The 288,358-nt window shown below is 41.8% G+C and overlaps 2 protein-coding genes and 1 long non-coding RNA gene across 10 annotated transcripts; 2 read left to right on the top strand and 1 right to left on the bottom strand.

The window, feature by feature from the left end:
• Positions 1-17,151: 17,151 nt before the first annotated feature.
• LOC148039803 (uncharacterized) lies at positions 17,152-20,557 on the top strand. Its single transcript, XR_015688400.1, has 3 exons — positions 17,152-17,233; positions 17,346-17,444; positions 20,469-20,557. It is a non-coding gene; the product is annotated as an uncharacterized LOC148039803 (long non-coding RNA).
• Positions 20,558-22,560: 2,003 nt separating this feature from the next.
• LOC148039804 (UDP-glycosyltransferase 84A1-like) lies at positions 22,561-24,699 on the top strand. Its single transcript, XM_087694093.1, has 2 exons — positions 22,561-23,177; positions 23,735-24,699. The coding sequence occupies exons 1-2, from the start codon at positions 22,649-22,651 to the stop codon at positions 24,598-24,600; spliced, it is 1,395 nt and encodes a 464-aa protein (XP_087550219.1). The 5' UTR covers positions 22,561-22,648; the 3' UTR covers positions 24,601-24,699.
• A 64,949-nt stretch (positions 24,700-89,648) lies between these two features.
• On the bottom strand, positions 89,649-239,192 carry LOC148039805 (transcription factor-like protein). Of its 8 annotated transcripts, XM_087694113.1 has the most exons (17): positions 238,924-239,192; positions 228,227-228,322; positions 206,403-206,564; positions 206,146-206,214; positions 205,910-206,042; positions 205,608-205,711; positions 205,450-205,495; positions 202,618-202,677; positions 202,470-202,538; positions 187,531-187,614; positions 187,344-187,433; positions 187,150-187,235; positions 186,964-187,054; positions 145,613-145,693; positions 133,317-133,391; positions 130,471-130,544; positions 89,649-90,326 (listed from the first exon to the last, which is right to left on the bottom strand). In XM_087694113.1, the coding sequence occupies exons 1-17, from the start codon at positions 239,034-239,036 to the stop codon at positions 90,248-90,250; spliced, it is 1,512 nt and encodes a 503-aa protein (XP_087550239.1). In that variant the 5' UTR covers positions 239,037-239,192; the 3' UTR covers positions 89,649-90,247. The 8 variants fall into 8 exon arrangements, with proteins under 8 accessions (XP_087550239.1, XP_087550230.1, XP_087550248.1 ...); XM_087694104.1 differs by lacking the exon at positions 130,471-130,544 and having other exon boundaries at positions 89,667-90,326; XM_087694122.1 differs by lacking the exon at positions 130,471-130,544 and having other exon boundaries at positions 89,673-90,326; positions 205,910-206,003.
• Positions 239,193-288,358: the final 49,166 nt, after the last annotated feature.

The following is a 288,358-nucleotide window of genomic DNA, read 5'->3' on the forward strand; positions in this document are numbered from 1 at the left end:
AGAGTTAGGTATCCTGTGGATAGGCTGAAATATGATGGATTTACAGCCATTCACTATGCATATATGGTCAAAGTGATACAGGAACCAGAACCCACTTCTTTTGAGCAAGCCATGGGAAAAGAAAAATGGGAGAAAGCCATGGATGAAGAAATGGATGCCTTGGAAGCAAATGCTACATGGGAGTTAGTACCTTTGCCTAAAGGTAAGAATGCAATTGGCTGTAAGTGGGTTTATAAGGTGAAGCACAATGTAGATGGTTCTGTGAACAGATACAAGGCAAGATTAGTAGTCAAGGGATATGCACAAACATATGGCATTGATTATGAAGAAACATTCAATCCGGTTGCAAGGATGGCAACCGTAAGAGCAGTCATTGCTATGGCTGCATCAAAGGGATGGTCTTTACATCAGATGGATGTAAAGAATGCCTTCTTGCATGGTGATTTGCAAGAAGAGGTCTATATGGAGCAGCCACCAGGTTATGTGCATGCTGTTCATCCTGAGTTTGTTTGCAGGTTGAAGAAAGCCTTGTATGGCTTGAAGCAAGCACCTAGAGTATGGTCTGACAAGATAGGACAGTATCTTGTCACTATTGGCTTTCAGATTTCCAAGGCAGATTTCTCACTTTATGTAAGAAAAACAGAGAAAGGTATTATGCTGCTTGTCATTTATGTTGATGATTTGATTATCATAGGTGACAGTGATGAAGATATCCTTCATGTGAAAATGCTATTGAAGCAGAAGTTCGAGATGGAGGATTTGGGAGAGGTGCGTTATTTCTTGGGCATTGAGGTGGTTAGATCACCAAGTGGGATACAGCTCTTGCAGAGGCAGTATGGATTGGACATGCTGTCCAAATATGGGATGACAGGCTGTAAGCCTATTTCAGTTCCTTTGGAGCAGAATGTGAAGCTGAGCGCAGATGCAGGTGAGCTTCTGGAAGACCCTACTATGTACAGATGCATAGTAGGAAGCTTGATTTATATGACTATTACCAGGCCAGATTTGAGCTATGCTGTTGGATTGGTATGTCAGTTTATGCAGGCTCCAAGGAAACCGCATATGGATGCGGCTAGACACATACTCAGGTATGTGAAGTCCACATTGCAGTATGGACTATTTTATGAGACTGGGGTTCAGATACAGTTGCATGGATACACTGATGCTGATTGGGTTGGTAGCATCTCTGATAGATGATCTACCAGTGGATATGTGTTCTCTTTTGGGAGTGCTGTAGTCACTTGGAGCAATAAGAAACAACCTACAGTTGCCTTGTCGAGCACAGAGGCTGAGTACAGGGATGCAGCAATGGCTGCATGTGAGGTAGCTTGGGTTGCATAAGCTACTTTATGATATGCATCAGCCTACAGATGGGCCAGTTGTCATTTATTGTGACAACATGAGTAGTATACACTTGGCAAATAACCCAGTCTATCATGCTAGAACAAAGCACATTGAGGTGCATTATCACTATATGCGAGAGAGGGTTTTACTAGGTCTTATTGATCTAGTTTATGTCAGCACAGAGGATCAGGTAGCTGACATATTTACGAAGGCATTGGGCGCAGAGAAGCTGCGCAAGTTCAGAGACCTGCTTGGTGTGCAGGAATTGGGATTGAGCTCGAGGGGGAGTGTTGAGATATTGAGCTCCACTTGTGATATGCCAGGGTGACCGTTGTGCATTTATGTCACCGACTTGTCAGTTGCAGATGCGGTTGGTACACCGCCCATGAATAATAACTAGATGACAGCTATCCTTATCTACTCTAGTTCGTGGCTCAATTAGTATGCCACCTTAGTTAGTTGTCTTTGGTTTGAGACCCATATATAGGGTTCTTCTATTTCTTTGTATGTGAGTTCTTTTGGCTTACACAACTAAGAAGAGGAAAACTATTTTCAGCCTCCACCCTTGTGTGTATTCTCCCATTGTGCAAGCAAGAAAGCTACAAGTGAGACTCCTTCCTTCTCTCCCACAATCTTGACACTTCATAGATGACAAAGATACACTCTATGTATGCACAGTGTTGGCTCTTGGACTCAGGTGTATCCTTTGATGTGACACCTTATCGAGAGTGGTTTCATTCATATCGTACTGTTTGGGGTTCTGTGCGCTTGGGTGATGACAGCTCTCTTGATATTGTGGGCATTGGTGATGTTAGGTTGCAGTTTTCTTCTGGCACGTGTTTTGTTATGCAGGATGTACGTCATGTACCTGCTTTGACACGTAGTCTCCTGTCAGTTGGACAGCTTGATAGCGCAGGTTATCATGTATCTTTTGGAGACTCTGCATGGAAGATCACTCGTGGCAGACTTGTGATTGCGAGAGGTACCAAGAGTGGCAACCTCTATCCCTTGATTGTATCTGCATCTTTCCTTGATCATGTTTTGTTTGTGGATTCTATCCCACATGTATCTCTTTGGCATGCCTGTTTGGGCTATATGTCTTTGAAAGGAATGAAAATGCTTTCTGGTTTGCAGTACTTATCACCCCTTGATTATGCATGTTTTGATTCATATGAGCATTGTCTTTATGGCAGGCAGACTAGGTCTATGCATAAGAAGTTCAGTAGGCCACGCATGAGTGAGCCCTTGGCATTGGTACATTTGGATGTCTATGGGCCCATGCCTTATCAGTCTATGGGTGGTGCCAAGTATTTTGTTACTTTTATAGATGATTTTTCATGAAAAGTTTGGGCTTATCCCATTAAGCTTAAATCCGATATCTTAGCTGTGAATCATGCTTTTGAGCAGTTATGTGATGAGAGGGGTATTAAGCATCAGTTGACCGCCCCCTACACCCCTCCCAGAATGGTTTGGCTAAGTGGATGAATAGAACCATCCAGGAGCGTGTACGCAGTATGCTTAGCCATGTAGGCCTACCACAGAGCTTTTGGACTGAGGCAGTTAGTATAGCTATACATGTCATAAACAGATCACCTTCTAGTGGTTTGGATTTCCAAGTTGCATGGGAGGAATGGACTGGAAACCTCCCTCTTATGCGCATCTCCGTGTCTTTGGATGTGAGGCATTTTGCCATGTGCCCATGGACAAGAGAAGTAAGTTGGATCCTAAGAGTGTCAAATGCATTTTCCTTGGTTACGGGGGTGTAGGTGAGATGCGTTACCATCTCTAGAATCCGCAAGCGCGGAAAATCATCCGCAGTCATGATGTAGTCTTCCATGAAGACAAGATGCATAGGCAGCCTAAGAGAGTTGTTGAGATCCGCATGGTCATATTTCAGGAGGAGCCGAGAGCTCCTGCACAGCCAGTTGGACAGCCTATAGCTGCAGCAGATGCTCATGGTTAGGGTGTTAGACAGGTAGCTAGGCAGGCAGAAATAGAGCCTTCCGTGCGACGGTCTACCAGAGACAGACGTCCACCTGATAGATTTCTGCCCTCGATGCATTATGTCTTGGTTATAGATATAGGAGAGCCTTTCACTTATAATGAGGCTATGCGCAGGGGTGACAGTTACTCCTGGGAGAGGGCTATGCAGTCTGAGATAGACTCCTTGCATAAGAATGACACTTGGGATTTGATTTCCTTGCCTATGGGCAAGAAGGCTTTGCCATGAAAGTGGGTGTACAAGCTGAAAAGTACCTTCTCCTGTGGTTAAGATGACCACCCTGTGCTTAGTCTTGGCTTTGGTTGCTCAGCTTGACTTTGGATTTATGCCAGATGGATGTCAAGACGGCTTTCTTACATAGGGACTTGCATGATGAGATTTATACGGAGCAGCCTAAGGGCTTTGCAAAACCTGGCAGGGAGCACCTAGTGTGCAAATTAAAGAAAAGTATTTATGGCTTAAAGCAGGCACCTAGGGAGTGGTATCATAGTTTGATGCATTTATGCAGTCACAGGGCTACAACAAGAGTGCTATGGATCCATGTCTTTACACGAAGAAAGCCCGTGATGCTTCTTTATTGATTTTAGTACTCTATGTGGATGATATGCTGATATCAAGGAAAGCTCATGATGAGCTAGATGCTCTTAAGGCTCAACTCAAGAAGAGCTTTGAGATTAAAGATATAGGATAGGCCGCTCACATACTTGGTATGCGCAATAGACGCGACAGGCATCAGGGACTCCTCTACTTGTCACAGAGGGAGTATATTCATAAAGTCCTTGAGAGCTTCCACATGCAGGACGTAAAGCCTATTGGTTTTCCATTGCCTTCTTATGTGAAGGTATCATAGGCTGATTGTCCGCAGGCAGATGAGCAGAGGGCCAAGATGGCCAAGATTCCCTATGCATCCACAGTGGACAGTCTTATGTATGCCATGATAGCCACTCATCCAGATATTTCCTTTGCAGTTGGTGTTGTGGCACGCTATATGGCTACACTTGGTAAGAAGCATTGGGATGTCGTAAAGGGTATCATGAGGTACTTGAAGGGCACTGCAAATATGTGCATATGCTATGGCAGTCAAGATACAGGAGTTGTGGGGTACACTGACTCTAATTATGAAGGACATACAGATAGTAGGAAGTCCACTTCCGACTATGTATTCACCTATGCTGGAGGTCTTGTTTCTTGGATGTCCACGGTGCAAAAATGCACGGCCGTTCCTATTACACATAGGCCGAGTATGTTGCAGCCACTGAGGCTTGCAAGGAGGCCATTTGGTTGGGTCATTTGGTTGCTAACCTTAGTATTAATGATATCCCTACACTACATTTGGATTCTATGAGTACTATTCAGTTAGCCAAGAATCCAATCTTCCATGCGCGGGTGCCCGTCACCGTCACTTTATTCTTTATTCTTTTAGTGACAGTTTGAATCAGGGCCCGGTCACACATTGTGACTGTTGGAGTTCCCATTTCTTGTCTCTCTCTTTCTTGCTCTTGCTCTCCCACCATAGCTCTTGAGTGCAAGCTTCGATCCTTCTCACCTTTCATCTTGTATCTTACATGTGGGTGTTTCATCCCAATCTAGCCAAAGGGAACCTTCTAGTGCAAGCCGAAAGAATATGGCAACTCAATAGCAATGGATTCTATATTTTACATGTGCATCATCGAGATGGATTTGACCAAAGCAGGCCAACACTCTACTTTTCATCAACAAGTGAGCACCATCAAGTCTGACCTAGCCAAGTAGGGCTATTCCCTTCTCCATACCTCCTCTATGTGGAGTGGTGAAAAACGTAGAAGGGTAACACATGTGGGGACAATGGACCTTGCAAGGAACTTCAAAAGGAGTCGGTGCATTCCCCAAAGGTGCTTTCCCGAAGATCCATGCCATAAAGGGCACTTTTAGAAGAAGAAAAAGGCACAAGGACGGCACGACAAAATGGGATCATACTTTTTGCGCCACTCGACATACAACCTTCATGAGTAGATGGTCTACTGCAGGAGTTGAAAAGTCCAACCCCCCAATTCAAGAAGATCTGGGCATTCTAAAACTGAGCAAGGCACAATGTGGGAGACTCCTTGACACATGCACCATGGATAGGGCAAGACAAGCAAGACGATATGTGGCCATTCAACGCGTGGCTACATAGCTTCTTTCAAGAGTACTTCAAAGGATGCTCCACCCATGCAGGGCTAATTAGGTGAAGTTGATCGTGACACTGATGCCACACTTTAGCATCGGAGCATCTAAATTGGTGGTAGCATCACAGCGCGGCTTGTACATACACTTGGGTGCATAACTAAGTAGGGATGTCCATATAGTTACCTTCACTTTTTTGAATCTAGGTACGAGTATTGGGCTTATCCTTCTATTTAAGAAACTCTTAGTAGTGCAACAACTCAAAGTGGGCTCTAAGTTTTTTTTAGGGGATGGATATAGTGGAGGTACCTTTCCCTTGAGGCCTAGCTCTCTAGGGCGCATCGCAGCATGGGGCCGTAGCGTGTGTCACTTGGACATGGTTAGGTGACTCCGAGCTTCCACCTGGATTAGGTAAGTGGGGATGGTGAGTACATACACTGAAAGTGAGGGGATACGTAGACTTTTTGTGGGGTGAGAGGTGAGTGGGGTGCTGTGCTACTGTGAAGGGTTTGAGGGGTGTGTCCTTGTGTGAGCACCAAGAAAATACAAGTTCTATGGTGAATTCCCTTCCCTTGGCGGAACATATTATGGTGGATTGCTCAGACGCTATCATGATGTTATGAGGACACTGTGTGAAAAACTATGGAATGCATCATCATCTGACTTCTCTTTTGATCTAGAGAGTCAATGCAATCTGAGCCATTAGTACTAGTGTGAGTTGCATGGATTATCCGAAAATACTAGATTTTTGGATAATTTTAGTCTATTTTTAATATTATTTATTGTAAAAATCCAAAAAAGTTAGAAAAATCTTCTAGATTAGGATGGCATGCAAAAAGCTAGTTGCTTTTTTTAGCCAATTAGGAGATTTTTCATAAAAAAGACAGATGGACAAAATCGTGCATATCGCGATCGTTGTAAACAGGCTGAAAACTGCAAATTGAACTGAAAGAAGAAGAAGGAGTGATCTGGGAGATCCGTGACTAGGTGTCCTAGCAGGTGTCCTGCGGTTTTACCCCCCTTTCGAAGCCAACGGAGACATCAGATTTGGGTTCCGGACAAGAGAGAAAAAGCTGATTTCTCTGGTCCACGTTTTTTGTCTACGAAGGAGCCCTAGGAGAACTAATGCCTGGAGATTGCTTCTTAGTAGTGCAAAGATTCTAGGTTCTTTCAATACATATTGATTCAATTCATTGTGATTTGTTTTTTTCGTGTTTACCACTTGGGTATTCTCTATCTTTTCTTCCATCTCCTATCTCTACTTTCTTCTGCTTTTGAACCCCTGTGGACTCAACCTTTCGACAAAAACCCCTCCAACATTGGTAAACCCGACATGAAAGGTCATCACAGAAGAAGGAAAGATAATATAGGAGAACCTTCGAATATAATCTCCAGTGATGTTTTGCAACAGTTGGTGCAAAATATGAATATGCTTATGTAGGTACAACAACAACAACAGGTGATGCAAGCTTCAGCTCAAACAGAAAGTATTGTGATGAATGCTTTGCAAGCAATTGAGCGTGAGATGAAGTCATTCAATGGCAGGAATGTATCTGCATATGTACATACCTATGCTCAGAAGATGGAATTATTTGGAGTGGCTCAATTTACATGGAGCCGGTATTTTGTACATGTTACTATTCATGAACTAAAAGCACGGATTACTGAATTATACTTGCAAGATGCAGACTAGGTAGCCTTCAAGAAGACACTTAGGGAAGAATTTTACATTGAGGACACCAGTTTGATTACGCGCAAGACTTTTCAGGAGTGGGTTATACAACCCAATAAGGGTCTTGTGGCTATAGAATTGTTAAGTGAATTTAAAAGTAGACTTGAGCTGTTAGATCTTGCAGAACAACAAGCTCTTGCAAGTCAGAAAATTGAATTGTTTCTACAGGCAGTTGATCTTGGGCTTCAAGAGAAGCTTGATGATTTGTTGGAGGATCAAACTACAGAGACATGTTTGAAAATAGAGTGGAGACATGTCAAGGAGGATATGCTACAAAGTCACATATCACACATGAGTAGACCTATGCTCAATAGTTTATACAATTCATACAATTTTAAAATATTAACTTAGTATGCATCATGTAATGTCTGATAGAGCTTTTGCCCCATGCTTCCACCATGTTTTCGTAGAAGTTATGCACAGTGTTGATAAATTTTTGCTTATCTTCATTGTTAAACACCATCTTGCGAAGTAAGGGAGCCAATTTATTAAGACTTATCCAAACCTTAGCTTTGGCCAATCTTGTTTTTCCTCCATTACTTCGATGAAGAACTGCAAAATGTAACTTTTTCCACCCATCGTAGTCTTGCGGCCTACGAACCATGACATTCCATTCCTCATTGATGGGTGTTGAGAGAAACTTCCTAGCCTTTGCTCCTCCAAAACAAGGCTTTTTTGGCAAGTTACCAGATTTTCTCGATCTCTTCTCATATTTTTCAATCGTCACTTGATGCTTGTGTAGCCCAATTTCTGATAGCACTCGCTCCACATTCCTACACGTTGCAATGGCTTCTTTTTCTGGTTGCATCCTATAAGCAAAGAAAATGTATTCATATACAAGTTTCTCCATGATTCTGACAAAATCATGCAATGAACAAATGTGAATATGATCTAATGGAATGTTGAATTTGGGCTTCCAAGTGGAATCTTCTCTATTGCGCGTTAGTGCAGCACTTGTCTGATGCCAGGAGGCATATTTCACGGTGGATTCCGTGCCACGGTGGATTCCGTGAGGTTTTACGGTGGATTCCGTCATCCTGCAAAACTCAAAAGACCTCTCACTCTCAAAATCAAGTTAGCGAGATGAGCGTAGCTCAAGTTCGGGAATACAAGGCTTATATGTTTTTGGGTGTGGCTTTCACAATCTTTGAAAAATCTGCGCTTTATCCTTCTTCATATGCTGAAAATGCTTCAGCAAACCTGCGTATGGGTAGAGTACCTTCCAATGAACAACTTTGTAGTTCGGAGTTTCTGCGCAGGAAACAGCCCTTGTATGAGTTTTGAACAGAAGTCAATTTTGACTTCAGGTGACTTGTCTGACTTGCAGAGTTGCAGACTTATGTGACTTGCATAGTTTGTAGACTTGCAGAACTTCGACTTAGAATACTTGCGAAACTTGGACTTTGCTGACTTGCTGAGTTGAGAAGCTTAAGTGACTTGAAACTTAAGTGATTAAGCTTGGTAGTGTAGCTTAGTAAGGGCAGCAAGTCGTCGATTTGAGGGGGGGCGTTTTTATTCATGCGGCGCAAATTTCAGAGGTATTCTGACAGCTCGCGATGAATTTGAGAAGCTTAAAGCTTCTTTAAGCTTTAGCTAAGCTTCTTAAGCTTTTAAACTTATGATTAGAAGACTTATCTCTCTGGTTTTTGACAACTTGATGAAGAAGAGATAGAAGTGGTCCTCCGCCTCTGCAGGGCAGTCCTTCGCGATCCGATGATGGAAACAGAGGTTCTTGATCGCCAAGAATCTGCCTGTATCGACCGTTCGCGACAAGATTGACCGTAGAGGTCGATCGTTCTAGGAGCTCCGCCTTCGCTCAAGATGGGTAGCAATTGGAAGCTCTTGATCTCAGCTTCGCTCTAATACCACTGGTGCGTAGATCGGATGTTGTAGCTCGCGTAGTGAATGCTGGAAGATCCCCAAGAACAATAGAACTCTACTTTTTGCACAAAATTCAATGTAAAAAGCATGAACGACATGAACAAGAGACCAATTGGGTGCAATCTCCCCCCATGCTTTGTGTGAGCGCTCCACAAAGCATGTATTTTATGTATTAATCATCTTCAAGCTCAAATAATAGCCCAAATTACAAAATAGCAAGCTTTTAGCTTTTGAGTTTGCTTTAGCACAAAATAGGAATAAAGCTAATGGACAGTGCCCAAAGAGTCTAGCATGCCCAATACAATATCCAAGTAGAAATAACATAATCGTGCGCCCATGCGCATACAAAATAATAATAAATATCCAACGCCTCTATAAATAGGCGTGACAAAATATAGGCGCCATGCCTAAGGTATGCGCCCATCAAAATATAAATGATAAATCGAATACTCGCTATCCTCCAATGCTTTCCTCCACCACTGCTGCTATCTCTACACATCAACTGAAGCATTCACAATCGTTAGTAAAATAATACAATTAAACCGACAAAAGTGAATTCCTAGCAGTCTTCAGCTACATAAATAAATCAACTGGTTAGAAATCAATCCTAACCTTAATTTATTACGAGTGTGCACTCAAAACTCATAAACGTTTATTAATTTAATATGCATTTTGCGGAATCACGCACTATGGAATCACCCATGTACACACTAAATTAATGATACGCCCGAAAAGGACAGGCGTCCCCATCAACTTCTCGCACAAAGAATCCACTTTGTGTATGAGCCCCGGTCATCAAAGTTTACGGAATCCACCGTAAAACCTCACGGAATCTACCGTGGCACGGAATCCACCGTAAAACCTCACGGAATCCACCGTGAAATATGCCTCCTGGCATCATTGTTACCCTTTGCCAATTCTTCTTTCCGTCCTTTCCTTCCACCCTCGCTGTCAAGAAATATAGACATGGATTCTTTATATTTGCACCATTCGAGATTCCACACATACATTTTAAAGTTTTCAGGTATCCTGCAAGAGGCTATTCAACCAAGTATTGACCATACCCTTCAACCGAGAGTATCTCACCATGTTCTTGATGATCCATGATACTTGGAATGCTTGTGTGCATAAAGAAGAGCTACAACATCTCAAATGTTTTCTTAGGAACTTCAAATGCAGTGAGCCACCACACATGGCACTCAGATTGAACACTAAAGTTCCATGGGTTGTTCTTGTCGAATTGTAAAGCTCTATTCATCAAAGTTACACTAACTCTTTCAAGCTTTACTCCTTTGGCGACCTCACTTTCATCTAATTTTATAACAAACTACAATTTACCATTACATTCCTCAACAAACATATTGTAGTACATTACCATTGCCGACTGCACCTTGTATAAATCTAAATAGTAATTATTGAGCTCGGTAAACTTCACCTCATATGCATTTTTTGTCCCAATCTTTAGTGTTTCCATGCATTGAACATGCATGGGATCTCCTATCAGCTCCAAGACCTTTGTATTAAGTTGTCGTTGAGCCTCTATTAACTTTGAAGGTTGAGGAAGAGGCCCGATTCTATTTCTCTTCAGCACACGACCAAATCTAGCCTTCACACCTTTGAATATCTTTGAGTAAGTCGTTGTGCTAATATCGGCCCTGTCACAAATAGATTGTGCATCCACAGTTGAGAACTCATTTGACACATCTTTTAATGTGCACTCAATCACCTTTTCTTTCATAGCCTTAAACTTAGGATTGCTCAAAACGTTTTCCAATTCACTTGCCTTCAACAATCTACTAATACACAATCCAACCTCACCCTTATCTAGGTTCTCTTTTTGAGCTACCTTACATGCTTTGATATGTCGCTTCCACGGGCCGCTATTCATAATTAACTCATTGATTGGCTTCTTCTTTCATTTGCACTCCTGTGTTAGCTTGCTGTTGATCTTTCTCAAGTTGTCCAATTTTGTCTTTGCATCCTCATATGAGATACTAATGTCATGGATAGTGTCTTGCATTGAAATAATTTGATTGTTTTGTTGAATTATAGTGTCATTCAGTTGTACCACTTGTCCTATGAGCTATTTTATATGAAGTTGATGTGCAACAATCACATCATGGCAATTTTTTATGGTTGCTTGGCAAGTTGTAAAATTTCAAATGCCTGATCATGAGCTGCCTAGTATTGTTTAAGGGGTGAATTGGGTAGATTCCCCCATCAACTCACAAATTCACATGTTTCAATCCCATTTGCCTGTAATTTTGCAAAACTTGAGGGTTGACACTGGTACGCTGGGTTCTTTTGAATAATGGGGCATATTCAATCTCTACCTCAATATGTAGCTCCTTCTTTCATGTATTCATTTTACTATTAATAGAAACGAGGAGCCTACTTGGTTGTCACAAGAGGTAGAGTGGAGATGCACAGAGAGGCACACAAAGGTGCCAAGGGAAAGAAGGGTGTAAGTAATTCACTCTATTAATGAAGGTTGCATAAACATAGAGAAGAGGTCACAATAAAGCCATGAGAGAGTATAGATATGGGAGAAAATAGCTCAGATGGTAGGGATGTCCAAGACTTTTCGTATTTTAGATATTTCTATTTTACCTCCAAAAACATCTCCAAAAAACATGAAATTTGACCAGTTGGTTTGTTTTTTGACCAAAAGCTAGAATATAAAAAATCCCCAAAATATCTTAAAAGGAACTTCCAAAAGTTTATTTTTCTTGTTCTCGATTAAAAAATCAATTACCTCGTATCTACTAATCATTTTGCATTGAAAACGAAGCACCACGCTCCTGTAACTAACTCCTTTTTTAATATAAAATTTGGTTGAAAAAGACTTCTTGAATGAGGAGAGAGAATGAATCTGAGTATATCTTTGTAGATAATATAAAAAATGAAAAACGAGATTGCAAAAGTGGAGAGAGGGGGGGACTAAAAGGCCCATTTGTGAGTTCATTTTTTTCCTAATGCCCCTTGTCTTTGCACCTTTCATTGTGCAATTCATGACATTGTGGCCTTTCTTCCCACAATGATGACGAGTCAAATTTGCATTTCTTCCATGAGACTTACTGTGCAACTTGCCACGTGACTTTGATTGAGATTTCTAGGAATCCTGTCCATGGCCATTACCGTGGTCATTCTTTGCATTTCCATCATGTCGGTCTCTAACTGTCAAAGCATGAGACACATGAGAGGCATTCAAATTCTTACGGTTTATCTCTTCCTACAGAAGAGAGCTCTCAACATCAAATAGCTTCAGAGTAGTTGCAAAAGCACGTAAGGCAATGCAAAATATATCACAAGACTCATTAAGAGTTCCAAGCAAGAACAATGGAGTGACATCCTCCTTGAAATCAACGCCCTGTGAAACCAAGTTCTTAAGAATAGCATGAAACTGGCTCAGATGAGCTGACATGGTCACATTCTCTTTCATGTGTAGATCCATAAGTTATTTTAGCCAATACATTTCACTTGCAGGACTTTGCTTGTCATAGAGGTTCTTGATCTTATCCCAAAGCTACCAAGCAATCTTTGCTTCCTCAACCACATTGTAATGCACCTGTTCAGTGAGAGATAAGATGAGGGTGGACTTGCATAACTCATCAAGCTCCATTCATTCGTCATTAGTCATAGTTTTAGGCTACTCTCTACTCAATCTTAATGGCTTTATTTGTGATCTCTACACTTATACCTGCCAAACTTGGCTCTTCCAATAGGTATAATTCATACCATCAAGCTTAGTGATATTGAAGATAGCACTGTCAGTAGAAGAAGATGCCATATTGCAAGTTGAAATAGTACAGACTATTCAAAATTGTTTGCTGTAAATTGTACAAAGTTGACCAAAAAACCACGAAAACCAAGGCAAAATGGTGAGAAATGAGTATTTAATGATCCTACCCACCAAGTACAATCAAAACTACATCAAACCAGGATGATTCTGCATGAAAAATACATGAAAATATTTTGGAGATATATGCTTGTTGTAATTTATGATACTAGTGTACAATGAGAGCTGATAGTAAGCAAAACCCAATATTCAAAGTCAATCACTGATTGTCAATGCAAAACCAGCATCAAGTGGGCATAAACAAGCATGCAACAGTTAAACTGGCATGAGCCAATACCCAAGCATGTCTGACAAATTCCGTCAGTAAAGTTGGTACACCCCCCAATCAACAGGGAAAAATATACATACCACTTCCAACACTTGACACAAGTTGATTTTTGCTTAGTGAATATAAAGCCGAATCAGCCCAAGTACATCTACATGGACCAAGGTATATCAACCATACATCATCCATGAGGAGATCTTGGTCTTAGCGATCCAAAAGCTCAATATGCATAACTCGCACTACTTAATGTCTAATAAGCGTACAAAGACACTTCCATTGGCACAAAAGCCGTAAGTGTCAAGCCAAATAAGCTCAAACAAAGCATGCAAGAGTACTAGTGACAGAGTATCCAAAGCATATGAGCATTCAAGTATCCAATGATAGCATCTAATGTCATGAAGACAATCCCAATCAATCTTTGATGAGCCAAAGCAAGACAAAATAAGCTCCAGGATATCCAAAGTCAAGCCCAAACGAAGCTCTAGTAGCATTCAAGCCTAAACAATGTAACTAGCATGTATAAGTAACATAAGCATCAAGCATGTACCAACGGGTCATACATAGACCATAGGTATAACCTCTATCACAAAGCATGCCAATGTAGACCAATGTCAAGTAAATGCTAACCAATAAGGAGCTCAAACAAGGCTCAAAATACATTTCGGAACCATCCAAAGCATTTTCCAACCTTCATTTGCATCCCAATAGTCATATAAAACACCGATGAAGCACCCGTGAGACCAATATGCAAAGAATAAAGTGACTAAATAAGCTTCAGCCCTGGAGGGTACAATAGTGATTTACTGTGTAAAACTGAGTATTTCAGATCATTAAATCAACTCCAAATGATGATCGATCAATAGGCATGCACTCCCCTAGCATTCAGGGACCAACCGGCATCAAATGTCAATGCCAACCAAGATGTAGCATCAAATGTTAGTGTAACACTATTTATAACAGCGTATGGACTATTATGATAGTCCCAAAATAGTGCAAAATCAGATCCAAATCAATACCAATGCTCAATGCTTCAATGTCAAGCTCCAAGCATGCTTCTAGGAATCAAATGAGACCTATCTGAGTGCCTAATGGCTAGACTAGCTGGAGAAGATCAATGTCAAGCTAAGGAAGATAATCTTGCAGGTCACATGATAGTGTAAACTAATCTAGGGCCTGTGGAAGGACTGGCCAAGGTAACGTTGGGGGGTAGTCAAGGATCCCCAGGAGCTCCCTCTTCAAGGGAAAGGTAGAGTGTAGGCGTCACAAGAAGCAAGAGGACATGGTTGCCCTACTTCACAAAACTTGTGGACTAAAGTGAAATAACAAAAGAGAGCTCCAATATCTCTGAAGGAATGCCTTGAGGATGCCCAAATGGGTTGGTAGGTGCTTGGGAAGTCGGGGAGTGATCGGAGCTCGAAGGAATCGGATATGGTTGCCAAGAGTGAGAACCAATGGTGTAGGGATTCAAATGAATGTTGAAGGAGTCACGGACCAAGCTAGAATGCTCAAGCAACCAAGCTTTGATACCAATTGAAAGGTGAGAAGGATCAAAGCTTGCATAGGAGAGCTTTGGTGAGAGAGCAAGAGTAAGAGACAGATAGACTCACAATGTGGGAACTCCAACAGTCACAATGTGTGACCAGCCTTCCCTTTATTCATCTGTCACTAAAATAATAAAGAATAAAGTGATGGTGACGGGCGCTCGCTGCTTGTAGTGTGCAAGCATGGGTACTGTCAGTGTAGTAATACATAGGCGGCTAGACAAAGGCTCCTTTACCCCCAACACAAAATATACCATAAATCCAATCCTCATTTCCTCTATAACATAGATAAATCACGTTACAATATCAATCCCCATTAAAACTCCTCTCCATAGTTCGCTATAATTGGCCCACGCACAACATTACCAACCAAACTATGGATTGCCATCGGACTAGCACTCATCAAGGAATGGGGTAATATTTTGTTGTCTTGTATGTCATTCTTAAACTTGAAAGTGGAAAAAAATGAGAAATTTGAAGGAAAAAAAGGTATGATCTACTTCAAGTGCGACAATGGCATTATTAATCATATTAAAAATTTCAAAATCCTTCTAATTTTTGAGAATTTATTTAAATATAAGTATAAGAGCTAATCGTAAAAATTATAAAAATATACAAATAGTCAAACAATTTGTGGCAAAGCTTATCCATTCACCATAAGACAGGTCGGTCCACTTAATTTAGGCTATGTGCATGAAAGCAAAAAGATTGGACTTGGATAAGGTGCCATTGTGCCACAAGTGGAGTTTTATAGCAATGTCCTACCTAGAGTTTTGACTAGACTTTTAGAGTAGAGGTAACTATATTTTTAGCAAGCAAGGAGGTAAAAGAACATGCCACACACCATTTATTACTTGTAAGATACTTATAAAGTCTAGTTTGAGTGAGGCATGACATGATGAGGGAACATTAGCCTAGGAGTTGGAGTTGTTCTCATGAGGGGGTTTTTTTTTTGGGGGCAGGGACGAGAGGTTTTCAAAAGGTTTTCTCAATAAACCAAAAACTCCCCAAGGTCACGTGGGGGCGTTTCTAGTTTTCTAGAAAACACCCCTTTCCTATTGAGAACCCCCCCCACAAGGCTCCACGGGCCATGGCCCACCTCTACCATCCCAAATTTGGAGAAAAGTAGTATATTTTAATATTTTCTTTGGAGTGTGGGGTTTGCAAAAACTCCCTATATGTCCTCAATTTCCTTTTGGAAATGGGAAACCCTCTTGGGAACTGTTTCCCACATTGGAAACAATACGTAAACAACTCCTAGTTTAGCGTTTAATTGATAGTCAAAAGAAATGTAGAATGGAGTGCCATGCCCTCTTTTTCATAAACTGTGTTAAATGAGTTAATCGTAGACTAAGGTTAGACTTATTGTGTTAAAAGTCATACTTTGTATGCTTTTTTAAAAATACGTAACTTTCTCTTGGGAAAAAGAAAGAGGGAATGCATGCCTTTATGAGTGACAGGGGAAAAACGTGTGCTCCTTCAGCGCACAGCATGCCACAATCATTGCCCAATGCCAATCCCCACTGACCCAGAGGCGGCAGGCCGTGGGAACTTAGGACGGCGACTCGCAAGAACGGCACGTCCTTTCGGGCAGATCGAATGAGAACTGCACGTGTGACTTACCGACGAGAGAAGACACCGGGTGACGTGGCAGTGGGCTCCACATTTTGAGGAAGCGCCCAAGCAGTGACATGGCATATCAGCGTTGACAACTTGACATGAGTCGTGAGTCTCTGAGACTGAACATGCGGTACACTACCATTTCTAGAGTCTCTCTCTCTCTCTCTCTCTGTGTCTCATGAGTCGATTCTCATGATCCCGAGGCACAACTACTAGAGAGACAAAGGCCCGTTACACACCGGTCCGCGGCCGCCCATGAATACTAAATCCGGCCAATGAGAAGGCCAGATTTCTAAAAGAGGGTGCCCTCCTCTTACACACACATGGCGCCCGGCACGTCGTGTTCAATGCTCCCCCCCGCCCCCTTTCTGCGTTCCGCAGGGCGGGGGAGCTCCCCCGTCCTGTTCCGTCCTCGCCTTCTCTGGTCCATCGCGATTGGCCGGAGCTCCTCTGTTGGTCCCATGGTGGGCTCCAGGACAAAGTGGGCTCCAGGAACCATCCCTGTTGTGCTGTAGGAGCCCGTTCCTGTTGCAGGTTTCCGTTGCAGGTTTCCGTTGCAGCAGCCCGTTTCCGTTGCTGCCGCCATGCTCATCTGACAGAGAGCTCTCTGTTTTCTGCTGTGGGCATGGGCTCCAGGTAGGTGCACCCTGTGGCCATTGACACACAGGGAGCCGTTGATACACAGGAGCTTCCCTGTGTTGCCCGTTTCACCACATGCATAAATGTATACATCGTGAAGGTTCATCTCTTTGTATTTTTCTGGATTCATCATCCCTCTCTTCGCATGAAAATGTTCACATCGTGAAGGTGGGAAGGCATATTTCAATCTGATGCATCCAGCCAGGTCTCTCTCTCTTCCAGAAACCAGTTCAGGGTTTAATCATGGCCAGTTGCTTGCATGTAATTTAACCAGTTCAGGATTTGATCATGGCCAATTTCTTGCATGTAATTTGTAGGCTTCGCAGGTGATTCGCAAGCTTCAACCGAGGGTTTTCTCATATCTCTGGCTCGAAGGCAGAGGTCTTTATCAGATCGGTACTTCACAACATTCACAGGTATGCTCTCTCTCTCTCTCTCTTTGATTGCCCTGGTAATCATTAGTTATGATAAGAGCATTAGTTATAAGGAAGGTATGATATATAAAAAATAAGACAAGGCACAAGGAATCTGTAGATTGTGTAAGTCGGATGTTGAAAATGCCTTTGACATATCCATTTTGTCTATAAGATAGCACTTAGGGCTTTTAAGAAAATATGAACTACCTTGAAGGCTGAGGACATCTTTACACACATAATGTTTTGTAACACTCGAGAAGTAGAACTTAAGATTTGATGAATACATGCCTTCTCATTGGCCGGATTTAGTATTCGTGGGCGGCCGCGGACCGGTGTGTAACGGGCCTAAGATTTGATGAATACATACCTTCAGCACTCAACCCATACTCAAACCACTAGGCTATAACCCCATTGGCTCTCTTGTCCTTGAGAACCACTAGGTTACAACCCCATTTACAATCTTAAGTGTAAAAGGGTATGGGCTTGAATGGGGTACACACTAGTTATCCATATATAAAAGGGTATACTTTAAGTGCATGTGGCTCTCGGGTTAAGAGTATCTATATGAAGTCTCGAGTGATCGTCACTCGAGTCAAGAGCTATCCTAGTATTTTGGTGGACTTGAGTTGAGCACTTTAGAGATGTTCACTTGAGCACATGACTTGATTGTGTTGTGGCTCCTCTTATCTATGGTAGTACTCACACCCTACAAGAAAAATGTGCTCTCTTCTTGCCTTTTGCTTGATTGGTCTATGTGTGCGAAGAGGAAGAAACATTAATTTCTTTTGGATTCTATGCCATTGCACGTAATGGGTGTAATTAAACTTTAAGTTAAATTACTCGAGCAGCAAATCTGATGGTGATTGTGCAAAGGTTGTGGTTATACGGACAAGTAGTGGTTGTATGGCCTTAATTATTCTTTATTGGAAGTAGTGACTGTTATTGGGTTGAAACATGATTCACTAGGTACTTGGGCTAAATTACTTGGCCTTAATTACGTTGCGATGAATCCTTTCTTAGTTCCGCTATATATGTTTGGCATCTATTACAGGTTGACAATGGCTAAAACATCTTGTCTATTTGTACATCCCATCATTTTGTTTGAATCAACGTATATGTATAACATTTCCTTTTCTTTATTGTTCTTTAACCATATTGTTTGATATATGTTCATCGTTGCAACGAATCCTTTTTTAGTTCCGCTATATATGTTTGGCATCTATTACAGGTTAACAATGGCTAAAACATCTTGTCTATACATACATCCCATCATTTTGTTTGAATCAATGTATGTGTATAACATTTCCTTTTCTTTATTGTTCTTTAACCATATTGTTTGATATATGTTCATCATTGCAATAAATCCTTTCTTAGTTCCGCTATATATGTTTGGCATCTGTTACAGGTTGACAATGGCTAAAACTTCTTGTCTATACATACATCCCATCATTTTGTTTGAGTCAGTGTATATGTATAATATTTCATTTTCTTTATTGAAATCAATTATTGAAATGTAAATTTAAAAAAATGGAGTGCATTATGTGAAGAACAATAAACTTGTCTATACCTCACAATCAATTATTGAAATGTAAATTAAAAAAATGGAGTGCATTATATAAAGAACAATAAACTTGTTTGTCCATTCACATAGTGTAAATGATGAATCAATTTTCATGCGTAAGGTGGACGATTGGAATGGATTCTCAAGAGAGCACTCCCATGGAAGAGTATCACCAGTTCGTGTCTCAAATGAGCCAAGATGTAATATCCAATAATGACTTCATGTACTTTTCGAGCCAAAGTGTGGGTGTTCCAAACCACATGCAAAGCCACACCGCCATTGGCAATATCCCTGTAAATGTGTTTCCAAACCGCCCTCCTTTGATCAATCCTCGTCCTCCTCAATTCGTACCTTTCCAACGACCAAGACAATTAGGTATAGAGAGACCCACAACAGTACACAATAATGTATTTCTTCGTCCAGTTGCACATAGTCCTCAACATGGTCTCTCAGCACCACGACAACAAGAACCACAAGCAATAAGTTCTTGTGATGCCAACCAAGACTCATGTGAAGAGGTTGACTTGGTTCAGGCTCAAGAACCAATGGTTCCATCTTCCGAGAATGCCACCAAACAACGTCCACGACGAACATCATCGGAGTCTGATGCTCCTAAACCTCCTAAACCAAAGAGGGCGTGGAAAGGAAAGAATCAAAACGACGGTCTTGAGACACAAGATCATACAATAGCCACAAAAAAACCATTTGCGCAATGGAAGGATGCATGGACAGTACAACTCATTCACATCCGAGGATCCATGAGTGTGGAGTTCTCAAAGCCACCGAAGCAAGGAGTGGATATATGGTCCAAGGTTGCCACCCAGCTAGCATCGCTATTTCCAGAGTTTGACAAAGATGGTGAGGCATGCAGAAAACATTGGGGACGTGTTTATGAGTCATACAGAAAGGATAAAGTCCACAATGCCATATCAGGCAATGATCGTAGAATCATTTGTCAGTGGTATGATATTGTGGATGAATATATGTGGAATCGTGCCAATGTTGTTAGCGATGCACATGCCTCTTCTGTTGGTGGGTTGTCTTCGTCAGAAGACAACAATACATCAGTCTCCAATGATCAAGGTGACCACACCCAAGAAGACATTGGCTCCAATGAGCCTTCGAAGATCGTGCATGATCAAACAACCAACCAAGGAGCACGCAATAAAAAGGGTAGAAAGATAGAGGAGTCTCTCAGTGACATGGCTACCACCGCCCGATCAATGTTAGCCAACCAAAAATCAAACCTTGAGGAAAAAAAAACATTTGAAGAGCGCAAGCTCGTTATCATGGACACACTTGCCTCCTCAGTATCTGGTCTATTAAATGTAATCAAAAGTCTTAAAAGGGAATGATGAATTCAACTGTAGATGAATTTTGAACTTTTTAAAAAACAAGTTTTTTATTCTGCCTTCACATCTCTCTTCAAGTGTCTCATAAGGTTTCGTCTAATATTTTGACAGGTGAATGGACGACGAAAGTCTTTTGATAATGTGTGTCATCGGTGTTGTAGTCGCTGTCATAGCAATGTTTCAACTTTTGTTGAGTGATTTGGATGACGGGGATGATGATAGCATGCTATTGCATACTTTGATGGAGTGCATGGCTCGAGGTTACGTTGCACGTCGAGCCATGATAGGTCAGCGAAGGCACGATCGACGGTCATGTTGGGCTTATCAAAGACCACAAACTTTTATGGAGCAGGGGCTTATGGGGAGTTATACAAACCGAATGTTTAAAAGCAGGTTACGAGTTAGCAGGAGTACATTTGAATATCTCGTCGCGAAATTAGCACCACAAATGCGACGCAAGAATACGAACTATAGAAGGGCAGTACCTGTGGAGAAGCGGGTCTGTGTCGCTCTGCATCGCTTGGCAAGCGGCTCAAGTTTGGGACTAATAGCCGATTTATACGGAGTCTCAACTTCGTTTACACAACTGGCTGTTTTGGACTTTTGCGATGCACTGGGTGCTTCTGGGTTACATAGTATGTATGTAAAGTGGCCTTCCCCACAACAAATGCAAAAATATGCTGGTGCATTTCAAGCCCTTCGAGGCATACCATATGTTATTGGTGCAGTAGATGGTAGTCATATACCCATAATTGCCCCAAGGGAGAACCATGAAGATTATTTTAATAGGAAGGGCTTCCACTCTATTATTCTACAGATAAGCGTGGCTGCCAATTGTATTGTTTGGGACTATGACGTTGGCTGGGCAGGTTCTATGCACGATTGGAATGTTTTTCAACGTTCAGACCTAGGAAAACGATGCACAAACAAAGCTCTGGGACAATACTGTCTACTAGGCGATTGTGCTTATCTTGCACGCTTTTGGATGCTTCCTCCTTTCAAGGGTAGTAAGGATGGGCTATCTCTGGAACGTTATTATTGGAATTACATACAATTAAGTACTCGTATGCCAGTTGAAAGGGCATTTGACATCCTTAAAGCGCGATTTCGTATATTGTTAAAGAGATGTGACATGCTTTTACAAAATGTCCCAAAGATGGTGGCAGCATGCATTGTTCTACATAATATATGCATTGTGCATGGAGATGGTTTTGATGATGCATGGATACATGAAGCGACATCAGAACTTGATAGAGAAAGTAATGCGGCTCATCAAGACATGGACCAGCAAAATAGTTTGAGGAATGGATTAGCGGAGGTTGCTATGCTAACTAACACAGGTACCACACAAGCAATACAAAGAGCTCAAGCAGCAGAGCCAACACAAGAGGCAATCCATCTTGGGGGGGCATCTCGAAGAGATAACATTGCTCGAGCCATGTATCAAGAGAGGGAGAGCGCAAATGTGAGAACAATATTTGGTGATTCTGACTCTGCGGAGGAGATGGACGACGAAGACAATGGTGAGTAAACACAATCACATCCAAGTAAGTAATTTTCAGCCATCCTTGCATGTTTTTTTTAAGTTTTCTGTCATCCTTGCATCTGCAGCGCAGGTGGAAAGGTGGAAAGAGGGGTGGTGTGCTAAAAAAATTTCCCTCTTTCCACATTTCCGCAGAGAGCTCGGTAGAGCCATGCCTCAACAACATGGCGAAGGGGTTCAACTCCCCTGCTCTCTTGGAAGCGAGTGAGCTTCCAAAAATATGAATAGTAGTCACCATAGAAACAAATATATTGGCGCAGAAAGCAACGACGCAATAAGGTCATAATCTTGGAGTTCTTTGGTAGGAAAAACCTCAGATTCATGTTTTCAGTTTTTTTGGTGACTTTTTTTAAAGGTTTATTAGTCGATTTAAAGTGTTTAATCAAGCATTCTAAAAATAATTATTATGAGAATGATGATCAACATTCGTAGCGCCCCTTCATTCTCACATACAATTCAGGAAGTGTCCGCTGGTAGGTGGTGGCCGGTGTGTAAACTATTGTGGACGGAAGATGGACGGACACTTATTAATAACGAAAAGTGTCCACTGTCCAGTGTGTAAGCAGGTGGCGGACAGGTGACCGCCCAAGTCAAATTTTCCTGTGCCCACAAACTGGGCACAGATTGGGCGGGCAATGGCGGTGTGTAACCACCCAAAGACAGAGGCTCCTGGTAGAGAGAGACAGAGACGAGATTCGTGAGACGCACTAGTATACTAGACTGAGGCTCCAAGGATAGCTGTCCTGCCATGGGGCTGCACCAGAAGGATCCGCAGCAGCAGTATCGGGGGGGCTTCCATGCTGTGATCCTGTCCGCCCCTGAGCACGGCCACCTCAACCCCTTCGTGCAGCTCGCCCTCCACCTCTCCTCCCGTGGCGCCGCCATCACCGTCATCAGCACCGCAGACGCCCTCTCTGGCAAAGCCATCCGCCCCGCCGCGCGGCAGCACCCCCGCATCCGCTTCGTCCCTATCGCCCTAGATGAGGATCACTCCCCCCTGCCAGGATCCGGGCCTGATTCCCATGTCGACCGCGTCCTCGCCCTCTTCGGTGGCTTCGCAAGGCATGGCCCTGCGCAGCTCGAGCAGATCATCCATAGATTGAACAATAACCATGGTGGCAGTAGGCCGGTTTCTTGCCTCATCTCTGATTTCTTCTTCCCGTGGGCTGGAGAAGTCGCGCGCAAATGTGAGGTGATGTGGTGTATCTTTTGGCCGTCCAGCGCGTCGATGCTGTGCAACTGCATTTTGGAAGCAAACAAGCTGGAAGTGCAAGAAGGTAATGTAATAAACTGTCATATTTTACAACCGACCGTTGGATACACTTTTCATGTGCACTTTGTCCTGATGCCCTTACACAAGGCATGATGCCCTTACACAAGGTGCTGGTCAGGAATGCTGGGTGCGTATGCAATGATTGTTGAACTCCTCAAGAGTCAGACACCGGAACTGCAATATCCTGACTAGCTATGCATATATGTTAACTTTAGTGAAATGTAGTTACTGAACAACAGATAGATATGTATCTATTTTTACAAGTGCCCTAGGTATCAATGATACACATGTTTGGAAGCTTCATTTGTGAACCATCGGTTTTAAAATAGTTATGTTTTTGAGGTGAGACACTGCACGATATGATTTCATGAATAGAGTGTTAAAATGTTGCAATGATTAACAAAAGCAGAGGGGTTTCATCTTCTGAAGCATCAGCAGTTAACTTTGTGCCTTTTACGTCCATAATAAGACTGCAACCATGCAATGAATTAGGGGTCTGATGGTGAGTTAGCTCATACAATCTAACACCCTTATTAAACAATATGTGTTACTGAATTGCAGGTGAAGTATCCGAGGACTGTCCTGACACTTCTGTTTTGCCATTTCTCAAGGATCATGCAGGCGGTCTTGCCATTAACAAAAGGTTCTCCAGATACCTTATGCATCCTACAAAGGCCATGAGGAAGCTTGATTATGTGATTGCAAATACCCTTGATGACCTTGAAAAAGAAGCCCTCTCAGCAATACCATTGTCTGCACATGTTCTCACAGTCGGGCCGCTGTTTTATGGCTTGAACACAGAGAATGGGCATGGGAATTATTCAGAGAAAGAAGGTGCCGACTCGGTTATCTCTTGGCTAGACAAGCAGGAAAGGCATTCTGTTCTCTACATCTCGTTTGGTAGTTGGGTGCATTGTGAACAATTGGAACAGCTTGCTTTGGGGGTTGAAGCAAGTGGGAGTTCCTTCCTCTGGGTTGTCAAACGTAATGAGGTGCCTCAACCGCTAAAGGGGTTTATGGATGGTTTTGTGGAGAGGAACAAAGGGAAAGGGCTGATAGTAGAATGGGCTTCTCAAGAGAGGGTCTTGGAACACCAGGCAGTGGGGGTTTTTCTAACACACTGTGGATGGAATTCAGTCCTCGAGGCAGTAACAATGGGGGTGCCTATGCTTTGCTGCCCAATTCTTGGAGACCAGTTCCTGAATAGATCAGTCGTGGAGCAACAACTGAAAACAGGGAGGGGGGTTGATATGCAGAAACTTCAAGAAGCCAATGGGTTAGCATCTATAGTGAAAGATCTTATGGCTGATGAAGTTATGCGACACCAGGCTACCCTCTTGAGCTGTGCTGCCAGAAAGGCTGTGCAACCTGGGGGCCTGTCCTACCAAAATCTTGAGGAGTTCTTAAATTCTGTCACACTAGCATAGTGGTAATATTTGGCAGGGCTTCTACATTGCACAATTTATGACTTTCTATTGATTTATTGAGCATTTTATATGTTAGTTTAGCAAAACATTTATGTATTCCAGGTGGCTATATATGTGAGGTTAGCAAGCTTCTGTTGATATTTGATTGAATTACTTTGCACAGAATTTGTTTAGGCAAATTAGTAGCCACGTAATAATCACACCTTAGATGCTTTCTGTCACGCAAGAGAAAATAATGAATAGCTATGAAATGGCAGGGATTCTCTCTTGGTAGATATATGCTCGCTTGCTCTTGCTAGATATATGAGAGAGAGAGAGAGAGAGAGAGAGTATTGACGTCCGAGTGGACTTGATTTGAGCGTTTCATACTACGAAGAGGTGCATCTCAATCATTACAATACCGTGGAAGTAATCATTACAATAGCATATAGCATGCATGTCTTTACTTGCAGCGCAGCCCAGAGAAGATAGAGATATATACCTTTATATATTAGAAAGCAGACGATGATGTTTTTTTTTGGTAGAGAGAGAGAGAGAGAGAGAGAGCCTGTCCACCATGGAATCTATAATTGTAGTAGCAACTAATAAGTGTAATGGTAGCATGGAAACTCTTTGTATAAGATATGTAAGGAAAAGAGCAAAGATCACATGAAAACAATGCTCATATGGTGAAGGGCCAATAGAGTGGCATCTAACAGGTCCCCACTATAACCTTTTCTACTAAGTGAATTACATAAATGTTGTTTAATAGTCAAACTCTACGTATCATATGGAGCTTTAAAAAACTTTGGGGTGATTTGATACATTTATTATCAATTAGACTTAGTTATAAATGAAAGGTTCACAAAAGAGTGATAGTGAGGTACCATTAAAGTGACACTCGAGGATGCATTGCTTTAAGGTTCTATAGAATCTGAAATATAAAGTATTTTGCATGGCTCGATTGTTTAACTCACATTCAGTTCATATGAAAAAGTTCACATCATAAGGTAAAAGAAGTCACATCAATTTTGCAAAATTGTTGCTAAATTGGAGTGGGGTGCATTTTGCTTTTGGGAGGTATTATTTTATTGGGCCCTTTGTCCTATGATATTGATATAAAATGAATTGAAAATTGCCCATAAGAGGCTCTTAAGGTAATGGTTTGAAACATTTTGAGTTTTACAAAGTTTTTTGCTATAAAAAATGGCACATATGTAATTTGGTTCATATATCCTTGCAAATCATTAAGATGAAAGTTTTTGTACTTGTGCAAAAATGCTTTTCATGAATACCACTTGAGAAACCTCGTGTTAGGTTTACCTTGAAATTGTGTTGGATGGTGTGGGACTAACTTTCAAGCATCATCATCATGATGGCTATCATCATCATATGTGAGGCACATGATTATCTTTCTCCCTTGGAGGGAGAAATAGAGAGGCATCATTAACAACAATGTAAGCCCAACAATTGGGGGGGTTGTGATAGTAAGATGAGATCTTCCATGCTATAATCATATCAAAACTTTGAGCACGGCACATTACCTTGTATCTTGGTCATTCCCATATTTAGAATGTTCTTAGCAATGTCACATTCTTGCACAATGCCCTTTCCTAGGGCCATTATGATTGATGAGACACTTTAGCCTTGCAAACATTTGCCAAATGGGATCTAGAGACTAGATTATAAAATCTTGGTCTTGCTTTTCTAGCCAAGAAATAGCTACGTCAATAACTGAGAGGGCTTCTTTTATTCACCTTCATCGACAATATTTGTGACGACATAATCAAGCTCATTCATGGAATTGGTAAATGCACCATATCTCTAATGAGTATGGCAAGACCACCACATGAACCTTGATGAATGGCAAATGAAAGGCAATCCTTAGTTGCTTCAATTGCAACTCAGCAATAGACATTCTATATAATAGGTGTTAGATTGTATAAAGGAGTTCATTAGTCTCATATTCACACTTCATTCCTTGAATAAAGTACAATACTTATACTTTCCCTTTGTTTCTTAGGTGCAGTTTGGTGATATGTATGTGTGCAAACTAAAAACAAATGCTTCAGAAAATGACAACCTATGCACATATAACTTTCCATAGACTTACATAAATTCATATGATGTGCACTTTTGCATTAAGAAAGTAAAAAGATGAAATATGAGTGATGAGAATCATCTAAGATGTTTTAGGAAATGACAAGCAATACAATAGCAAGAAAGGATGTAAAGATTTGCTAGGATGAGAATCAACTAAGATGTTCTAGGAAATGACAAGCAATACACTAGCAAGAAAGGATGTAAAGATTTGCTAGGAAATTACAAGCAATACACTACTTAGAGATGATGCAAAGATGTGCTAGGAAATTACTAGCACTACACTACCAAGAGAAGAAATTACATCCAATACTCTCTCTCTTCTAGGTCTTGTGATAGCACTTAACCACCACTACAACAAAAAGGCCTCCTAGACGCACTTTTAGACGCGATTTTTGAATATAGAGAAAATCTTACGGGCGCGTCTATCCGCCCGTCTATTTGCGCGTCTACAGCCTCGCGTCTATTATTGCATGTATAAATGAATTTACATGCAAAAATAGACGCGCAACAGACGCATATATACACGCGTGAATACAAGCGCATTAAAAAACCAAATTTTTTATTTATTTAATTTATTCTGTGTGTCTACCAGCGCATCTATGTGGCAAATTGGACGGGCATATAGACACGCCCGTAGATGCGCCTTTATAAGCACTCATAGATGCTAAGGAAAAACAAAAAATCTAATTTTTAAAAAAAATATATTTACTTTTATTTTTAAATTTGAATTATCTAGCGCGTGTATGAGTGCGTGTACTTTGCATTTTAGACGCGCTTATAAACATGCATTTTCTGCAATTTAGACGCGCGGATAGACGCGCAAAACAGAACTGGAAAAAAAAACCAGAGAGCAACCACATGCTCTCTGGTTTTTTTTTTCACCCTCCCATACATCAGATTGTGCATTTGGAAAAAAGACAATAGATCTAAAAGCATGAGAATTGAAAATAAAAGTCCATGTATTCATTATAAATCAAAAGCATTTACATGGGGAGTTTAAGTGCTTGTGATCTAAAGCGTGGACGTAAGCAGTAGGCTCAAAGATGGATAATACATATACAAGAAAACAAGGCCATAGAGGAGGTATGGTGCTCCTCTACGAATCTGAAGAAGAAACATATTCGCTAGCACCACCATGGCTACTAGCGTCGCTATCCCCCTCCTCGCTATGCTCCACATCCGGGTTTGCCTACACACACAAAGAACAAGGTTGCTTACGTAAACATGGTGGAGAAAAAGTTATAATTAGCTATACTTTTAATAGGAAAGTAAGAAAAACATACCTCCTCTAGCTGTCGAATCCTCATAGCCCAGTTGTATTGGTCCTCAATGATGAGACCCTCCTCATAGAAGTGAAGCCATGTGGTTGTGCGGTTATGGCCTCGATGGTAACCTACCTCTCTAGGAGTAGGTATCCTACCAACGATAGTAGTCTGCAAAACAATCATGATATATGCAAACAATTATGAGACACAATGTATTAGAACAAATTATATAAAGAATTGAAAGAAATATAAATTAAAAAAACCTAGAAATCAAAATATACTTACAAACTCCGCGTCCCACGACTCTCTGCCGCCCGATCCGTAATGCGACGATCCTATGGTTTCCATTTGGATCCGTTGCACCTCTGCGTGCTGGCAACTCTTCACTTTCTCTGCTGCTTTCTTCTTGGCTTTCTTCCACTCTATGGGGTGGCACGTAGCTGGTTGGCTATAGGCTCCACGCCACTCCTCCTGCCTCCGCAGTGAGTCCCTGGCGCGTGTCATGAGGTGGGATCTTTTGTTGTGAAGCAAATCCCTCACTTTTTTGCATCCCCAATCATCCGAGAATCGCTGACCCTCAGGATTTGGGTACCTCCTATGGACTGCCCTCAACACCTCCTGCCACAAGCCGCTTTTCTGATTTTTGAAGTAGACGAAATAATCTTTATACGTCGCATGCACGACGCTCCTCATGTACGCCATTACATCCCTTCCTTCATCATCATGGAAGATGCCACCAGTATCTATAACTCTATAGTATTGGTGTACAGGCTCCTCTACATGATCTACTAGTGAGGGCGATCGCTCGCCACCTCCTAGGCAACCCCCACACAAGCCTCGTCCTCCCCCTCGACTCTCTCTCCTCCCTCTCTGTCGACTATCCTCTGCCTCGCTGGATGCACGTGCTTCTGCAGATGCACGTGCGTCGGCCGACGCTTGTGCTTCAGCCGATGCATTTACAGGTGCTGCACGTGGAGTACCTCCAATTGGAGTCTGGGAAGTAGTGCCAGGCAAAGACATCAGAGGCATTCCACACATGACGCTGAACACCTCATCTGCTGTGGGAGAGCGGCCAAGGTGTTTGGTCATCTCTCCCATGAAGTCTTCCCTACTAGGAAAACCTCCAAAAAATGCATTGACATCTGCAAAAAAAACACAGGAAAAAGACAAATTTGTTTACATACAAAAAATCATATATTACCTTCATCCACACCTAAACATTTTCAAAGGGCCATAATCCTTGATCCAATCCAACATTAATTATGAAAAATCATTCAGTGAGCTTAGAATCATTATGTAAGAGAAGGCTTTTGATGCTCACACATAGAAAAAATACATGGATTCTCATGACATTTGAAAGTGCTAATAATCTAGCTTTCTTTAGACATTGAATATAAAACTTAAGTGCTAATGCTTCTCATAAACAAGAAAACTGATAAACACAAACATGGGATTGGTCACATTTATCATTGCAAAAATATATTGTTTAGGCAATGAAAATCGTGTTTTATCAGAGCTGGAGCTGGCGCGTGTATCACCGCATCTAAATTTCAGGGTAGAGGCACTCTCAGACGCGTTCTTAAAGTCAACCTCTGTCCAGAGCGCGTCTATATCTGCATCTGAGATCCAGTATAGACGCGCTATCAGACGCGGTGTCTAGGTCAATGCTTCTATCATGCGCGTATATCATCACGTGTAGGCCGCGGAGTACACGCGCCTAGAGATGCGACCTCAGACGCAATGAGAGAAAACATTTCTGCGCGTCTATCCTTGCGTCTACATTGAAATGTAGATACGCTAGCAGACGCGCTCAGTTGGCTGATTTCAGTCCGACCGAACGCCACTCATGATTTACAAAATGCAATACTTAATGGAATCAGAAGTCCTAATACACAGACAAAGAGAGAGAGAGAGAGAGAGAGAGAGAGAGAGAGAGAAAGAGGACTCACCTTGGGTGTTTGGTGTGGCGGGTGGTGGCGCTTCTTCCTTCTCCTTCTTCCTCTCCTTGGTAAGTTACTCTCCGTTGATGCTTGCTTGCTTGCTTGCTGCTTCTTCTTCCTCTTGTTCTCCTCTCTCTTGTTCTCTCTTTCTTCCTCTCCTTGGCTTTCCTTTTTCCCTTCTTGTGTGTTTGAAATGAAAGAAGAGGTGAGTCATGAGGAGGTGAGGCATGAAGAGACTGCATGTCGGCTAAACTCGAGCTTCAGAACCGCAAAAAATGTAGGAAAGGACTGGCACAGTTTATAAAGAAATGATTTAAGTATATTTTGAATTTTGACGTGTGTGTCTATTTTAGCGTGTATATGCGCGTCTAAGTTTACGTAAACGCACTCATAGACACGAACGTAGACGCGCAAATAGACGCTGATTTATACACGTAAGTAAACGCAGATATAGACGTGTTGCCAAAGAGTTTACTGTTCATAATATAAATCATGGGATTCTTATGAACACAGAAAGAACTTCACTGGGAGTTATATGAGAAAATTGCATACAAAATTCAGACATTGTTATCCAATAACCAACTTAGTTACATAAGTTCTTTTGTATTTAGCATATAATTTTCAGTTATACCATGTATATTGATGAAAAATAAGTCTATATAAATTGGTCAACTGGAAGTAATTGACAGTCTGTAGGATAAATTACATTGATTCAGGTGTAAAAATATGGTCAGAACTCAAGAAAAATGCCAAAAGTTGCCAAAAGTCCACTAAGTTCACAGGGGACCTGAAGTAATACACTTAAGTGACCAGCAAGTGACCTGGGTAGGTCAAAAAGTGACCTGGGCCTGAGCAGGGAGTAGCCCGCATTTTTCGACCCAAAATGCGGGCTGCACAGTCTGAGTACAACTGGAGAAAGCTGAAGCTATGGTGCATGCTGTGGAGCATGCAAACTGAAGATTAACAAGCCCAGAAGCTGAAGATGTAAACACGGTGAAAGCTCCACTTCTCTGCCATTTGGTCTGACGAAAATGCATGTTGAAACAGTCTATAAAAGGGAGAAATCTGAGAGAAAAGTATTCAGCCTGCTCTGATGCACGACTTCTCTCATTTTGTCTACCTCATTCTTGGTCCAATGAAACCCGACTTGTACCCAAGTACTTGAGTGACTTTGGGGCAAGCAAAGGGTGAGGATTTTGAAGGTATATGGGCTATTATGGGCTGAAATAACCAGTCATAAATAGGGCAGCCCACTGTTATTGTCCATTTTTATGAGCATACAAGAGATTTATGTGGTTGTAATGGAAGGAAATGACCTCTTTTCATCAGGACTTTGTTCATTAATGATTAGAGGAGCTTCTTCATGAGTTTATGCACTCATTTTGAGCTTGATTATGGGCTGGAATTTTCTGTTTTAAAACAGGGCTGAAGCTAAAATTATGCTTCTTCAATTCATTTCATGTATCTTTAGCCCAAATCTTGAATGTATTTGAGTCTATCAACATAATACTTGTTCCAAAGGGTTGAAATCCATCTATGTACTTGAAATAAAAGCCATTAGAACTTGCATTTGATATTCATAATTGAATTGAGAATCTGAAAATATCCTTTATGATATGATGTATGTATCCAGAGGCATTTGATGTAATCAAGATAGAGTTATTTCTTCCGTTCATGTATGCTAAATACATAGAGAAAAAGCTTGAATTCTTCTTCCGTACCTAAATCATTTCTAAATCTCGGATCTTATTAAACCCCAATCTATTTCCCCTTCCTGAACTTTGAATCCTAAACTCCTCTTCTGCACTAAAGCCTCGGTGGTAGACCTTCAGCCCTTAACACGACGACAGTGGTGAACCCGACGTGAAGGTCCGCTGCGGAAGAAGAAGTCCAATGGGAGAATCATCAAGTTCGGGAGGAGATGCCTTGCAACAGTTGGTTCGTCTAATGCAAAAAAGCCAACAACAACAATTGCAATTTCAGCAGCAGTTGCAATTGCAACAACAACAGAGACAAGAAGAAGAGCGGATTGATGCTGCTGCCATTAAAGCCTTAGAAGCAGTTGTTGGAGTCCCTCAACATGCCTGGAGCCGTTATTTTGCCCGTCTGGCTGTGCATGGTCTCCAAGACCGAATTCATGGTCTTTTCCAAAAAGATGCGAGATGGACTGTGTTCAAGAAGGCTCTTCGAGAAGAATTTTTCCTTGAAGATTCTGGCCTTATGACAAAGAAAGTCTTCACCGAATGGGTTGAAAGGCCCAATAAGGGTCTAACCGCCACTGCTCTTCATCGAGAATTTGAAAGCAAATTTGCCCAACTAGATCCTGACGACCAACAAGGTATGGAAAGTCAAAAGATTGAATTATTTCTAAAGGCTGCAGATTCTTCTCTTCAAGAGAAATTAACTGATCGACTTGAAGACCCTGACTCCGAGACGGGATTGAAGACTGCTTGGAGTGATGTCACTGAAGCAGTTAATATGATTGCTCGAAGAGAGCGAATGCGCCTAAGATGGGGATCAACCCCTGCAACAATTGAATCTATGAAGGAGCCTGTTTCAGTTTCTCGATCTCCTATCTCTATGGCCGAGCAACCAAGAAATTCTGTTGTTCCATCTCCAAAGAAGGATGTCATGGACGAGCTAATTAAAAGCATGCGGGATCTCCATCTTAATCTAACGAAGATTAATTCTAAAGTGAAAAGGCTTGATGTAAAAGTAGAAGAAAGGGGTCGGTCAACTGCCCAAAGGCCTGTACGAGAAGGCTTCAAAAGACGTTGTATTTGGTGTGATAGCCTTCAGCATGACAAGAGGGAGTGCGGTGCATTCCGTGAAGCTGAAGCACAAAAATTAGTCTTTTGGAAGGATGGTAAAATTCATGCAACCGAAACTGGGCTTCCTCTCGAGCCAAACTTCGGCAACGGTGGCATGAAGAAAAGATTGGAGGATTTGGCAACAAGAACGGCCTATGCAGCTTTTGATGCAGCAACCTATGGGCTGCAAATTGAGCCAACTAATGAAATTGTTAAAGCATGTAAAACTAATGCAAAATCTAAAGTGTGGATGCAGGCCTTGGATCGTATGGAGCAAGGCAAGGTAACTAAAGATGATTTAACCACTGCCAGTCAATGTATTCAAGGAAGAACCGGTTGGACCGAACCAGTGGATTCATTTTCAGCTTTTTCCCGATTAGCTGAAATTAATAATCAAGAAGCCATGATAGAAGAAAAAAGAAGAAGAGAAGAAGATGTTGCCGGTCCTTCTTCTTCAGGACCGACTAAACGCATAACAAGAAGTAAACCAAACCAAGAGAAGGCTGTTGAAAATCCACCACTGCCAGAGTTTGACATGGGAGATGCCCCTCAAGCAAATAAGACAGAAGGAAAAATAAAAAGCAAACATCCCAGTTACAAGTTGCAGTCTGACATAGAGACCGCAACGGATCTTAAACGGATCCTAGAAGAAAGGATTCTTGGAAGTAGAATTGAATTTACATTAGGTAAAATTCTCGGTATTGCAAAACGAGGATTTCATGATGTAATAATTGATGTAACTAAACGAAAAAGACAATATGTTGGTGAGGAAAATGAAGAATCTGTACATGCTTTTTTGCAAGTACTTCATGTGTATTTGCAGGATGAAGAGAAGCTGAAAACTCAAGGGATTCGATTGGAGGCAATCAAAGAATTGATTGCAGCCATAGAAGCCAAAGATGAAGACATTGATGAAGTAGAAACTGAAGAAGCCATTATGGTGGGGACTTCTCAATCTAAAGTGCAGCCCATGCGGCATAAGAAAGAGACTCTTCTTCACAACATGCAAGAAGAAAGTGAAGCTCACTTTATTCCTAGTAGTCACTACTCCCATACCTATTGGGCAAGGGCGACTACTGAAACTGTTGTTAAAATCGGTGAAAAAGAAACTCCATGCATTGCCCTTATAGACCATGGTTTGGAAATTAATGTTATGTCAAGAAGTCTTTATGAGAATGGCGGATGGCCCATTGATGTGGACCCAGGATGGCGCATGAAGGCAGCCAATAACTCTTCTGGTGATCTTTATGCAGCATGTCCTTATGTACAAGTTACTATTGGTAATGTAAAAGATGAATTTCATTTCTTTGTTCAAGATTCCTGCAGCTATCCTATCATTCTTGGACAACCATTTATTTCTGAGTCTCGTTTAGAGACAAAGGCTCTTGATGATGGTTCATCATATGCTTAGATAAGAAGTAAGGATAATGACAAAGCTGTCCAATTCCTGACCGTCTGTGTTAATCACCATCAGAATAGGGATCGATTGAGAGATCAATCCTGTTCCTCCTAATACCCGAGAATTTAAGGGTTTTCAGGTAGCGTTGCTATAAGTGGAGGCTATGGTAGTGCATCATGCCACAAAGAATTACCTCCACATATAAAGGAGGCAAGGCCAAAAGCTGATTTGCAGGTTTTTACAGCCAATAGTGTGGGCTGTTATAAACAATTTTCAGCCATGAACAGGGCTGAAAGAAAGTATTTGTGTCATATGGAACAAGAGCTGAAGCAAATTGATGTTTTACCCAAAGATGAAGAAATTTTAGGACTATTTTATGGGCTGAATTATAATGATACAATGGCTGAAATTTATACAGCCATTCATGCAAAAAATCAGGCTGAAAATCAGTCCATACAGATATGTACATTGGATATGTATGACATAATTCAAGAATTTGCAGATTATGAAGCTTTTGGACAACCAAACAAGGATGAAGTAAGAGTAGAAACAAAGTATAAAACAATTGATAAAAAGGTCAAGCTAGTAGCTACTCCTCTACTGCCTAAAAGCGAAGGACTGGCAGAAAGGGTATCCAAACAGCCAAGCCTTTGTGATCCTAAAGAAATTGGCTACCAATTTACAGCAGAAAGTCTACAAAAGCTGAAAATTTGTGAAGACTCTTTCCTCTTGCCGGATGAAAAGCAAATCTTCATGCAAATGTTAAAGAATCATGGCAAAGCCTTTTCATTTCAGCCACATGAAATTGGCTGTGTGGATCCTAGCATTGTGGCACCAATGGTGATTTTTACGGTCCCACATGTTCCTTGGAATCTTAAACCAATTCTGGTTCCAAGGGCTCATTTGCCTAAGTTATTGGAACTTCTAAATGAAAAGATTAAAATGCGAATATTGGAGCCATCTTCAGCTCCATATTCCAACCGATGGTTTACCATACCTAAGAAGAATGGATCTTTGTGATTCATTCAAGATTTACAACCCATCAATAAAGTCACTATTAGAAATGTTGGATCAGGGCCAATTGTTGATGAGTTTGCCGAAGCTTTTGTAGGTAGGGCAATCTATTCCATGGGAGATTTATATTCAGGCTATGACCAATTTCAGCTTGCTTTGGAAAGCCGAGACATTACCACAATGAAGACGCCTCTTGGCCTAGTCCGCATGTGTACTCTACCTCAAGGGGCTACGAATTTAGTAGCTCACATGATGAATGCTATGCATAAAGTATTGAGAGATTATATTCCTTAATTAACTCTTTCTTTTCTTGATGATGTTCCAATCAAAGGATGTGAAGTTCATGAGAAAAATGAAGAACTCAATGAACTTGGATGTCGAAAGTTTGTTTCTGATCATATTAATGGTTGTGCTCAAATCTTGTCTAAATTAGAAGAAGTCCATCTTACTCTTTCAGGAGCTAAATCTGTTTTTGGAGTCGAAGAAGTCCTTGTGGTCGGACATATGTGTGGTCTATATGGCCGAAAGCCTTCTCCATCCAAAATAGATGCTATCAGCAAAATGCAGGAAGAATGTACAAATGTTTCAGAGGTGAGAAGATTTCTTGGTGCATGTGTCTTCTACCTTATTTGGATACCACATTTTGCTCATGTTGCTGAAAGTCTTTATCAGCTGCTAAGAAAGGGCCAAAGGTTTATATGGGGAAAAGAACATACTCAGACTATTCGAAAACTCAAGAAAATGCTGATTTCAGTCCCCACTTTAAAGAGGGCTAATTACTCTAATGGATAGCCCATTATACTCACAGTAGACACAAGTCCTATTGGAATAGGATGGGCAGTTGGTCAAGATGACCTTGAAGGCAATAGATATGTAATCCGCTTTGGAGCGAAGGTTCTTAATGAACGACAAAGAAGGTATGCTCAAATTAAAAGAGAACTTTAGGGAGTAGTAACTGCATTAAAATGTGACAGGGAGTACTTCATGGGCACACACATTATAGTTGAAACAGATTGCCTTCCACTCTTGGGCATGATCGCCAACTGTTCCACTCCCGACATAGCCATGCTAAGATGGATAGCCTATATTAAATCCTTAAATCCTGACTTGAAACATATTGCAAGTAGAGATAATCCAGTTGCTGACATGCTTTCACGTGCCAGATATAGGGATAAAGAAGAAATGATGGATGAAGAAGAATCAGAGTTTATAAATGATGATGTTAATGCAGGTACAACAAAGATTACAGCAAGTACAACAGGTTCAGCCGCTAAAACAAATTTTACATCAGCAAGGAAGGATGAAACAACCAAAGAAGGACAATGGACAGCTAGTAAATAGCATGTTCAATGTTTTGTTATAGTTTGTTCACACTTTAAAGAAGAATATTATGCAAATGATTGGCTAAAAATTGGCCAATTTTTGAGCACTATGACAAAGAAGGAAGATTGGACTAATGAAAAGTTCAAGAGAATTAAGAGAAAAGCGTATGGTTTTTTTCGTAAAGATGGTTATCTTTGGAGGCATGCGAAAAAGAAAGGAAGGGCGCCTGTTCGTGTCTTAGGTGACAAAAAGACTCAAAGACAAGTCATGCAAGAATTTCATGAAAGCCTCTTCGCTGGTCATAGAGGCATATGGGGCACTTTTGCCAAAATAAAAGAGAAATTTTGGTGGCAAAATATGTATAAAGACATTGAGCATTTTGTTGAGTCTTGTCATGTTTGTCAAATGTACTCTATGGTAAAGCATAGAGATGGGCTTCAGCCTACCTATCCTTTATCCATTCACTATAGATGGGTTATTGATTTTGTAACCATGCCTACAGGAATTTGGAACATGAGATATCTAGTACTTGCTAGAGAAGATCTCACAAATCAAGTGGAAGGAAAAGCCTTGACAACAAAGTCTACTCATGCTGTTTGTAGATTTTTACTTGAAGAAGTATTTTGCAGGTATGGATGTGTTGCTAAAGTAACTGCTGATAGAGGAGAATTGAATGCTGATGAGGCTCGCCATTTGTTTTCTCAATTGGGAATTAAGCTATCTCTTACTTCAGCCTACAACCCTGAAGGCAATGGTAAGAGTGAAAGAGGTCATCAACCAATTCTTAAAGCTTTAGCAAAATCATGTAAAGGAAAGATGAGGGAATGGCCTAAAATGCTACCATTCGCATTATGGGATGATAGAACTACCCATAGTGCAGTGACAGGATATATGCCGGCTGAACTTATATATGGACAGCCACATGTTATGCCTATTGAGGAATCCATTGTCACATGGAGTATCTTACCTTGGGATGAAGGCATGAATAGAGAAGAGTTTCTGTCTCTGCGCTTAAGGCAACTCGAAAGAAGGCCAGAAGATATCAAAACAGCCATTGAAAGGCTGAAAATGGCAAGATTAAAGAATAAAAAGAGGTTTGACAAGCATCATCGACTCCGTCCAAGAGCTATTCAAGAGAATGATTGGGTACTTGTCTATGATAGCAGCCTGGACAATCAATATAGTGCTCATAGAAAGTTAGCCAAGCGATGGTTTGGACCATATGTTGTAAAAGTAGTAGATAATAATGCTACTTACTCTTTGGCTGAAATGAATGGGACCATGATTAAGATACCAATAGCTGGGAAACGAATTAAACTCTTCAAATGAAGAGAATCTTCAACTTATGAACTTGATGACTTAGATATGAGCCCTCTACTTGAAGACATGCAGGAAGAAAAAGACTTAAAGAATGAAGATGAAGATATATCAGAAGAAGACCCTCCTTGACCTGTAATCTTATGAAATGGCACATGCCGGAGGATGTGTAGGTTAGGAGGGGGTGAATGTCAAAGAGTTTACTGTTCATAATATAAATCATGGGATTCTTATGAACACAGAAAGAACTTCATTGGGAGCTATATGAGGAATTTTCATACAAAATTTAGACATTGTTATCTAATAACCAACTTGGTTACATAAGTTCTTTTGTATTTAGCATATAATTTTCAGTTATACCATGTATATTGATGAAAAATAAGTCTATGGGAATCTACAACTTGGTCAACTGGAAGTAATTGACAGTCTGCAGGATAAATTACATTGATTCAGGTGCAAAAATATGGTCATAACTCAAGAAAAATGCCAAAAGTTGCCAAAAGTCCACTAAGTTCACAGGGGACCTGAAGTAATACACTTAAATGACCAGCAAGTGACCTGGGTAGGTCAAAAAGTGACCTGGGTCTGAGCAGGGAGCAGCCCGCATTTTTCGGCGCAAAATGCGGGCTACATAGTCTGAGCACAACTGGGGAAAGCTAAAGCTATGATGCATGCTGTGGAGCATGCAAACTGAAGATCAACAAGCCCAGAAGCTGAAGATGTAAACACGGTGAGAGCTTCACTTCTCTGCCATTTGGTCTGACGAAAATGCATGTTGAAACAGTATACAAAAGGGGAAAATCTGAGAGAAAAGTATTCAGCCTGCTCTTATGCACGACTTCTCTCATTTTGTCTACCTCATTCTTGGTCCAATGAAACCCGACTTGTACCCAAGTACTTGAGTGACTTTGGGGCAAGCAAAGGGTGAGGATTTTGAAGGTATATGGGCTGTTATGGACTGAAATAACTAGTCATAAATAGGGCAGCCCACTGTTATTGTCAATTTTTATGAGCATACAAGAGATTTATGTGGTTGTAATGGAAGGAAATGACCTCTTTTCATCAGGACTTTGTTCATTAATGATTAGAGGAGCTTCTTCATGAGTTTATGCACTCATTTTGAGCTTGATTATGGGCTGGAATTTTCTGTTTTAAAATAGGGCTGAAGCTAAAATTATGCTTCTTCAATTCATTTCATATATCTTTGGCCCAAATCTTGAATGTATTTGAGTCTATCAACATAATACTTATTCCAAAGGGTTGAAATCCATCTATGTACTTGAAATAAAAGCCATTAGAACTTGCATTTGATATTCATAATTGAATTGAGAATCTGAAAATATCCTTTATAATATGATGTATGTATCCAAAGGCATTTGACGTAATCAAGATAGAGTTATTTCTTCCGTTCATGTATGCTAAATATATAGAGAAAATGCTTGAATTCTTCTTCCGTACCTAAATCATTTCTAAATCTCGGATCTTATTAAACCCCAATCTATTTACCCTTCCTGAACTTTGAATCCTAAACTCCTCTTCTGCACTAAAGCCCCAGTGGTAGACCTTCAGCCCTTAACACGACGACAGCGTATTTAGATTTTATCATAATTTTTTGTTTTTAAAATAAGTTTTGATAGTGAATTCTTATCATAAGTTTTAATGTATTTATGATGAGTTTTGTGTATTTAAAATTGAGATCTTAGAATAATTAATACGTTAGCTTGAAGTTTTTGATGAATGATAAATATTTTGATATTGTCATGAATTAGGTTTAAGTCGTCGTCATCACCTAGTGCGGTGCATGCTGATGAGTCAATGAGCACATCCTCAAGTGAGGATGAAACATTACGTCTTCATAATCGAGATGCATGGCTACGACGAAAAATTAAATGCATGTGTGATCGTTGTCGAGGGTGTATTTTTCGAGTACGTCGAATTGCAATGTCACACCTCAACTTGTATGGAGAATGGGACCGAGAAAAATCACTGGTATTCATTGTTTTTTTTTAACACTAAGATTGCTAGTCTATGTTACTCAATATATATCAACATACATGAAACTCCCTTTTGTGGTTGAGCAGGATGCGGTGCCACATCCTCAGATGCTCCCTCCCGGGCGTCGAGAGGCTTCAAAACGTTGACACGAGGAGGCAGAGTCTTCAAGAAGAGTGGAGATTGACGACCATGATAGTAGCCCTCATGAAATGCCCCATCAAGTCGTAGAGGATGAGATTTTGGACAACATGGTACACCATCTATTTTCGCAACCAGTTAAGGGAGAAGGTCACTCTACGAAGCCAAATGATCCACTATACGTAGCGTCATCTACTCCGTTGTATGAAGGTTGTACGTACTCCGTTCTTCGTGCATCCCTCGAGATACTTAACTTGCAAACAATTTATGGATGGAGTAATGTCAGTTTGGATGCATTATTGAAGTAGGTATCAATTCAGTTTGGCTTATGAATCATAATATTAATTGTTCTATTTTGAAATCAGATAGAAATATATGTTGGTGGTTTTTTAACTCACTTTTAAAAATATATGTAGGTTATTATCACAAATGCTTCCAAAAGGAAACAAATTGCCAACTAAGAGAGAGCAAGCAAGACATTACTTGACATCTCTAGGAGGCCTCGATTATGTCAAGATCCATGCACGTGTCAATGATTGTGTCTTATTTCGTGGGATTCATGAGTTCACACGAGAGTGTCCTGTTTGTGGCAAATCAAGATACGAAGTGGAGATGAAGTCAATGGATGTGCCTCGTAAGGTTTTGCGACATTTTTTGATTGTTCCACATATAAAACTTATGTTCAAGTGTAAGTCTATTGGAAAGCTCCTGTCATGGCATGCTAGTCATCGTTCAAGTGATGGAAAATGGAGGATCCCTGCAGACACACCGGCATGGCAACATATAGATAATTTGTGGCCCGTTTTCAAAGAAGAGCCAAGAAATTTGAGATTTGGTTTAGGTATGGATGGAATCAATCCGTTTGGCATCAAAAGCATATCATACAGTGTATGGCCATTTGTATTGGTGAACTATAATATTCCTCCATCCATGGCAATTAAAAAGGGACATGTAATGTTGTCCCTTTTGATTCCTGGAAAGCACAAGGTAAAAAACATGGATATTTACTTAGAGCCTTTGATTGAAGAGTTAGAAATGTTATGGGAAGGTATTGAGGTGCAAGATACAAGCGCATCTGCATCCTCTAGAGATTTCACATTGAAGGCCATGTTGTTGTGGACCATGCATGACTTTTCAGGATACGGAGAGTGTTCAAGTACATGTATATAACTCTGTATTTGAAATTCAAGACTTGAATCAATTGCATTTTATTAATTCACTTGTTTGTTCAGGTTTAACCACATCAGGATATCATGCATGTCCTATTTGCGGTCCCTCTCTAGTTTCCTCTAGGCCCGCACGTTTAAAGAAGATTATCTACGACAATCATAATCGATTTCTTCCTATTGACCATCCCAAATATGTTCTCCCTACTAATGGAGTGACTCCACAATCTCTAACCATTCGAGATTGGAAGGAGAGATGGATTAATGCCAACAGCCACCCTCCACTCGGCATGAGTCGGTAAGAAGTGCATTTCTCTTGATTGACTTTAAAGTATTTAGCATGATGAATTGTTTACATAATATATTGTTTGCTTGTTAGGTTCTCTATATTTTTTCGTCTTCCGTACTGGACTGAACTCAAGATCAATCACTTGTTGGACCCCATGCACATATTCAAAAATGTTGTATCTACATTATGGGATCACTTGATAGGGGCTCGTGATTCAGTCAATGTAAGGGAGGATTTACGTAACATTGGTCGTATGAGACGAGCCTGGCCACGCATTGGACCCAGAGGAAAGATTGAGCTACCCCATGCACCTTGGATGTTGTCAAAGAATGAGGAAAAAATAGTGAAGGAACAAATATGTAGCTTTCGAACACCCACAAGATATATGAGATGTCTCAAGTGAGCCTTCATAAAGAAAAAGAAAAGAGGTGTGGAGCAACTATCTGGTTTGAAGTCCCACGATTGGCACAAAATGATTCAAGTAAGGATATCTCTAACCATGAATATAGTAATTAGTGGAGTAACTATGTGTAAACTTTGGGGTATGATGACTTTTTCCTTAACTAATAATTTGATCTATGAATATTGTTTACATTCAGTTCGTACTTCCTACTAGCATATCCCATTGTGTATCCAAAGATGTATATGATATCATTTACAAGATGGGAGAGCTTGTGAGGTGTGTATACATTGTATTTTTTCATTATATATCTTTGAATTTCTACACAAAAATAAACAATTCTCAAATACATCCTGACGGATACGTGAGCTCGAAGGAAATTGATCCAAACACATTACAATATGCTCGAGTATTATCTGTTGAGGTGGTTTGTTTGGTGGAGGAAATTTTTCCTCAATCCATTTTGACTACTCAATTACATTTACTCGTACATTTGATTGATAAGATCGTGCTTTGTGGGGCAGTTCATGCAAGGTGGATGTTTTTTCTTGAGCGCTTCATGAAAACCTTGAAAGATTTTGTGAGGCAAAAAGCACGGCCTGAGGAAAGCATGGCTGAGGGTTGATTAGTGCAATCATCCCTTGTTTATATCTCTGGATATCTTGCTGAAGTGGACCCCTCTCAACCACAACTATGGAAAGATGATGAAGACTTGAGGATGACCTCTATAATACCTTAAGGAAAAGGAATGAGTAAAATGCTAACAAAAGAAGAACTTTGTAAGTTAAATAGTTTTTGTGTGCTCAATACTGATGTAATGAGCAAATGGGTGACACTATATAATGAAGCAAGGGCAAAAAGAAAAATTGAAAGACAAGCATTTTGCACCAGATATGGACGTAATGTTTCATTTCCAGATCATCTAAATGCGCTCCCACATCATATTGATATAGATTGGTTATATGAGGAAATGGAGAGAATGGAAAAAGAGGAGGAAATTAATATATCTCAAGAAGAGTGGGAATACGCACGAGGTTGCTTATCAAAGGTGAGACATACTATCAATTAATTTGTTTCTATAAGCTATATTTTATATAAATAATTGACATGTTTGATTTTTTATCTTTTACTACTAGTGCACATTATTCAATGCTATTTGGTGTGAGGGTAAACATCTTCGAACTCAACGTATAGATGAAAAGAGAAATACCCAAGATTATGGTGTCCTTGCTCACTTCGAGGATGCCAATGGTACCATGGAAGGTTATTGTGGCTTGATCCAAGATATTCTGAAGCTTGACTTCAGACGATTCTTTATATATGTACTGGATGTGAAGTGGTTTAAAGAAGTGGTAACAAATGGTGAGCATTGCATAATCAGACATCATCCAAGTGGTTTTGTAATCATTGACTCTACACAATTTCACCAAAACAAGAATGACACATTAGTACTACCTCAACAATGCGAGCAGGTATATATGCAAAAGCTAGTTTTTTAATATGTATACATGTGATACATATACACAATATAATAAGTATTTAAGTTTCTTGCTTTTGTTTTTCAAATACAGGTTGTGTATCATCTAATGGTAAATAATAACCGATGGTGGTATGTCATCCCTATATCTAATCGTTCAAAACCAATATATGGTAATATTACCGACATGGAGATAGCAGATGACAATCCAACAATTAATGATGATGTACATGATGATACCATAATGGATGATATGCATGATGTAATACAAGATGAACCTCGCGAGGATGTTCAAGGAAACACAAAAGAAGACAATAATGTGATTGATGAAGTTATTGAGCAATATAGCAACACATCTGATAGTGGGATAGACTTATTTGTTTCGTTACCTCTTGGTAACATAGACCTTGAAGTAGATAGTTTAGCAAGGGCTGATCTCATTGAAGATGAGATGGATCATTCACTGTAACATACTTAATTTGCTTAATGATTCAATGCGTATTCTTAATTCTATGGTTTTTATCATGCGCACACGTGCATACTCAAGAATCAATAGTCAAGTTTAAAGCTAAATTGAATTTTCCATAATAAAAAGGAAGTATTTTGTATCATCTTCAAGTAGAGAAATTACGAGATATATATTGCAATGCTTGCTACTAATTGTATAATAAGGTTTCTGTCGCTTGCCGCTAATTACTTATATCAGGCTTGTCAACTGGAGGAACTGCCATTCATTAGAGAGCAATGCAAAAATAATTATTAACTCTGCTTTTTTTATTCAATGATTCAATGTGTATTCTTAATTCTATGGTTTTTATCATGCACACACGTGCATACTCAAGAATCAATTTCAGGTGGTTAGATAATTATTAACTCTGGCTTTTTTATTATATTAAGTCCAATTTCAGATGGTTAAATAATTGCACGTCTATATTGGCGTCTATTTACGCGGATATATAGACGCAAAATTCGCATCTATTTATATGCTCTTTTACACGCACATATAGACGCACTGATAGACGCGCCCGACTTTGTGCGTCTAACATGCGCATCTATGCCTCGTTTCTGTTGTAGTGCACAATTAGATTTGTCCTTAGAGTTAAATATACAATCCAATACTATATATATTGTTTTCCAAAAAAATCCTCAACTAAGCAATGTAAGCCAAGCTTTCAATCTAGTTAGTTTTTTGTGCAAATTCCATATAAAACATTAATTTTAGAATCAAATACATAAATGATTGAAAATTACATTGTTATTTTATACAAATGAAAAATTTTTAACCTTGGAGACCCCTCTCCCTCATTGAAAAGGGAAAGAAATGAAAAAAAAACTTGTGGATGATATGCAGCCAAACCTATTCATCCTCTTTACACACATTGAATTCATATTTGGAAGTGAACTTAACAAAATGAGGTAAATAGAAGAGGATCTCTACATAGTCTTTTTACTCAAACTCCATAGATTGGCTCATCCTCAAGACTATTTCACATAGGCATTTAAGAGAGGGGAATGTTAGGATCACTAGCTGACAATGAGACACTTTTTGGGTGAGCCATGATTGTTCATTGAAGCATCACATCACACTACAAGATATAGGCCTTATACCGACGTTAAAAGCAAAGAAAATGTAAATAAAAAAATTTATCCCCGTCGTCGCAAAAAGCGTCGTTATTGGTGACGCCATAGAACAGTCGGTATTAGTGTCGCTGTCAATGTCGGTATTGGCGTCGGTATCAGCGTCGCCAATACCGACGCTAATAGTGACGGTTTGCGGCGAAAATAACGACGCCAATAACGACGCGATCAGTAAATTTGCGACGCTAATAGCGACAATAATAGGGAAAAAAAATTTATATAGCACTGTGTACAATGCTTGTGCAAACAAAAACAAAGTATATTGAAATCATATAAATTTTTTTGCACTATGTACAATGCTTGTGCAAACAAAAACAAAGTATATTGAAATCATAACACTGATACATAAAATAAATACATGATCGCATAATAAGCGATTGGTACAATCATGACAAGATATCACTAATACATAGAAAATGTCTACACAGATCAGGTGACCAAAAAATAAAGGTGTGTGAGCTCCAGGGATCCAAGGGCGAGCTACATATCCTCGCCATCTGAAAGCTCGTCCCACTGCAAAGGAGCATCGAATGGACTCTGCAAAAAAAGAAACAACAACACATCAGTCCACCATACAATAATGTATTCTAATTAAACATGGTAACTACGAACAAGAAAGATGAGTGACTTAGAGAGTCACCGCGTCTATACAATCGGTCGATTAATAAAGTGAGACCGTACCTCTCTGCATATCGAGTCTCAAGGCCGGTCAGATTGCAATTTGTAATGGAGTGCTACAAAGAAAACAAAATGCTAACTGTTAGAAACATGATTGTCAGTACAAAGGATATTCCAAAAAAAATAAACAAGCAAAACAAAAGAAAAACTTACAAAGTCCTCCAAATATGTCCTGTGGCCGTCACTCCCAAGATGATGGACCACTCCGGCCTCGAGTTGTGCCCTCACCGCCTCGCGCTGCTGACTCCAACGTCCTGGAGAATTTGTAGCCTCCTCCCTCAGTCAGCGCCAGTCGTCCAGGTCTAACCACTCGGGCTTTGCAGCCCCACTCTTGATTGCCTTGAGTGCGTCGAATCATTTGTGTGACATATATGCACGCATGCAATCCATCATCTAGCCCGTAGAAAATCCATCTACTGAGGTTGGAACTGGAAACTCCTCATGTAAGGATGCTACTATGTAGTCCTTGCTCCCCTCCGGTATGTTCTCCAATGATCTAAGACATTGTGCCGAAAAACTTGTTGGCACAACTCTCTCATGCGAGCCATCACTCTTCTCCCCTCATCATTCATGATGATGGCTCCTGACCTATTATCGACTAGATATTTTTCCCCTAGAATATGCCTAAGATGGGTCCTCTCCTATCTACGTCCATGCTCCTGGGCATATCCACGAGATCCTTGTGCATCCGGTATACTGACCGAGGTAATATCTGTCGGAGTGGCACCCATAGGGGTGCCACCTGCAGACGGCTAAGCAAAAGCCAGAGTAACTGGAGTAGACGTCTCCACAGGTGTGATAAATCCTGGAGATGACACAACTCCAGCTGAATGATGAGATGGAGACACCGCGTCCGTGCCTCCACAGCATCCACCTGAGCCTGAGCCACGCTCCTTGAAACGGCCATGAGAGCGAGGAGTTACACCTGTATCCCATGTCGACCGCGGGCTCATTGCCTCTGTATCTCTACAGCATCCTCCTGACCCTGAAGCACTCTCTCCCTCTGGCCCAAATCTGGAGCATTGAGCTCGTCTGCTTGAAGCTGAAGCATCCGATCGCGTTGAAGTAGATCTAGCAGAGTGGCGTGACGAAGACTGAGACAGCTCCTGGTCTGCCATATCTCTGAATCTCATGATCTAGTCTGGAGACATGCGCGTGAAGATATCCTGTAACTCCTCATCGCTCATCCCTCGACTCATCCTGAAAATGTCACCTACACAGACAAAAAATGATGTTAGAATAATCAATTTAAATCATACAAAGCACAGTAATATAATTTTTTTTAAAAATATCTCACTTAAAATGCATATCTTATGTACCCTTATAAGTAATTGGTCAACGAATTGAGTAAGTAGATGCTCAAAGTATGAAGTATCCTATGGTCCCATGTCAATCTCATGACACAACTCCGTATACACTGGAAAGTCGATGGACATGTCACCACAAAAGGATGAGTCCACCTCGTTCTCAAAGAATTCTTGGACTCCTGTATTTTCATCATTGTTAGCCGATGTTGACTCCAAGCTTTCGATGGCCTCCACCCCTTGCAATATCGACCCCTCTATTTTCATATTGTCTTCATCTATGCTCGAAATATCGCTTTGATCATATACTCTCGCAGTTCGGGGAGTTGAAGGTATAACATACCACCATCGAGGTTGTTGGGGGTTTGGATAGAAGATTACCTGTTCAAAACATATACAAGAGAGTTTAAACTATTGTGACATGTACCATGTTGTAATACAATTAACAAACAAATGAGTCCATGCACTTGTTCACAATGGGCCAGCAACACAAAGGTATCACGCAAATCCATTCATTTTTTTTCGAAATCTATTTCAAGAAATCCAGATGGACCTCGTCAAACTGTTGCTCCAGCTCCTCCAAGTACCACTTTGAACCACTGCACATCGAATAGTATCATGGAGAAGCTACGGTAATCTATCGTAATAATACTTTGCAAGTTCCCAAAATACTCCATCTAATCTATAACCATGTTTGGATCCGTTGCTCGCCGCTAGCTCTCCTGCTCGAACCTTGCCATGATAGCACAGTCCATTGTGGAGCGCATTTTGTCAATACGCTCCACGCGAAAATGCCATATGTGTGACCACGTTGCACTATATATTTTGTATTGTACATTGAAACACTCAAATTAGATGTCGCATATAAAATATAGATACGACAAATACTAAACATCTCATCACCTTTGGACTACATCCCCTCGAGAATTCCCACTCCTTCATTGAGACCTCTGTCCCTTCGCGAGATGCTGCGGTCAAAGCTCCATGCAACCATCACATTGACATGAACCGTGGCATCTCCTCCATGCCCTCAGGATATCGAATCGGTCGATGATGCGTACTACGTCGGAATTCATATCGCGCTTTCTCTCAATCTTGCCTAGTGATATGGTACTTGGCGAGCCACGTCTCCATAGAGGCATAGTGCAACATAAAAAAGCAATTCACATTCTCCTCCATTGAGGCATCCATTCTTTTTTCTACCCCATTTCCAACCACCACATCTCCAGTCAGTCTATCATCATCCTTCAGCAACCATAGCATTTTGTTGTCTCGATCCACCATTGGTAGCCATTGTGAAATATGCACTAGCGCCTCAGACACCAACTAACCCTCAGCCATGCTACCTTCTGGTCGAGCTCGTTGTCGCACAAATCCTTTTAGGTTTTTCATGAAGCACTCCAAGAAGAACATCCATCGCATATGGACAGGTCCCAACAATCTCCACTTCATCTACAAGATGCACAAGAAGATGGATTTGTATCGTGAGTATGCTGGTGGGTAGGTATTTCTCAAAGAGACAGACCATCTCCATTGCTCCTTGCCTCGTGGATTCAATAGAGGATGTCTTAATCTCCTTTTGTGAGATCCATTGCACGAAAGTCAACAACCTGTAAATGGCCCCACGTATTTCTAGAGTAAGACATCCTACGATCACGATCGATAGTACAAATTGCCACAAATGAGAAAGCATTATGAATAATGGCTACACTCCAAAATGCACACGCCAATTACAATCCATTCGTAGTACAAACCTGACATATCTTATGCCAGTCATGAAATTTTAGCTCTGATAATTGGTCGTCTTTAGAAAATGCAGACCTGAGATAACGCATCATACCCGTCAGAGTGCGGATAGACTTGACTACTTGCTTCACAATGCGCTCTTCTTTAGTGGATAAAACCCAAGGAGTGTGAGGTAGCTGCACGCGACCATCAGTACTCGACTGCGGCCAAAGCGTCTCCATCTTACCTACCTCCTTCAAATCCATTCGTGCCCCTATAGTGTCTCTCTTTCCTATGATGTGGTCCCATAGCAAGCTACCCACATTCTTGAAAATATGCATGGGATCCAACAAGTGGTTGACCTGTAAGTGGGTCCAATATGGCAACTCGTAGAAAACTGAGAACTGCCACATTCCGTTTGGATGTGACTCCGCGTGGACCATTTTCGGCTCGTACTAGCTTGCGGCGTTCATATGTGTTGGAGGTCGTCCAAGAAAACCTTCCCTGAGTTCATGATCCTCTGGCAAGAAAGTGGCGTGTCCTTGATATACCATCTTCTTCATGGTTCGTGACCTTTGGGAGTCTAACTGTGGCCCGCACAATGGACATACATGATAACTTGAGGTAACCAGACCTGTTCCAACACCACGACCCAGTGAATACAAGCTCGAACGAGATAAAATATAGATATTACCAACAAGAACGGAGGCCTGTTCACCTGAGCACTCTCCGAATCCCGGAAAGTCATGCATCATCCACATGAGAATGGCTCGAATATTGGCAGACCACCGACCATCGCGCTTGCTCATATCTTGCACAGTGACCCCCTCCTCCCACAAAATCTTAAGCTCATCGACTAATGGACGAAAATACACATCCATATTTCTTACTTTGTAGCGATCGGGGACGAGTAAGCTAAGGATGAGATATCCTTTCTTCGTAGAAAGCCATGAAGGGATATTATAGTTGACAAGGACTATAGGCCATACACTGTAAGAAGTTGAGCGTAGACCGAATGGGTTCACGCCATCCATTGCAAGACCGAGCCGAAGATTCCTTGGCTCTCAGACAAAGCCTGGGAAGGTAGAGTCAATGTGGCTCCATGCGCGTAAATCCGCTGATATTCATTGAACTCCATCCGTGGACCTATTTTGCGCATGCCACGTTGCCAAGCTCGCCATGTCGGACGTAAAAACATGAGGTTTATGCGGGGGATAAGCAGAAAGTGTCTGAGAACTTTTTGAGGGATGGTTTATCCTTGCAAGTTCTGTCGATACCTGTGAGCACCACACTTTGGACATGTCTCCATAGTCTCGTATTCTCCTCAAAACAGTATGCAATCGTTGATGCATGCATGGATGTTGTTGTAGTCCATGCCAAGCTTTCATAAAACATGTCATGCATCATCACGAGACTCAAGCATAGTATTTTCAGGTGGTAATATATGATATCCTGAAAAAAATCATAAGCACCTTGAAAAAGCACAAATGTTTTTAATAATAGTGCCAAAAAAAATCAACAAAGTGTATGTACAAGGTACCTGAACAACTCGGTCACACTCACATTGCTCCACCCGTATTTTGCTTGCACACTTAAGAGTGCAAGCAGTGTCTTCAGGTGAGATACTCAGCACCCATCATATAATGGTATGGATGCTTCCTCTCTAAGTGGATCAAAAGTCTCGACATCCATGGGTATTAATGCATCGATCATTGCCTCCATCTCAGGATCCAAGATTGTAGGTAGGTCTGGAAGGTTGCTTGTCTCCTCTGGCATTGATGGTATAGATTGTCCTTGCAAGTGGTGGATTGGCTCATGCACTCCATCCATTGCACACCCACGAACTCTTCTAATTGACTGCAAAGGGTGCACTCCTCCTTGGGACGAGACATCACCTCCCTAGATAGAAAATTTTCCAGCCAGACCCAATCTTATTGTATATGGTATTCAATTAGCTTGTGAGTACAATGCATGATTGATATTAACTTTTCTTACCGTTTGCTGAAATTTTGCAATCACCTGATCAATAATCTCAGATTTAAACTCGCCAAATTGTCGTATGTGTTCTATAGACCATCGACGTTTTCCTCTAATTGCCAGCTTGCATTGAGAGCAAGGACATGGGACACGTTGATTAAGATACGCCTCATGATCTTGAACAACAGGAGCTTCATCATTTTCCATTTTTTCTACGTTAGAACAAACAATTTGTTTTTATTATCATTCTTTTTTTTTCTTAAATTGTTATCCTCTCCTTCCATCTCTCTCTTTTTTTTTCTTAAATTGTTATCCTCTCTTTCCATCTCTCTCTCTTTTTCTACGTTACAACTATGACCACGACCACGACTACGACTACAACTATGACCACGGCCACGACCATGACCATGACCACGTCCACCACCACCACCACCACCACCACCACCACCACCACCACGAAGAGTACAACAATGACCATGACTACGACTACGACTACGAATATGACCACGACCACGATGACTACGACCACGACCACGGCTACGACTATGACCACGACCACCACCACCACCACCACCACCACCACCACCACGATTACGACTATGACTACAACCACGACTACAACTACGACTACGACCATGGCCATGACCACGACCACAACCATGACTACGACTACGACCACGACCACGACCACGACACGACCACAACTACGACTACGATGACCACGACCACGACTACGACCACGACCACGACCACGACTACGACCATGACCATGACCATGGCCACGATCATGACCACGATGACCATGACTATGGGTAGGTTACACTCACTAAGAATAGGATTGGCGATTCACCTCATCTTCTCTCTATCATCAATAGAATTCTTCTTACCATTTACAACTCACCCATCTTCTCTCCACACTATTACACACTATAATCTCTATGAGGGCATGAGATTGGGATCTCCACAGATACCAAAGCATGATCTCTAGCTTGATAGTTGCATATATACTACTATTACTCATGGAATAAATCTTTAAATAGTTATTATGCTCAAATATATGCTTGTTAGAGCAGAAATTTATTCTTAAGACTATTCTAAGGAAGAAAGAGGGTTAATGATAAAAGAATGTCCTTCCTTGCAAGTGATTTTATATTATATTTATTAATTAAAATTGATGGTTGAAGATGAGTTTCCTAAGAGATCTTGTGGTGATGTTGTTTTAGTTTTGCAAAGCATATGAATGATGTTGTTTTAGTTTTCTGTATTTGTCTTTTTAAGAAGAGATTGATTTTTATGGAATATCCAAAGTTATTTCTGGGATTACATTATGAAAAATGAATGTTTTTCATACTGATAGGCTGATTGCCTTCGTTGTATATTTGCGTGGTAGAGGCTAGGACAAGCCCCATGTATGAGAGGTCTCTTTGCAAGAAGAACATTATGCTAGGAGGCACAAGTAAGCTAGGGCTCTCTAGCCACATATCCCTTTGGTTTGTTGAGGATCGGCCTAATCCCTATGAGCCTAGGATGAGCTTATTGTAAGGTCCTATTTGCTTTTCTCTCTTTCTCTCCCTCTCTCATTTCCTCTCCCTCCCTCACCCTGACCCTCTCTTTCTCTCTTTTCCTATTAGGTTTAATGATTTTTATTTCTTTTTTTGTCTCCTCTCCCTCTCTCATTTCTTTTTCTCTCTCCTCTCCCTCTCTCATTTTCCTTTCTCTCTTTCTCTCCCTCTCTCACCCTCACCCTCTCTTTCTCTCTTTCTCTATTAGGTTTAATTTTTTCCTCTTTTTCTCTCTCCTCTCCCTCTCTCATTTCCTTTTCTCTCTTTCTTTCCCTCTCTCATTTCCTCTCCCTCCCTCACCTTGACCCTCTCTTTCTCTCTTTCCCCATTAGGTTTAATGATTTTTCTCTCTTTTTCTCTCTCCTCTCTCTCTCTCATTTATTTTTCTCTCTCCTCTCCCTCTCTCATTTCCTCTCCCTCCCTCACCCTCACCCTCACCCACACCCTCTCTTTCTCTCTTTTCCTATTATGTTTAACATCTTCTCTCTTTTTCTCTCTCCTCGCATTCTCTCACTTTTTCTCTCTCCTCTCTCTCCCCCTCTCTCTCCCTCTCCCTCTCCCTCTCTTTCTCTCTCCCTCCCTCCCTCTCCCTCTCTCTCTCCTTCTCTCTCATTTCCTCTCCCTCTCTCAATATACACAAATTATACAAAAAAAAAGAGAGAGAATGCACTCTCCCTCCCTCTCGTTCTCTCATTTCATCCCCCTCTCTCTTCCATTTCCTCCCTCTCCCTCTCCCTCTCCCTTTATTTCTCTCTCTCTCCCTCCCTCTCTCTCCCTCCCTCTCCCTCTCTCATTTCCTCCCTCTCCCTCTCACTCTCTTTCTCTCTCTCTCCCTCTCCCTCCCTCTCCCATTTCCTCCCTCTCCCTCTCCCTCTCCCTCTCCCTCTCTTTCTCTCTCATTTCCTCTCCCTCTCTCAATATACACAAATTATATAAAAAAAGTAAAAGAGAGAGAGAATGCACTCTCCCTCCCTCTCCCTCTCTCATTTCCTCCCCCTCCCTCTCCATCTCTTTCTCTTTCTCTCCCTCCCTCTCCCTCTCCCTTTCCTCTCCCTCCCCCTGCCCCTCCCTCTCCCTCTCCCTCTCTCAATATACACAAATTAAACCCTCAACAAGTAAAAGAGAGAGAGAATGGACTCACCATAAAGATTTGTAGGAGGGTTTGGCAGCTCCCTTTCGCGAAACGGCTCTTCCTCTCCTTCGCGAACAACGGCGGTGGCGGCGGCGGTGACAAACCTTCTTCCTCTCCCTCTCTCATCCTCTATGCAAAACGGTCACTCTCTGTCTCTCGCTCTCCCTCTCCAAAACTTTCACGAATGTGCGAAATGAAACGCGCTCGGGTTTCGGCCCGCTTTTTTTTCTTTGTGGGGCGTCGCTATTAGCGTCGCACTTGCGATGCAAATAGCGACGTCGCTATTCTGCGTCACTAATGATCAGTGTCGCTATTGCTTTATTTCCTTGTAGTGTCACACAACTAAACTAGGTTACCTAAGTAAACTAGGACTAGTAGGAAAATGGGCATGATATTTATAAAAATGAGGCCATAAAAATTAGTTAGTTAAAATAACCTTCATAACAAACGTGTTAAAATCTAGACCCTAAAGTCGAGGCGATGGGCTCAAACCCCATCTAAGTTTTATTCTTAGAAATTTTTTGTTTCTCCCAAAAGTAATATTTTTAAAATAGATTTGGACTTTAACTTTTCAACACCTTAAGATGAGATTAAGAAAACCTATTTGGGTTGAGCCACATACATGTATATGAAAATGTTGCTTTTAGCACAACTTTTAATATTTGGTGAATAAGAAGGAAAAAGTAAAGTTTAAAAGGGGGGTTTTGAATTTGCAACCTCACATTATAGCCTAGAATTCATCATTAGGCCAAAATTATGGCAATTGCTATGGAAAGATACATTTAAATAATTTATTCTAAGATCTCCAATTTTTTGATACTCTATCTATTTTTCACTTGATCCTAGTTTGTGTACACATTCTAGTTTACCCATATGTCCTAGTTTACCTTGTGATGGGACATTAAGATGAATGAGCATGATTCATGCAAAGAGTGTGTCTCATTCTCAATTATCAATCCAAACACTTCACTCTCTTAAATGCCTATGTGTGATAATATTGAGGTTGACCCACAACATTTTATAGTATTTTTGCAGATTTTTGATCTCATGTCTATTTTTCACGTGATCCTAGTTTTTCTACACATTCTAGTTTATCCATATGTCCTAGTTTACCTTGTGATGGGACATTTCGACAAATGAGTATGAATCATACCAAGAGTGTGTCTCATTATCAACCATCGATCCCAGCCCTCCACTCTCTTAACACATAGTTGAAAGGTGGATCTTGAGTAGAAGCATGATCAACTGGAAGTAAGAGAGATGCAAGATATAGTAGATGGAGCAAGAGAGCAAGAGAGCAAGAGAGCAAGAGAGCAAGAGAGAGAGAGATAGAAGATGTGGGGTGGAAACTCCAACAATCATAATGTATAACCGACCCTCCCTTATCCAATAGTCACTAAAAGAATCAAGAATAAAGTGTTAGTGATAGGTGTATGCAAATAAGATGCAAATACAATGTATAGATGTATGGTCATGGTGTGTAGTAAATATAGGGGGGGTAGGCATAGACGGATTTACCCCCAACAACCTCTCACTTAATGGTGAATATGCCTCGAGTGAGGAGAGAACAATAAAAAAGTGATAAATATAAATGTACATAGAGGAGAATAGGATGAGGAATAGACATCATATCATTTTACACCCATCATCTTCCTAAGGAAAAACATTCCGTTGAGAGACTTTTAGTAAGTAGATCTACAATATTCTTGAACCCTGCTACATAGTCAAAGTCAATATAACCCACGATTGTAGTATCTTCACCACCATAGAAAATGCACTTATCTAGAATGCCTTTTAGGTACCTCATGATATCCTTCATGGCATCCCATTTTTTCCGGTTACATATAGCCATATAAAGTGCCACAATTCCCACTACAAATGTGATATTAGGACAAATCATGTTATATACCGAATTGCCCATTGTGGATGCATAAGGAATGTTGGCTATGTTGGTCTTCTACTCATCTAATCGGGGACAATAACTTTGATTGAACTTCACATGGAAAGGTAAAGGACATCCAATAGGCTTAATATCCTACATATGGAATCGCTCAAGCACCTTCTGTATGTATGCCTATTGTGATAGGTAAAGGAACCCTTGAGAGCGATCACATGCGATGCACATACCAATAATATGTGAGTCCTGCCCCCATGTACTTCATCTCAATGCTCTCCTTGAGTTGAGTCCTTAAAGCATCTAGCTCATCATGAGCTCTTCTAACAGTCAACATATCATCGATATAAAGCACTAAGAAAATAAGCCTACCATCACGGGCCTTCTTCGTGTATAAGCACGGATCCATATCACTATGAGTATATCCCTATGCATGCAAGTATCAAACTTATGGTACCATTCCCTAGGTGCTTTCTTAAGGCCATAAAGACTCTTTCTCAACTTGCACATTAGGTGTTCCTTGCCCTTTTTCATAAAGCCCACAAGCTACTACATATAGATATCCTCATGCAAGTTCTCATGTAGAAAAGTCATTTTCACATCCATATGATAAACATCCAATTTGATTATGCAACCAAGGCCAGAACCAAGTGCACGATAATCATCTTGACTACAAGAGAAAATATTTTATCAAAGTCAACAGTAATCTAGTCTTATGTGCTAGCTTGAGACGTCCAAGGATGCTCTTGAACTTGTATACCCACTTGTATGGTAATGCGTGTTTCCCACTTGGAAAAGGAACCAAATCCCATGTATAGTTTTTCTATAGTGAATCAAACTTAGACTACATGGCCCTCTTGCAAGAGTGACTATCATCTCTACACATGGCCTCCTCATAAGTAACATGCACACCAAAATTTTTCACCATATGATAGTCCATGGAGAGATCAAACCAATCAAGCTAACATCTATTCCTACTAGACCATAGGCTATAAGGCCATTCTATCCAACATCATAATCATGGGCTGCTAGAACATCAACTACAGACTATCTATTGGGCTGTATGGTAATAGGAGATTCCTCCTAAAAGATTAGTCTACATAGCTCAAGTACAAGTTGCTTATGCATCTTCTCCTCGTGGAAAAAAACATCATGGATGTGCCATCACCTTCTATTAATTGGCTTCAAACGTGAGAAAAAATGACCATGAAGTAGGAAAAAGTGAAAAAAAGAGAAGAGCAAGTAAAAGCTCTGAAAAAAGAGTTAAAGAGAGTACATGTAGTGAGAAAAGGATAAGGATCCTATGACACAAGATGTTCCAAAATTAAATGCCATGCCACCTATGGGCAAAAATTGAAAGATAATATACCTTGAGGCGTAGAGACTACCTCAATCCCAAGAAAATACTTTAGTTCACCACGGTCTTTGACTCTAAATTCAGCTTGTAAACATGATTTATTTTTAGCAATGCCCTCTTCATCATCTCCAGTGATGATAAGATCATCTACATAAACCACTAGAAACACATATCCATGATCTGTCTTCTTCGTGAACAGACTATGATGTGCATCATCGAATCTAAATCCATGTTGCTGTAAATAACTACTGATCCGAGCATTCCATGCTCTAGGTGCCTGTTTCAGTTCATATAAAGCATTTTTCAGCTTACATACATGTAGGAAAGTCCGGATGAACATAGCCTTTAGGCTGCTCCATATATACTTCCTCAACCAAATCACCATTCAAGAAAGCATTCTTGACATCCATTTGCCATAATTTCCAGCCTCTACATGCTGCCAAAGCAATGAAAGTTCTGACTGTTGCCATTTTAGCCATTAGACTGAAGGTCTCCTCATAGTCAAGGTCATATTGCTCTGCATACCCTTTTGCAATCAGCCTAACCTTATAGCGTTCTAACGAACCATCTGACTTGCACTTAACCTTGTACAGCCATTTGCAGCCAATGGGGACTTTTCCTTTAGGCAACTCAACCAATTCCCATGTCTCAATTTGAGCCAGGGCTACATACTCCTCATCCATGGTAGCACACCACTTATTATCTGTAACTGCATCATCAAACTTTGTAGGTTCTTTATAACTTGTCACACTAGCCATATACACATAATGGCGGGCTAAATAACCAGTGTATGTAAACCTGTCAAATGGTTTTCTGACTCTCTCATATCTCTGTAACTATGGCTCACTTTGAGCTTGCCTCTCATGAGGCGCTACATAATGACTCTGCCTTGCTCCAAGCGTCATAATAGACGAAATGCCCAACTCACTGTCCAAACTGTCGGTGTCAGATGACTCATAACCTACTGTAAGTCAATCTGACACATCCTCAAGTATCTTTTCTTTTCCCTTATCCAATCTCCCCCTCACTGACATATCCGTGTCAATGGGCATAGGAGTACGACTCCGCAAGCATCTTGACCAAGGACTTATTGTAGGTGACCCATCACTTGTAGGACCACTCATAGATGTACTCACTGTAGGTGTATTTTTAGCATTACTAGTGCTAGCTGATCCACAGTAGCCATTGCAATAGGATTACCATACCACAATGCCAGCTCATCAAAAACAACATCTCTGCTAATCAATGTCTCATGTGTAGACAGTACATAACACTTGTAAGATTTTTTATATTGTGCATAACCAAGGAACACACTCTTGACCGCTTTAGGATCCAATTTCTTTCTCTTACAGCACATAGGCATCAGTCACTACTGCTTTAGCCCACTAACCATTTGGCAAACTCTTCTCATTTAGCATAGCTCTTACTGATTCCATAAGTACCCTATTTTTCCTTTTTGCTACACCATTTTTCCATGGTGTATAGCTGCAAGTTAACTGTCTTCTGATCCCATGTTTAGCAAGGTACTTGTCAAAGTAATTAGAGACATATTCTCCACCTCCGTTTGATCTAAGACATGAAATTTTAAAGCTCAACTCATTTTCAGCATGCTTCTTGAAGTCCTTGAATGCATTAAACACATCATCCTTATGTTTCAATATATAAAGCCAAGTATATGTGCTGAAATCATCAATGAAGGATACATAGTAACGAGCACCACTAAAAGAAGCATTATGAGATGGACCCCATACATGTGAATGTACCAACTGCAAGGGTCGTGATCTATTCCGTACATGTATCATAAATGGAAATTGTGCTTGCTTTCCAAACTGACATGCATCACATACATGTCCAAAGTCATGATACTTGAACTTAGACAATCCAAGCACAATCTCTCCCTCTCCCTCACCCTCACCCTCTCTTTCTCTCTTTCGCTATTATGTTTAATGTTTTTTCTCTCTCCTCTCCCTCTCTCATTTCCTTTTCTCTTCCTCTCCCTCTCTCATTTCCTCTCCCTGCCTCACCCTCTCCCTCTCTTTCTCTCTTCCCCTATTAGGTTTAACGTTTTTTCTCTCTTTTTCTCTCTCCTCTCCCTCTCTCATTTTTTTCTCTCTCCTCCCCCTCTCTCATTTCCTCTCCCTCCAACACCCTCTCCCTCTCTTTCTCTCTTTCCCTATTAGGTTCAATGTTTTTTCTCTCTTTTTCTCTCTCCTCTCTCTCTCTCTCTGATTTTTTCTCTCTCCTCTCCCTCTCTCGTTTCCTCTCCCTCCCTCACCCTCTCCCTCTCTTTCTCTCTTTCCCTATCAAGTTTAATGCTTTTTCTCTTTTTCTCTCTCCTCTCCTTCTCTCATTTTTTTCTCTCTCTCCTCTTCCTCTCTCATTTCCTTTTCTCTCTTTCTCTCCCTCTCTCATTTCCTCTCCCTCCCTCACCCTCTCCCTCTCTTTCTCTCTTTTTCTATTATGTTTAATGTTTTTTCTCTCTCCTCTCCCTCTCTCATTTCCTTTTCTCTCTTCCTCTCCCTCTCTCATTTCCTCTCCCTCCCTCACCCTCACCCCTCTTTCTCTCTTTCCCTATTAGGTTTAATGTTTTTTCTGTCTTTTTCTCTCTCCTCTCCCTCTCTTTTCCTATTATGTTTAATGTTTTTTCTCTCTTTTTCTCTGTCCTCTCCTTCTCTCATTTTTTATCTCTCCTCTCCCTCTCTCATTTCCTTTTGCTCTCTTCCTCTCCCTCTTTCATTTCCTCTCCCTCCCTCACCCTCTCCCTCTCTTTCTCTCTTTCCCTATTATGTTTAATTTTTTTCTCTCTCCTCTCCCTCTCTCATTTCCTTTCTCTCTTCCTCTTCCTCTCTCATTTGCTCTCCCTCCCTCTCCCTCTCCGTCTCCCTCTCTTTCTCTCTTTCCCTAGTATGTTTAATGTTTTTTCCTTCCTCTCCCTCTCTCATTTCCTCTCCCTCCCTTTCTCTCTTTCCCTATTATGTTTAATGTTTTTTCTCTCTTCCTCTCCCTTTCTCTTTCCCTATTATGTTGAATTTTTCCTTCTCTTTCCTCTCCTTCCCTCTCCCTCTCTCATTTCCTCTCCCTCCCTCTCCCTCTCCCTCTCCCTCTCCCTCTCCCTCTCCCTCTCTTTCTCCCTTTCCCTATTATGTTTAATGTTTTTTCTCTCTTCCTCTCCCTCTTTGGGCTAAAGCACGGACGACCAAAAAGAATGACATGAGAAGATTTGCTAAGTTCCTTTGGGAGCAAATGATCCCAAGGTTCGGTTACCCCATTAAATTAGTCAGCAACTAGGACACACACTTTATTTAATGAACTAATCACCCATTTTTTGCAAACCTTCTTAGTGATCCATAAGAAATCGTTACCATATTATCCCCAAGCCAACGGTCACAAGAGCTGAAGCAACAAACAAAATCCTAGTAAACATGCCAACAAAAATAGCCTCTACTTCAAGAAGTGATTGGGACAACAAACTTATGGTAGCCTTGTGCACTTATCGAATTGTTTACAAAATGGCTATTTGCAAAACACCATTTAAGCTAACCTATGGAATAGAAGCAATCTTGCTAGTTGAGTTATCCATTCCAGAACTAAGGATACCAGTGCAAGAAAGATGTGAACGCAAGGAGGCATGGATTAACCACCTAGTAGAATTCGAGTGGCTCTCTGAGACACATTTTATTCTCACTCATGCAAGAGGAAAAGCTAGGTTTGACAAGCATGTCAATTAACATGATTTCAAAAAGGGTGATCTAGTGCTATATTTTGTCAAGGGCCATAAGCTAAAACTAAAGTTCTGAAGACTTTGATCCTTTTGAGTTGTGAGATCAGTAGAACCAACAATGTGGAGCTTGAAACCTTGGAAGGCTAGAGAATAGGCTTCTTCAGCGAGAGCCACATTAAGAAATACTACACGTGAGCACATCCCTTGTGTGAGCCTCCTATGCTATTGCTACTTATGAACATTCCGGCCATCTCCATCACCAAGATTGACCCTCAAGATGAGGAACTCGTAGCCCTAGTCTCTATAAGGCTAAGGATTAGCACTAAGAAAAGCCATGTTCTCAATGTACTAATCAATGAAGGGGATAACAACAATATACTCACTTATGAGAATTAGACCAAAGTGGGATAGCCCAATTGATATTGACCACTGCTAAAATCAATCCATACGGGAAAATCCTACTCACTGCTATGAAAGTGCAAATTTATGGTCTCCATTAAGATAGAAAGCCTCTCTATCATCTTCTATGTTCTATTGAACAATGAAGGAGTGGGCACAAAAAAACGCTATTGAGACGAGCCTTCAAAAAGTAGACTCAATGCAACGTTGACTATGTGACCCAATGCATTCACCTAGCCTTAGGAAATGTTAGGATCATTATGGCTTTTAACAAGGGCATTCAAGCTCCTACATTGCCTATAGAACCACCAATCTATGAATCTCATAGTATCTCTAGTGAGGGGGATTTAAAATTGCTTCATGACTTTAAAAAAACTCAAAGGAATCAAACTAAACTAGTGAGTAAACTAGCACATCTACGAATTCGAACAAATGGGTCCCCAAAACCAAATCTCACCCTAACAAAGTTTCATCCACAAAGACAATTAAACATCACACCACTTACCATAAGCCTATTCGAAAGAATTAGAGTTATGGCAAGAAAACACATATAAAACCATGATGGGCCCCTAAAGCCCTACTTGCAAGTATAAGGGTACTACATGGGAAACAATTGGATTTGGCTCCCCAAAACTCCTAAAACGCTCACTACTTAAATCATTCAACCACTCTTTCCATGAAAGACTAAAAGGCCATCCACCAAATCGATGGTAGTAGGTGAGAAAGTGAGCAGTGTATAAAAATTTCATGACCTTAATAAATAACTTTTTGTTAAATTAAAATATGTGCCTCTTTCTAATAATAACAACTAGTCAAGTGTTAAAGAAAAAGGATGGAAAAATACCCCAACAAGGTGCCATTGTCAACTTCAAACATGAAGGTGCCATTGACTCAATCATCTACACCAAATGCTAAGGAATGGAATCCTAAGCAGAAAGTGTTGACACCCTATGCCGCCATGAACTCCAATAATGACATTCCAATGGGAGCCCTTTGTCAAGACCGCTTGCCACCCAATAGCTCTATCACACCCTAGCGAAAGCTAGATTCCACAATGACTAAAAGGAAACCAAGTCCCCTCGAGAGGTTAGGTAATGACATGTGCTAGGTATGACACACTAAACCCGAACCATAGGTCAAATCAAGATATGACTATTGATACAAGTGATAAACTGGTCAAAAACACAAGACACCTTGACAAAAAGTTTACCTTATTTTCCCACAACTATGAACACATTGACTTAAGTCTATCAAATAAGCTATAATGGTAGAAGACTTCCTTATTCATGGTGAATTTATCTTCACCAAGTATGCTTCTATCTCATCGAAGAACTCATAGACACCCAATTGACTTGTGAGGAAGCTCCCTTTAGTCATTCGATTACATCTTTTAAACATAGCCATGTAGAAGCAACACAAGAAAAAGTCACAAACTTAGAAGCATTGGCCAAATCAAACTCTCCTTTCTATAGAAATGGGTTACCCTGTGAGTGCAGTGGGAAAGACTAGGCTGTCAAATAATGATAAATGCCAAATAGCAATGGGCCATAAAAACTACTGAGTATGACCTCACCTATACTACACCAACCTCATTTTAAGTATTAGCCAATTTACGGATAGACACGTTTGCCAATTTCTTGGGGTGTGCCATTATTAAGAATCTTGAACATGTTGTGGGAAAGAAATGGGCCAGGGAATTGAGGATGGAGCCAACCAACAAAGATCATTGGGCACTCTCAAACTTGAGGACCCCTAGCTATTGTGCAAGTACACAGGTACTTATATATATATATATATATATATACATATATATCTTCTTCTTCTTTCTTTCTTTCTTTCTTTCTTTTCTTTTTTCCAACTATTCCTTTTCTTTTCTATTTTCTTGAGATGGAGGATGTAGAGGTTTTAGGGAGTGTTCAAGACAAGGTTTACTCATGAGATAGGTCTTCATTGCCATGTGAACTGTCAAGGGGATCGTAACTAGAAAGGGGTGATCACAACTTGTGAAGTATGCGGCATTCATGTCTTCTAACAGGTTTAGATATAGTATGTTGGCATGTAGAATGAGTTTGGGCATAACATACTTGTTAATACCTACATTGACATAAAAGAATAAGGGGTGGAGCCCCTTCTCCTCCACTATTGTTTTCCCATTTAGCAAGGCTATTTGTAACTTAATGTAATTGTATGTGACAATGGAGTCTAGATCTGAACAATTCTAGAATGTATCCACAAAGCATCTAAATGTTGAAACCAAGTCTCTTTCTTGGAATTTCAGGCAATCATCCGGCCTTGTGGCTCTAACATTGTAGATGAGTGGGAGGTGATATGTTCCATGGACATCAAGGTCACAGCCAATTCCATACTGTTAGAATATCAATCTCCTGTTACTATTCAGTCAATCTAGCTTTATGTGTGTGACCAACATTAGCTGGATATAACTGTACACATGTGTGACATTTAATAAGTCGGTGTAGTCAATGACTTAACCACAGTTAGTCTTGGTTAGTCATACCTATGTGTGTAAGTCTCTTTCAGTTAGTATGATGGAAGAATAATGGAAGAAGAACAACAATGAGGTGAGGCTCATCTTCCACTCCATTCTGTCTCTCTCCCTCTCTTCCAACATGGTATCAAAGTTTGAACGCTTGAAGCCTGAAGGCTTGGCAGTGGCCATTTGACATCAAGACATCATATCTGAAGAAAATGTCATCAAAGGAGACTGTGCTTGCAACCCGTTTTTTTGCACAAGTTATATCTTGCTAAAAAAATAGTTTTTGGAGAAACGGCTTGCTATTTTTGACCGTTTTGACGTGGTCTACAACTTTGTAAAAGAAAGTTTTTTCAAATTCCTCATAGATTTTGAGATCTTCAGCATAGACCTGTGTAGGCTGGTTGTTTATTGTAGTAAACAACAGGTGATTCCATGGCACTGGTGGCTTTCATCCTAACAATGTATATGCCCTTATTATCATGCATTTGAGCATAATGTTGGAGTGTTAAATGCTCAATTTTGGAGCTTATTTGCTGGCTGGAAACAATGAATTGGTTGTTGTCCTGAATTTGGAAACAATATACCTACAGGGTTGAAGTATTTATGATGCTTATTTGCTACTAACAAATGATTGGATCATACCACTTGAGTGGTAGATGCTTTTTGGGATATTCTGAGTGCTGAAAGTCCAAAGTTTGGACTGATTTGTTGCTGGTTATACTAGGGTATTGACTAGTTATTGTTTGCAAGAAGGATACCTATCATCTTCACTTGACATACATGCAATATATTCTCATCGGTTGGACATGTATCAACTCCCACATAGAGTGGCAACTAAATGAGATGTTTTGGGACTGTTTTGAGGTCTAAATATTAACAGAGAAAATACTATTGGTTATAGTAGTGGGTTGGCTGTATTTGGTACTGCTATTTGCATACATTGCAAACATTGATACTTGTATGGACATAGTTTGTTGCTGGGATATTTTGCCACTACCATAGAATGTTTTGATCTGATTTCAGCTTAGTTTATGCTCAGTTGACTATGTTTTTTCATTGTTGGAATACAGTTTATAGCAAGGAAGTTGTCAAGAAAACTATCCTGAATTGTAGGAAACTGTCTAGAATAGCAGAAAACTGGTCCTGAACTGTAGGAAAAGGAGTCAGATACTTACAAGTTGTATACATCATTGAATACCTAAGCTGCAACTATGGCAAATGCTCAAGGCACTAACAATATCACTCAAATTGTGGGAGAAAATTTGGACAACAAAAAAATTTCTTTATGGAAGTTTCGTATGAAGAATTTTTTGGTCGGTAGAGGTTATTGGGACTTATGTACAGGTGATGAAGCTGAACCTCAAATACATGAAAGGAATCCGAAAAATGATCAGAAAATGGTTCATAAGCTATGAACTGAGAGAGCATGCAAGGTGTTACATTGGTTTTCCTTATGTATATCAAATGCTATGTTATACAGATTACTAGATGCAATTTTCCAAAGGATGCATGTGACATACTCATGAAGAATTATGGAAATGTAACACATGCAAGAAAAATTCAGCTAAAGCAACAGTTCAATAACATGTCTAGGAGTGGTAGAAGCATTCAGGCCTACACTACAGAGATCAAGAACATAGCGGATCAGCTTGCGACCATTGGATCTTCAGTGTCTAAGGATGATATAATTGCAGTGACATTGAATGGACTTGGCAAAGAGTATAAAGCATTTGATACGTGTATTTATGTGAGAGATAAATCCCCTGATTGGGATGAGCTGATTGCTTTGTTGCTGCATGAGGAAGTTAAGCTTGGGCTAAATACAGGTTCTAGTACATCTCAAAGCAGAGACACTGTTCTTTACTCTAGCTAGCGCGGTAGAGGTGGTAAAGGCCGTGACTCTTTTCAAGGTCAAGGAGACTCAAAACACTTATGGACAGCATCAGTAGAATGCCTCGCATGGCACAAATACATAGGGCAAGGGTGGATCTGGCGACTTTAGAGGCAAGGGGAGATCACCCCATGGTAGTGGTGGTAGATCTCGTTCATGGCAGTCAAATGATCAGCTAAACAGATATAAGGACTGTCATTACTACAGCAGATATGGACATATTGCAAAGGATTGTTACAAGAAGTAGGGAGATATGAAGACAAAGGGCAAATAGCATGGGCACTATGCATCTTCTAGCAGTGCTCATGATGAGCATGTTGACAAATTGTTTGCCATGCAGCATGTGTCTAAGAATGCATCTAGGCAGAACAGAGATGAGAGATGGTACATTGATCCAAGGGCTTCAAATCATATGACACCCCATGGAGAATGGTTTGATGAGATGGTTGTAAGTTCGCATGGACATGTTTGTACTAGGGATGACACCTAAAATACTATTTAGCATAAAGGAGTTGTATCTTTGTTGATGTTTGATGGCAAGAAAAATAGCATGCATGATGTACTACATGTACCTACAATAACCAAGAATCTTTTGTTAGTTGGACAAATGGCACAACAAAATCTGCAGGTGAGATTTAATAGAGATGGATACTTTGTTGAAGAATATGGTAATGGCTACAAATTGATTGCTAGAGGCTGAAGAGGTGGCCGAATGTTTACTCTTGATGTGTCAAGTCCAAAATTGAAAGTAGCCATGTTTGCACATGATGATGGTGCTATACGGGATGTTGAGATATGGCATAAGCGGATTGGCCATGTAAATGTACAAAAGCTAAAATCTATGCTGCAGAAGGAGATTGTGCTTGGACTGCCTAAGTTCAACTATCATGACTTTGGACATGTATGTGATACATAATCGGAGTCTGTGTAGCCCATGACTCCTCTATCCTGGGTGCCATAGCAAATACACATATCTGTTGTGCCCTTTAGGTATCTCATGATACCCTTTACGGCATCCCAATGCTTTTTGCCAAGTGTAGCCATATAGTATGCCACAACACCAACTGTAAAGGCAATATCTAGACGAGTGGCTATCATGGCTTACATCAAACTTCCCACGGCTGATGCATAAGGGATCTTGACCATCTCGGCCCTCTGCTCATCCGTCTACAGACAATCGACCTATAATACCTTCACATAAGAAGGTAATGGACAGCCAGTAGGCTTTACGTCCTACATGCAAAAATGCTCAAGGACTTTATGAATGTACTCCCTCTATGAGAGATAGAGTGGTCCTTGATGCCTGTCGCGCTTAATGCGCATACCAAGAATGTGAGAGGTCTGTCCCAAATCCTTCATCTCAAAGCTCTTCTTCAACTGAGATTTAAGAGCATCCAGCTTATCAAGAGCTTTCCTTGCTATCAGCATATCATCCACATAAAGTACCAAAATAAACAATGAGCCATTGGGCTTTCTTCGTGTAAAGACACGGATCCATAGCACTTCAGTTGTAGCCCTATGACCTCATAAAGACATCAAACTTATGATGCCACTCCCTAGGTGCCTACTTCAAGCCATAAAAACTTTTCTTCAACTTGTACACTAGGTGCTCCCTACTGGGTTGTTCTGCAAAGCCCTTAAGCTGCTCCATGTATATCTCATTATGCAAATCCCCATGCAAGAATGCAGTCTTGACATCCATCTAGTACAAGTCCAAGTCAAGCTATGCGACTAAGGCCAAAACCAAGCGTAGGGTGGCCATCTTGACCACAGGAGAAAAGACTTCATTAAAGTCAAGTCCATGCTCCTATTTAAAACCCTTAGTGGCAAGTCTTGCCTTATAAGCCGACTTGGGGTTTCTAGGGATACTTTTCAGCCTGTGCACCCATTTTCATGGCAAAGCCTTCTTGCCTTGAGGCAGTGCAACCAAATCTCAGACTGCATAGCCCTCTCCCAGGAGTGACTGTCACCCCTGCATATAGCCTCATCATAGGTGAGAGTCTCTCATGCATCTGTAACCAAGACATAATGAATCGAGGGCTCAAATCTATCAGGTGGACGTCTATCTCTAGTAGACCGTTGTCGCACAGGATTCGCGCGGGGGGGGAGGGGGGGTTTCATAAATGTCACTCACCACAGGGATGCTAAGAGAGATGATGAAGAGAACTCAATATAAATTCATGGATGTATACTTGTTGTACATGTTGAAGACCATAATAAAGAAGATGTTCGATTGTTCTTGATTAGGAACATAGTAAGGCAAAGAGTTCACCTGTCCTTCTTTTGAGCTGCTTTTTAAAATTCAAAGATTCTTATCTTCAAGAGAGAAAATATTGGCATGGATAAGCATTTAAATGGATGATTGAAGATGTTAATACATAAGTAAATCCATGACATCAAGGATACAAAGTTAAGCTCAAGAAGATTTAAGTAGAACATAAGCTTTCTTATGATGCTAGAGGAGCATATGAATTGGGCCTTCAAGTATTATATCAAATAGCTATGAGGAAGGGCTTTTTCAAGTTGGAGTTTACAAACCTCAGGGAACAATAGAGGAAAAGTATTACTTGTGGGTTTGGTAGGTAGACAGTTAGGTTGTTGTGGAAGCTTTCGCTCAACCACCAAGACCCACGGACCGCTTATTGTTCAAGCATTCCAAGCCAAGCACTAATGGCTATCTCTCACATAGCCGACACACCATCCATATCTACGAGTGTAGTGAGCTTACATTCATGTCGATCGAGTTGCCTCCTCTCCCACACACTCCGATAACTCCACGATCCAAGTGCAAGCTTCAAGCAAGCTCGATCCTCTCGCTCCAAGCTCCAAGCTCCATCGCCGCTAGCAAGATAAGAGAAGAGAAGAGAAGAGAAGAAGAGAGGAGAAGATGGAGAGCTTCTCCACCCCACAGTCCCTCACCCTCACACACTCACTCCCTCACACTCCCACACTCCCTCTCTCAAGCACAAGCTCAAGCAAGCAAGAAGAAGAAGAAGAAGAAGAAGAAGAGAAGAGCTACTTTTGGCCACACACAAGAATGAGCTTCTCATTCACTTTTCAACTTTATATACAAAACCCTAAATCCCTTTTGGGCGGTCATCCCCTTTTTCCCTTTTTTACATGGCCGGCCGTAGCCTAGGCCCTTTTTCCCATTGTCCTTCTATCTTCGTAGCTTCCTTTCCACCGCTTGTCTACATTTACAAATTGCACGGGTGAGAGCCCGATGCTCCTTGAATTAAACCATGATGCGCTTGCGCTCTTTTACAAAAGTTTTGACTTGCGCTTTTCCTTGTGCACCTTTCTCCCTTATTTAGGACTCTTGTCCTTGTGCGTCTTTGTCTTCCGTTTCTCTTTGCCTTGGCCTTTGTCTTTGTCTTCTGCTTTAGCTTTTCCATATTTTCCACCTTCGTTTGTTTGAGGATTAACATTACCCCCCTCCTAGATGAGTGCCAGTCCCATGGCACTCACCGTCGTAGGTAGCAGGCGTTAGCATGCACCGAAGACGTGGGTGGCAAGGACGTCTGTGGTTTCCATGGCGGAGTGTTGGTAGTGGTGGGGAGGAAGGTCATTGGGGGCATGTTGGTGGGTTAAGTGGTAGGTGGTAAGGTAATGGGAGTTGGTGGTAGAGCTGTTCTTTGGGGGGGTTGCACTGATGGAGTACAAGTGGCAGTGTGTTGGGGATTCTGTACATGATGATTCTTGGCAAGCTTGTAGGGTGATAAGGATAGGAATTCAGAGTTGAGTGTTGATGAAGAGCGAACAACACCTTTGTTGGAGTCTTCAATACCTGCAATTGAAAACCTCTCATAGGTGGTTTCTCCCTAGGGGTAGTGCTAGTCTTCTTTATCATGCACAAGACATAGTTTAATTAGTTTGGGAGACAAGTCGAACTCTAAGCAAGCTAAGAGTATTGTCCTACACTTGAGGACCCAAACTGTGTATATACTTCGGTGCAGATATTATGTGAGTGCTCGTGCATACTTAGATATTACATAGGTAGAAGACCGTGGGCTGGTTTCTCATAACGACATGTGGATGAAGCAAAGTCGTCCATAGTGGAAAGAAGTACACGTGAAGGTGTATACAACATCCTATGCATTGTGATTGCATGATGTAACATAATAGAACACAGGGATACTGCACTATCGGTAGCTGGTAGACATTGGGCATGTGCAATGAGGACAATGTACTTTTCATGGCCATTCGTGTAGTGCTTGCCACAATTGATTGCAATGGTATTAAGGCAGAGTGCAAGAGGGAATTGTGTGAATGGGCCAGGGTGACAAGTCGAACCATAGGCGAGACAAGCTCCCTAGGTCTGTCCTGCCCTTGATGTGCCCTAAACTATTGTGGGTGATGCTAGGGGGCTAGGGGACTAGGGACGGAGCTAGCCGACCAAGGTCACTGGACGCACCTAATTTGAGGACCCCTAGGTGCGGTGCTGTGATCGTGGGTGCTTCTTATCTTTTCCTTCTTTTGTTTTCTTTTTTTTCTTCTTCTTCTTCTTTTTTCTTCTTTTTTCTTTTTTTTGTTTTCTTTTTTGTTTCTTTTTCTTATGCATTTTTTCTTTCTTTCTACCTGACTTGCCTGAGTACAACCATTCCAATATGTTGAGGCTATCAGCCTTTCAATGGGTTGGGAAATGTCAAGCTTCGAAGGCTCAAGAAATGGATATGACAGTGATGATTGTGCCCTAGCCTTGTTGTTAGAGAAGCCATTGTTGCGATGTTGGTATGATTGAGGTAACAACCATCGTGAGCTCACTGTAGAGCTTGACCCAAGAAGAGAGCCTAGCCCATGACTATGCTTTGGTTCGTGCAATGTGGGCACTCGTAAGGGTGATTTTTCGCATTCGGTAGTGTGGCTTTGTTGCGGTTCTTTGTGCGGTTGGTGGTCTTGCGGTGACTTGGGCAATGAACACGTTTGCATGACGACCTGTGTCATCCTGCATCCACTTGTCACTTCATGAGAGTATATGCAAGTCGCATGCATCAAGTACAACGAACAAATGCAATCATGTCAATATATAACTTTTTAAAATGCTATGATGCTGATTGCAATGCCTATTCCAGTGCTTGTTAAAGACGTGGCATATATTAACGATAGGTAAAGGAAGTGTGTACAAGTGGGGAGCCTGCCCCTTTAATCATCAAAAGACAAAAAGTTATGGCAAGATGGCTTGTTAAGCTACTTGTATATCATAGGGGCTACTCGATTTGCAGAAGGCGGGGTGAGTCCGGGTGGTTAGGGGACTGAGGCTCTGTTGGTGAGGGGCTCCTGTGAGGTTGGGCAGGGAAGATGTCGGCCGGGACCTAAATGGTGTAGTCTCTAGCCGCGACCGTTTCCAAGATGATTTTGAACAATGCATCGAATTCTTCCTTGTCCCGAGCTGCCCTTTTAGCCTTTGAGCACCTGGTGCCCGAGCGCCTATTGGGGACTTGCACAACCGGTGTTGCCACACCTTGTGTGTGTTAGATATGATCAATGCCCCACCCTCATTAGGTGCTACCAATGTTCCATGGTGCTCAAAGTTGTAAGGCCCCCATTATGAGGAGAAGCCATATGTGAGCTCAGACATTGGTTGAGTCCTGACTTGTATATCAGATGAGGTCTATGTGACCGGATGGCAAAAAGGTGACCGTTGTGGGTCTAATCTTTGGGTTAGACAGAGTAATCAAGCTGGTAGCAAATCGAGGCACATTGCATCGAGTTGTGGGGTAAGAGAGTTATCAGGGGCCCTAGCCAATGGTAAAGGGAATATTCCCTAGAATATTCCCTAGCCAACTAGTGGAGGTGCACATGGAAGGTCAATAGACACATGGGCACATGGAAGGTCAACAGACACATGTGCATATGGAAGGTCAACAGATACATGTGCATATGGAAGGTCAATAGACACATGGGCACATGGAAGGTCAACAGACACAAGTGCATATGGAAGGTCATCCATCATGACCCCCTTCACAAGCTATAAAAAGCTAAACCCCTTCATAGCTATCGATCATCAATCTTTCACCCAGTCAGAGTTGTTGTTCCAGCTAGCCTTAAGCTCTTCATCTATCTTCTGTCTAGATTGCCATCTAAGCTTCACACTGTGGAAGCACACGGGTGGATAGAGCCATCTTTATATCAGTTATTTGAAGTTAAAGAATTTACTGATTCTCCTCTTATCTGTTGTGTACTCTCTCTATCTCTTTCTCAGATTCTGTTCGCTGCGCCGTGTAATATTTTACATGGTATCAGAGCCCAGGGGGCTCTAGAGATCAGAGAGTGTGCAAGAGGCAAAGGCTTCAACAGCAAAGAGAAACTATGTCGACTTCCGGAAGCGGTGCAGGAGGTGGTGTTGCTGTACCGGCTATTCAAACACTGAGGATTCGTCCACCAACCTTCAGCGAAAGCCAGTTAGATGGTACAAACTACACCTTGTGGAAGTTCAAAATTACAACTATCCTTGATTCTTATGAGCTTCTGGAGACTGTGCTGGGGACTGACGTAGAACCACAGCCTACCCCCGACCCATCAAATCCTAGTGCGATGATTCCTCCGAATGCAGATCTTCTGCGAGCTTGGAAACGAAGGAATGCAGATGCATTGTGTGCCTTATTTACAAGCTGTTCTGACAGTGTTTTGACTTTGATTCAGCATACAACCAAAGCGTCAGAGGCTTGGAATGTACTAAGGAGTCAGTATGAAACACGAAACCAAACAAGGATTCAAAACTTGGAGAATCAACTAGCAGCGGAGAAGTTTGTTGAAGGAGAGACGGTTGAACCATTCATCACTCGGATTAAGAATCTACGCGACCAGATGGCTGGCGCTGGGATACAAAAGACTAGCGAAGAGCTAGCTCGGAGGTGTCTTCGGATTTGTCCACAAAAGTTTGATGGACTAGTAATTGCCCTTAATACTCAGGTGAGACCTGAAGCTTTGACTTTTGAGGAGTTTTGTGCATTATTAATGGAGGAGGAGTTGAGGCTGAAAGCTCGAGGAGGAAGCATCATCTTCAGATGATGAGGAAAAAGTTCACCAACCTGACATCACCCCACCGGAAAAGCCATTGCCGCGCTGGGTGAAGCAGCTCTATGACCACAATAATCCTATGCCTGCATCTGTTGAGGAGAAGGCAGACGGACCAAGGAGGTCTCAGAGAATAGAGGAGCAATGGAGGGCTTCTGCTCACATAGTCAATATGGCCTTGATGGTTGAGATTATGAGAGAAGTAAAGGAGCCAACTGATTTAGAAGAAGCACTTGCAGATCCATCATGGAAGGCTGCTATGCAGGTGGAGTATAACGGCATAATGAAGAATGACACTTGGGAGCTAGTGGATTGACCAGCAAAGCGGAAGGTTATTGGCACCAAGTGGATCTGGAAGGTAAAGTACAAGGCTGATGGTACCTTAGAAAAGTACAAAGCTAGATTGGTTGCCCAAGGATTTTCACAAGTTGAAGGGTTTGATTTTCAAGAGTCATTTGCCCCAACTGCCAAAATGACCACTATTCGCACGGTACTTGCAGTGGCTGCCCACAAGAAGTGGCCAGTGTACCAAATGGATGTTAAGTTAGCGTTCTTAAATGGTGACATCAAGGAGGAGGTGTACATGGCTCAGCCACCAGGGTTTAAGGCCCCCCATTCTGAGAACAAAGTGTGTAAACTGAAGAAGGCATTGTATGGGCTGAAACAAGCCCCCAGAGCATGGTACCAGCGGATAGATAGGTTCTTTTTAAACCTAAACTTCAAAAGATGTGCCTCAGATGCTAACTTGTATGTTTACAAGGATGGTAAAAAGTCTGTAGTGATTGTCCTATATGTGGACGACCTTCTTATTACAGGTGACTATGAAGATATGATCAGTCAAACTCGAAAGGCTTTGAGTTCTGAGTTTGAAATGACAGACTTGGGCTTGCTGCACTATTTTTTGGGAATTGAAGTCTGGCAAGAGCAAGGAAAGATCTTCATCTCTCAGAAGAAGTATGCATGGGAGATCTTGAAGGCATTTGGCATGACCGAGTGCAAGGAGATAGCTACATCTATGGAGGTGAATGCAAAGTTATCCGTCAAGGATACATCAGCACTAGCAGACATTGGGAGGTATAGGAGGTTGGTCGGCAGTTTGATCTACTTGTGTAACACTAGACCAGATATCAATTTTGCTGTTGGTGTTTTGAGCAGGTTCTCAAACAAACCTCATGAGAGTCATTGGAAGGCTGGGATGCGGGTGCTCAGATACTTGAAGAAAACTCTTTACAGTTTCGGAACTTCTCTTGTGGGGAATTGTGACTCAGATTGGGCAAGAGACATTGATTCCAGAAAGTCAGTTTCTGGTTATTGTTTCTCTTTGGGTTCAGGAATTTTCTCTTGGATTAGTAAGAAGCAACCAACAGTGGCATTGTCTTCTACTGAAGCAGAGTACAAGGCAGCTTGTTTTGCTGCATGTGAGGCCGTATGGTTGAGAAGGATTCTATGGCATATGGGAGTGCAGGATGAAGAACCAACTGTGCTGAGATGTGACAATCAGAGTTGCATCGCCATTGCCAAAAATCTAGTGTTTCATGCACGCACCAAACATATAGAGATCCAGTATCACTATGTGCGTGATTTGATGGAGGATGGGATAGTGGAATTGGTCTATTGTCCAACACAGGAGAATGGAGCAGATATCTTCACCAAAGCACTTACGAAGGATCTGCTTCAAGTTCATCTTCAGAGACTCGGCATTGGGCCGAGGAGATAGTTCACCTATGGGTGGACATTGAGGGGGGGTGTTAGATATGATCAATGCCCCACCCTCATTAGGTGCTACCAATGTTCCATGTGCTCAAAGTTGTAAGGCCCCCATTATGAGGAGAAGCCATATGTGAGCCCAGACATTGGTTGAGTCCTGACTTGTATATCAGATGAGGTCTATGTGACCGGATGGCAAAAAGGTGACCGTTGTGGGTCTAATCTTTGGGTTAGACAGAGCAGTTAAGCTGGTAGCAAATCGAGGCACATTGCATCGAGTTGCGGGGTAAGAGAGTTATCAAGGGCCCTAGCCAATGGTAAAGGGAATATTCCCTAGAATATTCCCTAGCCAACTAGTGGAGGTGCACATGGAAGGTCAATAGACACATGGGCACATGGAAGGTCAACAGACACATGTGCATATGAAAGGTCAACAGACACATGTGCATATGGAAGGTCAACAGACACATGGGCACATGGAAGGTCAACAGATACAAGTGCATATGGAAGGTCATCCATCATGACCCCCTTCACAAGCTATAAAAAGCTAAACCCCTTCATAGCTATCGATCATCCATCTTTCACCCAATCAGAGTTGTTGTTCCAGCTAGCCTTAAGCTCTTCATCTATCTTCTGTCTAGATCACCATCTAAGCTTCACACTGTGGAAGCGCACGGGTGGATAGAGCCATCTTTGTATCAGTTGTTTGAAGTTAAAGAATTTATTGATTCTCCTCTTATCTGTTGTGTACTCTCTCTATCTCTTTCTCAGACTCTGTTCGCTGCACCGTGTAATATTTTACAGTGTGCTTCTTTGAGCTTCTACTCCCCTGACCTGGGGATTCTTCAGCCTACGTCCGGGGTGGTGTCGCTTGGGACCTCGTTTCTTTGCATACCTTTTGAGGGTAGGCATGTAGTGCATCGGTGGAGGGGCGTGTGCTGCATGTTCCCATCGACAACGGAGAGCGTCTCTGCAAGCCAGCTGCCCTAGGTGCTCCATGTCTTCCTTGTAGGGGGACCTGCAAGATGCAAACCAAGGATTAGGCCTTGATACAGGATAAAACCATTCTCATATAAGGGATTATAGTGTGGGTTATCAAGCGCATATGACGAGAAGGGGAGGGGTGAGGCATGCAGTGCTTGTTGTAGAGGGATGGCCCCCATGATGATGTTCATTCAGCCTCTAGCCATTAGCAGATCTTGGCTCATGGTAAGTTACGCGGACTGGTGGTCATGGATTGGGGCAGGGCTCATCCTTGGAAGGATAGACCGGAAAGGGAAAAAGGTGTGTAGAAAGGGACTGCACCCTGTCTACACCATCAAAGATGTTGGTCAAGGCTTCCTATGGTGGTAATGAGGGGTGCATGCTTTCCGCCCGGAGGTGGAAATGGTCACACAACTTCTAAATATGTGGTGAGAGGAGGACCTGACGAGCTTAGCCTGTTGACCTCAATTCTTCTCCCTGCGCTTGACTATTATTGCTTGTATCTGTTGATAGTGTCTATACAAGGTCACAAAAGTTATTTTTTATTTATATACATATCCATGAATCCATGTCACTTCATGAGGATAAAATCCAATTGTAGATATTTGGATTGTACTAAAGCGTGGCACACTCATCCAGTACTCGTGGCAGCTTAATCTCAATACCGATAGATATTTTGCAACATCGAGTAATATGGAACCTTGTCCGAGTCTACTGGCAACATGTAACTCTTCCTCAGTGAGAACCTTATCAAACAGAGAGTTCTCTTGGCTAGATTCAGCTAAGTTCGTACCCTGAATGACAGTTAGCACTCGAAGGGAAGTTGGTGCCACATAGGTTGGGTCTCTTTGAGACCGCCATTTGGCCAATCACTCCTCTGAGACTGTCATGATTTGGGCTCCTAGTTCGTCCATTGCAATGCAGTTTTCACACCAACGCTATTCAAATTGACTTCGACCCTCTGATAGTCGCTTTAGTTGCTCTATCTCTAAGAGATTTGGTTGGCAAAGCGCATCATTGAATGTGACAGTTAAGTGCAGTTCGTCGGCTTCCTTGCTAGAGACGAGTCGCATGCGTTCATATAGGAGCCTGTTATAGTGCTCGTCAAGATATTCTTGCTCTTCCCAGGATAGGGAAAATGGCAAGTATTCTCCAAGCTACTCCTTAGGGAATGCGCCCATGTCCGCAAGGACATAGACACATGCGAACACCTTGAGCTTAGCATCCAACTCAGTTAAGCATTCTGCAACACTTCTATGTTCAACGAGGGCTTGCTCGATTGCTATCTCGTGCAAGGTTCTAGGAGTTTGCCTAGGCTCTAGCATAGCTGGGGGCTCAGGCCTAGATGAGCAAGATTGGTCAACGCGAGGATTGCTTATGCTCTTGGGGATTTTGCATTTTTCCTGAGGTTTTGCTACTATTTTGTCATGGTTCTCTGTGGATGTGACTGGTATAGATTTGTCACCCTGTTGTGACAGCGTTGTATCTACTCTTGATTGGTTGATGTGAGTTCTATTGTCGGTGGATTGAGTATTGAAAGCAATTGTTGATGGCAATGGCTACTTTGATTTTTCAAAGCACACGGATGTGTCTGAGGTTTCACTGCTATTAGGAGAGACATCAATGGGTTCATGGATGGACTCGATGCTTTATTCATCATCTCTCCAGTGCTCTTCGTCTCAATGTTCTTGGGGTCCACAACCACCTACAGCTATTGTTGTTTTCGTTGTTTTCTCCTCTTTTTCTTGGTCAGTGAAGGTGCATCTCTCAATGACACAGGACCCTGGACTAGGTCAACCGTTGATGTGCTTGGTTGGGTCTCAGCATTTCCTTTCTCTAGTGTGTCCTCATGGGACATAGCTGTGACCTACTGAATAGCCTCGCCAGGCTGTGAGGGTACAACTATCTCCCTTTTGGGAGAATCTAGCTCTTCAGCCAATTCCCATGTGTTTACCTCCTCCAGCCTAGGCTTTAGGCACTTTGGAAGTGCTGGAGTTGTCAAGGAAGTTGGTTGCGACACCTCCTTCATAGGTAAACTGCTAAGGACACGTTCCGCAAGGGGCATTGTCATAGCCAAGGGCTGTGACTGTTGTGATCCCTGATTGGAAGTAGTAGCGGCTAGTCCAGTGGGCTAGCTACTCTTGGTGGATTGCGGTGTCAAGTCCCTAGAGCGATCGGAAGTGGTCGCGTCTTTTGTTGCCCTTTGAGCATTCATCTATGTAGATCACATTGGGTTGCACAGGCATATCGTTGGGCCGAGAGCTATGGCTAGTGTCATGTCCCCCTGCTTGGATATTTGGAAGCTTTGATGGAGATAGATATTGGGAGTAAGCAGCCGCCATTGATGACCACTGTTGTGCTTCCTGTGTCCGTTTGGAAAAAGAGAATGTAGGAGATCTAGGACTCTTAGGTGGACTTGGCACTGGCTGAATGATTTGCTCGAGGCTATTAGACGATTGTGCCATTTGCTTAGTTGAGCGATCAGCCTTGCCATGAGCAATGTTGTGCCTATGATGCATGTTATCCTCTTGGAAAATCAAAGGCTCTTTAGGCACTAATGGCATTTGTGCACGCTCAATGGCTACACATGACATCTGCTTATTAAGCACACCCTCTCTCAAGCACAAGCTCAAACAAGCAAGAACAAGAAGAAGAAGAAGAAGAGGAGAGCTACTTTTGGCCACACACACAATGAGCTTCTCATTCACTTTTCAACTTTATATAGAAAACCCCAAATCCCTTTTGGGGGGTCATCCCCTTTTCCCCTTTTTTACATGGGGTGAGAGCCCGGTGCTCCTTGAATTAAACCATGTTGCACTTGCGCTCTTTTACAAAAGTTTTGACTTGCGCTTTTCCTTTTGCGCCTTTCTCCCTTATTTAGGACTCTTCTCCTTGTGCGTCTTTGTCTTCCGTTTCTCTTTGCCTAGGAAGTTGGCCTTTGTCTTTGTCTTCTGCTTTAGCTTTTTCGGATTTTCTACCTTCGTTCGTTTGAGAATTAACTGTTGTCTTCAATATTTGGTGGTAAGCAAGAGCTAGAAGTCCAATGAGGAAGTCCAATCATGCCTACCTTCGTTCGTTTGAGGGTTAATAGTTGTCTTCAATATTTGGTGGTAAGCAAGAGCTAGAAGTCCAATGAGGAAGTCCAATTATGCCTAGCTTTTTGGAAGATCTAATGGCCATAGTCGCTTGTCGGCAACAATCATTGAAGAAGCTCCATTCTATTGAAAATGGAGAGAGGAAGCCTTCTGAACATAAAACTCGCAAGGCTCACCTTTTTAGTAGCAACTCCAGCCTGGTCAAGTATGGCAGCATCTTCTTCGTCGTGATTCAATTTAAGCTCATGGAGCTTGTTATTTCTTTGCCGTCAGCATCAGCATTGAACTTCTCTCTGTCGTCACACTTCTCTTTGACTTATTCCTAACTCCTTCTTCACCCCATCATGGTCCTATTCCAAAACTCTCGCTGGATGCAGCGTCATATTGCCTCAGGCTCACACAAGCAAAACACCAATAAGCACACATGAATGCGTTGTCATCACACTTTCTTTGTTTTCAGCTTCATCGTCACTTCTACAGATTCTTCTCAATCATACCTTCAGCTTCTTCTGCTAGGTTCTCCGTAGCTTCATGAACCTTTTCGGCTTCCTACTACTTTGTCTTCCTTCATGTCACAACTTCATCGTTGGCTTTCATCAACTTTGACCTTGCGGCCTTCGACTCTACTTCTTCGTTCCTTAATTTCGGCTTACGGCTTCATTTGCAGTGCTTCCACACTATCACCTCCCACGCCGACATTATCAGAAGTGTCATCGTTGTTGCCAATATTGTCATCGTTTGAACTTCTCCAGAAATCATGGATATGCAAGGGCTTCACATGATCCACGTCCTCCTCACGATCAACTTTTTCTTTTGCTTCCCTTCAACTCGACACCTTGCATAGCCTTTGTGGAGCTTCCCCAGCGACCTCCTTCTTATGCTTTCATCCTCACGCTCCTCCGTCTGAGTCCCCGTCACCTTCTTCATTCGAATCTTCAACATCTACTCAGTCTCCTTGTCTTCGATCATCGTATTCTTCTCTTCTATTGCGTTCCACTGCAACTATATCCGCTTCCTTCAGCCTTCGTCGTCATCTACAGAATTCATCGTTCCCTTCGTCTTCTTCTCGTCCGGTTCTTCCGCTATGGTTGTTCCTGCATCAGCTACGTCCCACTTTTGTCACCCCGTTCACACCAACAATACCATGTATACCCGATGCAATGCAGAGCACAGAGTCTTCTGAGTACATATCCTCAGACGATGTAGCCATCGAGCTGGTCGATGCGTTCATTCGTCCCTCCTCGGCTTCGTGTTTGTTGAAAGCTTCTTCTTCATTATCGTCGTTATTATTTCCCTTCGATCTTTTTTCTCCTCCCCTAAATGCCCTTTTGATCATCCTTTTAAACCAATCCACCTTGAAAAAGCTTGATTAAAGCATCGTCGAAAAAAAGCTTTCCTTACGTCAAAGATCACGCTGTCTGCTATTGTGGATTAAAATGATCATCCTCACTAATTCTTCGCGTCTGTAAAAATCTTCCTTGTAATAGGGACAACAGGCAATGTTGATGGGCAAAATCAAATCAAAAATAGCTTGTGCAACCTTTAACACATGTCACCATGGTCTTCACCCATATATTTCAGACCCACTATTGAGGTTAAACCTTTTTGTAAACTCGACAGTCCCATTAATTGCCCTATTCTTTCATTAATCAAACTCCAGAGAGTTCTTTCAAGGAAGGCTTTACAAAAACACCCCTCAGAGTTTATTTAGATCCATCATTCTCCTTCAGCGACGTTAGAGCTCTGTAGATTTCTGCTAATGTCTCAAAATCTATAATTTTGTCATTTAAGATGTTTGTGACAGAGAAGTTCAGCACTTCCAAGGATGTGTACCAACTGCTGTCGCAGGCTGTCCAACTAGCTGTGCAAGAGCACGTGGCTCCTCCTGGAATATAACCCTGCGTATCTCTACTACCTTCTTAGGATGCCTATGCATCTTGTCTTCATGGAAGACTACATCATGGCTATGAATGAATTTTCATACTTGCGGATCCCAAAGGCGGTAACCCATCTCGCATGCATCCCCATAGCCAAGGAAAATGCATTTGACACTCTTAGGATCCAACTTAGTACACTTGTCTTTGGGCACATGGTAGAATGCCTCACATCCAAAGACACCTAGATATGCATAAGATGGAGGTTTCTCAGTCCATACCTCCTCTACATCCTGGAAATCCAAACCACTAGAAGGTGATCTATTTATGACATGCACAGCTGTACTGACTGCCTCAGCCCAAAAGCTCTATGGTAAGCCTACATGGCTAAGCATACTGTGTACATGCTCCTGGATGGTTCTATTCATCCTCTCATCCAAACCATTTTGGGATGGGGTATAGGGGGTGGTCAATTGATGCTTAATACCCCTCTCGTCACATAGTTGCTCAAAAGCACGTGACACATATTCTCCCCCATTTTCAGTCCTAAGGCATTTTAGCCTATGCCCAGTCTGATTTTCAACAAATGTAAACCATCTATGAAATACAGCCAAGACATCGGACTTAAGCTTAATGCAAATAGAGCATCCATAGACATCATCTATATCCCAAATACAACTCTGGCAAGCCAATAAATATCCCAAGTAATACCAGGAAGCCAGATACACACCAAGACAAGGCACTAGTAGCAATTGGCTCCAAACAATGAAACGAGCATGTAGTAGTGGCATAGGCCAAGCATGTCAAGACTGGTTAGACATAGCTAACATACATGCCATATGTACATCCAAGACGGAGCATCAAATGCATTCCAAAGCCAATTTCAAGCTCAAATGAAGATCCGAAACCAAAGACAAGCTCGATGTTGTACCCCGAACGTCAATACTTCATTGTATATCCCAAAGACATAGCCCAAAACCAATAGGCATAACCAAACTGGAGGTAAAATAACTTGTCAACCAAGGTAGCATAAATCCCAACAAAAAACGAAGTGTCTGCATCCAAATCAAGGCTCAATAGCTCTCAAATAGCATATATGGGCATAAACCATGATGACCAAGCATCAATACATCCAACATGACACCCAAATGTCAACAAAAAGCATTATGCAGAAGCCGTTCTTGATAAAATCTTGTTGCCCAAACAATGTACAACAGTAAATCCCTGCATAAATCGAGCTATGGAAGCTCAAACCAAGTCCCATAGCATATCTGGGCATAAATCATGATGACCAACCATCAATACATCCAACAGGACACCCGAATGTCAACAAAAAGCATTATGCAGAAGCCGTCCTTGATAAAACCTTGCTGCCCAAACAATGTACAACAGTAAATCCCTGCATAAATTGAGCTATGGAAGCTCAAACCAAGTCCCAAAGCATCTCAAAACATTGGGCAAACATCCCCAAAGCATCTGGGCATCAAATACAAAGCCTCGGGAGCATCACATAAGCTAAGAGCATGATATTTTATTGTTATAAATCAACTCAGATCTATTGCAAAAAATGATGTGATCAAAATTTGGTAGATCTGACATCGCCATCGTATTCGGAGCGTGCCAAAACCCCAAATTAGACTCTTAACTTGTCTAAATCTAGTTCGGGATGCCTGAGATATGAGGAAAAATGGGATTTTTTAGCCAAATTTTGAAATAGCCGCAAAAAAAACATGAGCTGCCTGTGGGGCCTACTGGTTATGCTGAGGATATGGAGGCAAACGAGGACATACAAGGTGTCTAGTGAAGCCAAGGAACACCTACAAAGAGCCTATGAGGGTCGGGGAGAGGCGGGAGATGAAATCTTATCTCGGGGGGAAGAAGCCATGGTTGGCATTGAAGCTCCAAGCTCTAGGTCTTCAATCCGGGCTGAAGTAATGCCGGGCCAAGCTCCATGATCAAGCTCTAATCCAAAGCTTTGATACCAGTTGAAAGATGAGAAGGATCGAAGCTTGCTTGGAAGTGAGCTATGGCGAAGAGCAAGAGCAAGAAGAGAGAGACACACAAATGGGAACTCCAACAGTCACAATGTGTGATCGGGCCTTCCTTTATTCAAACTGTCACTAAAAGAATAAAGAATAAAGTGACAGTGATAGGCACCCGCCACCTGCAGTGTGCAGTGGCAAGTACTGACAGTGTAATAATACACGGGCAGTTAGGTAGATGTGCCTTTACCCCCAACAGTATGGGGTCCATCTCATAATGCTTAGTTTGGTGGTCTTGTTACTATGTATCCTTCATTGATGATTTTAGTAGATATACTTGCCTTTACATACTAAAACATAAGAATAATGTGGTTGATGCATTCAAGGACTTCAAGAAGCATGCTGAAAATGAGTTGAGCTGTAAAATTTCATGTCTTAGATCTGATGGAGGTGCAAAATATGTCTCTAGTTACTTTGATAGATATCTTACTAAACATGGGATCAGAAGACAATTAACTTGCAGCCATACACTGCAGCAAAATGGTGTAGCAGAAAGAAAAATAGGATACTAATGGAATCGGCAAGAGTTATGCTGAATGAGAAGAGTTTGCCAAATGGTTATTGGGTTGAAGTAGTAGTGACTACTGTCTATGTGCTGAATAGAACTCCTACAGCAAGAATTCATGAAGTAACTCCATATGAGAGGTTGTATGGTCATAAGCCTAACATTTCACCCTTGAAGGTATTTGGCAGCATTGCATATGTGCATGTTTCCGATGAAAAGAGGAAGAAATTGGATCTTAAAGATGTCAAGAGTGTGTTCCTTGGTTATGCACAAGACCGGAAAGCTTACAAGTGTTATGTACCGTCTACACATGAGACATTGATTAGCACAGATGTTGTTTTTGATGATCTGGCATTGTGATATGGTAATCCTGTTGCAGTGGCTACTGATGGATCAGCTAGCACTAGTAATGCTGAAAATACACCTACAATGAGTACATCTATGAGTGGTCCTACAAGTGATGGGTCACCTATAGTAAGTCCTTAGTCACAATGCTTGTGGAGTCGTACTCCTACATCCACTAACACAGATATGTCAGTGAGGGGGAGATTGGATAAGGGAAAATAAAATATGCTTGAGGATGTGACAGGTCCATGTACAGTAGGTTATGAGTCATCTAACAGTGACAGTTTGGATAGTGAGTTGGGCATTCCATCTATTATGACGCTTGGAGCAAGGCAGAGTCGTTATGTACTGCCTCATGAGAGGCAAGTTCAAAGTGAGCCACAGCTACGGAGATCTGAGAGAGTCAAAAAACCAGTTGATACGCTTACATACATTGGTTATTCAGCCCACCATTCTGCATATATGGCTAGTGTGATAGGTTACAAAGAACCTACAAAAAGTTTGATGATGCAGTTATAGATGATAACTAGTGTGTTGCCATGGATGAGGAGTATGCAGCCCTGGCTAAAAATGAGACATGGGAATTGGTTGAGTTTCCTGAAGGTAAAATCCCCATTGGCTACAAATGGGTGTACAAGATTAAGTGCAAGTTAGATGGTTTGTTAGAACGCTATAAGGCCAAGTTGGTTGCAAAAGGGTATGCACAACAATATGGCCTTGACTATGAGGAGACTTTCAGTCCGGTGGCCAAAATGGCAACAGTCAAAAAAAGTTGGTTGCAAAAGGGTATGCACAACAATATGGCCTTGACTATGAGGAGACTTTCAGTTCGGTGGCCAAAATGGCAACAGCCAGAAATGTCATTGCTTTGGTAGCATGCAAAGGCTGGAAATTATAGCAAATGGATGTCAAGAATGCCTTCTTGAATGGTGATTTGGGCGAGGAAGTATATATGGAGCAGCCTGAAGGCTATGTTCACCCGAAATTTCCTACACATGTATGTAAGCTGAAAAGGATTTATATGGACTAAAGCAGGCATCTAGAGCGTAGAATGCTTGAATTAGAAGTTATTTACAGCAACATGGATTTAGATTGGGTGATGCAGATCACAGTCTGTTCATGAAGAAGATAGATCATGGATATGTGTTTCTAGAGGTTTATGTAGATGATCTTATCATCAATGGAGATGATGAAGAGGGCATTGCTAAAATTAAATCATATTTACAGGCTGAATTCAGAGTCAAAGACCTTGGTGAACTAAAGTATTTTCTTGGGATTGAGGTAGTCTCTAAGCCTCAAGGTATATGGCTGCCTACAGAAGCAATATGCTCATGACATGTTACAAAAGTATGGTATGGCTAAATGCAAGCCTATGGAGACACCTGTTGATCAGAATGTCAAGCTGCAGATTGATGTTGGGAATGGCATAGAGAATGTGACCATGTATCGACAGATGGTGGGCAGCTTGATATACTTGACTATTACCCATCCTGACTTATGTTATGCAATGGGGTTGATTAGTCAGTTCATGCAAAAGCATCGCAAACCACATTTAGATGTAGTCAGGAGGATCATGAGGTATGTAAAGGGTACTACTGATTATGGGATGTTTTATGCATATGGAAAATCCCTTGACTTGACAGGGTTTACTGATGTTGATTGGGCTGGTTGTGCCTATGACAGGAGGTCAACCAGTGGTTATGCATTTGGATTGGACAACAATATGATTAGTTGGCAAAGTAAGAAACAACCTATTGTTGCATTGTCTAGTACAGAAGCTGAGTACAGAGGAGCTGCCTTAGTAGCTTGTGAAGCAGTTTGGTTGATGAAATTGCTAAAGACTTGGGAATACAGCTGGAAACCAAAGTAAGATTGCATTGCGATAACCTCAGCAGTGTTATGTTGGCTAGCAATCATGTCTACCATGCTAGGTCCAAACATATTGAGGTTCACTACCATTTCATCATAGAAATGTTATTACAGGGCAGATTGGCTTAATTCATATGAAGATTGAAGACCAAGTAGCATATATATTTATCAAGTCTCTTGTAAAGAAAAGTTCATATATTTCAGACAGCTACTTGGAGTTTATCATATGGTTTGAGCTTGAGGAGGAGTGTTAGAATATCAAGCTCTCGTTACTCTTCAGTCAATCTATCTTTATGCGTGTGACCGACATTAGCTGGATACATCTGTACACATGTGAGACATTCAATAAGTCGGTGTGGTCAATGACTTAACCACAATTAGTCTTGGTGAGTCATAGCTATGTGTGTAAGTCTCTTTCAATTAGTATGATGGAAGAATAATGGAAGAAGAACAACAATGAGGTGAGGCTCATCTTCCACTCCACTCTGTTTCTCTTCCTCTCTTCCAACACATGCATCCAAGGGTAAGGTAGGAAAGAGGGTTTTCCTCGCTCTACCAATGTAATGCTGCAAAAGGCCACCCTACCATGTTACTAGCCTCTAAGATGGATCTCCTCTAAGCTACTTTTGCTTCAAATTTAGAACTCTTCTAGGCACTTATCCAACCTTGTCACTCCAATAGTCCTCCTCTTTGAAGGACCACAACATTGGGCCTTCTAGTTTCTGATCAATCCAACACTTTGGCTTCCCATGTCTATATTATCTATTCCATGATATTGAGAGGATGTGTTACCTTTCACTTTCCGTCCATCATACTAAACTCAAATTGTATGGGTGTGTCCTTCGACTCAACCCTCCCCAAGATAGTAATATTCTCCTCACAATGAATTGTGGTTGCCTCTCTCATCCTTTAGAAGGGGGTGTCTGGCACCTCTTGGGTGTCACTTTGCACCATTCTCCGAGCTCATTTATTCTTTTTCCAATCCCTTTTTCTTTGGATCCCTTTGTGTCTCTGATGAAATAGATTGATCTGACAAGTTTCCCATGGTAGGCTAGTCAGGGGGAGTGGTGTCTTCAATTTTTGGCATGCCATACTTATCCATTTCTTTATGGCAAAGGTGAGGGTGGTGGGTGTTCTATTTCATGAAGCCCAATCTAATTAGTCTTTCATTTGAGAGCCCCTCCACCTTGAGCTAGCATACCACCTCATTTCTTGTGCGTTCGTACTCTAGTCGTTGAGGCAGAAGTCGTAAAGTGCTCCTTAGTGCCTCTCTGGTAATCTAAAATTTCCTCTTGAAGGCCTTCCATTGTGTCTTCCTCTATACGTTATGTGACTTCAATCAGAGTTTTTGTGAAGCTCCTCTACTGAGAATGCAAGCCTATGAACTAGATCCTGCATGGGTTCTTCATTCCTTTCTCTTGGCTGTTTAATTTTCCTTTAGGCATGCTCCAATCCCCTATCTTGCCACTTGATCAGGGCTCCTAGAGTGGCAACTTGCTTCCTTATGTCTTGCTAGAGTTCCTCCTACTTCTTAGTTATCTCTTCTACCCTTTTCTCTCTTGGTTTTTAGTGGCTTCCTCCTATTGCCCCTCCAATCAGAGCACCTTGTCCTTCATTTGCATGGTTTTCTCCTTGTCCCACTCTAGCTAACCAATCTGATCTTTTCCTCTCTTCACCATGTCTTCCAGTTGGCCATGGTGATTGTGGCTTCCTTGTGCTACACCTCCCTTGTTTCCCTATTGTTGCAATACTTCCTTGTACTTATCATTGTCTACTCTTCTTTTTGCCAATGTTGTTATCTCCATCCTTAAGGCATGGACATCCCTTATGTATTGTTCTTGCATGGCGACGTAGTCTTCTTTCTGTTTTTCTAGTGCAAGCATTGCTTGTTTCCTTTCTTCTTCTTTTTGGTCTCTTTGCTCTTCCAGGGTCTTCATCAAATCATCAAAATCTTGTCTAGGCCATTGAGTGATGAGAGGTATGAGAGATGACATTTCTTCTACCCTTGGAACTTTTTTAACTCTCCTTTCTGATTCTACTTCCTCTATGGCCAATCTCTTGGATCCTGTGATTGCTAGTTCCTTTAATCCACTTTTGGAGGCTAATGAATAGATGGTATCAAGCCATTGTGGTGCTAAGGCTACCTACTTTCTCCCTTCTCTTATAGGGCATAGTGGTAGGGAGGAAGGTAATTGCAAGTTTGGGTTAGGAATCGCTTCTAGCTTGATGACGTCATCACCTATTTCTTGCTTTGTGAAGTTGAACTTTACCACTGCATCTATTTTCTTCTTTGGCTTTGGAAGTTGTTTTGGCAAACCTAGAGCTCAACACCAATTTGACACCAAGTCTGCTGAGAGAGGAATTCCCACTTTTTGAAGTTGCTTTGTTTACAATGTCAGACCCTCTCCTTTTGTCGACATCATAGTTAGTCAAGAACTTAGTATAGATAGTTAACTCTTACCCCAAAGTTCTCCACATACTTGGCCAAGGAACATATCTCCCCACTAGTTCTTTGCTTTTTCCTCCTTATCTATGACTTGTCTAGGGTTCTAGATTTGCCTATACCTCAAGTCTCCGTTCCTCAAGATGTCTGCATTTATGATACTTTTTGCCAATTCTACATATGTGAAAGGGACCTACCATTTCTTATGCTTTTCTGGAGGTTTTTGCAAAAGAAGAAGGTATGTAATGAGAGGTCGAGATAACAAGTTTTCCATATGTAAACTCACATATTTTATTTGCTTAAGAGTTCTGTGTTTCTCAAAATGTGAGAGCAAAAGACTTTTATTTCTAATTATTTACTTAATCCCTATTTCTATTTACTTAACTTGCTTCCCTTCCCTAAAAATTACAATGCTTCCTAGTTTGCAGGGGGGGTAGTGCTAATTGACTTTGTGGCTTAAGAGTGCCTACTTATGATAAAGAAAAAGGAAACATAATAGCAAAAATGCATGCACACATTGTGGTTGAAGGTATGTACAAGAAAAAATGAGAACTAACTAAGGATTCAAGGTCTTCCTACAATAACCATCCATAAAAATGGGCCTTGTACTCTATGGCATCGTAACAATCCATGTCACTTGTTTGTATGCCCACATGTATGATGTAAGTGAGGATGTCTCTAAGAAATTTTCCAATCCTAATGCAACTAGCAATGTGAAGCTCTTCTTCACTAAGAATTTGGTCCAAATAAGGGTGGAGCAAGACATGATTCTTTAAAGGATATCAAGCATCTTAGCATCCATACATAGATGTATGAACATCAATGGATCTTAAACAATGAAGAAATGGTTGTTCATGTTTACTAATAACTAGATGTCCGAAGTATATAGCCAATGGTTGAGATATCTACTTGTAAGGAGTGCTCAAATGGGTCCCAAAAATATAATGGGAAAGTTGCCAAGCCTTTGCCAAGTGCTAATCCGCAAGAGTTGCAAACGTTTGCTAGATATATCAAAGGAGGGAGCTCGAGACTTCATGTTGTTTGTGCCTATAATGCGAGGTGATCCCTGCAACTCCCAACCACAATGAAGCCTTGAGCAAGGCTCAATCAATTCTTAGGGAGACTCTCAAATAAGTGGCGTAAACTAAGAGAAAGTGAAAGCACAATACATACCTTGAAAGGTTGAAGTAATAGTTGCCATGAAATTAAGCTATAGATATTTGAATTTGGGTTAAAGTAAATTATCATTGAAGTTCCTTGAGTAGTAGCCTCTCATACCCGTTGAAAGGTGGAGCCCAAGTGGCAGCATGAGTAAGCATAGGCAAGAGAGATGTGAATTATGGTGGATAGAAAAGAGCAAGAGAGAGATATAAGATGTGGAAACTCCAATAGTCACAATCTGTGACCAAGCTTCCCTTATTTAGTAGTTGCTGAAGGAATAAAGAATAAAGTAAGGATGATAGATATCCACTACGTGCACTGTATAGATGTGTAATGAGGTATAGTAAATACACAGCAATGTAGACATTGGTGCCTTTATCCCCAACAATAATACTATGTTGGAGTTGGAAGTTAAAAAATCTCATTATCAAGTTAACTATAAATGCCACATTTGTGCAACTTTCCTAAAAAGTAGTAAAAAGAGTATACATACATTTTGATTACCTTATTTGACCACAATTAAACTTACAGTTTGGTTAAGTACTTCTAACACTACAATATTGTATTGCTTAATCTCACAAAAAATTGTTGTTACATAGAGACCATAAGATGATATAATTATGGTATTCATAACTCAATTTGGTCAAGTATTACACAATTGCAATATATCAATGAAGGCCTACAAATTATTGCTATCACTAAAGACTGACAATGCCTTGCATTCAAATTTGGTGCCGCTATTAAGCTTGCTACTACAAGTGACACTTTTGCTTTCCAAGCTCATGGCAAATAACCAAAATTTACTACCAAACCCCACAATTGGATAGACTCATTCATTCTATGTACGCAACACTCATATCTACTATGTCTATTCTTAATCATATAATGCTTTATTATTTTATATCTTCACACAAAAGATACGCTCTTGTGCAAGTACTCCTCTTTGGAAAAAGTTATACCTTGTAGCATGTAATTTTTAATTCATGGCAAACTAGATAAGTATGTCTACGTATAACCCAACCCCCTTCAAACTTACTTTCTTTGTTCTCTTTTTCTCTTTAAAGCTTGAAAGAGTATGAATACATGACTAGGTGTACGTTGTTTGAATACATGACTAGGTGCAAGTCCTCTTTTTCTTTCCAAATCTTGAGAAAACCTGAATATATGACTAGATGTAAGTCCTTCACATGGGAATAATTGCATGCATATTGTAAAATAGATATTGCAAAAGGGTATCATAAAGAAGTGGGTTAATAAGCCTAAAACATGGATCAATTTTTGAAAAGGAAGAAGCTTCACCAAATTTAGAAGTCATTCTATCCATCTGTTTTAGGCCCACCCCTACCTTTCGTAGATCCCTCAACTTACATGATTTAGGTGCCATCAAATGTTTTTTTTTTTCAATTTTGGGTAGTAGATTTTAAGTGGAATAGGATGTTAGGTAGCTTGACATTACCTTGCTAAAGTGCAAGTGCCTTAGCATGCATATTTCTTATAAGAAACCTCAAAGGAAGCTTCATTCAAAGGGATTAGTATGGGAGCTTCTTATTTTAAAACCTCAATTAAAGAGGTCTAAATAGGGCTTTATAGATAAATTTGGCCATGGTGTCATGACATGACTTAGTACTCTTGATACAAACTCATGAATCATTGTCTAAACCACACAATCACCTCTCTTTAAAGAGAAAATTTACATATGAAAGTGAGGAACTTAGAATTTAAACCCAAAACCCAAGACTAGCTTGAACCCCTCATAAACTTGTGAAATGCTACATGGTGTAAGAACAGGAATTGTTGGTGCTAATGTTACTAAATTAGTCAATCTCTTTTCTATTCTGTTAAGTAATACAATGAGGGGCATGTCGAATCGTACAGGTAAGCTTCAACTGTCACTTGTAAATTTTGCTCGGAGTTCACCTGGACGTGCACATGTAACAAAAACGGAAAGTACACACTAAAAACAGAACTCTGCTCTCTGTCACTGCTTTTCATAATTTCGGATCTGTCTCGATTACCTTGGCTACCATCAACTTACAAAATTTGCTCTGCATTTACTGAAGACAGATGCTTACTATACAATAAGAAGACAAATGTTCTGCCAGCTCTTACATCTTTTCAGACTCCCCAGACGTTCTAGTACATCACCTCTTTTGAGATGACAGATTACTCTGCTGCCTGATATAAGTGCGCACTTCTTCATGGAGGTCTCCACGAACTATCAGTCTTCTTTTTGAGCTATCGTGCCAAATGAGCCCACCCCTGTCCTGTACATAGCCCCGCACTGCCTCAAATATTTCCTGAAAATGCAAGTTGAAAGAAAATACATATTAGTCAATTTCTTGTCCTCAACCACATAACCATGGTGGTGAGCTTGGGGAGAGACACACACACACAGGATTTGCATGGCTAGTCAGAAGGCCTGATGCAAATACTTTTTCTTAATTTAAACTCGTTCATGAGAGAGAGAGAGAGAGAGAGAGAGAGAGAGAGAGAGTGTGTGTGTGAGTGAAAGAAAAATGCACCGTGGTATAAGGCTAACATCTAAACATCTAAAGATCTCTGAGCCTAGAAACTTATGTACAAGATACATAGCTACTGTAGCTCCTCTCTAAATCTCAAGGTCCGCACATGATCCTAGCTATGAGATGGTCCAGGTCTGCTTTGCTGATGTGTCAAGGGGTGAGTCTCTTGTGCCTTGCAATGATGGATCTAATCTCGTTATAGCATGGACCCCTCCATCATCTACCAACTGATCAATGTCTTTGTGCTTGGCAAAGTGCAGTAGCCATGTCTAGTGTGACTCCACAAGGTGCAGTAGATGCAATCTAGTGGGATGATTCTACGCCCCCTGAACTAGTGGTGCCTATGGAATTTAGCCTGTGGAAGAAATCTGTCGCTGCTCTCTGCCTAAGTACCTCTAGGCAAGCTGGTCTCATTATTCATATCTCGTATTAGTGTTGTGCTGTCCCTTTGTAGCTTCAGAAGGAAAAGTCCTAGACATCTTTGGTCCTCACACTCCATGACATAGCGAAGAGGTCCGAAGCCCTTATGGAAGAGGTAATGATATCTCCCTCGTTGTCATAGTACACTGTACATATACATATGCAATGCTCCTCTCTCTTGGGCTCTCTATCACAAAGCGCATATCTTATCTTTTGCTAGGGTATCTATCCATCTGCCTTTCTCTATCCTTAGCTAGTGGGAGGAGGTGTATCTGTCCAATAAGCAGTCTGCATACCATGGGAGAGTTGTGTCTCCATACATTGTGGTCGGACAATAAATCCATCCTCAAAGAGTTTGAGGAAGTGGGTCTGATAAAACTCTATCTTCAATCCTAGACGGAGACGCGGCTGGATCCAAGTCCTTGTCTCAACTCTCAAGAAATCAGCCCTAATAACTGAATTCAGCTCATTTCGACGGAGGAGAAATGTAGGAAAATATAGGCTGGAGTCAAAAGGGTGAAAGCCGGCTGATGTCTAGCCCATCTGAGCTCACCCAACTTGTCATTTGTTAACACCAACATTCCCTCTCACCCGCCTTTTCTAGCTGTCTGGAGCCTGGAGGAGGTCAATGCTAGTCTAGGATATTTGTGATGAGCAAGGGGAGAAGGATGCTTTACTTTGATTGTCTAGACTTGTCGATGTTATGTGGCTTTAATCTTAACAAGCTTCCTAGAACGTAAGAAATGGGTTTCATTGGAGATGAAAATGATTAAAATTTTATTTACATATAGAAATACTTAAGTCCCATGGGGCACAACAAACCCCTTATTGAGCATGATTTAAGCATAACTTGGTAGGGCCAATCCATGGGAGTACGGGCAGCAAGGTATTCATGCATAACTTTGGTGGAGGTAACATTTTTCATGCTGTGGTTGGACAAGCACCACATATGGGAATGTATGGGACTAATCCCTATGGTATGCAGCAGCCATTGCATGGCTCACAATACCCAATGTATCTGGGTAATGCAAGAGGGATGCATAATCCCATGTATGGCAGCATAGGCACGATGCTTGGGGCACAAAGTGGGCCATATGGACATGTATTTGCACCCCCAAGGACTGCTAGAGCACAAGGATTTGGTGTTGGTCATGCAAGTGCATCTTATAGTGCTGGTTTTCATGTAAATATAGCAAATGCACCCTTTTCACAGCAGCCTATTTATGATAATTTGATACCCATAGAACCGCGAAAGGACTATGATGAAGGTGGCAAAAGTGTGAAGTTTGAGCCTTTCAATGGTACACAAGATAGGCTGAAAGCACTTACTTTTATTCAACAGCTTGATGCAATCTATTTTAGAGGCAACTTCACAGAGGCATCTAAGATACGCAAGGCAATCATAGTCTTGAAGGGAAATGCATTGCAATGGTGGTCTTCGAGTCTCATTCAAGGAAAGGCATCTACCACTCGGGTGAGGTTCAAGCAAATGTTTGCTTCAAATCCATTGACAAGTACCTTTGAAGTAGACATTATGACAACATGGCATCAATTGGATTCTAAGGATTGCAAGACCTTGGATCAATACAATAAGAAGTTCTGGGATGCTCTGTTGCTTGTTACTTCTTATCCGTTAGTACTCCTCCATGAGCAAGTAGAGAAGTATGTTTGTGGTTTGCCAAAGGGTATATGGGATTTTTGCATAAAGTCCATTGTTTCTAGCATGTCCCAGCTCATAGAAACAACTACTACAATTGATGCATTGTTGCATGGAAAAGATACGGGGTTCCAATACATTGATGCTAGGTCACATGTCAAAGAGTCTAAGGCTGAGAAAAAGGGCATATCTGAAATAACGGCTGAAAATCAGGGCAGATCTGAAAATAGGTCTGGAAAAAGGAATAGGTGGCAAAGAAAGAGTGGAAAAAATGCTGCATGATGTAAGGAATTGATGGCTGCAAATAAATGCTTCATTTGTGAGCAAGAAGGGCACATGGCAAGAAGTTGTCCTAATAGGCTACAAGCTAAAAAAGATAATATGGGAAAGAAAGCAAAACCACTATTGATTGAGTGTCTGATATAGTAGCAGATCGGCCCAATGATGATAGTACTAAACTCTATAGGACATGGGGCAAAATTAGAGATTAGCATACATTGATTTTTCTTGATCCAAGGGCACGATTAAATTTCATCTCTCTTGATATGGCAACCTGTTTAGGCATCAAAGAGGATGAGATGGGGCCCATAGGTAAGATTGGTATGGCATGCAAGGGACATGCAAAGCCGGTCACTCCTATCGTTGGAAAGCTTCATTTGCACATTTAGAGTTATATGGACAATGAAGAGTCTTGTATTGCTCCTTTGCAAGGATGTGATGTCTTGCTTGGTATGCCTTGGTGCCATCGTATACATGCAATGATTGATGCTCGTGATAAGATTGTGACCCTCTTTCATAGAGGCAAATTGCCCATTGTAATGAGGATAAAGCTAATGCATTACCTAATGGGGATCAGGTAGTAGCACTCATGGGAACCGACCTGGTTTTACAACAAATAGCTGCTTTCCATGAGAGGGTAGCCATATTTTATTTTACTGGAAGGACTCCTTTGATCACCAGAATTCATGCTTGGTTGCAGTCCATGATTGTCAGTTTGGAACAGTGCTCAGAAGATGTTTCAGGGAGTATGCAGATTCCCCTGGTTGAAGAGATTTATGATGGCCCGGAGGGGTTCTTTGAGGTTCTTTTTCGTTCTGCAGAAGTACGGGCTCTTATTATGCAATGCATTCCTTTGTTTATGGATGGGCAGCTAGTTCATGTGGTCCCTTGGAGACCCATGGCTGAGTTTTAGGAGGTGCTGAGACAGACATGCCCAATTTGGGTAGAGGTGTTGGATTTCCCTGCGCATCTTTGGAGACTCCTTCCTCTGGTTTTGAGAACCATTGGGGAGGTTTTGGTGGAACCTCGGCTGGCTTCCCGCAATTCGGAATAGGGCAAGTATGCTTTGGGATACATAGAAACCTCGCCTAACAAAGATTTTTTTTGAGGTTCCAGGGTTACAAACGTTGGTGTATGAGTTGAAATGGGGTACTTTTGCAGGACACTATTTCAGATGTGGCTAGTTGGGCCATTTCATTTCAGATTACGACAGAAATATGGAGGTAGAGCAATGCCCTATGGGTCCAAATATGAAAATACAAGACCACCTCCCTCAACAGACGATTCAAAAGCCCGTGGCTAATCCTATGCAGCTTTTCCAACATGGTCATAATGAAGGCAAGAAGGATGTTTCCCACAGTGATGGGGAGCGTCCTCCGCTTGCGAGTGGGCGGAATTTGTCTCTTTAGGAGGACTCTTGGGTCACTCTCATTCGTTGTAATGCCAAATAGGATTCTCACTTCACTCCTGCCCATCCTCTGCCGCCCCCAATCACTCAAACCTTTCAACGCAGAGGTAGGGGGTTTTATATGAAACCTCAATCTTTGCATGCTCCGACAGTACAAAATAAAAGGCCTTCTGATTCTGCTTTGCACTTCGATGTGCATGGGAGGCTTATGTCTCCTTAGGATGTTTTCCGCTCCCAGCAACAGTACTTTCCTTCCTGTGCTTCCATTGCCGGTTTGCAGAGGGCAGATCTTGTTGATGTTATTCGAGGTGAAATGGAGAGATTCCAGGCTGCCAAAGCTATTGATGTAAAAGGGAAAGAAAAAGCGGTGGTTCAGTAGTTCTTCTAATTTGTGATTCATCATGAAAATTGCTCTGTGGAATGTGAAAGGTATTTCTTCGGGCAGGAAGCAGTATCGGTTGTGGAAAGTGGTGCTAGCTGGAAAATGGGATGTTTTCTGTGCTATGGAGCATAAACAGCACGCTTTGGCTGGATCTTCGTCTGTATATAAGGATTATGCAGTTGTTTTTAGTGGTTGCCCTCCGCATAGATCGAGAGTTATGTTGGCTGTCAAATCCTCCCTACAACCATCGTTGGTCTCTCAGGACTCTCGTGGCTGTTTTTTGATTCTTGAAATAATTTATGAGGGAGAGGTTTTGTGGATTGTAGCCGTGTATGCTCCTTCTAGTGCAAGGGACTGTTGTCACCTTTGGGATGACCTGCACTACCTCGTCAAGGCTTTGTTATGGGTGATTTTAATGCCTATGTTTCTACAGATCAAGCGACCTCTCCGCATTCGGTTATGGATGGTTCTCGAAGACAGGCTTGGGACGCTCTTGCAACGGCATCTTTGAAACAGGACATGTGGTCCTAGATGTATCCATCACAAGCTGGCTACACTTATCGTTCTCTTCAGCATCCAAACACTTGGGCCAGACTAGATAGGATCTACATCTGCCAAAGTGACTCTTTTCTTCCTGTACTCGTCGATATGCGGGTGGAAAGACAACATGTTTTGTCAGATCATTATCCTTGGGTCTTGGAAATGAGCCACAAACCTGTTCAGGCATTTAAGGCTCTCCTTGCCCATTTGCCTCTTCAGTTTAATCAATCTTTTTTGCAGCAAAAAAATCAATTTTCGGAAGGTCTTCAGCAACTGATAGCCTCTTTCAACTCCAGGGTCCTATCTACAAGGATGGAAGTATGGGCGGTTTTCGGGGATAATGCGCGAGCGCTATCCCGACAATATGGTATTCAGCATGCTTTCTTGTTTCGAGCTGAATTGCAACATGCTCAATCCTTATTAGCTCATTCCTTGTCTCTCTGTCAGTCTGAGGATTCAAATGATGACTTGCTCACATGCATTGAATGGCTGAAAGGCAAGGTCCAATCTCTTCAAGAAGAGGAATATGCAAAATATAAACTGTTGGCCAGAGCTGAAGCTTTACATGATAACAATTGTCAAACTCATCAATTTTTTGCTCGTCTGCATCAGAAATATGCCCGAGAAAACATTGTGCGCTTAAAGGATGGGCAAGGTGATATGGTGACTGATCCTGCCTCCATTATTCGAATGACTGTTGACTTTTATAGGGCCTTGTTGGGACCACAAGAGATTCTTGCCGATGATGTTCTCTCTGCTCGAACATATATTTGTGACTTGGTTAGTAATCAAGTCAAACCAGAATGGATAAATTTAATGGAGGCTGATATTTCTGAAGATGAAGTGGAAGAAGTGATGTCTCACTTGCCTCGAAGGAAAAGTCCAGGCTGGGATGGGCTTCCTAATGAGCTGTTTTCAGCCCATGTGCAACTGCTTAAGGACCCATTAACTCGCTTGTGTCAGCAAATGTAGAACTCTGGTATGATGCCTTCAAATTGGAAGATTGATGTTATCAGGTTATTGCCCAAGGTTCCCTCTCCGACCTCTTTGAAATAATGGAGACCCATTTTAGTTATGGGATTGTTATATAAAATCTTCTCCAAAATTACTACCAATAGATTGCAAAAAGTATTTCCACACCTCATTCATCCACGTCAATACGGTTTTATTAAAGGTCGGAATATAATGCACAACATTTTGAATGTTTAGCTGGGAATTGATTATGCCAAAGCTTCTAGCCAGCAGGTTGTTATGCTTCAGCTGGATATTGAGAAAGCATTTGATCATGTTAGTTGGTCATTTTTGCGGCAATTAATGTCTACAATGGGTTTTGGGCCCCGTATGATTTCTCTAGTTGATACCATCAGTCAGGGTGCGATGGCTCGTATTGCTCTTAATGGAGGGATTACGAACCGAAATTGCCTTATCTCGGTCCCTTCAGCAAGGCTGTCCTCTCAGCCCTTTGCTATTTGCTTTGGTAACTCACCCCATGCTCTCATTATTGGATAAGTTGGCAGCTCAAGGTGAGATAGTTGGCTTAACTCCTCTCGGTGGCGACCAACTTGTGGATCAATCTTTGGCAAATGATTATTTTATGTTTCTCAAGGTGGATCATATTAATGTTAATCAAGCAATGGTGGCTTGGAATCTTTTTGCTTTGACATCGGGTCTTCACATTAATACTCAGACATCCACCCTTCTCTCCTGTATGGAGAATGATCTGCAGGCCTTGGGCTGGAATGGAATTATGATCACAAGGGGCACTATAACCAGACACTTGGGATATCCTATTGGTGTGGAGGTTGCTCCCCGTGCCTTGTTGGATTGGATGGCCTCCCGAATTCATGACAGGTTTATATACTGGAAATCCCAAAGTTGGCCTCTACATGTTAGACTAAAAGTGGCTCAAAGTATAATGATCAATATGATCTCGTTCTTTCTACCTTTGCTTCCTTGGACTAAGTTGTCCATTTTGGATTTGGTTCAGCCTATCAGATTTATGCTTTGGAAAAAGAAAGGCAATCGTTTGGGGTAGGTATGAATCTCTTGGCAACATGTGACCACTCCAAAAAGGATGGGGGGTGTAGCTTTGCTGGATGTTAATTTGCATATGGCCACTTTGAGGCTATCCTTGTTACAGATTCTATGTATTCACTGTCATCCTTGGTCAGATATTGTCAAATTCTTCATAGAAAAGACTGGCATCTCTCATGGTAGCACGATTATTCATGCTTCCTGGTGGCATGTGCTTAACTCTGCGAGGCCTATAAAGCTCTCCAAATCTTTTCTCCTTTCTCATTTGATAGCTTCCTGGCAAGAAATACTTCGCTTTGCAGTTTGGCATCCTCCAGATATTCGTAAGGAGAAAAATTCGCTATAAGGAGAGATACTTGCTTCCTCAAGGTTGTTGGATTGGCCACAAAAATATTTGCAGTGAGACAAGTTTAATCGGATGGCTAGGTTGGGGTTGAAGACAATCCGTGATGCTATTATTCCTAGGGCAGCCCTGTCTTTATTCTTTTAGGCGTATTCGTCAGTACTTTAGGGTGCCTCGTGGATACAGGGACATTTGGTTGTCCATACATGATAGTCTTCAGAGTTTCTCTCCTTTGCCTGAATTTCAGCCATTGGATCCTTGGCGTGACTGGATGTTTGTGCTTCCTGATGATTTTGAGAAAAGGTCAACTAATCAGATATATCATCAGATGGTACAAGCCAAGAGATGCGTCATGGGGAAAGTGAATAGGTTATGGTATCGTAGGGACAGTAAAAAGAAGTGGCGGGAAAGATTTATCCAGCTTTGGAAGTCTAAGGTCCCGTATCAGGGAAAAGTGTTCATGTGGTGGCTGTTCATTGGGGGCCTTCCAACGGGAGAAGTGCTCTGTGCCCATAAGATCTTTGCTGGGCGTTGTGTTTTCTGCACTACGTGTGATGAGACATTGCTTCACCTCTTTGTCTCCTGCCCTGTTGCGTGAGAGATCTGGAATTTCATTTCTCATGTGTGGTCCTCCGTGACTCAGCACCGCCTATCAATTCGTTCGTGGATTACGGGAGATATGTCATCTATGCCCTCTTTGAGTTCAAACTCTTCCTGCCTATTTCATTTCCTTAGATGCACAGCCCTATGGCATATATGGCATACTCGCCATGCCTTTATTTTTGATTCAGTATCGGGAATCCATGGGCATGTGGCCCGTGTGCAAGAACTAGTGTTATGGCAAATCTCCTCTATGATGTCAGCGAACCTAGTTCTTCCGAATATTGCTACTCCTTGGCCGGCGATTGTTCACTCTACTCCAGCTATTCCTTCTGTGTGATCTGTTAGTACTGTTCATGTAATAGGTTGTTTTGGTTGTTTTGAGAGCGTGCAGGCCTCATGCAAATATTTATTACACAGAGAGTGAGAGAGACAAAGTATGCTGACCTAATGGTCTAATGTAATAGAAAGTAAGAGATACAGAGAGAATGTTGACCTAATGGTTTGATGTAAATATTCACTATCTAATTCAATTATCTTCATGAAAAGAGAGAGAGAGAGAGAAAGAAAGAAAGAAAGAAAGTTATATTAACGTCTTCTAAAGACCAAAACTGGCCTATGAGACAAACTATGATACAACTGATGAGGTCCAGCTATCCAAAATAAAAGTGCTGAATGAAAAGCTAAAAACTGGAAACTGAAAGTACGGTGCTGTGAGTGTGATAAGTGTCGTGTATGTGTATGTGCGTATGTAGCTCTGGTACTCCAGATAATGGCTACAAAAGGGGAACAACTGTCGGCTGTGATAAAGTGATGCGATGTGTATATGTAACAGATGCAGGGAGATATACTATCCTGGGATGTAGTAGCAGTCGTCAAAGTCGCTAATAGCAGGTGATCCCTCCTGGATGCAGGATGTGGTACATCAGCGGTGGAGAAAGAGCAAACTGGAGGTCTGAGATCCAGTGTGTCGAGTGTCGTCGATCTCAGTCTGCTGTCGATGTAGATCGAGAATCCTCCGGATCTCCTGTCGGTGTGGCTGTGGGGTCCGAAACCCACGGATCCTCATGCGGCGTCGGGTACGCTGGTCCTCAGCCTGCTGTAGTGTGAGCCCGGAGGTCTGGCTGGAGGCTGATACAGTAGCTCCACTCTGTCTGTCTGAAAGAACTGTGTAATAGTCGTCTGGGTGGGCCCCTCTCTGACTGGGACCCGCTGTGTGCTCTGCTCTCTGATGTGCCATGCCTCTCCCAGAAAATGGCCAAATGATCTCTGATCCATATCAGTCATACATCCCTGAAGTGAGCTGCTTAATGTGTATCTAGATCTCAACTCTGAGTATACCGGGCATCTGAGAACAAAATGCTCCTCACTCTCCACCTCTGATCTGCAAAGGGGGCATATCCTCTCCTCCCGTGGGATGCCACTGGCTCTGCCACTCTCAATCATAAGCTGATGTGATGATACCCTGAGCTGTCCAATAAGAACTCTCAATCGATGTGGCATATAGATCTGCATATATCTCGGAATCTCTATGAATCCTTGCTCTGATATGCTCAAGAACTGTGTATAATAATGTGCCATCTTCGATGGCAGTGGCTGTGCAGGGCTGACCCATGTCCTCTGTATATAAATATGCCATATCTCCTGTCTGATGACTCTGTTCCTCTCAGAGAGAGAGAGGGTGTAAGTGGGAGCCTGAGTATCATATAGAAGAGGTGGGAGTCCATCAATGTCCAGCCCATGTCTGTCAAACCAAGCTCTAGTCTGTGCATACCATGATGTGGTATCCCCCGCTCGAGCCATCTCCTGAGATGCCATATATGCTCTGTATGCAATGCGATCTCTGTCCATATCCTGAAATCTGTGTAGGAAGCAGACTGTCTGAAATAGTGCCTCTACTAGCATGGGCGGTGTAGCAAGCTCTGCTCGCACAATGTCATGTGGGACTGAGGCCTTGCTGCGAATCAATCTAGATATCATGATCACCTGAGGTCTCTCCATCAATATCCATACATAATCGGCAAGGCCTGGCCCCCATATAGCTGCTCCATACATCAGTGCTGGAGTGACTAGAGTATCAAAGAGCCACCCCTTGGTGCGGGGCTCCTGGAAATGTGCCTGATGACACTGTCGCTCCATAAGAGCCAATGCTGAGTATCCTCTAGTGAGGCGGTCACGAGCTAACTGTGTCATCGAGAAAATCCCTGAAGCTGCTGTAAAGGTGACTCCCAAATATACATATGATCCAGTGACCTCAATACTCCCTCCTGCTGCCATGAAAATACTCTGTCTGCGTATCTGAGCTGATGTATGGAATATAAGAACCTTGGTTTTACCAAGGTTCATTGTCATGCCTCTCTGTATGCAAAAATCATCCAATGCTAATAAATGCTGCTGTAATCCCTGAGCTGAATCTGAGACCAACACAATGTCATTTGCATATAGTAAGATATAAACTGTGGCTCCACTGAGATCTATACCTCCACCGGCTCGTTGTTGAATAAACTCTGCTATCTCATCAATGTATAGCCCAAATAGAGTCGGTGAGAGTGGGCATCCTTGTTTCACACCAATGGTGCTCACAAGGGGATCTGATATACCTCCCGGACATCTGACTCTGCCAGTGACCCGCTCATATAGTGCATAAATACCCCACATCATGTCATCATCCACCCCCAGATCAAGTAGGCGTCTGAAAAGCCTCTCTCTCGGAACCGTGTCAAAGGCTTTACGGAAATCCACAAAGCAACAATACAATCTCTGTTTCTTCACTCGTGTCTGGTCGATCAGACAACGGAGAGTGAAGATGTGGTCTATGGTAGAAAATGCCCGTCTGAACCCTGCCTGTCCGGGTGCGCGCATGCACTCTCTCTCTGCCAGCGTGCTGAGCTCCTCCTCCATCACCGTGCCATAAAGTTTGGCCAAAACTGGCCCAATCATGATGGTCCTATACGTGTTAGGATCCATAGGATCCCCTGACTTGTGGATAGGTACAATGGTATGCCCTGTCCACGAGTCACGGAACCCCTCAGACAATGCACGGTTGAAGAGGTGAGCAATGAGTGGAGCCAATGTGTCTCTGCCATATATAATATGCTCTGCCTGAAGATCAAACTGGTCTCGAGTGCGGCCATACTGTAACCGTGAGATAGCATGTTTCACCATATTAGTGGTGAAAAAGGATGAAATACCCGGTCTCGGTGTACATGGTGTGGGTATCAGTGGCTGTGCGGGTACATGATATAAACTCTGTGCATATCCATGCCATACTGTAGGGTCATGTATCGGTGTGGGTGAGCGTGGTTCTCTGATCTGCCTCCATGCCTCTGCACAATCTCTGCTCATAAGAAGGTGGTATATATCCCAATATCTCTCCTCCTCCCATTCCCGCTTTTTACGGCGGGTCAAGCGGTGCATGCGTCTCTGCACCTGTCTGTGTGTGATCTCTCCTCTGGCCTCCAAATCGCGTAGCTGTCGACGTAGATCTCTGCACTCATCATCATACCACCTGTTCTGTGGCATGGTACCGGTCCGAGGGGGGTGCGTGTATGTGTGACGTGGAAAACTGAGTGTAGCAGAATCATGCAGAATGCGTGTGATATCAGTGGTCAGTGTATCAAGGGGTGCGTATGGATCAAGTGACGTGATGTGCTCCTCCAGATGCTGTGAGTAAACATGTGAGAGCTCATGAGTGAAGTGTGTGGTAGTATGCATGTGGGGTATGATATCTGCAGGTGGTGATGGTAATGAGGTGAGGAGTGAGAAACTGAGAAAGGTGTGATCCGCACCGAGTGGAAGTCTCCCAAGGCCGAAGGACTCGATAGTATGCATCCCATCGATCGGTCCGAGTAGATAATCTACAGTACTCTCGCCCCCCCCATGTGGGAAGCATGTGAGACCTCCTGAATATGGCCATCGTGCCATCCCGTTATAAATAACGAGATGATGTCTACTACCAAGCTCAAGTAAATGCCCTCCATACCCTGTGGCGTCTGGCCCAGTATCTGCTGACTCCCGACTGATCCCCAACTCCTCAGGGTCTAATGCTCTCATGATCTTTGGCTGCTCCATATCAAAACTCTCACACTGTCGGCTCTGTGTGCGCCCGTTGAAGTCCCCCATAAGAAAGACCTCACCCAAACTAGAATACAGAATAATGTCCTCTGAGAGCTGTGAATAAGGGGAGGGGGAATCTCTGGCCTCAATATCACCCTGCATAGTAGCATATCTGGACCCTCGTGGTGAAAAGTAGCATACTGCCATATAGATCCATCTCTCATCTGATATCTGCACTCTAATCCATATGTAACTGGCCTCCTCGTCTCGTCTCACTAATTGGATATGTCTCTGTATCCCCTGACGGAATAGAACTGCCACCCCTCCTGAGCCCCTAGATGTACTCTGCCTAGTAGTAGCCCGGTATGCAGATACCCACTCAAATCCTGTAATGCGTGGAAGCCCTCTCTCTGGGCTCTCATGTGTCTTTGTGAGGCATATAACATCATGGTCGGGTAAAATCTCCTCAAGTCTGTCCGGTCGTGACCATAGGGAGCCGTTGTAGTTCCAAACTGCCACACGTATCGGGATCTCCTGTACAGTCCTCTGCCCCGTCTCATAGGCCACGCCCCCCTATTTGGTGGGGCGTCCATCTATAAAAATCCGGCCATCTCGATAGAAGGCCTTACGGCCTTCTCTACGTGCTTGGAGTATCTGTGGCATGCATGCTCGTCTGTGTGCAATCTGCATCTGAGTCAGGTCCTCATCCATGAAGATGGGAGCCCCAGTCATCCCTCGGAGCGAAATGCGCTTCCGAAAGAAAGCGGCTCTGTCCTCCGGTGTGCTCGAAACACATCATGAGGAGGTGGAGCAGCCATCGTAAGCTGAATTTCAACCATTACCAGCGTGCATTGGTAAATTTGGAGTAGGCGATAGCTACGCAAGATCCTAGACAGCTAGGGTGACACCACGCTAAAGGCATCAACAGATTTTGGGTCTCTAGGTGCAAGCAATAGTATTTATTGTTGTTGGGACACGGCAATGACTGCATTTGATTGATTTTTCAATGGTCTCTCATGACAAAACTCTGAATTTTCTCTCTCCTTATCATTCTCCATCCATTTCACAACCTTGCTTTCAAGGTCTCAACATTTGCACCCTTGGAGACTAAGGAAATTCAATTTTCTCTGTTGTAAACCCAAATTTACAGCAGCAATTAGGGTTTACCAACTACCTTAGAAAGCATACTAGACATTGCAAACTCCAAGACTTGATTTATTCAGGGATAAGGTGATTTTAAACTAAAATTAGATGGACCAGTCAGCCATCAAATTAGGGGGCAATTGACTTCTTGAATCAAGGGGCAAACTAGATTGAAGACTCACTAGTCACTTTGAAAAGGAAGGGGAGTTTGGATTGTGGAGGCGATTGGGAGAACCCCATTGTAAATCAACTTCTACTTCCATCAAGCTAAAGAAATACTGAAAGGGATACCAGTTTTGGGGCCAATCGGGTGTCCATTGTCCAAATATTAGCAAGTAAATTTGTATTTTCAGTTTTGAAATAAATGCTTAGTGCTGTAATTAAGTTGTAGTCAGGGAATTATCACCCATCCATTGAAGGAAGGCTAGTTTTACGCAACACTCTATAAAAGGGGAGTCGCAACAATAACAATGGCACGAGCTTTCTACCAAAACTGCTCATTGAGGCACAAGCACTATACGGCTTTGGCCTCCTTTGTCTCATCCTTATCCCACTCATTCCATAGAGTGGATACCATTATCTGTGGCATAGGGAAAACCGCACCTCATAAAGATGCTTGAGCAACAACCACATGTAAGCAAACCAACTTAAAGAAGGCTTTTTCAACTCGGGTATGCTATGCTCGCGATACATCACAAGTACCTTTATCTTCACCATGAAGAAGGTGACAACTCATATAGCTTTGTGAAACAACCTCTTCACCCACTTGAGCTTTTTAATGTCTTCCAAGAGTAGGTCTAAAGAATGACTTGCACATGGAGTCCACATAATCGTAGGAAACTCGGCCTTAAGCAAATGGCCCACACAATAACAATTAGATGCATTGTCAGTAACAACTTACATCACATTTGAGGAGCTTACCTATAATAACAAATTACAATACCGAGAAAGAGAGAGAGAGAGAGATCTGACGAGGACGGAGCGATGGCGACCTGACCTTCCGTTGACCCGGTCGACGCCTGCAAGCCTGTGGTGTCCTGCTCTGTGTCAGCGCGCAGAGAGAGAGAAGGGCGATCAATCTGAAGGAGCGATGGCGACCTGTCGCCACTGGCCTTCTGCACCGACTTGAATGGACCCTCGCCTGTTCCACCTACGCACAGCCTGCATTAGGCCTGAGGTCTCGCTCGCCATACCAACACGCCTGTCTGTAAAGCAGTCTTGTGCCACTTCAGGACTGCCTGATTCTACCTGTGTGGACTGCAGACCTGCATCAGAGAGAGAGAGAGCCAGAAAGTGACAGAATCGTCGCACAGGGTTTCTGCCACAAGCGCACTGCAGCACAGGGCAGACCGTCAAAGGGAATAGGCTCGAACTGCTGCTGCTGTTTGTTCTGCACCAGGCCTGCAGTGACATGGTACTGCAGAGGTGCAGTCCTGCAGAGACTCAGCATGGACGCCCTGACCAGCGTATCGCAGATTTATCAGGTTCAATCGGGTGTGCTTGCAGAATACATCCCTGGACAGCGCCTCTGTACAGGGGGGGAGAGAGAGAGAGAGAGAGAGAGAGAGAGAGAGAGAGAGAGAGTGTGTGTGAGAGAGAGAGACAGAGGCCTGCGTAGAGAGAGAGAGAGAGAGAGAGAGAGAGCGCGAGAAGAGACGAGAGCGATTGCGCCTGCTCGCGACCTGCCGCCTCGTCGCCATCCGTGGCCTGGTTCCCCCTGCGTACAGACGCCATAGGCCGTCGCCTGCCCGTCGTTCGTCTTGAACGTTGGAGTCCCTGGCGTCGCCCGCCTGTATCGCCAGCGTTCGGCTCACGCGACTTGCTCCTCAGCGCCATCCTGGTCCTTGTGCCGTTTCCCTGACCACTCCCACTGCAACGCCTGCAGCCGCCCGTCTGCTTTCGTCTGCTCTGCAGTCCGCAGTCCCATCGCCCTGTGCTGCCTCGGACGCCTGTCTGGCCATCGCCTGCCCCGTCGCCTGATCGTGACGCCCCTCGCCTGTCCCATCGCCTGCCCCGTCGTCTGCCTCTGAAGCCCCCTCGGCTCTGCGCCTGCATTTTGCCTGTGCTTCGCCCTTTCGGTTTGTGCATTAGGGTTTCTGCTGACGCCTGGCCCCTGCCCTGCGCCCGGACTGTCCCCCTCTGCCATCGACTGCCTGCCCTGTGCTCCACCCTCCTGCCCCTACACTGTTAGGGTTGTGCCCTGCCGCGCACCCTCTTGGGACAGGTCGCGACTGCGGAGGACAAGGTTGCGTTTCCCGCTCTCCACCGCACGTCAGTCCTCCTTCGAGATCCAATCGTGGTACAAGATGGCTAGTCTGGATCTGGATTTCATAGACCAACGGTGGCAGCACTTGGTGCGGATTCTGATACTGAGGAACCTGAGGATATGGTTCTGTGCACCGAAGAGATGCCCCTTGGTCCTGACATCCAGCCTGTGGGTAAACGTACCAAGCATACTTCGAAAGAGACAGTGGTTCATCAGGATCATTCCTATGCTCAGGTTGCTTTGGATTCTGTGGACTCTCAGGATGTTGACTGGGAGCATTTGCTCGAATTTGCCAACACTCTGCTTGGTGATTATGTTCAACATAATCAGGAAGTCTTTTCTAACTCTGCACCTGACGATGTTCTGGAAGACACTGTGGACCCGAAAACTGTCCTACGCTCCTTTTCGGTGTTTTATGATCGCGCTGTGATACTCTTCTTCACTGGTCGAATCCCACTGCTTTCCCGTATTCGCCAGTGGTTGCACAGTCTGCTACAAGGGGAATGTGTTGAAGAGATTTTTGTTGGGCCCCGAGGCTTTTTTGAGGTGCTGTTGAAATCTGAGACGCACCGTGCTACTCTCCTATCTAAACTGCCTTTGTTTTTTGATCGCCGGTTGGTTCATGTTGTTCCATGGCGCCCAATGGCAGATTTTCAGCGTCTGCTGCAACGTGAATGCCCTGTGTGGGTAGAAGTGGAAAATTGTCCGGCTGTCTATTGGCCACTGTTGAAGGATGCTATGGCCGTTGTGGGCACTGTTCTGGTTCCTCCAAGTCTAAGGGCTGTGAATCGCAACCGGTTGTGTATGTTATGGGACACTGCAAGGAAAAGGCCTGCTTGGTTACGTCTCAATTGCTCTGGCATGCATCCGTTACACTTTCGTTTGAAATGGGGCAATTTTGCAGGACATTTCTTTTCCTATGGACAATTGGGGCATTTTATGGCCGAATGCCCGGAGCAGCAACACACTTCAAATGTTGGCCATGTTGCGCCGCCCATGGAAGATATGGTGTGTGATGCTCCGTCGCTGGATACTATCCATCCGCCTAAAGTTGTGGACAAAGGTAAACAACAGGTTTCGGGTCTGGATTCCCGTGCCATTGATTGGGTTGAAGTACGTGCAAAAAAAGGCAACAGGGTTGTTGCTAGCATGGAGAATACTGTGCCTACTACCTCACAAGATTCCATGCGTACCTATATGCGCAGGAAGGAAATGTTGTCTTCAGAGCGCTCTGCTCTTGCTATGGTTTCCTTTGCCCCCCGTCCTCAGCCCGCCAGGAAAATGTATTCGGATCGTCCAAAAGGTCCACCTGCTAAGTTGCCTTTTGATACCAGAGGCAACGTCATTACCCCGTGGGATGGTCATTATCCCCCTTCCATCCCCAAGCCAGCAAATATGCCGTCTACCTCCAAATCGGGTCCTCAGAACTCTTTTGCTGTGCTGGCGGATTTCTTGGACGAGGGAGTCCTGAACATTCTCGCAGAAAAAGCCAAATCGAGGCAAGCTATGCCTGTACCTGGTTTTATTTTGAATACACATGAAAATAGCCACGTGGAATGTGCGAGGAATTTGTTCTCGACACAAGCAACATGCCATGTGGACTGTATTGCATGAGAATCAGTGGAATGTCCTATGCGCTGTTGAGCACAAGAGTCACGGAGAAGCCGGAAAAGTTGTGGATTGCCATGGCTTTCGTTTGTTCTATGCAAGGACACAGGCCATGCATTATTCGGGTGTGCTCATGATTGTACATGACAAATATCAGCCTGTTCTTATTAAAAATGATGTACATGGCCGCTTTCTGGTGATTGAAATTTTATTCGAAGGGGAGATCTTATGGTTACTTGGCCTCTATGCTCCGAATAATCCGTTATCTCGTCGAGAGTTTTGGCAGACTTTGCAGACCTCCTTGTCACTTGGTAGACGGGGCTTCTTGATGGGGGATTTCAATATGTGTGTTGATTCTTCCCAGTCCACATCGGAGCATTCGGTAATGGATGCGCCGGAAAGTCGTATGTGGCATGAGTTGGCTCTTGCTATTCTTAAGCAAGATCTTTGGTCCTGGCTACACCCGTCTTCTACAGGGTTTACTTTCCATTCTGCCCAGTATGCAACAACATGGTCGCGGTTGGACCGCATAAACATCATGCAGAATGATTATTTTCTTCCCGAGATGCTCGAAATGAAAGTGTTGCAGCAATATGCCTTGTCGGACCATTTCCCTCTGCAACTTGAGCTACTTGCACAACCCATTGCACCTTTCAAGCAATTTCTGGAGAGACTCCCTTTGCGTTTCAACTCGTCTTACTTGAAGCATGCAATCTTTCAGGGTCATATGCAGCAATTGATTGATAGATTGCAATCTTTCAGGGTCATATGCACTGCTTTATTTGAAAGATTGCTCTCTAATGTGCAACGGGTTGCTCGGCAGTATAGGATCTATCATGCCTCTCTTTGTCAGCGGCGTCGACAAGCAGCGGAGGACCTGCTGGCTTTGGTTCGTTCTCTGCTGGTGGACACTCCGGATGATGCATTTCTGCTAGCACTGGCAATGCGGGTGGCTGATCTTATTAAAGAGTTTCAGTTGAAATCGTATCAACAAGCCAAATTGCAACATCTGACGGAGACTTTGCAAGATAGTGCGTGTCAGACTCATAAGTTCTTTCAAGCTCTCCATGCCTCTCCTGCTCGAGAGAATATGACCAGACTCGAGGATGCAGAAGGCCACCTTATCCTGGATCCGCAGACTATTGTGCATATGTGCAGGAATTATTTCCGCGACCTTCTTGGTTCCACTTCTCCACCTTGAGCTCAAATTACTCAGGCCCGTTCGGTTTTTATGACCTGGTCCGCAATCAGGTTCCGCAGGACATGCAAGCTACTATGGAGTCAGATATTTGTGAGGCAGAGGTTATGGACGTTTTGTTACACTTGCCCAAGGATAAAAGTCCGGGTTGGGATGGTCTCACCAATGAGTTCTTTGAGGCTTTTGCTACCCAACTGGCGAAACCATTGAAGGCTTTGTTTCAGCAGGTGTGGGAAACGGGGATCATGCCTTCCTCATGGAAAGAAGGACTTATTAAACTGCTTTCAAAGGTTCCTTCGCCGTCTACGTTGAAACAGTGGCGCCCAATTTCTTTGATGGGTAATGGCGAATCGGCTCCATAAGCATCTCCCTGCCATTGTGCACCCTCTCCAGTATGGTTTTATTAAGAACCGAAACATTCTGCACAATGTACTAAATGCGCAACTGGCAATTGATTATGCAAGGCATTCTAATCAGGAGGTCGTACTGATTCAATTGGACCTGGAAAAGGCTTTGGTGCTGAACTGAACTTATGTCTACTATGGGCTTTGGTGCTGAACTGGACCTGGAAAAGGCATTCTAATCAGGAGGTCGTACTGAACTGAACTTATGTCTACTATGGGCTTTGGTGCTCGGATGTCTCGTCTAATCTACACCATCAGTGCTGCGGCGTCTTCGCGAGTCATGCTGAATGGAGGTGTTACTGAGCCATTTGTCCTTGCCCACTCTGTCAGACAGGGGTGCCCTTTGAGCCCTCTCTTCTTTGCCCTTGCGACTCATCCAGTTCTTTCGATGTTATCTCATAAAGCAGCTTCTACTCAGTTGGCTGGATTGTCGCTTCCTACCGGACAGCAATTCATTAGTCAATCCTTGGCTGATGATAGCTTTATGATTTTGCGTGCGGACAAGGATAACCTTCGAAAAGCATTGGATGTTTGGGCTCTCTTTGATCAGGCATCTAGCCTTCGCATCAATGCGTTCAAATCAGCCATTCTCAGCTACACGGAGTCGGATTTGCAATCCTTGGATTGGCAGGGTATGGTTGTTCCTCGTGGCTCCATTGTCAGGCATCTTGGGTACCCTTTGGGTATTGATGTTCCCCCAAAGCAGCTTCTGCAGTGGATTTCTCAGAAAATGGTGGCTAATTTTCTGTATTGGAAGTCTCAGGCCTGGCCCTTCCATGTTCGCCTCAAAGTAGCCCAGACAATTATGTTGCCAATGCTCACATATTTCTTGCCATTGCTGCCCTGGACTACTACGACTCTGAATGCTCTTACTCAGTCTATTCGTTTCATGCTATGGAAGGACTCATTGCATATGCAGGTATTTCCTGGATTTCTTGGTCGCATGCGTGCACCCCCAAACGCATGGGTAGAGGAGCTATTTTATATGCCCAAACTCACATGCTGGCACTCCATTTGTCTCTTTTCCGCGCCATGTGCTCGGATCATCATCCGTGGGTCGTTATAGCCCGTTATTTCCTTGAGGACCATGGGCTTCTGCATGGCAATACCCAAATCCGGAGTTCTTGGTGGCATGTTCTTAATGCTGATTCGCGGTTCTCCAGTTCTTCTTCATCACTGCTTACTCATTTGGTATGTTCCTGGAAACTCGTCCTCCAGAAGGCTCAGTGGCATCCAACGGAGGATCGCCTAGCTACTAACTCTTTTCAATGGGAATTGCTGGCAATCTCGCATTTACTTTCATGGGAAGGTAAACACAAGCTTAGACCACAATTCAACCGGATGGCACGTTTGGGCTTATCTTCAGTCGCAGATGCCACCCTTGCCAGTCGCAATGTGCTAATATCGTTTGGTACAGCTAGGAGGCTTTTCAGGATCCCTCGTGGATATAGGCATTTATGGGAACAGCTTTTGACGGTGCTCCAGAGCAGACAACCCTTTCCTGCCCTTGCTTCGGATCATCCCTGGCAGGATTGGGACTTAGAAGGCCGGCTGAATTTAAGCAAAGCTTCTGCTAACCAAGTGTATCATCTTCTGATTAAGGATCATCAATGGCTGGTTACTAAAGCGAATGCTTTATGGGGATTGCGTAAATCCCGGTCATGGTGGAGGGCAACTGTGATGGAGGGCTGGTTGAACAAGACACCCTTCAAATATAAGGTCTTTCTTTGGAGAGTGATGATTGGTGGTCTTCCGCTTGCTTCAGCTCTTTCCAAGCGACGAATCTCCAATGGCAACTGTTTCTTTTGCACCACTACTGTGGAATCCGCCCACCACCGATTTATTTATTGCCCCATCGCTAAGAAAGTCTGGTTATTTTTATCGGCTGTTTGGCGAGGGGTGGTTGGTTTCACCCTACGCCCCTTTGATTGGGTTTTTGGGCAACCCAAATACCCCACTCCGGCACAGCCACATATGAAGCTCATGTATCACTTTCTTCGATATTGGGGCTGTTGGCATAACTGGACCATTCGGAATGCTTCTTTTTTATTCCCCCTATAATGTTCAGCGACATATTGCTAGGCTTAAGGGCCTCTTGTATTGCCAGTTAGATCTTCTCCAGCATTCTGACATGCTCTCTAGGGAGGACTTATGTCCCTTGCATATGGCAATTTCCTCCGCGTCTTTGCCATGACTTTGTAACTTGTAGTACTGGAACCTCTTCACATGATGGCTTAGATTGTCATCATGTATCTTGTAATCAAGTAATCTTGTATTTTTTTCGTAATTAATACAATTACCTTTTACGGAAAAAAAAAAAGACAGAGGCCTGCGTTCATTTCTACCTCCCGTATGCTCCTGGCTCTGCATCTGACTTGCACAAGTGGTGATACAACATGGCTGGTTTGGATATGGCTTTTATTGACCAAACGGTGGCAGCCCTTGGTCCGGATTCTGATACAGAGAATCCAAAGGATATGGTTCCTTGCACAGAGGAGATGCCTCCTCGTCCAGACTTCCAGCCTGCGGGCAAACGCACCAAGCATACTTCCGAAGAGCCAATGGATCATCAGGAACGTTCTTATGCTCAGGTTGCCTCTGATTCTTTGGATTCTCAGGATGTTGACTGGGAGCATTTGTTGGAGTTTGCCAACACTCTGCTTGGCGATTATGTCCAACATAATCATGAAGCTTTTTCTAACTCTGGAACTGAAGATGTTCTGGAAGCCATGGTGGACCCGAAAAATGTCTTGCGCTCATTTTCGGTGTTTTATGACTGGCTATTATATTAGTAATGTAAACTCCAATCAAAGGCAAAATGCTGTTATACTCTTCTTCACTGGCAGGATCCCAGTGCTTTCCCATATTCGCCAGTGGCTGCACAATCTACTACAAGGGGAGTGTGTTGAGGAGATTTTTGTTGGGTCCCGAGGCTTCTATGAGGTGCTATTGAAATCTGAGAAGCATCGTGCTGATCTCTTGTCTAAACTGTCATTGTTCTTTGATCGCCGTTTGGTCCATGTTGTGCCATGGCACCCAATGGCAAATTTTCAGCGCCTGCTTCAACGTGAATGTCCGGTGTGGGTTGAAGTAGAAAATTGTCCGGCAATCTATTGGCCACTGTTAAAGGATGCCATGGCCGTTGTGGGCACTGTTCTGGTCCCCCCGAGCCTAAGGGCCATGAATCGTAACCGTTTGTGTATGTTATGGGACACTGCTAGGAAAAGGCCTGCTTGGTTACGTCTTAATTGCTCTGGCATGCATCCTTTGCACTTTCATTTAAAATGGGGCAACTTTGCAAGGCATTGCTTTTCGTGTAGAAAATTGGGGCATTTTATGGCCGAATGCCCAGAGAAGCGACCGACTTCAGATGTTGAGCATGTTGTGCTGCCCATGGAAGATATGGTGCTTGATGCTCCGTCGCAGGATGCAACCCAGCCACCTAAAGTTTTGGATAAAGGTAAACAACATGTTTCGGGTTTAGATTCCCGTGGCAATGACTGGGTAGATGTACGTGCCAAAAAAAGTAAAAGGTTTGATGCTGGCCTGGCAGATATTGGGCCTAATGCTTCACAGGATTCCATGCGCACTTATATGCGCAGGAAAGAATTGTCTTCAAAGCACACTGCTCGTACTATGGTTTCTTCTGCTCCCCGTAATCAATCTACTAGGAAAGTATGTACGGACGGTCCAAAGGGCCCACCTGCTAAGTTGGCTTTTGATACTAGAGATAATGTGATTATCCCATGGGATCGTCGTTATCCCCGTTCCATCCCCAAGACAGTGGATATTCCGTCTACCTCTAAAGTTGGCCGTCAGAACTCTTTTGCCGTGTTAGCTGATTTTTTGGATGAGGGAGTCCTTGACATTCTAGCAGAAAAGGTTAAATCAAGGCAAGCTGTGCCTCGTCCCTGATTTTCTTTTTGTTACACATGAAGATAGCCACGTGGAATGTGCGAGGCATTTGTTCTCACCATAAGCAATATGCCATGTGGACTGTATTGCATGAGAATCAGTGGGATGTCTTGTGTGTTGTTGAGCATAAGAGTCACGGTGAAGCAGGAAAAGTTGTGGATTGCCATGGGTTTCGCTTGTTTTATGCAGGGTCACATGCCATGCATTATTCTGGTGTGCTTATGATTGTACATGAGAAATATCAGCCTGTTCTTATTAAAAATGATGTACATGGCCGTTTTGTGGTGATTGAAGTTTTATTCGAAGGAGAGATCTTATGGTTACTGGGCCTCTATGCTCCAAATGACCCTTTATCCCGCCGGGATCTTTCGAATACTTTGCAGACCTCCTCGTCACTTGGCAGACGGGGTTTTTTTTTTGGGATTTTAATATTTGTGTTGATTCTTCACAATCCACATCAAAGCATTCGGTGATGGACGCTCCGGAAAGCCGTGTGTGGAATGCGTTTGCTCTTGCTGTACTTAAGCAAGATCTCTAGTCTTGGCTACACCCTTCTTCTACAGGGTTTACTTTCCATTCTGCGCAGTATGCAACTACATGGTCGCTGTTGGACCGCATGTACATCATGCAAGATGATGATTTTCTTCCTAAGATGTTGGAAATGAAAGTGTTGCAGCAATATGCCTTATCGGACCATTTCCCTCTACAGCTTGAGATACTTGCACAACCCATTGCACCTTTTAAGCAATTTCTCGATAGACTCCCTTTGTGTTTCAACTCCTCTTATTTGAAACATTCAATCTTTTAGGGCTACATGCAGCAATTGATTGATAGATTTTTATTGGACTTCGCCTCTGAGGGCAATGCTTCTTTTGAATGATTGCTCTCTAATGTGCAGCGGGTTGTTCGACAGTATGGGATCCATCATGCCTCTCTTTGTCAGTGGCGTCGACAAGCAGCGGAGGACTTACTGGCTTTGGTTCATTCTCTGCTGGTGGACACTTCAGATGATGTATTTCTATTGTCACTGGCGATGCATTTGGCTGATCTTATTAAAGAGTTTCAGTTGAAATCTTATATGCAGGCCAAATTGCACAATTTGACTGAGAATTTGCAAGATAGTGCTTGTCAGACTCATAAGTTCTTTCGAGCTCTACATGCATCTCCTGCTCCAGAAAATATGACTACACTCCAGGATCCAGAAGGTCAATTGGTCATTGATCCTCAGACTATTGTGAATATGTGCATGAATTATTTTCTAGACCTTCTTGGCTCTTCTCCTTCACCTTCTAACCAAGTTACTCATGCACGCTCGGTTTTCTATGATCTGGTCCGCAATCAGGTTCCACTTGATACGCAAACTACTTTGGAGATAGATATTTGTGAGGCGGAGGTTATGGATGTTTTGTTACACTTGCCCAAGGATAAAAGTCCCGGTTGGGATGGTCTCACCAATGAATTCTTTGAGATTTCTGCTACCCAACTGGTGAAACCATTGACAACTATGTTTCAGCAGGTTTGGGAAACGGGGTTCATGCCTTCCTCATGGAAAGAAGGTATTATCAAACTGCTTCCACAAGTTCCTTCGCCGTCAATGTTGAAGTATTGGAGACCAATTTCTTTGATGGGTTTGATGTATAAAATCTTTTCCAAAGTGATGGCGAATCGGCTCCACAAGCATCTTCCGGCCATTGTGCATCCTCTTCAATATGGTTTCATTAAGAGCCGAAACATTCTGCATAATATCTTAAATGTGCAAATGGCTATTGACTATGCAAGGCACTCTCATCAAGAAGTGGTATTGATTCAATTGGATCTGGAAAAGGCTTTTGATTATTTAGACTGGTCTTTCATTGCAGAACTTATGTCTGCTATGGGCTTTGGTACTCGAATGTCCCGCTTGATCTACACCATTAGTGCTGCGGCTTCTTCGCGAGTTATGCTAAATGGTGGTGTTACCGAGCCATTTGTCCTTGCACGCTCGGTGAGACAGGGTTGCCCTTTGAGTCCTCTCTTCTTTGCCCTTGCGACTCATCCGGTTCTTTTAATGTTATCTTCTATGGCAGCTTCTGCTCAGTTGGCTAGATTGTCTCTTCCTTTTGGACAGCAGTTCATTAGTCAATCTTTGGCTGATGACAGCTTTATGATTTTGTGTGCGCACAAGGATAATCTTCGCAAAGCATTAGATGTTTGGACGCTCTTTGGTCATGCTTCTCGTCTTGATATCAATGCCTTCAAATCAGACATTTCTTGCCATTGCTGCCTTGGACTACTACCACTTTGAATGCTCTTACTCGGCACATTCGTTTCATGTTATGGAAGAATAATTCCTTGCATGCAGGCATTTCATGGATTTCTTGGTCGCATACATGTACCCCCAAACGCATGGGTGGTGGGGCGGTTTTGGATGCCGAAACTCATATGCTGCCACTTCGTTGGTCTCTTTTTCGTGCCATGTGCGTCGATCATCACCCTGGTTCATTATAGCCCGTTATTTTCTTGAGGATCACGGGCTTGTGCATGGTAATACACAAATTCGGAGCTCCTGGTGGCATGTTCTTAATGGAGACTTCCGATTTTCTAGTCCTTCCTCATCCCTACTTGTTCATTTGTGCTGCTCCTGGAAATTGGTTCTCTAGAAGGCGTGTTGGGATCCAGCGGAGGACCGCTTACATATTAACTCTTTTCAACTGGAATTGTTGGCAGCCTCGCAATTACTTTCTTGGGAAGGCAAACATGAGCTCAGACCAAAATTTAACCGCATGGCAGCTTGACTTCAGTTGCAGATGCCACCCTTGCCAGTCGTAATGTCTTGATATCGTTTCGTACAGCCAGGAGGCTTTTCAGAATCCCTCATGGATACCGTGATTTATGGGAACAGCTTTTGTTAGTGCTCCAGAGCAGGAAACCCTTTCCTGCCCTTGCTTTGGATCGTCCTTGGCAGGACTGGGACCTTGCAGGTCGGTTGAATTTGTAAAAGGTCTCGGCTAACCAGGTGTATCATCTTCTGATTAAAAATCATCAATGGCTGGTTACTAAAGCTAATACTGTATGGGGATTGCGGAAATCTCAGTCATGGTGGAAGGCAACTATGATGGAGGGTTGGTTGAACAAGACATATTTCAAATGCAAGGTGTTTCTTTGGAGGGTGATGATTGGTGGTCTTCCTCTTGCTTCAGCCCTTTCCAAGCGTCGAATCTCTAACGGCAATTGTTTCTTTTGCACCACTACTATGGAATCGGCCCGTCATCGATTTATTTCTTGCCCTCTCGCTAAGAATATCTGGTCACTCTTGTCAGCGGTTTGGCGAGCAGTGGTTGGTTTCTCGCTGAGCCCTTTTGATTGGGTTTTTGTACGGCCAAAATATCCCACACCGGCACAGTCGCATATGAAGATCTTGTTTCACTTTCTTAGATACTAGGGATGCTGGCACAATTGGACCACTCGGAATGCCTTCCTTTTTGATTCGGCCTCTAATGTTCCGGGACATGTTGCGAGGCTTAAAGGTCTCTTGAATTGGCAGATAGATCTCATTCGGCACTCTAGCTTACTCCCTCGAGAGGACTTACTTCCCTGGCATATGGCAATTTCCTCTGCGTCTTTGCCATGACTTTTGTAACTCTTTTGGTGTTTAGTACTGAGATTTTACACACAATGGCTTAGAGCCATCGTGTATCTTGTAATCATGTAAACTTGTACCTTTTTTTATAATTAATACAATTACCTTTTACGAAAAAAAAGAGATTACTCTTGAGCCTTATAAGATTCAAAAATCAACTTTCAAGAGAATGGACTTGGAGAGAGAAAGAGAGAAAGAGGGCCGAGGCTTCTATGGTATATCTCAATGATAGCTTGCCAAATGTGACAATAGATAAATATACCCGTTGTTTTCTTCCCCATCTTGCTAATGTCTATCACCCACAAAAAGTAGGTGCCAAGTGGACATGCAATATGTATGTTGATGATGCTAACCTATAAACCTTGTATGTTAAACAGTAATCATCCTATTTTCTTCACTTTAGCTGGAATCTTCGATGCTTCTCTCGTTGTACCTGTGTAAGGGATAAAATGGTATGACAAGCTCCCTACACGGGCTCTGAATAATTGGGAGGTGGGCAAAGTTCCCCCTGGGTCAAGTTGTAGCACTCCTTCATAATCTTTGATAGTGAGGAATGGTCACCTCTCTTTTGTCCCACTATCTCCCCTAACATCCATCACAATATATTTTTGGGATCAATAAGAATCCACGCATAAACTAGGGTTATCCAATCAATGCATAAGAATTTTGTGACGAGACAGATAGAGCAGATTTGGACCAAAGAGTGGGGCGCGAGGGGCCAGATCACAGAGGAGGTTGCAGAGGCCCTAGCTGAGTCGAACAGAATCTGCCAAGAGGCAGCTATACAGGCCAGGCAGCAGAGCTAGGAGGAGAGAGCACTCCGGCGGGACCTTGTAAACCCTGAGATTATTACCAGAGGCACCAGGGGATCCCACTCTCCACGCACAGGAGGTGCGTGCACGAGCAGCCATTGCTGGCCTAATGGACATGCGCTCTGAGTTCTCTTTCCGCAGCTCAGCAGCTTTTTGGGTGAGGAAGGAGAATACGATGTGCAGGGAGTTTTTTCATGTGCACCATCCTCGCACCTCAGGACAGCAGATACACAGCCTCCGAGATCAGTATGGGAGGACTCGTTCTAGCCCAGACGAGGTGATGGAGATTGCCACTAACTACTATAGTCACCTCTTCCAGCAGGAGACAGCCTCAACTAGAGGACTGCGATGTAGATAGCAGGTCTAGGATAACATCCTCTCCCTTGTCACAGAGGAGATGGGACGCTCCCTCCTAGCCCCCTTAACAGAGAAGGAACTAGAGGAGGCTTTCCATACACAGGACGGGCAGAAATGCCCGGGAGAGGATGGCCTCTCTAAGGCTTTTTCACTAGCTTTTGGGACGTGGTGAAGTACCCCCTACTGATGGCCTTTCAAGAGATTTTCACTTCAGGACAGATGCCAGGGAGTCTATCGGCAGGCCTTATCAGTCTTCTCCCCAAAGGGAGAGACCGGTTGGAGCTTTTCCAATGGAGACCGATCACCTTATTGTCAGTGGCCTATAAGGCACTAGCAAAGATGATTGGTAGGCGACTACGCCCCTTGCTTCTAGACATTATCCATGACACATAGACAGGCTTTGTCCAGGATAGGAGCATCCTGGACAATGTATTCACCTTCTTTGAGGTGACAGAGTGGGTCCAGTACAGTGCGCAGAGACTGGCCATACTACTCTTGGATTTTGAGAAAGCCTAGACAGGGTGGACTGGGATTTCCTAGAGGGCACCATGGTGAGGTTGGGTTTTCCCCAAGCTTGGATTTCCGGGGTCTCCGCACTTTACAGATCGGCCACCAACAAGGTTCTCATAGGAGGGAGGCGAGGGGAGGAGTTTCGGCTGGAGAGATCGGTCCGACAAGGCTGCCCCCTGGCCCCGTACCTATTCCTTCTCTTTGTAGAGGCGATCTCTCACTTCCTAAGGTCACATGTGAACGGTTTACGTGGCCTTTGACTTCCAGTTAGAGAGGAGACCGAGTTGTTAGACTCAGAGTATGAAGATGATACAACGCTCTACATAGAGGACGACGAGTTGATGCTGGAGAGAGTGAGGTTGGCTTTTGAGGTGTTCTATTCTGCAGCGGGAGCAAAAATAAATTGGCGAAAGTCGGTTGGTTTCCTCACACACCCGGACTCTAGCACGAAGTGGGGCGTCCACCTGGGATTTAGATGGGTGAGCAGAGGACAGACCGTCCGGTACCTAGGGTTCCAGGTGGGACTTGACATCACTCCCGTCCAGCAGTTTCTTCCAGTCCTCGATTCTATTCGAAGGAAGCTGACCTACTGGAGCACGGCCCGCCTCTCACTAGCCGGTTGAGCCCTGGTAGTTAACCAAGTCCTCCTAGCGACGGTCTAGTACGTCGCCTCGTGTTGATGCTTCTCCTCCTCCTACGTAATGCAGCTTCGCCGCCTAGTGCGGAATTTCCTTTGGTCCAGGTCAGACGGCTCAAGGGATTCCAAGGCCAAGGTGGCGTGGGCAACCATTATACGACATCAATCAAAGGGAGGGGTTGGGATCATAGACCCAGAGTATCAGAGTATGGCTCTCCTGGGCAAGCTAGTTGTCTGCGGTCTCACACCGGCAGGGCGGACCTGGAAGGTCCTATTGCAAGAGGGTCTTCAGGACTATAGACCGAGGCTTGGCGGTGAGGAGAGGCCGTCCCTAAGATGGATCTTCATGTCAGCCCAGATCACCCCCCCCCCCCCCCCCAGATCACCCTTCCTACGCAGCTTGCTCCGTGTGTGGCACGGCCTCCGTAAGGCCCTAATCCAGAGCCCCCCAAGCTGCCAGGAGGAGATAGACCATCAGCCGGTGATTTGGAACCCCTAGATTAGGGACCGGGAAGGGGCACAGATTGGTGAGCGCCCCCACATCGAGTGGGCTGGTTGGGAGGCTGGCCTGGCTCGTACCATCAGGACATGGCGAGAGGTGTACAGGAAGGCGGACGAGGAGGTGCTGAAGCAAGTATCAGGCTGCCAGCGAGGAGTGGAGCTAAGGAGAAGGGAGATAGACGCAGCGATACCTCGGGAGTGGCTTGCTCCCCTGATCGGAGAGCCGATAGAGCCCGCGGAGGTATGGGCTGCGAGGTTTTCACCAGCACGCGTCCCCCTACAGGTGGCAGGAAGAGTAGGTGGCGCTCCACCTGGGAACTTTTTCACGGTGCAGGAGGGGGGACGTCTGGCTCTTGAGAGAGGACAGTAGGAGGAGGGGATAGCTGTCCTTTCATGGAAGAGGATCCGGGTAGTTGGCCTTCAGGGGAAGATATGGCAGCTGAACCCTTTGGTCTTTTGGCAGGAGCTGGATCTGGGAAGGAAGGCCACTTGATGAGCTGGATTGAGATCCGGGAGAGTGGCTTTGGCCGGCCATTGCGGTCACCAAGAAGCCACCGAGATTCCTGGAGTACACTGCCAAGATTGGCAAACACGTACTGATAGAGGAGGACATGGATTGGGCGCTGTCACGCAGCAGGCACTGGGCGGAGCACAACATTACGGAGCCGTTCTGACGGACCTTCTGGCGCCGTCTATGGGACAGCTGGAGGCCGAGGAGGGTATCGTATTTTTTATGGCTGGTGGCACATGGAGGCTTGGCGGTGGAAAGCTGGTTTGCCCAGATGCAGAAGGAGAGAGTTTGTAAGTGTTGGACACAGCAATCTATGGAAAACCCAAAGCACTGCCTTTGGTAGTGTGAGGCAACACAGCTCGTGTGGAGAGTATGTCGCATCCTACGCCACATAGCACCCAGTCTTGGATGTATCTCTTGGGGTGCTTTCTGCTAGCAAGCGGTCAGCCAGGGCCATCACCTTCTATATGAGGCCGGAATGCAGGATATGATATTTATTATCGAGGCAGGGTCGTGCGCAGTGGTGGGTTTAGATGCTCTACCCATCTGCCAGGTACTGGAGCCCACAGCAGACCGCTCTGAGGTATAGGAAATCATAGGGAGTCTTATTGGTTGACATATCTAGAAGGTTGTCAGGTGGCTTTCAGCAGAGAGAGACCTTCAGGACAGGAAACCTTAGCAAAGCTTTGGACCTCCATCATCCACTCCCTTCGAGGCCAATGGGATCAAGTGCAAGGCGAGTCCAGGGCTCGTCAGGAGCTCTGAGGTCATTTCATGCCCACTTGGGGCGGCCAAGACCTGTCCTTCGTGATGCAGGCAGGTAGCCCCAGATGGCGATACACCCCCCCTCCATGGCTTCTTGCCCCTATCCCCCCTAGGCCGCCTTGAGAGGCTTGTATATATGATGTATCTATGACTTTCACTAGCTCCATCTTGGTCTGTTGAGCATGAGCACTTCTTTGTATTCATCTTTTTTCTGAAGTAATATAATTAGCCACACTTTATTTGCAAAAAAAAAATGCATAAGAATTTCGAAATCGAGCTTTAATCCAATTGAAATTGATACTAAGAATTGATCAAAATAATTCTAACAATCTAAGAAAATGTATTTCTCTTATTCATTATGCATTTGAAGCCTATGGATGTCATAATCTTTCATCAACAAGCACACTAGGCTACAACAAATTGATTAAGAGAGATTTCAAAAATGAATGAAAAGCACTATCTCTTTCAAAGATTGATGAAGATTGATAAGCCAATAAGAATCAAACATATCCATACAGATGAAGAGACTATCCCCAAATTGCACCATAGCTCTCTGTAGCTTCAATGTCCATCAATCGATCAATCCTAGAGCATCCAAGGCCCGAGTCAAAAAGTTGGCTAGCTGGAGCTTGGAATCCAAGGAAGCTGGGGTGTGGAATGTGGCATCCATCACATAGAAAGACTCCAATGTGCCATGCAAGTGACTTGATGGGTGGAAAATACTCAGTCTGAGATGTGCAAACATGAAAACGCAGCCACATACAGCAGCCAAAATAAGTCAGTTTTAATGTACAAATTGGTACAGATATGTACCGTATCGTACGGTAGGATCGTACATTATGATCCTATCCGTATGTTGTACGAAGGTAACTATGCCTTAGGTTTTCCTTCTTTAGTCTTCCACTACATTTAGTCATTCACTCATACACATACACACACCCACATTTTTCATTTAGTTTTACTTTTTTGTTTTGTTTTGCTTTGAAGCATCTACTACTAACCAATGTTTTGCATATTCTGATCTCTCTTGTAGGGTTTTGTACTTTCAATATAGGGCATGTAGGTTTGACCTAGTCCTTGGGCTGAAGACATGGGATGTGCACTCTTGCTTTTCTACTAGCATGAAAGCTTCCTCTCCCAAGGTAGATCATGCAACATCTCTCTTGATGCTATCATGGCTATCACTTGGGCTCCCTTGGTAAGGTAACCATTGCCTCCATAGCCTTGCTAAGCCATTGGGCAACTAATGTGCACCCTTTGTTCAATGCCCTGGCTACTTTGAGGTGCAACACCTTAGGCTAACTATGGGCATAGAGTCCCTTTCTAGTTTCAATTTTGGGCCAGAGAGGAGATGTTGAGCTAAAAATGTATTAAAGCTAATTGGCTCTTTAAAACAGCCCCAAAACATGTAAACTACCAAAAGTTTTACTAAATGGGGAGTGGTCCTAGAGAGTTTCTTTGTCCCACATGCAAAACCCTAATTTGGGAGGATCCTTCGCCATCTACAAATAAACAGGCCGCCCACCATTCAGCCCCATCCTGTTTTGCAGAGTTTCAGCCATCAGCCTTCATCAATAGCTGTCCCACCCATGCGACTACTGCCACATCATCATCAGCCTATCCACTGCTGCCTGGCAACTGCATCCATCTTCAGGTGACACCTTCCCCTGCCCCAAACAGCTTGCATTGACACTTTCCAGCTGCCATCTTGCTGATCAGCACTCTATACGACATCAGCTAGCTGGCCTTTTGATAGTGCAGGCCCATTTCACTGTTGTCACCTGTTATCAGCCTGTGTTTTGTAGCTGCGCAGGCTGCCCTTCATCAGCACTCTCCTCCTGTTATCGCATGACTAATTTCAGCCTCAAGTGATCAGTTTCCAGCCCTTCTGCAGTGGTATACTACTACCTTCACCAATCCACAACCTCCACACTACTACTCCTGGTGATCAGCCTGCTGCCTTTCACTATTCAGCACTCTAGTTACAACACTCAAGATCTATCTCCGGTGGGCCTCATCACTCGCCACTTTTCCCTTGAGCATTCCGTACACTCTTACATTCCTTTACTGGATTGAATCATTCATTGCAGAGTTCTCTTCTCTCTCTCTTTGTGTTTGTGCTTTTGTGTTTTAAGTTTTGCATTCACGGTTTGCATTTATTGCGCTACTATCTGAGTCATTGTGTTTTAATCGTGTTCATACATTCTATGTTTTCAATGCAAACCCTAGCATATCTTCACAATTCATATACTCTAATTCTACAAAGGAGGCTAATTTGTTGTTGCAAACCAAGATTCTCATCACATCCACCTTGCTTGATGGGATTGACAAGCACCATATGAGTGGCTTTGAGGACTACAATGTTAGTCATTATTCATTCCCATATGTGAACACACATTATCATGTGTAAGAGTGCATGTTCAACTATGAATATCCTTTACACCACCTAGCATTAAATCGAGGTCAAATAGTTAGCTGCAGAACTTCTAATTCTTTCAATTCGTGTAGGTATGAGCTCTCTCTCTCTCTCTCTCTCTTTTTCGTAAAAGGTAATTATATTAATTACGAAAAAAAAATACAAGATTACTTGATTACAAGATACATGATGACACTAAGCCATCATGTGAAGAGGTTCCAGTAGTACGAGTTACAAAGTCATGGCAAAGACGCGGAGGAAATTGCCATATGCCAGGGACGTAAGTCCTCCCTAAAGAGCATGTCAAAATGCTAGAGAAGATCTAGCTGCCAATACAAGAGGCCCTTAAGCCTAGCAATACGCCGCTGAATATTATAGGCGGAATCAAAAAGAAAAGCATTCCAAATAGTCCAGTTATGCCAACAGCCCCAATATCGAAGAAAGTGATACACGAGCTTCATATGTGGCTGAGCCGGAGTGGGGTATTTGGGCTGCCCAAAAACCCAATCAAAGGGGCGTAGTGAGAAACCAACCACCGCTCGCCAAACGGCTGACAAGAATAACCAGACTTTCTTAGCGATGGGGCAAGAAATAAATCGGTACCGGGCGGATTCCACAGTAGTGGTGCAAAAGAAACAGTTGCCGTTGGAGATTCGTCGCTTGGAAAGAGCTGAAGCAAGCGGAAGACCACCAATCATCACTCTCCAAAGAAAGACCTTATATTTGAAGGGTGTCTTGTTCAACCAGCCCTCCATCACAGTTGCCCTCCACCATGACAGGGATTTACGCAATCCCCATAGAGTATTCGCTTTAGTAACCAGCCATTGATGATCCTTAATCAGAAGATGATACACTTGGTTAGCAGAAGCTTTGCTTAAATTCAGCCGGCCTTCGAAGTCCCAATCCTGCCAGGGATGATCCGAAGCAAGGGCAGGAAAGGGTTGTCTGCTCTGGAGCACCATCAAAAGCTATTCCCATAAATGCCTATATCCACGAGGGATCCTGAAAAGCCTCCTAGCTATACGAAACGATATTAGCACATTGCGACTGGCAAGGGTGGCATCCGCGACTGAAGATAAGCCCAAACGTGCCATCCGGTTGAATTGTGGTCTAAGCTCGTGTTTACCTTCCCATGAAAGTAACCGCGAGACTGCCAGCAATTCCAATTGAAAAGAATTAGTAGCTAAGCGATCCTCCACTGGATGCCACTGAGCCTTCTGGAGGACCAGTTTCCAAGAACATACCAAATGAGTAAGCAGCTTTGAAGAAGAACTGGAGAACTGCAAATCAGCATTAAGAACATGCCACCAAGAACTCCGGATTTGGGTATTGCCATGCAGAAGCCCATGATCGTCAAGAAAATAACGGGCTATAACGACCCACGGATGATGATCCGAGCACATGGCGCAGAAAAGAGACCAACAGAGTGCCAGCATGTGAGATTGGGCATCTAAAATAGCCCCTCCACCCATGCGTTTGGGGCTGCACGCATGCGACCAAGAAATCCAGAAAATACCTGCATGCAAGCAATCCTTCTTCCATAGCATGAAACGAATAGACCGAGTAAGAGCATTCAGAGTCGTAGTAGTCCAGGGCAGCAATGGCAAGAAATATGTGAGCATTGGCAACATAATTGTCTGGGCTACTTTGAGGCGAACATGGAAGGGCCAGGCCTGAGACTTCCAATACAGAAACTTAGCCGCCATTTTCTGAGAAATCCACTGCAGAAGCTGCTTTGGGGGAACATCAACACCCAAAGCGTACCCAAGATGCCTGACAATGGAGCCACGAGGAACAACCATACCCTGCCAATCCAAGGACTGCAAATCCGACTCCGTGCAACTGAGAATGGCTGATTTGAACGCATTGATGTGAAGGCCGGACGCCTGACCAAAGAGGGCCCAAACATCCAATGCTTTTCGAAGGTTATCCTTGTCCGCACGCAAAATCATAAAGCTATCATCAGCCAAGGATTGACTAATGAAGTGTTGTCCAGAAGGAAGAGACAATCCAGCCAACTGAGTAGAAGCTGCCATATGAGATAACATCAAAAGAACTGGATCAGTCGCAAGGGCAAAGAAGAGAGGGCTCAAAGGGCAACCCTGTCTGACAGAGCAGGCAAGGAGAAATGGCTCAGTAACGCCTCCATTCAGCATGACTCGCGAAGACGCCGCAGCACTAATGGTGTAGATTAGACGAGACATCCGAGCACCAAAGCCCATAGCAGACATAAGTTCAACAACGAAAGACTAGTCTAGATAATCAAAGCCTTTTCCAGGTCCAATTGAATCAGTACGACCTCTTGATTAGAATGCCCTGCATAATCAATCGCCAGTTGCGCATTTAATACATTGTGCAAAATGTTTCGGCCCTTAATGAAACCATATTGGAGAGGGTGCACAATGGCAGGGAGATGCTTATGGAGCCGATTCGCCATTACTTTGGAAAAGATTTTATACATAGAACCCATCAAAGAAATTGGGCGCCAATGTTTCAACGTAGACGACGAAGGAACCTTTGGAAGCAGTTTAATAAGTCCTTTCCATGAGGAAGGCATGATCCCCGTTTCCCACACCTGCTGAAACAAAGCCTTCAATGGTTTCGCCAGTTGGGTAGCAAAAGCCTCAAAGAACTCATTGGTAAGACCATCCCAACCCGGACTTTTATCCTTGGGCAAGTGTAACAAAACGTCCATAACCTCTGCCTCACAAATATCTGACTCCATAGTAGCTTGCATGTCCTGCGGAACCTGATTGCGGACTAGGTCATAAAAAACCGAACGGGCCTGAGTAGTTTGGGCTGAAGGTGGAAAAGTGGAACCACGAAGGTCGCAGAAATAATTCCTACACATATGCACAATAGTCTGCGGATCAAAGACCAGGTGGCCTTCTGCATCCTCGAGTCTGGTCATATTCTCTCGAGCAGGAGAGGCATGGAGAGCTCGAAAGAACTTATGAGTCTGACACGCACTATCTTGCAAAGTCTCCGTTAGATGTTGCAATTTGGTTTGCTGATACGATTTCAACTAAAACTCTTTAATAAGGTCAGCCACCCGCATTGCCAGTGCTAGCAGAAATGCATCATCCGGAGTGTCCACCAGCAGAGAACGGAACCAAAGCCAGCAGGTCCTCCGCTGCTTGTCGACGCCGCCGACAAAGAGAGGCATGATGGATCCCATACTGCAAAGCAACCCGCTGCACATTAGAGAGCAATCTTTCAAATGAAGCAGTGCCCTGAGAGGAGAAGTCCAATAAGAATCTATCAATCAATTGCTGCATATAGCCCTGAAAGATTGCATGTTTCAAGTAAGACGAGTTGAAACGCAAAGGAAGTCTCTCCAGAAGTTGCTTGAAAGGTGCAATGGGTTGTGCAAGCAGCTCAAGTTGCAGAGGGAAATGGTCCGACAAGGCATATTGCTGCAACACTTTCATTTCGAGCATCTCGGGAAGAAAATAATCATTCTGCATGATGTTTATGCGGTCCAACCGCGACCATGTTGTTGCATACTGGGCAGAATGGAAAGTAAACCCTGTAGAAGACGGGTGTAGCCAGGACCAAAGATCTTGCTTAAGAATAGCAAGAGCCAACTCATGCCACATACGACTTTCCGGCGCATCCATTACCGAATGCTCCGATGTGGACTGGGAAGAATCAACACACATATTGAAATCCCCCATCAAGAAGCCCCGTCTGCCAAGTGACAAGGAGGTCTGCAAAGTCTGCCAAAACTCTCGACGAGATAACGGATTATTCGGAGCATAGAGGCCAAGTAACCATAAGATCTCCCCTTCGAATAAAATTTCAATCACCAGAAAGCGGCCATGTACATCATTTTTAATAAGAACAGGCTGATATTTGTCATGTACAATCATGAGCACACCCGAATAATGCATGGCCTGTGTCCTTGCATAGAACAAACGAAAGCCATGGCAATCCACAACTTTTCCGGCTTCTCCGTGACTCTTGTGCTCAACAGCGCATAGGACATTCCACTGATTCTCATGCAATACAGTCCACATGGCATGTTGCTTGTGTCGAGAACAAATTCCTCGCACATTCCACGTGGCTATTTTCATGTGTATTCAAAATAAAACCAGGTACAGGCATAGCTTGCCTCGATTTGGCTTTTTCTGCGAGAATGTTCAGGACTCCCTCGTCCAAGAAATCCGCCAGCACAGCAAAAGAGTTCTGAGGACCCGATTTGGAGGTAGACGGCATATTTGCTGGCTTGGGGATGGAAGGGGGATAACGACGATGACGTTGCCTCTGGTATCAAAAGCCAGCTTAGCAGATGGACCCTTTGGACGATCCGAATACATTCTTCTGGTGCGCTGAGGACGGGGGGTAGAGGAAACCATGGCAGGAGCAGAGCGCTCTGAAGACAACATTTCTTTCCTGCGCATATAGGTACACATGGAATCTTGTGAAGTAGTAGGCACAGTATTCTCCATGCCAGCAACAACCCTGTTGCCTTTTTTTGCGCGTACTTAAACCCACTCAGTGGCACGGGAATCCAGACCCGAAACCTGTTCTTTACCTTTGTCCAGAACTTTAGGTGGGTGGATAGCATCCAACGCTGGAGCATCACACACCATATCTTCCATGGGTAGCGCAACATGGCCAGCATCTGAAGTGTGTTGCTGCTCCGGGCATTCGGCCATAAAACGCCCCAATTGTCCACAGGAAAAGCAATGTCCTGCAAAATTGCCCCATTTCAAACGAAAGTGTAACGGATGCATGCCAGAGCAATTGAGACGTAACCAAGCAGGCCTTTTCCTTGCAGTGTCCCATAACATACACAACCGGTTGCGATTCACAGCCCTTAGACTTGGAGGGACCAGAACAGTGCCCACATCGACCATAGCGTCCTTCAACAATGGCCAATAGACAGCCGGACAATTTTCCACTTCAACCCACACAGGGCATTCACGTTGCAGCAGACGCTGAAAATCTGCCATTGGGCGCCATGGTACAACATGGACCAACTGGTGATCAAAAAACAAAGGCAGTTTCGACAGGAGAGCAGCACGGTGCGTCTCAGATTTCAACAGCACCTCAAAAAAACCTCGGGGCCCAACAAAAATCTCTTCAACACATTCCCCTTGTAGCAGACTGTGCAGCCACTGGCGAATACGGGAAAGCAATGGGATTCTACCAGTGAAGAAGAGTATCACAGCGCGATCATAAAACACCGAAAAGGAGCGTAGGACAGTTTTCGGGTCCACAGTGGCTTCCAGAACATCATCAAGTGCAGAGTCAGAAAAGACTTCCTGATTATGTTAAACATAATCGCCAAGCAGAGTGTTGGCAAATTCCAGCAAATGCTCCCAGTCAACATCCTAAGAGTCCACAGAATCTGAAGCAACCTGAGCATAGGAACGATCCTGATGATCCATTGTCTCTTCCGAAGTATGCTTGGTACGTTTACTTGCAGGCTGGATGTCAGGACCAGGGGGCATCTCTTTGGTGCACGGAACCATATCCTCAGGTTCCTCGGTATCAGAATCCGGACCAAGCGTTGCCACCGTTTGGTCTATAAAATCCAGAACCAGACCAGCCATATTGTATCACAATTGGATCTCGAGGCAGGACTGACGCGCGGTGAAGATCGGGAGACGCGACCGTGTCTGCCTCAGTCGTGATCTGTCCCACAAGCGCGTGCGGCAGGGCACAACCCTAACAGTGCAGGGGCAGGAGGGTGGAACACAGGGCGGGCAGTCGATGGTAGAGGGGGACAGTCGGGGGCACACGGCAGGGGCCAGGCATCAGCAGAAACCCTAACGCATAGCGCGAAAGGGCGAAACACAAGCTTAGAGCCCACGGGGCTTCAGAGAAAGGCGATGGGGCAGGTGATAGGGCAGGCAGTCTTCAAAGGCAGGCGACAGGGCAGGCGATGGGCGTGTCTGACGGCGAACAGGACCGACGCGCAAACCTTATGGCGAGCAGGACGGATGGCGGATAGGACAGACGGGCACCGACGGCGAGCTGGACCCGCTGGTCTGACAGTCGACAGCGGGCCGGAGCGATGGCGGGCCGGGTCGACAGTCAGCCGATCGACGACAGGGCGAGACACGCAGGCGGCGTCATCGCGACCCTTAGCCTCTCTCTCTCTCTCTCTCTCTCTCTCTCTCTCTCTCTCTCTCTCTCTCTCTCTCTCTCTCTCTCTCTCTCTCTCTCTCTCTCTCTCTCTCTCTCTCTCTCTCTCTCTCTCTCTCTCTCTCTCTCTCTCTCTCTCTCTCTCTCTCTCTCTCTCTCTCTCTCTCTCTCTCTCTCTCTCTCTCTCTCTCTCTCTCTCTCTCTCTCTCTCTCTCTTTCTCTCGTAAAAGGTAATTGTATTAATTACGAAAAAAATACAAGATTACTTGATTACAAGATACATGATGACAATCTAAGCCATCATGTGAAGAGGTTCCAGTACTACAAGTTACAAAGTCATGGCAAAGACGCGGAGGAAATTGCCATATGCCAGGGACGTAAGTCCTCCCTAGAGAGCATGTCAGAATGCTGGAGAAGATCTAACTGCCAATACAAGAGGCCCTTAAGCCGAATCAAAAAGAAAAGCATTCCGAATGGTCCAGTTATGCCAACAGCCCCAATATCGAAGAAAGTGATACATAAGCTTCATATGTGGCTGTGCCGGAGTGGGGTATTTGGGCTGCCCAAAAACCCAATCAAAGGGGCGTAGGGTGAAACCAACCACCCCTCGCCAAACAGCCGACAAAAATAACCAGACTTTCTTAGCGATGGGGCAACTCTCTTTTTTTTTTCTCCCGTAAAGGGGCAACTCTCTCTCTCTCTCTCTCTCTCTCTCTCTCTCTCTCTCTCTCTATCTATCTAGCTACGCTGGCACAAAGAGTACCTCTTACTGACCCAACAACAAAGATAGATTCACACACCAACATACACTCATGAAGTTCTATAGAGCACTAATGACTACTCCCTCCACCACAGAGCCCTCAATGGTCCAATTGACACAGCCACAGAGAGATGCAGAGCCCATTACCAATGTCCAACTGGTCCACGCCCTTACAAAAGGCATCATCTATAGATACAAAGGATACTACACCATCACAAGGAAACCATACCCTGCCACTTCAGCCTCTCTATGCTAGATAGACCCATGAGAGAGATCCTCAAATGAGAGTGCTTCTTGAGCAATTCTATATTGTATCTGGCTTAGATATCTTTTTTTCTCGTTAGGTGTGTATTGTTGACTGTTTATTTTCCATTTAGATAGTCGTAGCATTAGATGTCAGCCATTTTGGGACATGGAAAATTCCTTGACTTTTCAGATATAACATTTTGGTCACATAGGCCGATTTGGCCTTTTGTAGATAGAACTCTCTCTCTCTCTCTCTCTCTCTCTCTCTCTCTCTCTCTCTCTCTCTCTCTCTCTCTCTCTTTTCATGAAGATAATTGAATTAAGTAGCAATATTTACATCAGACCACCAGGTTAGCGAAAACAAAACACACACAAATCAAGCCGAAAGGTTAACACACAAATATTACACAAAAAGGACTACTGGAGTGGAGCTAACAATATCCAGCTAGGAAGCAACAATGTCGAGAAGAACCAGATCAGCTGAAACCATAGAGGAGATCTGCCATAACACTAAACCACAAATACGAGCCATATAACCATGGCTGCCCAAGGCAAAATAAAAAATAAAGGCATTCCGAGTACACCAAATATACCACAGTGCTGTCCATGGAAGGAAATGGAAAAGGCACGAATAATCCGATTGCAAGGTGACAACTCTCTCTCTCTCTCTCTCTTTTTTTTTTCGTAAATCTCTCTCTCTCTCTCTCTCTCTCTCTCTCTCTCTCCTCTCTCTCTCTTTTTTTCGTAAAAGGTAATTGTATTAATTACGAAAAAAAATACAAGTTTACTTGATTACAAGATACATGATGACACTAAGCCATCATGTGTAAAGGCTCCAGTACTAAACTACAAAAGAGTTACAAAAGTTATGACAAAGCCGCGGAGGAAATTGCCATATGCCAGGGAAGTAAGTTCTCTCGAGGGAGTACGCCTGAGTGCCGAATGAGATCTATCCGCCAATGCAAGAGACCTTTAACCCTCACAATATGTGCCGGGACTTTAGAGGCTGAATCCAAAAGAAAGGCATTCCGAGTGGTCCAAGTATGCCGGCATCCCCAGTATATCATTTTTTTTTTCCTTCCATAAAATCCCCAGTATCCAATACATCCCACTGGTTCTCATGCAAGACGGTCCACCTGGCATGTTGCTTATGGCGAGAGCAAATGCCTCGCACATTCCACGTGGCTATCTGCATATATCTTCATATATCGTCAAAGAAGGGAGTCAGGAATGAGGCACCTGTTGCCTCGATTTCACCTTTTCCGCGAGAGCATCCAGGACGCCCTCATCCAGAAAATCAGCCAATACTGCAAACGAATTCTGGCGACCTGCTTTAGAGGTAGAAGGGAAATCCACTGCCTTGGGAGTGGGGCGGGGATAACACCGATCCCAGGGTGTAATCACATTACCTTTGGCATCAAACGCCAGCTTAGCAGGAGGGCCTTTGGGGCCGTCGGTATAGACTTTCCTTGGAGACTAATTACGGGGGGCAGACGGGGCCGTAGTACGCGCAGCCTGCTGTGAAGTGGCCATTTCTTTTCTGCGCGTCTCTCTCTCTCTCTCTCTCTCTCTCTCTCTCTCTCTCTCTCTCTCTCTCTCTCTCTCTCTCTCTCTCTCCCCCCCCCCCCATGGAGTTGCATCTTCCATAGTCTACTGCTCTATCTTCGCAAGCTCCATACCCAACAATGTATCGAAGCAGTCGATCTAATCTATCCTTGTGCAATGGAGAAGAAACTGCGTGCACATCCCATGAACTGTTGTTCATAATACGGCAGTAACAAGTGAGGAAGAATCTGAAGCTTGCAGAAGAAGGGGAGGAGGAGGAGAGGAGGAGTAAGAAGACCTATCCACGTGGGAATCAACTAGGAGCTTGGACGGATTGTACGCCATCCTACCTCACAACCTACCTTGTTTGTTGCCCCAACACACCTACATCAGCCATTGCATTTGCTTGCCATCACCATTGTATGTGTCCCATCTGCTGCCTAACTCCACTATGTCATGTTGATCTACAATGTTATCAGGTCCATCATATCTGTCTACGCTAGTGGCACATGCCTTGATAATTCATCCCTACACATAAGGATTCTAACATTAAACCTTAATTACTTCAAACTCTTAACAATTGCCATAGCCTGCTGGTGCATCTTTGCAAGTTCCATACCCAATATAAATGAGATACTATCACTCCTCGTCAATCTCACATTTTTTCTTTCTAGTGTATCTATCAATACTTTCAACTTCCTCGCGGTTATAGGCTGATTTGGACCATCTTGGAGAAATGGGTTTGGCAATGTTCCCCTTTGCCCGCATTCCAGCCCTCATCCCCATGGTTGGTGGATTAGGCCTTTGTGTACCTAGATGATTTCCTCAAACAATCAGCCAATTAGATTTATCATAAGATATGGTTGAGGATAAGAAATAGGTGACTAAGAAAGTAAAGTCTTCCCTTCTTGGGATAGTAAAGCAAGATGGCATGATCAGTTGCTTCAATTGCAGAGGTCTGAAGTTCATATCAAGGGAAAACTTTATTATGAGGCTTCTTATCAGAGATCTCCCCACAAGGATATGCTGCCATGTCGCAAGATCTCAATGGTAGATGTATCTTTTGTACCCTACTCCTCTCTTTATTTCTTGCCTAGTTGCTAAACAAGTATGGGGTTTCATTTCCCCCTGTATGAACTTTACACATTGACATACAATCATCTACTCTTGGATTTTGGCCAAGATGCCATCCACAACCAATTTCCAGCTGGAGCATTGCTAGTCTGTTTCATTTTCTGCATTGGAGTAGTCTTTGCACATCCGGAGACATGCAATGCATTCATGTTTGGTTTGGCCTTAGGTATCCATGGCTATGAGGACCATATTTCAGAACTATAGTGGCAAGTTAGTTCCATGTTTTGGGCTGGTGTGATCCTTAGAGAGGTGGTTGCTCCATAGATGGAAATCATTTGTACCACCCCAGTTGTGCTCGCTTCATTATTCTCTTCTCTTGTCATTGTAGCCCTGACTTTTTTGCAGCCTTTTCACTTATTGTGTTGTTTTATACCTGTCTTTCCACTTGGTTGACCAAAAAGCCTCTTATAAATATTTCTAATCATTGATTCAAAATCCTTTACCAAAAACAGGAGCTGCATGTGTGCATGTATGTGTGTGCCACATTTAGGCCTATAAGGCTCATTTCTTCAAATGAAGCCTGTCAAAAAAAGAAAAAATCTGCAACTGTAAAAGACACCACAATTGCATAACCATATGTATGAGACAAAGAGAGAGGCATACCGTAGAGGGAAAATCATCATAAAAATAGGAAGGAATGTATTGTACACGATTTGTATCAGTCTCCCATAAACGAATCTGCAATTGTTTAACAGAACCATAATTAAGATTGCATCAGCACTAGCTCCCTCCCTGCCCCCATTCCTCCCTCCTTTGTAAAGGTCCCTTAAGATAAAACTGCTCTAAAAGTATAGTTCAAGCTGAACTGATGAAGTGTCAATTGTTAGCATGGTTGCATTTGTACATAGTACGGACCAGATTGTACGTGGTACAAACTAGTTCGTATGATATGATTCGTGGTATCAGACCATATGTATCCATACGATACTATACAAAACATATAGCAACAAAGAAACATGTTTCTTTGAGTTTGAAACTTGCAGAACCTTTCTTCAAGTAAGAAACAATTCTAGTAGTAAAGAACGTGTCTTTTTTCTGGGTCTAGGACCCAAAAAATGGCATTTTTTACAAAAACTATCGGGCAATGTTAAATATGATGATGATGACGATAATGATATTGAGTCCGAGTAATGACTAATGAGGGCTTAGGATTTTGGATGAGAGACTTATTTTTTTGGGATTCATTCTAGATGTTGACATTTTACCTTTTTCTTTTTGGAATGAAAATCACAATGTTGCAGCTTGACCCATTTCATATCGTACATGGGCTATGTAACATGTTTATTTCAATTTTATTGTGTGCTATGTACATGATGTTTGACGTCTAAACCATAGTATAGCTTGTCCAAAGACTAAAGTTTGACACAAATCAATAATGGATCTTGGATGTGTAGCATATCACTCTCAATTGACTCTCATGTATTATCACTTAAGCTCAATTCACCTTTTTTTGTTAAAGAGAAAGTTTCACAGAGGTTCAAAACCTCTATCCCTAGTTTAAAACTACAAAACCCCTTTATAAATAACCTGCATTTCTTATTTTACCCTCTCTTCAAAGGAACTTGTCAAACACGTTTTTAGCATTTTGTTTCTGATGTTTCTGGCTGGCTATGCAAAAAACAGGCATGTTTCTGCATTGCATGTAATGGACAATGGAGCCATTTTCTGCCGGTTTCAGCTTACTATCAAGCCTGTTCCAGCCGTCTTCAGCCCATTTCTCCACACTATAAAAACAACTCTCACCCTCAACCCTCACTCACCAAACAACTTGCAAGCTCTAGCCTCTCACTCTCCCTCTTCTAAGCAACCAAGCTCTCACACTATCTATCCCCTGAGCCCCCTCTCTCTCTCTCTCTCTCTCTCTCTCTCTCGCTCGTAAAGAAGTTTGCATTAACACCAAATGTGCCAAAAGAGCAGTCCATTGCATGAAATGAAAGAGGCAAGGATAATGAGACTGCGACGTGGCCAAGCATCCAAAATTCATGGCAAAGACGCAAAGGAAATTGCCATATGCCAGGGAAGTAAGTCCTCCCGAGGGAGTAAGTCAGAGTGCCGAATGAGATCTATCTGCCAATGCAAGGGACCTTAAAGCTTAGCAATATGTCCCCAAACATTAGAGGCTGAATCAAAAAGAAAAGCATTCTGAATGGTCCAATTGTGCCAACAACCCCAGTATCTAAGAAAGTGAAACAAGATCTTCATATGCGACTGTGCCGGTGTGGGGTATTTGGGCCGCGCAAAAACCCAATCAAAAGGGCTTAGCGAGAAACCAACCACTGCTCACCGAACCGCTGACAAGAGTGACTAGATTTTCTTAGCAAGAGGGCAAGAAATAAATCGATGACGAGCCGATTCCACACTGATGGTGCAAAAGAAACAATTGCCGTTGGAGATACGATGCTTAGAAAGGGATGAAGCAAGAGGAAGACCCCCAATTATCACCCTCCAAAGAAAGACCTTGCATTTGAAAGGGGTCTTGTTCAACCAGCCCTCCATCACAGTTACCTTCCACCATGACTGAGATTTACGCAATCCCCATACAGTATTAGCTTTAGTAACCAGCCATTGATGATCTTTAATCAAAAGATGATACACCTGGTTAGCTGAGGCCTTTTCCAAATTCAGCCGGCCTGCAAAGTCCCAGTCTTGCCAGGGACGATCCGAAGCAAGGGCAGGAAAGGATTATCTACTCTGGATCACCATCAAAAGCTGTCCCCATAAATCACAGTATCCACGAGGGATCCTAAAAAGCCTCCTCGCTGTACAAAACGATATCAACACATTGCAACTGGCAAGGGTGGCATCTGCAACTGAAGTCAAGCCCAAACGTACCATGCAGTTAAATTTTGGTCTGAGCTCATGTTTGCCTTCCCAAGAAAGTAATTGCGAGGCTGCCAACAATATAAGTTGAAAAGATATTGTAGCTAAGCGGTCCTCCGCTGGATGCCACCAAGCATTCTGGAGAACCACTTTCCAGCAACATTCTAGATAATCAAAAGCCTTTTCCAAGTCCAATTGAATCAATACCACCTCCTGATTAGAGTGCCTTGCATAGTCAATAGCCATTTGCACATTTAAGACATTATGCAAAATGTTTCGGCCCTTAATGAAACCATATTGAAGAGAATGCACAATGGCAGGAAGATGCTTATAGAGCCGATTCACCATCACTTTGGAAAAGATTTTATACATAGAATCCATCAAAGAAATTGATCGCCAATGTTTCAACATAGACGGCGAAGGTACTTTTGGAAGCAGTTTGATAAGTCCTTTCCATGAGGAAGGCATGAACCCCGTTTCCCAAACCTGCTAAAACATAGCAGTCAATGGTTTCACCAGTCGAGTAGCAAAAACCTCAAAAAATTCATTGGTAACACTATCCCAACCGGGACTTTTATCCTTGGGCAAGTGTAACAAAACATCCATAACCTCCACCTCAGTAATATCTATCTCCAAAGTAGTTTGCATATCATGTGGACCCTGATTGTGGACCAAATCATAGAAAACTGAGCGGGCATGAGTAATTTGGTCAGAAGGTGAAGGAGTAGAACCAAGACGGTCTAGAAAATAATTCCTACACATATTCACAATAGTCTAAGGATCAATGACCATTCGACCTTCTGCATCCTGGAGTCTAGTCATATTCTCTCGAGCAAGAGATGCATGGAGAGCTCGAAAGAACTTATGAGTCTGACAAGCACTATCTTGCAAATTCTCAGTCAAATTTTGCAATTTGGCCTTCTAATAAGATTTCAACTGAAACTCTTTAATAAGATCAGCCAAACGCATAGCCAATGGCAGCAAAAATACATCATCTAGAGTCTCCACCAGTAGAGAACGAACCAAAGCCAGTAATTCCTCCCCTGCTAGTCGATGCCGCCGACAAAGAGAGACATGATGGATCCCATACTGCCGAACAACCCGCTGCACATTAGAGAGCAATCGTTCAAAAGAAGCATTGCCCTCAGAGGAGAAGTCCAATAAAAACTATCAATCAATTGCTGCATATAATCCTAAAAGATTGAATGCTTCAAATAAGACAAGTTGAAACGCAAAGGGAGTCTATATAGAAATTGCTTAAAAGGTGAAATGGGTTATACAAGCATCTCAAACTGTAGAGGAAAATAGTCCGACAAGGCATATTGCTGCAGCACTTTCATTTCCAGCATCTTAGGAAGAAAAGCATCATCCTGCATGATGTACATGCGGTCCAACCGCGACCATGTAGTTGTATATTGCGCAGAATGAAAAGTAAACACTGTAGAAGAAGGGTGTAGCCATGACTAGAGATCTTGCTTAAGTGCGGCACGAGCAAACGCATTCCACACACGGCTTTCCGGAGTGTCCATCACCGAATGCTCTGATGTGAACTGTGAAGGATTAACACACATATTAAAATCCCCCATCAAAAAACCCTGTCTGCCAAGTGACACGGAGGTCTGCAAAGTATTCCAAAGATCCCGGCGGGATAAAGGGTCATTTGGAGCATAGAGCCCAAGTAACCATAAGATCTCTCCTTCAAATAAAACTCCAATCACCACAAAACGACCATGTACATCATTTTTAATAAGAACAGGCTGATATTTCTCATGTACAATCATAAGCACACCAGAATAATGCATGGCATGTGTCCCTGCATAAAACAAGCGAAATCCATGGCAATAGACAACTTTGCCTGCTTCACCGTGACTCTTGTGGTCAACAGCAAACGAGGCATCCCACTGATTCTCATGCAATAAACTCCACATGGCATGTTGCTTATTGCGAGAACAAATGCCTCGCACATTCCACATGGCTATCTTCATGTGTATTCAAAAAAGAAAATCAAGAACGAGGCAAAGCTTGCCTCGATTTAACCTTTTCTGCTAGAATGTCAAGGACTCCCTCATCCAAAAAATCAACTAACACAGCAAAAGAGTTCTGACGGCCAGATTTAGAGGTAGACGGTGTATCCACTGTCTTGGGAATGGAACGGGGATAACGACGATCCCATGGGGTAATCACGTTACCTCTAGCATCAAAAGCCAACTTAGCAGGTGGCCCCTTCGGACCATCCGTATATACTTTTCTAGTGGGCCGATTGTGAGAAACAAAAAAAACCATAGCATGAGTAGTGTGCTCTGAAGACAACATGTCTTTCCTGCGAACATAAGTACGCAAGGAATCTTGTATTAGGCACACTATCCGCCATGCCAGCATCAAACATTTTACCTTTTTTGGCACGTGCATCTACCCAGTCATTGTCACGGGAATCCAAACCCGAAACCTGTTGTTTGCCTTTATCCAAAACTTTAGGTGGCTGGGTCGCATCCTGCGACGGAGCATCAAGCACCATATCTTCCATGGGAGGCAAAACATGCTCAGCATCCGAAGTCTGTTGCTTCGCTGGGCATTCGGCCATAAAATGCCCCAATTTTCCACACGAAAAACAATGCCCTACAAAGTTACCCCATTTCAAACGAAAGTGCAAAGAATACATGTCAGAGCAATTAAGACGTAACTAAGCAGGCCTTTTCCGAGCAGTGTCTCATAACATACACAAACGGTTACGATTCATGGCCCTTAAGCTCGGGGGAACCAAAACAGTGCCCACAACGGCCATGGCATCCTTTAACAGTGGCCAATAGATAGCCGGACAGTTTTCCACTTCAACCCACACCGGGCATTCGCGTTGAAGCAAGCACTGAAAATCTGCCATTGGGCGCCATGGCACAACATGGACCAAACGGCGATCAAAGAACAATGGCAGTTTAGTCAGCAGATCGGCACGATGCTTCTCGGATTTCAACAGCACCTCATAAAAGCCTCGGGGCCCAACAAAAATCTCTTCAACACACTCCCCTTGTAGTAGACTTTGCAGCCACTGGCGAATATAGGAAAGCACTGGGATCCTACCAGTGAAGAAGAGTATAACAGCACGTTCATAAACACTGAGAATGAGCGCAAAACATTTTTAGGATCCACAGTGGCTTCCAAAACATCTTTAGTTGCAGAGTCAGAAAAAGCTTCATGATCAAAATCAGAAGCAACCTGAGCGTAAGAACATTTCTGATGATCCATTGTATCTTCCGAAGTATGCTTGGTGCGTTTGTCCGCGGGCTAGAAGTCAGGACCAGGTGGCATCTCCTCTGTGCAAGGCACCATATCCTCTGGTTCCTCTGTTTCAAAATCCGGACCAAGGGCTGCCACCATTTGGTCAATAAAGGCCATGTCCAGACCAGCCATGTTATATCACCACTTTAACAAGAGATCTGAAGCTATTTACAGGGCACTCTTTGCACTTGACCTGTGTGATCAGGCACTCCCTTTCTCAGACGATGTCACTTGCTAGTTAGGATTTACTGTAGGGCGAAACATTATAAGGCACGAGATCAGCGCTTCAAGTCGCAGCTCTGGCCCCCATCTTGTGACCAGCGCGAACAATGCAGCGCAACGGGCAGTAGAATAGCGGACATGTTCCTGTTGTGGTGTGTTTGTTGTTTGTTCCAGAAACTCTCTTTTTTTTTTCATAAAAGGTAATTGTATTAATTACGAAAAAAGGTACAAGTTTACATGATTACAAGATACACGATGGCTCTAAGCCATCGTGTGTAAAATCTCAATACAAAACCACAAAAGAGTTACACAAGTCATGGCAAAGACACAGAGGAAATTGCCATATGCTAGGAAAGTAAGTCCTCCCGAGGGAGCAAGTCAGAGTGCCGAATGAGATCTATCTGCCAATGCAAGAGACCTTTGAGCCTCGCAATGTGTCCCGCAACATTAGAGGCCGAATCAAAAAGAAAGGCATTCCGAGTGGTCCAATTGTGCCAGTATCCCCAGTATCTAAGAAAGTGGAACAAGATCTTCATATGCAACTATGCCGGTGTGGGGTATTTTGGCCGTACAAAAACCCAATCGAAAGGGCTTAGCGAGAAACCAACCACACCTCGCCAAACCGCTGACAAGAGCGACCAGATATTCTTAGCGAGAGGGCAAGAAATAAATCGATGACGGGCCGATTCCACAGTAGTGGTGCAAAAGAAACAATTGCCGTTAGAGATTCGATGCTTGGAAAGGGCCGAGGCAAGAGGAAGACCACCAATCATCACCCTCCAAAGAAAGACCTTGCATTTGAAAGGTGTCTTGTTCAACCAGCCCTCCATCACAGTTGCCTTCCACCATGACTGAGATTTACGCAATCCCCATACAGTATTAGCTTTAGTAACCAGCCATTGATGATCTTTAATCAGAAGATGATACACCTGGTTAGCTGAGGCCTTTTCCAAATTCAAGCGACCTGCAAAGTTCCAGTCCTGCCAAGGACGATCCAAAGCAAGGGCAAGAAACGGTTGTCTACTCTGGATCACCATCAAAAGCTGTCCCCATAAATCACGATATCCACGAGCGATCCTGAAAATCCTCCTGGCTGTACGAAACAATATCAAGACATTACGACTGGCAAGGGTAGCATCTGCAACTGAAGTCAAGCCCAAACGTGCCATGCGGTTAAATTTTGGTCTGAGCTCATGTTTGCCTTCCCAAGAAAACAATCACGAGGCTGCCAACAATTCTAGTTGAAAAGAGTTAATATGTAAGCGGTCCTCCGCTGGATGCCAACACGCCTTCTAGAGAACCAATTTCCAAGAGCAGCACAAATGAACAAGCAGGGATGAGGAAGGACTAGAAAATCGGGAGTCTCCATTAAGAACATGGTACCAGAAGCTCCGAATTTGTGTATTACCATGCACAAGCCCGTGATCCTCAAGAAAATAACGGGCCTGTTACGGGTGATGATCGACGCACATGGCACGAAAAAGAGACCAACGAAGTGGCAACATATGAGTTTCGGCATCCAAAACCGCTCCACCACCCATGCGTTTGGGGGTACATGTATGCGACTAAGAAATCCATGAAATGCCTACATGCAAGGAATTCTTCTTCCATAACATGAAACGAATGCGCCGAGTAAGAGCATTCAAAGTAGTAGTAGTCCAAGGCAGCAATGGCAAGAAATATGTGAGCATTGACAATACAATTGTCTAAGCCCCTTTGAGGCGAATATGGAAGGGCCAAGCCTGCGACTTCCAATACAGAAACTTAGCTGCCAGTTTCTGTGAAATCCACTCTAGTAGTTGATTCGGCCGAACATCAACACCCAAAGGGTACCCAAGATGCCTGACAATGGAACCACGAGGACCAACCTGTCCCTACCAGCCCAATGACTATAAATTGGACTCTGTGCAACTGAGAATGGCTGATTTGAAAGCATTCATACAAAGACCAGAAGCATGACCAAAGAGCGTCCAAACATCTAATGCCTTGCGAATATTGTCCTTGTCCGTATGCAAAATCATAAAGCTGTCATCAACTAAAGATTGACTAATGAAGTGCTATCCAAAAGGAAGAGACAATCCAGCCAACTGAGTAGAAGCTGCCATAGAAGATAACATCAAAAGAATCGGATGAGTCGCAAGGGCAAAGAAGAGAGGACTCAAAGGGCAACCTTGTCTCACCGAGCGTGCAAGGACAAATGGCTCTGTAACACCACCATTTAGTATAACTCGCGAAGAAGCTGCAGCACTAATGGTGCAGATCAAGTGGGCCATCCGAGTACCAAAGCCCATAGTAGACATAAGTTTTGCAATGAAAGACCAGTCTAAATAATCAAAAGCCTTTTCCAGATCCAATTGAATCAATACCAGTCTAAATAATCAAAAGCCTTTTCCAGATCCAATACTACTTCCTGACTAAAGTGCCTTGCATAGTCAATAGCCAGTTGCACATTTAAGATATTATGCAGAATGTTTCGGCCCTTAATGAAACCATATTGAAGAGGATGCACAATGGCCAGAAGATGCTTGTGGAGTCGATTCGCCAGCACTTTGGAAAAGATTTTATATATCGAACCCATCAAAGAAATTGGTCTCCAATGTTGCAACATTGACGGCGAAAGAACTTTTAGAAGCAATTTGATAAGACCTTCTTTCCATGAGGAAGGCATAATCCCTGTTTCCCAAACCTGCTGAAACATAGTCGACAATGGTTTCACCAGTTGGATAGCAGAACTCTCAAAGAATTCATTGGTGAGACCATCCCAACCGGGACTTTTATCCTTAGGCAGGCGTAACAAAACATCCATAACCTCCTCCTCACAAATATCTGTCTCCAAAGTAGTTTGCATATCAAGTGGAACCTGATGGCGGACTAGATCATAGAAGACTGAGCGTGCATGCGTAACCTGGTCAGAAGGTGATTGCAAAGAACCAAGAAGATCTAGAAAATAATTCCTGCACATATTGACAATAGTCTGAGGATCAGTGATCATTCGACCTTCAGAATCCTGAAGTCGAGTCATATTTTCTTGAGCAGGAGATGCATGCAGAGTGCGAAAGAATTTATGAGACTGAGAAGCACTATCTTGCAAATTCTCAGTCAAATTTTTGCAATTTGGCCTGCTGATAGGATTTCAACTGAAACTCTTTAATAAGATCAGCCAAACGCATCGGCAGTGACAGCAGAAATACATCATCTGGAGTGTCCACTAGCAAAGAACGAACCAAATCCAGTAAGTCCTCCGCTGCTTTTTTACGCCGCCGACAAAGAGAGACATGATGGATACCATACTCCCGAGCAACCCGCTGCACATTAGAGAGCAATCGTTCAAAAGAAGTAGTGCCCGCAGAGGCGATGTCCAATAAGAATCTATCAATCAATTGCTGCATATAGCCCTGAAAGATTGAATGCTTCAAATAAGACGAGTTGAAACGTAAAGGGAGTCTATCCAACAATTGCATAAAAGGCGCAATGGGTTGTGCAAGTATCTCAAGCTGGAGAGGGAAATGGTCCAACAAGGCATATTGCTGCAACACCTACATTTCCAGCATCTCAAGAAGAAAATCATCATCCTGCATGATGTACATGCGGTCTAACTGCGTCCATGTAGTTGCATACTGCGCCGAATGGAAAGTAAACCTTGTAGAAGAAGGGTGTAGCCAAGACCAGAGATCTTGCTTAAGTACAGCAAGAGCAAACGCATTCCACATCCGACTTTCCGGAGCGTCCACCACCAAATGCCCTGATGTGGACTGTGAGGAATCAACACACATATTAAAATCCCCCATCAAAAAACCCCATCTGCCAAGTGACAAGGAGGTCTGCAAAGTATTCCAAAGATCCCGACGGGATAAAGGGTCATTCGGAGCATAGAGGCCCAGCAACCATAAGATCTCTCATTCAAATAAAACTTCAATTACCACAAAGCAGCCATGTACATCATTTTTAATAAGAACAGGCTGATATTTCTCGTGTACAATCATAAGCACATCAGAATAATGCATGGCATGTGTCCCTGCATAAAACAAGCGAAACCCATGGCAATCCACAACTTTTCCTGCTTCCCCGTGACTCTTGTGCTCAACAACACACAAGACATCCCACTGATTCTCATGCAATACCGTCCACATGGCATGTTGCTTATGGCGAGAACAAATGCCTCACACATTCCACGTGGCTATCTTCATATGTATTCAAAAAGAAAATCAAGAACGAGGCACCGCTTGTCCAATTTAACCTTTTCTGCTAGAATGTCAAGGACTCCCTCCTCCAAATAATCAACTAACACGGCAAAAGAGTTCTGAAGGCCAGATTTTGAGGTAGATGGTATATCCACTGTCTTGGGGATGGAGCGGGGATAACGACGATCCCATGGGGTAATCACGTTACCTCTAGTATCAAAAGCTAACTTAGCAGGTGGACCCTTTGGACCGTCCCTATATACTTTCCTAGTAGGCTGATTACGGGGAGCAGAAGAAACCTTAGTATGAGCAATGTGCTCTGAAGACAACATTTATTTCCTGCGCATATAAGTGCGCATGGAATCCTGTGAAGCATTAGGCCCAGTATCCGCCAGGCCAGCATCAAATCTTTTACCTTTTTTGGCACGTACATCTGCCCAGTCATTGCCACGGGAATCCAAACCTGAAACATGTTGTTTACCTTTATCCAAAACTTTAGGTGGCTGGGTAGCATCCTGCGATGAAGCATCAAGCACCATATCTTCCATGGGCAGCACAACATGCTCAACATCTGAAGCCGGTTGCTTCTCTGGGCATTCGGCCATAAAATGCCCCAATTTTCCACACTAAAAGCAATGCCCTGCAAAGTTACCCCATTTGAAACGAAAGTGCAAAGGATGCATGCCAGAGCAATTAAGACATAACCAAGCCGGCCTTTTCCTAGCAGTGTCCCATAACATACACAAACGGTTACGATTCATGGCCCTAAGGCTCGGGGAGACCAGAAGAGTGCCCACCACAGCCATGGCATCCTTTAACAGTGGCCAATAGACAGCCAGACAATTTTCCACTTCAACCCACACCGGGCATTCACGTTCAAGCAGGCGCTGAAAGTCTGCCATTGGGCGCCATGGCACAACATGGACCAAATGGCGATCAAAGAACAATGGCAGTTTTTCAACAGCACCTCATAAAAGCCTCGGGGCCCAACAAAAATCTCTTCAACACACTCCCCTTGTAGCAAACTGTGCAGCCACTGGCGAATACGGGAAAGCACTGGGATCCTACCAGTGAAGAAGAGTATAACAGCACGTTCATAAAACACTGAAAATGAGCGCAAGACATTTTTCAGGTCCACAGTGGCTTCCAGAACATCTTCAATTCCAGCATCAGAAAACGCTTCATGATTATGTTGAACATAATCGCCAAGCAGAGTGTTGGCAAACTCCAGTAAATGTTCCTAGTCAACATCCTGAGAATCCACAGAATCAGAGGCAACCTGAGCATACGAACGTTCCTGATGATCCATTGTCTCTTTCGAAGTATACTTGGTGCGTTTGCCTGCAGGCTGAAAGTCAGGACTAGGGGGCATCTCCTCTGTGCAAGGAACCATATCCTCTGGTTCCTCTATATCAGAATCCGGACCAAGAGCTGCCACCGTTTGGTCTATAAAAGCCATATCTAGACCAGCCATGTTGTATCACTACTTGTGCCGGTCAGATGCCGAGCCAAGAGCTCACGGGAGGCAGAAACGGTGCAGGCCTCTCTCTCTGTCTCTCGGGCAGAACGGACCCTGCACTGGACTGACGAAGGGGCTCAGGCAGCGCGCAAGCAGGAACAGACGCTGATTTCCAGTATTATAGCTTGGTACATATGGACTGCAAGATATAGTCAGATCATTGATCTTCAAGATATATCCACTAAGGAGTCTTTATCGACGATTTGGACAAGGATAGTACACACTCTCCGTCAGAGATGGGAGAGGATGCAAGGCAACTCTGAGAGGATGAGAAAGAAAAGAGAGACTTTCCAACGGATTTGGGATTCAGACATCTTCTTTCATACTATCCCTCAGATGGTCTGGCACTTTAGCCCACCAGATTGGTTGTTCACACAACCATTGTATCTTTGATGTACTTAGGTTACTCTTCACAAAGTTTCTTGTACATTGTATTTATCTCAAGGAGGTTTTCTCCGAGGTGTTATTAATAGAATTCTCTTTTCTTGGGGAAAAAAAAACATAGAGAGATAGACTGAAATCTTCCTCTTCTTCTTCCACAGAAAAGAACTAAGTCTATAACATGATAAAAGACTAATATGAAAGTACCGCAATGTATGTACATGCAGCCACTAAGTGTAAACATGCTAGGAATTGGCATATTCTTATGTCGATCACCTAACACACTAGTGAATAATATCATACCACATCATCAAGGCATGTAGTGGATGCCAGCTCATGTAGAGCTTCACATCTCAACATTCCCATCACCTGATAAAAACATTTCGCAATATGAAGAAGTTTCCTTTAGTTTAGTTTGCATAATCACACTTGTTTTCAAGTTCATAAAGGAAAACCACTGGCGATGACTCATGGAGACAAGCTGTGATGTGAAACTTGCATACCTGATCTGAGACTGTCTCTGGCACAGAAGGAATTTTTTGCGCAACATGAGGATGAGCATTCTGCTGCAAGAATCTTACAATCTGCAAAGTTACCAGGTAGATGCACACACAACAGAAAATAGAATCAGAAATCAAAACAAGAAAAAATTAGTGATAGGATGCTAATGAGAAGCTACTAAAATAAAGAGTGACATGCAGACAAAATGTTGCTAGGTTCAACATTTCACCATCCCATTAAACCCCAACCGAAAGTTTCAAACACATGAGCTGCCTGTATCATTAAAAGAAAGTTGTAAGTAGAGCAGTCACCAATGTTCATTCACATGTCCCCTTATGATACCTTGATTATCCAAAAACTTTGGATTCAAAGGAATTGCAAAACATCCGGTTAACCATCAATAATATCTTGTCAAATAGGAAGGCTTCTAAGAGGCCCTTGTCTTGATTATATAATATATTGAGGAGATTATAGCCAGACCTGCTTGCCTAATCATGAAGGAATCTGAAGTACATGACCTATATCTGAAGATAGTTACTAGCCATCTCCAGTGAGCTGCTAGTTCTCAGCATAAGCTTCTTGGGAGATGTTAAGTGACTTACAGTTTATCATATCTATTGACAAATGATGGATATTTAACAGTTTCAAAATACACTATAACTTTGAACTGATTCTGAATATTACTACCATAAATTCGATCTTAAAGACTATAGTGCATGTGTGAGAACAGGGTGAATATCTTATTTTAGCACTTATGTTTGCAACAAAAGGAAATTATATATCCACCTCAATGATAAACATCACTAAGGTACAATCCCAACCAGTGACAAAAATAAACATGGGAAAAGACATCTCCCATACTGGCCATTTGTCACAACTCCAGATTTAAAAGAGACATGTTTGTATTCTTTTGTAAAATGTGCACTTTTATTTGATTCAATCTATTTCCTTTCAAATCAGAAGGTTGTAGTTAGAACAATGCATTAAGAACTGGCCACCCATGAGTGGTCATACGTCATAGAGTTCACCCTGAGTTGAAATTCTTATAGGCCATGGTTGAGCTATGCAGTGGGTTAGAACAAAGATAGTACTCACTCCCACCTATATCACATGATTGGACACCTATGACTATATCAAGGTCACGCTTGTAGACAGAAAGGATTAATTGCTTGAATGCGAACTAAATCTGCCCGAATAGAGACTAATGATCATTAAGATGGCATGATCATGAAAGTTTGTTCAATCTCCAATGTGTTCCACTTATGTATTATATCTTCATACAAAACTCAATTTGGGAGTATTATGCTGTTTTTGTGTTGTACTCAGAAATGACTCATCATGCCACTTTAACATGGGTGTCACAATAGAGCCAAACCTTCCTTTCCCTCTAGAACTTTGTTGTCTCCTTCCAAATTGCCTGGTGGAAAGACTTCTTCAATGCCTCTCACCTCCAAAAGAAGTTGCAAGCTTGGTGGACTCCCTAATACTAAAATCATACATTTTGGCAACATACAAGCCAAGAGTTTGAGCACCGAGGTTTGTCATCCCGTAATGTGAAAAAACGGGATATGCCAACCCCAAGTGTCAAGAAACTCCTACAAAGCCCCGATCAATGCCAACCAACAAAAATAGGCCCTTATACAAGGTACCTAGCAATCAAACAGCATAGTCCATCTCTCTGTCTCTGACAATACACTTGTCATCCTCAAAGATGACCTGAAATCCATGCTTATTAAAAGCTGAAACCACCAATAAGTTCTTTGTGATACCAGGCACAAAAAAACAATCAAGAAGCATGAAATCTGAACCATCTACAGTAGTGATCAACACTCAACCAATGCATATACATCATAGCTATTGTTATTAGCACATGTAACACGCTTCCCTACAATGGTTGAATGCAAAGATGTGAACAAACACTTCTGAGAAGTGATGTGCCTAGATGCCCCACTATCAACTATCAGCCATGGATGTGTCATACCTACATGTCAAGAAAGCATAGTCCTCCTCTACCAAGTCGGCTGTAGCATCCCCATCCAAAGACAAAGTGGCAGATGTCTCCTAAATAGCCGAATAGGAGTCCTTTTTCCTCTCCTTGGCCAACCTTTTCTTGCATTCAACAATGTAGTGCCCTAGTTTCTTGTAGTAGTGGCATTTCCCCTGTTTATTGGTCTTCTTTGACACTTGGGCAGCCTTGTTTGATTGCTTTCGTGAATCAAACTTTTGTTGATTTCTAACAAACTACTTCGAGTTGCCCTTGCCCTTATATTTAGAGAGCATGCATTGATAATGAGCCTACTTGGAAGAAGCCCAATAGGATATACATTGGATGCAAACCATCCAAGAAGAGTTGGATTCTGTTGCCACTAACAATACTTGGGACCTTGTTGAGTTTCCCACCTAGCAAAAAAGCCATTGGTATCAAATGGGCTTTCAAACTCAAGCGCAAGGCTGATGGTACTGTAGACAAGTACAAGGCATGTTTGGTAGCGAAAGGCTAAGCACACAAGAAAGGCATAGATTATGAGGAGACATTGTCTCCTACATCCCGTACGAGTATGGTTAGATGTGTCATTGCTATGGCTGCAAATTATGGTCCAAAAGTATATCAATTGGACATCAAATCCACATCCTTGAATGGTGACCTACATGAGGATGTTTATGTGTCACAACCTCCAAGGTTCACGTTGAAAGGAAAAGAGTACATGGTCTGCAAATTACATAAAGCTCTTTATGGTTTAAAACAAGCTCCTCGTGCATAGTACTCAAAGATTGATGCTTATTTGGCCAACATTGGCTTTACAAATAGTCCCAGTGCTCCCACTCTCTAAATTAAAAATGAAGGGGGGGACTTGCTAGTAATCATTCTATGTGTAGATGATATGCTGCCCAGTGGACCAAAAAAGCATAAAATTGCAAATTTCAAGGCTGAATTGAAATATGCTTTTGCTCTGTTAGATCTAGTATTTCGGGATTCAATCCATCCAAAATTAGCATGGCATCATGATGTCACAATCACAATATGTGGTAAGTTTTTACATAAGTTAAATATACAAAATTGCAAATCTATGTATACTCCTATGGAGCCAAAGCTGAAGCTGTCCATGCATGATGGTGAAGAGATGTCTGATGCTGCAATTTACAACCAAGTTGTTGGTTGTCTTATCTACCTTTGCAACACACATCCTGACATAGAGTTTGCAATATCCCAGATGAGCAAGTTTATGCACATCCCACGCACAATACATGGCAAGCTCTTAAGCAAATCTTTAGATATTTGCAAGATACTCAATCATATGCATCATTATTTCCTAAGGGGAGACTTGCACCTACATGCTTACAACGATTTTGATTGTGCTGGTGATTCAAACAATAGGCAATCTACCAATGGACATTGTTTCTTTCAAGGCAGCTCATGCATTTTGTGGCTAAGTAAAAAACAAGCTATACTAGCTATCTCGTCTTGTTAGGCTGAGTACAAGGCAGCGTTCGTAGCAATAGTGGAATGTGTATGGCTATGTAGATTGTTGGCCGATATATAGATTTCATTGGAGGGTCCTACACACATTCTTTTTGACAATCAAAGTGCTATTGCAATGGCACCGAATCCTATTTTTCATACCTGCACAAAACACATTGAGATACATTACCATTATGTTAGAGAGAGATGCTATGCAAGAGAGATAAGTTTGATATATATTCCTACATAGAAAAATGTTGCTGACATTTTCAGTACTACCTTGTGAGAAGTTTGAGCCTTCTCGAAAGTCCTTAAACTTGAACCCCTCTGGTGATTGATTTTCTTGTACTTCCATCACATTGGCACTACAAGGGGGTGTTAGAATTTACCAGTTCTATGGCCATGGTAGTGTGAACACAACTAAAGTAATAAGTTGTGTCGCTACATTTAGAGTAAGGACTGGAGTTAGTTGACTCCAATTGAGTTAGGGGTTAGGTCCATCTTTGATCTAAGTTGTACTTTCATTCTATTACTTTTTCAGTTCAACAAGTATACTCTCCATTTTCAACACACACACTATCTATTGTTCACTCTCTCATTTCTCTCTCTTCCATAGCTTGTTGTTTCCTACAGTAGAGCTGACACCACCTCCCTCAATCCATCATATCATCCATCATTCATTCAGCCAGCCCTTCTCATTCTTCTGTCTCATCCTCCTACATTCAACTAGCACCCACACTGATGCCCCGAGCTACATGTTGGGGCTGATTGTGGACTACACTTCGTATAGTGGTCTAAGAAGATGGTGGTGGTGGTGGAGGTTATCCAAAACTAGGTTACAAAGCACATGTCTCAATGGCTAGGATGTATTGGTTTGGAACTGCTTTAGAGTAGTAACCTAGGTGCATGATGGAGGCAAATTGAGCAACTAAAATTAAAGGCTTGCATTAACACAAAACTATCATGCATTTGGTCTAATTCTACTCCATAAAATAGCCCCCAAATTTTTTATTTATGAAAAATGCATGTATTTTGTTCAATAGGACAAATGCCCAACCATTCTAATTTCTCTCATATAAAGACATGCATTGTGAAAATATGCTAGGGTTTGCATAAAGAAAACATAGAATGTACGAACACAACAAAAACATAATAACTCAAACAAAAGTGCAAAAATGCAAAACGAGGTAGTTGAGAATCTGATATAGTAGAGTGAAGTTGAATGAAAATGAATGTATGTCCACAATGGTCAAAGGCAGAGCAATTTAACAACTAATCACTCTAGTAGGAGAGGCATGAAGTTGATAAAGAAAAGTGCTCGAAACGCAAAAATGACCTATAGATGAAAATGTTAGAATATGCCTGTTCTGGGTAGTGCCCATGGAATTCATGTCATGTGGACACTTTAATAAGTGTAAATGTAGTGTGTGTGTGTGTGTGTGTGTGTGTGTGTGTGTGTGTGTGTGCCTGGTGTCCTTTGTGTGTGTGTGTGTGTGTGTGTGTGTGTGTGCCTGGTGTCCTTTAACATTAAAGTAGTGACACTAGGCATTAGTGTAAGTAAACCCAACTCTAGTTAGTTGGTGGAAGGCTGATTAGGTCAACCATGACCTAACTTAATGTTGTACTTTCACTCTATCTTTCAGTTCAGCAAGGACACCCTACTCTCTTGCTTTAGCTTGCTCACTGTCACTATCTCGTTTCTCTCTCCCCATAGCTGCTGCATTTCTCACATTTGGTATCAAAGCAGCTCCCACGCAGATTTCATTCAATCACCATCCGCAAACAATGCTGCTCCACTAGCCTTCATACACATGAGAGAGAGAATGAGAAGCTAAAAGGGACTCAGCTCAACTGAAACCTTGTCGCCGAAGCCACCACCTCCAGCCCAACATTTCACCACTGATCTAAACCACATCTGGTGCACTCTCCATGCCAGCTCAGCCAACAGGCAATCCTGCCAATGCTGCCCTGCAACACTCAATCTGCCAGAGGTGCCAGCCTACAAGTCCATTGCACCCTACATGTTCAACCCGCAACACCCACTGCCTATGCCATCAGCATTGTTGCCTGCTAGAATCACTAGCACCACCAACGCCTTTGATAGTAAAACCATTGCCTCCTTCAAGTGCCCCATCAGCACTGTTCTGTAGCCACCATGCCTGTAGTTCACTTCTTCCAGTACCAGCATTGCGCCTACCTCGCTAGTACCCTCGATCAAAAAGGCACCACCACCTGCTTCCTTATCACCTACATAACAGTGTTGCACCAGCTCCTAAAGTCACGCTTGTTGCACCTACCTACTCCATTTTAGCCAATGCCACTTGAATCGCCACCTACTCAGCTGATTGAGCCATCGCCTATGCCACAAGAACCCTGATCAGCTTCTACAACTACTGCCCACTCAACTAAGTGACCACCAAGTCTAACTGAATGTCCCAAACACTTTGTGTGCTTGCCCAAGTGCCCAAAATTTGGGGCTTTTGCTCAAATCGGCTTCCAATGCACGAATGGACACTCGGCAACCCAGCATTGCACAATTTCTTCCCAAAGTGTGCAACAAATTTGAGGCTTTTGGTTTAGAGGCTCCAACACACATTACGAGGCAGATTCTAACTGCTGGTTACTATTGGCACACATCGAGGTGACATTTTTGCAAAGATTCAAGCTGTAAGGTATAAATTTCTTCAATTAATTTGAAATTTTGCGAAGAAATTTGAAACTTTTGCTTGACACACATTCCAAGGCAGATAACAGGTGATACAGCAGCATTAAATTGCTGTGACAGTCAGATTGGCAAGGAATTTAGGGGATTTTCAGTAAAATTTGGTGAGAGAACATTAAACCATCTTTTTGGGCATGCATTTCAAGGCAAGTCGGTACAGCAATGCATTGTTGTAATTTGCAAGCTGAGTGCTGATTTGTGCAACATTGGGCACGTTTGGCAAGATTTATGACAGTTTAGTACTTGCATTGTAATCCAATGGGGGATTTTTGGTACTCAGCATAGTACATTCTATACTTTAGCATTGAAGTTTGGCTGCTGATTTTTGTGCAATGAATTGCACGTTAGGCGCATAATATCAAAGCAATATCCTTGGTTTCCTCACTCAAGAGGACAAGCTTGATGGCACCAACTACCCACTGTGGAGTTTCATGGTTCACAACCTTCTAGTGGCGAAGGATTTGTGGGACTATGCCACTAGTGATCTGCAACAACCAGGAGATCTTACACCTCAAACATCTTACCCTAATGCTAGAGGACAAGTGGGCAAAATCTCAAGTGATTTATTGCGTTCACCCCTCTTTGATGTTGGGATTTTGAGGAATTCTATTGCGTTCAAGTGATATGGCTATGCTCTCAAAGTACAATGGCAAAGGGAAAGTTGGGCAAAACACAAAAAATCAACAAAAGGCTGATGCTAAACAGCCATCAAATAACAACACATAGAAAAGTCCAAGAAAAAGAAAATATGTCATTATTGCAAAAATCTCAGTCGGTATATTGATAAATGCAAGAAGCAATTGGCCAAAGAGAAGGACTCTGGTTTGGCTGTCCAGGAAATATCAACCAACAAATCTACTGATGATGATGCTTGGGCCAATTTTGTGGAGGACTATGCATTTCTTACATGCAATTAAGATTCTTCCATGGCTGATTCGGCATTTGATGCTGCTTCAATGCAGCACACATGGTATTTTGACAAGGGAGCATCAAAGCATATCACTTCTAGGAAGTGTCTCTTTACCTCTTTGCATTCAGCCCCTGTTGGGAAGTGTGTTACATGTGCTAACAACACCAGTTATGATGTATGTGCCATCGGTTTAGTCACGATAACACTACAGATGTTTCCGATTTCATGCTTCTGGATGTTTTCTCTGTGCCTGGCATTATAAAGAATCTGTTGTCTACATCCGCTTTTAATAAGCATGGCTTTCAAATCATCTTTGAAGATGACAAATGCATTGTCAAAGACAGAGAGATGCATTATGCACTCAAACTATCTGGCACCCTGTATAAGGGCCTCCTTTTGTTGGATACGTATGAGAGACACTCTCATGATGCTGTAGCAATTAGTACTCTTTCGCCCACATACAAAACACGGAGCTATGGCATGCCTGCTATGGATATATAAGTTTTGGCAGCCTGATGACCCTTCAACAATGTCAAATGGTAGATGCATTGCCTCCAGTGGAGGACCCACCTCCCCATGCATGTGAGGGATGTATTTTGGGCAAAATGCACATAATTGCATTCAAGGATGGTGCAATGCGTGTTGTCCAAATAATGCAGCTTATTCACTCCGATGTTCTGTCTTGTGAGGACATAAGCCCTTGGGGGTCATCTTTAGATACCTTACACTCTCAATGTCAATCATCACTCATACAAACAAGTGCTATGCATCCAGGATATGATACCATATGGTGTATCAATGCAAGTGTGTATATGACCATCGTGTTTAAATACATTTATTTATTGAAAATCAACAACGTGAAAGTGTAAAAACAATTCATTTCATAATTTTCTCACTTTTATTGATCACTACTCTTGGTATACATAGATGTATGGGCTGAAAGAAAAATCTGATGTGTTAATGCATTTTAAACCTCTTGTTGCAAAGCTTGAGGCTAAAACTAGCTTAAAAGTGCAAACACTTCACATGGATAGAGAAGGGAGTACATGTCTCGTGCTTTTGAGACATATTTGCTTGAAAATGGCATTATGCACCAAGCCACTATAAGAATGACACCTCGGCAAAATGGTGCTACTGAAAGAAAAAATGAGACACTTGTGGAGATGACTCATTGTATACTGAAAGCAAGGATCTACCACATAAGCTTTGACTAGGAAGCCTTCAATGTGAGAATCATGTACTAAATCATGCACCCACTAAAGCACTGAAGACAATCACACAATTTGAAGCTTGGCATCGCAAGAAACCCAAAGTTGACTACTTTCATGTGTTTGCATGCATAGTCTATGCACATGTTCTAAAAGAGCTTTTTGGCAAGCTCAATGACAACTCTGTAAAATGCATATCTATTGGCTAAGTTCAAAGAGCAAAGGTTATCCCTTGTATGATCCATGCATGAAGAAAGTTTTTGTCAATCGGGATGTTATATTTGCTGAAAATGCTGCATTTTCACATGATCGGTTTAAGATGCCAGCCACCCATGACATTGATGATGTTTCTGAGGGTCTTTCGCCACTTTCTTGAGAGTCTATGCCTGTTGTACATGGCCCGGACAGACATAATACAGCAAGTTGTTGCTGCACTGCATGCTCTTGAACAGTAGGGTTATCATGATAGTTTGCCTCGTGCAATGGAAGATGCAATTCAGCATTAAAGGGCTGCTATAAATGCTGTTGGGTGAGGAGCTCATGAAGATGGACCAGCACGCTGTGGAGGGTGAAGCTCCATGGTGTAGAGAGAGAGAAAAAGAGAGAGAGAGATGTTTGGGTTTTGTAATTCTGGAAAGTGCCCAATGTATTTTGTGGTGTGGACACTTATACAAGTGTCAATGTAGTGTGTGTACCTAGTGTCTTTAGACAGTTAGTTAGTGACACTAGGATTAGTTGGTGGAAGGCTAGCTAGGTCAATTCATGACCTAAACTAGGTTGTACTTTCATTCCTTCAGTTCAATTCAGCTAATACGCTCTATACTCTTACTACAACCCACTCACTGTCACTGTCTCCTTTCTCTCTCCTCCATTACTAGTCCTATTTTCTCACAATTGGTTTTAGAGCAACCCCCACATGGATTCCGAACACCCACCACTGCTGGTGCAGCCCCACCTGAGGTCCTGCCAACAGCTTCATCAGCTTGCACAAGGAAGAGGAGCAATTGCTCAGCCCAACTCTGCCACTAGTTGAGCTACCTCATGCTGCTGCCCGCCATTTTGCAGCTGAGTTGCCACCAACAGTTGCCACCAAAGTTGTTGGTCCTGCCGCCGCCTCTATTGCACCTTGTTGACCTATGCCACTTTGTTGCAGTGTTGCCAAAATTTCCAACAAATCTGCCCATCACCGCCCACAATTCCATCTACATCTACAAGTAGGAGTCGTCCTTACCCAACTGATCTACCCCAATACTCAACAACGCTACCTGAAGGCTGGGTGTCCCCCCCCCCCCCCCAAAACCATCTTTGCCTGCACTCCTCAGCCTTGTGCACATTCTGTTCCAGCAGCATGCCACTTGCTCTAGATGGCTTACCCGCCGTTTGCACCATTCTATTGACGCCACCTATTGTAATAAGGCATAAATGTCTTAGTCTAGGGCAGGCTAGGGTTAAGTAGAAAACGTGGAGATGTAATATATGAAGTATCTTTTTGCAATTTTACAACATTACATATTTGACGTCTCAACCTCCCACCATCTAAGAGGGTGAATACACTTGGCCACCATAGCTTGGGGTGCAAACCATGCCGCAGCCACTCATTATTTGATTCTCAGCCAACATTGGTAATATCATTTCATGCCTAGCCACCTTGGCTATGGTTTCTTGGCATTATATGTCTATTTCTTGTATTTTCAGTTTAATGGCTTCCTGTGGGAATTAGCTTCTTTACATTGGTATCATAGCACATTTCTTATCCAATGGGAAGGTCATTTTCATGGTGAATTTTGTTATACTTTAGGCACAAAGTAACTCAAGGACAAGAATTAGTCACAAGATTTGATTCAGTTAAAACCGTGACTAGTTAAGGTCTCTGCAATAAGCCGTGACTAAATTTGATGGTCTTGAAAAATGTATGAAGGAATAATGGTGGATTAATGGTCATTTTAGTGGTTCATGATCAATTTTGGGCCATTTTGAAGGATCATGGACTTAACTGAAGCCTAAACAGGGTTTAGAGAGGTTAAACCGTGGTTACTTTTTGGAGCAAGCTTCTCTTTCCTCTTTCCAAGCTTCTTGCTGAAAATTGCTATGGAGATCTCTATTCATTTCTCTTTGCCATGATCATTTCTCTTCAAGCCACATACTGGAGATGATTCCTAATTCCCAAGGCAACATATGGACTACCTATTTGATGGATTTTCATCAAGATTATCATCATGTGATGCAAGAGAAGCTCCTGGAGAGTTTGCACCAATTTTCAGCATACTGTTGATCCTCTTAATCAACTCACTCCCTCATCCTGAAGCTATGCCCTCTCTTTTATGATCAAATGCAGCCCTAACTTGAAATATTAGTCATCTCTTACTTGATATTTCACCTTCCTTCAGCCTTGAAGCTTCCTTCACAGCCCTAGCTATGGCTGAAAGTGGACAGCGTGAAGATCTCAGCATTTTCTTGAAGTTTTGAGTCAATCTTGGTCTCTTTTAGCTTCAAGAAGTGGAAAGCAAGCATCTACAACCAACATTGGGCAAACATTGGAGCTTCCAAGCAAGATTGAAGCATTTTCCTCATCTCAGATTGGGGAAAAACAAGACAGCCATCAATCTTCATCAAATTTTGCTTCATTGAGGCTTCAATTCATGGGGCTTTTGTTGTCTACAACACCGGAACGTTTAATTGAAGGTATTTCTTGAAGATTGGGCTTGCATTGAAGAATTTCTTCAAGATTGAAGGCATTTTCAGCCTCTTGAACATGGAAATGTCTGAAAATTCATGGAATCCTTGATTCTAACAAGAATTTACACTCTTCAAAGCTCAAAGGATCTTCTCCAACAAGCTATTATAGACTTCTATCAAATCATTGGCTTCTCTTCATTGCATTGGAGCAATCTTATTGATCAGGAGTTGAACATTATATGGGAGCAATCATATTGGACAAAGCTTTCTTAAAGTTGGTCTTATGATCTTCAATCTTGGTCCATTGATGGAGGTTTATGCTGAATGTTGATTGGTTGGATTCATCTACTACTCTTCATAACATCAAAGAGGTAATTCTATTGCTTTCAGCTTAATCTCTCTTTTCATCCAATTATTGAACCAGTCCCATTGTTCATAAGAGAGATTGAGTGTAATAGAACAAAGTTGGTCTTATGATCTTCAATCTTGGTCCATTGATGGAGGTTTATGCTGAATGTTGATTGGTTGGATTCATCTACTACTCTTCATAACATCAAAGAGGTAATTCTATTGCTTTCAGCTTAATCTCTCTTTTCATCCAATTATTGAACCAGTCCCATTGTTCATAAGAGAGATTGAGTGTAATAGAACCTCTTAATTCCCATTGAAGGGCATGTAGAATTCAGCCTAGGACTGATTATGATTGCTTGATCAATTTCTTTCCTGCCCATTCAAATGTTGATACTGAATTGATTGCATAAATGCTACTCACTGCCTACTTAACTTGGATTCTTGTTGGATGATGAACATTGATGCTATAGGACTGAAATAATGATGAAAATGGTAAGTGGAAATATTGTAAAAAAAGTGAGTCACTGCAAAAGGGTAATGCCCTATCCATAGCCCTTTCAATTCAGTCATTTTCCAATACCCACTTACATTTCATTGAAGAATTTAAAGGCTTTTTCAATCAATGCATAGCATCTTTGTTTGATTAGCCATTAGAATGTACTTGCCATGTTGGTTCCCGCGAGGAAAAAGCGAATGCCAGGCGAGTCAGGAAGACAAAAGAGAGGTGACCCTCCCTTCTCGATTAAGACCCTAAAGGGGTGCACAACCCAGCTTGAGATGGAACTTTTCGCACCCCTCTTGTCTCGGAGCCCATACAATTTTCAAATTTAGGTGTAGGTACATTTCCCATTATCAGATTTTCGCAGTAGTACAGTAGTGATGATCAGCCCTATTCAGGGTATCACAGGTGGTTGAAGGTTCCATTGGAACAAGATTGGAAGAGGTACACGGCATCTCCTATTTTCAAGATACCTATAGGTGTTAGAGTTTTTATAGGTCAAATAGCAGGTTTATACCAATATACGGGTTATCCTTGAGCCCTACAGGTGCCCCATAACCCTCTTCTGATTGCTACAGTGGTTCACAAGGGTTTCTTCCACTCAGGGTATTCCTACAGGGTCAAACAAGGTACTTACATGTGGTGGATAGGGTGCAAGAAATTCTTGTTCAGACCTGAAGATTCAATTATAGAAAATTCAGTCCTGATCCAAATTAAGAACTTCATAGCTCCATTTGAAAAGGGGATCCTAAGCTTCGATTTGAATCAAAAAGTTTGGCAATCCGATATCGCGAGCTCAGGTTATTACTCATTTTCTGATACTAGGTATACTGAGACAACACCTAGACAGCATACAAGGGGACACTATTTGACATTGTTCCACCCAAAGTATCCAACCCAAGTCCATATCTTTTGAAATCTGGTATATCCCCACATAATAAGCTTCCCATAGAGCTATTAAGCATTGGGATTGATACTATATTTTGACACTAGGTATACTGAGACAGCACCTAGATAGCATACAGGGGGACATTGTTTGACATTGTTCCACCCAAAGTATCCAACCCAAGTCCATATCTTTTGAAATCTGTATATCCCCATATAATAAGCTTTTCGTAGAGCTATTAAGCATTAGGATTCGTGCTATATTTTGAGAGAAACAGGGCATTAATTGACAAACTTTCTACTACAACATCACTGTCTCCTAATGGCCAGGAATAAGAAGAAAGATCCCATTACTGAAGTATTGATGATGGTGGTAGGGACTTTCATGAGGATCAAAATTACACAAATGAAGCCCATAATGTTGAACAAATAGATGAAGATTTAAGCATTGGGATTGCTTATAGCACACATCAAGGACAGCATAACATACATGAAGTGCATGTACGGAATGATTATCTTTTACTGTCAAAAGAGTTGGGACATGTCAATGAAGGCCTTTCGAAGGATTTGAAGACTTTGAATGAAGGCTTAACACATATGAATTAAGGTTTGTTGCAAGGGATGGCACAAGTAAACAAGGAAATCTCTAATTTGCAGCAAAGCAACAAATCTTTATTCCAAGAACTCATCTCAGTCATAAAGGAAATTGGGAGCAAGCCACAAAGAGAACCTCAAACTATTGAAGACTCCCATACAATTCACTTTGTTGGTAATCCTTCCCATCAAAGCAAAGAAAAGTCTAAGCCAGTTATGCATATTTTTGAAAGAGGAGAACCATCTAGAGTAAGGGGTAACCATCATCCTTCACAAATCCATGGCATTCATACCCCAAGGCCTCAATTTAGCAGTCCAAAAGATAATCATAGACATGAAGGGGAATAAGACAACACTCAATGGGATAATGATTATCATGGATGCGACCCCTTCTACAAAACTTTTTATCATCAGCCCTCAAATGTACAAAAAGGAAATGTAGTCAACAATCAAGTTCATGAAGGTGGAAGGTATGATGAGTGAAGATTAACCCATAACATCCCAAACCAAGAGCATGTTTCAAATGGTCAACCTTCATCTCATGGTTTTGAACCACCTACTTTTAGGCAAAACTCGTGGAACAAAGATTCATGGAGACAACATTCTTATGGACAGCCATCTTACAATGAAAAATAATATAAGAAAAAGATCAATATTACTAATTTCAAAGGAGACAATCCTTCACCTTCAGAATGGGAGGAGTGGATTAATAAGCTTGAATTGTACTTCACGCTTTATCCTAGAAGTAAAAAAGCCAAGATTTATTTCGCAGCTCTTCATCTTGAAGGTTACGCCTATACTTGGTGGCATTGCATGCACAAGATTGGGCAAAACTTTGACACTTGGGAGGAGTTCAAGCCAGCAATGATCGATGTCTTTGTTTCTCCTTTGGAAAAAGAAAGGCTCCAAAGAAGATATGCATGTGCTCAAAGAGGAATTCTGTTAGAGACTATTCCAGAACCTACTTGAATCTTTCCATGTATGTTGAAAGCATTTCAAATTTTGCTAAGCTGAATAAATATTTTTGGTCTTGACCTTGCCCTATCATCGGAGATAGGAGCTCAACAACCAAAAACATTACATGAGGCCATACAATTGGCTGAAACATACTCCTTGAAGTACAAGAGAGATATAGAAAATTTCTAGCCATCTAAGATGTGGAAGTTGAAGAGACTCTTTTAAGCAAGAAAACAAGGGTTATAACAATCAAAACAATTATAACACCAAAGTGCCAACATTTTCCACTATTTATGCCTCTAAAAAGGGTATGCACAGAAACAAGAGCAAACTTTCAAAAATGTGGCTGAGACAAAATGCACTTTTTCAAGAGCTGAAAATACTCCTAAACTGTCCCAAAACAATTCCAACAACTTCCTACCTCACGATAAGCTTAGAGAAATGCATGCAAAAGGATTATGCGTCAAATGTAAGAAGAAGTGGTCACAAGATCATAAGCTGAAGTGTAAAGCTAAGAACTCAAAAATCAACATGGTGATCACTCAAGATGTGGAAATTGAAGAAGAAGATCATGAGGGAAATTTACTGCATGTTGATGCATATCCAATGATTGAAGAGATTCATGAAGAAGAGTATGCCACTAATGAAGAATTCTATGATCCCATGCATGGATTTTCATTTGATGTAGGTGGTACTCATGATTCTCATGCTTCCTTGTGTACCATCTCACATGATGTATGGACCGGTTTCAAAGGGAAAAATACACTTAGACTCAAAGGTTTCATTAATGGCAAGGTTGCACATATTTTAGTGGATACAAGTAGCACTCATAGGTTCGTCAACACCAAATCTTTGCATGGGCTGAAGTTGCTACCCATTGATATGGATTCTTCCTTGCGAATACAAGTTGCCAATGGTGTAAATGAGTCTAGTAAAGAAGTGTGTCCATGTACTTCAATTGAGCTATCACCCTTTTGCACAATACAAGTAGACTTGATCACTTTGGATATGGGACCTATTGACATTGTTATTGGATGTAATTGACTAAAGACACTCGGCAAATTCACTTTAGACTTGAAGCAAATGCAAATAGGATTTAATTGGCAAGGACAGCACATAGAATTGAAAGGCATAGACCACAAACAAATAGAACTCATCTCCATGAAAAATTTGCGAAAAGAAATCAATGTCAAGTCATGCATCTTCACTCTTTTGCTTGTGAAAGTAGATAAAGGGCAATCATCAAATAAGCCATCTTCTTCAAAGAAAAGAGATCCAAGATTGGAAGAGCTATCGGAGGAATACAAGGATTTATTTCAGCCACCATCATCTTTACCTCCAAAGCAAGAGGTTGACCATCCTATTGATTTGTTGCCTAATACCAAGCCCACCAACAGACCTCCCTATCACTTATCCAAGTGTGAAAGGAAAGAAGTGGAGCGACAAGTTAAAGAATTGCTGCAAATGGATTTAATTCAGCAAGGTCAATCATTGTTTGCCTCGCCCGTGCTTTTAGTCAAGAAGAATGATAGATTATTTTACATGTGTATTGATTATCGGGATTCGAACAAGTCAACGATCAAGAATAGATATCCTATTCCTATAAGATATGCTCAATGCCCCGCCCTCATAAGGTGCCACCAATGATCCATGGTGCTCAAAGTTGTAAGGCTCCCATTATGAGGAGAAGCCAAATGTGAGCCCGGACATTGGTTGAGTCCTGACTTGTATATCAGATGAGGTCTATGTGACCGGATGGCAAAAAGGTGACCATTGTGGGTCTAATCTTTGGGTTGGACTGAGTAGTTAAGCCGGTAGCAACTCAAGGCACATTGCATCAAGTTGTGGGGTAAGGGAGTTAAAAGAGGCCCCTATTTTGGGGTCCGAAGGCCATAGAAGCGGCCCCTGGCTGGGGAGTCCCAGGGGGGCCAGTAGCCCCCCTGGCAGGGGTCTTGGGGCAACGCCATCTAAGCTTCACAGTGGAAGCGCACGGGTGGACAGAGCCATCTCTGTATCAGTTGTTTGGAGCTAAAGAAATTTTCTAATTCTCCTCTTATCTGTTGTGTACTCTCTATCTCTATCTCTTTTTGAGATTCTGTTCGCCACGCCGTGTAATTTTTCCAATTCCCCGAATTGATGATCTTTTGGATGAGCTTAAAGATGCAAATGTCTTCACCAAAATAGATCTTCAATCAGGTAATCATCAAATTCAAATGAAAAAATGATATGAGTTCAAAACAGCTTTTAGGACTGCTCCATAGCAAATAGGTGACCTCTAGGCGATCCACCTCTAGGTCCATAACCTGTACCACCATAAGTGCTTGCATAGTGGCCATATTGGGTCCTTCCACGACCCCTAGACATGGCATTCTATTTCTGATAACAATCCCTCTCAAAGTGACCAAACTGCCCACAATAATGACAAGTGCCATCTCTTTGTGAAGAAGGACTAGACCATCCTCTACCTCTAGGGAAAGATCTCCCCCTGCCTCTATGCATGAAGTCATCACGACCAAAGTTACCTCTTCCATGAGAAAAACCATAATTACTACGACCAAGTGAAGAGCCTCTAGCTCTAGATGAGCTGCCACGACCTCTCTACTGATAGAAAACACTATCTCCACCTGAATTTTTGCCAGTGCTATGAATGATGAAGTTGAATACTTAGGTCATATTGTGGGAGAGAAAGGCATTAGAGTGGACCTCAATAAGGTAAAATGTGTTAAAGAATGGCCTACTCCTACGAGTAGGCAACCTCCTTGAGAGGATTCCTTGGATTATCATCCTTCTCTAGGAGGTTCATCAAGAATTATACTCATGTGGCGGCTCCATTGAGGAATAGACTCAAAAAGGAGGCTTTCTTTTGGGACTCCATCGCCGATCAAAATTTCAATGAGCTGAAATCTCTCTTAATTTCAGCACCTATCCTTGTATGCCCAGATTTCTCTAAGGATTTTATCATATGTGCGAATGCTAGTGGAAGAGGAATTGGGGCTGTTTTATGTCAAGACCATGAAGTCATAGCTTATGAGAGCCAAAAGCTTGATGGCAAGGAGCATCAATTACATGTTTATGAGCAAGAGATGTTAGCAATATTGTGTGCTATCACAAAGTGGCATCATTATATCTATGGCAGCCATTTCAAGGTCAACAGCAATCATCGTGTATTGAAATACTTTTTTTCACAGCCAAATTTGTCTCCCAAGCAACGAAGATGGTTAGCTACTCTTCAAGGATATGACTTTGAGATATCTTATATAGCTGGAAAAGACAATGTGGTGGCGGATGCCTTATCAAGAATGTGGACATGTTCTATCCCTACCATTTCAACTGTACATAAGGATTCGATCCATGATATTCAAGAAAATTATTTGCTTGATGAGCAAGTATCAAAGATGATGAAGGAATTTCAGCAAGGCAAAGGAGAAGAGTATCCTAATTTTAAATGGCACAACGGTCTTTTATGGTATCATGGTAGAGTCTTCTTAACACCACAATCTTCTTTCAAAGACCATATCTTGTATGAGATGCACTCTTCACCTTTACCGAGGCACCATGGGTTGTTCAAAACATTTGATAATATCCATCAAAGTTTCTATTGAAAGGGCATTTGAAGGGATGTCAAGGATTATGTTATGCAATGTCTTCCGTGTCCTGATATTACGATGGATTTTATTGTGGATTACCTACAACAAAGCATGGGTGGAATAGCATTTATGTGGTGGTAGACCGGTTGACTAAATCAACTCATTTCATCCCTACCAAGGCTCAATTTACAACAAAGCAAGTCGTTGAACAATTTATAGAATGTATTTTTAAGCTTCATGGTATGCCATTGAAGATCATATCTGATCGTGATACTAAGTTCATGGATTTTTTTTTTGGAGAAGTTTGTTAACTTCTATGGAAACAATTTTGACTCCTAGCACGGTATATCATCCCCAAACCGATGGCCAAACAGAGTGTGTCAATAAATGGTTGGAAGTCTATATTCAACGTTTTTGCCATGACACTCGAGCTTCGTGGGATTATTGGCCACATCTTGCTGAATTTTGCTATAATAACACTCATTATATAAGCATTGGTATGTCGCCATTTGGAGCACTTTATGGATATAAAGTACAAATACCTTCAGCTCTCTTCCATGAAGATATGAATCCACATGCCGTGGTTGAAGTTGAGAAAATGGAAGCTCTTTTATATCAATGCAAAGAAAACATTAGAAAAACACAAGATGTTATAAAGGCTTATGCTGATGAAAAGAGAAGGCCTTTGGAGTTTGAAGAAGGAGATTAGGTATTTCTCAAAGTGCCTAAATCTAGGTATGCTTCTCTCAAAGGCAATCATAATAAGTTGGCTCATTGTTACTATAGGCCTTATCAAATCCTCAAACGAGTTGGTGAACTTGCATACAAGCTTGATTTGACTTCTTCAACAAGGATTCATTCTATCTTCCATGTTTCCCAACTTAAGAAATATATGGATCCAGCCATAAAAGTTTTAGAGGAGTTACCTCCCATAGATGAAGATGGTCTCATTATTTATGAGCCTGAAAAGATTATTGGCAAAAGAAAAAAGGTTTTAAGGAACTATTCACTGCTGGAATACCTTATTAAATGGCAAAGTTTGTCCATGGAGGAGTCTACTTGGAAACCATCATCATACCTTGATTCTTTTCCATGGCTTTTGAAAGAAACAGAGTAATATCTGAACAGGACAGCTTGGTGTATTAAATTTCTGTCATAAAGATAATTGCTCTGCAGTCATCAAAATTGGATTCTTATGGCATGGCTGGATATTAGGGATTGTCCTTTAAAGTCCTATAGCTCATACATGGCGATTGGACATTTCTTCTTCAAGTTATGGCCATTCTTGTGCAGCAGTCCAGCGGTATACTCAGATTTCATACTTGTACTTCATTGACATATAAGATCTTCTTCAACTTGGAGTTCCATTTCAGCATGGATCCATTACTTACACAGCTATCCTTGTAAATTGTCCCAATTCCAGCTCTGAGGACAAAGCTCTTTTAGACCGAGATGGCTTGTAATAAAGCATAAATGCCTTAATCTAGGGTAGGCTAGGGTTAAGTATAAAAGGTGGAGATGTAACATATGAAGTATCTTTTTGCCATTTTACAACATTACATGTTTGAGGTCTCAACCTCCCACCATCTAAGAGGGTGAATACTGTTGGCTACCATAGCTTGGGGTGCATACCATGCTGCAGCCACTCATCATTTGATTCTCAGCCAACATTGGTAATATTATTTCATACCTAGCCACCTTGGCTATGGTTTCTTGGCAGTATATATCTATTTCTTGTATTTTCAGTTTAATGGCTTCCTGTGAGAATTAGCTTCTTTACACTTGTGCCACCTGTCTCGCCACCTCTATCCCTACTTGTGACACCTTAACAGTGCCACCTTGTGGCTCAAGCCACCCGGGCCAGCGTGCCTCCTATCTACGCTTGTTTTTGCAGCACGTTACTGCCCTACATATCCCGAGATACCCACAATTTGGGGCTTTCAATCGAATCGGCCTCCTACACACAATTCAAGTCCGAGGAAGCTAACATTGCACAATTTCTACTAGACTTGTGCAAGAAATTTGGGCAAAAATTCGAGCTGTAAGGTAATAATTTCTTCAATTGAAATTTTAGGAAGAAATTTGGGCCTTTTGACCTACATGCATCCCAAGGCAAGTACAGCAGCATTTATTGCTACTACAATCAGATTGAACAGTAAACTTGGGGGGAATTCAAAAATTTTGGTGAGCATCTGCATTAAATTGCTGGAATTTGTAATTTCGCGCACACGCATTATGAGGCAGGTGTATTACGGCAGTATACAGCAATGCACTGCTGTTATTATTGTGGCTGAGTGCTATTTTGGGTGACATTGCACACACTTTGGCATTTGTGTGACACTTTGGCACCTGTTTAGTAATCCCAAGGGATTTCAAGTACTCTAAGGGATACACACACTATACTTCAGCTTTGAAGTACTTACTGTAGATTTTTGCTCGTTTCTAACAACCTGCCATGTCACGGCAACAATGATCAGTGCAACATCCTTAGTGTCCTCACTTAGGAGGACAAGCTTGATGGCTTCAGCTACCCATTGTGGAGTTTTATGGTCCACAACCTCCTTTTGCCACAGATTTGTGGGTCTGTGTTACATGTGACTTGCTATGACCAAGAGGTCTCGCACCTCAAACACCTCAGCATCATGCCTAAGGACAAGTTGCTGGTGTTGCTACTATTGTAGCTTCTCATCCCCCTCCTACGGAGAATCAAAGAAAATGAAATTCAAAGGATGCTCATGCACTTTCTTTGATAACATTGTCAGTGAAAAGGGCTATCATTTCACACATTCAGTCTGGCAAGACCTCAAAATTAGCATAGGATATACTTGAGTATATGTTTGCTACCCGCAATGAGACCACGATCTCCTATCTTCATAAAGATTTGGTAAATGTAAATATGGATGAGGATGATAGCATGACATATCACCTTACTCATATACAAGATTTGCATAAGCAGCTACTCAATGTTGATACAATTATTCAAGATACTAAATTGGTGAATATCACCCTAAACTCTCTTCCAAAGTCATATCTTGGTTTTCACACCTCTTTGAGTGGGGGAGGGGGAGGCACGTGCAATAGCCCCTTATGTTTGTGGAGTTGGAAGGCCTCTTGTTGCAAGAGGAGTAGACTCGGAAGAATGTTGCTTTGTATTCAGATGATGTGGTTATGCTTTCCAAGTTTATAGTAAGGGTAAGGCCAGGCAAAATAAAAAAATCAGCAAAAGGGCAATGCTTGCGAGCCATCAAACAAGGCTGTCCAAGACTCACATAAGTCTAAAAAGAAGAAAAAATACCATTATTGCAAGAAGCTAGATCCTTATATTGATGAGTTCCAAAAGAGATTGGCTAAGGAGAAGAAAAAAACTCTAACTTGGCTGCCCAAGAGGCATCAGCCAGCAAATAGAGGAGGATTATGTATTCTCACATGCAGTTATGATACTTCTATGGCTGATTTAGCATTTAATGCTATTGAAACACAACAAACAATATTTTGACAATGGTGCTTCAAAGCACATCACTTCTAGAAAGTGTTTGTTTACTTTTTTGCATTCAGCCCCTATTGAACAGCGTGCCACATGTGCAAACAGCAACGGTATGATGTTTATGGCACTCAGACAATCACTATTACAGCTGTAGATGGTTCAGACTTCATGCTTCTAGGTGTATTATTTGTGCCTAGCATTACAAAGAACTTGTTGTTTATTTCAGCTTTCAATAAGCATGGCTTTCAAATCATCTTTGAGGATGACAAATGTATTGTTAAAGATAGAGAGATGGACTATACACATGTTGTCAAGCACCCTACGCAAGGGTTTATTCTTGTTAGACACTTATGACCGACTCATGATACTTTAGCAGTCACTAGTCTTACACCCACTATGCAAAATACGGAGCTTTGGCATGCCCATTATGGACTTTGGGAGTTTGATGACCCTTGAGACGTGTTATATAGTAGATGCATTGCCTCCAGTGGAGGCTCCACCTCCTCATGCATGCAAAGGATGTATTTTGGGCAAGATGCACAAGTTTACCTTCAAAAAGGATGGCGTAGTGCATGCTGTCCAAAAAATGCAGCTTATTCACTCCAATGTTTGTGGTCCCGTGAGGACACAAAAGGATGGCGTAGTGCATGCTGTCCAAAAATGCAGCTTATTCACTCCAATGTTTGTGGTCCCGTGAGGACACATGAACTTGGGGGTCACCTTTATTTTGTTACATCTATTGATGACTACTCGAGGTATATATGGGTGTATGGGCTGAAGGCTAAATCTAATGTATTCATGCATTTTAAACATGTTGTGGCAAAGCTTGAGACTAAAACTAGTTTAAAAGTGCAGACACTTCACACACATAGAGGAGAGAGTACATGTCTCGTGCATTTGAGACATATTTGTTGGATCATGGCATTACGCATCAAGCCACTATTAGAATGACTCCTTAGCAAAATGGAGTTGCTGAAAGAAAGAATCACACTCTCATGGAAATGGCTCATTGCATGTTAAAAAGCAAGGGGCTGCCACATAAATTTTGGTTGGAAGGGCTTTAGTGTGCTAATTATGTATTGAATCAAGAACCTACAAAGGCTTTGAAGGCAATCACTCCGTTTGAGGCTTGGCATGGCAAGAAAACCAAAGTTGACTACTTTCAGATGTTTGGTTGCATAGCCTATGCAAATGTCTAAAAGAGCTTCGTGGGAAGATTGATGGTAAGGCTATAAAATGCATTTGTATTGCCTAGAATTCGGAAATAAAAGCTATCGCATGTATGACTCACGTACGAAGAAGGTATTTGTCAATAGGAATGTCATATTTGTTAAAAATGTAGCATTTTCTCATAACCAGTTTCAAATGCCAACCACACATGACATTGGTGATGTTTTTGAAGTAGTTTTACCACTTTCTTTGGAGCCCGTGCCTATTGTAAATGGCAAAACAGATCTGCTACAGCAAGCTGTTGCTGTTGGATATGCTCCCAAACAACAGTGTATTGATGAGGGTTTGCCACATGCAGTGGAGGCAACAATTCAGCATGAAAAAGCTGTTGTGAATGCAGCAAAAACAGTCCCAAGATGGCTATTACAAACTCTCCACGATAGTAAAATGCATGCCCCATTACCTCAACATACTAGATGCAAGCTACTAGGCATGCAGCACATGATGCAAGGGGGGGAACATTTGGCTAATATAACAGAAGTAGATGATTGTGACGAGCATGTGTTTATGAACTCATTGTTAGATGATGATGAGCCTACTTTCTTGCATAAAGCTCAACGAGATATACATTGGATGCAAGCCATGCAAGAGTTAGACTCCATTGCCACTAACTCTACATGGGATCTTGTGGATCTACCACCTAGTAAGAAGGCCATTGGCACTAAGTGGGTTTTCAAACTCAAATGTAAAGCTGATGGTACAATTGGTAGGTACAACATGCAATTGGTTGGCTATGCGCAAAAGAATGGCATAGACTATGAGGAAACTTTTGCTCCCATATCCCATATGAGTATGGTGAGATCTCTAATTGTGATGGCTGCGCATTTTGGTTGAAAAGTACATCAATTGGATATTAAAACAACATTCTTGAATGGGGATTTGCATGAGGATGTTTATGTGTTTCAACCTCCAAGGTTTGAGATTAAGCGAAAAGAGCACATGGTCTACAAGCTACATAAAGCTCTTTATGGTCTTAAACAAGCTCCTCATGCATGGTACTCAAAAACTAAAGCATATTTGGCCAGCAAAGGGTTCAGAAATAGTCCAACTTCCCCCACTCTATACATTAAGAATGAAGGAGGGGCTTGTTGATTATCATTCTTTATGTGGATGGCATGTTGCTCACTGGACCTACAGATGAAAAAATTACAAATTTTAAGGCCGATCTAAAACATGCATTGGCTATGCCAGACATGGGCTGTCTACGCTACTATTTGGGGATTCAGTTCACCCAAAATCAACATGGTATCATCATGTCATTGTCATTGTATGTGGATAAGCTGTTACATGGGTTTAATACGCAAGACTACAAACCTATATGCACTCCTATGGAGCCAAGCTTAAAGCTATCTACGCATGATGGTGAAGAGATACATGATGTTGCAATTTATAGCTAGGCTATTGGCTGCCTTATTTACCTTTGCAACACACGTCCTAAGATTCAATATATAATATCCTAGATAAGCAGATATATGCACAACCCACGGACCACACATTGGCAAGCTATTAAGCAGATCTTTAGATACTTGCAAGGTACTCAGTCACATGCATTATTATTTCCCAAAGGAGAGACTTGCACTTATAGGCTTACAGTGATTCAAATTGGGCTAGTGATGCACACACTAGGCAGTCTACTAGTGGACACATTTTTCTAGAACATTCGTGCATTTCGTGGCTAAGCAAGAAAGAGCCTACAGCGGCTACCTCGTCTTGTGGGGCTAAGTATAGGGAAGCCTTCATAGCAACAATCAAATGTGTTTGGTTGCACAGATTGTTGGCTAATCTACATATATCATTGGAAGGTCCTACACCATTCTTTCTAACAGTCAAAGTGCTATTGCAATAGCACATAATCCTGTGTTTCATGCTCGCACAAAACACATTGAGATGCATTATCACTATATCAGAGAGAGATGTTATGCAAGAGAGATTAGCTTGGTGTATGTACCGACACAAGAAAATGTTGCAAACATTTTCACCAAAGCATTACCACATGAGAAATTTGAGGCTTTTTGAAAGTCCTGAAACTTATTACCCTTTGGTGATTGATCATCCTTGTACTTCATGACATTGGAATTGTAGAGAGGTGTTAGAATTTGGCATAACTAGGCAGTACCCATTCATGAGGTGTGGACACTTATAAAACTACCAATGTAGTATTTGTACCTAGTGTCTTTGGACATTTAGTTAGTGATACTAGGAACTAGAGTAAAGTTAGCCTAGTTAGTTGGTGGAAGGTTGAGTAGGTCAACTTATGAACTAAATTAGGTTTTACTTTCACTCTTTCAATTTAGTTCAGCAAGTACACTCTACACTCTTGCTGCAACTCACTCATTGTCTTTGTCTCATTTCTCTCTCCTCTATTGCTGGTCCTATTTTCTCACAAGAGAGAACTCTTGCAAGTACACAACAAGCTAAACAGATTGATGTGATAGTTTGTGATGAAAATACAAGTGTTAGGGCCTAAATATATAGGCTGAGGTATTCACATATACCTTTGACCCTCGTTGAATACTAAGTGGCATAAAAGGTGTTCACACCTAAACATATACTTTTACACAATAATCCATGTCCACACACGGGGATAAATAAATCTAACAAATCCCCCCCACTTGGGTCACGGGTGGCTGAATCCGTGACACAAAACATATGGAAAAAGGAAAAGAAAGGGTCTTACCTCTAAGAGGCAATGTCTAATCCTGTACAATGATTTTGGAAAGGAGATATATAAGAGAGAGAGATGCACCATGAGAAAGATCGGAACATGGTCTTCCAAAAAGCTTAGGGACCTGAAGTAAGGCATGGTTTAGAGGTGGGTGTGCATGGCTCAAAGACTAATCAAAAGTCAATATGGCTTGGAGACACTAGGCACATGATCAAAGACCAAATACATGGGTAAAGCTTTCAGAATCAACTCAAAGATCATGCGGTAAGTGGTTACAATCCCCCTTGAAATGTAGCTCCTAATAATAGAATCATAAAAGGAAAGTATAAATCTTTTTGGATAAAAATCCAAGCAAAGTACCCCACATAGTAAGTGTTTAGAAAGGTCTTAACACATGCATTGGCATGGTCAGTGTCTACTTCCAAAACACATTTATTTTTTTATCTAGGATTTAATTCAAAAAGCATACTAATAGGGTTTATCATTGCCAAGAGACAAGGACCTTATCAGAGGTGGTAGATGGCTCATTAGAGTCACTATTAAATAAGGCATTAGCTTGTCTTGCTACTTATCTTTCTTCTTGTAGCATATCAACAGTGTGGCCAACCCACTTGCAATATCAGAACTTGGGCAGTTGTTTCCTGGTGTAGAAGGCTCTTGGTGCAATGCCAGAGGTTGTTTCCTGGTACAACCCATGACTAAAATGATCAAGATATTGCTTAAGAGTCTCTAAAGGATTGTAGGAGATACTAAACAATTGCATCTTCCTAAATAATTTGGAATTATTAATGTCCCCCGAATGTGGTTTAAAGACCATCCCATATCTCTTTTGTCGTTGTTGTAAGATCAAGGTGATGAAGGTGTCATAGCGGCTGAGCCCAATGATAGCGAGCGCACTTTCATTCTTCTTAAGCCATTCTCATATACAAGAATTTTCCAATTGTGATGCCATATCTCACATCCCGATGGTAGATGCCATGGGGAGGGCTCAAATTGAAAAAGGACGAAATTTTGATGAAGAAATTTTAAGAAAGCAAGGTCAAATTTAAAAAGCACCAATTGCATGTGAATTTCCCCCTTAAGAAATAATTAAGTCTTTATGATTAAAGGTTAAGCAGAAAGAAAAAAATTTAATGTGGCTTATCCCAAGTGAATGGTCATCCACAAGACAACAGGTTGGGAGCTTGACATGACAACTAGTGGATCGATCAATGTTAGCAATGTGGCATGTAAGACTGGCGGGCAAGCGATAGATGTATTCAGCAGTGTGAGTCAAAGGGGACGGGCGGCAATCTCGACATGAAAGACTAGCAATCAAGAGACGATACAACTCATGGGACAAGAAGGCACACAGCAGGCCATGCAAGAAGAGTTAGATTCTATTGCCACTAACTCTACATGGGATCTTGTAGATTTATGACCTGATAAGAAAGCTATTGGCATGAAATGAGTTTTTAAACTCAAGTGCAACACTAATGGCACTATTGACGTGTACAAAGCACGATTGGTAGCAAAAGGCTATGCACAGAAGAAGGACATAGATTATGAGGAAACCTTTACTCTTACATCTTGTATGAGTATGGTGAGATGTGTGATTGCTATGGCTACAAATATTGGCTGGAAAGTACATCAATTAGGCATTAAGACAACATTTTTGAATGGGGATTTACATGAGGATATTTATCTGCCACAACCTCCAAAGTTTGTGATTAAGGGAAAAGAGCACATGGTTTTGCAAGTTACATAAGGCTCTTTATGGTCTCAAACAAGCTCCTTGTGCATGGTACTCTAAAACTGATGCTTAGTTGGCCAGCAAAGGGTTCAAAAATAATCCAATTGCTCCCACTATATACATTAAGAATGAAGAGGGGGAACTTGCTGATTATCATTCTTTATGTGGATGACATGCTACTCACTTGACCTAAAGAGGATAAAATTGCAGATTTCATGACTGAATTGAAATGTGTATTTGCTATGTCTGATAAGGGCTGCCTACACTACTATTTGGAGATTCACGTCACCCAAAATCAGCATGGTCATCATGTCAAAATCACAGTATATGGACAAGCTTTTGCATACGTTTAACATACAAGATTGCAAACCTATGTGCACTCCCATGGAGCCAAGCTTAAAGCTATCTATTCATGATGGCCAAGAGATGTTTGATGTTGCAATTTGTAGCCAAGCTGTTAGCTGTCTTATTTATATTTGCAGCACATGCCTTGACATTTAATATGCAATATCTCAAGTAAGCAAGTATATGCACAACTCACAAACCATACATTGGCAAGCTGTTAAGTGGATCTTTAGATATTTGCAAGGTACTCAATCACATGCATTATTTCCCAAGGGGGAGACATGCATCTACAAGCTTACAGTGATTCAAATTGGGCTGGTGATGCAAACATTAGGCAATCTACTAGTGGACACTATTTCTTTCTGGGCCGCTCATACATTTCATGGCTAATTTAGAAATAGCTTACAGCCACTACCTCATCTTTTGAGGCTAAGTGCAGGGCAGCCTTCATAGCAACAGTGGAAGTGTATGGCTATGCAGATTATTGGCTGATCTACATTCACCATTGGAGGGTCCTACACCCATTCTTTCTGATAGTCAAAGTGCTATTGCAATAGCACGAAATCCTCTATTTCATGTCTACACGAAACATATTGAGGTGCATTACCATTATGTCACAAAGAGATGCTATACAAGAGAGATCAACTTGATGTATGTACCCACACAAGAAAATGTTGCAGACATTTTCACCAAAGCATTACCATGCAAGAAGTTTGAGGCTTTTCAAAAGTCCTTGGACTTATTAACCTTTGGTGATTGATTATCCTTGTACTTCATCACATTGGCACTATAGGGGGGTGTTAGAATTTGCCAATTTTGGGCAATGCCCATGTAATAGAGTCAATGCTCTGTGTGTGTGCGTGCGTGCGTGCGTGCGCGCGCGCGCGCACGCGCATGCATACCTAGTGTCCTTTAACATTACAATAGTGACACTAGGGACTAGAGTAAGTTAGCCTAACTCTATCTAGTTAGTTGGTGGAAAGGCTGGTTAGGTCAACCCATGACTTAACTTAGTGTTGTACTTTTATTCTATCTTTCAATAACTTAGTGTTGTACTTTTATTCTATCTTTCAATTCAGCAAGTACACTTTACTCTCTTGCTTCAGCTCACTCACTATCACTACCTCTCGTTTCTCTCCCTCCATAGCTGGTGCATTTCTCACAAAAAACACAAATCAAGCTGATGCTGAAAACTTAAAAGCACAGCAGCTGGAGTAGGTATGTGGTAATCAAGGCGGCCTGACCCATAGTCTTGTGGAGTGAACTAGCAGCTAGGTGATGATGAGGGGCTGAATCAGTAAATGAAGCCTGCAGTGATGATGGCAACAAGCAGCAAGTCTGATCAGCAGTTTGGTGTCACCAAGAAGATTGAGACATTGATGATGAAGTCCTCTTGAAGCTAGGGACAGCAGGTTGACCTGCTTGGGCAGCAAATACAGCAGTCTTGATAAAGTTGACAACAGCTAGAGTTTGTCCAACAATTGCAGAAGCAATTTTGGTGGCTAAAGATGATGATGATGAAGAGTGGCAACAGCTGAAGACTAACTGAGTGGTATGAATTGGAATGCACACTCTCTATTTATTAAGATGGAACCAAGCAAAGTTTAGGGTTTTGCTTATGGGACATCAAAGCACACTTGCATTTCAGTTGTGAGGGTATTTAACCAGCTTAATGAAAGGTTTAATGTTAGTGCACCATTTTGAACTTAACACCCACTATCAGGCCCAAAATGGAAACCAAGATGGATTACCAAGCAAAGCTCACCCCATTCACCCTAAGAGGTCCCACCCCAAAGCAGCCAAGCCATTGGTAAATGGGACATCGATTGCCAAAGAACCTACCAAGACTATAGTGGCAATGGTTATCTTCCCTCCTGAGCCCAAGGGGCCACCCTAGAGGTGCAAAGGCATCGGACAAAGGGTGCACATCAGCCGCCCATGCCCTATCACAACCTACAAAGGCAATGTATAAACAACTTTGAACTTTTTTGGGGGGGAATTTTTGCCCATTCGGAGAAGGGATGGTTGGCTCACAAATCACAATATAAAGAGCATTTATACATCCACCCACAAGGGTGTCAATGATGAAGGACTCAAAGGCATTGCCATACATAGGAGTTGATTGCTAGCATTATTGCTTGGCCCCTTTGGACTGTCATGTGCAGTCATGTCATTGATCTATAAGACATATCTGTTGTGGAGTGTCTCTCTAGGATCTAGGCATAGATTATCCACACACTCCAGTAGGGATGGGAAAGACCACAAGCTGATTTTGAATGGAAAGACCACAAGCTGACTTTGAATGTATGAGGAGGATGAGAGCCGTTGCCATTCACATGTGGGACTCTAGCACCTTCTTCCACCTTGAGTCATCTAAGGTCTAGCATTACAACCATTGAACTGGTTGTTTATCCAAATAATGGATATATCATATAGAAGTAGTCCTTCATAGGGCTTTTGTAGTTTCTATTCTACCTCATAGGAGTTTTTCCCAATGTGTTATTGATAGAAATATCTTTCCTTCTTTTTTCTCTCTCTTTTTCTTTTTTGTTTTGTGGGAGTGGGCGCATTGGTGTTTGGGGGGTGGGGGTTAAGTATTGTTTCGCTCCTTCATTTCTATTTTTGGCTTCTAATTACAGCCCCAAAAAGGCCTTCCAAGCGCCTTCTAAGAGAGTATCTTTCCTTCTTTTTTTCTCCCTCTTTTTCTTTTTTGTTTTGTGGGAGTGGGCGCATTGGTGTTTGGGGGCTGGGGGGTCAGTATTGTTTCGCTCCTTCATTTCTATTTTTGGCTTCTAATTACAGCCCCAAAAAGGCCTTCCAAGCGCCTTCCGAGAGAGTCGGGGCACCACCCAAGAGACTTTAGTGAGCGACACTCTAGACACTCTATGCATGTATATATGACATCGACTCCATCCATTCATCTACTCCCACATTCATTCCTTCCGACATTCTGTAACTCTCTTCCTTTCCACTACTACTCACACCCCACCCGAGGGACATTGTAGTTTGTGGTCTACATCTTTACCTGCACCAAGCACCTTATCTTCCACACATTCCAAGCTGCGTTTTGGGCTGCATATGCTCTTCCTCCACCTGGCAAACCATCTCCACCATCTAGCATTAAATTGTACCTACATTTTCGGTTGCAAATTCTCTTAATCCACTTGGTGACCATCATCCTCATTTGGCGTCAACAGACACATGTTTTTGCTACCTACATCGTAACAGTGCTTTCCACCTAGCATCCACCTCTCAAGCTGTGTTTTGTGATCTAACACCTCCCTGGCATCGACAATGGCTTCGGCAAGCACCTACTATCTCAAATACCTATGTTTTTGCAGTTCCTACTCTATCAAGGGTGGGCTTGATTTCCTCATCTAGCAAGTTATCCTTCCAATCCTCATCTTTCGAAGTACGCATTCATAGCTGGTGATCTTCATCCTCAACTCCAACAGCACTAGAGGACTGCATTCCACTCCCTCCACAGCTGTCCTTCTCCTTCAACATACATCTTCGACATCCGACTACCACAGGACTACATTTTGCCCCCTTCACTATTCATATTCCCCACAAGAACTACCGCCTAATTTAGACAAGACAATGCAATCATCTTCAGCGCTTCGAATCTACTATATCAACTTTGTTCACTTAGCATGAGTCAATGTTTCATCTTCTTTTTCTTTTGTGTTTTCTGAGTTTTTCTTCTCTCTCATTGTTTGTCGTAAACACTCTGTCTTTCTCCCCGCAAACCCTACTCTCTCTCTGGTTTGCTTTCACAACAATCATTTCTTAACAAGGTATCAAAGCATACTTCTCTTGACATGGTATCAGGCATACCTCATTTCTTGACAGGGGGATGGATGGTTGAGGCACACTTGTCTTCGATCCACTCTATTGTGGAAGATCTAAAGGTCCATCCATGTGCATTTTGTGAGAGTGCACAATGGAAATGAAACACCAACACAAAGAGAAACAGAGACGCAGACAGAACCACAGAGAGAGAGAGAGAGAGAGAGAGAGAGAGAGCAGAAGATGAAGAAAGTATATTGCACTGACTAAAGAAGAATGTTTATACAAAGGGGCTGGACTGATCAGTCCCTGCACGCAGCCCATAGTGTCAATAAGGGCACCAGATCAAGTTGATGATGATGGCAACACCATGCATGGAATGTCAGAGTGTTGGAGTGTGCACCTACATATGACAGGATGAAGACTAGAGAGAGTGTGTATGTCAAGTGGGGGAGGCATGCTATAAATAGCCAATAAAGCCAATAACAGACTGACCTACACTAGTAGGTGCAATAAATGCTGGCCAACCAATATTTCATCCTGATCACACTAGAAGAAATGCTAGAAAAATACCAGGAGACCATAGAAAAATCCTGAATATGGTGGGGACAATGTCCAGCAAGTAGAGGCAGACTGGAAAAGGCGAAAACTAACCTAGGAATGCACATAAGCAGCCAACAATTGAAGGAAATGCACCTAAAACTACCAAAGCTCCTATGTCTCTGACAGTCTCTGACAGACTCTGACAAGAGCTCACAACCAAGAGATGACAAACTGTCATGAGTAACATAGACAAGCTAACACCCCCTCTCAGATCCTGGAAGTGTCTAAAGACCCAACAACAACATGTGATGAAGCATACAAGCTCGGGGTAAAGGCTTCATGAAGAGATACGTTGCGTTGTCCGCGCTGTGAGACAATAGACCACCACTAACTCAAAATCCATGATCCGCTCTCAAACATAGTGATATTGAACCTCAATGTGCTTCATGTGAGCATGAAACACAAGGTTCTACGCGCCAGAGCTAGAGCACTCTCTTTGTCCACATGCAGCTTTGTATAACCACGCTAGGAAAAATCTCCGTCAACATGTAGCAAAGCCAAACCGCCTCCTTAGCTATAGAGCATAATGCACGATACTCTACCTCTCTAGAAGAAAGGGCCATAGTAGGCTGCTTCTTACTGCTCCACGAGATTACTCCTGATCTAAGGGAGAAGGCATAACCTGCAGTAGACCGTCTCAAATCCACATCACTTGCCCCATCAAAGTTGCTCCAACCAGAGAGAGTAGCCCCCTCTCCATACATGATCCCATAGAATTGGGTCCCCTGTAAATAAGGAAGAACATGCAAGGCTGCTCTCCAATGCTCCTAAGTGGCAGTCTTCATCAAAGAAGACAACAAAGCCACAACAAAAGAAATATCCGGCCGATTATGAATAAGCCAGATGAGAGAGCCAACAAGACACCTATAATGGGTGGCATATGTGAGGGGATCTTCTGTCCAAAGCTTAGACTCTAGGTCCATGGGGCATGAAATACGCTGACAATCGGCTATACCAAACTCCGAGAGTAGCTCAAAGATGTACCTCTGCTCGAAAATAAACATGCCTTATGCCATCTAATAGATCTCCAATCCTAGGAAGAAGTGCAGAACCCCGAGATTTGTCATGTCAAACTACTGTCTCAAAATCTCCCGAGTCCGATTAACCTCCTAAGCATAGCTCCCTATGATCGCAAGATCATCCACATACAATACAATCAAAAGATACCTATCACCCTCAACTTTGTAGTATATGTTGGGGTCACGAGCTAATCCATGGAAGCCACTCTGTAGAAAGAATCAATCAATCCATTGATACCAAGTTCTAGGAGCCTGCTTCAGGCCATAGAGAGCCTTCCGCAATCTATAGACATGGTCCTCCTTCCCCTGCACAAGAAAACCTCAAGGCTGTGAAACATAAATCTCCTCGCAAGGACACCATTCAAGAAGGCAGACTTGATGCCCAGCTAATAAACGGGCCAACCGTGGTGGGCTGCAAGAGCCAAGATAGCTTGAATAGTAGACCTTGGAGCCATAGGTGCAAAAGTCTTAAAATAGTCCAAACATGCCCTTCAAGCAAAACACTTGGTAACAAGCCTAGCTTTGTGCTTGTCCAAGGAACCATCTACAAGATACTTGATCTTCCAGACCCACTTCACACCTATCACCTTCTACTTCTATGGACGTAGAACCAACTCCCAAGTCCGATTTTCCTTGATAGAATCGAGCTCCTTCTACATAGCCTGACACCAAATATCCTGTGCAAGAGGCTCCTCAATTGTAGTAGGCTCTCTATCATGAAAAATGTGTGATCTAAGAGCATAGGTCACACAATGAACTATCCTATTGGGCCTGTAAGCGAGCTGATCTGCGTGGACCTGTAAGAGAAGAAAGAAAGTGAGAAACACTTGAATCTTGCATGAACCGTCTATACCAAAGAGGAATCTGAATAGGCTCATCCTGCTACAAGACTCAGTAGCCTCCAGTACCTGCAACACACTTATCTGTGTATGGGACTTCCCCTTACTAAGAGAAGGTAAATCTTCTTTGTCAGAAGAAGACTCCCTCTCTGATGACCAAGCATCCCTACAATAGAACCATCAATAGGATCCTCAGAGGCCACAGCCTCATTAAGATCACGTCCCTACTCACATCAAAGGTCACATCCCTGTTGATAGCCCTTCGTGGTAGTGTTGTAGCCCACAAACATAAGCTTCTTGAACTTCAAGTCAAGCTTCGTCTTCTTTTTTTTGTCCACATGGACAAATGCATCACCCCCAAAGATGCGAAAGTGAGACATGGAAGGCTTCCTACCAAAGAAAGTCTCATAGGAGGTCATGTCCTAGAGTGTAAAAGTTGAGGAACGATTGCAAATGCGAACCGGAGTAGCTGCCACCTCACCCCAAAGGGAATAAGGAAGAACCCTATCCTCCAACTGTCAAAAGATAACGTACCAGCAAGACAGTAGGGCTTTCGGGGAGGAACACAAAGTGAACTCGGCAAACGTGGAGAAGAGAAGGGAAGAGAGAAGAAACTCTGATGAATGGAACGATGAAGTTCTGAACCATGGAGTGAATGTGATAAAGGGAACAAGGGTGCTGTAGCACAAGGAAGATGATGAAGACAGCCACAAACTACGAATCGCAATGTCCTCCTGAAGGGGTGTGAGGGTAGTGGAGAGGCTAGAGAGAAGAGATGACGGACTGAATGAATCAGCCGTAAGAAATGAATGAGAGAGTGGTCTATAAATAGGCACAGTCAGTCTAGGATGGCGCCCCTTTTTGGGGCTGCAAACCCTAAACACAAAACGCAAAAACACAAAAACGCAAAAACGCAAACTGCAGGTGAAGGGTGAAGGGTTTCTCAACACCCCCTCTCAGGCCCAAAAAGGGGAACAAGAGAAGAGTGAGGTGGAGAGATAATGCTTATGCAGCAGGTGCCACTTGGACAGTGTCCCTCGTGGGGAAATTGTTCACTTGCCAAAGCGCCCTAATACAAAGATGATGAAAATATGCAATGCATAGGAGAAATGTCAGACTTTGTGTAGTGCCGAGAACCATAAGGATATGCCCGTACTCAATCTCGGGAGGTGGCTCCATGCTGACCAAGTGACCAAGGCAAGAAGATGTAGAGGACCCCTAAGCTCCAAGATTTCCACCAAAAAGGAAACCTGCAGTAAAGACCAATAGACAGAGTGAACTGGAGAACCCGAAACACAACCTTGGGAGAGAAGCCACTAGCTCCGTGCATCCATGCTAGAAGGAATACGAAGGCCTCGTCACCAAGTCGCGGCTGAACCTCTGAGGTCCCGATCTAGGTGGTACCTGAAGATCCTGGGTATCAGGAGAAGAGATGACTCGTCGAAAACAGCCACCCCAAGAAAGTAGAGGCTGGGTGAAGAACTTCATGTGGAGTAGGTTCCCCCTCTGAGGTGAGAGGTGGAGGGGCCCCCGCTGAAGTCGAAGAAGTAGATGCCCCCTCTGAGGGCAAAGAAATAACATCCCCCTCTGAAGTAGATAGGGAATCCAAAAACTCATGGATCACGGACTTCAAAATGTCTAATGATGAAGGAAGTGCCGCCGGTCATGCTGAAGAAGGTATCTGGGGTGCCGAAGAGCTCCTAGAGGTAGCCTCTCGAACCTGAGTAGTCAAGGGTGGGGAAGGGTGGGGCTCAAAATGAGCAAGAGGTGGGCAACAATCGCTGTCTCTTAGTGGAGCAGACTAGGTAGCCGAAGAAGAGGAAGAAGTCGAGCAGCCACTGTCTCTCGAAGAAGCAGACTGATAAGGAGACGGTATCAAACAATCACTGTCTCTCAATGGAGCGGACTGCAGATCCGTACGTCGTCGAAGCCACTGTACCTAAAAATAGGTGGGAGAAGACTGCCACTGGCATTGCGATGATCTCCAGGAGGTCGTAGCGCCAATCGATCCTCCATGTGCTGAAAAGGACTTAGTGCGCATCGAATGTGTCTTATTGCCTTGAGCATAGTACTCTGATAGCCGATACAGAACGATCTTTGTGGCCCAGAAAGGAGAGGTGGCACAAGGAGTGCCCGATGGAAGACACATGTACTCCGGAGGGGTGGGGAGCAAAGGTCGATGTCGACAGTCTTCGGTGGGATGACCATTCGTGCCGCAATAGGAACACCCAGTAGACTGGTCATCTATTGGTAAAGAATCCATGGATACCAATGTGCCTTGCTGAAGAAGGAAGAGGTGGAAGAGGTCAGCCACCATAAACCACGAACCATAATGTCCACCTCAAGGGGTGGGAGGGTAGTGGAAGGGCTGGAAGTGAGTTACCAATGGGAGGAGGATGTGACCAGCAATAAGAGATTGCAACCAGTTGAAAAACGCAGGTGAGGAGAGAGAAAGACTAAAAACGCAGACAGGACAGCCTGCATAAAGAGAAAGACTAAAAACGCAGGAAAAAAACAGCAGCAGCAATCAATATGCTGAAATCGGCTCCGAACAATGTGTCGTAGGCTGGAAATAGGCGCCAGACTGTTGTAGACAACAATGGCCAGCTTGGACCATGATGTCCTCCGTGTTTGGGGTGTGGGCGGCAAGCTGAAATACCTGAAATCTGCAAAAACGAGATTGTTTTCCAAACGGAGAGTAATCAGCAATAGTCGTTCTCCTGTAAACAGCTACAAACTGCGGGTGGAAGGCTAGAAACAGGCGCTAGACTATAGATAACAGCAAGAGACAGCTAAGACTGCAATGTCCTCCGCGAAAGGGGTGTGGACAGCAAGCTGAAAACACCTGAAATCTGCAAAAACAAGATTTTGATACAACGGAAGAAGAAGAGAAGTAGATGCCGAACCCGCCACCGGACTTTGCCTTCACTGGAGTGGAGGATCTTCATTGCTAGGTGAGCAAAACCAGGCTTTGATACCATGTCAAAAGATGACATACCAGCGAGATAGTAGGGTTTGTGGGGAGGAACACAGAGTGAACTCGGCAAACATGGAGAAGAAAAGGAAAGAGAGAAGAAACTCTAATGAATGGAACGATGAAGTTCTGAATCATGGAGTGAATGTGATACAAGGGAACAAGGGTGGCGTAGCACAAGGAAGATGATGAAGACAACCATGAACCACGAACTACAATGTCCTCCTAAAGGGGTGTGAGGGTAGTGGAGAGGCTGGAGAGAAGAGGTGACGAGCTGAATGAATCAGCTGTAAGAAATGAATGAGAGAGTGGCCTATAAATAGGCACAGTCAGTCTAGGATGGCTACAAAATGCAAAAACGCAAAAACGCAAAAACGCAAATTGTAGGTGAAGGGTGAAGGGTTTCTCAACACCAACATCAATTGGGCCACCTCTAGTATGGTCCAATTCGCATGCTCCACCACACCATTCTCGAAAGGTTTGTTTAGATCAGAATACTCCACTTGAATACCGTGATCCCTGCAAAATTGAAAAGAGTTTAGAAGTAAACTCTCCACCGTGATCTACTCATACACCACGGACTTTGGAAGTAGTTTGCCTCTCCACCAACACATTTTATTCACTGGATTGGAAGTATGCTTCACTCTTATACTCCTAAAAATAAGGCTACACATAATGACTAAAGTCGTTGATAATTAGCATCAAATACTTGGGCTTGCCAAGAAAGGCCGTACTTAGAGGTCTGCAAAGGTCGACATGGACCAATTCAAGTGAAGTAGCGGTCCTAGTGGAAACTGGATGTGGCTTCCTATGTTGCTTGCCCCTCAAACAGCTAGGGCATAAGGTATGAAGGAGGAAATTTTGGAAGTCCCTCCACCATCTTCTTTCGAAAAGCCCATCAAATAGCATCAATGTTCAAATAGCCATAGTGAACATACCAAAGCAACCCAAGCTCATGGGAAGACCTCGTAGCTAAGGTTTGCTGTGAGCATATAAAGCCCACCCTCTCACGAACCTATCCAAAGAACTGCACCTATGGAAGTATCCTCCACGGTCACTACATCCTGTGTAAAGACAACGTGAGTACCTAGCTGTGTAAGACTATGGACATCAGACAATAGGTTAAAATCCAAATCCGATACATAGGACTCTGACTGAAGAAGATTGCATGTCTCACAATAATGGAATAGTCCCCATGGGAACAGTAGAGCTGTCACCAATGGTAATTGTGCCCCCCTCTATCACTCATGTCCTCAAGCCGATTGAAATCAACCTTCCTCCTTGGATAGGGTGGTAAATAACTTGATTAAGCACTATTTACAACAATTAATAAATTCACAAAACTGAAAAGTACACTTTACCACATAATCTTGGACGTTGGACACCCTGTTGGCTCCAAAACTAGCGCCCCTTTCAATATTTATTTAACTTAATTGAAGAAAAAGTTGATGTACAATGGGATTCTCCCAATCCCTTTCGATATTCCAACTTCCCTTGCTGTTCAAAATGACCAACAAGTCTTTAATCTCTTTTGACCCCTTGATTCAGGTAATCAATTGGCCTTCACTCGCTTTGATGGAGATGGAAAATGCCCTAAATTCAATTATTTGCTGGTCCCTGCACTTGAATAGGCTAAAAACAACTTCAACCCTGTTGAATCCAAGTCTTGGAGCTTCCAATTTCTGATACACTTCTCGAGGCTGCTACTAAATCCTAATTTATGCTGCAAATTAGGGTTTACAACATAGAAATATGAAGTTTCTCAACCTTTGGTGATCTCAATGCTGCAATCTTTGAAGCAAGGATGTAGAAAGGCTAGGAGACGAAAGAGAATGCTGAGAAGAGAGAAAATTCGGACTTTTTTCGCGAAGAACTGAAAAAAAATCTGTCATTTACTACTACTGTCTTATCTCAACAGCTTGTAGATGCAAAGAACTTAAAAAAATCAATCATTTACTGCTACTGCCCTATCTCAACAGCTTGTAAATGTTGTCGCCTACTGTTTATTGATTTTCTCCTGCCCCTAGCTGCCTCGGAAGGTCCTCCAATGGCTGCTAATCAGACTAGCCGTATCTCCTTCCTATCTCTTACAGGCTGAATATACTAAAAATGCCTCTCTCCAGTCTCTAAAGACGTTTTCCAATCTTGCATGGGCATTTTTGACAAGTAGCAACCTTTTCAAATGGTTTTTCCAGCATTATCCATAATTAAATATTACTTTTCAATCTTTAAATACTAAAAATTGATCTAATAATTATTTTTGTGCCCTGAAAAATCATCTGACTGGCCAATAATTAAATTGACTAGACAACTTCCATTCCCGAGTGTCTCTGTGTCATCTTTGACCATCAGATTGGTATTAGGTAGTAGGTACCATCAAATGCCACTTCTCTAGTGTCACCAACTGACACTTATGGCCAAATGAATGACCTAGGCCAACAACTGGCACCAGATACCACCAACTACCTGTGCGGTATAATTTATCACAACTTTCGCCTTTGATGTCCCGTGATTTCCTCGGATCCCCGGCTCGTAAATTTACTCTAACCCCAATTACACTCACACGTGCAATATATACTTAACCATGTAATTAAAAATTAATCCACTTGTTAAGTGAGGTTTCAAAAATACATGTCCTCATGACACCAATCCCATCTATGGATCATGTGAGAAGAGACCCCACTGTACACAAGCCAAGGCTTCTCCTGTGCAAAAGCAACAAGTATTGTATCCTCTTCGGTAAATAGATGCGCAAAGAAAAACTCTATTGTAGCTAGGGTGGCCTTAGAATCTTTCGAATCCTTCTCCTTCAAATTCAAATGGGGGTACTTTTGCCAACACTTTTTCTTGGGATGAGTGCCATTTCCACAGTGTGGGCACTTGGGCTTCTTCTCCTTCTCATCCTTCTTGTCCTCCTACTTCTTTCCCTTGGCCTTCTCCTTCTTCTTCCCTCCACCTATACTTGCAATAAATACCCTAGTGGAGCCAAAACCACTAGTCCCAGCATCTCTCAGTCACTCGTCATGCTCCAAGACAAGCACGGAAATCTCCTCCCATAAGAGTATCTCACGGGTCCTTGATGTGATAAGGCTAGTCTAGAAGATATCGAATCGAGGAGATGACAGCTGAGTCAAAGGATCATAGTCATGTCTTCAAAGGATATCATCCAATCAAGAGAGACAATCTCACCCCTCATATCCCCATCTTAGTGATGTGCTCCTTCATAGAGGAGAAATCATCAATACTAAGCATCTGCAACTTCTTCTCAAGGGAAATCTTGTGGGCAAACATCTTGTGTTGATACAAAGACGCAAGCTTCTTTCACACTTCCGCTGCAATCTTCAACCTACGAACATGAACAAGGACAAAATCTTGCAAACTCATAAAGAGAAAGAATTTGGCTCAAAAGTTCGAATCAAAAATAAGGTTCCAAAGATCGAAGGTGTCGAGTATGCACTCCACCTTACGTGATCACGACGAATAGCTTCAACCATCCAATTTGTCTTCTTTGGGTAAGGAAGGTAAGAGAGGCACCTACACTGAGGGTATCAAGGACGGCACCTTCACTTTGGAAGGAGCATTCTATGACACATGAATGAAAGGGAGATGGGTGCGAATGGGAGACTCCTCTTGCCGACAATAATCGCAATAACTGCCTCTCCGCAAAGGAAAGTATCTAGAAAGAAGCTCCTCCTCTAAGTCATCAAAGCTCATGATCTGGTAAGATATCTTCAATCCTGCAATCACCCAGAAATTTGTGTTATGATGGAAACAACACAGAACGCAAGAGGCAGTCAGCTACAATGACTGTAGATGTGTCACTTGCAAACAGAAAGTTGTCGCCTGCCACTAGAAGGATGTCACCTGCACCTTGGAACTGCGTAGCTGCCAAATGGGGTCAATGGGGTCAACTGGAGATCAAGCTGATGACGCTGGGAGCACCAGCTTCCAAGCACAGAGTGTCGAAGTGTCAGAGTGTGCACCTGCATATGACAGAATGACGACTGGAGAGAGAGTGTCTGCCAAGTGGGGGAGGCAGGCTATAGATAGCCAACAAAGCCAAAAAACTGGCCGACCTGCACCAGCAGGTGCAATAAATGCTGGTCGCACTAGAACAAATACCAGAAAAATACCAGGAGGCCACAGAAAAATCCCAGATGGCAGGGACAATGTCCAGCAGGTAGAGGCAAATTGGTCAAAGCAAAAACTAACCTAGGAATGCACACAAGAAGCCGACAATTGAAGAAAATGCACCTAAACTGCAAGAGCTCCTATGTCTCCATCAGACTCGCCGGAGCTCACAACTAGGAAATGACAGACTGTCATGACTAATTGCTCTGTATCTTATGGTACATTCAGGACAACTTACTGTAACAGCCATGTGTGGTTTTAGGCCTACTCATACACATGCGACTCTATGAAATCCACTCATAAGGTGTTCAGGCCACATATAGAATGCCCTTATAATCTACTGCATACAGTTCGTCACTTTGAAATTGAACCTTGTTCTCCACAATAGTCCATCTTGTGCATTTCAGCTAGCTGACTTCATCTTTCCCAATACTTTTTGTGCCAAAAGCATGTTTATTTCCTGTGCATAAAATGCTTACACTTCCAACTGCAAACATTTAGTAATTCATCCCTAATCCCACCATTTGTGTCAGGTGCAGATGTAAAGAAAATTTCAGCTGTGAAGAATAGATAGTTCCATGGCCTCAAGGACACAGACTTCTGCTGCTTCCTAGTACAATAATGACACTGACCTGTAAACTTATACCTAGTTCTCAAGATCAGAACCACTGGTTTGCTGGGAACCAAACACACCTGATCAGCTGTGATACCACTTGCAAAAGCTGTGCCAACACTCTCCTTGTTTAAAACTCCAACAGCAAGGTTGGGGAGTTGATACTCAATTCTGTATATCAACGTTTGAAAAGGGATTAAAAGCAACAAAAAATAAAGTTTTGATGCAGAAGGTTCAGTCAAACAATGACTTGGTACTTAAATTACCTTGCGAAGAGACGAAGAATCTGGATTTGCAACTTAGAGGACGTATATGCATAAAGACGAAAATTTGTCTCTACAATTATATAGCCCTGGCATTACAACATCATGGAATGTGACACGTTCGAAACTATTCAGAAAGAAGAAAAGTTGTCACCACAAACTGTGCTACCAGCTGAAAGTATACACAGAGAGCTTACCTCCACAGGGTGTCGAGCAGAGACTTCAGAAAGGCTTGTCGCAAGGCTGGCAGCTAGTTTTGTGGGTATAAACCAGCGATCCCTCATTCCCTGCATGGTGGAAAACCATATTACTGTAATTTTGTCCTTTTGCCTAGTATCTGAAATCTGTCAGTAACAAAATCATTATAACTGAAATGGCTCTGACCTGTTGAAGCTGCACTAGCCCTAACACTGCAAGTTCTTCCAAAATCTGCTGTTCTGTGCTTGTGAGTGTATTCACGCTGTAAGGCTGCAACCATCATCAATATATAAAGTGACTGTACAGTAAAATTTGTGAACTCAGAGCACATTCAAATCTTTGACACTGACAGTTCAACATGATTGAATCAACTCCATCACAAAGAGAGTACAGCATGTAGTTACACCAAAAATTTTCAACAAACATCTTGTACTCCATGCAACTATTTGGTTACAAACAGGCAATAGCTAGTGGTAATATGAAAAGACATCTGAATAAACAGAGGGGAAATGTAACATATTCTTGTATAGCTACTCAAAATCACACTAACTTGGAAAAAATATGTCCAAACAATGGTAGACTCTGTAAATATATCACAGTATGACAACTATTTGTTGGCCAATTTTTAAACCTTTACATGGTTACTATAAAGAATTACCATAGGAAATTCATGAAAACCTACTCATAAGACAATCAAATGACCACCGCACTGGGTGCTTCCACCAGAAAATCCATCCCACCAAAGCCCCCCAAATTCCAGGATACATTTGCTTCAACAGGAATTTTGAATGCTTTGGAGACAGACAACGTTGACAGGATTATGGAATCAGCAACAACAACAAACCTATAAAATTCTCACTGTCAGTTATCATTCTCAAAGAGAAGATAATTACAGCTTAGATAGAGAGTGATGAAAATAATATTGATAGGATGTGTGTATGCACAAGGCTTAGTTACATCCACAAAAAGGATAGAGCATTTGGACCAAATGCTTTAGAAATCTATATGATGCGAATGCAATGGAGAACATGTATTAGACAGTGACAAGATGGGCATCATCGACTTCTCATTTCACAGTCTTGACTTGCTGACACAGTGCCACTTGTGGTCCAGCAAATCTCATGGAAGATCACAGTTTTCTCCATCCCTTACTCCCTTAGCCATCAATGTCTGAAGAGTGGTCAGATACATAGCCGTAGAGGAGCCATGTGAGATAGTCTAGCAGTGTTTTAGACCACATCTCCACTTGCCTCCAACTAGAGTGAACACGTGTTGGAGATTTAGAGAGACATGTTGATACTCTATTATAGTTAGGCAGGCCATTTTGTGGCAGCTGTTCTTACAGTGGTCTCTACTTGGGATTGTGCACTTAGTACTGGCCAAGCTTCACAATCTGCATCTAGCTATTGTTATGGGCCTCTACCACAAATAGAAGCTCACGATCGAAATCCTTAGATGCTGTATTGTCTCCATGTTCATGTATGTTTCATGCTTCTCATACATTCTTTACATAAAGGAACCAACAGGCATGTTGATGATCATTAGAAGAATCTACATATTTCACACGCACTCGTCAATGGCTCATGTGTGAGTGGGTGTTAAGAGCATGTTTTGGCACCTCATATATGTTTATACACTGGTTGCACTAGTTTCTGTTCTTTTCATGAGACACTTATTTTGGTTTTATCTTCATCTTCCAGTCCTATGTTCCGCATCATAGACTTGTAAATTGCATCTATCTGAGACCTTGGATGTGAGGCTCAAGAATTGTCATCCTTGGTGTGGATTCAGAGGCTATTACTGTTGATCCTCTTCACTACTACAGTGATGGCTATTCTATCTTGTCATGTTGCATACTAATGGATCTTGTTCCACATCTTTTTTGTTTTTTATGTTCATGCTTTCACCATGTTGTTTTGTCTTTATGCTCATTGGTCTTGTTCCTTCACTTCCACATCATGTCATTCTGACAGAGGCAAGTGCGATTTGGAACAGTCAATCATGCTTTGTCACCACCATCTATTGTAAGTCATCTTTGCTACTCACCAAACTGAAAAAGCAATAAAGCAAGTTTGCTTCATAGTAGACTGTAGTACTTCTAAAATATTTCAGATGATAGAAATGCTTGCCAACACAGGAAAATAAAGATAAGAGCACAATCTCATCTTTACAAGCTTCTTAAGAGCCCACTTGCAATGGTATGTGAACAAACCAAATGCAAAAGGAGTATGTGTAACAAAAATTGATCAACCACAATGCTTTCTAAGCCACTCATACAGCTGAAGAGAGTTTCCAATACCCTCCACCAACAAATCGAGTGTGTAAAACATGGCATCCACACAATATTTGAATAGTTGTGCTCCACAATCTCACCCACACTCCTGCAATTGCTTGCAATTTTTTATAATGACTTGCATTGTGCCTTGTGCTCCAACCTCTACTGTTGCATCAAAAATATACTAAAAGATTTACCCACCCTACATAGTGCACATCATTTAGGAATTATGAGACATGACAACAATTAAAAGACATGACATGTCCCATAAGTCATAACACTATGCCAATTGCAAGCATGTATTTTAAGAGGACATTTACCAGTCATGCAGGCAGCAGACATTATGTCCAAAAATGTCTATTCGCCTAAAAAGGGTTATTTCAGAAAAAGGACAAATCAAGTTGGGAAACATGAGCTATTCAATGTCATCAACTACACCAAACACAGTGCAAGGTATTTATTGCTCAGATTTTGCAAGTTCTTCTTTTGTTTCTCGTTTTGAAATGCAGGTCAATGAATTAAAGTTTATTGAAAGATCCAAACCGAGTATGGAAATGCATGAAGAGATGATTATAGAAAGAGGTCAAGTAATACTTCCACATCTCATGCTTACTCTAATGAACTTGATATTGGCCTTCATCACCACAAACTCAAAATTACACTTCACAATTTCAAATCCAACCCATTTCACAAAACCCTTCCACTGCATATACACATTCATCTATTCCACAATTCAAATCAACTAATGATCAAGTCACTTTGTTTATGAACAAGCTGCCACCTAAATATTTCAATTTTATGCAATAAGCTATCTCACAACCCTATTGAACTCAAATTTTTGTTATAAACTAATTAGCTCTTTATCAGCCCCAAAACTAAAGTATCACCAAACTTTCATTTTTTAAAAATGCATTCCTAGAGATTGTATGTGTCCCATAAGCCAAACCCTAATTGGGAGGATCCACTCATCTATAAGTAGATAGGCTGCCCACCACTCAGTCTACTCCTATTCCACAAATTGTTGGTGCCCATCTCTGCTGTCCACACCTCGTCTATGGAGGATATCTCAGTTTGAGCTGTTGTCTACTATCAGTACCTGCATCCAAACACCTTCCATTAGCTGGCCACTGCTGTTCAGCCAATTTCCACACCAAATCTGGCTGCATTTTACTGCTGTACCCTGTTTCAGCCTGTGTTCATCAGCCTATAGCTGTTGCCTAGTTGTTGTTCAGCATTTTCAGTTTTTGTTACCGCCTAACACTTTTCCAGCCAGCCACCTACGGTTTCAAGCTGTCCAACTTCATTTGGCACTAATCCAAACTTCCTTTATCAGCATTTGCAGCTGCCAAACACATTCCGAATCTGTCCATTGCATTTCAGGGTACGTCAAAGTATGACACTCTCCAGCTCATATTCTCTACCCTGCTCCTAGAGATATAGGAGTTCGAGGTTCAGTATTCACCCTGCATTATATGTTTGATGAATTGAGCATTGTGTTTATTCATTATTCATTCATTCATCTTTAGTGTTCATTGTCTTTGAGTTACCTTAACCCTAGTGAGTTCTTTTATCAATCTGTGCATTGTCGTACGATTGTGTTTGTTATCTATAGACAAGTATTTCCTTACATGGTATCAAAGCTACGTACTCAATGAAGAAACCTAAGCTTTTGATTGGAAAGCTCATTATCAAAAACAATAACTATCAAAGGAAAGATGACTTCAAATGCTGCCACACCACTTCAATCTTTAGTACCTCCTTGCCGAGAACCAACCATGAGGGAGCTTCATAGCTTGCCCAATGAGGTTCCGACATGAGTAGAGAGACTTCTGACTATCATCAAGTCTACGGACCCTTTGAGATTCACAGGCTGAATATGGCTTGATTCTCATGCATCAAGCCCAACAAGCCATTCAAGGTAAACATCTTTTCCCTTTAGATGTTTCACATAAATATGAAGATATTGCATGATCATCAGAGCCTCCATTAGGGATGGTTGGAGAAAGAAATCTAGAGTATGTTCCATTCTTCCAGCCATCCTTCAATGCCAAGTACACAAGTTTCTACTTCTGACCCTTCTTCTTTTGCGTCTACATCCATGCAAGATTTTGGAACAAGTTCGAGGAAGATTGATTTCAGTTTCTCGACTATGAAAGAAATCTTGAAGAGGACCGATTTCTATATGTAAATATAAGAAGAGGTGCATATAATAAAAATTTAGAGAACACTTTTGTAAGTTTTCCTTCTCCCTCTTTTACTTCAATTTTTGTTTCTCAAGGTCAATCTGAAGTTGGTACATCACCTTTTTCTTCAATGTCCACATTTCAATTTCAACCATTGAAATCTGAAATTCAATTTAATGCATTCACTCCCTCCACATCTTCACCGCAATTTCAAATCCCACCCATCCCACCTTTTCTTCCACTACACCCACAATTATATTTATACAATTTTTCACATCACCATTCACCATTCCACCTATCCAACCACACACCACACTAGGGGATACTTCAAACATAGGTACATCCTATCTTTTGCCCATCAAGGTGGTGGAGGTGCACTGCTAGTGGTGCTTTATCTCCCAACCCAACCATCCATGGGGATCTATATGCACGGGTATGCCATTCATGAGTCTCAAGCCCCATCCTATTCTCCCATCTCCTAGATCACCACATAGTTTACCAACATGACAATTCCTAGTGGGCCATCCTATAGGTTTTCAACATGTTGACCATCCCAAGACACCTCTAGAGTCACCATGCCAAGCGCTTCGATGTTGCATGTAGCACCTAGTTACCCCCTTTCTATATGCCACCCACCTATCCTCCTCATCGAGCTATCCATTCATCTACATTAGCCAAGCATGCATTTACAAATAAGATTCGTTTTAATAGGTCTAACTTTACCACTTGGTCAAATGTGATGTGGCATGTCTTGGATTCCCAAGGCTTGTGGGAATTTGTTTAGGGCCAAGAACCCAAATCTAACTCCCACTCATTCTCATATGTAGTAGTTTGCCCTTGGAGGAGCACAAATACCATAGCTAAGTCAAGTTGATGCCAGATCTTAGATATGAATTTCACCCCCAACTATGACACTTTGACCTTGCATCTAGACATTGGGCACCCATCTAGTTGAGCATTATGCTGCAATCATACCCAACGAATCAACCTTGACCATGAGCTCCAAGAGTTCAAAATCACTAAGAGGGCTAATTTGGCTTAGTATCACCAATTGCTCATTGAATTTGGGACAACTAGCTTACCCAAGTCAATTGTGCAAGTCACTTTGTTAATGAATAAATTACCACGTCATCTCACAACCCCAATTACCCACCTTTTATGAGTTTGAGTATCAACTTCTACGTTACGCTCAACTATTTGATCAATTGAAGAGTGCGAGAGTAAGCACTCAAGAAGTGCACACGAGCGTTGATCAAGGTGTATTCAGCTATGTAGTGAAGTGAGAGTGAAGAGTTGAGAGAGGGGGGTGTATCAATGTGGTACACACAAAGGAAAAAAATAATGTATTTATACTTAGGGTACGGTACACTTACACCCGCAAGGGTGTGTTCACATGTGTAAATAAATATATACACAGGAATAGCATAAGGGCCTTTACACCCAACAACCTCCCACTAAAAGATCCTAAGCGAACCTTTAACCAACTCCCACTAACCGAATGCAATGCTCATGTTGAGCCTTTGCAAGACTCTTACTGAGAACATCTACAAGGTTATCTTGTGTTTTGATCTTAGTAAATGTGACTAGACCATCATCCAAAACTTGTCTAATAAGTGATACCTCACATCAATATGTTTAGTACATGCATGAAACATAGCATTCTTAGCTAGGCATACAACACTCTCACTACATCCAAGTACAGGTATTTTTGTGGGCAGTCTAAAATCCTTGACCAATGGCAGATTGAATGTTGCGAAAGCTGATCCTAGATCTGTTACCCTGAGAAGAAATGACTGAGTTGTATCAGTTGCCCTAAACCTAATAGTTTGTATCTGTCCACAGAGGGTCATAGCTCCCATGGTCGATAGAGCCTCGTACATACGCTGTAGCTTCCGCCAGACTTCTAGAAATTACTTGCAGAGGTAACTACCAGAAAAAGTTCCTTTGAGATGCAACAAAAGAGAGCTAAGAATACTCTGGCATCATCGTCGCTCAAGTAAAGAACTACTTCCCCGTAGTTGTCTACGTCCCAATCATCTGGAATAGGAGAGGACTTTCAAGGACACAAGGCTGATCCCGAAACGATATATCATAGGCACTTCTGCACAAACCAGGCTTTCATAACAACACTCCAAGTGAGATGGTCAAGCCCCCTAAGCTAATCATCAGTATTGCAACATAGAGGAGCCAATTTGGTGAGATGCAAAGAAGATAAAGCAAGAGAAAGATAGGCACTTTTGAGTGCACAGCCAACCCCACGAGTTCAATAGTCCAAGCAACAAGACAATAGTTCAAAATAGAGAGAGGAATTGACATGAAGAGAGTGTAGTGACAAAAGCATGACAACCAACACGCAAGATCCTTCCTCTGAATCTGTCTAGATCAGGCAGAAAATGCAAATTGAAGCAAAAACACAGGCTAAAGATGATCAAGCCTGCAAAGAAAAAGTGGAATCAACTGCACAACACCAAAGCATCAACAACAAAGACCAAAACAGTGGCTGAACAGGCAAAATACATGCTGGAACAGTTTAAAAACACAAGTATGGCAACAAAAACACGTGCAGATTGTCAAAAATAGGCTGCCCTGATGCTGAAAAACTGTCACCCAGCTGTAGAAATTATCATCCAGGCCTAACCAGATCCAGAAAGCAGCAAAAGGAAATTCTGGAGCAGTCTACACACAATCAAACCTGAAAGTAAAAGTCAAACACAGCAGCAAATACTAGAACCAAGAGATATAGGCTCAAATACCATGTTAGAAAAGTGTGGCGCAGTGGAAGCAAAGAACAGTGCTGATAGATCTGCTATAAACACAAACAACACAAAAGAACAGTAAGAACACAATGAACTGGCTCCATAATGGAATCCATATACAAAGGCTCACGAGTATGTACAATGGCTCAGGCTGTGGGCAACCAGCAAAGTGCTGCAATCTCCCTCTCTCCACTAAGAAGCAAGTGTACTGAATGGATGAGTATGATCATGTACAATGGACGGTCGAGAGAATGCCTAAAAGTTGGCAAAATAAATGCATTGATAGTGACCAGTCGGCGAGCATCTGTACAAGCTAAAAATACAGATTGGCCAGCTAAAGTGCCCCTGACTCAAGTCAAAAATGAAATGCACTCTGACTGCAGGCCATGTCACCCAGGATATGTACTCTGCTAGAACTTTCCACAGCTCCTCAACACCATCATCGGGATTCGGACATTTGTGGTCTGCTGCAGTTAGAGTCCATTCTTGGAAGACAACACTCTCCCTCATCCTGCTCCCAGGAGATACTGATTGTTGAACAGACACCGCTCCTTGAGCACACCAATTGTATCTTGTCCCTTCACTCATCATTCATTACAGCCACATTCATATGTCCATTTGTGTTCTTGTCTGAGTTCATGATGCATCAGCCACATTTGCATTCTCTCTATGTTTTCTTTGCAAACCCTTGTATATTCTCCATTGCTCCTAGAATTGTGCATGAGCACATTGTCTCTCCAATGCACCGAGAGATATGAAACAATGCCAACCTAGTCTTTGCTACCTCTCACATAGAAAATGTGGCCTTTGAATGTCTTCTATAGGTGCTCACTCAAATTGCGGCATTCTTCTCTGTCATTCACGAGGACTGTTGGCTATACACTCCATCTCCATCACCGTCATCATCTCCAATGCTGTCATCATTTCCAACCTAATCCTACACCCTCATTGACACTTTGGATTGCGTGCAAGGACTGATCAATCCATCATTGGATTAAGCATTCTTTCTAGATTTAGTGCAGATCTTTGTTTCTTCTCCTTTTCTCCTAGTGTTCATGTTCCTCTTTTGTTGTGCACTCTCACATGGTGTCATCACCTAAGTGAGGACAATGGTTTCCTGCAGAAAAAACTATCCTATTAGTGAAAACACAAATTCTCAGCCTGTTGTTTGCTAGAAAACACAGATTTTTTGTGTTTTACAAGTGCTTTCAACAAAGGTGGGACGTCTACAATTGTTTTCTTGTAGGTGTAGCTGATTATTCTCTCCATACAAGCTCTTCTATAGCCAAACGCAGCAGATTTAGTGTGTTTTCAGGTTTAGAGACATGAACTATCACCGGTTCCAAGGCATTGATGACTCTAATAAGAAGTCTATTCCTATTCCCTTTGAGAGGCAGCATGATCATCGCAAAGATCGGAGGTCCGAGCCCCATTTTGAATGGGGACCCTCTCTTGACCAATCACATAGATCGAAGCAGCCATCTCCTCCTCCCTCTCTTCATGTCTCCCGTAGGGCGCCCGTCCTTCTAGCCCTATGATCCCTATGATGGCACCTTCAATACAGGTTCCTGTTCTTCCTTCTCTACCCAAAGAAGACTACTTGGACAGATCACACTACTCTCTTTGGTCTTGCAAAGTGGAGCGTATTCTTGATACCTTAGATCTTTGGAATTTTGTCACTACCCCTATCCCTCGGCCCATGGAGGATCCCGCTATTGGTTCATCTATGGATCGAGCAACCCTTTGGGATAGGCTCAATTCTCGAGCCCGATCTTTTCTCTTTATGAGCCTACAGGACTCTATCCTTGTTCATGTGTGTAGGTTAAAGACGGCAGCAAAAGTGTCGACAAAGCTTTATTCTCTCTGCCATCAAAAGACATTAGCTTGCCATATCACCTTGGAGAAGAAACGTCACATGTTCTTGGTTAATGACTCTCTTTTCATAAAGAACCACATCAAACAAAATGGAAAATATAAACGATGAGCTTGCATTCCTTAGACGGACGATATCTTCAGAGGATATAGCCATGGTCCTTACCCAACTACCATCTCCTAAGTACACTATCTTCTACATCAACTTCTAACATCGATGTTGGAAGGTTAGCCCCACTTATCTTGGAGCATGACAAGTGTCTTAAAGAGATAGGAGCTAGTGGATCAGGCTCTACTAAAGCTTTTACTCCAAATAGAGGAAGGGGAAACAAGAAGGGGAACGAGAAGGAAAACAAGAAGTCTAAGCCCAAATGCCCACACTCTAGGAAGGACACCCGTCCTGAGGAGAAGTATTGGCAAAAGTACCCCCATCTGAAGCCAAAGGATGGTGTGAAGGACTCAAAGGCTATGCTACTACTATTGAGTCTGTTTCTATGCATCTATTTGAGATGGAGGATATTACTCTTGCTTCCTCCACTTAGGGAAGCCCTAGCTCATTGACAATGGAGCCACTTCCCATATGACTTATCGTCAAGATTGGCTTCAAGTTCTTCATTCCAGGGGGAATTCAGTCACCATTAGTAACAACTCTCCCGTGCTAGTGCATAGAGTGGGGACAATTCCCCATTTGCCCAATCCTCGAGCCTCAATAGCAGCCAAAGTCCTTTATGGTCCAAATTTGGACTTTAACCTTCTTTCTATCCATGATTTGACACCACTAGGTACCCGTGTAGTCTTTACCCAAGATGTGACTGTTAAGGACTCTTCTACAAGTTCTATCCTTTGGACAAGTAGTAAGGAGGGTGAGCTTTATAAGCTTAGTGCTCCCATTCTCACCTTGTGCCCTAGCTACTTATGGGGCAGGCAACATAGGCAGCCTCATCCACAAGTTGCCTCACGGAGCGCTACTACACCACTCAAGTTGGAACTTGGTACACACTGACTTATGTGGACTATGGGTATGGCCTCCCTCGCAAAGGCCAAGTATTTGATACTAATTTTTGATGATTTTGGCAAATATGTGTAGCCATACTTCTTGGAATACAAGAGTGAGGTATACTCCAACTTCTACAAGTGGAAGGTGTTTGCTAAAATGAAAATGTCTTTCAAGGTTCAAGGTGTACAGCTAGCCATGGCAACAAGTCTTACTCTAACGTTTTTCCCAAGTTTTGTAGAGATCACGGCATTCATGGGAGGTATTCCCATCCGAACTCACCATCAAAGAATGGTGTGGTGGAGTGCGCCAATTAAACCATACTTGAGATGGCCCAATCCATATTGGAGCATCAGAGTCTACCTCACTCCCTTTGGGGTGAGGCAGTTGCTACAATGGTGCATATCCATAACATGTCCCCAACTTTTGAATTGATAGACATGACTCCATATGTGGCTTTCTTTGGGAAGGAGTCTTTTATGTCCCACCTTCGCATCTTCGGGTGCAATGCTTATATCCATGTGGACAAGAAGAAACAAGATAGTAAACTTCACCCAAAGTCAAAGAAACCTATCTTCATGGATTATGACACGATTTTTTTTTGCAAGTAAAATGTGGCTGATTATATTACTCAAAAAAACTGATTACAACGGAGTGCTCATGCTCAACAGACTAGCTAGAGCTGATGCAAAGTCACAATTACATCATGTATACAAGATTCTCAAGGCGGTCTGGGGGGGATAGGGGCAAGAAGCCATGGAGGGGGGTGTATCGCCATCTGGGGCTCCCTGTCTGCATCACGAAGAACAGGTCCTGACTGCCCCAACTGCGCATGAACTGACAACGGAGCTCCTGACGAGCCTTGGACTTGCCCTGCACCTGATCCCATCGGCTACGTAGGGAGTGGATGATGGAGATCCAGAGCTCTGCTAAGGACGCCTATACAGAAAGTCTCTCTCTGCCAAAAGCCTCCTGACACCGCGCCTTCCAGATATGCCATCCGATAAGACTCCCTATGATCTCCCATACCTCAGAGCAGTCTACTATGGGCTCTAGTACCTGGCGGATGGGTAGAGCCTCCACACCAACCACTGCACACAACCCTGCCTCGATAATGAATGTCGTGTCCTGCATCCTGGCCTCATATAGAAGGTGACAGCCCTGCTTGACTGCCTGCCAGCAAAAAGCTCCCCATGAGATACATCCAAGGCTGGGTGCTATACGGCGAAGGATGCGGCATGCTCCTCTCCACACGAGTTGCGCCTCCTCACATGACCAAAGACAGTGCTTTGGGGTTTCCAAAGGCTGCTGTGTGCAGCCCTTACAACCTCCCTCCTGCATTTGGGCAAGCCAACTTCCCACCGCTAAGCCTCCATGTGCCACCAGCCATTAAAAATACGATACCCTTCTCAATCTCCAGCTATCCTATAGGCGGCGCCAAAAAGTCCGTCGGAAAGGCTCCATGATGCTGTGCTCCGCCCAGTGCCTGCTACGTGACGGTGCCCAATCCATATCCTTCTACATCAGGACGTGTCTGTCAATCCTAGCAGTGTACTCCAAGAACCTCGGTGGCTTCTTGGCGACCACAGTGGCCGGCCATAGCCACTCTCCTGGATCCCACTCCAACTCATCAAGTGGTCTGCTCTCCCAGATCCAAGGGCACCACTCCATGAGCTCCCTTCAGAAAACATAGGGGTGCAATCGCCATGTCTTCCTCTGAAGGCCCACCACCCGAATCCTCCTCCACGAAAGGGTAGCTATCCCCTCATCATGCTGCCCTCTATCAAGGGCTAGATTCCCCCCCTCCTAAACGGTGAAGAAAATCCCCTGCGGGGCGCCGCCCACCCTACCTACCACCTGTAGGGGGGTGCCTGCTAGTGAAAACCTAGGATTACGACACGATTATGAAGGGCTACAAGCTCTATGGCCCATCAACACGAAAGATTGATATAAGTCAAGGCCTAAGACGTTATCTTTGATAAGGCTTCAGCCTTTGATGATCCCATTGATGGTGCTTCTTGTGTAGGTGGTTCTTCATCATCAATTAATCCCCCCCGGGCCCCCCCCCCCCCACCCCACCATCAGCTCCACCCCTTTCTTCTCATTTATCTATTGGCACCCCTTCTTTATCTTCGACTCCTCCCTCTCCTTCTTCCCTTTCTGCTCCTCTTCCATCCTTGACAACTCATGTTCCTTCTTCATCAAGTATTTCTACTCCTTCCCTATCCCCTCTGATGTCTTATGGGGACTTGAGCTAATTGAGGAGGAGCCCTCTTCTTCTAATGAGGGGGATGTACCTTTACCTAGTGAGAGGAAATCCCTTTCTCAAACAAGTGCATTACAGGTACCACATGCCTCTTGGTCTCCCTCGGAGAATAAACCTATTACCATTTTTCAGTGGTTTCGATAGCTCATAAGGATACGCATGTTAATCACTTTCCTACAACCCCTTTTGGCCCACATACATCAGCCAAGATACAAGCCCAGCAGGATAGTTCACTTTGTGTGAACTACACTCTTATGTCATGGATTCTTCAAGATTGTGAGCCTACTATAGTTTATGAAACTCTTGCACAAGATATTTGGCACCATGCTGTGCAAGAGGAGCTCAACGCAATCAAGCGTAATCAAATTTGGGATTTGACTCCACGTCCACAGAAGCGGAAGGTGATTGGTGTGAAGTGGGTCTTTAAGACCAAGTATTTGGCTAATGGCTCCTTGGACAAGCACAAAGCTAGGCTTGTTGCCAAGGGTTTTGCACATCATGCAAGTTTGGATTATACAGACTTTCACATCTACCATGTGTATGTCTACTATTCGGGCTATTTTGGCTCTCACTGCCCATCATCACTGGCTTGTTTTTCAGATGGACATGAAGTCTACATTTTTTAATGGCATACTTGAGGAGGAGATTTACATCTCACAGCCTCCTGCTTTTCTTGTGCAAAGGAGGATCATGTCTACAAATTGCGGAAGGCCCTCGATGGCCTGAAGCAAGCTCCTAGGCCTTGGTACCAAAGGATTGATCAATTCTTCTTACAAAGTGGCTTCCAACAATCAGATCATGACCCCAAGCTTGTAATTAGCAGTGGCTTACTATCCCATAGCCATCAATGCAGCGGCTCTCTTCACAAAGCCTCTTCCACAAGCCTCTATGCTTCATCATATGAGCTTGTTGGGTCTTAAGACACTCCCACAATCTAAGAGGGGGTGTTAGCCCAACACATTTTGTCAATCTGTCATCTCTGGTTGTGAGCCATGTCAAAGCTTGACAGGGACATTGGAGCTCTAACTATTCTAGAGCACTTAGTTTGTGTGCATTTCTTTTTCAGTGAGTGTCAAGAGTGTTCACAGCATGCAAGCCACAGTTACCAACAGTCAGGAGGAGCCAGTCATTTGCAATCTGCCCAAGGCGGCCTGGTTTTCTGAGGGTGTCAGCATTTCTCGCTTCAGTTGAGGCTGCCAACTGCAAATTTTTGTCCCCACGCTGCTGGTTGGCCAGATTTCGTGATATTTGGCTATATATATAGCCAGCTCACTTGTTGGGGCAGATCATCTCTTTCTAAGTTCTGCAGGTTCTCGCGCAGATTGCAGCATTCCTCTCCGTCATTCACAAAGACTGCTGGCTGCACACTCCATCACCATCACCATCATTGTCTCCGGTGCTGTCATCATTTTCCAGCTTGATCCAATACCCTCATTGATGCTTTGGGCTCCATGCAGGGACTGATCAGTCCATCATTGTATTCAGAATTCTTTCCAGATTCAGTGCAGATTTCTCTCTCTCTTGCTGTCTTCTCTCTTCTCCTTTTCTCTCTATGTTCATTTTCCTCTTCTGTTGCATACTCTCACAAATGCTGCAATAAACCCTCGTCAGAGTCTCAGATGAGCACAATATCATCAACATACAACAGGATATTTGTCTAATATCAAGACTCCAGCAACACTTGCACCAGGGCCTCAAATTCTGTCTGTATAGTTCACAATCCCATCAACGTAAAGCTAGGCTGCCCATCAAATGACAAATTCAAATAAAGTATAAAAATCCCATCGTATACATATACTAACCCGATGTCTCCTAGTCTCCTCAGCCTGATTCATGGTACAGTGTCAGGCTTTGAAGCAATCTACAAACAACAGTACATCCTCTTCCCATGTGATCGTCCCTCCTCTATGGCAACCTGCCCTGTAGCTCTCTATCAGCAACTTGCTGGGGTTCTCAGTAAGAACGGAACAAACACATGTATTTTGACCAAACAATGGCCAATCAAAATGGTCCAGTACTTGCTGAGAACCAACAGTTATCCACACTTGAAGAGAGGTGCAATGGTGCGATCAGCCCAACTATCCTCACAAACAAGAGGTAATTCACAGCTTCACACATAGAATCAACCTGTCACTCAAAAATTGCTTACATACTAACACACACACTGTGCTTACACAGTGGAAGTGTGTGATGTTTGCTCTAATCACAACACATCCTGGTCAGCCACCACATTAGCTGTCCTTTGCCATGCCTGCCCAGTTCACTTTCTGCTTTGCTTCTTTATTCATGAAGCTTTGCTGAGACCTGCTCAATGGCTTGACCTTGTGCTCAGAGTGCTCTTGCAAACTCTCCTTCTCAGCCACCAATGTCTTCAATAAGTGAACCACAGATAGACAGTGATAGGTAGCGGAAAGGGAACAGTCCACAGCTCTAAAACAGAAACTATATCCTAAACAAGTTCACCCTACATATACTTACATGTCCAGAGAATGCCATTTTGGCAGAACGTAAGAAGTGATCAGTAGACATATTTGCACAACACAAGTTGCAATGCTGAAGCTGATTTAGCCAGTAAAACCAAAACTTTTAAATGAAGCAAACAAGAGTACATTTTGACCATTGCAAATATGCATGAAAAGATGGCATCCAGCTGCTTGCTGGCATGCATGCCCTATACAGTAACACAAAGCGGATGTTAACACAGCCATTTACTACACTTGGTTTAAAATTTTGAAAACTAAGTTTTCACCATGATAATTAGTAAAGCTTAGGGACACACCTCCCCAACAATATGAAATCCAAGTTCAAGGAGAAACCGAATCAGCTCCACATTGTTGATCCCTCTGTCCTGAAAATCTAGACAAACAGTTTATGGGACTTGTTATATGACAGATTCAAAAAAATGCAAATGCTACAACAATTCATACCTCAGCAGCAGAGATGTATTCTCGAACAATTTGCCACAGTTGGTAATTTGTATCCATTAACTGCAGTCACAATGGTAGCGGTGAATTGCCAGTTCCATGTGGATATCTATCAAAAGCTTACATGTTCTCCCTATAACAATTAATAGCCCCAGATATCTGTTCTGAATTTCACTTATCAAATATACTCAAACTGTACACTTACAGACTTTAAAATAATACGCCTTTTGCATCAAGCAAAGGTCACATTCGAAAATAAGGATCTTTATGTCCTTAGGAGTACTAAAAGCCCATGTATTTGATTATCCTTTGTCATCCCCATATGAACTTTAACTCAACAGCTTACTACACTTCAATGTAAACACCAAGCAATTGGCCCCATACAAAACTTGTCCCTTCTTGCCCAGCTGTGTGAAATATTGGCATGATTCACTATTCCATGTGATTGACGTGGATAGAAACATATTTAAGATGATATCAACTACTTTGCACTTACAAGAGTGGGGTTACACAGTAACAGGTAAATGGTATCGCTGTGCATGACTGAAGGATCACTCTTGAACCTCCACCAGAAGGGGATGGATCAGCCACCAGGGTTTTGCACAAGGAGGGACAATTTGTTTGCATAAAAGTAGCTGATGTCAAATTTTGGTCTATATGGGTTGGTGACTAGTTAGTTATAAAGCTGGCTAGCAATCACAGATCAAATCTCTTAACTTGATAGTTTATATTCTAACTCAAGTATTCTTTTTAGAATAGGGGGGCTTAAATAGTGTAGCTGCATCTCCACAAAGAAGATAAGCTGTGTTCTAGTATAAAGGTTGCCAAACCAATTAAAAAACATTGTGTCTCCTGGTAAAACTGATGTAAGCATACGACATCCGGCAATGAGTTTCACAATCCAAGTGGGAAATACCGCTTTCTTAAATGATTCACAAGTAATAAACATGAGGAATGTAAATGTATAACATCTGCACATTGGGTTACATGATCCAAGAGCACAAATCAGTAAGTGGTTTATCTTAAAGCCCCTACTCTCAGATGGAATGAAATCTGGATGTACAGTGGACCTGCCAAAAGATAATGAGTTTATGGGAGATGGTTGAACAATAGACTCAGTTCATATCTTGAAGTCAAGCTTCAAGAAGCCTACACCTCAGTGCATGACAGAAATGAGTTTGAAAATTTGTAGTTCCAAGTTTGAACATAATGAAGCAGATTTTATTGACCCATGTGGGACTGATTTGGAAAATTCGTGTTGATACTCATTTCCAACTTTAAATCGCAAAGGAGTGGCTTTTCTTCAAGTACTGCATTCTCAGCACAGAGAAATGGTTTAAATCAAATTGATAAATGTAAACTTTTAGATTAGTATATACGATGGTTTTAACTCTTAACTTTTCATCCTTGTCTCAAATGTTAAGTTTCCTTCCTCTTTACCCCTTGAAAATGCAACACTTTTATTGGCATTTCAATTCAATGCTGCTCAAGGTAAGCTTTCTATTTCATTTTGTTATTTCACCTGTTTCCATTTATGATTACACTTTCTGTAGCCAATGCCAGTTTTAAACAGGCATCCACACTTTTAGTGATTAGATCCTCCAACTCAAACTTTAACATCCAAAACAACTGCAATATGATACCTGCCCCAGCTGCTGCTTTTTATTAAACCTCAACTTCTGGAATGGCCCCCTACCTTTTTAAGTTAAGTGAATTTCACATGCACACTTCATAAACAAATGCCAAGTAAAAAACTACATGCTTCTATAAACAAATGCCAAGGATCTATAAGATAATATTGCACAACTATGGGCCATATGAGCTCGCATCATCGGTACTTTGTTAAGCAAACTAATAAGAAAAGGAAAAGCACAATTTTTAAAAAGTTTTGACCCACTCTAAGACAATCAATCTTGACAACTGTCTTGACTTCCATACACTCACATTGCATGCTTTGATTTGGTGATGGGTGTATTTGAGTCATCCTTGTGTGCACACCTGAAGATTTTGCTTACTTCTGTTTGTTGTGTAGCAGGCACACTGTCCCAGATTTTGCACGAGCAAGTAAATAATAAGGAAAGAAATGTGTGCTCTAGGGTCCCTCTTATATAAGAATGGCAACAGCAATTACAGTGAGCTTCTCCAAATTGGGATCCTCAAACATTAAGACCTATGACTCATTTTCATTTAAGGCGTGAATTCATGTCAAAGACAAGAATCAAGGCCCTAACAATCTTCGGCGCACACTAGTTGATTTTTGTGTATTGATATCTCTGGATTTACACACTAATCAGATCAATGAGCATGCATACTACCCAGTCGTTCTTTCCATAGCAGAATAAGCTTGTATACTAACCGATGAAACAATCATCTTAAGGTATTGAAAGCTGCACTGGGAATATGCACATGCAGCAGGTAGCAGGAAGGACTTACCACTGTGGCAAATACTCTAGTTCCCAAATATCATCAAAACCATAAAAGGTACATGAAAGCATTGTTAGTACTAACATATTTTATGGCAGAACCACTCTATATCCCATTAAAAAAGTGTCATCGAAAAATCCACAGAACTAGAAACAGAACACCTTGAATTATGCAAGGAAAACCCTGCAAACCCATCAAGTTTGCACACAAAGTAATGAATCATTTCTGTCAAACACTCTAAAGCTGGACACAAAATTTGAAGAACGCATAGCAAAAACAATGCCAAAAATATTATTGTAAAAAATTCAAAAAATGAACTTGACTCTGGTGTATGGATATGATATGAAACACACTGCTTGAAGCTTTTTCTTTGAACAGTATCCCATCATTATGTTTGGACTTGTTACTGACCAGGAATTGAAAGCCTGCTTCTGTTAGTTTTGCAGATTCAGGACCTCTGGATCCATCCAAAAAAAGAAGAAAGTGCTATCAGAAAGACGATGAATGGCCCACTGTGCATCTGCTAAGAATGCTAAGAATATAATGATCCATAAACTATGAAACACTACCTGGATAAAAGACCAGCACGCTGAAATGTCTGGATCACAAAAGGATTTTGCAATTCATGGCCACTCTCTGGGAAGGCTGAGCTTACAAGTTGTAAAAGGACACCCTGAAAACAAATTAAATGGATGCCAATGAAAATTTGAACAAAGTAATGGTAATATACACAGAGAGGGCAAAGCATGACAGCTCCACACTTACACTAGTAAAGCTCAAAGCTATTACCCTAGTGCCTCCAAAAACAATCTTAAAACAGACACCGGCTTTATCTTTTCTACAATATGAGCTGTGTTTGATTTAGTCATACCTCCCATTGTTTCATGGCATAATTGTCTAAGTCTGTCAAGGCAGGAACCCTCACAGCAATATGACTGGGTAGTGGATCTCTTGGAGGCCCTCCACTGTGACATAAAGATACCAGAAGCAACCAAATGAAGAGGCTACAGGTACAGAAAAATAAAAACTGTTTTACAAGTCTTCCAAACACAAACTACAAGATTCAAGAGAGCTAGATGACTAGTATGGACGTGAATACAAACTTACCCACTGGTAAGGGCCACACGCAACTGCTTCTGAAACTTTGGATTCAACTTATAGCTTGGATCTCTCCTCCTGTTATGTCCCCAAACAGCATTCTTATTATAGCAATTTCACAGAGAGTTCAGAAATTTTGAAAATCCCAGCTCATTATAGGACTTTAACAATACATTAGATTTACTCTACAAAACTTTAACTCTGAATAATACTCTTTCTTTCAAAATTGAAACATGTGCAAGGGCAGAGTCTTTAGCTGAGCCTACTTTTCAGATAAAAGCACTCGGAGTTGCTCCAACCTATCAACAGCAGTTTTGTGTTTTGAGAGATAGTCTGGAAGTGTCCAACCTTCAATTGTTTTCCCAACAACTCCCACTTCGAGGTAAAGAAGTCTCAATATGTACATCTTTGCCAGTGGTGGAAGAGACCTGCAGGTAATAATATGTGCACAATTAAGCTGGGAGCTGAAGCATTGCAGTGTTTTCAAAATCAACAACTACATTCTCATGTATTCTCAGGAAGTTGCAACACATTTACTAAGTTCGTTCCAAAAAATCATGTCAATATCCTTTTCCATCCAAAAGGAAGTGTATATACAATCAATGGATGGATGAAGTGTGTCCAAACTTACAAATCGTGTTCTTTTTGTTCGTGGTGGGGGTTAGGGCCCTGCCAGGTCCCAATAGTTTGATCCTATCCATGCATTCTGCCCAAGTTCTTTCCAGTTCAAATAACTGCCTGTTTGTTGATCAAAATGTCTGTTGCTGGTTTTGACTGTTCCTGCCCTTTGAGAGAGCTGTTTTTGTGACAATGCACAATGCAAGACATACATAAACACGGAGAGAGAAGAAAGAAAGAAAGAAAGAAAGATATATTAACATCTACATAAGGCCAATGTGGCCTATGAGACAAAATCCAAAGTACATCCATGTCTAATGTTGTCTCATCAGTAAGGTGAAGATAACATTAAAATAAGTAAGTGGCCTATGAAACAATGCTGACAATAATTGTACAATGGGACTATGCTATAGTAGAACGATGTCTAGTGTTGTCCCATCAGTAGAAAGAAAAGGGAAACCTAATCTGACAGAACTATTTACAAAAACTACGGTGGAGACTACAAGCTGTAGCTGATCTCAAAATCTGCACATGAACTCAGCTATGATGCGGTCACTAACTGCTCCACTGATATGCCTAGCGATGAGTCTTCGATCATCGATGTCTCGTAATAATGGCTTTGATCTGGCTATGTGGCCTCCTCAGAAGTGGTCCTAGTAGATGAGGTCGCCATGCTCGACGGAGTAAAATGGCTCTATCCAATGTGACTCCACGGTGTGCAATGAAAGGTGTCTAGTAAGGTGGCTCTATCTTTCTCTTAGATACCTTAAAGCTTTGGATGTCTCGTATCAATGCTAGCAAGCCTTCAAGCAGTCAATAGTACTTGCCCCTCCTCTATGACTCCAACATATCAAAGTGTCAAATACTAGCCATTGTGATAGACCATTAAAGATGGCTAGTCTATGTGCGCTTCCCAAACCCAATAGATGTGTCCCGTCGATATTCACTTCTTTATCTTGGGCTCTCCTATGTAGGCCTATTTCATCTATATCGATTTCTTTGAACATGGTATTATCATGCATATAAAAGCCACTTTGTCTATCTCTAGTGCATGCATTGAAATCTTCCACTAAAACTATATTCCCAATGCTAGTATATCTCATAATATCCTTGTGAAGTACATCAAAAGGAGATCCATCTCGTGTGGCATAGGTCAAGTTTATAGTTATAGGAGGAAAGTAGCATATTGCAGTGAATATATCTCCAGGTCTTCTTGCCTCTCTTCATTACCTACACGATCCCTTTGAGGTCTTCCCTGTATAGTATGGCCACACCTCCAAAACCCCTAGTGCTTTTGTAGATTGCAATGGATATATCCCTTAGTCTTCCTCCATGTATCCTAATCCATAAGTATCATGCATCATCATCTCTCTTCATTACCTACACCATCCCTCTAAGGTCTTAATGAGTGCACAGAATGGAAGGAATAGACTGCACTGATTTGAAAATGAATGCTGAATACAAAGAGAACTTATCAATCCCTGCATGCAACTTGAGGTGTCAATGAAGGCACTAGATCAAGTTGATGGACAACAGAGAATGCAGGCTATAGAGAGAGTCATGGGCAAATCTAAAGAGCAAGTTACAGCACAACACCAAGGGTATGTTTCCAATATTCGAGGGCAAGTGGGAAGGCTATGCATTGACAAAGGCTGAAGTGAGTGGAGACACGTGGGAAAGCAAGTGATTTTGCTGTTTTTGTGCAGAATTTGCTGTTCAAGAAGGAAAGGCTATGTTTTCAGCCTTTCACAACAAATTTGTATGGAGATCCACATCCAATCCAATCTGATGTGGATCTCCGATACCCTTTAGGCTGCATTCAAGATGTGGATGTACTAATTCTGAATGGGTAAGGGCAATGCTCACACTTCGAAGGTTCTCTATGTTCAAGGCTTGGATTATCATTTACTTTTGGTGAGTAAGATTTGTGGACTTGGTCTAACAATTGAGTTTGACAAGGATTCCTTTCGGGTACTTGATGGCAAGTCTAGATAGGTGCTTTGCCAGGGGTATGCTTGGAATGAGAAGATAGAATCATTCCTTCAAGACAAGTTGGGATATCGAAGATCCACATCCAATCCAAATTTGTACGTCCACATGTTAGCTAGAGGGCATGCTGTGTTTGTGCTTTATGAGGACGATGTCATTCTAATAGGTGACCATGCCCAAATTGTCATGCAGACTAAAGATGCACTCCATGAGCAAGTTTGAGATGACAAATTATGGGGCTTTTTTCTTCCTAGGTCATGAGATATAGCAAACTGAGAGGGGGATCATTCTGTTAGAGATCACAGCCTGATCAGGAGCAGCAGGGCAGGTGCAGTCGGACAGGAGCAGCAGTGTGCAGTCGGACTGCACAGTCGGACTGCCACGTGGCAGTCCGACCTGTTCAGACAGTCGGCTGCATTTAATGCAGCCAACAGGCTATTTCTAACGCCCTGTTTTTCGCCCAGATTCTGGCTATAAATAGCCGAGTTCTCCAGCAGTCTCCAACACTTCTCTGCTCGCAGATTACAGACCGGTGGCACGCGCAGATTCCGTCTCTGTTCGCAGATTTCAGACAGGAGACAGTGCAGACTGCAGCGGACTTCGAGGTGAACAGCAGGTTGCATCGCTGAGGTGGAGACACGCAGTCCAACGCACTGCGCCTATGTATATATCTGCATATCTTTGTATTCAGCACACTTTATACAGCAGATCTTCATCTTCCACTGTCTCTTTCTCTCTCTTCTCTCTCTGCGTTCTCTCTCTCTCAGTCCTACGCTTCCGCACCGCTGCACTCTGACATGGTATCACAGCAGTGTTAGAGGGCTGACTGAGCGCAGAACCAACCTGAAGAGGAGTTTCTATTGCGACACAAATTTGTGTTTTCAATGTTTGAGGGCAGACAGGAGGGCTGCGCCTTGGAACAAGGCTGAAGCGAGCGTGGGCGCGCAGGAAAGGAGTCCAGGTGGTGGATTTGCTGCTGTTTACTGCTGTTTGACGCGGAGGAAGTTTGAGTTTTCAGCTTTCAAGTGCAGGTTTTGCTTTTTCATCGCCTCCGGCGGGTGAAGAAGTTTCAGGACGCGAAAGAGCCTTAGCAGGCTGAGTTTTCACAGTCAGAGGGGGCTGCTTTTGCGTTTGTGAAGGCATTACAGGTGAAGATGTCTACAGAGATTGACTTGGAGTTCCAGACGATTATGGACCGGAAGATGCCTGTCTTACCAGCTCTTCCCGCAGATCAGAAGCTCGACGGCGACAACTACCGCATCTGGCGCGTCATGATGCTGGCCATCCTAGAGTCCTACGATTTGGCGGAGCTTGTACAGGAGGAGATCGACCGGCCCTCGGTAAGAGATGAGTCCAAACTCTCTTCCGATGCTCGTGCGGAGTTGGCCAAGGCTCAGTCTCATTGGGACAAACTGAATGCCCAGGATTCGTTCCTTTCTTTTTCTATCTTGTACTACAGCCGTGATAGCTCACATCGAGCACTTGACGGTGGCTCGGGACATATGGCTGGAGCTTGATCAGATGTACAACCGGATGACCCTTATGAAGCGGGTTTCTTTGGAGGTTCAGATGCAGACCCTGTCCGTAAACAAGTCTTCTTCGCTACGGGAGCACATCAACAAGCTAAGACAGCTTCAGATGCAGGTTCAGAATGCGGGGAAGCCGATTTTCTCCGAAGACATGGCGATCACACTATTGTCCCAGTTGCCGCCACGATTCGGTACATTCTACTCCGCCCTTATTGCTTCGGGGCGGGAGTCTACTCTTCGATGGGAAGAGTTGGTTCCTATGGTCTTGGACCAAGAGGAACAGCTAAAGGGACAAAATGCTTCCAAGTCGGAGGCGCTGAGGACCAAAAGAAAAAGAAGGGGGATAACAAGTCAAAGAAGGACAAGAACAAGGACAAGGACAAAGAATCCACATGTCATATTTGTGGAAAGACTGGCCATTGGAAGAAGGATTGCCCTGACAAAGACAAGAAGGACACAAAGGATTCTGGAGCGGTGGCTGCACCCTCATCAGCTGCATTTCTTCATCTAGCTGTCATTGAGGACTCTTCACTAAATGCTGCTGATGCTGCGACGACGGCTCCCCAAGCTCGAGAGTGGATCGTTGATAGTGGTGCATCCCGGCACATGACTTCGTCAGATGGATAGTGGTGCCTCCCGCCACATGACTCCTTCATCAGACCGGTGGCACACGCAGATTCCGTCTCTGTTCGTAGATTTCAGACAGGAGACAATGCAGATTGCAGCGGACTTCGAGGTGAACAGCAGGTTGCATCGTCGAGGTGGAGACACGCAGTCCAGCGCACTGCGCCCATGTATATATCTGCATATCTTTGTATTCAGCACACTTTATACAGCAGATCTTCATCTTCCACTGTCTCTTTCTCTCTCTTCTCTCTCTGCGTTCTCTCTCTCTTAGTCCTACGCTTCCGCACCGCTGCACTCTGACACATTCTCTCCCAACAACGGTATGTGCAGTATGGCGATCAGCATTTTCTTGATTAATTTCTTGATGATGTGTAGTCAGCCAGTATTTATGGCTCTTCTTGGATCACGTCAACCAATGTTTGGCATTTCTGGCTATTTATAGCCTGCCCCTCAATTGGCTGGTCATTGAGCTTTGCAAGTCTTCAGCACACTCGGACTTTCAGGACACTCCTCTGTCTTTTGATGCTGCCTTCTGCCATCAATCTGATCTAGCACCCTCACTGATGCCTTGGGCTGCGTGCTAGGACTGATCAGTCCTCTTTGTATTCAGCATTCTTTTGGAGTTCACTGCAGATTTTCTTATTCCATTCTCTTCTTTCATTGCAATCTCTCTCTTCCCTTCTCTCTCCAAGTTTGCATTTCTCTTCCATTGCATATTCTCACATCGTATCAAGCCAAAGTGAGGATTAGAGGTTCTACAAAGAGAAGACCACACTCAGGTTGCCGTTTGGAGCAGATTTGTCACGAAGAACACAGATTTTCTCCATTATTTGGGTCTTCTATGAAGTATACAAGACCTCTATGACGACTGCTTGTAAGGTATACCTGATTTAACCTCCGTTCGAGTAGCCCAGCAGCAAATTGCATATTATTTAAGTGTGTTTGCAGGTCTTGAAGAGTTATGAATCACCAGCGGTTAAATGCTTTTGATGACTCCGATGCGGAGACCATTCAGCCATTCACCAATAGGCAGACACATCAATCAAACTGTTGTGAAAAGCGATGTGAAGATCAACATTTAGATTCTAGTTCTTGCTCTGATAGATTGAGAAGATTAGAGCCCCCTTCTCCTCCCCCTACTTCTCTACATATTTCTTGCAGGGCCCGTACCACAAGTCCTCATATAGCTGTAATGGCCCCTTTTGTTTAGATGCCCATGCTTCTTTCTCTCCCTAGAGAAGATCAACTTAATAGTGTGAACTACTCCCTTTGGTCCTACAAAGTGGAGTGTATCCTTGACACCTTTGACTTATGGGAGCTTGTTACTACCCCAATCCCCATGTTGATTCTACAATGGACTAAGCAATCCTCTGGGATTGGCTTAATTCTAGAGTGCGAATTTTCTCTTTAAAAGTCTATAGGATTCTATCCTTGTGCATGTGCACAAACTTCAGACTACAGCACAGGTGTGGACAAAGGTCTCTTCTCTCTGCCACAAGATGCATCATGGAGAACATGTGGAGTGAGCTTACATTCCTTGGCAAGATGATCTCATTGGAGGACATGGCGATGATTCTTATTACTCAATAGCCATATCCCAAGTGCGATGTTTTCTACACCAACTTGCTTACCTCTAGGGTTCAAGAGACTCTTCTATGGAAGGAGGTAGCTCCGCTTGTTTTGGAGCACAAAGAGTGACTCAAAGAGATTGGTGATAATGGATACAACCTTTCAAAGCTTTTGCTGCAATTTCATGAGGGGGCAACAAGACAAACAAGAAGGCCAGGAACAAAAAGAAAAGGCAAGTAAAACATTCAAAGTCTTCCTTGGGTTGTGACACAAATTTAGAAAAGCTTAAATGTCCACATTGTAGAAAGGGTGCTCATTCTAAAGAGAAGTGTTGGAAGAAATACCCTCACCTTTGTCTGGAGCAAAGGATGGAGTTAATATATCTAAGCCCTCCTCTAATTCTTTACCAACTATTACCTACTAGTCTACGTTTGTTCGTATCTATGAGATGGTGGAGCCTTCTTTCTCAGTTTCAAAGGGGCCTTGGCTTATTGACAGTGGTGCTTCGATTCACAGGACTCCTCGAGGAGATTTGTTGCAGAATCTTGATCCATCGAAGGTTGTCGTTACTATTGGTAACATTTGTTTGGTGCCTGTTAGTAGTGGTGGCACTTAGTTGTTATTGCCTGACCGTCCATTGGGTTCCATTTCAAAAGTTCTACATGTTCCAAACTCAGGTTTCCCACTTCTCTTAGTAAAGGGAGAAGCCCAAGTGGAAGCATGAGCAAGCGAAAGCAAGAGAGGTGTAAGCTATAGTGGATGAAGCAAGACAACAAGAGAGAGAGACTCAAGATGTGGAAACTCCAACAGTTACAATGTGTGATTGGCCTTCCCTTTATTCAAATGTCACTGATAGAATAAAGAATGAGGTGACAGTGATGAGCATCCGCCGCCTGCACTGTGCAAGTGTGGGTACTGTCAATGTAGGAATTTACGGGTGGCTAAGCACAAGCACCTTTACCCCCAACAATCTCTCACTTAAAGGCGAATGTGCCTCGAGTGAAAAGGGAACAAGAAAAAAATGACAAAGTACAATATGTACATAGAGTTCAACAAGATGGTGAATAGAGATCATCTCATCCAACACCCATCAACTTCCTAAGAAAGGTAAAATGCTCTGCTTAGAGACTTTTCGTGAGCAAATCTGCAGGATTTTGGTCAGTTGAAATCTTGACAAGGTCAATAGAGCTGTCCTCAATAACCTCTCTAATAAAGTGATACCGCACCTCAATGTGCTTCATCTTCACATGGAAGACCAAATTCTTAGCTAACTCAATAGCACTCATAGAATCCAATGCAATGTAAGAACCATGTCAGTCATACCAAGGTCTACCACCAAATGGCCTAACCAAAGCGCCTCCTTACAATTAGTGGCTGCAACATACTCAGCCTCTGTAATAGAGAGGGCCGTGCATTTCTGCACCTTGGACATCCAAGAAACAGCACCTCCTCTAGCAAAGGTAAACACATAGCCAGTGGTGGATTCCTTATTGTTTGCATGTCCTGCATAATCAAAGTCTGTATACTCCACAACTCTTGTATCCTGGCCACTATAACATATGCACATATCTATTGTGCCCTTCAGGTACCTCATGATACCCTTGATGGCATCTCAATGCCGCCTGCAAGGTGTAGCTATATAGTATACCACAACTCCCACTACAAAAGCTATGTCAAGTCGAGTAGCTATCATGGCATACATCAAACTACCCACTGTGGATGCATAAGAAATCTTGGCCATCTCGACCTTCTGCTCATTAAATTGCTCACAATCAACATGGCTCACCTTCACATGAGAAGGCAAAGGACAGCCAATATGTTTAACATCCTGCATATGAAACTGCTCAAGGACCTTCTAAAAATACTCCTATGACAAGTAAAGAAGTCCCTGAGAGCGGTCACGTATAATGCACATTCTAAGAATATGGGAGGCTTGTCCCATGTCTTTCATCTCAAAGCTCTTTTTAAGCCAACTTTTCAGAGTATCCAGCTCATCATAAGCTCTCCCAGCAATCAACATGTCATCCACATGGAGTGCCAAATTCAAAAGGCTGTCATCACGAGCCTTCTTCCTGTATAAACACGGATCCATATCACTGCATATATAGCCCTATGAATGCATAAAAGTATCAAACTTGTGGTACCATTCCCTAGGTGCCTACTTAAGGCCATAAAGACTCTTTCTCAATCTGTATACTAGGTGTTCCAACTTTCATGCCTTTTTCCTCAAAGCCCTTAGGTTGCTACATATAAATCTCCTCATGCAAGTCCCCATGTAAAAAAGCCATCTTAATATCCATCTGATAAAGGTCCAGATCTAACTAAGCAATCAATGCTAGAACCAAGCATAGAGTAGTCATCTTGACTACAGGAGAAAAGACTTCCTCGAAGTCAACACCATGCTTTTGTAAAAAACCATTAGCAACCAATCTAGCCTTATAGGTAGGCTTGGGGCGTCCAAGGGTGCTCTTTAACTTGTATACCTACTTACATGGCAATGCACCCTTTCCACCAGGCAAAGGAACCAACTCCTACGTATGATTTTTTTATAAACAGTCTAACTTTGACTATATATGGCCCTCTCCCAAGAGTGACTTGCACCACGGTGCATGGCCTCATCATAAGTGAGAGGCTCATGTGCATTTGTCACCATCACATAATCAACGAAGGGCTCAAACCGCTCAAGAGGACGTCTAGGCTCTAGCAGAATATCTCAAGGCACGCTGAGGAGCCTGCACATTCTATCTAATATCATGGTCACGAGCCAGAGGAGCATCAACTGCTACTGCAAGTTGTTTAGCTCGCTATATGGGAGCAAGAAGCTCCTCCTAAAATATAACCCTACGTATCTCGACTATCCGCTCAAGCTACTTATACATCTTTTTCTCATGAAAAACTACATTGTGGCTGCCGATAACTTTTCGAGCTTATGGATCCTATAGGCGATAGCCCATCTCACCCGCATCCCCATAACCAAGAAAGATGCATTTCACAGACTTAAGTTCCAGCTTTGTGCGCTTATACTTGGGTACATGGCAGAAAGCCTCACAACCAAAGACACGCAAATGAGCATACAAGGAAGGTTTTCCAGACCACACCTCCTCTGCAACTTGAAACTTAATAGTACTACAAGGAGATCGACTAATCAAGTATACCGCAGTAGTCACTACCTCAACCTAAAACTAATGTGATAAGCTTGCCCGGCTAAGCATACTACGGATCCTTTCCTGTATTGTCCTGTTCATGTGCTCAACCATACCATTCTAGGATAGCAACCCAAAACTGATGTGGTAAGCCTGCTTGGCTAAGCATACTACGAATTCTTTCCTGTATTGTCCTATTCATTTGCTCAACCATATCATTCTAGGATAGGGTGTATGAGGCGGTTAACTAACGCTTAATATCCCTCTCTGAAGAAATACCCTAACACAGAAACATAAATAACACCGTATAACAAAGTATAGACTGATAGAAGAACACACTCAGGGTTAGGGTACTTAGAGATAATGAACACAAAGAATGAATAAAATGATATGACTATTGAATATACAATGCTCATGCAACAAACACACTAATGTAGCCAAGGAAGGTTGGATCTGATACAAATGGCAGTGCAAGAGAGAGAGAGACTAAAAACACAAGTGAGAAGAGAGAAAAACTAAAAATGTTGATTGCATGAGAGAGAAAACAGCAAATGCAAGCTGCAGGAGAGAAAGACTAAAAACGCAGGAAAAACCAGCAACAATAGTCAACATGCTAAAATCAGCTCCGAGCAGTGTGTAGTAGACTAGAAATAGATGCCAGACTATTGTGGACAACAATGGCCAGCTTGGACCGCGATGTCCTCCGCGTCCGAGGTGTGGGCAGCAAGCTAAAATACCTAAAATCTCCAAAAATAAGATTAAGGTTGAATGGAGGGCAACATACCTATTTATAGGAACAAGAGGAAAGCACCCTCTCCCCATCAATCTAAAGAAGTAGGGGAAGGTGTACCCAAGCCTATCCTGGGTAAAAGGTACTGAAGAACCGGCCGGTTGAACGCTTTGGTCAAAATGTTTGCAAAATTGTCTGATAAAGGCACAAACTCTAGGCGGATAGTGCCGAGCTCAACCTGCTCTCTGAAAAAGTGAAAGTGGACTCCCACATGTCGCATCCGTGGTGTGATGATCGGATTGCCCACAAGGGCAATGGGACACTGGTTGTCGCAGTAGACAACAATCGAAGAGTCACAAGGGAAGTGAAGCGTTGCCAATAAGCTCCTCAGGTAGATAGAATCGATAATGCCATCGAAGAGAGCCCTATACTCAACCTCGATCGTGGAAGCCACCATCGTCTCTTGCTTATGGCTGGACCAAGAAATGGAGGCCGTGTCCAAGGTAAAGAGGTAGCCGCCATGGGAACGCCAGGTGTCAGGATCTCCTGCGCAATCAGAATCAATGTATCCCTGCAAACATAAACTAGAACCATAAGTGAGGCCATAAGAATAAGTACACCGTAAATATTGTAGCACATGAAGACATGCAATCCAATGTGACATTCTAGGTGTTGTGAAACACTGAGTGAGTAAGCTAAGTCTGGCCTAATATGAATTAACCAAAGAAGTTTCCCTATTTTTATCATCAGGCATGTATGTGTATATACAATACCCAAAGACTTTGAAGCGGGATATGACACGCTGAGAGCCAAAGAATGCCTTGTACGAGGTGTTGAGCTAAAATATGCATTACTTGCTGATTAGCCTCTTAACCAGCCCCAAAACACACTAAACGTGCTCTTTTTAGAGTAAAAATCCTAAAACAGAAAGCGGTTTGAGAGAGTTCAATGGAAACCCTAAAACACGGAACGGCTCGAGAGAATTCAGTGGAAACCCTAATTTGGGAGGCTCCAATCCACATCTATAAATAGATAGGCTGCCCACCATTCAGCCATTATCCTTGTTTGCAGGTTACACCAGCCCACACACCCTCTGTTGCTATTGGCGCCCAGTTTCCAGCCTACAGCCCGCCTCCATCTGCTGTCCAGCCATCATCGACTACAACCACATTATCTTCAACTTGTCCATTGTTGTAGGCGACAGCTCTCAACTGCTGGCGAATGCTCCAGATTTTCCCAGACTACTGTTCAGCCTGCCATCCATCATCGCCAGGGTCAACCAACCTGCATTTACAGCATTGCAGATCCTGACACTCTCCGACACACCTTCTCCAGCTGTCGCCCTGCTGTTTACAACACCTATGCACAGTTTTCAACTTCCGATCGGTGGTATACTGCTGCGTTAACCAGTTTCCAGCCTCGAGACTGCTGTGTTTTGGTGACCAGCCTGCTGCCATTCACTATTCAATACTCCTACACTCTGACTGGTGGTCACAGACTTGGGATCCGTCTCCGGTGGACGTCACACTCCAACATTGCTCTACCCTTGAGCACACTATACACTCTTACATTCATTTACAGCATTCATTCACTTCAAAGTTGTGTTCTCTCTCTCCCTTCTTTTGTTTGTGTTTGAGTTTTGAGTTTGCATTTAGGGTTTGAGTTTTGCCCTCTGTGTCTATGTTTGTCTCTTTGTGTTTCTGTAGTGGTCATATACTCTGTGTGTCCTCAATGCAAACCCTAGCAATTTTCTTCACACGAGGTCTTCTAAGAAAGAGCCGTAGTCAAGCACCTGTTGAGGATATACACCGCAGTGTTAGCAACCTCAACTTAAACGCACTCAAGGAGCTCTATTGCGAACATCATAGAGTGTGCCATTTTCATGAGTATCCAGTTCTGACACTCTACGACTCTATTCTGAGAGATGGACTTGGTAGAGGTGAGCTGGCGAGAGACGCCATAGTACTATAGAAACTTGAAAAACTCGTGGAAGAACTCGCTACCACTATCACTCCTTATGCAACCAGCACGACGACCCGTCTGGTTATGAACCAGCAGCACCCAAGCAGAGAAATATGTGAAAGCATCGGACTTATACTTGAGGAAGTACACACACATACATCTCGAATGATCATCCACTATTAAAAAGAACTAGAGCGCGTTGTTCAAGGCAGCAGTGGATATGGGCCCACAAAGATCAACATGAATTGATCTAAGAGGTGCCTCATCTCTATGTGTAGACCGCTAAGGAAATGGCTTACAGTGTTGCTTCCTGAGCTAACGTGCTCTACAGCTTCAAGTGAGAAAGGCCCTCAACCATCTCACGACAAGAAGACAACTCGTAAAGAGAGTCATAGCTAAGATGCCCTAGGCGGAAATGCTAAAGACGCTCATTGTTTGTAGGCTCCCGAGATGTGGCTAATGCCTAGATGCTATGAAACATGGAGCCCACGGCTATCGGCTCAATAAGAAAACGAGTCATGTGGTGTTGGGTGTTAAGTCCCTTCGTCTCCGTGTATATAGTCATACGGGTGTGAACACACCCTTATTGTACCCTAACATATAAATACATTCTTTTATTCTTTGTATACAATTACGATCTAGTACACCTATCGCCGCATTCACTCTCTCTAACTCTCAGCTCTGCAGCTCACGTCTCAATCTCGTCCTCCATTGTGCACGCTCTCCCCTTCAAACTAGTATCACAGCATTGGTAACGGTGTTCACGCTTCCCAAGAAGTGTGAATCAGGTCTGCACAAGAAAATAAGCTTGCTTTTGCATAGCAGTCCACAGCTGAGGTGACACATGTACAAGTGTCAGGTCCAAGACAGGCAGCGGTCGACAAGTAACAAGGCAATCCTAGCAGACGGTGGGCGACAGGTGTGAGGCAACAAGTGTGTGGTGACCAGCAAGCACCACGACTGGTTGGGCAGGCACAACGTTGTAGACCAGCGATGACGATGAGGTAGTAGGGCGCTAGCACAACGAGTAGTCGCAACCCGCAGGGCACGCAGGCACCAGACGTGACACGCCAGCGACCAAGCGCCACGACCATCACGAGGCAGTGGTTGGGCAAGCGACGTGACACCTAACAGGTCACGAACCTGAACGGCGGGTCAACGGACCCCTCTTCCATTTTTTTTAATCAGAAATTTTGGGTTATTTTATCTCCTTTCTTCCAGGTGTTCGCGCACGCAAGCATAGTGCGCAAATTTGTGCAGATTTAGGCCCATAAAAATGAGGCTTTTCCAGATTTATGTTGTTCATGAATAATTGAGGCATCAACACTTGTTTAGTGGGCTGTTTTCTCTTTTTTCTGTTTTCAAAACAATGTGATAGATTGGATTTTCCTCTTTTCAATTTCTTCCGAATAAAAAAGAGTTTAATAAATTGCTTTCAAATTTTGTCAATCTGGAATTGGTAGAGACTCAAGGAACCGCAGTTGCTGGCGACGTCAAAAATTACAGACATTGTGCGCGTTTAAATTGGGGATTTCGCCAAATTTAGTAAAATTTTGCTCATTTGAGTAAAATTTCTCAACATTGGACCCATAAAATTGGGGCTTTTGCTGTATTGGTGAAATTTTGTTCAGCTGAGTCAAATTGGCTGACATTGGTGCACATTTGGATCCAAGAAATTTGGGACTTTTGCAAAATTTTGTGAAATTTTGCTAATTTTGTCCGTTTTATGCTTTCGGAAACATGTATTAATGCAATCGAACATGTATTAATGCAATCGGGGCAGATCGGTCAGTGAAATTTTGGGGCTTTTACTGAAATCTGTGGATTTTGGCAAAGTTGATGCGTGAAATGCATTTTGGGAATATTGCCGAAGCAATCTTGTTGTCATAAGCAAAGTGATTTAAGCATTTTTTTATCTCCCACTTGTGCAATTTTGGAGAAATTGTAGAGATTTCTTGGTGTTTTGTGTATCAGAAGTTGATACGAGCACATATGTATGCAATACACATGTTGGATAGCTCCCATTGAGTTGATGTTTTGCTGATTATTCATGTTGCAGCAGTCTTAGTGATCATTTGCAGATCTGGGATTGTTGTAGATGTATTTTTGGGTGATATTGCTGAAGTGGGAGTTACTTGGCAATGATGTATGCATTTAATGTATGCTGAAGTTGCAGTCATACTGCTGAAAGCCATTTGTTCTACTGTTGTACATGTACTTGGACTGAATCTTGCTATTATTTGCTGAAAAATTGGACTAAAATCAGCTGATATTCAGCTCATTCTTGCTGTCATAAATTGCAGCATTGAATTTCTGGTGTATTGCTGAAAAATGGCTACAAATGCTTCTAGCAACAGTGACACTAAATCCCTCTTTGAAATCAAGAGGTTTGATGGCACTGGCTTTGACTTGTGGAAGGATAGGATGCAAGGCATTTTGTTTCCAAGGACTGTGAAGATGCTCTCTTGGAGACTAAGCCTACAGCTATGACAGATGTGGATTGGGCTAGACTTAACAAGAAGGCCATTGCATACATTAAAATGGCAGTGTCAAGTGCCTTGATACAGGTTATGCTATATGGAAAAAGCTTATGGACACTTATGAAAATACAACTCCTATGAATCAAGTGCATCTTATACATAAACTTGTGAACATGGAGTTGGATGAGTCTAAGCTAGCATTTGAGCATTTGAGTGCTTTCACAAGCGTTTTGACTCAGTTGCAGGACTCTAGTTTGGCAGCTTTCGATGATAAATTAAAAGCTATTTTCTTATTGATGACTTTGCCTGACAACTGGGAACCTTTGGTTGTGTCACTTAGCAACAACCCCGCGGTATACGGTACTTTATTACTTTCATTGATGATTTCAGTAGAAAGTCATGGGTATATGTACTTAAGAGCAAAAAGGAAGTGTTGGATGCTTTTAAAGAGTTTCATGCTTTTGTTACCACATAGAAAGGGCTTAAGTTGAAAGCCATAAGAACAGATAATGGGGGTGAGTATGTCTCAAATGAATTTAACAAGTTTTGTGAGATGCATGGCATTAAGAGGGAGTTGACAGCCCTTATAATCCTACATCAAATGGCGTGGCTGAAAGATATAATTGCACACTTTGTGAGAGAGTCGGATGCATGCTGTCCACAGCTAATCTCCCGCAGCAGTTTTGGGGAGAGGCTCTTAAAACTGCAATTCATGTATGCAATCGCTCTCCCAATCCTACATTGAAAAATGGCATCCCTAAAGAGATTTGGTCTGGCAAACCTGCTTCATATGACCATTTGCGTGTCTTTGGTTGTGATGCCTTTGTGCATGTACTTGTAGAACAGAGGACCAAACTAGACATGAAATCCATCAACGGCATCTTCATGGGATATGGAGATGAGGGAAAGATGGGTTATAGAGTTTGGCTTCCTCAGAGCAGGAAGATAGTATGCAACCGAGACGTAGTATTTAATGAGGCAAAGTTGCTGAAAAATGCTACACATGGTGAACTTGACAAAAAGAAGGTCAAATTTCAGCATGAACAGCCAGCCATTCGGCAGCCATTCGCTAAAAGTATTGTCCCTTTTGATGTTGAAAATGAGCAGCAACCTATTGTGCTACAGCTAGAAGATCATGGACAGTAAATAGATGCACAGGATGAAGTAGGACAGCAAGAAGAACATGCTGAAAACAGATTACAGCAATAAGAAAATGCTGAAAATCAGCCACTTGATGATGGTGTGCACATTCCTCAGGATGTAGGCCCACCGCCTGATAATACAGATCACTGGGTAAGAAGGTCTACACGTGTCAAAAGGCAGCCACAAAGGTTTCAGCCATCTTTGGATTGCATTTTGTTGATTGATGACGGTGAGCCTCAAACATTTAAAGAGGCACAGTCATGTGAAAACAAGAGAAAGTGGGAGCTTGCTATGCAGGAAGAGATGAAGTCTCTATATGCAAATAACACATGGGAGCTTGTACCTTTGCCCAAGGATAGGAAAGCTATTCCTAATAAATGGGTTTACAAAGTGAAATGTATTGATTGGAAGCCCAAGTTCAAGGCACGGTTGGTTGCTAAGGGCTATACACAGAAGGAAGGCATAGAGGTCTAGGAGGTCTTTTCACCAGTGGTGAATATGACTACGCTCCGTGTTTTGTTTGCTCTCACTGCATCCTTGGATTAAGAGTTGGATCAAATGGATGTAAAGACTACTTTTCTTCATGGTGACTTGGATGAAGAGCTATACATGAAGCAGCCAGAAGGATTTGCCATTCCAAGAAAAGAGCATTTGGTTTGTAAGCTAAACGCAGCTTATATGGGCTGAAACAAGCCCCTAGACAATGGTACAAAAAATTTGGTACCTTTATGCTCAGTCATGGATTTAAAAGCAGTCATTAAAATCACTGCTTATACACTAAAAAGGTTAATGATGGAAGCCTTATTGTGCTGGTTTTATATATCTATGACATGCTGATTGCAAGACAGCATAAGAGTACTTTGAATGCTCTTAAGAGGCAGCTAAATTCAGCCTTCTCCATGAAAAATTTAGGGGCAGCTGAACACATTTTGGGCATGCACATTAAAAGAGACAAAGGGCAACATTTGTTGTTTCTCTCACAAGACAAGTACATCCACAAAGTACTTGACAGGTTTAATATGCCCCTACCACTACATACAAAGCTTAGCAAAGCTGATTGCCCTAAGGATGATGCAGCTGCTAGTACCATGAAGGATATACCTTACGCATCAGCTTGTGGTTCTTTGATGTATGCCATGGTTGCAACTTGCCTTGACATTTCTCAAGCAGTGGGAGTTGTTAGTAGATTCATGTCTAACCCTGGCAAGCCACATTGGGAAGCAGTGAAATGTATCTTCAGATACTTGAAAGGTACACAAGAAAAGTGTATATGCTATGGAAAGGGTACACTAGAGCTGCAGGGATTTTGTGATTCAAACATGGCAAGAGATCTTGACACTAGGAAATCTACCAGTTGGTATGTTTTTACTTTGGCTGGTGCGTCAAAAGTGGTGCAGCAATGGAAGCATAAACAACATGTTGAAATAAACTGCTGAAACACAAGACAAGAAAAAATAAACACAAATATAGATGAGAACTCAGATGTATGCCCAGGAAACGGAATCCATATCGAACACGAGACAGCAGCATACAACAGTGAGTCACTAGCTGTGTGAGCACCCTGGCACCGGCTCCTCTCTCCTCAGAAGAATCCACAAATGATGGCTGAAGTACACAAGAGGAGGAGGAGCCTTAGAAATATATAGGCATAAAATGGGGGGAGCATTAAATGCAGTCGGCCAACATTTAATGTTGGTCAGCCAGCATTAAATGCTCCCTAGCCCTAAAAAAAGGGCACCAAAAAATGCCAGTAAAAATACTGCCACAGCCCTGCAGCATAGACTCACCCTGAGCTGAATAATCTGCTAACACCCTCTCTCAGATTAGGGGTAAGCTGATACAATACAATAGTACAATGATGGGGTATCATAAAATATACAACATAGAACTACTAGAAGAAACATGGATATCCAAGCAGTGAGTGGCCAGCCCACCACCAAGATGCCTCAGAGAGTATCTCACGTCGATATCGATCATAACAGCACCACCTGAAAATAGAGAAAAATCACAGCAGCTCTCTGTGTTATGTGACCATGGAATCCCTGCCTTCGGCCAAAACCGCCAAACTGTCCCCTCATGTGGGCTCGAGACGAAAGCCTCCCGCTCTCTATCAAGTACCCAACCCATCATGAACCTGGATATCAATCCTAGCTCCAGGATTTGTACCTACCAGACTTCGGTCGATGTGTCAAGGATGTCCCTCTCTCGATCCTGTGCATCTGTATAGACATATAGATGAGGCACGGCTGCCCCATCTCACCACCCTCTCACACTTCCTCTCTGGCACTGGAGAGTCGTGAGGGATATCCGTATCATCACCACTAGAAAGCAGCTAAGGAAGGGGCCACTAGGCCCTTCCCACAATCCGAAGAAAAGGATCCCTTTCGTGCCTTGGACTTCGCCTTGGCTAGAGGATCGAAATCGGAATCTGAGGTAGATGATGACTCGCCGAAGGAGTCCGCATCCCGCTTCGTCTTCTGCTCCTTTTTCTTCCTGGAAGCCGCTAACCCTTTGCAGTCCTTCCTTAAATGACCTTTCTTGCCAGTGGTAACACTAGACCTTCGACTTTTTCATCTTGGAACCCCTCTCTGAAGCTGCAAGAGCCTCACCTGAACCTCCATAATGTGACGGAAGCCTCCCCTGTAGTCGCAAAGTAGCCTCATGCTCAAGTAGCATGGAGAACATGTGAAGAAAACTAACAAGAGTCGTAGATGTCTGCGCCCGTAAAGCATTCGCTACGCCATCAAGCTCCCAAGGAAGCTTGCAGAGTACCCTACCAACAAGATGTGCCTCTAATAGGGCAAACTACATAGTACGAAGCTGGTCCTGGAGTTGGGTAACATGAAGTAGGAAGGATTGAATCGTATCTTTGGATTCAAACTTCAGTTGTTGGAGCTGGCCATAGAGAGTAACGGCCCACATGGTGGAAGGAGCCTCGTATAGCAACTGTAACTTTGACCATACTGAAGTCATCGTACAAGAGGTGACCGCCGGTAGGACTTCTTTGAAAACACATCAAAGTAATGCTGAATAAGCACGGGCATCATCCGAATCCCATGTAAGCACAGCCTCCTCATGGTTGTCTTCATCAAAATCAGATGGAACTGGAGAAGGTTGTCGAGGACATGCCACAACTCCATTAACCACGTACCATAACTGTTGAGAATCAGCAATCACACTCAAACAGCCTCTTTGTATGGAGTCTCAGGGTCAAGGATATGCAGGCTAACTTATCCCATATGCACAATGGTGCCTACTGCAGTTTTCTACTTTCCTATAAAGCATTGTACTTGCTTCCTTTCTTAAGGCAATGATAGTACTCTTTTCATTTCAATAAAGTGTCTGTCATTGTCCACATACACAAGACTGTGTTTATGAGTCCAAGTCTCAATCTTGGAACCTAATTCACTTGTGTAACAAACAGTGTCCATTCCATCATGAGTCTACACTTCTCTTTCCATCCTCCATAGCTTTCGGTTATGCCATGCTCTAGATCCCGCATTTCTCACATGGTATCAGAGCACAGACGGGCATGGCACTACTCCTCCAACTCCAGCTCACTCTCATCTAGCTCAGTTTGAGCTCAGTCCAGCTCAGGCCAAGTCTAGGACTTCATCTCCTACTCTTTCTTCTCACTGCCATGCTTGGCAGCCATAGCTACACAGCACATACCCTGCTTTGAACACTTATATCTCCTCATAGAGACCATATCTCTTCACGATTCCTTCTGGGGGAATCTTCCCCAACATAAAGTCCTCCTCCTTGGCACCTCACACCTAAGCATTATACACCTTGGAGTTCAGCATTGTCAATCTTCTCTGCTTCTGCTGTGGATGTCCTCCATAGCCAACAGGACCCAGCTCACTTGGAGCTTCTTGATCTCCCTCCACAGGCAGAATTTCAACACGATTTCTTCTGGAGAAATGTTCCTTGGCTCAGGGCGCAGCTTCCTGTCACTTTAAACACCAACATTGGTGATCTACAGCTCCAGCATTGCAGAAATTCGCTGTCGCTGTCCAGATCTGCGCCGTGTCTGTTCGAGCTCCCTGCGTGCGCCGTGCTGTCCGCGATCTACACGATTTCCATGGGGCTTTGATAGCCCATGAAGTCAGCTTCCTAGGCATGTAAAAATTTTTTTAAATGATCAAGTATAGCTCCTGCAATGTTGAAAAAACCAGGCCCCTGTCTCAGAAACCCTAATTCCACCATAGCCAAAAGCTTCAAAATCTTGACATTTTTCACTGTTTCTCTCACTGAAGTTATCAACAGTGATTTTAATCACTGAGCAATACTCTCTGAAGTTCATTAAAGTACTGTCACTCAGATCTGAAGGCATCAGCATCAAATCAAGAAGGGGAAGATCACTTGGAGTAAAAGACTTTTGCAGATTTGGTATTCATTGACACTCAGTTAGTGCTTTTTAGCACTTGTGTCTCTCAATCAGTTCTTCTGTTGCTCAAATCCAATAAGTCTGAAGTTGATTTGCTACTGTTCCCGTAAATCTAACATGGAAAAAGACTCTCCAAATGCTCGATTCAAAGGAGTCGGGTTCCACACTTGGCAAACCCGCATCAAGCTCATTCTGATGAAGAAGGGTCTCTGGGCCATCACAAATGGCAAAGAGAAGAAACCTCGGGACGCGGACCTTGCAACTACTTGGCAAAAGAATGATGACAGAGCTCAGGCCATTATCAAACTGGAGCTAGACGACAGTTATATCCATCATGTGGATAACTGTGAGACCTCACAGGATACATGGAAAAGACTTGACACCCTGTTCGGTGCACAATCTAAATCATCAAAGTATGGTCTCCTGATTGAGTTCTTCAGGCTTGAAATGAAGTCCAGCACATCATTTGCCACACATCTCAATTACATGGAAGGACTCCTAACCCAACTTGCAGGAATCAACATTAAAATGGATGAAGATGTTTGCATCGGTGTTCTACTTAAGAGCTTGCCTCCTGAATATAATAATGTATCAACAACTTTAATCAACATGCCAAATCCTGAACTTATTGATATCCAGGCATCACTGTTAGAAGAAGAAAAGAAGCTAAAAACTAAAGAAGAACCAAGTACCTCTAGAGATGAGCATGCATTATATGTTGGCAACAGGTACAAAGGCAAGAAGGATCAGCTCTTCTGTGACTTCTGCAAAAGGACCGGACACACCGAGAAGTTCTGCCACGCAAGAAAGAGATCCCAAAAGGCCTATCTAGTCGCAGTCAAAGAAGAAGAAGAAAATGGAGCAAAGGAAGAAGAAGATGAAGATGAAGACCACCAGGATCGGAAGGACAAGACTCATCAGTCCTTGTACTCTCATAATTCTGATAGACTGTTTTAATAGCCTTGTATTTTCCTTGCCCTAATGCTTCCTGCCATAAGCTTTGTAAACTCCTTATGTAACTTGGCATTACAGTCCCTGTACACTTTGTGAGACTCCTGTTACAGTCTCTGGATGTCCACCATGTTTATGGTACCCACACTTAGCTTTTTCTGCGACAGCCTCTGGTGTTTTGCCATGTCTGTGGTATGCCCACACTTTGCAGGTGGTTCTCATTACAGCCTCTACACACTTTGTGCCTTTCCTAGTTGTGATTGAGAAGGGGTGTTGAGAATCAGCAATCACACTCAAACAGCCTCTTTGTATGGAGTCTCAGGGTCAAGGATATGCAGGCTAACTTATCCCATATGCACAATGGTGCCTACTGCAGTTTTCTACTTTCCTATAAAGCATTGTACTTGCTTCCTTTCTTAAGGCAATGATAGTACTCTTTTCATTTCAGTAAAGTGTCAATGTCATTGTCCACATACACAAGACTGTGTTTATGAGTCCAAGTCTCAATCTTGGAACCTAATTCACTTGTGTAACAAACAGTGTCCATTCCATCATGAGTCTACACTTCTCTTTCCATCCTCCATAGCTTCCGGTTATGCCATGCTCTAGATCCCGCATTTCTCACAATAACCGCTTCTGAATAAACCAAGCCTTCATCACCGCACTCCACGTGTAATAATCAGGTCCATGGAGCTTATCATCAGTGGATGTGCATGGAGAAGCCATCTGGAGAGGATTTAGAAAAGAAGTAGAGAAAAGAAGGGATTGGGAGAGGGAACACAGCCAAACCACGAGCACAGACTGCAAAAAGCAAGAGTTCACATGCAATATAACCCAAAATCTGATCAAAATAAGCCAAAATCTGCTGCACAAAGTCAAAAAATCAGTCAAAAACTGTCAAAAACAGCAACAACGGCCTAATGATGGAAGCGCATAGCCAGGAGGAGATGCAGAAATACCAAAACGCAGGCTGAAATGAAGGCGCAGGCTGTACGGATGCTAACTGCAGCAAAAAACGCCGGCAAAACTGGTCGCCTAATTGGAGCAGCAGCTGCCTGATCAGCAAGAGGGAAAACAATCCTGAAATCAGTAATAAAACACAGCAGAAACACAATACCTGAAAACTGATACCATGTCAAAAGTGGTGCAGCAATGAAAGCATAAACAACATGCTGAAATAAACTGCTGAAACACAAGACAAGAAAAAATAAACACAAATATAGATGAGAACTCAGATGTATGCCCAAGAAACGGAATCCATATCGAACACGAGACAGCAGCATACAACAGTGAGTCACTGGCTGTGTGGGCACCCTGGCACCGGCTCCTCTCTCCTCAGAAGAATCCACAAATGATGGCTGAAGTACACAAGAGGTGGAGGAGCCTTAGAAATATATAGGCATAAAATGGGGGGAGCATTAAATGCAGTCTGCTGGCCGGCCAGCATTAAATGCTCCCTAGCCCTTAAAAAAGGGCACCAGAAAATGCCTGTAAAAATACTGCCACAACCCCTGCAACACAAACTCACCCTGAGCTGACTAATCTGCTAACATGGTGGGGCAATCTCTTAGTGTTCAAGATTGCAGAAAATTGTGGCACTAAGTACTACAGAAGCTGAATATATTTCAGCCACAGAAGCTTCTAAGGAAGCTATTTGGCTTGGCCATCTGGTCAAGGATTTTGTCCTTTCTTCACGTACTCCAATGCTTGGTTGGGATAGCCAAAGTGCAATATGTCTCACTAAGAATGCCATGTTCCATACACGTACCAAACACACAGATGTTCGGTATCACTTCATTCGACAGGTCTTGGATGATGGTCTTGTAACACTAACTAAGGTCAAAACCCAAGATAACCCTGCAGATGTTCTCACTTAAGTGTCTTGCAAAGGCTCAGCATGAGCATTGCATTCGTTTAGTGGAAGTTGGTTAGCTTAAAGATACCACTTCGGGCCTTTAAGTGGGAGGTTATTGGGTGTAAAATCCCTTCATCTCCATGTATATAGTCATACGGGTGTTAGCACACCCTTATTGTACCCTAACATATAAATACATTCTTTTATTCTTTGTGTACCATTACGATCTGGTACACCTATCTCTGCGTTCACTCTCTCTAACTCTCAGCTTTGCAGCTCGCGCCTCGATCTCGTACTCCATTGCGCACGCTCCCCCCTTCATGTGGTATAGGCCATTAGGCTGTGCCTCACCAGCGAACTATCACTAAACCAGTCTGAGAGTCAAGAACCTCGATTGTGATCGTTGTAAAAAAAATTGCTTGCCCCAACCGGCAAAGCTATTGAGCAGATAACAAGTTCACTCCAAGCTAAGAGACATGGTATACATTGTCCATCAAAGCCAAATCCGAACCCTTGTCAGTGGCAAAACTAACGCAACCTTGAGCCTTGATCTTGACCGAGGAGTTGTTTCCTACGCGGACCCACCCGGCTGCAACGGCTCAAGTACGGAGGAAGATGTCCTCTATAAGAGTCATGTGATGTGTAGCTCCACTGTCCACAATCCAAATAGGTGCTGATGTGGCCGGTTGTGACAAGTGGGCCTCTGCGATAACCTCATCGGAGAGGCAACTCACAGATGTAGACAAGACTCGCATCGAATATCTCTATGAAGCGATGTGCGCCTATACAGACCATCAGACAAGCCCTCTGGAGTTGAGAATGTTGTCGACTGAGATGGCTGACCGGTGGTAGTGTGAGTTTGACATGTCCACCACTGCCCCTTGCCATCACCTTGCCTCCCTTGAGGGGGGTTACTTGACTGAGGGGCAGGGATCTGTGACTTGGATTTTGGTGCTATGTCTCTTGCTTTTACACAATACTCGTCATCAAAATGGCCAACCTTTTAACAATGTTAACCATACCTATTCTTCTTAGGTACGTATGGAACAAATACAGGGTAGGGTTGGAATTCCAACCCTTGCACAAGATCCCATAGGTTTTGTGAGTCAAGGACATCTCATCAAGTTCAACCAAGTTGTAAAGTTTGACCCGTAAAAACAAGTCTTGCCACATTGAATGCATGCTTGGCGGAAGATGAGGTAAAACCATGAGGTGTCAGGAATGTGGGGTAAGATGGATGTGGAGGATAAGATGGTGGTCGTGGTTGTGGTCATGGTCGTGGTAGTGGTGGAGATGTCTCATAAGAAGCAGAAGGGGAAGAGGTGGATAGACAGAAATAGGCTGTGAGTATCCAATGAGTGCCAATTGATGCGGAGGCATTGGAACATGAATGTTTCCATAAGGTGCCGGTGGAGGTAGATGCACTGGGACACGTAAGCCTTGTCCAAATGTTGGCTAGGACACGGCATAATAACCAAAAGGTCCACTAGGTAATGCCATGGAGGCAAACTGTGGCACCAACTGATCCACACTCAAGAGAGACTAGGGAGAATACCCAAGCTGCAATGATCCTGAAAGTGTGAGAGGACAAGGTGGAACACCACCTGGTTGAGGAAGAAATGAGGTTCTGACGGCTGTGCCTAAGTTTGAAGAACCCCCCAATGTGGTAAATGAAAACACATGTGATCTTACATGAGAGGCAACATGTGGTGCACTTAATGGAAACTGAAAGAATGTAGCATCAGAATACGAGGGTGGGATGGGAGGGAGATTAAATGGATTTGTAATAGGTGTAGATGTGAAAAATAATGTGGTTTTCTTTTGTCCATTTAATGCATTAAATTGAAATAATGATGATAAAGATGCACCTACTTCATTTTGACCTTTGAAAACAAAATTGTTTGAAGAAAAAGAAGAGAAAGGAGTACTCATAGTTTCTTGTTTTAACTACTTACCTAGGCTTGAATTCATAAAGAAATATCTATCTTCCTCATTACTCATAAACCAGAAGTTGTTTTGTATACGCCCTTCATCATGAAGATCATCCATATCAATAGGAGAAGAGGAATCATCATTAACAGAATCTGAAATGATAGACACACATGGCACCGAAGGAAATAAGTATGAAGGCAATGGAGTATACTCTATACTAGTTTCCACTTGCGGATGGCTAGTCCTAAGTGGAGATTTCGCCCTTCCTGCATGGTCAATAGATCAGTGCACCGAATCTAAAGGGTGAAATCCAGACTTACTTTCTATCTACTGCTAGGCTTTATGCATCAAAATGAGATCGGACTCAGCTGCAGTGATCTTGTAAGGTTGTGGAACTCCATGGTAGTCCAATGTCTGTCCGGCCATGTCGAGAGCTTGTGAAGCAAGCTGTGACACCCACTCCAACTCATTCCTCGATGGATTTAGCTTGAATGTGAGAAGTGGTGCAGAAGTAGTGTTCAAAGTCATCTACCCTTTTGTTGTTCCTAGTTTTTGTGTAGAGCTTTCAGATCAAGGCCTAGGTTTCTCTCAAAGAGCTTGGCTCTCGTACCATGTGAAGAAATACCCTAACAGAGAAACACAAATAACACCGTACGACAAAGCATAGACTGATAGAAGAACACAGTTAGGGTTAGGGTAACTTAGAGACAATGAACATAAAGAATGAATGAAATGATATGACTATTAAATATACAATGTTCATGCAACAAACACACTATGTAGTGAATGAATATTGTACCTCCAACTCCTATATCTCGAGGATTAGGACAAGGGTAATGTGCTAGGGAGTGTGTTGTACTCCGAACAAATCCCGAATCACAAGGCAGCCTCTAATCTCCAAGTATCAAACACTAACAAATGCAACCAAGGAAGGTTGGATATGATACAGACAGCAATGCAGGAGAGAAAAATACTAAAAACACAAGTGAGAAGAGAGAAAGACTAAAAATGTTGGCTACAGGAGACAGAAAACAGCAAACACAAGCTATAGGAGAGAGAAAAACTAAAAACGCATGAAAACATGAAAAACTAGCAGCAGCAATCAGCACACTGAAATCAGCTCTGAACAGTGTGTGGTAGGCTGGAAACACGTGCCAGATTATTGTAGACAACAATAGCCAACTTGGACTGCGATATCCTCCGCATCAGAGGTGTGGGCAATAAGTTGAAATACCTAAAATCTGCAAAAACGAGATTAAGGCTGAATGGAGAGTAGCATACCTATTCATAGAAAGTCTGGGCCCTCCCAAGTGGATTTGTACTTATAAGATATAGATACTCTCCACGCATTTCTTTTTAAATAAACAAGGTTTCTTCCTTAATTCAGCATGTTTTGGGGCTATTTAAGTAAAGCTAAGGCACTTTTAGCTCAACACCCTCTCATCACAAAACTGCTCAAAGGCTTTAGAAACATACTCACCCCCATTATCTAACCGTAGGCATTTCAACCTATACCTGGATTGGTTCTCAACCAATGCAAGCCAACACTAAAAGGTAGCCAAAAAACATCATATTTCAATCTTATGGAATATGCCCAGACCTTATGTTAGTAATCATCAATGAATGTGACAAAGTACTCATGCCTCCTAATGACTAATAGGGCATAGGTCCACATGCATCAGAATGAACAAGAGCCAAAGGCTCACCCATGCGCAGAGTACCAGACTTCTTGTGCGTATTACCTGTCTACCTACCATACAAACAATGATCACATGACTAAAAATACTTAATAGTCAAGGGACGAAAGATACTACAAACGAGTAAGCATTTTCATTCCCTTTAAGGACATGTGCCCAAGGCGACGACGCCAAAGAGATACATGTGGAATTGCAGCCGTAGACAAAACATGATCTACGGATCCAGATACAACCAAGGGATATAAAGTATCAACCTTAGCACCACATGCCAGAACAAGGTTCCCACGACTACTCTTCCAAGAAGAATCCCCAAAGAAAACAAAGTAACCCTCATCATCCAGTATGCCAGTAGAGATAAGACTCTTCATGAGAGCCGGTACATATCAAAGATTATGTAAAGTAAATATACTGCTTGAATCAAACTTCAATCGGATATCACCAATACCAACTATCTACAATGCCAAGTCATTCCCTAAACGAACAGATCCAGTCGTATTGCGATAGAAGTAGAACCACTCTCTATGAGGGGTCACATGAAAGGAAGCCCCTAAATCTAACAACCAACAGTGAGTAAAACCAGGCGAGGCATAAGTCAGCTGTGACTCATCCAAAGAAGAAGCTGCAAGTATATAATCATCATTAGAGTCACGTTACTGGACTACATTAATCTCTTTGATCTTAACACTAGACTTAGCAGGGACAATGTTACAATCATCAGACTTGTCCTACGCTTTCAATTTGCCCTTTTCCTTGTGCTTGCCATCGAGCATTTCATGGCAGTGCGGCCTAATATGTCCTACTTTCCCACAATAATGGCATGTCAAATCGAACTTACGTCCACAAGACTTACTATGAGACTATCCACAGGACTTAGAATAAGACTTTTGCGAGTCTCTACCACGACGGTCATTCCCGCTCTTGCCATCATAGTGACCCCAAACAGTCAAAGCATGAGAAATACGAGAAGCATCCATATTCTTTCTATTTATCTCCCCTGTCAAAAGTGCACCCTCTACATCAAACAATTTCATCCCATTCTTGCGCATATTTGCACACATAGCAGTACAAAATGTGTCCCAAGACTCGAGCAGTATAACCAACAAAAACAAATGTGAAAATCAGTCCTTAAAGTCAATATCTTGCGATAACAGCTAGCCAATGATAGCATGAAAATCCTACATGTTAAGAAACATTGGTACCTTGCTTCATACGAAGGTCCATAAGCTGCTTTAGCCAATACATCTGAGAAGCAGGGCTCTGTTAGCAGTCATGTTTGTCATGCCTTGTCATCTCCTGCCTGTGAGCCTCAGTCTGAGTCAAACGAGGACATTAGGAGCTCTGACATGTCTATCATGTGTTATGATGGGGGAGGCTAGTCACTCTCGACTGGCTATCTTAGGATGTGTATTTCTTTTTGGCCTCTTTTAGTGGGCAGCCACTGGCTGCCCGGCCACTTTTTTGGTCACTGATGTGGGGCGCCCATTTTAGGGCATTTTTAGGGTTTGCGCCCATTTTAGGGTTAGGGTTAGGGTTTGTCCTTTTGCCTATTTATTAGCAGCCCCCCTCCCCACTTGATCACTTGTCTTCTTGCACATTCCGACACTCCTCCCCCGTGGTGGTGCTGCCATCATCATCAGCCTGATTTGGTGCCCTCACTGACGTTGTGGGCTGCGTGTAGGGACTAATCAGTCTCCTTCCGCCTTCCTGTTTGTATTCAGTATTCATTTCAGTCAGTGCAGATTTCTCTTCCTTATTTTCTGCTTTCTCTCTCTCTCTCCCTCCGTGTTCGTATTCCCTCTTCCGCAGCGCACTCTCACATGGTATCAGAGCCGAAGGAGAGTACACGGAACTGAGTTCTACGCGGGAGAACACCCACAACCTTGCGTTTGCTGGTCAAGACGTCTCCAACAGCAGATGCATGACCTTTTGCACCATCTTCTTGATCAAGTCGGACTGTTTTGGTGTCACATCTTTGCGTTTCCTGCTGGCATCATCCCCAAAATCTGCGTTTTCAGCCTGGGCGACCCTCCTCTAGCTGGGCGACACTCCACCAAGCTGCATTTTCAGCTTCTGTGGCTGCGTTCAACCTCTGGCGGCACTCCTCCAAGCTGGCGACCTCATTTCTCCTTGCGTTTTGAGGCAGGAGGTTGTTTTTCTGTGGTGATTGCATCGTTAGCACTTGCGTTTGACATCATCCTTGTGTTTTGTGCAAGGCGGCCAGCTCAGGAGCTTCTGGTGTTTGTGTTTCGGCACCGGCAAGCTTCCCTTGTTGTGTTTTGGTGTTTGCAGATATTGAAGATGTCTTATCATCAGTTTACGGGCTTTGATGACTCAGATGACGAGCTTTTGTCTCGACACTCATCTGAATGGAGGCGTGATTTCTATCACAAGGACCGTCGTCCAGAGTCTATTCCTCTTTCCCGTCCCCCTTCTATTCATGTATCTCGGCGAGCCCCTTCCAGTGGGCCGAAGATGCAGCCTTTGGTACCCCTTGTACAGGTACTCCTACTTCCTCAGCTGCCCAAAGAGGACCGGTTGGATGGCTCCAACTTTTCTCTATGGTCCTGCAAGGTGGAGTGTATCTTGGACTCCTTCGATCTTTAGGAGCTTGTTTCTGTTCCTATTTCCTGGTCTAAGGTGGATCCCGCAGATGGGACATCTATGGATCGTGCAGCCTTATGGGATCGGCTCAATTCTAGAGCCAGATCTTTCCTCTTTCTGAGTTTGCAGGATTCTGTCCTTGTTCATGTTCACAAGTTGAAGATTGCAGCAGACGTGTGGAGAAAGCTCGCATCTCTCTATCAACAGAAGACGTTTGCCCACCGGATATCTCTAGAAAAGAAGTTGCGGATGCTCGCTATTGATGATAGTCCTTCCCTGAAGGACCACATCAACAGATTACAGGATATGAGGGATGAGCTTGCATCCCTCGGTCGGATGATATCTTCTGAAGACATGGCTATGATTCTCTTGACTCAGCTGCCATCGCCTCGGTTTGATGTCTTCTACACCAGCCTTCTTACATCGAGGACCCGTGAGAAGCTTCTATGGGAGGAGCTATCCCCGCTTGTCTTGGAGCATGACGAGCGACTCAGAGAGGTCAGTGCTAGTGGATCCGACTCCACTAGAGCCTTTCTTGCAGGTTCGGGAGGATAGAAGAAGAAGAAGAAGTCAAAGGCTAAGAAGAAGGACACTTCTTCTGGCTCTGACTCAGATTCAGAGAGACCGAAATGCCCACGATGTGGGAAAGGGACACATCCCGAGGAGAAATGCTGGAAGAAGTACCCTCACCTTCGTCCGGGAGCGAAGGGTAGATCTACATCGGAGCCTTCTTCTACCTCTACACTAGCTGTTACCCATGAGTCAGTGTTCCTTCATATCCATGCTTTGGAGGAGGATCCTTCTTCCGTGGCTGCAGTGTCTTCTGCGCAGCCTTGGTTAGTAGATAGTGGTACTTCGAGTCATATGACTCCCCGAGGTGATTTGTTACAGGATCTCTGTCCATCAGAGGGTTCAGTCACTGTTGGTGACATTTTATCGGTGCCTATTAGTGGTGTTAGCACATTGCCTTTGTTTACCGACCGACCTTTGAGCTCCTTTTCACAGGCCCTACATGTTCCGGATTTAGGCCTTCCCCTCCTCTCAATTTATGGCCTTACGAGGCTTGGCACACGAGTGATCTTCATCGAGCATGCCGTTGTTATTGAGGATTCTTCTACAGGAGCTGTCTTATCTACAGGTTGGCAGGAGAGCGGGCTTTATAGGCTCCATTCCCCTTCTTTGATGCAGGGTCCTCCGAGGCAGTCTATTGCTACACCCGTTTCCGCTTGTGCACCTTCTATTCCACAGGTTCCTTCCCATCCCCCACCTTCTCCTCCGGTGGTTCCCTCGTACCCCCCATCCCTTTTAGCGGGGGGCGATCTCGATGATGCGGCTGTGGATTCCCTGGCCCCTAGTGTTCTAAAGGGGGATTCCCAGGCTCGTGAGGAGGACTACTCTCATAAATAATACAACAGTCTGTAATTACAGCATGCTGAAAATTATGTACAGCAGTAAGAAATCAATGCCAAATAGTGGCAATCACTGATACAAAACAACCTACAGCATGTGAGCAGAAGTTGAAGTAGCTAAAGCTCAACTGCAAATAAAATACAAAGCTCAATGTAACATTCAAGTATCGAGTAAGTGGCTCCCACTAGTATAAAAGTCAGATGCCAAACGAGCAAACAAAGCTCAAATCCTCATGTGAGAGACATCCAAGCATCCAAGATATATCAAGTACATAGCTGGGAGCATAAGACCCAATAAAAGCTTCAAGACTGTAAGATCATAGACCTCTGAAGCATCCAATAAAGTAACTGACAACCAATGTCAAATGTCCTAAGCTCAAATCAAAGCTCAAATACATTCAATAGCATAACCAAGCATAGAGCTTCAATGTCATGCACCAATGCATCCGATAGAAAGCCTGAATAGCATGAAAAAGCATGAGGCATAGACTGTTCCTATTAAAAGCTTGATGTCCACTATATATACAGCAATAAAATGGCAGTCAAGTCTGAGCAAAAGTAAGCTCAATCAAAGCCCAAAAGCATTCCGAGAGCATGGCCAAGCATGTGGCATCAACCATAGACATCAATGTATCATCCCAAGTAGCCGAGAAGCATCAACAAGCAATTGGCATATGCTTTCACTGATAAAATAGCATTCAGCCCTACTTATTATAGCAGTAAAAATGACACTAAAATTGAGCCAAATATGGGCTCAACTCAATCTAAAAGCATCCCAATACATTGGCCAAATATTCCCCAAGTGTCCAGTATTAAATGAACATCCCGAGAGCATTGCATAAGCCAAGAGCATGATATTTCCCAGACAAATAACATTCAGTCCTATTATAACAGCAATGATATCTATGAGAAAACTGAGCTAAAAGAATACTCAAATCAGTCCAATAGCATCTTAAACCAATGACGTATGATCCTCCAAGTATCCAACGATAAAACATAGATATATGGGCATCCCGGGAAGCATATACGAGCTCCAAACATTGAAGATACGGCTGTCCCTAATTTATGATAGCATGCTGCCCTGTTTGCACAATTAATAGTTGAAGCTCAATGACTCAAAACCCATGCTCAATGTTAATGGTCAATGCTGAGAGAAGTGGTAAATAATGCCAAAGAGTGGTTGCAACCCTGAATACTGCCTGAAATAAACTCAATGTAAGCTCAAAAATGCCCTAAGATAGTCCCAATGAGAAGTCCTAAAGCAATGAAAACTCAATATGAACCTCAAGAGGTGGAGCTACGACTGCCAATGGTAAAACCTTGCTATAAGTAACTCAAATGGCGCTAAAGCAATGCCTAATTGAGCTCAAGCTCATGAAGAAGAAGGCTCTGATACCGATTGAAGGGAAAAGTCCAAGTGAAAGCAAGCAAAAACAAGAGAGATGTGAGCTATGGTGGATGGAGCAAGAGAGCAAAAGAGAGAGACTCAAGATGTGGAAACTTCAACAGTCACAATGTGTGATTGGCCTTCCCTTTATTCAAATGTCACTCAAAGAATAAATAATGAAGTGACAATGATGGACACCCGTCGCCTATACAGTGTGCAAGTGTCGGTACTATCAATGTAGTAATACATGGGCAGCTAGACCCAGACGCCTTTACCCCCAACACTCAATTCGTGGCCTTACTAGGCTTAGTACCTATAGGCTAGGTTGTCTTCACCAACTGGGTTGCCGAATATCCCTAAGAAAAGTAGGGTAGCTATGTGTTTAATATGGTTCACTTCTTCACTTCCTAATGTATCCTTGATCTCCCTCTTTGTCCCACCCCTCCAAAATTTAAAAAAAGGATGAGAAAAAATATCATATTAATGAGACTTCCTTGGAACAAAATATCCTCAAGGAGATGTAAATTTTGCTTGATAATATAATGTTCACAAATTCACAATTCTCACTTTCTAATAGTACGAAGCAGCCCTGAAAGGAACTTCCATATCAAATGCGATGCGTCCTCAATCTTGGCGTAGTTGGCTATGAAAAATCAACATCTCTCTCGATAATGCAAAAGATACAACGATAATTATGTCCTCGTACATCGTCCAAGTTGTCCGTAACTTCCGACGTAATCAAGATCGAAGAAGAATGGCCGGCAAAAAGCCTTACCTGAAAACAGCCTGACAGGTCCAGTGGCTGTCGTAGAGGCTATCAACCTTCGCGGCAGGAAGGCCTGCCACCATGTCCATGAAGTCTCTCGCAACAAATTTGACCTTCGGCATTCTTGTAAAACCTCAGAATGACGCTGCAAGTCAAGGCACGATTTACCCGTCAGACTTTGTGAACGGAGAGCTTCTGACGGAGCTGTCGTAGCATACTTCTCCAATGGGTGTTTATTTGTTGAGAGGTGTAAGATCCTAAGGTTTTCAAGGATGCTACTATAGAGCCTTGGAAAGTTTCTCCTCCTAATCTATATCTATTTATCATTTTGGCTGGAGGTTCGGTATCTCTCGAACCTCCATTTTTGTCCCCGAGCCTATTTTTGAATCCCAAGCCTGTTTTAAATTTTTGAATTGCATGCATGTAAGGTTGAGGGAGGTTAACGTGGCTTTAATATCCCACGACCTCTTTCTCTCATGATTAGTGAGAAACATCTATATCATAGATTTTTTCTCTCTTTTCGATTGCTTGGTTGTAGGGTGGAATTCTCTGGAGCAGAGCAGCACGCTTCGAGCAAGGGAGCACGCTTGGAATTGCTTGGAGCAGGGGAGCCAGCTCGCTCAGGTGCAAGTCTCTCTCTCTCTCTCTCTCTCTCTCTCTCTCTCTCTCTCTCTCTCTCTCTCTCTCTCTGTGCCTGCACCTTCAAAATGCACCCCCACCAAGTCTCCCAACTCCCCCCGCGGCCCGCCAAGTCCCCCCCCCCCCTGCCAAGTCTCCCAAACCCCCGGCGGCCCGCGGCACTGCCCGCCAAGTCCCCCAACCCCCCCCCCCCCCCGCACTGCCCGCCAAGTCTCCCCCCCCCCCCCAACCCACGGTGCTGCTCGCCAATTAGTTATATCTAATTATTATTGTTATATCTAATTAGTTAAAATAATTAATTGTTAATGTTAATGTTAATGTTAACGAAATGGTTAATGTTAATAAAATAATTAATGCTAATGTTAATGTTAATAAAATAGTTAATGTTATGTTAATAGTTATTAATAGTTAATAGTTAATGTTATAGTTAAAGTTAATTAATTAAGTTTAAGTTTATAAGTTTATTTATTAGTAATTATGATTATGACTGTTTTATTATTATTATTGTTGTTGTTTTTTATTGTTATTATTGTTAATTGTTAATGTTAATGATAATAATAATGATGAAATTGTTTTATTAGTTTATTGTTATCTAACTAACTAATTAGTTTTATTAGTTTATTGTTATCTATCTAATTAGTTTGTTTATTGTTATTTATTTAGTTTATTAGTTTACTAATTAGTTTATTAGTTTACTAATTAGTTTATTAGTTTATTGTTATCTATCTAATTAGTTTATTAGATAACATGACTATTTTATTATTGTTGTTTTTGTTTTTGTTTTTTTTATTGTTATTTTTGTAAATGTTAATTAGTTTATTGTTATCTAATCTAATTAGTTTTATTAGTTTATTGTTATCTATCTAATTAGTTTATTTATTAGATTAGATAACACGACTATTTTATTATTATTGTTGTTGTTTTATTAGATTAGTTTATTTATTAGATTAGATAACATGACTATTTAATAGTTTATCTAATCTAATAAATAATTATGACTATGACTATTTTATTATGTTTATTGTTATCTAACTAACTAATTAGTTTTATTAGTTTATCTAATCTAAATAATTATGATTATGACTATTTTATTATGTTTATTGTTATTTAACTAACTAATTACTTTTATTAGTTTATTTATCTAATTAGTTTATTTATTAGATTAGATAACATGACTATTTTATTATTATTGTTTTTGTTTATGTTTATTGTTAATGTTAATGTTAATTAATAATTAATGATTAATGATAATGATAATGATAATGATAATGATGAAATTGTTTTATTAGTTTATTAGTTTACTAATTAGTTTATTAGTTTATTTTTATCTAACTAACTAATTGGTTTTATTAGTTTATTGTTATCTATCTAATTAGTTTATTTATTAGATAGATTATTAAATTAGATAACATGACTATTTTATTATTATTGTTGTTGTTTTTGTTTATTGTTAATGTTAATGTTAATTAATGATTAATGATAATGATAATGATGAAATTATTTTATTAGTTTACTAATTAGTTTATTAGTTTATTGTTATCTAATTATGATTATGATTATTTTATTATTGTTGTTATTTATTGTTATTATTGTTTTTTTATTTAGATATTATTAGTGTATTATTGTTTAGATAGATATTATTAGTTTATATATATATATCTAAATAATAATATCGAATCTAAATAATAAAATATGGGTGGCATGAATCATCACACATCTACACATAGCCTAGATTTTGTAAATCCTTCATCTTTCCAAACCATTCATCATGATTGGTCATAAAATTAGATGAAATTAAACCTATTTTACTAGTAATCACCAGTATATCCCATATCACAATCTCATGAAGAGGATATGCCCCGTTCCCTCCTTGAACTTGAGTAAATTGGCATATTTTATTGTTATTTTTTATTATTATTGTTTTTTATTTAGATATTATTATTAGTTTATATATTATTTTATTAGTTTATTGTGATATTATTTTATTTAGATTAGATTAAGATAAGATTTAGATAATTAATGTTATAGTTAATAAATAATAATAATAATAATTAAATAATAATATCTAATTAGTTTATATATAATATAATATAATAATAATAATGATGATAAACGATGAATGATGATGATGATGATTATTGCTGTTGTATTGTTTTTTAGTTTATTGTTAGTTTATTTATAATTTATTGTGGTATTGTTTTATTTAGATTAGATTAAGATTTAGATATTGTTTTATATTATTATTGTTATCGTATTGTTTAATATTATTATTATTATTGTTGTTGTTGTTGTTGTTGTTATTACATTCTTATTGTGTTATTTTATTTTTTTATTATTATTATTCTTATATAGCTATATAGTTTTGTTAATGGTTGTTATCATTATTATTTTAACTTTGTTATTGTTAGTTATTATATTATATTATATTTCATTTATTGTTAGTTTATTATTATTTTAATATTTGTTATTATTATTTTATTTTTATTTTAATGTTTATTATTATATTCCATTTAAAGTTCGTTTAGTTGTTATTGTTATTATTATTATTATTTTATTATTAGTATATAGATATATAGATATATATAGATATAGATATAGATATTAGTTTATTGTTATTGTTATCTTATTTTATTATTGTTATTATCTTGCTAATAAACGTTTTAGGATATGTGTTTTAAGACATGGAGTGGAAGGTAACTTTAAGATATGTGGAGCTAAATTATATTATAATAATATATAGATAAATAGATATAGATATAGAAGATTAGATTAGATAGATATAGATATTAGTTTATTGTTGTTATTATCTTACTAATAAATGTTTTAGGATATGTGGATAGAACTATCCTTTGCCTCATTGATTGCAATTCGTGGGGCATTATTAAACTTAGAAAGATATTTAGTGTGTGAGCTATATTTTTATTGGCATCATACAAACTTAGGTCTAATACACGTGTATTTTATGGAGTTGAAGGTTTTGTAGTAACTTTATAAGATATATATATGTATTGAATTATATTAATTATATTACTATTTACTTATTCGTGGTCATGACTTTCATTATTGAGAGGTACAACTATCCTTCAAAACTCATTGCGATTTGTGGGGTTGGCATGGATGTAGTAACCCTTCATGGCATTAAAAATCCGTTATTGACGTTTTTAAACTTAGGAGATTGTTTAGTGTGTGAATTATAGTTTTATTGGCAGGGGTAGGGAATGTTGCATTATCCTGGGGCATGATTTTCTAAGAAAGGATATTGTATGGTGTGCACCATGCAATGTTAGGTACACCACCTAAAATACCAACTCGCTGGTCATTGTGGCATTGGCTTTGATCCTTGACTTTTCTCATTATGCAAGGGGGGTTTTGCATCATAAAATGGATACATCCATTGTGACAAAAAGCCTAATCTCTCAACTAAGGAGCCATGAGAATTTGCTTGAAATAATCCAAATGCATCTTGAAGACCCACTTGAGTCCTATGTGTGGGATAAACAAATTGAAACCTCACTTTAGATGCTACTTACTATAGCAAATTCTATTGTAGTCAATCATATGGTCTAATGCACGTATGTTTAAATTTAATGCATTGGAAGTTAATCTAATATCATCTAGGATTTTCCACTGTTTCTAATTTTTAAGATAAGATAAGAATAGTTGATATGCACCTGGATGTTGACGCATGTGTTTTGCGCAGGATGGAGGAAAAAAATGCGTCTGTAGCAAATGTTGTGCAGTGCACTCCTAGTGTGCAAATGAATGTGTGCAAAGGGAAAGAGGTTGTAAGGAAGAAGGCAGTTCGTCGTGCACTCATGCATGTTGGAGGATATGAAAGTTCTTTAGTTTTTTGAGATTCATTCATCGCTTGGATGGGCTTGAGAAGCAAGTAAAGGCACTATTTCGACGTCAAAGGGCTTCGATTTCTCTTAGTGAGAGCATTGATAGCCGTCTACAGAGGATTGAGAGAATTTTGGAAGAGAAATACGAAGGAAACCTTTGTGATGGGGTGAGGATATAGGATGAGTTGGAAGAAATCAAGGGTTACATAGGCGAGATATATGACCATGTTCGAAAGTATTGGCCACGTATTGGATCCTTGGATGATCATGATGAGAAGACGAAAGATCTTATTGACAGTGCTGGTCACATAGAGGATGGCGTATGTGAGTTAATTGCTCACAAGAATGAAAATGTTTCCCTTGATGTGCAACTTACTTCTTTGAAAGTTTCTCTTAATAGGTTTTCGGCAATGTTAACCCAGATGAATCACCGTGTGGGTTCATTCCCTTTCACTCGAGAGCATTGCCCTTGATGTGCAATTTGCTTCTTTCGAAGTTTATCTAGATAGGTTTTTGGCAATGTTAACTTGGATGAGTCGCCGCTGCATAAGCACATCCTTGAAAATCTCCATTTTGAAAAACATTGTCTATCTCTTCCAAATTGAAAATCGCCACATACTTGATATATATAATCTTTGCAAGACTTTTTAAATGAGTTGTGTTTTATTCGATTGATGAAAATCTCCATTTTAAAAAACATTGTCTATCTCTTCCAAATTATTAAGATTTTTTTATTTTTGATCTCATTTTGATAGTTTATATTTCCATATTTTCACCTTGGTATTCATTCATCTTTGAGCGTCTACCATCTTTGGATCTTTAACACATTCGAGCCTTTGACAAGACCTATGTATGGATCTAGACGAATGAACATCCATTAGTAGGGCTTGCACACACACACACACACACACACACACACACACACAGAGGAGAGGAGGTAAGGCATGGCTATATATTTGGTGAGTGTCATGTGCACATGTGGATGAATGGACATCCATTGAAGAGGGGAATCATTAATTGGATTTTGGTGAGCACTGTGTATGTGTGTGCTCATGCATGATTATTTACACGTGTTCGTGCTTGACTGTTCTTTTGTCTTTGAGTCCAAGACACTTTCGATTTAGGGTTTTCAGTTGGAAATGTGTTTGTCTTCAATGGCTTTGAGATTTCTCTATTGGGACTCTTATACTCTATTTAAAGTTTCGTGTAGTCATCATGGAAGAAAGCAAAGCTATGGACGATGTTCCAGACATAGTGCATTCGACTCCATTGAATGCAATTGATTTGGTTGAATCAAATAAAAGAGCGACAATATCATCTCTTCGACGCTTGCCTGCTTGGAGCCGTTCGCATGGGTATGGGAGATAGTTATTCTAATAATTGTATTTTCACCAAGGTATTGTGTTCTTTTTGGGGAGATAGTCATTTGTGTATTTTGTTGCAGCCAAAATGTGGAGTTTAATAGAGTGAATAAAGTTAATGTGCGAAAGATGAAAGAAGTGGCGAGGCAACAGGGAGGGCATGTTAGTAAACCCACAAGGACATCAACGATCCAAAGAAACACAAAGGCTTGCTTCAAGGTCTTTGGAGTTTAAATGCCTCGAGACCAAGATGAATGAGTTGATGGAATTGCAGATGAGTTTATCCACACGTGTCGATCATCCACTTACTATTTACTCTGCAGAGTTGCATGAACAAGCTAAGGGTTTGTATGGTGTTGTGTGCAAGACAAAGCACACCCAAAGTGTTCTTCAACAAGTCTCGAGTGGTTTGGATGGTGAAGTGAGAGAACTTTCAGCAATTGTCTCTGAGACAAGTAGGTTGATGAATATGTTGTTGCATGATATGTGGGCATCGTTTTGGGGGCTTGGAGATGGAGCCTGTGATTTGCCAAAGGGGTTGTTGACTACCATTTTTGCAGTTCCAAATGAATGTTAATAGGTTCAATGCCTTGCTACAACAATTGAGTCGTCAAATGAACGGTCCCAATTGAGGAGGATTTGCTTGGCTGAGGCTTATGATATATTATCGTCTCGCTTATATCTTACTTGGAAGTGCTTGGACCAACGTTTTTTTTGTGATGATGTGTGCTTCCTTTTTGTGAAGCTTATATTGGTTTTAATGTAATGATGTGATACCTTTTTCTTGAGGTTTGATTTGCATAAAGAATTATCATGTCTTGCAATGTGGATACAACTTTCTTTTATTTTTGTAGTATAGCGCACACGAGAGTAATATTCTCTAATTGTAATATTCACCTCTCTCTCTCACTCACACACACTCTCTCTCTGTCTCTCTCTTCAACATTTGGATGAAGGTTATGATCTATTGTTGTCTCGCTTATGAAGATATTGAAATGCTTGGGCCACTGCTTTTTTTGTGATAATGTGTGCTATCTTTTTTTGTAACGAGACTGGATTGAGTAAACTATATTGGGTCTCTACAGTGTGGTGTGATGTCTCTTTCTTGACGCTTGATATTCATTTTCATGGTGTAATGCATGTGAGTAATATTTTCTAATTCTATGGTCTAATTGTAATATTCTCTCTCTCCCTCTCTCTCTCTCTCCAGTGTTTGGTTCAATTTATTGGGGGTGATGCATTCTTCTCTCTTTTAAAGAGTTTGTAAACATTGATCTATAGTTTATTTATAGATATAATTATTATGTCTTGCAATCTATAGAGAAAAATTCATTGATTTTTGCAATGTAGTACGTATCAAAGAGTAATATTCTCTGTAAAATACGTTTCAATGTCTAGGAACTTGCTATGGATTGGAATAAGATTGTGTATTCTTTCTCTTTTCAAGAATTTGTAAATATTAAATACATTTTTATTTTTAAGTATATTGCCTCTTTCTTGAGGTTTGATCTGTAGAAATACTTATTATATCTTGCAATCTACAAAGAAGAGTTCATTGATTTAAGAATCCTAACGTTTTATAGTTTATTGCGCATTCATGTTGAAGAGTGATGTTTGGGTTTGAGTTATAGGTTGGGGGATCACGCGTCGGTTGGATATAGCTTTTTTTTTAATCTTTGGGTTAGATATATCTAATTGTATAGAATATATAAAAATATATGATGATTCTAATTTTGACTACTATTGTTCCTTGCACGTAGGAGGATTGTGCTGATTTAAATTGTCATAGTATTTTGGATTATGTGATTCTAGATTGATTATACTTTTAAGCCTTTTTGAAAATACTAATCCCAATCAAGTCTCTCCTTGAAAGAATGCATGTTTTCTCTTGATGTGCAGGCTTTGTGAGAATCCAAACAATATAAGATTAAATAATCAGAGAACTAGCAGGGATTATGTGTTGCGTATTCATAGGCATAGACTCAACTCTACACGATATAGACGACGACAGATTGCTAGGCTTAGGGCTCAAATGGCAAGACATGACCGGAGGGGGTATAAAGAGACATGTTATACTATAGTTGAGTGCCAGAACGTTTTGCAAGGAGGGGATCTAAATCATGATAGCTTGATTCGTGAGGGACTTCACAACTTGATTGAGCAGCAATTTGCTAATGATTATAATTGTGATGCTGAAAATCACCAAAACCTAGGAAATGCTGTGATTAATGAGTCACATGTCAATAATGCTTCAACCTTTAGTGCTCGAAATGGAGGTTTTTGCTCCATTTTACATGCTTTGCCTACAATGGATATTCATCCTGCAACTACAATATTGCTATTTCAAGACCCGATTGTGCATTCCATGGGGAGTCTTTCTGAGATGTGTGAGCGATGTTCAGCTAAATTGTGGAGATGTGAGGCTCAATTGCAGGGGTCAGTTTTGTTTGGTAAACATTGTTGTCAAAATGGAAAAGTAATGTTGCCACAGTTGCAATATCCACCACAACTATTGCATGATTTGTTACATGGTATACATCCTCAAAGCAAAGTATTTAAAAATAATATACGAGCATATAATAGTGCTCTTGCATTTGTGTCACTTGGTGCCAATGTTGATGAGCTTTTGTCTGTTGTGAAAATTTCTTATACCTTTAGAGTGCATGGCTCCATTTATCATCGTATAGGCTCTTTGATTCCTAATGTGCAACGACAGGAAATGCCAAGATTTGCACAACTTTACGTTTATGATACTCAGCATAAGTTATCTAATCGGTTGGATGTTATGCCTAATTTATTGCCAAACTTGCTTGGGGAGCTTTAGTCTATGATGCATCAGCATAATGCATATGCACAAGCTTTTAGATCCGTGGGTATGCAATTGCAAAACAATCCCTTGCATGATTTGAGAATGACTATTTTTGGGGTTCAACATGCTAATAAACAACACTAAGCTCCAGTGGCAAATTGAGGTTGTAGCTATCATGCTAGAACAAGGCGTTGAGAATACTCTTGATCGTCGAGATATACATGTTTATAGTCGGGATGGATGATGTATTACTATTTCAAACTTGCATAGGGCATATATGCCAATGCTATACATCCTTCTTTTTCCTATGAGTGATGATGGTTGGCATGTAAAGGTACCTTATAGTGGTGTTAATGTCCCAATTAATATACATGGATTGTCTAATAAGGACTGTGTTACTCAGATGCAATTTTATGCATTTCGACTACAAGTGCGTGAGGACACTGAGGTGTGCATGTTGCGGGGTGGCCGATTGTTGTAACAATTTATTGTTGATGCTTATTGTAGTATAGAGCAATGTAGGTTAGCTTGGTGTCATCAAAATCAATCAGTTTTACGCTCGAAAGTTTATAAGGGCTTAGCAGATATGGTGGGAGTGATGGATGATGGGCCGATGGGGATTATTGGTGCCTCTATTGGTAAAAGGGTGGTTTTGCCGCCTTCTTTTACTGGTGGGCCAAGACACATGTATTAGTTGTATCAGGATGCCATGGCTATAGTACAAAGTAAGGGAAAACCTGATCTGTTTATAACGATGACATCTAATCCAAAGTGGTTAGAGATAAATAATGCTTTGTTGCCTAGACAGACTGCTTATGATCATCCTGATTTGACTGCTTGGGTATTCCATAAAAAACATGCTGATATGATGCATATATTGTTGAAAAGGAATCTGTTTGGAAATGTTGCAGGCTATGTTAGTGTGATTGAGTTTCAAAAGCGGGGGCTACCACATTCTCATACTTTGCTAATTTTGGAGCACCCTTTGGTGTGTATGTGAGATAGCCTCAAAGCTATATTCAGTTGGCATATACTCAATGATAATTGAGTATATATTTCCTACACTGTATATAAGTGTTTGCTTGACTTTTGCAGATGCCTACTCCAAGCTGAGGTTATTATCCAGCTTCTGAGTATTAGAAGGAAGTGCAGTGTAACTTGCGTGCAGTGACAATGCATGATATTATAAGAAGGACGCTTGCAAGGGTCATTGAGCATTTGTATGATGATGTCAACATAGAGATTTTACTTCCAGCCTTTATTGAGGTGGTGCATTGTGGGTATACTCAGTGCTTTCGAGTACATATGGGTGAAGCTAAGCAGGATAAGAGGTTTTAGCGATCTCACACTGATAGAATACCGAGGGGGTGGCCGGTGTATGAATTTAAGGACCTCAATTGTTTTGTGATGCTACATCAAGCTGTGACAATGCCTGCCAAGTGGTTTGCAAGTGTTAAGCCAGGTATTGGTATTGCAATATTAAGTGATCTTTGTCAATTGTTGGATGTGTTCATATTTACGTTGTGAGCTTTTAAAATTTTAGGCGCAAGAAAGAGAGGAAAGACTATCATGTCCCCTGTACCATCACCGGGACGAAGAGTGGCAATGGGACTTGCTTCTCCTGAGCATGCTGTGTTGGAGAATGGAAATTTTCCCAGTGATTCCTCAAAGAAAAGAAAGCTTCATTTTGGTTAGGCCCGATGGAAAGTTTCAACATCTTTGTAGCGTTTGGATGTAGATGTATCTATATCTATTTATCATAGATGTAATCAAGAAGTGGTACTTCGTGGTTTGTTGATACTTGGATTTATGGTACAAAGTTTTCGGCTCTGGAGCAAGATTTGGTTTTGGGCTTTGCTTCACCTATCTGTATTTGATGCTTGGATATGCTTACACTTTGTGGTTCATTTTAGCGTAGCAATGTTATTTCTGATTGTAACATCGAATGATCATGTAGAGCTACTTCTAGCTATTGCGCATAGCAAGTTTTTAATGTTAAGTAGTCTTTGTTGGTTGTTAGATGTGCTTACATTAACGTTGTGGGCTTCTAAAATCTTAGGTGCAAGAAAGAGAGGAAATACTATCATGTCCCATGTACCATCAACAAGACGAAGAGTGGCGATCGGACTTCCTTCGCCTGGCCATGCTATATTGGAGAGTGGAAAATTTCCCAGTTATTTCTCAAAGAAAAGAAACCTTCGTTTTGGTTAGACCCTATGGGAACTGTAAATTTTTTTGTAACATTTGGATGTAGATGCATAGGCACAATCAAGGAGTGACACTTTGTGGTTTGTTGATACTTGAAATTGGGTGCAAGGTTATTGATGCAGTCTCTAGAAGAAACTTTGGTTTCAGGCTTTGTTTCACCTATGTGGGTTATTAATACTGAGAGTTTGCATGCAATGCTTGGACAAACTTAAATTTATGGTGTGGCTCATATATCTTTCATTTGTGGTTCGTTTCACCATAGGAATGTTATTTCTCATTGTAACATCCAAGGATACAAGTTGTTTCTAATTGTTGTGCAGAGCAAGTATAGATACAAGTTTATAAGTTTGGTGCATGGTCATTGCATGTATATATGAGTCTATGTACTCCTTGATGCAAATGCATATTTGGCCTTTTATACATGTGTGTAAGAGAGAGAGAGAGAGAGAGAGAGAGAGAGAGAGAGAGAGAGAGAGAGAGAGAGTGTGTGTGTGTGTGATTGAGTGAGTGAGTGAGTGAGTGTGGATACAGAGGGGGGAGGTGTAAATGGGATGAGAGATAGAGGGGTTGTGAGTAGAGGAGAGTAAAGCATGTGATGTTTTTGTGATAGCATTACCCACTATGCGATAGGGAAGTGAAGCTGGCGTGCGATAGCACGGTAGCTTCACTTCCTTCGCACCCTGCTTCGCGGCAGCGAAGCGGGATAGCGTGAATGCTAGTCCAATTTATTTGTTTAGAGGTTGTAAGGTCCTAAGGTTTTCAAGGATGCTACTATAGAGCCGTGAAAGTTTCTCCTCCTAATCCAATATACCAAATACATTCATGCTTATTATCATGCTAGGGTACAAGGACCAATTCAAAAACCGGTACCATTGGATGACAGTTTTTGGGTCTTAACAAGACTTGGATATAATTGAGTGGGACCAATAATGCGGCATCCCCTTTGTAATCTTTTGACGATTAGTTTTTTTTAATTAGCAGTTGAGAAAACGCTTTAGTTGCAACAAATGAAGCCTCAATCTTCATGTTTTCTTTTTCACCAACAAATAGGCACCAATGTGCAAGTGTGTTTTTTTTTGGGGGGCTAATCAATTCTCCTATGCATTGAGTGACAAACATCAAGTTACATGTCATTTTATTGGCTCTTCTACCATATGAGTCATGCCTATGCTTATTCGTATTTGAGTGGAAAAAAGTGGTATCAAACCTTATATTACAAACAAAGTTCCTTTGGAAAGACATTTAGAAAAGCACAATTGGTGCTCAAAGAAAAAGATATTTCTACGCAAATTGAGGCCTTAACTAGGCCCTCTCACACAGGGGCTTTCGCATGGATTGATAAGCATAGCTCTAGTTTCTCCCACACGAGCTTGTTATGACCAAACATGGAGCTTGGACCCTTTTCCTTCACCAACTTGTGGAAATAGTCGCATAAGTGCCTAAACTATTTGGCATGTCTATTGTTGTTTCAATGGCATCCTTTGCCTTAACTCGAATGAGTGGTTTTGTGTCAAAGTTATTGGTTTTTTAAAGGAATAGTTACCAAAACAACCTTCATTGTAGATGTTCTTTTGTTGATGCCTTAACATCCTTTTTTCACTAGACATATTGTGACCTTTTGTGTTATTAATATTAATTTGGATGACTATTTTATTTTATTGAGGATAAAATGCCTCATGCTCTTTTGTGATCACTTCATTGGTTCCCTAGAACAACAATGTATTAGCATTTTCCAACTAAGTAATTGTGATTGTCATTATCCATTTGTGTATAAAGATAATTGCAAGTGTTATCCTAGGTAATTGTGGCTGGCATTTAGGATAATTGCTTTTAGATTACTCTTTCTCCTAGTTAATTCATTTACTATTAATATCAATATATTATTTGGTGAAATGATTTTATAATTTGGTTGTTGAATGTAGATGATAAGCAAGATCAAAGTTATGGACGATTCTCAAATTCTCAAAGCAGATAATATATATTTGCAACATTGTTTATTTTGACAAAGACGATTTGATTTATTAGAAATCATATTTTCCCCAAGTATTATTGTGGCTACCACATTTTGTGATTTTGGGCTTTGTATTTATTGGTATCCCTAGATTATGGTTTATATTTTTATGGTTGATAAGTGATGCCGCAAAGAGAGAGAGAGAAAAAATTTGTTTCTATTTTTTATTTCTCAAATTTGAGATTCAATAATACACATTAGAACAAGAGTGAGAGAGAAGGATATCTTGTGCTTGGAGGGAAGATTGCCCCCAATCTTGTGTAGTGCTCTCATCTCTGTTTCTTTATCTAGTTTCCCTTTTATTAGACAAAAAAGAGAGAGAAGGACTATGACTCATTTGATATGCTCACTATGCCACTCCAAATTGTGCAACATTTTGTTGATACAACCCTTGATATTTCATTGTCATGACTCATGGGCTTTGATAATTAATGATCCTTATGTTTCATGTTAAATTATGCTTGACCTTCCCCTTCTATAAGCCTTCATTTTGATGGCCTTCCATTGGCATGACTCTCATTACTTTTATTTCAAACACAAAAAAATATAAAACATTGACACTTGACTACATAAATTAGTTAAAAGGACTAGTGCCATCAAAGGAATTAAATGATAAATATTTATGTTACTCAAGTGTTATTGTGTATAAGACAATTTTCAAACTTTATAAGGAAATAGGTTGTTGCTCGAGTAAGATCATGTATTGGACTTCTTTGAGACTTTCTTAAGGAAATATAGACAATGTAGTGATTGAAAAAATGGTGGAAGTTAACTTCTTGAGTTGTATATATATGTATATTAAATGTTTTTCCAAGAGTATGTGGGATGCTTATCTATGTCCAATCAAAGTAAGAATAATTGATACTTGATCAAATGCTTAATCATTGTGTTGCATTGTACTTGGAAAAATGAGCATGATTACTTCATCAAACTCCCAAAGATGATAGACGATTGAGATTGTTCATATATTTTGCAAGTGAACTTTGTATTGTACATATGAATATATACACATGTAATACAATAAATTGTTATTCAACAAATGATGAAAGTTGTCATTGCCATGTGGCTATTTTATTTATACAAGAGGATGATGACATTAACAATTCTCCATCATTGATATCATGATTCTTCCAAAGGAGATAATGGCCATAGATTATTCTCCCTTCAAAGTTAATGGGTATTCATGTCTAATTCAATTGTTGACATTCTATTAGTATGTTTGTGGGAAAAACCACCTAATTAAGTTTTTTATGCACACTTATTTAATCAAGGTGCCCATGGAATATCCTTTGATATTTTTATATGTTAAAATGATTTATTTATATATTATTAATTCACATGCTAGATGTGATTTATAAATAAATGCAATTAATGTGTAGAGGCATGAAAATTTAAATTTTCAAAATTTGATTTTCACTCTATGTGAATTTTAATTATGTTTGTTAAAATTTTTTGCTACTCAAGAATTACTATTGTTCTTATTCTTTTCCAAGTTATTGGTGTCACTAATCATTATTCAAATCAAGCATGCTAGCTGCAAGTGATGTTTAACCTTAGGAAGGTAGTACACCACTCATTGCATGTACTTTGTTATTGGTTTAGAAGTATCCCTATTGTTTAGAAGCAAGTACCCTGAACAATCACAAGTCAAAGTAATCAAACCCTACTTTGTAGAATTCACCACATGGTGTATGTAAAAGGGCAATTGTTGGGTGGAAAGACATACATTTTAAGCGCACACTAACAACATGGGACAAGATGAGATTGTACTCAATCTTGTGTCATGCTCATGTGTGTGTGTGTGTGTGTGTGTGTGTGTGTGTGTGTGTGTGTGTGTGTGTGTGTGTGTGTGTGTGTGTGTGTGTGTGTGTGTGTGTGTGTGTGTGTGTGTGTGTGTGTGTGTGTGTGTGTGTGTGTGTGTGTGTGTGTGTGTGTGTGTGTGTGTGTGTGTGTGTGCACGCACGCAATAGTTGTACCAAACATACTCTCTCAATAGTGAATGGATTTGTGCAATAGTTGTATTAAAGCTTTGCTACAATCCTAGGGTCCAACTCACTTTTTTTGGTAGCCAAAATATTGGCTTCTAGAGAAAATTACTTCTATGATCATCTCTCAACAAATAAATAATGTCGATGTAATTTGTAGCATTAAGAAATCCTCATGAACAAGAGCTTGAAGCTTGATTTTGAGAAATTGTCTCTCTCCTTGTGAACAAGACCTAAGCATATCCAATGGCCCTTCAATTGTGTCAATTGTCACCTACAAAATTATGGTTAAAACCATTGGGCAATGGGTTTAACTCATCTTGGGCAAGACTCTACATAGGACATAGTATGATTTTTTGTTTGGTAGAAAATACACGATGTATTTCTCAACATTTTGGTATCCATGGGACATGTTGAATGTGGGGAAAAACTTGTCTTGCTAAAATGGATTTAGATAAGTTAAGATGGGATTTCCTACTACAAGCAGTCATCAGAAAGCTTGGATTTGGGAAGGGTTCTACAATATATATGAGCTTTTTTCTTGAATGCTTTTGCCAAAGTAGGTGTAAATGGCTATATTTCACACGTCTTTGCCTCGAAGAGATCAATGAGACAAAGGTGGCCCTTGCCTCTTCACTCTTTGCCATTGTTGAGATGACAAGCTCAACACATGCAGACATTGATGATGGACCTCTTGGTTAGATGGGTCCACACGTCTACACTTAGCACGTCGGTGGTCATTATGACTCTCACATGGCCACTGACTCATTACTTATTATATTCAGGTTGTTACACCTATTTACAGCTGGCATAGTTATAGTGCCAGTCGACTAGTGTAGTCGGTTATGCATTGTTTGACTTAGTAGGCCACTTTTCTTTATGTTGTATCTTATCTATACTTTGTGTACATTGTAAAGTGAGTGGAAGAAGAAGAAGAAACCAGCAAGAAAACGTTTTGGCCTCCATCTCTCCTCTTGTCTCTTGAGTGAGCTTCTCCTTGTGCATTCTGTGTGTGTTCGGCGCAGCATCTTGAGCAAGTCCCCCCACCACGCGATTCTTGACAGCCATTACAACAGAAGCTAACCAAATATTGAGAATGATTTAGTACATCATGCAAGAAGGCTTGATCTGAGACCTCTTGCTAGTAAACAAAGGGTAATTCTATACACAACCATTTGTAGATGATAATTCTAGTATAGTTGAAGCTGATTGTGGTAATGTGGAAGCAGACTTGGAAGGATTTGACACTCACATGTCTAGGGAAATGGCAAGTAAATCTATGTTTAAGATCCTACACTTGGGTCTAGAGGAGCCAACAAATTGGATTCAAGATTTAGGGTTTAAGTCATTGAGGATGGGGAGTTTTTTGCTACACAAGAGCCCGTCTTGGTTTGGAAGCTTGAATTTTGAAAAGATGCAGTGGATCGCTACAAAAATTGAGCCAAAAGTGGCTAGATTTGCTTTAATGCCAATCAGCTTTGGAGGTCGAATTGTGATTCTTGAGAAAGTACTATCATCGATAATTAGGTTTGTTAATGGCGCTTTGCCTTTCTCAAAAACACAATGGGATATATTTAAAAATATAATGAGATCCTTTCTAAAGGGGCATGGTGAGACTAAGATGTGGCACTCAATTCTTGAGAGGTGATCATGACTACCCTATAACATGGTGGGCTTGGATTGGAAAAAATAGTTGACAAGAGAAAGAGACTAACCTTCTAACTAGTTCCTTGTATGGATGGAGATGAGCCTTGGAAATTATTAGCAAACATGCATTAGTAGTAGAGCTATGTGCTAGGAGGGAAATGGGAGATTCTTAGCTAGCAAGATAATATCCTTGCTCTTGGGGCTGAATTGAATGTTAGAGGTTACGAGATATTCAAAAGGATAGTAGAGCTTTGCAAAAGTTATCTACATAAACTCAACTAGAGATTAAAAGAAGATAGGAGAGGTGTTGTCAGATTGCTACAATGCTTGGACATTCCCCCTCACCTATGAAGGTAAGCTCTCTCTTCTATCTAGAGATCCCAAAGTTTCCAAAACATTAGAAAAGGGAATAATACATTGGATAGATGTATGGATCCCTACAACATAGAGGTGTTAGAAAAAGACAAGGTCATCGGCAAATTCAACTTAAATAGAGAAAACAAAGAGTATCAATGCACTATTACAAAAGAAGATGGTAAGATTGAACTGATGGGTATCTAGAGTTTTTTGTGAATTACAAATAAAAACCTACAGTCAAGTTGAATAAGAGAAAGGATTCCCAAACCTCCTTCCATGGATTACACGACAAAAGTATGTTGCGTGGAGGAGCAATAACCACAAACACCAATGAAAACTTGGAATATAAGGCTTTGTGCTCCTTGGGCAACCATCTTGAGTAGGAAATTGAACCTTTTCTTGTGGAGAAACATTGGAAGGAAATCTCAAGTAAGGACAAGCTATGAAAATTCAAGAGGATGAGTCCATGTTATGATCTATGTGTAGTGTTTAAGGAGGCCATCACAAATCTCTTGTAGCATTGCCAACATTCAAGGATATTATGGAACAGCATGAAATAATGGTTTTAAAAAACAAGGTTAAGTGGTTCAATCAGTATGCATGTTGCCCTTTTTGGAGATATAGGAAGTCTAGATGAAGAAACCTTGAAGCTTTGGAACATAGTCACGGTTGTAGTGATTAAACACCTCTAGGCCAATAGGAATAAAGTTATTATGAAAAAGGAGAAGACAATATCTATGGTTGACTTTATTAAATGTTGCAAGGATGAGATTCTAGCATTTCTCAAAGTTTTGAGGCCAAGGAGGCTACTCTTCAAAAAGCATTTAAACATCTATATAGTTATTGATGAGATTTTGGGCATAAGCATGCTCATCATTTTGATGTACATATTTCTCTTATTAATGTTATAACTTGAGTGCATTTAAATAAGAAATATCACAAATTGGACCTCTTTGAAACTTTCTCAAGGAAATTAAATAATGAAGTGATCATAAAAATGGTAGAAGTTTACTTCTCGAATTGTATATATATCAAATGTGGAATGTTTACTTGATCAAATTAAGAGCAATTGATACTTGATCAAATGCAATAATTGTGTTGCATTGTATTTCCAAAATGATCATGGTTATTTGAAAAAACTTCAAAATTTGATAAAGTATTGAGGTTATTCACATATTTATGTAAGCAAGCTTTGTGTTATACATGGGAATCTATGCACATGCAACACAATCAAATGTTGTTGAAGAAAAAATGACATTTATTGTTGTTGGGTGACTATTTTATATACATAAAAGGATGATGAACTTAAATGGTTATTCATTGATGTTGGTGCTTGTTCTAAAGGGGATAATGGCCATAAATGGTTCTTCCTTAAGCATGGAATCAAGAGGTATTTATGCCATTTTGATTGTTAATATTCTCTAGGGTGAAATAAGTTGTGTAAGAGTCTTTATGCACACTCCTTGGATCAAGGTACCCATGGAGTGTCCTTGAATATTTTTAGTATGTTCGAATGATTTATATATGATAAATTCACATGCTAATGTCAATTTGTAAATAGATACACATGCACGGATAATTAGATTGTAGAACCAAGTTAAAGATTGAGTCGATTTTTAGAATATTTTTTATTGTGTTCTTTTTCTTATTCAAAAAATATTTTCCAAATTATTAATTTCACAAAAATTTTAATAATAATAATAACAACAACAATAATAATCCAAGTTATAGATATCACCAACTGTTTTTAAAATAAGACATGCCATCTATACTTGATGTTTAACCTTAAAAATATATTGCACCACTCATGTCATGCATTTTTCAGTCATTTAGAATTATCTCTTTAGTTTAGAAAGAAATATTTTGAATGATCAAGAGTCATACAAAATATCATAATCCCTACCTTGTAGGATTTGCCATGGTGCATGTAAAAGGGCAAACACTAAGTGAAAATGCTTATAGACTTTAAGTTCATGCTAAAAGCATGGGAGGAGATTGTACATGCTCTCTTTTCTATTTTCAATTTTCAACCTATTTCTTTGTATTAGAGAGATAGAGAATTTGAGGCTTCTTTTTGAATTACTACTGTTTGCATAGTAAATGGTTCCTTGCAACAATAGCATCAATGCCTTGGCATAGTCATAGGCTGCCAAATCACTTTGTTTGGTAACCAAAAGCTTGGCTTTTGGAGCAAATGACTTATGTGGTCCATCTCGTGAAAAATCCCATAGCACACTTTCTAGCTATAAAAAAACTCTAAAGAATAAGAGCTTGAACCTTGATTTTGAGAAACTCCCCCCCCCCACATCCATGCGTGAATCTTCATGGCATAGCCATATTGTCCTTTCTTTATTGTGACTTCTCACATCTTCTTCATCAAAAGCTTAATTTCTTTGATTTAGATATAAAATCCATTTCTTTATTCATCCTTTCACTTACTCGAGCTATTACTAATATGAAAGAAGCTCAAGTCCCAAATAGTCACTTTGAATTGATGTTGACGAGTTTTGAAATTACTATTTGCAAAAAGTGTATATCATTTTTTCTTATGACAAGTAGTTTCTCTTTAGAGGTTGCCAAATTCTAGTGATTAAGATACTCATCCTCAACAATTATTCTATGCTAATTATGTCTATCTTATAAGTTGCCAAATCTAATAATTTGGAGCTAATCCTTAATTTTGACTTGATTACCCATCACTTTAACACATGGCATACAACTATTCATCCTATGGCACTACATTCCTAATGCTCCTTCTTTTCTTCATCTTCAATTTTTAATTATTTTCAGCATCAAATCTATCAAATTGGGATTGATTTACCAATTGTAGAAACCTTCAAAATCTTTATTTTGAAGCTTGTTAGAATCACGAGTAATGCTAACTACTAGAGCTATAGCATATCATCCCTACCAACTATTAACACACTTATTTGTGCTTAAGATGTTGGTAATGAATCTCCTTTGCATGTACCAACTATGGACCTTTTGGTCACTATTTTAGCCCCAAATCTATGCAGAGTGCATAATAGGAGTGAACTGCCTCATACGGGAATAAACTATACTACTTCAGGTAGTATAGAAAATACATAATGTTGTATCAGGCAATCAACCAAAAACTAAGATACAATGACATACAAACATAGAACCACACTCTACAATACTAATGACGACAAAGTAGAGATAGAAATCACAATGTATGTTGGAAATAGATCAAAATTATAGAGAAACCAGATCTCATATATCATCATGAATATCCATCATACAATATGTCATTATCATTAGGAATGATTAAAAAATGTGAGACACCCATAATACCTCGTTAAGACACGCATGAAAATTGCCTATATAACTACACTTCTTGAGGCATACAACTTCATGGGGCATTTTAAGTATACTTCATACTGGAAATAGTAAAGACTAAGGCTTTAAATCATGCTAAGGGGAAATATAAATTTTCAAGCCAATGGCTAACACCTAGCATAGTCTGATGGTTGGCATAGCCATGACTCGAACCCTTGCATGTCATGGCATTAAATGCCTTATCCAGAATTGGCATACCTAATGAGAAAAATTATGCCTTACTCATAGCCTTGCATCATGAAGTAAGCCACAAAGAGTAAAAATAAGTAGAGCCTCTCTAGTAGGACACTTATAGCCCTCTATTATGATTGCATAATCCACTTAGAAGACAATCACAAAACATAGGAAAACATAGCATAAGTATGATGGAAAAAATAAAGTCTGAAAGCGATAAGTATTCTTCATTATGGTAATAACAATCTACATAAACATTGATCGATCAAGATCTATATCCAAATCTAGTAACATCTAAACCATTTCATCAATATCTTGAATTTGTTGCATGGTATTAATGGTTACTTGCTCCAAACATCTACTTTCTTGCATCAAGTCACTATTTAGCTATATCAAGTTAACTATCACTTGCAACACCTGTAAACTTGTTGCCTGTAATGGTAAACTTACTGCTTATAGCGGTAAACTTGCCCTTATAGTGGTAACCTTATTTTTTGGTGTGATAACCTTGTTTCTTGATGTAGTAATCCTGTTTCATGCAGCAGTGTTATGGTCTCCTGCAACAGCAAGGTTGCAATTGTCTTCATTAGATTCTAGTTTGCTGTAATAGGAATGACATCCATTTTATCTATTCAAGACAAATAAATACTATTGCTAACACTAAAATGTCACCAACATAAGTGCAATGAGATATTTCCAAAGTTTGAGAACTATCTATCTTAGAAAACTAGCAAATGACCACAATATCCATAGAATTTTGCACTACTACTACTTCACGCATTGTAGCAGTGACTTGCATAAAATTGATACTAATTATGAACCTGTGAATCCTTTTGTGGCTCATCATAATAAAATTTAATTAGTATTATGAGCCTAAATCCATTAATTGCAAGTTTAACCATGTCTCCTTGCTTGAGAGCCAGAATGAAATTGGCTGCAACTATTGATAGTAATGAGCCATAGTTCTATAGTACATCCATTTCAATACAATATGCTAGGAATGAGAACTCATCATATTCAATGCCATCCACAAAATATTGGAGAGAATGAAGATATAGAACCATAATAGAATAAGTATATTACTACTCCAATTGGAAAGAATAATCATGTTGACTCGAAAATATGTCGACGATGCACTAGTGTTGTCATCATACTAAATGTATGGCAATGTATCACCCATTTTGGATCTTGAATAAGACATTGCATCTTGAAAGAAATATATAAGATAATCCCCAACAACTTGTATCTGCTAGTTTTGCACTACAAGTAGTGGCACTTCTTTAAGTTCTTGCAAAGTTCTTTCATTGAAATCCAACTTTGTTACTATATTATCTTCCTTAACATCAATAAGAGAGCCAAGAAAATTATCCACGATGATATCCTCATTGTGAAAACCAGAATTCTCAAACTTATCATCCATAACAACATCATCTTCTTGAATATATAATTGATCTTCTTGATCACCAATATGATTATCTTCATTGTTCATAACTTCTGGCTTGTTTTATTCTTGATCAAAGATGATTGGAGATTGATTATGGCAGTTTGAAAAATACCAAAATATGGAAAATACCTTGAGATTATTGATGTAAAGTGGGTGATGATCCACTCTCCCATTGGCAAGTTGCTTTGTTGGGTTTGGTGGGCACTCCAGGATTCTTGGCTTCTTTGGATATTGTCCTCTCTCGCTCCCTTTATCTCAATCTTTGGCAAGACCACTGGTAAAGAGCACCAATCATCATCGTCATTACTTGAACTTGAATCAGAATCTGAAATATCTTCATATCTTTCTTTGAGCTTTTCAACTGTTGTAAGAAATCTCCCAATATGCTTAACACTTGAATAAGACCTAACTTTCTTGCCTTCATGATCATCATGCCATTCATAAGCATCATGAAGAATATCCTCAAAAGAATCAAACTTCTCCCATACTTTATCCATCTTTGAACTTGAACCCTTCTTTGCTACTGCTGAAAACTTCTTACGGATACCATTAAACTCATTACATAAATGCAGAAATACTTATAGGATTTTTCTTCTTCACACAACCCATGAACATAAGAATAATTCTTTGAAGTATGTCCAAACTCAAAACAAACTTTGCACGTCTTTTTCTTCTCCTTTGATTCACCCATTGCAATTAATCAATTTGAAATTTTAAACTTCAGAATTGAAAATGAAACCTGAATGCTCTCTTGTGAATCCTACATAGGCTTCTTGTAGTAGGCAAAAGATATTACTTTCTTTTTCTCACTAGATTTAGCTAGAGTTTGTTACAGAGAGGGCATTCTTACATTTTGTAATATCTCTATGAACAAATTGTCTCTAATTTCATTTAGGATTGAAAATCTTCATGCTTCTTTTCTTATAGTTTTCTGAAATTCCTACTCTTGTTGCTTTGTGAATGGTTTTTGCAATTCTCAAGACTTTTTTCTAGACAAAACAATAGAGTAATTGTCCATCATACAAGTAGAAAGGTGAAATTAACCTCATGAACCGTATCACCCTACTTTAGGAAATTGTCACTGCTTCAGGTTGTGACAAAAAAATTGCAGATTTTGAGCATCAAACAAAGGTATTTTTGATTAGGTTGTAAAATTAGAGATACAATAGGGCAGCAATGATAGGATTGCATCCTCTTGTTGTATGAAATGTATCATTGCTTCATATAAAAAATTCAAAATTTTACCGTCAAACAAAGTTGTTTTTGCTGGTGTTTTAAACTAGAGGTACAGGGAAGCAATAACAAGGCATACACACAGAAAACCCTTTGAACTGCATACAACAAATTCGTTTTTCATCCATAAAACAAAGCTTTTTTTCATAGGAATTGAAACTAGAATTTCAAGATGACACGGCAAAGTGTTTCATCCTCAAATCTATGCAAAGTGCATAATAGGATTGAACTACCTCATACAGGTTAGACTATACTACTTCAGGTAGTATAAAAAATACATAATACTATATTAGGTAATCAACCAAAAACTAAGATACAATGACATGCATACATAGAACTACACTCCACAATACTAATAATGACAAATAAGAGATAGAAATTAGAATATATGCTAGAAATGGATCAGAAATATAGAAAAACCATGGCACCAACTGTCAAATCTCATATATCATCATGAATATCCATCATACAATAGGTCATAATCATTAGGAATGAGGAAAAAACATGAGACACCCATAATACCTCTTCAGATTAAGCGTGAAAATTGCCTACATAACTACACTTCATGTGGCATTTTAGGTCTACTTCATACTAGAAATAATAAATACTAAGGCTTTAAACCATGCTAAAGGCAAAGATAATGTTCCAAGCCAATGGCTAATAGTCACAGAGTTTCAAGAAGAGTGCTTCCAATGATCATTGGTCACTCATTCAACAAAAAGTTATTCTCTTAAGTTTGCAAATGAAGTACTTGAAGGTCCAATCAATCACATAATGGATGCAATTCTAGATGCTCAAGCACTCTGAAAAGAGTTGAATGCATGAAAGGATTCAATTTAGATGCGCAATGTAAGGGAGATGGCACAAGATATGGAGGCTCAATCCATCTTCTTCTTCATCATCTTCATTCTTCTCTATCTTCCATTGTCAACATGTTACATATAAAATATCTCGCAAATTGATATATACCTTTTGACTTTTAAATTACTTTAAACACAACCTCTCTTTTATTTAGTACATACAAAGGGTATAGACTTAGCCTATGTTATATTTCTTAGTATTCTCCCTCAAGCATAGAATGAGCAATGATAGTGAACTTCAATATGCTTTGTTCTTGTATGGTAGACTGGGTTCTTTGCCAACATCATGTTGTTAATGTTATCACAATACATGATAACTCCACCAAATATCTCAATCTCCATATCACAGAAGTAGTCTCAGCCATGTCTACTCACATGCTGCCAATGCTATATCTCTATACTCTACTTCCATACTTGATAAAGCAATTGTGGGTTGTGTCTTGCTACTCCAACTCACCATGGTTAAACTAAATGAAAAAGCATTTCTCCTATCCATAATGCTTCCTACTCACCTGCATCTATAATAAAACTTCAAAAATAGAGGAAGACAAAGATGGAACAAGCACAGTTTTTGGAGCTCAAGTCAACTTCTCCTCCATTATTCTCCAACCATATCTCCAAACTTAAGGACACTTTACATACAACAATATGATAAGGCTTAGACTATGCCTTAGACTTTGGCTTATTTCTCAACACTCCCTCTCAAGCTCAGAATGAGCTTGCAAAGGTAATACTCCAAGTGCACTCCTGAAGTATTCAAACTTATCTTTACCTAATGCTTTGGTAAAGATATCAGCAACTTGATCATTGGTTTTCACATGGACCAAGTCAATCTCTCCATCAATGACTTTTTCTCTAATGAAATGATAGTGCACTTCTATGTGTTTTGTCCTTACATGGTAGACTGGGTTCTTTGCCAACATAATGCTGCTAACATTGTCACAATACATATGAACTCCACCACCAATATCTATCCCCATGTCATATAGGATCAATCTCAGCCATGTTTGCTCACATGCTGCCAATGCAATGCCTCTATACTCTGCTTCAGTGCGCTTGATAAAGCAACTGTAGGTTGCTTCTTACTGCTCCAACTTACCATGGCTGATCCAAATGAGAATGCATAGCCACTAGTAGATCTTCTATCCATAGAGCTACCTATCCAGTCTACATCTGAGTATCCAAACAATATAGGCTTGATTCCTTTTTCATAAAACAGCCTAAATCTAGCTGTCTTCTTCACATATCTAAGAACTCTTCTTACTACATCCAAATGTGATTTGCATGGTTTCTGCATAAACTGACTTATCAATCCAACAGCGTAACTCAAGTCTGGTCTTGTAATGGTCAACTAGATAAGACTACCAACCATCTTTCTGAACATAGTAACATTCTCAACATAGGATCCATCATCCATCAACTTAGCATTTTGATCCAATGGTGTATCAACCGGTTTGCATCCTGTCATGCCATATTTTTCCAACATCTCCAATGCATATTGCCTTTGTATCAGCCATATACCATGAGGTGTGTCAATAACCTCAATACCCAAGAAGTATCTCAACAAACCAAGATTCTTTATATCAAACTCTTTATGCAACCCATACTTGACTTCAGTAATCTCCTTCTCAAGTGTACCTGTAATAATGAGATCATCAACATAGATGACCACAACAACCATACTATCTTCTGTATCCCTCACATAAAGTGAATAATCAGCTTTGCTCTGCTGAAATCCCATACTGCATAAGAATTTGCTGATTCTATCACACCATGCTCTTGGTGCTTGCTTCAGTCCATATAAAGCCTTCTTCAACCTGCATACATAATGTGGGTATTTTGGATCCACATAGTCCTCTGGTTGATCCATGTACACTTCCTCTTCTAAGTTTCCATTCAAAAATGCATTTTTCACATCCATTTGATAAAGCCTCCAACCATAGATAGAAGCCAAAGCAATTACCGATCTTACTGTCGTCATTTTAGCTATTGGACTGAATGTTTCTTCATAGTCCAAACCATAAGTTTGTGCATATTGTTTTGCAACTAGCCTTGCTTTATACCTTTCAAGAGAACCATCCGACTTACATTTGACCTTATAAACCCATTTACATCCAATGGACTTCTTGCCATAAGGTAGTTTCACCAAATCCCAAGTCTTGTTTTTCCTTAGTGCATTCATGTCTTCATCCATTGCTTGTCTCCACTCTTTGCTCTCTATTGCTTCTTCAAAGCAAGTAGGCTCCACATGTTGTATATAAGAAACCATGTATGCATAATGCATCTTCATGAACCCACTATAAGTCAATCTATCAACTGGATACCTTACCCTTTCTGACCTTCTCAATTGAGGTGCACTACCGTGTGTCTCATCTGATCTAGCATGTGGTGGCACATACTTTCTTGCACTTCTAATACCAGGTGTTTTAACATGTGGAATGCCATACTCATCATCTATAGATTCATCTTTTGAACTTTCAGTCATTGGTCTCTTACCTTTTGCAACTTCTGCACTCCTTTGTGCATTTCTCAATCTACCACTCCATGGACTGTAGCTACCACTGCTTTCCACATTCTCTTGAGGTCCTAAAGCATCTTCCACATGCTGATTTTCAATTTTGCTGTTTGCTGAAATTTTCCTTCCATAGCCATTATCATCATTGCTTTCATAGGAATCAACATCCACTGCAATTTTGGGCTTGTACCATGATTCATATTCACTGAATTTGACATCCCTGCTTATGTATACTTCCTTACTCACCGGATCATAGCATTTGTATCCCTTCTTCTCATCAGGATATCCAAGGAAAATGCATTTTACAGCCTTAGGTTCCATCTTCTTTCTCAAATCTTCCGGAACATGAACGTAACACACACATCCAAAGACTCTAAAGTATGCAACAGTGGGTTTCATGCCATACATTCTCTCATATGGTGACATATTATGAATCAAGGCTGTAGGTGTTCTATTCATAATGTGAGCTGCAGTATGCACTGCTTCTGCCCAATATGACAATGGCATGTTCATTTGATTCATCATTGCCCTTGCAACCTCTTCTGATTCTTCCTCTCAGCCACACCACTTTGCTGAGGTGTATACCTGCATGTCAATTGCCTTTTGATACCATGATCTCTCAAGAAGTCACAAAACTCATATGACATGTACTCTCCACCATTATCTGACCTCAAACATTTTATGTAGCATCCAAACTGCTTTTCATCCATAGATTTAAATTCCAAGAACTTTTCAAATGCTTCACTTTTATGCTGCATAAAGTACACCCAAGTCATCCAGCTGAAATCATCAATGAAAGTGATATAGAATCTACATTTTCCGCTCATGGAAACATTCTGACATGGGCCCCAAATATCTGAGTGTATTATTTCCAAAGGATAGCTGCTTATTCTCCCCCTCTTTGGAAATGGCAATCTGGACTGCTTGCCAAATTGACAAGCCTCACATACATGATCAAAATTCACATATCCTAAATGCGGTAAACCACGGACTATATGTTTTGATTGCATTTGCTTCAATCTTTGCAAATTAACATGACCAATTCGTCTATGCCATAATTCCACATCCTTATCTTGCCCATGTCCTCTCTCAACATACATAGAGTTTTGAATCACTGGAGTACCTGCATCCAAAGCAAACAATCTCCCTTTCTTTCTACCATGAGCAATCACCCTGCCAGTTCTCCCATTATGGAAGTCTTCAATGAAACATCCAAACTTATTGAATCTCACCTGCAATCCTTGATTTGTCATTTGACCAACCGATGCTAGGTTCTTAGTTATTGTGGGCACATAAAGTACATCACCAAGCTTGTTCTCAATCCCATCTTTAGTAACAAGTGGCACACTACCAATATGAGTAATTTTGTGTAAAGTATAATCACCAGTGGCAACATATTCATCATTCTGCACTTGCTCCTTGCTATCAAACCACTTAGTATGATGAGTCATGTGGTTTGTAGCTCCTGAATCCAAAAACCAGTCATTCTCACGAGGAGGATGAGTCATGCTCCCAAGCACATGCTCCATAGCAAATAAATGACCTCTAGGCGATCCACCTCTAGGTCCATAACCTGTACCACCATAAGTGCCTACATAGTGGCCATATTGGATCCTTCCATGACCCCTAGACATAGCATTCTGTTTTTGATAACAATCCCTCTCAAAGTGACCAAAATGCCCATAATAATGACAAGTGCCATCTCTTTGTGGAGAAGGACTAGACCGTCCTCTACCTCTAGGGAAAGATCTCCCCCTGCCTCTATGCATGAAGTCACCACGACCAAAGTTGCCTCTTCCATGAGCAAAACCATAATTATATGACCAGGTGAAGAGCCTCTAGCTCTAGATGAGCTGCCACGACCTCTCTGGTGATAGAAAACACTATCTCCACCTGCATTTTTGCCACTGCTAGATGCATTCAATCCCAACTTGATTTCTTCTGTTAAGTAGCAATCCAATAAACTCCTCAAAGTCAGGCATAGAGCCTCCCCTAACGGAAATAGAGGTATCCAAAGATTTAAAAGCTGGTCCAAGCCCATTTAGTGTCACTGACACTAAATCATCATTATCAACAGGTGCATTAATGGATGCAAGGTCTTCTGAAATTTGCTTGATTTCTCCCACATAGTCATTGATACTGCGATTGCCTCTCCATGCACCATGTAATCTCTGCTTAAGTTGTATCTTACGACCCTCTGTACATGTTCCATACATTTTTTCTATGATTTTCCATGCCTCCTTACAAGTACTTGCCTTTTTGATATGAGAAATCAATGTTTCTGAAATACATATGGAGATCCAATGCAAAACCTTCCTGTTCTTCCCAGTCCAATCCTTGTACGCTTTCTTTTGCTCTTTAGTTGGATGTTCGGGAAGTTCTGGACATTCATCATCACCTATTATGAGATCCCATAGACCTCTACCCATCAAAAAATTCTCCATCCTGTAGGACCAAACACTATAGTTGTCTTTGGTCAATTTGTCCCCCATGATCTGAGTGATCTGTGCCGTGTCAGACATTATGACTGCTGCAAATTCAGAAGAAAACAACAATACAATCTGTCCAGAAATGGTATTTAGCAATATGACTGTCATACATGTGTCCAAAAACTGTCATATACATCCATCCATGATGCCAACATGTCATACATTCAGTTCCTAGCAAGAAACATCCAAATCGGATTCCACATGATGTCTGTATGACCCAAAATGCATTAAAACATGGGTCTAAAGTTGACCACTTTTCTTGCAAAATTTAAATTTCTTTTGGCTCAAGTTTGTCAAGCAAGGTATTTGTTTTTTTCTGTAGATTGTGGCATAGTCTGGAGTCCTGGACTGTATTTATGGCACTTGAAGCACACTATCTCTTTCATAACTCCTGCACTCTGCAAGAATTTGAGCTGTAAAGCCTCTAACATTGCCTGTCTCTCTGATTCACATGCCTTGGAACAGAGAATGCCTTAACTTTGCTAACTCTGCAGGCTAAGTTTCGATGGCTATGAATGCAGCTGGCTGCACAATGTGGCTGCCCTTGCTTCTCTATTTGCCACTTCTCGCTGCGGCTCAGAATGCCACCACTGACCACATTGCTTTGCTGGCATTCAAGTCCTCTGTTGATGCATCTCAGAAGCTTGGAAGCTGGCAGCTTAGGGACAGCATATATTGCTGTCTCTATCATACACTATTCTGTGGTTGCATAGAAGATGCATACATTGTTATAGGCAGCAGCCAACAATCAGTTCAGAAACTGAGCATCCGGGATGCACAAGAGGCGACTGCAAGTAGAGGTGCTGCCTCATCAGCTAGAGGTTTGCCCATGTCAATTGGCTTCTGCCACGCCTGCAACCCAGTCAAAGTCTGCTGCTCACATATGTTTTCTGACACAACAAATGTCCTCCATATTTGTTGCCTATCTCGACTGCCCATTACTGCCAGTCACTTTGTAACCTTGCAAAACAGGCTCAAACAGAGCCAGACTTCATTGCTGGACACTAGTTTTCACACGTCCGTTTTAACGTCCAAGCACATCAGGTCTCCAATCATCGCCTGTGTGCTTCCGCTCTCATCCCCATTGATTGAGTTGTATTTATCTTTCTCACTCATGGCACAATCAAGAAGCAATAGCACCACCAGCAGCACGGTAGCACTGGCCGTGCCAAATCAAGTAGAACCATGGGAAAAAACTGGACGAACTTCTCCGTAGATTGTCCTTATCGAGCTCTAGCAACGGATCCTTGCTGCATTAAACAAGTTGCCGACTGAGACACGCAGCACGGCCACGACCATACTTATTATGCTCAAGAGGAACCGCAGGACGATTTGCCGCAAAACTGCTGCAAAACTAACTTGCTCCTTGGTCACGGAGGTTTGTTGCAGATGGAAAATGGAGCCCAGAGCAATACATTTTGTAACAACTGAGGTAGCCATAGCCATAACCATGCAAAAGAGAGGCAGGAAGACGATTTGCTGCAACAGTACCTTGCTCCTTGGACATGGATGTTCGTTGCAGATGGAAAACTTGGAGCACCAGGACGATCTTTGTGTGCATTGAAGAAAGCTAACCAAGCCTCACAATCGAACCTTCAATGGATCCTTCACAACCTTACCAAGAAGCCTGATCACATTGTCCTCATCCACTTAGCTCGTTACATTGATATCCACGTAGTAGTCTCGTTTGATTTGCTACTCCGTCCACAGTTTGTTCTGTCTATCTGCAGATATGGTAGTTGTGGGTAGGAGTAGGTGCATTTGAGATGGAAGAGATCTACTTGCCTCTTGATACAACTGATGAAATGGAAGTACAGGCTCTAATACCATAATAAAACTTCAAAAATAGAGGAAGACAAAGATGGAACAAGCACAGTTTTTGGAGCTCAAGTCAACTTCTCCTCCATTATTCTCCAACCATATCTCCAAACTTAAGGACAATTTACATACAACAATATGATAAGGCTTAGAATATGCCTTAGACTTTGGCTTATTTCTCAACGATCTATGTATTCAAACAATGTAGGATTGATCCCTTTCTAATAGAACAAGCCATAAGTGACTATCTTATTGACATACCTCAGCACTCTTCTCACTGCATCCGAGTGTGACTTGCATAACTTTTACATGAATTGGCTTATCACTTCCATTGAATAGCTCAAGTTTGGTCTTGCTATGGTTATGTAGATCAAGTTACCAACCATCTTCTTGAACATAGTAACATCTTCAACATATTGTCCATCATAAACCATCTTTATGTTTTGGTCCAATGGTATATCAACTAGCTTACATACTATCATCCCATCTTCAACATCTCCAATGAATATTTCCTTTGCACCAACCAAATTCCATGTGGTGTATCAATCACTTCAATGCCCATGAAGTACCTCAACAATCCAAGATCTTTGATATCAAACTCCTTGTGTAGTCCATGCTTTACTTTAGCGATTTCTCTTTCAAGAGTACCTTTTTTATGATAAGGTCATCAATATAGATGATCACAACCACCATTCCATCCTCCATGTGTTTGACATAAAGCAAATAATCAACCATGCTTTGCTAAAACCCCATGTTGCATAAAAACATGTTGATCCTCTCACACCAAGCTCTAGATGTCTGCTTTAACCCATATAATGGTTTCTGTAGCTTGCATACATAATGTAAATACTTATGGTGTACATACCTTTCTAGTTGTTCCATATATACTTCCTCTTCCAATGTACCATTCAAGAAATCATTTTTTATATCCATTTGTGATATAATTTTTAACCATAAATGAAAATTAAGGCAATCATCAATCTCATTGTAGTCATCTTTGCAACTAGACTAAATGTCTCCTCACAGTCCACCAATCCATATGTCTATGCATAACCCTTTGCAACCAATCTTGTTTTGTATCTTGCCAAACTGATCCATTTGACATGGACTACCTTATAAATGTACTTGTGGCCAATTGCTTTCTTTGCAAAAGGCAACTCAATTAGATCCCATGTCTTGTCCTTGGTCAAAGCATCCATTTTCTCATCTCCATGGTTTCCTTCCACTCTTTGCTTCCAATGATTTTTTCAAAGCAAGTAAGCTCTACACGTTACACATAAGATACCATGTATACATAATGCATCTTCAACTAGATGCCTTAATCTTTCTAATATTCTCAATTGAGGTGCACTACACAGTGTCTCAATAGTTCTTCCATGTGGTGATACATACTATTCTGCACTCTTTGTACCTAGAGTTCTAACATGAGATATCTCAAACTCATCATCCATAGAACTCATCATCCATAGACTCATCCTCTAAACTCACACCCATAGGCTTCTTTCCTTGTGCAATTCCTACCTTCTTGCGTGCGCTTCTCAACCTACCAATCTATGTGTTATAGCTTCCATTACTTTCTTCATGGACTTGAGGTCTAGATATATCCTCAATATGATGATTTCTTTAACTAGTGTTTGTTGAAATTTTCTTCCCATAACCATCATCATCACTACTCTCATAAGCATCCATTTGATTTGTAACTTTAGGTCTATACCAAGATTCTTATTCATTTAACCTTACACCCTTGCTTATGTAGAACTCTCTAATGACAGGATCATAACATTTATAACCCTTCTTCTCATTTAGATAGACAAGGAAAATACATTTGATAGCCTTTAGTTTCATTTTCCTCCTTAAATCATCAAGAACATGAACATAACATACACAACCAAATATCCTAAAGTATGCAACTATAGGTGTTCTTTCATACATCTTCTCATACAGTGACATGTGATGAGCCAATGATATAGGTACCATTTTCATAATATGAACTACAATATGTACTACCTCAACCTAATAAGTCAATGGCATGTGCATTTGGCTCATCATAGCTCTTACAACTTGAACAACAATCTTATTCTTTCTTTCTACAACACCATTATGTTGTGGTGTATATCTACATGTAACTTGTCTCTTAATCTCATGATCTCTCTAGTAGTTAGAGAAACCATTTGATAAATATTCACATCCATTATCCAATCTCAAGCACTTTATATAACTCCCAAACAACCATAGCTATGAACTCCAAAAACATCTCAAAAGTCTCACTTTTATACTGCAAGAAATAAATCCATGCCATCCTATTGAATGAAATCATCAATAAAAGTAATATAAAGCTTGCATCTCACACTCAAAGAAACATTACAACATGGGCCCCATATATCCAAATGTACCATTTCCAAAGGATAAGTGCTAATTGTCTCCCTCTTTGGAAATGGGACTCTAGACTACTTGTCAAATTGACATGCCTCACAAACATGATAATAGTTGACATAGCATTATGGAAGACCATGAACAACCTATCCAGACTACATTTTTTTAAGCCTTTTCAAGCTTAAATGCCCAATTCTTCTATGCCATAACTCAACATCCTTATCTTGTCCATGTCTAGTCTTAACATATAGAGAACTCTATATGACAAAAGTTACTACATCCAAAGCAAGCAACTTGACTTTCTTTTGGTTAGGAGCTATCAACCCACCAGGTTTTTCATTTTTAAACTCTTTAATGAAGCAATCATATTTGTTGAAACTTACTTAAAACCCTTGATTAGTTGACCAAATGAAGCCAAATTCTTAGTGATGATAGATGCATACAAGCCATCTCCAAGTTTATTCTCTATCCCATCTCTATGTCACCAATGGGACACTATCAATGTGAATAATCTTATGCAATGCATCATCTTCCATAGCCACACACTCTTCAGCTTGCATTTTTTACTTTTTATCAAATCATTCTACATGATATATCATATGGTTTGTAGCTCTTGAATCCAAAAATCAATCATTCACTCTAGGTGGATGTGTTATGTTGCCAAGTACATGCTCCATAGAAAAAAGATGACTTGTAGGTGATGAACCACCTATAGAACCATAGCATTTTGCCTCCAAAAACACTTGCGTAGTGACCATACTATATCTTTCCATGACCTCTAGACGTAGCATTATGTTTATAATATCATTCCTTCTCAAAATGGCCAAATTGTCCACAATAATGACAAGCATCATCTCTATGAGGACTAGATCACCATCCTCTGCCTTGAGAATAGGATCCCCCCTTGCCTCTAGGCACAAAGTCTATGCAACAAAGTAAAGCTTTATATCTGCATGCAGCCAGATAGGCATCCAGATGATGCTTCTAAGGTGGAATTAATTGGGACTTTTCTTTGTGGTCAAGCTTTATCATGGTTTGCCCCAATCTTAGAAAAGAATATGCTAGTACTTCATAACTATGGGGCATTTTTTTCTGAGCTCACTTTCACATTTGGAGATGTAGACACAGTGGTCAAGTAGTAAAAACAAAACTTCGGAAGCTACGACAAGGTAATCGCCCTAACTTTGCTTATGCATCTAAATTTAGGCAATTAATATGTGATCTCACTTGGCATGTAGAATATTTTATTAGCCAATTCAAATGGGGTCTTCAAGATGACATTAAGGATCTCATGCTCACTATGCTTGAGGCAAAAACACTCAATGATTATATCATGGGAGCCATCCAGTGTGATAATAGATTGGTTAAGAGAAAATAAGAAAATTGAGAAGAATTAAGGCCTTGCCAATGGAACCCAAACCTAATTAGATAAGAAACCAAGCCTAAACCGATGCAAATAGATAATACCAAATTCTAGTCCTTGATCCCAGAGGAAGAGAGAATCATCTATACTTATATTGTGGAAACCGTGGACACATCACCCTAAATTGCTCAATAAGAGGGGAATGACCCCAAGAGTTGCTACAACCATCCTCCAGTAGGAAAATAAGGATGTCCAATTGTAAATGAGATTGTACAACTAGATCTTGATATAAGAAAGGGTCTCTTGATCCTAGCCACACCCATGGAAACTTTCCTTATCACAGTCCAAACAATCCTACCAAGAAAGACACTTTCCCTCAAAGCCCTAGTCGACTTTGGGGCCTTCGCATATTTCACTGATGATGGCTTTGTGAATAGATACTAGATTCTAGTACTCCAAAAGACCAATCCTACAACAACGACCAAAGTCGTGGATGGAAGACCTCTAGCATCTAGAGATATTACTAGGGAAACTCAATCACTCATAGTAACTCTTGGCAAAGACAAATCTCATGTATGTTTTAATGTCATATCTAGTCCCAAAAATTCAATCATCCTTGGATGCCTTGGCTAAAGAAACACAACCCATAAATTGATTGGATTAAGCAAAACATTACACGTCATGAAAATCAAGGAAAGTTGGTATATCTAGGAGCCAAAGCCTTTATGCACATAGCAAGGAAGGAACATATCTATATGATATATCATATACCAGCTCAAGAATCTAACAAGGCTGAGTTAGTTAAGCTACCAAGCCAATATAAAAAATTCCAAGATGTCTTTGAAAAAAAGGATGCAAATCTCTTACTTGAACATAGACCATATGATTGTGCTTAGAACTCCATGAGGGGGCTCAACCACCTTTTGGACCGATCTATAGGCTATCCCCTGATGAACTAACTAAACTATACAAGAATTGATGAGAACTTAGCCAAGGGTTTCATTAGGCACTTGAAGTCTCCTGCTGGAGCCCCAATTCTATTCTTAAAGAAGAAAGACGGGTCACTTTAAATGTGTGTGGATTATCAAGGACTCAACAAGATAACAATCAAGAATCGATACCCTTTTTCATTAATATTAGAGCTCTTGGAATACCTTGGAAAAGGCAAGATATTCACAAAAATGGATCTATGAGGGGCTTACAATCTTGCATGGATTAGAGAAGGAGATGAATGGAAGAGAGCCTTTCGCACAAGGTATGGTCACTTCGAGTATGTTGTTATGCCATTCAGTCTCACTAATGCTCATGCAATGTTTCAACATGTGATGAAAGGTATCTTTCATGAGTATCTAGATGATTTTGTAGTTATATACTTGGATGATATTTTGACATTCTCAAAAGATCCAAAGGAGCATGAGCACAAGATTAGAGAAAAAGGACTATATGCAAAACTTGAGAAGTGTTTTTTCCATCAAATATACGTGAAATTCTTGGGGTACGATGTCTTCCAGAGAGGAATCTTCATGGACCCCATGAAGATCGAGACTATTCTTGACTGGCAGATGTTGAGATGGCAAGCTCAACACATGCGGAAATTGATGATGGACCGCTTGACTAGATGGGTCCGCACGTCTACACTTAGCACGTTGGTGGTCATTATGATACTCACATGGCCACTGACTTATCACTTGTTATATTTAGTTTGTTACACCTACCTACAGCTGGCAAAGACATAGTGCTTGTCGATTAGTGTAGTCGGTTATGCATTGTTTGACTTAGTAGGCCACTTTCCTTTATGTTGTATCTTATCTATACTTTTTATACATTGTATAGTGTGTGGAAGAAGAAGAAAAAATTAGCAAGAAAATGTTTTGGCCTCCATCTCTCTTCTTGTGTTCTTGAGTGAGCTTCCTCTTGTGTATACAGTGTGTGTTTGGCACAGCAGCTCAAGCAAATCCCCCCACCACGTGATTCTTGACATGGTATCAGAGCCGCGCCACTGAGAGAGGCTAATTTTGAAGGCTGAAGTGAAGGAGAAGAAGTAAGGTTTGAGCAAGCAAGCAACGGGTAAGAAGCTCTCCCATTCTTCCACTCTCTCTCTTGGATAGTGCCTGTGGAGGCACCGGAAGCAGGGTCGAGCAAAAATCTCAGATTGTTGTGAGATTTGGTGTGCAAGAAGACCATTGTATATTTTGTAGCCGTAGTTATTTTGGGCGTCTGAGGCCATTTCAGGCCCCATTTTAGAGCCGCAAGGTTGCGGACAGCAGTTTCAGGGTACACTGTGATTTCATTGTATTAACCGAAAGTGGGTATGCAGGTTACAGATTGCGAATCTGTAATTTTTGAGGTATTTGCAGGAAGCAAACATAAGGTTTATTTGTAAACAGGTTGCAGATTACATGTACTATTGAGCAATCAGTGAAAAAGGTTGCTTGGTGTACTACTGTGCACGTGTTGTGGAAGATTGCAAAAGACTAGCTTGCTGTCTTATATCCTTGTTTCTCATAATGATAGAGAACAGTGGAAATCCCATTATTGAGAAGCTTGACAAGAATAACTACCCTTCATGGAAGTTCCGTGTGACGAACTTCCTCATTGGAAAGGACCTTTATGAGTTTGTCTCAGGTGAAGAAAAGGAGCCAGAGCTGGGTATCCCTCCAACTGCAGATGAGTTAAAAGCATGGAAAGAGTGGAATGCGAAAGACAAAAAGGTGATGTACTGGTTATCTGCAGTTATTGATAATACTATGCTGGGACATATCAGGAATGCAGAAACTTTACATGCAACTTGGACAAATTTTGAGAGTATGTTTTCAGTAAATACAAAGGCACGAAAGATTCAACTCAAGCAAGAGTTGAATGCCTTGAAGAAAGGGAAAATGTCTGTCAATGAGTATGTGTTAAAGGTGAGGAGCATTGCAGATGCCTTAGCAGCGATTGATGAAATGCCGGATGATGATGATTTGGTTTCATCTACTCTGAGTGGCCTTAACAATGAGAAGGCATGGAAATCATTTGTTACTTTAGTATATGTACGGAAGCCATTTCCAGATTTTGATGAGTTGATCTCTCTCATGATTACTGAAGAGATCGATATGCAAGATGATTCGTCTGAAAGAAATGGTGAACATGTCCAAGCATTTTACTTGAGTTTAGGAAGGGGACGTGGAAGATCCTCTTCGAGAGATCGTGGTATGGGACGTGCTGGTGATAACCAGCAAAACAGGTTCAATCAATAGTTTGGTGAAATACACGTTTCTGGAGGTAGAGGAAACTTTAGAGGTAGGGGGAGCTCTAGAGGAAGAGGTGGATGGCAGAATAGAGGCTCTGGAAATTCTACTATTGTTTGCCATTATTGTGGAAAAACAGGCCATATTGTAGCCCATTGCTATGCAAAGAAGGATGATATTTGCAGTGGTAAATTGTAGCAAGGAAACTATGCATCGTCTTCACGACAGAATGAAGACAAAAATGAGCGTTTGTTTGTTATGCAGCATATGATGAATGCAGTTACAGGAAAGGGGACACATGATGATGTATGGTATGTCGATTCAGGTGCATCTAATCATATGACCAATCATGTTGAGTGGTTTGGAGAGATGCAGGACTTACAAAAACCATGTTATATGTAGACGGGTGATGATTCATGCCACCCAATTTCACACATTGGAAAGGTTCCTTTGTCCTTGTATGATGGCCAGACAAAGAGTCTGACAGATGTATTACATGTGCCATCGATTACAAAGAATCTAGTATCTATTGGCTAAATGGTAGAGCAAGGATTGCAGGTCCAATTCAATGCAAAAGGTTATTTTATAGAAGACTTTAATGATAAGTGCAGGTTGGTCGCAAAAGGTAGTAGAGTTGGCCGAATGTTCACCTTAGATGTTGGAATTCCTTCAATGGATATTGCTATGTATGCTAAAGGAAAAGGAGTAGTTGCAGTTATTGAAATATAGCATAAACTTATTGGACATGTAAATGTGCAAAGGCTGAAATTAATGCAGTCCAAAGGATTGGTTACAGTGTTGCCTTCTTTTATAGTTGCAGAATTGCATAAAGTGTGTGAAGCATGCCAGTTTGGTAAGCAGGCAAGACAACCCTTCTCACATGACAGAGAAGTGAGTAGAAAAATACTTGATGTAGTGCATACTGATGTTTGGGGGCCTACACAGAATGTATCTCTTGGTGGCAGCAAATACTTTGTCACATTTATTGATGACTGTTCAAGGAAGCTATGGGTATACTTCATGAAGGAAAAGAGTGATATGTTTGAGCACTTCAAATCTTTTAAGGCAGTTGCTGAAACAGAAACATGCTTAAAAGTGAAGTGCTTGAGATCAGATGGAGGGGGACAGTACCTCTCTAATGAGTTCAGTGGCTTCTTGAGGACTCATGGGGTAAAGAGGCAATTTACTTGTGCAGGTATACCCCATAGCAAAATGGTGTTGCAGAAAGAAAAAACAGGCATATTGCAGAAGTTACACAGGCATTAATGGCTAAAAAGAATACGCCCAAACATTTTTGGTCTGAGGTTGTCCATACTACTGTTTACATTATGAACAGAACTCCCACAGCTCTGCAGTTCATGGGATGACTCCTGAAGAATGCTTTACTGACAAGAAGCCCGATGTATTGCACTTGAAGGTATTTTACTGTGTTGCATACGTTTATGTGCCAGATGAGCTACGCAAGAAGCTTGATCCAAAGGCATAAAAATGTGTTTTTATTGGATACTCTTTAGAGCAAAAAGGGTATCGCTGTTATAACCTGTCACAGGTGAGTTTAGAGTGAGCAGGGATGTTATATTTGATGAGATGGGAAGTTGGTATATACCTGCTAGTGATGTTTTGGATGATGATAATTAACATGATAGCTATGTGCAAAAAAATAAACAAGAATCACAGAGTCTTAATGGACCAGAAACATCATCTGTACTACACCTACAGTGAGCCCTTGGTCTGGGAGACTAAGGAGTAGCCCCACATCTTCAGGTGGATCTATAAGTGTTGTAGGGAAGGACAAAGGAAAGGAGAAAGTGCTGGATGGTAATGATGCATCTACCAATCATTTGGGATTGGATGGAGATTCTAGTGGTTCGGAGAGTTTGGATGATGAGCTTGGCATTCCTTTAGTCAGGATGCTAGGTGTACAGAGAGCTCATAGTAATGTAAAGGCTCCATTGAGTGATCCAGTGGTATGCAGATCTAGCAAGGTCAGATACCCTATTAAAAGATTTGGTTTTGAAGATCATTCATCTCTCTATTATGCTTATATGGTGGAACTAGTTGAGGATGTTGAGCCCACTTGTTTTGAGGATGTTGTTGGTCATGCTCATTGGGATGCAGCAATGGATGAGGAGATGGTTGCATTAGAAGCCAAGAAGACTTGGGATTTGGTACCCTTGCCTAAGGGTAAGAAAGCTATTGGCCGTAAGTGGGTTTACAAAGTCAAGCATAATGTAGATGGCTCCATTACAGGTATAAGACTAGATTGGTTGCAAAAGGCTATGCTCAAATATATGGCATAGATTATGAAGAGACATTCAGTCCAGTTGCTAGGATGGCAACTGTTAGGTGTGTGATTGCCTTGGCAGCAGCCAAAGGTTGGATTTTGCAGCAAATGGATGTTAAGAATGCCTTCTTGCATGGTGAATTGTGTGAGAAATGCGGGATCTAGAGCATGGCATAACCGGAAGCTATGGAGGATGGAAAGAGAAGTGTAGACTCATGATGGAATGGACACTGTTTGTTACACAAGTGAATTAGGTTCCAAGATTGAGACTTGGACTCATAAACACAGTCTTGTGTATGTGGACAATGACATTGACACTTTACTGAAATGAAAAGAGTACTATCATTGCATTAAGAAAGGAAGCAAGTACAATGCTTTATAGGAAAGTAGAAAACTGCAGTAGGCACCATTGTGCATATGGGATAAGTTAGCCTGCATATCCTTGACCCTGAGACTCCATACAAAGAGGCTGTTTGAGTGTGATTGCTGATTCTCAACACCCCTCCTCAATCACAACTAGGAAAGGCACAAAGTGTGTAGAGGCTGTAATGAGAACCACCTGCAAAGTGTGGGCATACCACAGACATGGCAAAACACCAGAGACTGTTGTAGAAAAAGCTAAGTGTGGGTACCATAAACATGGTGGACATCCAGAGACTGTAACAGGGGCCTCACAAAGTGTACAGGGACTGTAATGCCAAGTTACATAAGGAGTTTACAAAGCTTATGGCAGGAAGCATTAGGGCAAGGAAAATACAAGGCTATTAAAACAGTCTATCAGAATTATGAGAGTACAAGGACTGATGAGTCTTGTCCTTCCGATCCTGGTGGTCTTCATCTTCATCTTCTTCTTCCTTTGCTCCATTTTCTTCTTCTTCTTTGATTGCGACTAGATAGGCCTTTTGGGATCTCTTTCTTGCGTGGCAGAACTTCTCGGTGTGTCCAGTCCTTTTGCAGAAGTCACAGAAGAGCTGATCCTTCTTGCCTTTGTACCTGTTGCCAACATATAATGCATGCTCATCTCTAGAGGTACTTGGTTCTTCTTTAGTTTTTAGCTTCTTTTCTTCTTCTAACAGTGATGCCTGGATATCAACAAGTTCAGGATTTGGCATGTTGATTAAAGTTGTTGATACATTATTATATTCAGGAGGCAAGCTCTTAAGTAGAACACCGATGCAAACATCTTTATCCATTTTAATTTTGATTCCTGCAAGTTGGGTTAGGAGTCCTTCCATGTAATTGAGATGTGTGGCAAGTGATGTGCTGGACTTCATTTCAAGCCTGAAGAACTCAATCAGGAGACCATACTTTGATGATTTAGATTGTGCACCGAACAGGGTGTCAAGTCTTTTCCATGTATCCTGTGAGGTCTCACAGTTATCCACATGATGGATATAACTGTCGTCTAGCTCCAATTTGATAATGGCCTGAGCTCTGTCATCATTCTTTTGCCAAGTAGTTGCAAGGTCCGCATCCCGAGGTTTCTTCTCTTTGCCATTTGTGATGGCCCAGAGACCCTTCTTCATCAGAATGAGCTTGATGCGGGTTTGCCAAGTGTGGAACCCGACTCCTTTGAATTGAGCATTTGGAGAGTCTTTTCCCATGTTAGATTTACGGGAACAGTAGCAAATCAACTTCAGACTTATTGGATTTGAGCAACAGAAGAACTGATTGAGAGACACAAGTGCTAAAAAGCACTAACTGAGTGTCAATGAATACCAAATCTGCAAAAGTCTTTTACTCCAAGTGATCTTCCCCTTCTTGATTTGATGCTGATGCCTTCAGATCTGAGTGACAGTACTTTAATGAACTTCAGAGAGTATTGCTCAGTGATTAAAATCACTGTTGATAACTTCAGTGAGAGAAACAGTGAAAAATGTCAAGATTTTGAAGCTTTTGGCTATGGTGGAATTAGGGTTTCTGAGACAGGGGCCTGGTTTTTTCAACATTGCAGGAGCTATACTTGATCATTTAAAAAATTTTTTACATGCCTAGGAAGCTGACTTCATGGGCTATCAAAGCCCCATGGAAATCGTGTAGATCGCGGACAGCACGGCGCACGCAGGGAGCTCGAACAGACACGGCGTAGATCTGGACAGCGACAGCGAATTTCTGCAATGCTGGAGCTGTAGATCACCAATGTTGGTGTTTAAAGTGACAGAAAGCTGCGCCCTGAGCCAAGGAACATTTCTCCAGAAGAAATCATGTTGAAATTCTGCCTGTGGAGGGAGATCAAGAAGCTCCAAGTGAGCTGGGTCCTGTTGGCTATGGAGGACACCCACAGCAGAAGCAGAGAAGATTGACAATGCTGAACTCCAAGGTGTATAATGCTTAGGTGTGAGGTGCCAAGGAGGAGGACTTTATGTTGGGGAAGATTCCCCCAGAAGGAATCGTGAAGAGATATGGTCTCTATGAGGAGATATAAGTGTTCAAAGCAGGGTATGTGCTGTGTAGCTATGGCTGCCAAGCATGGCAGTGAGAAGAAAGAGTAGGAGATGAAGTCCTAGACTTGGCCTGAGCTGGACTGAGCTCAAACTGAGCTAGATGAGAGTGAGCTGGAGTTGGAGGAGCAGTGCCATGCCCGTTTGTGCTCTGATACCATGTGAGAAATGCGGGATCTAGAGCATGGCATAACCGGAAGCTATGGAGGATGGAAAGAGAAGTGTAGACTCATGATGGAATGGACACTGTTTGTTACACAAGTGAATTAGGTTCCAAGATTGAGACTTGGACTCATAAACACAGTCTTGTGTATGTGGACAATGACATTGACACTTTACTGAAATGAAAAGAGTACTATCATTGCATTAAGAAAGGAAGCAAGTACAATGCTTTATAGGAAAGTAGAAAACTGCAGTAGGCACCATTGTGCATATGGGATAAGTTAGCCTGCATATCCTTGACCCTGAGACTCCATACAAAGAGGCTGTTTGAGTGTGATTGCTGATTCTCAACAAATTGCAAGAAGAAGTGTATATAGAGCAGCCACCAGGTTATGAGGATTTAGAGCATCCTACATATGTGTGCAGGTTAAAGAAGGCGCTCTACGGGCTCAAGCAAGCACCTAGAGCATGGTCTGACAAGATTGGAGAGTATCTTGTCAATATTGGATTTTGTATTTCTGATGCTGATCACTCACTTTATGTGAGAAAGGGAGATGCATGTTTGGTTATCATAGTCATCTATGTGGATGACTTGATTATTACAGGTGACAGTGACAATGGGATTGCTGAAGTGAAGGACTTCTTGAAGAAGAAGTTTGAGATGAAAGATTTGGGTGAGCTGAGATACTTTCTTGGTATTGAGATGACCAGATGTGATGATGGTATATGGTTGTCCCAAAGGCAGTATGGCTTTGATATGTTATCCAAGTATGAGCCTCTTTCAGTACCAGTGGAGCAAAATGTGAAGTTGAGTGCTAGTGTTGGGGATGAGATAGAAGACCCTACTATGTTCAGGAGGATAGTAGGGAGTTTGATTTATATGGGTATCACAAGGCCAGACTTGAGCTATGCTGTTGGCCTTGTTAGTTAGTTTATGCAGATGCTTAGAAAGCCTCATTTGGATGCAGTTAGACGTATATTGAGGTATGTGAAGTCCACTTTACATTATGGACTTTTTTATGAGGGAGGTAAGGACATATAGGTCTTTGGATACATAGATGCAGATTGGGCTGGTAGCATGTTAAATAGAAGATCTACAAGTGGATTCATGTTTTCCCTTGACAGTGCAGCAGTTACATGGAGCAACAAAAAGCAACCTACAGTTGTTTTATCAAGTACGGAGGCTGAGTATAGAGGTGCTACTATGGCAGCATGTGAGATGGTATGGCTGCAAAAGTTATTAGGTGATTTGGATGTGCATGGAGATGGTCCAGTTGTCATTCAGTATGACAACATGAGCAGCATACAACTAGCTAGGAATTCAGTGTTCCATGCTAGGACAAAACACATTGAGGTGCACTACCACTTTGTGAGAGAGAAGGTACTTGCAGGAGAGATTGACTTGCTATATGTCAACACACAGGATCATATAGTTGACATTTTCACAAAGGCATTGGGTGCAGAGAAGCTTCAAAAGTTCCGAAGCTTACTTGGAGTTGCAGAGATAGAGTTGAACTGCTTGGCTAGATGGGTCCTCACATCTACACTTAGCATGTTGTTGGTCATTATGATACTCACATGGCCACTGACTTATCACTTATTATATTTAGTTTGTTACACCTACCTACACCTGGCAAAGACATAGTGCCAGTCTATTAATGTAGTCAGTTATGTACTGTTTGACTTAGTAGGCCACTTTCCTTTATGTTGTATCTTATCTATACTTTGTGCACATTGTATAGTGTGTGGAAAAAGAATAAAAAATCAGCAAGAAAACGTTTTAGCCTCCATCTCTCTTCTTGTGTTCTTGAGTGAGCTTCCTCTTGTGTATACAATGTGTGTTTGGCGTAGCAGCTCAAGCAAATCCCCACCATGCGATTCTTGACAGCAGCCATCCACATGTGTCCATAATGTCCAATGCTTTTTTGGCTTTGCCAAATTTTACATGATTTATCAAGGATTACTCAAAGATAGTCACACCACTCACCAGACTCATAGGAAACTCAAAGTTCTCATGGACCTCAAAAGCGGAGGAGGCTTTCCAAACCCTGAAGACCACTTTTACCACTGCCTCAATCTTAGTTCACCTAGATCCTACTGAGCCATTTTTCTTGGAGATCGATGCATCAAACTATGCCTTAGGAGCCATCTTGTCCCAGCATGGAGATGATGGTCATATGCTTCCAATGGCATTCCACTTAAGGAAGTTCTCCCCTCCAGAGATAAACTATGAGATCCATGACAAAGAACTCCTTGCCATTGTAGATGCTTTTGATACTTGGAATTATCATCTAGAGAGTGAAACCCATAAAGTTATCGTCTATATAGATAAAAAAATCTAGAATACTTTATAACAACCCACTTCCTCAATCGAAGACAATCCCATTGGAGTACCTTATCTAGGTTTGACTTTGTCATCACCTATTACCCACAATGCCAACAATGCCAATCGTATGCTTTATCAAGAAGATCCTACCTAGCACCTGAGAAGGGAGAAGGAGATTTTGATCAACAACAAGCAATACTACCACCAAGCTAGAGCACCTCCAGCTAGTAGCCATCTGCAGTTGTCACCAAGTCGACCCTACCTTGATCTAGTTAATCCATGAAGCCCTGTGACATGATGATTTAGCCAACAATGTCAAGAGAAAAAATCAAGAGGGAAAAGAAAACAAAGTTTGTGAGTTTTAGGAAACTAATGGATTGTTATACTATACGGATCTACTTTACATCCCTCTAGGAAAGCCGAGACTCTAGGTACTCCAACAACACCATGCACCCCAATAATAGGACGCTTTAGAGTTAATAAGACCTTAGAGCTTATTTCAAGAGATTTTTAGTGGCCCTAGATGTGGAAAGAAGTTAAGGAATATATAAAATCATGTGATACCTACAATAGGGCCAAGGTACCTCGTCACAAACCACATGGCCTCTTGCAACCCTTGCCCATTCCAACGTGACCCTGGTCTCCTCTGTCCATGTATTTCATAACAGATCTTTCCAAATCAGACAAATATGACTCTATTCTTGTTATGGTAGATAGGTTCACAAAAATGGCACATTTCATCCCTACCACCAAGATCATCATAGGCGCAACTACCACTAGACTCTTCCTTAGATACATTTTCAGATTACATGGACTTCTAGATGACATCATCAAGATTAGGGCCCCCAATTGATATCTAATTTTTGGAAGATCCTTTGCAACCTCCTTAGAGTCCAAGTTAAGTTATCCCAGCCAATCATCCATAAATTGATGGCTAAACAAAACGGGTAAATCATGTCTTGGAACAATATCTCTACTGCACCATCAACTACCATCAAAATGATTGGTTTGAACTCTTGCCCTTTGTAGAGTTTGCTTATAACAATGGTATCCATGGATCTAGCAAGCAAAATCCTTTCTTTACAAACTATGGCCAGCATCCAAGGATGGATGTACATCTCTCCAATCAAGTAAAGAGCCTTGCCGCCCGAGATAAAGCTCAACACCTAGCAAATATACACCAAGAACTCAAGTAACAAATCCAAAAGGCTCAGAATCAGTACAAGCACTATGCAGACCAGCATCATCTCCAACATCCAATATAAAAAGTCGATGATAAAGTACGGTTATTCAGGTAGAACCTCTGATAATAAGGCCCTCCACCAAGCTAGACCACCTGTTGGGGGTAAAGGAGCCTCTACCTAGTTGCCCGTATATTACTACATTGACAGTACCTGCGCTTGCACACTGCAGGCGATGGGCACTCATCATCGTCACTTTATTCTTTATTCTTTTAGTGAGAGATGAATAAAGGGAAGGCCGGTCACACATTTTGTATGTTGGAGTTTCCACATTATGAGTCTCTCTCTCTCTTACTCTTGCTCTCCCGCCATAGCTCTCCTGTACAAGCTTTGATCCTTTTCACCTTTCAACTGGTATTAGAGCATGGTTGTTTGAGCATTCAAACTTGGTTCGTGACTCCATCAGCATCCCATTGAATCCCTACACCATTGATGCATTCACCCAATAGCCATATTTGACTCCTTCAAGCTTTGATCACTCCCTGGCTTTCCGAGTACCTACCCACAGCCCATTTGGGCACCCTCAGGGCATTCCTTCAGAGGTATTGAAGCATTCTTTTCAATGTTTATTTTAGTTTGTAGGTATAGTAGGAAGGGGCAGCCATAGCTCCAACCATTGGAGCTCCTCCATTTCATATCTTGGCTCCTGCCTGATTAGGCTTGACAAGGCTTTGTGTAGGTCTTCTTTAGGCCCTCCTACTTGGGCCCCCCTTCCACCCCATTAAGGCCACATGGACTAGCAACATACCCAACAACATCAGCCTTGATTGGGCAATCTTGAAGAAGTGAAAAATTCATTTTTTACTTCAGCCCTCCCTTGGGACTCATTGACAGCTTGAAAACACTTCATTTGCACTTAGGAACACCCCCTTGATGCTCGATATTGGTGGTTTATCATTGGCATTGATTTGTGGATAGATTTACCTTAGTCCAAAACTATTTTCCATAGTCCATAGGTAGCTACGAACAATGTTACATTAGCACTTGATGTTTATGCTTGGATAGCATTGACATTTGATGCCCGATTGGTCCCTAATGGTCCCCGAATGTTAGGGGAATGTATGCCTATTGATTGGCCATCATTTGGAGCTGATTTACTGGCATGAAATACTTAGTTTTACACATTGAATCACTGCTATACACTCTAGGGCTGAAGTTTATTTAGTCACTTTATGCTCTGCCTATTGGTCAGTGCTTCCCGGGTGTTTTATATGACTATTGGGATGCAAATGAAGGTTGGAAAATGCTTTGGATGGTTCTAAAATGTAATTTGAGCCTTGTTTGAGCTCCGTATTGGTTGGCATTTACTTGACATTGGTCTACACTGGCATGCTTTGTGATAGAGGTTATTACCTATGGTCTATGTATGACCCGTTGGTACATGCTTGATGCTTGTGTTACCTACACATGCTAGTTACATTGTTTGGACTCGAATGCTACTGGAGCTTCATTTGGGCTTGACTTTGGATATTCTAGAACTTATTTTGGTCTTGCTTTGGCTTGTCAGAGATTGATTGGGATTGTCTTCATGACATTGGATGATATCATTGGATACTTGACCGCTCATATGCTCTGGATGTCTTACTGATGTATGATCTTGGATACTTCGTCCACTGGTGCTCTTACATGCTTTGTTTGAGCTTATTTTCTTGACACTTATGACTTTTGTGCTAGTGGGAGCGTCTTTGTATGCTTATCAGACATTGAGTAGTGCAGGTTATGCATATTGAGCTTTTGGATCTTTGAGAGCGGGATTTCCTCATGGATGATGTATGGTTGATATACCTTGATCCGTGTAGATGTACTTGGGCTGATTTGGCTTTGTATTCACTAATCAGATACCAACTTGTGTCAGGTCTTGGCAGTGGTATGCACATTTTGCCCTATTGATTGTAGGATGTCTGACTTTACTGACGGACTTTGTTTGACATGCTTGGGTGTTGGCTCATGTTAGTTTGACTATTACATGCTTGTTGATGCCCACTTGATGTTGGTTTTGCATTGACAGTTAGTGGTTGACTTGGAATATTATTTTTTGCCTGCTGTGAGCTCTCATTGGACATTGCTGCAAATTATTACAACAAGCAAATATCTTCGGACTATGATGTATTTTTCATGTTGAATCATCCTATTTTGATGTACTTTTGATGGTACTTGGTGGGAAACTTTATTGAATACTTGTTTCTTGCCATTTTGCCTTGGTTTTGGTGGTTTTTTGGTGATTTTTTACAGTCTTATAGCAAGCAGTTTTGAACTGTCTACAGTGTTTCGGCTTGCAGTATGGTATTTTCTTCCACTAACAGTGCTATCTTCAACATCACTAAGTTTTATGGTACGAATTATGCCTATTGGAAGAGCCAAGTTTGGCAAGTATTGGTGTAGAAATCACAAATAGAGCCAGTAATGTTGAGTGGAGAGCAGCCTGAAACTATGACTAATGATGAATGGATGGAGCTTAATGAGTTATGCAAGTCCACCCTCATCTTGTCTCTCATTTAACAGGTGCATTATAATGTGATTGAGGAAGCATTGAGTGCTTGGCAGCTTTGGGATAAGATCAAGAACCTCTATGACAAGCAAAGTCCTGCAAGTCAAATGTATTGGTTGAAATAGTGTATGGATCTCCGCATGAAAGAGAATATGACCATGTCAGCTCATCTGAGATAGTTTCATGCTATTCTTAAGAACTTGGTCTTGCAAGGCATTGATTTCAAAGAGGATGTCACTCTGTTGTTCTTGGTTGGAACTCTTAATGAGTCTTTGGATGTATTCCGCACTGCCTTATGTGCTTCTGCAACTACTTTGAAGCTATCTGATGTTGAGAGCTCTCTTCTGCAGGAAGAGATAAATCGTATGAATTTGGATACCTCTTGTGTGTCTCATGCTTTGACAGCCGACATGATGGAAATGCAAAGAATGAGTGTGGTAATGGCCGTGGACGGGATTCATAAAAATCTCGGTCCAAGTTGCATGACAAGTCGCGCAGTGTCTCGTGGGAGAAATGATAATCTGACTTGTCATCATTATGGGAAGAAAGGCCACATAAGGCCACAATGTCATGAATTGCACAATGAAAGGTGCAAAGACAAGGGGAAAGAGAAAGTGTAGGAAAAGTCTTCTTATCGCAGCATAGTACCTGTTAAGTCAAGTGTTAAAATTGAAGAGATCAATGTTATGTAGCTCGAGGATAGTGATGGGGATTATATCCTTGCAGCAGCTTCATCTAGTGCTTTGCAGATGACAAAGATACACTCTATATATGCATAGTGTTG

The sequence above is a fragment of the Lygodium microphyllum genome, chromosome 2, assembly GCF_053477565.2.
Source record: "Lygodium microphyllum isolate KBCC chromosome 2, Lygodium_microphyllum_v1.1.10, whole genome shotgun sequence".
NCBI classification, from domain to species: Eukaryota; Viridiplantae; Streptophyta; class Polypodiopsida; order Schizaeales; family Lygodiaceae; genus Lygodium; species Lygodium microphyllum.

Bases quoted from the DNA above. Each gene is read 5' to 3' on its own strand.
- LOC148039804 (XM_087694093.1), top strand. From the start codon at position 22,649: ATGGGGCTGCACCAGAAGGATCCGCAGCAGCAGTATCGGGGGGGCTTC. The intron at 23,178-23,734 runs GTAATGTAATAA...ACTGAATTGCAG, and splicing joins CAAGCTGGAAGTGCAAGAAG to GTGAAGTATCCGAGGACTGT.
- LOC148039805 (XM_087694104.1), bottom strand. From the start codon at position 239,036: ATGCCGAAGGTCAAATTTGTTGCGAGAGACTTCATGGACATGGTGGCA. The intron at 228,323-238,923 runs GTAAGGCTTTTT...CTTGCTGATCAG, and splicing joins ACCTGTCAGGCTGTTTTCAG to GCAGCTGCTGCTCCAATTAG. The intron at 202,539-202,617 runs GTATGAATTGTT...CTAGATTTTCAG, and splicing joins AATACATCTCTGCTGCTGAG to GACAGAGGGATCAACAATGT.